The sequence below is a fragment of the Caloenas nicobarica genome, chromosome 4 (genome assembly GCF_036013445.1).
Source record: "Caloenas nicobarica isolate bCalNic1 chromosome 4, bCalNic1.hap1, whole genome shotgun sequence".
Classification (NCBI taxonomy): Eukaryota; Metazoa; Chordata; class Aves; order Columbiformes; family Columbidae; genus Caloenas; species Caloenas nicobarica.
Window position 1 is genome coordinate 54242023 of NC_088248.1, and position 288358 is coordinate 54530380.

Sequence of the window (288358 nt, forward strand, 5' to 3'; positions counted from 1 at the left end):
TCTTATTCACTCCCATTTGGTCCACAGTTACTGGGCTGCACTCCTGTCATCAGCTTCTTCTTGGCTGCTGGCAGCACCAGGAAACAGATCCTGTGACTACAAGGTTTATCATCAGTCTTGTTTTCTCCCTATGCCCAGCACACAGGCTGGTGAACCAGCCCCTAGTGCTCCCTGGTGCCTTTGCATCAAAGGCAGTGGATACTAGTATGTCTAATTCCCTTTTTCAAGTAACTACTTCTCCATGTTAAATATTTATAGATGGATAAACTGGTCTGTACATCAAAAGCTGGATGCTGCCAGAGCTACTCCCACTCTTTCCTTACTCCCCCCAAAAAGAATCCTATTTAGCATGGAAACAGTACTGCATATATTGTACAACAGTATATACTGGACAAAGAGGTGGTATGGTGCCGCATCAGCTGCAAATAAGCTATGAAAATGTGTAAGAGGCTTTGGACACTACATCACACTTAAGTCAACAACTGACTAAATTAAGGGTTGGTTATTTGGCTCTGAAATCAGAAGTGTGCTTAAGAATGTGAGTGGTCCCACTGAAAGTGGTAGGACTACTTGTGGACTTAACATTACATACGTGGCTGGACAAAATTGTGCCTGGATCTGTTTTGCCTTCGGTGGCTCCTAAATCAGACTTATTGCTGAAAGTTTCCCAATGCTGCCACCTACAGAACAGGTTAGCTACAGCTTTCAACACAGCAGAGAAGAAAACTTAAGGAAATGACAGATTGTGCACAGTCAGCACTGGATATGGTTCTAAATTAGCAATGTGCAGATCTAAGCAGATAAGCCTGAAATCCTGCCTGAGATTCTTAAATGTTTCTGAAACATTTCCAAGGATAGTTCTATATATAAGCTGTCAAAAGTCCACCTCCAGAAGGCTGCACAAAAATGGCAGGAAAACATTAATTTGAAATAAATAATTTGCTCAGACTCCTCACACACCAGAAGAGCAACAGTGGCAACAGCCATTCACAGGTTTCTTTCAAGAGTGGGCATAAAACACAGAACAGGCTTCACAAGCTCCTGCCCCCCGCAGTAATTGTCACAGTGAAAATTCAGGAAAGGCACATAGGGCTTCAGATGAGAAACAGAGAGGGTCAAAAGAGCTCATCGTATTAAGGAGGATGAACAGGAAATCGAGGATAGGTAACAGTTCTATACGGAACTACAGATTTAAGATTAAAACCAACCAAACAAAACCCAACAGTATCCATCCCCCAGTCCCCAACAACCACCACGAAAAAACCCCAAAACCAAAAAATGAAAAAACCCCAAACAAAAAGAAACCAGTAAAAAAACCCCACCACACAAAACCCCCAAAATTGACAAACAAAACCCCACAAAAATGCCACAAACCTAAGAAGAGAAAACAAGGAGAGACAAGAAACAAAATGAGCCTCACATCAGATAGGACGTGACCAACAGAAAATATTAAATTCTCAGAGAGCATCCTCTCATGAAAAGGATGTGTTTTGATTCATAGCACTCTCAAAAAAAGCCTACCGACATTTACACCTCTTGGCTGAAACACTTCTGGCTAAAGTATGAAAAAATGAGCAAAGATGAATATTTGAAAGCTTGCAAATAGAACTAGCTGGAATATATGCATTAAAAGCATTTATTTTGAGATTATACATGTCCAATATGTTTTTAAAACATCTTCTATCCTTTCTAATTACAGCTTATTTTATATGGTTTTGACTGGGCACATACACACTTCCATGTATTGTGACCTTTCTTCTGAATGCAGTAACATATCTAGAACAGCTACAGTTAATATTGCAAAAGTTTCCATCTATTCACCTCACAGATCCTCACCCCTCATTTGAGGCCTCCTTCATCTGAGGCGACTCTACTCCAGCTCCTGAGATCTCCAACCCCAGCCTGGGTAAAAAGAGGAAAATGAGTTGCTGTTTTAAAGCATAGCCAAGCAGTTTGCCAAGCCCCTATGGGAATTTTAGTGGGAGAGAACAGCCTCACTCTTATGTAATACATGAGTGGAGGGGTAACATTCACTCCCTAGTTGCTCTCTTCCATCCTTTGAAGCTGTACCTGGGACCAGAAGAAGAGAAAATAAGGTCTGTCACAACCCTTTCCCTGTTTTCCTATGAGGCCAAATTATTCAAATGTTGCCTTTCAGTAGATTCTTAATCCAGAAGCTTGAGCAAAAGAGTGAAAAAAAAAAGTCTACAAAACACTAAAATAACTTCAGTGGGACTAGACACTCCTATTGCTAGATTAAAAAAAACCCACAAACATTTGACTGTTACAATCAGTATAAAAAAAAAATACAGTGGTATCTCAAAAGCACTATCAGGTTGCTTCAGCATCGATTGCCTGCCTGTGCAACCATACACAGGCACAGTTAGGGCAAGTACTCTCAGCCATGGCCTTAAAGGCATAAGAGGGGTCCCCTGCAGAATTACAGCAGCTCCCCCAGGTATGGCACACAGCTGACTGGGCTCTGCTCTCTCTCCTGCCCCCTCCTCCTACCATATCTGATTTTTATTGCTCCTTCCATCCTCCTGTGTTCATGCCACATGCTTTTCCTCTCTTGCAGGCTTTGTTGCTAAGCAGCCCAAGCCGCAGGCATGGCTGAGCCTGCGCTGGAGCAGGAGGCTGCAGAGATGCCCCAGGAGACCTCCCTCCACCCTGCGACAACTTCCACTAACAGGCAGAATAAGATGCTGTTGTAGAGAAGAAGCAAGTGACACCTAACAGACCATTCTTTCCATTAAGTAGCTTTCTCCTCCCTGCTAACAGAAAGAGAGATTTTCCGAATTAAAGGACTGCGCTTTAGTTAATCCTCAAAATTTGAATTAAAATGTTGCAACCCCCAATAGCTTCAGCTATTAGGTAATTATATGAGCAGTAACAAGGCCCAGTACTAAACACCCTCAGACTATGCACAGCTTTAATCAAAGCCTGGAGGTCAGGAAGAGTTCACAACACACACAGAGCACCAGCAACCACCTAAGAACACGAGCCACTCAGCACCATACAATATGTTTGGCAGGAACAGACTAGGACATAAAGCATTGGAAGAAAGGCCTAAGTTGAAGATGGGTGCTTTACCGCTTCTTACAGCTACCTGGGGTATCAGCAAGGAGCTGCAGATAAACAGCAGCTAGACTCAGGTAACAGTAGTTTCCCCTGAAGGTCACAAACTTGAGGCCAAAGAGTATGTAATGTATGAAAGATGTATCTTCCCCTTGAACTCAAAATTTCATCCTACTATAAAAAAAACATACTACCTGAATTTTTAAAGGTAGTTTTGGAATGGATAGGTAGCATATGCTCTTTTAAGGCCCTCCTAATGCAATCACAAGTTAATAAGCACACACTGTCTAGCTGAGGACTGTGTTCAATGTTAGCCAGCAGGTTTCTTTTAAACACAGGCAGGAAAAACACCTATTCCAATACTATCTCCTACAAGGAAACACCAGCAGCCAATTCAGTGGCTATTCTGTTGTTTGTAGCATTAATATAAATAGCTTCTATTTAAGGGCAGACAGCTTTCACATTTGAGTGTTTGCTTATCACACCTTACCTCTCTAACTACAATATTCAGAGTGGAAAACTGCAGCTTAAGAGTTTCAGACTGGACATTAGGAAAAGCATTGCCAGAAATGTAGTGCAGCACTGAAACATGTTACACAGATGGTGGTGCTCCTCTCCATCCTTAGAGGCATTTGGGACATGAGAAAAAGCAATTGTCCTCCTAACCTGAGGCTGATCTTACCTTTTTGCTCAGAGGAACACTTTGAGGATACTTTGAAAACAAGGTTTATAGAGGATGCCACACAACTCCTTTTGGAGAAAGTTAGTGATCACTTTAGTCCATTTACTCTTCCAGCAGAACATTTTATTCTTATTTAGGACAAGGAAATATCAACCAACAGCTCAATTAACATGACACAGATTAAACAAGCCCTGTTAAGCATTTTCTACTTAACATGTGAAAAAAGTCTAAAGACATCTCATGTGTCCAAACCGTTCACATTAAAACTTGAGCTCATCCTTTAGCACAAGCTCAGCTGATGTTGCTCCTGTGTATAGCCAAAGGTGGAAACAATTTAAGTTACCAGAACAGCTGTGTTTAACAAGTACTGAAGCACTGGAGTTTAGACTGCATTTACTGGTGTGCTATTAGACTGCTTTCCTTGCATCTCTTCCGTGTCTCAGGCAGACTTGCACAAAGCCACAGCAGAAAAACGAACTTCGCCTTTTTCACGTTCTGTAAATTGCCTGCAGATCTTAGCAGAATCCTTGAAAGGAAAAAAAAAAAAGCGCACTGTTCAGACTACCAGAATACACTTCTTGTAGAGACCAAGTCGTCGTAACTTTGGTGGGACCCAGAGAGGAGCTGCAAGGTCTTGTAGCACCAGTCAATAAATACACTCTGCCAATCACTAGCTCTGTGGCACAATACTACCTTGTTAGCATGATACAAGCAGCACCAACTTGTATAGTAAACAGGTACAGCCACTATACACTGCATGCATGCCTCTCACCCTTTTATAAGCCTTGTTTTCAGGGAAACACAGCAAAGGAGAAGTCTTACCTTCAATAGCAAGTCATCCGAGCTTGTGCCATGGTTTACAGGAAATGGCATACGCCCATCTGTGAAAGAAACACCTGTCACTCAGTGTTCTTATTATTTCTGAATTAGCAGAACTGAGCATAGCAGGCCCAAGAAAACAAGTACACACACAGACACTTGGGAGGTCAGAATAAATTGTCAATAGACAGCTTGAGTGAGAAGGCAACTAAGTATTCCCAGCTCTACAGGAGATGACATAGTTTACACGAGACCTAGGCCTTCAGTACAACCCATCTTCAACTAAAATCTTCAAGTGAATATATAAATTTATTGGCTTTGAAAGCCTCAATCAACAGCTTAACCAGCACCAAGTATCTAGCATGAGCCCCCACCACTGCTGTACAGTATAAAGTAGGCCCAGTCCAACTCCAGAGTTCTCAGGACCTTACCCAGTTCATACAGATGCCCATCCACATTGACAAACAGGATGAAGTGGAAGTTCACACTGTTGTCATCAACCTTAGGAGAGACCATTAGATACATTTGTTAGACTGAAAAAAGCCTAGTACTGTGAACCCTAATTGTGACTAATGGACAGAGGAGATGTCAGCAACAAAGCAAGAGCAAAGGACTAAAAATTTAAGTTCAGCTGAAGAGGTCTCTGCAAGACCTCTACAAGATCAAGTGCCAGAAATCCTAATGTACAGTCATTTTCAGACTGAGTCCTAATCCAAATTTTCAATTCATGTTTGAGAAAGCTCTGCACAAGCATTCATCCACAAGTTACTAATTTTTCTTTCCTCATGAGCTGAACAGCTATCTGCCAGACAAAAGATTGTCTTGTTCCACCACCTTTATTAACCCCTTTTCCCAAGATTTTACACATTATCTTACCCGACATTGTCCTTCTTGTGCAACTGAATTGTGGACTTCTTGTATAGCCTTAAGAAAAAGCAGATACACGTTACTATATCCTTAAGCACTAATAACTGTCAGCAGTTTGTGTGGTTCATATACCTTATTATTTGCAAAATGTTTAGCCCTCTCTTCAGGAGACAGATCAGCTGTTTCTTCAAGAAACTTCTTCAGGGCAGATCCCTCATCTACACAAGATAATAAAAAATTAATTCAGCATGGGTAGAGCATCAGTTACAGTTCAGATGCAGCCCACAGTAACTAGTGCTTGTTGCACTGTGAGTCACTACATTCAGCCTGGAACCATCTCCTGCATAAGCATATTATGACTACCACTTGAAGTAAACTATTTATCCAGAAGCCACTAACAACAATCTACACAAACCACGAGAGTTCAAGTACTGCAGGGTACTCTGGATATTCCTCTCGGAACTCACATTCAAATGGGATTTAGCTTTTCTGACTCCCCCCCTTGTAGATTCAGCAGAGGTGTTCAGCCCCATTTTGAAGAAATTCAAGAGCTGGCAGCTGTAAGGACACTTAAGTATCAACTAAGAATATGGGTAGATGGAATTAAGTTGTCTCACTGGCTTCAGATGAACACAGCACTTCCTCATCCTAGGATTACTTTGTTGTTTTCCAGAACATAAATTAGTAGCACAGTACTAAGTTCCACTAAGCTCTAGTCTTACACGAAAGATGCACTGCAGAGAATCCTTTCAAGAAGGATACAGCAAAACTAGTCTCATTTAGCCTTCCATATGTATTTTCCTTCGTATAAGAAGGAAGCCCACACCACCCAAAGGGTTCAAGTTCTCTTGGAATAATGAAAGCAAGTTACATTTCACAAATCTCTAGTCTCTGAATAAAGGACTTCCTAGACTCAATGACAACCCTTTTTTGACAAGAACTTGTAAACCTATTTCATAGGAGCTTCCAGCCACTAGTTGCCTAAGCCAGTTTTATATCCTTCTCTATAGGAACAGAACCATCAAAACTATTACCTCTGCAGAAGTCTTCTTACAGACCCTTATAGAATCATAAAATAGTTTGGGTTGGGACCCTTGGAGGTCATCTAGTCCAATTCCCAATGATCCTACACTACTTTTCCAGCAAAAATAGAACATATTTTAGACTTATTTACAGGCTACTCTGAGCAAGTCTGTTCACATTAGACATAAGTGACATGAAGAACTCGATCTCTTCAGTTAACATCATCAACACCAATGTCAATGGCTACTTCTGAACATGATACTTCCTAATTACAGACAGACTTGGACAAGCCCTACTGTGCCCTTTTCCTATTGCATCACTCACTAGGGATGACACCTCTGCAGCTACCAGACAAGAGCCAAAGTACATTCCTTCCTGCAATTCAGGCAGTAGATGAGACCACATGCCCCCCCCTCCCCACCCCAAGAGCTGAAAGACCCACTCACCAACTGAAGCAGTACAGCATGCCTTAACTTGGCTTCCATGTCTCCTATAGCCCATACCCACTCAATCTTCCTGTCACAAAAAAATGGAAATTCAAGCACTTCAGAACATTCATACTTACCAAGCTTCAGTTTGTCTTTATTATTAGCAACTGCATGTATCAGACCAATCGTCCCACAGGAGTTACTGACAGTCTGCTTCAGGAAATACACCTTGGAACTGATTTCTTGGTCCTTTATCTTCTCAGTCTGCTGTTTCCTGAAGTTTTCATGCTGTAAACATGTAACCATTTTAAGCATTTCACCACAGTGGTATCTTTTCATTGTGCAAACTACTACACAAATGAGTTGTGCAGGAGAATCAACACCAAAACTGGATAAAGGCTTACCCAGAAAGTCATCTTTGTGGCATAGGTCCAGTAAAGCATTGTATGTTTATACTGGATACAGGCCAAGTCTTAATGGCCTACCGGCATGACTCAGTCATACCAACGGCACTGTTCTTGGCCTCTACATCTGTTCTGTATACTGGAAATAGCTTGGGGTGGGAAACCATATAATGGATAGGCTCTTTTATATCCTCTTTCTCCATTGTCTTGGTCCATTTAACAAAACTACTCAGCACATCTATGCGACAGTTTGCCTTTGTACCTTTAGGTTCCTCTCCTTCATGAACCACTCCCCCTCAGAATAATGCATAGACAAGTGTAAGTAACATCCATCACTACTAAAAGGCTGAAATCCTTGCTTTAAAGAACCTGTTAAATATAGTTTATTTCAAAGTCCATCTCCTCTTCTACTTCCTTAGGATCAACTGGACTAAATGGATTAATCATAAGTATTTAGGCCTCTCCAGACAATGATTCAGCATGGTAACAGAATTGCTACTCCTCACACTCAAGACTGCTCATGTCTTTTTTTCTCAGTCTGATACACAAGTGTAAGAGGAGCATTGAAATAAGAGGTCTTGTTTTGTTGCTCAGTTCATTTTAGTTGAGGCTATTTGGAGTCTGGGGCCAAGCACCCAGCACATACCGCCCATCACCCCCCTACAGCCCCAACAAAAGCCAAACCCACTCCCAACCATCTGATGCTTGCATAGATGACTCAGGCACACCCCTGACAGCAGCCAGCGCTACCCGCTGTCAGCCAGCAGGCACTGACATTGCTGCTGACAACAGCCTGCTCTTTTCTCCAGGGGTGCTTGGGGAAGGCACGGCCTAGTTGGCCTGCCTAGAGTGACAGCAGAAACCCCATACAGCACTGGGGCAGCCACAGGCTCAGTGCCTGAACCTAACCCATCCAGCTGTCACCTCCAGCCCTGAAGACCTGTGAAGGAGAGCGGTCCAGGAGCACCCCACGGGGGACACCACCCACCGCCTACCTGCTCCGTGAGGGGGAACAGCAGGAGCAGCGCACAGGCCGGGGCCGGCACAGCGCTCAGCGCCTCTTCCTCGAAGCCCAGCACGTCCACGAAGCGCCAGCCGGGACCCACCCCCAGGCGGGACAGCACCTGCACGGGTCACAGGGGCCGGGAGGCACGGCCGAGACACCCCCTCCCCTGCCGCCCCCCCCGCGCCCCAGTGACACAGCACAACGCGCGGTGCCGCGGCGCCACCTGCCGGCCGCCGCCGGCACCACCCGCCCGAGGGGGCGCCCCCCGGGGAGGGCGCGGCCTCCGCACCGCTCCGCAGGTGCGGCCGCGCCCCGCGCAGCGGCCCCGCTCCAACCGGGGCTGCCCCGGCACGGCGGGATGCCGAGGGACGGAGGGAGAAAGGGCGGCGTCCGCCCGCGGCGGGGACTCACTTTGTTCAGCATCTGGAAGACAATACGGGTGAAGAGGCGTGAGTGCTGGGGAGGGAGGGCGCCGCACCGCCCGCCCCCGCCCCCATCCCCCCCTCACAACCCCGGCCCGATCCCTCGGCCCCCAGCCCCCTCCCCTCCCCACGGCCCTTCCGCCCCTCACACACCTCGGGGTTGATCTCCATAGGCTGCCAGGCCATGGCTGCAGGGAGCAGGTAGGCTACGCCCCAGGCACGACAACGTCCACCGCAACACCTCACACCAACCTCCGCAACCGTCGACGCTGCAGCGCGGAGCCGCCCACCCACCTGTTATATAGGGGCGGGCTGGGCCACTCCGCGCCGCGGCGGGGGGAGAGGGAGGAGCAGGGCACGACCAAAGCGAGGGGGTGGGGGACGCGCCGGTGCCAGCGCGGGAGGGCGGGCGGTTGCGGGAGTCGGTGTCGGGAGAGCCGCGGGGCGGGGGGAGCCCGGCCGGGGCTGCCGGGGGTCGGGGGCACTGCCCGGCCCCGAGTCCCGCTGTCTCCGCGGGAGCGGGGGGACCCCGGCCCGCCTTACGTCGGTGTGGAGAAAGTGCCAGAAGCAGTGGGACCGGGGTGGGGACAGCGGCCCTTGCCCTTCGCCCCCCCGCTGTGTTTATTGCATAAAGCATACGATGGTTTTGATACTCAACATAAGCATTAGATACTTATTTTAAAAATTTCAGCATGATTATAAAACCATCCCAAAAGTCTCCTGTCTGGGGATTGCATCTGTGCAGTGTGAACCAGTTCCCGAACCTGCCCAGTGAAGTTGATTATAACATATGGGGCTTTTTATCTTTTATTCATGACCTGACAGTTTCTCAACAGAATGTCTTTGGACTAGAGCATCTTTGAACAAAACCAGCCGACTTGAAATACTAGAAATCACGTGGAGTCCAAACAGGCTTTCAGACTTCACTGGTAAACAGCCAGATGGGAGCCTTGTGAATAGCCGAGAGATGCTGCACAGTTATCTTTAAAACAATGCAAATACTGAACAAAATAGTCAGCTGCCTGTCTGCAGTCTATTTGGTTTTGATGGCTTTCTTCCTTTGGTTTCCCACACTGTCGCAGAATGATTTGGACCCCAGTGCGGCAAAAATTCTAAGTACTTGCCTACTTTCAAACAAATTTAACTATAGATCTGCTGCACTGTAAGTTACTGGGGGACCATTCATACTAGGTGGCTGCACACACTATGTATTTAAATTGAGACCTATTTATCAACCTTCATCAGTTTACAGTGAATGCCTGGGGAAAAAGACTTATGGTTTAATCTTTGAAATATGGCTGTAAAACATTCAAGATACGATGTCCCATTGGTTCCACCCAGTACAAGACTTTGTGAAGAAAGGACAGGATAGCAAGAAGTTTTTTGTATTTTATGTGCAAAGTTGGGATGTTCATGGACAGGATAGAACCTTGAGCAACGCGGGCTGATCTCGTAGCTGATCATGCTTTAAGCAGGAGGTTTTTCTAGAGACATCCTGAGCGCCCTCCCAATCCGAAGTATCCTGTCACCCTGTGACTCAGTCTATCTCAGTAAAGGTAAGAGCAGTACGTTGTTCAAAACCAAAGATCTTCAGAGAGGAGGGGGGTAAGGTTCACAGTGAATTACAGTATTATTTATTTATGTTTTTTCCACTTTTTTTTAGCCGAAAACAGCCATCGATACCTATAAGCAAGCTGAAAAATGGCCCCGATATATTTATTCTATATATAGTATCTTCGACTATCTTACCTTTTGTGATCAACTCTTCATGCACTGTAAGATGCAAGTACAGCAAAGCAACTTGAATGCGTACAGATGATGCTAATGGTCCCTACAGGAGAGACTGCATGCAGCTCCTCTGAGAGGATGGCAAAGCACACATCTTGCAGCCTACAAAAGGGAAGGCTAAAAACGGCAAGAAAAGTCCTATTTCTGAATTGCTCAGTGGCAACTGGTGGTTTTAACTTCAGCCTGCCTTGGGGCGATGGCCGTGCACAGATGCTCAGGATACAGAGGCATTGCTGGGATGGCTCCTGTGTCTGGGCTGTCAGGTGAGACTGCAAACACTGTGCAGGGGCCATGGCAGTAACAATCATTTCTAAAGGGGAATCTGCCCAATCTACCATTACATTAATTTTAAATAAACAGCGAATATAAAAAACCTGCTAAAAACCTGCTACAGTTGCATAAAGATGCCTGCCTCGGAAAAGTCACATAAAAAGTGAGTACTGTGTCATATCCAGAAGAGGAAGTCTCTGGACCATCTTTCTTCAGTGTAGGTAGATGTACCTAGCACATTTAACCCAATGCATTCCTGTTATTGCAATAAAATCAAGTCACCAGAAAAAGTGACTGGAAATACTTGTGAACTTTCTGCATTGTCCAAATATTATACTACTTGTGGTATTATGACACTGTCTGTGAGTAAAGCTTTTGCTCTGATGTCTAATCTAGAAGGAGCATACAGAAAAATCTTTGCTGCATATATAACCTTTTGGCAGACTTCTTTCTCTTAATTGTGGGACTCAGTGATAATATTTACTTTCTCTCCAAGTTTCAGTTGAAGGCTAAGGTGAGGAAGAACCAGACCTACAATTAAGGGCTATTTCTGAGTTCAGAAGATCTCCTAACAGAAGTAGTTGTGACAAGCATGGTGGTGTAAGAGACAAAGCTGGCCTTAGACAATGCAGAAATGGAAGCTAAGGTTGTAAACTGTTCTTTAGAAAATAATTTTCCTATTCTTATGTGAAAATCGAAGCCCTGAGGCAGTGCAAGTCCCCTTCTTCAGTTACACTATCCACACCTGCCTAGCAAAACCCACAGACCTGTGCCTTTCTTCATTTTATTATAGTATGACTTGCTTCCCAAAAGAAGGACCCCAAACCCATTTCTGGAAATCTCCTTAATTCCCTACTCCCAACCTCCCCAACAAACAATTGGTGTCCATGGCTGGCTGGTGGTGCCCAGGGCAGCAGGATGCAGGTACGTGGTGGCGCAGGCACAGGAGCCACAGGAACCCATCACTGCATGTCACCATTCTCCTGGTTACTGCCTGTTTGCACTTACCCTACAGGGAGCTGAAGGTATTTAAGATTACTGTGATTACTTACTGTAAGTACATCTGCTGGGCTGGGGGTAAATCCTGCCTGCGGGCAGTTATGCCAGTTGAGTTATACCATAGTAGTGTACTTGAGAAAGATTGACGTATGCAGAAATGCAGCATCCTTGAAGAGTTGCTAGGACTGATTTTGCCAAAGGCTAGTCCAGACAAGTCATAGTGCAACTAAGGTAGTATCCATCCATCTGTTCTAGGGACGTTTAGGATGCCTTCATAATCAGCAGCAAGAAGAATAAATTTGAGAGCATGAGTCAGTGGACCAGAGATGTTAGCTCTGGGCTCAGACAAATTGTGCTCTAGAAATACTAGTTTCTCTCCCTTGACTATAAAGGGAGCCTATGGGACACAGTTCAGGTGTAGAGGTTTACAGTGGGGACACTGGCTTTTAGATAGACAAATCCAACCTTGACTGCCTGGTGATGACAGAGGGATACATATTTTTACCTTGCAGCTCACCATAATTAATGTTATGATAATGTATGATTGAGTATGCACTATGGCATATAGCAAGGACAGACTTTATTTCTGTCCACAAGGACTACACAGGCTTTCTGAAAGCATAACAGGCTTTTAGTCTGGTAGATACGTGGTTGTGAAGTAAGACAATTTCCCATCATTTAGCAACTACTATGCAACAAGTAGCTGGAAAGCTAATAAAACATTGCCTTTATTTTTCACCACTAACGTTTTCCATATTAATGTCTCTAAACATGTCTATGTCTGCAGTATTGTAAAGGACAAGTGTAAAGGAATTGCCTCCAACTGCATTTGCATATAGGTCCCACCAAGTGGTTATATTATATACTCTCTATCACTGCTATACCACTATCCCTGCTACCCAGCTATACCACCAAATGTACATGGCTTTTCCAAAATAAAAAATAGGTATTAATTGAATAAAGCCTTTCTCCCAGATTAGATGCTGGAGAAAGTCTTATGTGTTGTGGGTTAACTGAAGTAGGAAGCTCAGCTCCACACAGCTGCTTGTTCACTCCCAGTGCAATGGGAGAGAAAATCAGAAGCACAATAGCGAGAAAACCTGTGGGTTGAGATAAAGACAATTTAATATGCAAAGGGGGAGGGAGGAGAAAAAAAAAATAAATGATGCAAAAAAATTCACCACCAGTCAACTGATGCTTAGCCAGTCCCTGACCTATGGCCCTTGGAAAACTCACCCCATCCCCCACAGCTTTTATTGCTGAGCATGACACAATCTGGTCTGGGATATCCCCTTGGCCAGTTGGGGTCAGCTATCCCAGCTGTGATCCTTCCAACTTTTTGTGCACCCCCAGCCTGCTGGCTGAAGGGACAGCGTGAGAAACAGAGAAGGCCTTGATGCTGTGCAAGCACTGCTCAGCAACAGCTAAACATCCCCGCGTTATCAGCACTGTTTTGGCCACAGGTCCAAAACACAGCCCCATACCAGCTGCTGTGGAGAAAATTAACTCCATCCCAGCCAGATCCAGTACACTGTGTCACAAGGTACCAAACATAAAACGTGATAATGTATCTAAGGCCACTGCAGGGACAGCAGGTGTCAGGGGTCTGTGTAAGGCAGTAACATCCCCTTCTTTTCTGGTAAATTGTCTGGAGCACAGCAGTAATTCCTGCGTGTGAGTGCCCCAGCCTTTAATTAGAAGATCAGAGAGATCAAGAGGGCAAGCACAGATGACTGCTTTTATAGAGGGCCTGCGTCCACGAAAGCTTTGAGCAGGAAGAGAGGCCTGTGTTGGTTTCTGAATTGCAGCCGCATTAATTTAAATACTTCTGTGAGGAGTCTCGGTGGCTGCAGCCCTGGGCTTTGGGGCAATGTAAGTCCAGTTACTGCTGTCGGCAGCTGTTCTCCAGGTCTATGGGCCAAGAGCTCTAGGCTAACATGTCTCAAATGTCAAGCAGGGGTAAGACTGGGAAGTGTAAGAAATTCAAAGCAGTTCAGAGCTGAGTTGGGAATGGGGGAAAATCCCCAAATCTTTCATTACTTAATGTAAAGGTTGGAAAAGTTAGGTTCTCCTATCCCCTTCTCCACAAGGAGGGGATGTTTTGGTTAGATGTAATGACTAAGGACTGCTGAGGTGGAGACATGTTGAAGGATGCGAGCTCTGGCTCTGACCTGTCATGAAGCTCAGCTGGAGAAAGGTAACACTGAGGCTATGCAGATAAAAGGGTCAGGCTGATAAGAGAGGCTGCTCTGCCAAGGACTCTCTTTGGGTGTATTGACTGCCAGCAATGATTCTGCAACTGCTCTGAGCTACAGCCAAGTCCTCCAGCACACAAAACCCAAGCTCTATAGAATGCAATGGATCTTCTGGAAATCTGTAAGCATTAAAGTGCTAAAATGTATCTTTGAAGGCCTGCCTTGAGGGTCTCAGTTCTGAAGAACGTGGCTGTGGTTTTCTTGAATATAGATGCATCTGGCAGGATGCTCAAGATTCTTCACCTTGTTCCTCTGCAAAATTGTGTCCACCATGTGGTGATGGTGTCTATCAAAGGAACAGCGATAGTATGTATATTGGCACCTAGGCAATTGGCATGTGTTTTCTTTCCCTCAAATGCTTTCTTTGGTGATGTTAGCAAGCCACCCTTTCTCCTCTATAGATAGGAACAATCCATCTTTCTAGTCTAGTAGAGAACAGCCCTTCCTCCCTCTGTCTTTGTTTTGTTAGTTTATACATTCTTGTGATTAGTGCTTTTATCTAGATAGGTAAAATATGCATCTCAAGTAAGAGGACCTAATTTTGTGCAATGTTTTAGTGTAATACACGTAACAGCTAATAATAATGAATTATAATTTTGATCTAGCACCTGGATGATCTGTGATAAGGATTTACATCCCTATTTACATTTTCATTCAGTCAATGCTAACCTCAGATTAACAGACACAAGAGAAAATAAGATGAGCCATGTGAATTAAACTACTGGTTGCGAGAGACATAAACAGTAGCACTTGACCCTTGCAGTACAGTCTTTTGTACCACACTGTGCCTCTTCCCAAGTGCTGTGTTGTGCCAGGCCATCCTGGAGTGACCCCAGTCTGCTTCTCCCCTGCAGTCTTCAGTTGCTTCAGTCACAACTTAATTAACAAACTCTATCCTTAGATTTGCTTTTGAATACTTGTTAGCCACATAGAGCACCCAGGAAGCATTCACAGCCTCTCCTCTAGGACTCCTGGAAGAGTTTACCTTAGGTAGGCTGAATTTCCTGTGAAACACAATAAAAGGCCACTTCAAATCATCTCCTGAGCACTATCCACTCTTAAGCCAGAGAAGAGTAGGGGAAAAAAATAAGAGAGCTGAGCAATAGTGTCAGTCAGTTGAAAGGATGTAAAGACAGTGACTCACAAGTATTTTCAAGGTGGTAGAGATGCACTTCGTCAGGTGTATGGGGTGCTGAGGGAAAGGCATAGGCCACCTCTCAAATGCCTCTTTATATCAGTGGTCACCATCCTCAAGAATGAAACATTTTCAGAGAAAGGACAGAATATGTGCCTTAGGGAGCTACTGAGGAGGGATCTAACTTCTGGACCAAGTCTGTTGTCACTTGCGGTCTCTTTACATGCTAGCATGGCCTTGATGTTTCTCAGGAGAATGTGAGGAGCAAATGAAGAAATTGTCTTGGCCTGCTGTTGGATGAAGAAGTGAGAGGTAGGGCTCTGCCAGAAGGGAATAGCAAGAGTTTTTGTCTGTTGCCAAAGAAAGGAATTCTTTCTGCTTGCATGACAACAGAGGCACCTGTAGACAAGGACTCTCCTGCAAAGGGGGTTTATTGTGAAATGTTGTCACTCTTCCAGTTCGGCAGCGCAAACCATCTTACACTATCTCCTGGAGATCAGTTTGTCTTCTTTTGTGGTAAGAGAAGAGGGGATAAATAGTGATGGGGATTAACTCAGATGTAAAATGCATTCCTTCATCCTGACTTCCTCAAGCAAATTGAGACCTTTAGCAGAATTTAAAGTAGTTGACACTTGAAATCAGTGAACAACAAAGTCACATCATTTTAAAAAAAAAAGGCTGTTTAGCTAACTCAGTCACAGAATCCTGAAAGATGCCTGCTTTGTTTCAGACATCTGATGTGGTCCTGTACTCTTGCTGTATCTTCTGAATAGTCTTCTGGTGACATGTTTCCATCTGATTTTTACATACGTATTCAACCCCACCCATATAAAATCTGAAATAAGGCGTGCTCGGTTCAGCATAGTCTCTGAAAACTCTACTTTGATAACAAAAATATCTCGGGTAGTACAAGCTACCCTGAACTTCTGTACATCTACAGGGACGTGTACCACAGTATTTACACCAACTTGTACTAAAGGATTTACTTCCTCACCTATGTGTGCACACTTTTGAGAAGTGTGGAGATTTTGTTTTTAACTAGAGACATGCCCTGAAGTAAAGCTTCAGCCACAGACACTTTGTGAGAAGTTCAAGCATGGTTCTTTTGTTAGACCTGCTTCACCTAGGGAGTGATGTTGGCACAGAGCTGCTGCCAGTGCAGAAACTGAGACCCACCTGCCTATCTAATCCTGTCCTGAAGTGGGCTGGCTGTGTGGGACTGCATGGGAAAGACATTTTCTGCATCTGAGAGCCCCAAACTACCTCCTCTTCATCACTGCTAAGGCCTATGACCTATCTTAGGGTTCCTAGCCACTATATTTTTATATATATGTATGTTTGGTGGTGCAGCTCTGGCAGGCTGGTGACTCAGAACTGACTCAGAGCAGAACAGCTCTGACTCTTTCTCAGTGTGATGATGGTAGACATAAAGCCTCACCGACCTAGATCTGAGCTGCTCTTGCTTCTCCTCTCTGTAATATTGTGTAGAAGCATTGAACAGATCCCTTAGTCATGCTAGCAGAATTCAGTACGTGCTTTTTAGCCACTGAGATCTCCAAAGTGTTTCCTGTTCCTGTGTTAATTACAAATTAGCAGTAGCTATTCACTTGTCCTTATAAGACAAGGCTTTGATTTCAAAATGTAAGAATGGGAGACTTAACCCCACATTAATAACCACTTTCCAGAAGCGCATCTGGCAGAACATAACCCTTGATTAAGTTTTAATTCTGTCACAAAGCATTTTACACGTGGTGACCACCCAGTGTATGGCTAATGCAAAGCAGTTGTGGTTATGTGCTGCTCTTACCAGCTGGGGAACGCAGCAGCACAGGGGCCCAACCACTCCGACACTGCTGGGGATGTCGCCGGTGGAAGGTTATTAATCTTGGCTCAACTGCAAGCAATTAACATTAAAAACACAGTGAAACAAGCTCAGTTGGGAAACATCACCCCTTCCAGGCTTCTCTTTGCCCTGAGCCACTCTCAGCCTGACTCTGTAGTGTCTCCTGCATGTCTCCAGCGGGTGGTCTCAGAGCATCAGCTGCGGCGAGAAAGGGAGGCTGTTTTTCCATCTCTGCTCCAGGAATTTTTCCATGCTATTCAAGGAATAGAGCATTTCCAATACTCCACCTTCAAAGATATGTTCAGACTGTGTTTGTCGGTGATGGAGAAACTGTTTTTCTGAAGATCAGTTTAACAAGCACTGTTTTGAAGCATTTACCCAAAGCACATGTGGGCATGGAGAACACCATCATTTGGCCCTTGTTTTAGTGGAGGTGCTTAGCTTACGAATGTACTTAATGGAAACAAATCACTGTCTCAGTAGAGAAAAATATTTAGATGGCGAGGGGAGCTACACTATGCATCAGGAAAACAATGGGACTGTATCACATTCTGCAGCTGCAAATATAAACACAAAACATGCTGCTCTTTCCAGTGTATGTTTATACATGAAGGGCAAAATTCCCATTGAGTACATTTGCCGCCTGGGCTTTTCTAGCTGTATTTAGGCCATTAGACACTGGACTTTTGTCTCTCTTGTTTCAGAGACAAAACGCTGGCCTTCGTCTGTTAGTAAACCTAGTGTTTCCAACTATATCTTAGCTTTTTACACCTCTTAATTAGTGTGTATTAGTGGATGTGAATGTGTATATATAGCATATGAGTGGGCTAGCCATTCTGTCCATAGGCATGGGTTTCCTGACTGTCTCACCAGGAGCTGCACTGCCCAGCGGGAAGCAGAACCGGCCCTGCAGCACTTCCAGGGAAAGCTCCAACGTGTGAGAGCACCGGGGCTGAAAGACAGCCACTGCCAGCAGTGGGGGGGTGTTGACCTAAAATTTCTAAGCTGTGCTTTATTTTGTGCTGTTTGAACAACTCCCTTCTCAAAATATGGAAAAATTGTATCCTCAAAGGCAAGTGGCATTCCAAAATCTCTGTTTCATATACCCATTTCTCAGACGTAAAGAAATACTGGAGATCATATGTTCCAGTAGCTGTCAGAAAGCAAGGCTATACCTCCCATTTTGAGCACCCAAGGCAAGAAAATCTAGCTACACCTTAGCTTTGCAAGTATAAGCTATTATCTTTCTTTAATTACAAGCCTTGATCTGTGGCAACTTTGAAGTATTTTTGTCTGCCAGAGCCACATAAAACAGTAAAAACAGAGTTTGCTGAAAAGTCAGCTCTGAAAGCACCTGCTGCCTTCTAGCAGAGTGCTTAAGCGGCTCTTGTAGGATTTAGGAACTCTGCATTAATAGCAGCTTTTTCTTACAAACAGCAGATTTCCCTGGCCTGCCCCCTCCAGCTAGAAAAAAGTCCAAAATGGACTGTTTTCCTGCAGTGGTCACTTGGTATGTTTTTATATTTCAAATATTGCAATTGTTTGCAAGATAAGACAGTTACCCTGCTTGCCTGCCCCAGAACTTGCCTGTAATGATAAAAAAGAAAAATGGAGCTGCCCCTTGTCTGAATGAGCAGGTGGGCTCAGTAAGCGCATCATGTCATCAGGGAGTTTTTGTGCCTGGAGGCCAGGCCAGCCCACCTTTCCTTCACCTCACCCATTGGAATTCCCAATATACTGCTGTATAGCAGGCAGGGAAAGGAGAGAATCGCATCTAATCAAATGTCTAAGAGATCGTTTATTACTTTACAACTGTTCCTAGATGCAAGCAAGGCTTTGCATTCCTGAAGAGCTAGAAAGAAGCTTCAAAATTATCATTCTGCCTTGCTTGGCATGTCAAGAAATCAGCAAACTGCTGGCCTGCAAATTGCTCCAGACTGAACTTGTAACCCTAGAGCCTTCGTTAATATAGTGGTAACGTGGCCGAGATAGCTATTGCAGTGGGTGGGAGAGGGCTCCACGAGTATAACAGGAGGCTTTGATGTAGTTCCTGGCTTGATTAAACTACTGGAGTAATCTTACCTGAGACTGATGTCTCATGGTCTTTGCTTCTCCATAAATAACACAGGGAAGTTCCTCCATGGCAGAATTAGTCTTTCATGATATGATTGCCCAGGGAGCACTAATGAGACAGGACTCAAAATAACAGGAGCAATAGATGCTTTTGTACAGGTCCTGGGAAGCAATGCATCCAGGGGACTGAACCCTCTGAGCACGTTCAAGCCTGTAATGAAAAATTATATACTACGAGTTTAATTCTTAAATCCCCAAGCTGCATGTGTAATGTATGTGGTGTTTTTCATCCTTTCTGGAAAATTATTTGATGTAATATTTTAAGATGGAGACTTAATGTCACAGCGAGTTGGGTGAATATGTTAGGGAAACAGTTCCAAAGAAAATTACCATTCCGCCGTAACTGAATTTTCCTAATTAAATTTCTATGTTAAGCTTGGGTTTAGGATCAATATATTCAGGGGAAAAAAAGGTTGGTTGACGGTACAGTTTCCTCTGGAATATCAAAGTACGGTTGCACCACTAGATGGTAGCCTTGGTCATTTCATGGTCACCTCTGCTTTCCTCTGCAGAGAGAAACAGGTTCTCAAGAGACGGGATCATTGCATACTTTAGCTAACCCTTCAGTAAAAAGCTGGTGCACAGAAGACAGCAGAGGGGGAAATGATGAATTTCTCCTGAGAGAGCACTCGGGGCACAGGCAGCCCCGAAGCGGGGGCTGCAGATCCGGCTGTTCTGAGGAAGGTTGGGCAGAGGGTGACCTGCCGATGGAGACTCCGTCATTCCTTTTTCCAGAGTTGGGTGGACTTTGACCAAAATAAATTTGCAGTCATAGTTCAAACATAGAAACAGCAAGATGATGATGAAATGATTTTGGTATGAGCTGATAACATAGAAAGGCCTCTTTTTTTTTTTTTCCTGTTAAGTTTATAAATATTGTCTCACCAGATTTCTGTGTCTTATGCAGAGAGGCAGCAAGTGCTCTGTATCAATTCCTGAAGGCCACAACTGCAGGAACTATTTCATTGTACTTGGAAAGTTAACACATCAGATTGCTCTGAACCAAGAGATGTATATTTGAGACTGTCTGAGCCTATGCGATCAGAACATCCACCTGGAAATGTTTGTGAGAAGTCGGATGAGTGTATTGAGCAGCTGTCCATTTAGGATGTATATGAAATTCCTTATTTACTTTCCCCAACACTTCATTTTTATGACTCTGCTTACTGCACTGCAATCCAAAGTGCATTATATAGACTATGTAACTAAACGTTAATCATAATTTTAACTGCATAGCGAAAACCACAATGCAGTGCTTTTACACTTCTCATCAAAGGAATGTGAATTTATGACTGTCTTGCCTGGCCATTTCTGTCAGAGAAATATATTAATAGGCTATGCACTAATAATCTTGGGTAACCTGATAGTTGTCTTGCATCTCTCCAATAGATAAAGTGCAAATTCCAGGGCGAGTTCTGCTCCAGTATGATGTCCAAGCATAAAAACTTTCCCTCCTGCTGGATGATGGGCTTTGCTGAAGGGGAAGCACCCTGACTTACAGACACTGGAATTTGATGAACCACCTTTGGAAGTCTTAGGAGGTCATCAGTTCTCCTGGAACTGATCATGATGCCAGGTTTCTATTATAGATCATTAGAACTATTTGGAGGCTTTTTTTTTTTTGGAGCTTCATCATAGTTCTGGATCTAAAAATATGAGATTTAGCTTAAAAAAGTGTTGCTCTTTTTAAACAAATTAGAAGATTAAATCACACCCGATTTTAAGACAAATGGAAAAATGTGGGTATCACCAGAAACAAGAACCATGCATTTAAGAGTAAGTTATTAAGTATTAAAGTGTAATTTCCAGGTGCTTTGCTCTGAATTATTACATCTCTGTCTAATTGTTGCTTCTTCTTGTTCATCACTGTGGTGCTTGTAATTACTTTTTTTTCTGTTCTTTATGCTAGTGAATGCCAATATGATATTCTAAAACCATAAATATTTCTCTTTAAAGATGCTATATTCCTATGCATCTTAATGGTCTCTTTAATTGTGCTTAGTTCATGAGCGTTCTGTTGTTATCAGGAGCAGAGTTGTAAAGCCAGGGAACAAAATACTGAAGAAGGTTCTGGAATGCATAGAAAAAATAATCCCTTCCAGATAAATAGATTTGCCATTATAAATGATGCAATAAATTTTAAGTAGACTTAGACACTTCAGTAGGATTGTCAAATGTGTTTTTGTTTAAGAGAAAAGGAGACTGGCCATTTCATCATTGCCATAGCCTTTTGCGACCTCCATATGTCTTTGGCATTCCGATACAGCGCTGTATTTTACTGCTAATTGTTTTTCATTTGTTGTTCTGCAGACTTTGTAAAGAAGGTGTAGGAGTACAAGGTCCGTTAGCAGTTTCATGCTTTCCACTGAGCTGCTGTCCCATGTTTTGCTTTAGCAATGAGCAGTTTCTTCCCCTGTAATCTCAAAAGCCTATCTTGACAGAACAGACAAAATCCCACATATTTGGAAGGCTTTAAGCAGAAGGATCTTCCCATGGGTGCGTTCTTTTCAGCCTCACTGCTAACTGTCTGGGGATGTTACTGTGATTCTCCACTCATTCAAGTTGTGTTAAGGATTCACTCCCAACCTTACCCTATGGTACTGCGAGTGTGAGGTTTCCAGCACCGGTCCCTTTGCTCGTTTGTTTTCTGCACTCGAGAACACGCTGTTTCTTTCCACCCATGCTGGCTACGTAACTTTTGAGACCCACCAGAACACACCTGCTTGGAGCGCTGTACTGCAGTCAAGCACCCTCCGCTAGTGCACAAACCAGCGGCGTTTGCTGATGTTCATCGGCCACATAGGTGTTTAACCAGCCCCACGTTGCTGCTGGAGTCTGTAAACAGCACGAAAAACCACCCCATCCTTCTAGGGGGGCTTCCAAGCCTCACGAATTATCCGCCTGTCTGCCTCTCCTTATTGCTGGAGGAGCCCTGGGGTACCGCAGCGGGCATTTTGGGACTGTCATTGCTACCGCCTCACCTTGATGAGGGTGTTATTACATTTACCACCCTGAGCCTGACTCTTCTTTTTGCCTCCCCAAGGAGAAAAAACGTGGTGTGGGCTGTGGTGCGTGTGTTTTCCCAAGGGTACACCCGCCCGCAGGCATAAAGGCTGCCCTTTCACACACTGCAGGCTGCAGATGAGCTGTTGACCAGCAGCCCCCAGTGCCGCGGTGCCCGGGGGTACCCGGGCGGGAGCTGCGGCGGCGGGCCGCCAGGGGCCGGCCCGGCTCACAACATGGCGCCGCGGCACGGCCCCCCTGCGGGCCCCCTGCGGGCCGCGGCTCTGGGCGGCGGCCGGGGCGGAGGGAGAGGAGGGGCGGCGGCGGCCGGAATCGTTTCCTGGGTAAGCGCAGCGGCTGGGAAGCGTTTCCGGCAGGCTGGCCGCATCCCGCAGCGGGCTACGGGCGGCTACGGGCGCCTCCGGGGCAGGCGGAGCGGCGCGGCGCGGCGGGCAGGTGCGCTCCGCGGCCGGGCCGGCCGGGCGGTTCGGCATGCCCCGCGGCGGGGCTCCGGGTGCGCGGCCGCCTGCGGTGCTGCCGTTCCGGCCGGCCCGCTCCCGGTGCGGGCGGGGGGCCGAGGGAGGGTGCCGCTGCCTTTGCCTTTGCCTTTGCCTTTGCCTTTGCCTTTGCCCGGGGCGGCTCCGGCGCATCCCGGCCTCGGGCGTGCGGGGCCGGGGGTCCTGCCGGCGCTTTCCGCCGCCGTGCTGGAGCGCTGCGGTGCTGCTGCCGGGAGCTGGCCCGGGCGTCCGTGCAAACCCGGGCTTTCCGGCGAATGGGGACGGCGGCCAGGCTTGTTCTGCTGGGGGGGGGTCAGGTAGAAAAACGTGAAAAGTGGTAAAAGTGCCTGTGGAACTAGCTTTGCGTGTTTTTTGGTTATTAGAGCGGGCTTCGCGCGTTCAGCTCTGCGTTTCAATCATACTTTGGGGTTGCGCGCTGGGTCGCAAATGGGAGTCTCTGACCATACAGTACTCGGAACAAAACGTGCACCCCGTTTAATCCCACTTGAGGTTCTCGGGAACTCGCTTGGGTCCTGTGGCAGCAACGGAGCTACTTCAAGTCACAGCTTGAGAGAGAACGAGTTCAGACAAATCAAATAGAAAGTGTAATGGTTTGTGTTTGTGCTTCATTGCTTTGTCTGCTTGTTTGCGATGTTTTATAATTCTTGGCTGGGCCCCTGCTTGCTAGGGAGGATAAGTGCAGTTCTGTGCTTTAAACACAAAATAACTAAAAATAACGAGAGGAAAAACAAACAAACAAAAAAACCCCAAACCCACGACTGCACTAGTGATGGACTGGTACGCTGTGTGTGTTGTGGATGCTGTTGGTAGCCGTACAGGATAATGGTATCTGCAGTAAGATGTGTAGGATAACAGTATCTGCAGCAAGTCATAGTGCTTCACTTAAGATCTGCTGTATTGCCCCAGAAGCCAAGGTGCAGGTTGCTGCTGAGCTGCTGCAGGCTTGCTGTGTCCTCCGGCTCGCCAGGGTGTTTCTGCAGTTCATTCTAGATCTGGCATGTCATCATCCTGCTATCTCATGCTCTGGTACTTTCTGAAAACCGGAATGAGTTGTCTGTCTTGTGTTTAGAACTATTTTTTGCCTGTATAATTGCATTTGGTTAAAATAAGTGTGCAGGTGTCTTAGCACTTAAAAGGAGAGAGATCCTTTTATGGTGACCTTGGGACAAAATCTTGGCTGATTAACTTCCTTGCCTGGAACAGCCATGCTGAGTGTGGGTATTTTTTTTTCTTCCTTTACAGCGATGAGTGTTTGATGGAATACTTCTTGGCTTATATAGGTTTTTTGGCCGCTTAAGGGAAATTGAGGTTTGTAGAAGACTCTTTGGTAGGAAGAATAATTTTATCGTGTGTAATAAAGAATACATGACTTGGTTGTAACATAGAGGAAGATTTTTGTCTCTGAAGCAGCAAAAGTGAGTGTGCCCTTCCTGGTGAGCAAGGTTTCTAAGCAGTAGGTCATAACAGTGTAGGAATCATTTCTAAGGAGAGGGGATGCGTGGCTTGGAAGCCTGAATTATTTCTTTTGTTGTTCAGTTCTACAGCTAAGACAGGAACAGCAACAAAAATGGTCATTTTTGGTAGGTTGTTGGGTGGACTCTGTTGTGCCCTCGGTCAAGAGGGGTGATGATTTCCTTAGGAAGTGTTTAAGGAACCTAGAGACGGCTGCTGCAGGATTTGAGCTGAAGAGAGTGGTGACTTCAGGATCTACTTAGGGAGGAATCTGAGTATCTGAGATTATCTAGTATAAGGATTTTTTATCAGAGACTGTGAAAACCTAAAATGAATTGTGATGGTAGGTAATCGATTGTTTCTCTGTCAGATGGCAGATCTATGGGCTTTGGAAGCTCTGACCTAGGATGTGCAGTCACTCTTGAGCAAATCATCCACATTGAAAACAAACTATACCATGTGTACATGCCTTGCTAGTAGGAGACGAGGACTTGCCTTTGTTCCACGCTGCGAGCACGGAGCTCTGCTGCTGGGAACAGCAGAGCAGGAGGCGTGCTGGGTGCCTTAGCCCATTGCCGACCAAGCTGCCGCTGTCCTGCTGCCGTGGAGAAAGTAAAAGCGGTGGTGGAATGAGTTCGGCCAGGACAGTGGCAGGAGGGGTGGGATGGGTGCGAGCTCCTGGGGAGAGCCAGGCACAGGTCCTCTCACCCGTACTGTGGGTGGGACAGGTGCAGAGAGGGGCTGGTGGAAAGAAATGCTAATTTTAACAGAGGAGATGAGGAAAGCCTGGCTTGTTTAGCCTAGCAAGAGGCCTGAGAGGGGATATGATTGCAATCTGCAAATACAGCAGGGATATAAACACTAGAAAGGGAGAGGAGCTATTTAAGCTGAAGAACAATGTTGGCAGGAGAACAAACGTATATAAACTGGCATGAATAAACTTAAGCTGGAATTTAGACCATTTCTTCCCTAAATGGAGTGAGGTTCTAGAAAAACCTTCAAATGGGAGAAGTGGGAGCAAGCCCCCTAACTGGCTCTTGGGGATATATCGAGGAAGTTTATATCGTGTGCTTGGCTGTGGCAGTAGGAGCTGAGGCTTGGTGACTCAGGAAAAGCTTTTCCTTATGTCTGAGTTAACTGAATATAGATTTTCTGTGCTAGTGTTTCTTACTTTCAGAAACTGACATTCAAAACTGGCATAAAAATAAAATTCTTCCTTTACAATTTGTGTCACTGCTTAGAAAGGGTTGTGATGTGCTTAGTAGCCAGTCTCTGAAATGTTTTCCAAGTTAAGTTTTTTTCCCCCTCCAAAATAATAAGTGTTGGCTTACAGCTGCATCTAATTGTATGGAGATTCCTTTGTCTTTAAGTCAAAACTGTGCAAAAGGAGACTATATGTTAGTGTGTGGGGGAGCTGTTGGAGCTTATTATCCTCCATATTAAAAAATGAACTGCAGAATTATTTTAATTTTTTTTTTATTCTGTTGAAGTAATTTGTAAATCCTCTTTAAAAAGGGGTTTCTAGTGGACTGTACAGCAGAGCCAGATGGTGGGAACTGAGACCAGTGCTCCAAGTTGCGCTGTGTCTGGAAGACTGGAATAAATAAAGTTTAAAGCCAGCTTGAAAACAAGTCTAGTTGAGCTCATTGTGCATGGGGTTTGTCTCATTTGCTGTTATGCAGAACAGCTGAGAGTTATCTGGTGTGGTGGTTGCAGTAGCTGAGCTCATAAAGAAGTCTGTAGTCAGTTCTATAAACACTGTGCATGCATCACAGAATACAGCCAGCTGTGGATGCTGTGTAATGGGTCCTATGGCCGTCAGCAGTACCTGACCGCTTCTAGGAGATATAGGAAGTGATGGGCCAAACCAAGGGTTCATCTCTGTAGCCTAGAATGCCACACAGGACTCGAGCAAGCCACGTGGTGGCTGTTTTTACCTCCAAGCAGCACCTTGGAGGTGCCTATAAGTGCTTCTGCATTGTTTCCTTGCCCTGTGACAGAAAGTGGTCTCTTGTCATCAGGAGGGATGAGGAGCTCTTGGGGGCTGACTTATACTTTAGGCTAGTCTATCACCTGCTGAAATCAAATGTGAGAAAATTAATCGAGGAGAGGTGAAAATGGGTGCATTTATGATGTGCTTCATTGTCTCTGTGACTCACATCCCTTTTGCAGGGAAAAAGAGACCTTGGGACACGTACATCTAATGCATGAGGCTGCAGTTCCTCTTCTAGCTCCTTCAGAGCCTCTTCCTGAGCATATGGGTGGGTTTTTTTTGATTTATAGCTTCTCTGTCTGCCACCGCTATGAAAGAATGGGATCTTCTTGCCAGCCTTCTCCTGCCCCTGTCTGAGCTGGCCACAGCTCTGTGGGCTGATGGGCTTCAGACTTGATGGACAGGATCCCAGCACCTCTGTGCCTGTTTCTCTTTGCTTGTCTCATTACAGGTCTGGGCAGAGGACTAATTGCTGCTGTACCCAGAGATTTAAGGAGCAGAGGGTGCTGTTGGGATGCTCTGTGTGGTGCCCTGCTTTCCCTGCTTTAGTTTCCCATGTTTTTAATGCTTCACCTTCAGTCTGCTCTCTTTTTGATCTGTTGCCTTCTGCAACTTTTTTTTTCAACTTTTTTTTTTTTTTTTTTAATCTCCTTGTAAGCAGATGTCCAAGAAAAAATAAGAGCAGGATGACCTTACTCAAAAACTCCTCTATAGATGTTCTCTGAGCCTCTGGCTATTCTCAGCTTAGGGTTGCCAGAGCTGGGTGCAACCTTTCCCTGTTTCGAAACGTTTTGTGGCTTTTGGTTCCAAATGCTTGTCTGGTCTGTCTGCAGCCCCCTGGGGCCTCGTTGCAGCCTCCACGGCCTTTGGCCAGGGCCGCTGCTTGTCTGCGGGTCTGCTTCTGGCTGTGGAAAGAATTCCCTCCTTCTGCTTGTTCTCAGATGGCTTCCTTCATTTGGTGGCTTTTAGCTCCTGTGTGGCAGAGGTGGTTGGTGATCCTCTATTATGCCACTTGTGATTTTGTAGGCCTCTGTTTTCCTCATCAAATTGATTTTTGAGTTGCCTACTCAGATGCTCTTTGTGTGGAAGCCATTCCTGACCATGAGCATCCCGAAGTCTATCCCAGTTCTACGTGTTGTTTTAGGATGAGATCAGGGCTGTATACAGTTTTCAACATGTAGGTGAACTCTGGGCTATACAGTGGCATAATCATGGTTTGTAATGTTTGATTTGCCTTTTGGACTGCTAAGGAGTTAATTTTGTGCATCTGTGAAATCCTAATGTCAGGATGTTGCTTGGGAACACGGTCAGTTATGTATAACCATGGTTGTGTCTTTTGCATGTGCATCTTTTTACATTTGTTTATTTGCATTAGCTTTCCTCTGTGCCGTTATTAACTCAGTCTCCCAGAATTGTCTGGAATTCCTCATGTCCTGGCTTTGCTACCACAATAAATTTTTTTATCATCATCAGCAAACTTCCTTAACTCTCTGCTCGTTCCCCTTTCATTGTCTCACATGAATGTGTCAAACAGCCAAAGTCTGAGCACGAGTCTCTGCCAAACTTCATTGATGACCTCTGTTTGCTCCAAGAAGAGATCATTTACTCTTATCCTTACCTGGTTTCCATTTTTCAGCCATCTCTCTCTCCACATAGGACCTTTTCTCTTACCTCTGTCTGCCTCGTTTCCTTAAGAAAGCCCTTAATTTGTAAGAGGTTTGGTTGAAGTCCTTCTGGAAATTCAGTTAGGTCAGAATGAATGGATGTACCCTGTCAATGGGTGGCACCTTTGAAGAACTCAGGTTTATTAGGCAGGGTTTCTCTCCGTACAAACCAAACTGACTCTTCTACAGCAGACTATTTATCCAGGTGACCAAATTCCTTCCTTTTATCATTAGCATCATTTGAGTTAATTATTAGCCCAGTAGAGGTGTTAGGCTTTGCAGCTCTATATGTCCCTGGATCCCTACTGAGATTGTGGTCTCTTTTGCCACTTTCTATTCACCTTCTGCAAAGGATGCTCTGGCAGAAGAATTTGACTGAGGCGTTGCGGAGAGTGCCCTGGGATTGCTGATGGTCACTGGTTTAGCTGTGCCTCCTCTGAGAGGTCCTGGCTGCATAAGCCCATTGCCAAGGGTACAAGGGCAGATTGGGCAGGGAGGTGACTGGAAATCGATGTAGGAGTCTGCCCTGACAAAGACAGGGACACTTGGCCTCCATCACCTGCAGGATGATGAATAGACCGTGTGTGGTGGGTGTTTTGTATGCTTTAAAAAGATGAAACTCGATTTAGCTTGAGATCTAAGGTGAACCACGTTAAGTTCTCTCTTCTAACGTTAAATCCATTTTCTTTTTTTAACTAAAATGTGCTGAGCTTCCATCTCCCCTGAAAATGTGATATTTGTTTGGGTGTTTAGATGGTGATTTTTACTGCTGAACAAACTTTGCATCTGTGTGTAACACTGATTAGTGCCTTTTTAAAGTGGTCTGCATAACAATTAGGATGATTAACTATATGCAGATTTCTGCCTTTATCAGTAGTCTGCACTGCATTTGATACTGAACACTGATCTCAGATGAATGAAGTCAGATGCAGTTCACTATAGGATATTCATGAATGTAAACTAACTTGAGTAGTAGTGCCTTAAGAGTAATAATGTGACAGAATAAGGCTTGCTGTAAAATATGTGAATTTTTTTCTTCTGATCTCAATACCGACTAGCCAGTGTCTGTAATTCTGGTTTGTTTTAACTAATGAATGGTGCTGCTGTAAAGTACTTGGAGCAAACTCCTGGCAGGCTCACATTTGACAGTTTAATCTTTTGGACTTCATAATTTAAAAACTGCTGCTAAAATCTTGGTGGTGTCCTCCTGTAACTGTGCCAAAATAGAGTTGTAAACCACTGGTTTAGTCATACAGTTCTTATTGTTTGGTTGTCCTTTTTTTTTTTTGTCGAAATCTAACAGAAATTTTTCTCTCTTTTCCTTTGTCTTTCTCGTTGGATTATATTGCACCCCAGGTAATATATCCTGTCAGACAAGCATCAGCTCTGCCTGCCCTTGGGAAAACTCCTGGAAGCGCTAGACATGCTTTGCTATGATACGTTTTTAAGCAGTTTTGTGGTGTGTTTAGTTCTTTTGTTGAAGGTGGTGTGTGTGTTTGTTTTTCTTCAGTGCGAGTGCAGTTTAATTTTCAAAGACACCAAAAGGAACATCTCTAAACTACTTCTGCAGATGTCAAGTGTAGAATATGTGTTTAAAAAATACACCTTGGGTTTGATATTGGTGCTGAGGTGTGTTTCATGCAGGACTCTGTTAGTCACAACTGGTTTTGGTTTTTTGGTGTTTTCTTTTCCTTAGGTCGATTAGCTGGTTATGGAGGGAGGTTTCCTGGTATAATTATTGTGTGCAAAGGACAGATTCCAAAGGGAAGGAAGCTGGCAGCACCAAATGTTCCCTGCCTGTATGAATTAACTTGTTTGAACAGAGAAGCTGCCATAAACCTTACATATTTTGTTGTCTATTGTAGAAACATGTCATTCCTTTGCAGCATTCTCTGGGTAGAAAGCTCTCCAAACAGTTATTAAATGACAATAATTTGGTGTGACTAATATTGGCACAAATTAGTTAAGCCTTTATTGAAAACCTCGTAAGTATAATTTCTCAGATGGGTTGGAGGGAGATGCTGCAGGGTGCTCACTGGCCAGCTGCCTAGTTCAGCAAATGAGAAGCTTGACATTAAGCCATCCTATGTATTTAATATAGAATTTCATTAAGGGGAACTGGAAGCAGTAGTTTGGGTAAATATGACAACTAATTCATTGCTCCCATGTTTACATTTGCCTCGTTAATTCTATTTGCAAAGAGGATTATTGTTAGGAAGGGATGTTTCTTAGCAAGGTATTGAGTTGTGCTGCTATGGAGGAAGTAATTTATGCAGATGTCTCTTGCTGTTTTTTCTGTCTTTTTGAAAGCGTAAATGGCCATTTTTCCTGCGTGTATAAAGTCATTTTCCTCTGACACAGGAAAAGGTAGGAAATGGACAATAGGCAAGGTCTATGTTGCCATACCAGGACAATTTGAGGTCTGTTTTAGTGTCTTAAAACAACTAGGGAGCAGCCGTACTGCTAAGACAGAGGCAGTCCAGCGCTGTGGTGATGGAAGCAGGTACCTGATCTCCAGGGAGGCAGATGTGTGGAGCCGACGTGGTGTGGAAAAGGAAATCCAGGGCTAGTAGAGGGACCGTTCTGTACCACCTGGACGGTCCCATATGGCTTTGGTCTCGTCGCCAAAGGAGGTGCCATGTTCTGGGAGAGAAGCCTTCGCCCCAGGCCGGGAGGAAGGAGGTGGGCAGCCCCGCAGCGTGGATCCGTGTAACCGTAGGCTTTGAAGCCTATTAAAAATGTCAATAGATTAAAACCCCGTCTCAATGATATATAATTTCATGACATAGCAGTACATGGTGGGTGTGTGGTTGTGTAAAATGCCAATAAATAAACTGGATTTTCTGTTAATCTAGGCTAAGAAAACAGCATTGTACTCTCCGCCACTTACTGTTAAATTTTTATTATGGTGTGAGATTTTAGGAGAAATGGAAATGTTAAAAAAAGAAATCTTTGCCTTTTAAGAAATTAAGTTTTACTCTAATATTTTTTTTCCCAAAAGTATGGATGTAAAAGTCAGCTTAAAAATACAACAGAAATGGAATATGTATGGATAGTTAAGGAGAAAGGGAAAGGTTATAAAGATAATTTCACTTGAATCTGAAAGACAGTGAAAATTGCCAGCTTGGGAAATAACTCATATTTTTAGAGTCCTGTGGGAGCCTGTTTGACTTTCCCCCCCACCCCCCTTTCTTCTGTTTTTTTTCCCACCGTACTTCGGGAAAACAGTGAAAAACATAAGAACCATCACTAAAGGGAGTAGTTTAACTAACACATCTGTATATGAAAAGCTGCATCTATTCAGGCAAATAATATTTATTATTTTGAGGACTTTGAGGTTTGTTAGATTAAAAATTTGTCAAATATAAGAAAAATAGATACATGTGTATTTGAAAGCAGAAGCATTAAAATGTTTTTAATTATTCGATATTTGCTTCTCAGAAATGTTTGAGACTGGACTTAGATAAGTTTGTAGGCTGGTAAGATGACTACTCAACGATATTGAAATAACTTGGTGACAAAGCAATATTGGCTTCAAACGTGCTCTTATTTAAGCATGTGCAAGAGCTGCTGGCAGACCACGCTTGACTATATAAATGTTTTAACCTCATTTTTGTAATCTTTGCATGTGGTTACATCAGCATTCATCTAACTGCATTTTTTGCCAATTCTTGGTGTGTATAAACTTCTTCAGTAAAATATCCTGTATGTTTCCCTTTTATGCAAGTATGGAATTAAACTTGGGTAAACGTAATGGTCCTATATGTGCCAAAATGTAGGAAGTTCTTGTGAAGAGGCATATGGACACTTAAGGACCAGTAAGTCTTTTTTGAAAACCAATATAGGTAGATCCTAATGTGATAAAGATGATGCTGTTTGTCAAGGAAATTGCATGAGTGGTCCCCGGGAAATGTTTCTTTGCAGCCTAACAGCACGTTGATATTGGGATGTCCTGGCACTGAAATGTAACTCTAATAGAAGACCACAGAAAATTAAGGTTTTGTCAGTGAGGGATCTGTGTGGGGAAGGGGGAATCAAGTGGGGGGATTGGGAGACTCCCAAGGGTATCGGTGAGGCCTGATGTCAAGGAAGTCCTGGAGTGATGGGGCCCTCAGAGCATCGTTAAAGGTTTGTACCTCAGGCAGGGGTTGCGTTTCAGTTGTTTCCCACTGTGCTTTGGGCTAAAAATCAGCCAGCACTACTGCATGCTGGTTCTGAAATACAGTCTCCAGGCTCTGGTTTTAGCCAGCCGGTGTATAACAACAGATGCAATGATGTGATGTGGTTTTACTTATTTATTTTTGGGCAGAAAAATGGGGATCCCTCAGTGCTTCCCCAGTCCAGCCAGCAAGTCAGGAGGTGATGCTCTTTCTTCTGTTTCCCACGTGTGCACGCTTCTTGCAGTGATGAGAGTGGCTGACAGGTGGGACATGGTGAGATGCTTCCCTAAATTTGTGACAGACCTTGCTGGTAAGAATTGTATGAAAGCGTTTCATGGTAGCAGTGGCTCTGGAGGCTTTAGTGCTCAGACCTGCCCTCCAGTCTCTGAAGAGGCACAGGAGTCAGTGACTGCTGGCCATCCTGCAGCACAGTGCTTTGATCTGCTGCTAAACCAGCAGGTAGGAGTGCTAGCTGGGCAGAAAACATTTTGTGGGATTTGTCCAAAAGAAATAGCTAATTTTACATGGGTGAGGCTGAAATTCTTTGGCTGTGCCTCCTTCCACAGCAGAAAAGAAACCCTCCTTCCTCGCTATGCTTTTCCAAAGCTTTTGTGCATGTGCAGTGTAAAATGATTATTTTCCTGAATTTAAAGCTTGGAACATCCTTCCTTGAGTTCTCATGGATGCCTAGATCTCTACTGCTTTGAAAACCCATTTGAAGACAGATAACCCAAACTTCTCTGAACCTTCCACGAAAGGTTCACATTGAGGCATTTGGCTGGCTTCTCTGCTCTCCTCCTGCATAATCCTTGAAGTGTAAATATAGAGCTGGAAAACATAACACTCGATCTGGTTGACAGTATTGCAGCTTACACTAAGACTTAAATTAAGAAATATAAGTTTCTGCTATAAATTGGAAATTTGAGTTTGTAACCCCTTAATTTTTGGCCCAGTAAATCCTGTTACTCCCAGAAAGCTGTTAACATTCATCTCTGTAAGTCCTGAGGATGTTCTAAATCTGTGGATTATTTAAGTAGTGCATGTGCCAAGGTTTAAAATAAGGCTGCTAACCCGCACAACACACCGTGGTAAAACCAGGAGTGGACAGTGTGGAGCTGATTTGGGATGTGCCAAGTGACTGATCCAACTAATGCTGAGCTTTAGCTCCTGCTGCCTGTACTGGTTTTGCTGCTGTACAGGTACGGAAAATTCACAGGATGCTGATGTTTGTACTGGTATCATTATTTCATGCAAACCAATGGGGTGGATTCTGGTTGCACAGTGGCATCTGGCTCTTGTAGGATGTTCTTGCTTGGCACATGGTATTAGTATGTCCTGAGTGTGCTGCTGAATGTGGATGCTTGGGGACTCCCTCAAGCAGCCAGCGTTCAAGCATGGAACTGGATTTTCCCCATTTTGGGGTTGCTTTTTGAACTTGGATTGCAAGCAAATGTTTTTGGCACAATTAAACGCAGTGTGCTGTTATGGCAGGATGTGGACCCTCCTTGCAAAAGGTGGGCTCAAAAGGAGGTGTTGAAATTCTAGATCCATCGTGGTAGAGGATTAAGCTGAATTTGCGTAGATTTTAAAAACTGATGGAGGTGGTGCTCAAAAGAGTGATGCATGTACCCTGCATTTCCAAAATAAAGATACTGGTTCTCCTAAAGGCTGGCTCAGGTGGTGGCAGGAGCTAGCACATAAATAGATAAAGAGGAATTTTATTTACACAGAGGAGTTAAATGATGAAATAGGCTGCAAAATGCAGCAGTAAAATAAGCCTAAATCACTTGCATGGAAGTAGGCACTAACCTTGAAATAAAGCTCCTCCATGCAGCAGTGGGGAAGCATGCTTCATATTAAGTACAATATAAACCCACTTTAAAATGTTTTCTTGGCCCCTTCCCTTTCCAGGCCTTGGTGTGTCCTGGAATATTCTAAAATTACCTACATTTGAGAATAAATGTGTTTTGTTTCACAGAAATGGAAGCTTAGATCTAGGAGTTTCACATACAAGCTATGTTCCTGTGCATTTCTTGGCCGTTCCTAATGTAGTAGCATCTGTAACTTTTATTATTTCTGGTTCAGATGCATAAGCTAACTCCAATGCTTTGACAGCACAACAGGAAGTTTTAAAAGGCCCTGAGAAACCCTGTGCAAAGCTTGTCAAATGGCCACAGCTGCTTGGTAAAAGTGGACGATTAAAAAGTCGCGTTTTCCAAAGGGCTGTCAGTTGAATGTGTCAGGCTCATCGATGAGTCATGTTTCTGCCTCTCTCAGAAGCCGTGGGTGACAGAACCTTTTCTTCCAAGCAGAGCAGCGCACACATGAACGCTTGGCTCTTCTGGAGGCTGATACAATCAGAGGTAGCGAGTATCTGCACACCATGTGGAAAATGGTAGTAAAATTATTAGTGCTTTTGAAATGGATGTTTTCATAGTTGTTAGCCATAACTAGAAAGCACCACAATATCTTAATCTTGATTAAAAAACTTAAAGCAAAACAGTTCCTTTTAAAGGACCTTCAATTACAGAGAACCTCTCAGTTTTGCAAGGTTAGAGAAATGGAGCTGGAGCAGGTTGGTTTTACTGAAGACTGACAGGCAAAGCACTGTAGTGAAATAATGTGGGTTTGATCCCCTCTCATGGGGAGCAGGTATTTAAAAAAATATTAAAAAGCCAGCTGTATTGGGAAGTCTAACTCTAGTGCTGATATCTTAAGAGGCACCTGAGGTGGCTTCAGAAATTGAGCTGTTGTTGTAGAAAAGCAGCTCATTATAAGAATCGCAATCAAGAAACTTGCTTTCTTGCAGACAGGAATAGTCTTAAGAGACTTTACATGGTCATTTCCTTCGTATGCTCATTGCTATTTCACGGTATAACAATTTCTGTGTTTAAAACAACCTTTTGAAAAAAAAAGAGAGCAAAGTATTTATAATTTTAGCGCGGGGTTGGCATCTTTTAATTAGATGCTTTAAATACGAAGTTAAGAAATGGCATGCCAACAGGAATTTTTAGATCTGGTTTTCCTGTTGTCACATGGATTTCTCCACATTGACATGTGATGTTAGACCTGCTCCCCGGCCTTGCAGATGAAGCCGTGCTGTCATCTCTGGTGAGGAGGTGTCCTCCCTCGGGTGAGACCAGGGCTGGCTTTACATCCCAGGAGACCCTGCAAACGGCAAGCGGCACGTTTTGGCTTTTGCTCCTGTGAGGAGATGATCGCCTGCTGGCCCACATTATGAGGGCAGAAGAAGGTATTTCAGTGAAGGTTGCACTAGGCATGTTTCAGCTGGGATGCCTGACCTTTGGGTCATGAGAGTGTGCACCTTGTTTGCTTCCATGGGTCTCCAAGGGTCACCCTTCTGAATCGAAAGGATTGGTACCTGCATCTTCCCTCCCCTCTCCCAATAACAAGAGTATTTTTTTTAATGAGGAATAATTACTATTTTCATTTTCTGAATTTGACCACTGGTGATACAAAAGCCACTAGTCACTTATTTGGGGGGGTTTTGTAGGATAAAAATAGGAGCTAGGAGCAATGATATGATAGTATACCAGACTCTTTGTAATTCTTTTTATTGGAAGGAATCTGTTTGCCGGAATGTTCACTGGTAATCATTACTATTTAGGTTCTTCTGTCTTTTCTTTAGAGGAAACAAATCTGACTTTTCTCCTGCATCCTGCTTTTGTGTAAATCACTAGTTGCTCTTCTGTTTCATTAGGCTGTGGCCAGCCACCAGATTTGGGATCATAGTATTATTATTAAGGTGTTTTAATAACACTTGTGGGATGTGCTAGCCGTGTGCTGCACTTCTGAACGGTACGGAAGGGATGTTACATGCTGCCTGGGCATCCCAGCAGGCATAGTGAGAATAATACTTGAGACTTTTTCTGTGAATTTTTGAGTGACTGCTATTAAGACTGGCAAGTGTATGGAAGTCTTCAGCATACTGAGCATTAATTGCTGCTCCAGATAAACTTGGAATGTATAACCAGTAGAGCTCTGCTCTGCTGGATTCATTCCCATGCTCTCAGAGGTCAAAATTGGCTTAAATGTGGTGGCTTAATTTCGTGTCACTGACCCCTTTGTACAAATGCATGCTGTGTGGGATGGCTGAGGAAGATGCTGTGAGCTGCTGACCGAGCCAGCCGGGCTCTTGTGTCCCTTCCTGGCATGGAGCGGCCCGATGCCTCCTCCCAGGGCTGGTGGCACAACTCACAGCTGCGCTCCCCTGCAATTAGTCGCTTGGCTGATTCCCAGCCTTGGTGGGTGCTGGTGTTGGTTGCAGAGGTAGAAATGCCATTGCTCTGGATTAGGCATTGCATGAAGAAGAGAAATTAACAGATACATTTTGTTAAGGAAGATGGGTTTTCTTGAGGCTGTTTTTCCTGTTGGGAGGGAAAACACAAGATTTGAATTTCAGTTTCTTAGAGTGCTACTTCTTGCAGTAAGTGAACCAGAAGCTGTAGGAAAAGCTTTCATTTTCTTGAGTGACTAAACATTTATTCTCCAGATACACATCAGCTCTCTTTGTAGTGAAAGAGAACTTAATGGGGTTTTGGGTGTGGTGGGTTTTTTTTAAACAGATTTTAAACTTCTACCCTGAGCAGTGAAATATTGTGTTTTCATTCTCTGCATATTTCTTGGGTTTGGTTCTAACAGAATATGAACATGTGCAAAAGTTATTTATTTTCCTAAATGGTAACAGCTGTGGTGTGTTTGAAGCACTGCGTTGTGTGTTTACAGAAGAAACAGTCAGTCTTTTGATATGTAAAGTTTTAAACCAGATATTAAAGGAAGGAGTAATTAAAACCAAGAATGGAAAATGGGACAAAATGCAGCATAAGTTTATCCATAGGTAGATTGTCCCAAAGTAAATGACCCTTTTTTTTTTTCCAGCTTAAAATGCAAGTTAGGATAAATATATTGATTTTTATCTAGTCTTTAATAAAATGTTTATTATGGCATGAAGTGGGAAACTCTGAACTAAAGGAGCAGGTCATTATAAAGCAGTTAAGGGTCTGGCTAAAGGGGAAATAACAGAAGAGCAAAGGAGACCCCCAGACTGGGGAAGAGTAGTGATGGGATATTGCCACAAAACCTCTGGCAACCAGAAATTAGGAATGCACACAAGACACATTAATCTTGCTGGTATTAAATGAGATGTTGTAGACATGTAGATGTATCAAACTGTTATCTAGTGCACTGTAGAAGTCTTGTCTAGGAAGAAATGAATCATTTTGGTAATGAGAAGTGAGAAAGATAAGTTTAAACTCAACTTGGTATAAGAAGGCTCCTTGTTCTGAACATGTGCGTTGGCTTTGCCCCAAGTAATACCCACTGTTCTACAGGGAGATGCTCTGGGATTTCTTATCTCTTGTTTTCTCTGATCTTCCCCAGTTTCTTTTCAAGCTCTGCCTCGGTTTGCCTTTTTTATCGCACTTTTTCTTTCTGAAGTCATACAGTACTCATCTTTGTGCTCGTGGCTCTGGAAAAGCTAACTGAAACGAGACTTTGCCAGTTGTGTTTGGAGATGGCGCTGAGGATGACTGGGCTGGCTTACTCAGCCTGGGAAGGGGGAACAGGGCTCTGCAGCTGCTGGGCTTTGGGCTGCAGGTGCCCCTGCAGTTTCGAGGCTGGAGGTGCAGCCTTGGATCGTACCGGGAGGTGGATTCGAAAAGCATCAGCAGAGTTTTGCTTTTTCTCTGCTTGCTGTAAAGGCTTTGGCAAGAACTTCACTGCATACATAATTATAATAACAGTACATTAAATGAGAAGGCTGCATAATATGCTTCTATTTATTAAATACTATCGTTATCTGAATTTAGTTCATCGTCAGGTTGTGTGTAACCTGAAGCCCCCCTGGTTTAGGGCTTAGTGCGTGTTTTGTAGTTGTCTTACTTAAAAATACCAGACACCATCTCCCATTCCCAGTGTTTTAAATGTCAGCATAGCCCTACTGTGGGTAAGTAATTGTATCTTTGAAGGCAGTGATGGCAAATGGTGAGCAGTCCTAGGAATAGTGTTAGGAGTTTCCTGCTACCAGCCTTCCCCAGTCTGTGGTAGGTGAGTCAGGAGCTGCCTTCATCTCTATCCCATAAAGACAGCAAGCAATGAACCAAGTAGTGTCTGTTCTTGTTCCTTGCAGACCTGCATAGCAAATTAAGGCAGCTCTGTACGGTAGACAAGGAAGATATTAGAGCAAGGGTGGGGGATGGCCTCCCTAAATACGCCACTGTGTTTAAAATCTTCATGGCAGCAATTTGAGATTTTATAGATAGTCATTGTTGAAGCTTTTATTCAAGTGGTAAGCTCTGTCCTGTGTTAGACTCAAAGAACAGTGTAGGAAATACATTTTTCTTCTCTAAAGGAAGGTGTTTGCCACCCTTGTTAATGACGTATGGTATGTTACTTCTAAGTAACCAGTTACAGTTGGGGTGAGCAAGATAAGACTGACTGTGCTAACTGTGGGTCACTCATGGTCAGAAATTAAATAAGGCATTGTGCATGCTTAAGTCCCTAAAAAGTGTTGTTTCCAATATCCTCAAAGGCCTTTGGATCTGAATGGTTTGGGATGCTGCTATTAAGTTACAACAGGGATTTTGATTTTTTTCTGGGAAAACCAGAAAAATATTTTGTCCATTTTGCTTAGTTATGTCTGACTTTTCGGCTTTATTTTTGTATTTTAAGCAGTACCTCAATGCTTGCAGAACTTTGATTTTGGCTCACGGATGTTAATGGGATAGATGGGCTGAAGTACTTTCCTCTGATATAAGTGGGGCCTGAAGCATGTTTGAAAGGCATGTCGCTTTGTTCGTATGGATTATGCCTTTTTCCTCCCCAAGTACTACAATATCTTGACATTGCGTCATTCGTATCCTGAAGAGCACAAGCCAGAGACAGCTTTGCTTTTGCTTGAAGTATCTGGCTCTCAACCGGTTTGGCTTTAGGCTGACAGTGTCTTAGGACCGGCCAAGTTGGAGCATGTTTTCAATGCTCTTAACTGGCAGACGATGTGGCCTTTGTAGTTTCAGGATATTGTTTTTCAGCTGTGTGCTTTTAGCCCTAATGGTTCAGCTGGTACTTCTTTAAAATTGATGTATATCCAAGAACGAGGAGAAACTACTTGTCTGACGAGGAGAAAATGGAAACTGAATTAGAATGGTGAAAAATTGAGGTCAAGATACTCTTCAGTTGAAAACACTTGCTCTTCACATGTAGTGTGTCTTTATAGCAAGAATGTAATTCTTGCAATGAAGGAGGTGCAAAACATGAGGCAAAATTACCCCCAACTAAAGATTTATTGACTTTGCGCTTTTTTTTTCTTCCCAAAACAGGCTGCAGTGTATTGTGAAGGAGGGTAGCTGTGTTTGGACTCAGAAGTGTTTTAGCAATCGCTTGCTGACTGCGATGGGCTTGATACAGAGCAGTGTTCAGAAAATGCATGGCTTCGTGTTGAAGTCAGGAGCACAGCAATGGAAGATTACTCATGGGGTTTGTACATGATTAAGTGGGGGCAGAGGCAGGGAAGCCATGGCAGAGCAGAAGAGGTGTAAGCACACGTGCCTTTCCGCCCTATTTCACTCTGCCGTGGTGGGTTGGGCCATCAACATCTCCCCTACGTCTCCCTTTTTTGTATTTTGCTCCCTGCTGAGGCAAATGTAAAGTTGCAGTCTTATTTGAGGTTTTTCTGTACAGACTTACCTTTTAACTGCAATCAGGATGGGACCCCTCCCTCCCCCATGGGTACCCTGTAGTAGCGTTGCTCCTGTCCTTGTGTAGCCAGAAATGCAGAGAAGGGTTAATAAAACCTTGCCTGCTGCACAACATTTTCCCTCCAAGTTCTAATGTATGGGAAAGTTCCATATGCGGCTGAGTTCTGATTTCTGCCTGCCCCACTCACCACCACCACCCCCCACCCGCTCCCCCAAAACAAATAATTAAAGATTGCTGTTAAATTCCCTTCATTTTCTTTTTAAGCCCTCTGGTCATATCAATGTGCCTGACTTCAGTGTTTTTAGCTTTAACTTAAGTAGTTTGGGGAAAGTGTTACATTTAAGAAAAACACTTTATCGTGGAACAGTTTTAGCATTATATAGAAAACTAGTATTTAATGACCAATAAGATTATTTATGTTGCCAAGGCAACCATGTTGCAAGATATCTGAGCAAGGGAGTTATGGGTATTTGTGCCGCGGAGGTGTGTGCCTTTGGTTCCCTGCATGACCACATTGTGCTTAATCACAAAAGGATCTGTCTACATTTGCAGTGCTGGCGAATTTAAGATGTGCTCTAATGTCTAATTTATATAAAGATTCCTGCATATATTAAATATTTGGTTACTGTGCTCATGTGTTTTAGAGGAGAGTGGAGGGAGGTGGCTTGAGTAATGTCATGCAGTTGATAGCAAAATAGATGCGCATCTGTCTTTTCTTACTGAGTCACAAATTTGAGACGTAGGTGTCCACAGCCCCTCAGAAGGTTTCTCCACCTGGGTCGTTAGCACTGGTGCTATGAGTGCCAGCCGCAAGCTAGCATTTGGTCATGTAGGTGATAACTGGTGTGGTAGATACATCCATAGGGATTGCGTGACATCCAGGAACTGGCATGGAGGAAATTTGGCTGTTTGTTTACTTGCAGCTCAGCTCTTCTTTTGTTATAGGTGGTTAAGACAAGAAAAGACTTCATAAATGACTTTGAGTCACTGCCAGGCTGTTTCTCCTTGGAAGACTAGCCAACAGATTGTTTAAAAACTTAGAAACAACAAGAATTAGCAGCCTGGCAGCCTAAGCTGACACAGGCTTTATATAGCATGTTCTTGGGAGCATTTCTCCTTTGCCTTGTCAGGATAGCCACATTTTACTACAGGTATTATGCTCCTTACAGGATTTGCAAACGCATCCAGTTGTGTTGGGCTCCTGACTCCCATTGCTGGGGTGTTTTGTCTTTTTGGAGCGTCTCAGGCTGCCTTCAACACTTTTTATCTATCTGGCCTTACTATGGCATGGAAACCAGAAAGAGTTGCATAGAAAGTTGCTGTTTGGACCCTGATTAAAGTTACTTATGTGTTTCATCATCCTCTTCTCCCAGCAGGGCTCTATCTCTGGCCAGTGAGGACTGGAAAGGCTGCCTGCTTGTTTGCAACACAAGAAGCTGTGCTGGAGAAGTGTTCCCTGGTGCTGAGCAGGGGCTCTTTAAGTTGAAATGAGGAGAACTGCTTGAAAATGTAAGATTTTGGGTGTTCTTGAGTAAAAAAGGATGACTTATTTTCTAAACTTACCTGATGCCCTGAAGTGTGCAGTTTGAAGTTTGTTCTAAGTTGTGATACATCAGTACATTTAAATGAAAACCACCAAATGTTCATAGCTAAGAATTGCTATTCAGCTCCTTAAAAGTGTTAATATTGAGTTATTCTGTTCCAAATTCTTTAAATTTTCTTTTTTAATACTGTGGGGTGTTTTTTGTTGTTGTTGTTCCTTGAAAACTGCGCTCTTAGTTTTAAATTAACTTACAGTAATACAGGTCAAAACAAAAGGCTACAAATTTCCTTTCAATTTTTTCTCTTTTTTTCTGTCCCATTTCTTTCCAGACTTTTTGTGTTGGTGTTGTTGTTGTGTTTTGTGGTGGTGGTTGTTGTGTTGTGTGTTTTTTTTTTTCCCCCCTCTGCTTCTGAAGATTTAAGGCAGGGAAGCTGGAGGAGGTTATAAAGTGGAGGTTTAGGGATTAGCTGTAGGCATGGCTATCCCATCTGCAAAGATACAAGAAACGTGCTGCTTTTAGCTCTTCCAAGAACTAGCTGTTGAATCCAAAAGACCCCCTGTTGGAATGCTTCAAAGACTCCATTCAGGCTAAATGCAGTACGTAGTTTTAGATCTGTGCTCTTTTTCAGGAGCCTCAGGCCCGTGTCACTGAGAGCAAGCGGTAAGAATATGTGGGGAAGTCAAATGAAGGATAATATGCGTCTCGCTGGAACCAGTTGCACTGTAACTTGGTGCTGTCTCACCATTACAAAAGCAGTGTGCAGCATCCCGGGTTGGAGAAACTAATTGTGGAGGAGGATGCTGTTCTGCTTGGTGTTTCTAACTGAGGACATGCATATTTAATGGTTAAAAGAGCAATTTGGGAAAGATGTTGCTTATATGACTTCGGTATTTTGCAGTGTTAGGGCAGCTGTGGTTTATCTGTCTCTGACGTGAAGATGATAATAGCCTTCTTAACTCAAGTAGAAGTTGTATAAATTAGTACTTCAGAAATTCTTATCAACTGTTAAGATAAAGGATACGCTGTGGGTAATGTGAATTACTGTTGAAGGAATAATGATGAGATGAAAAATGGAATATCAGACACCGTTTTAACTTAACAGCTGTGGTTTCAAAGATAGAGACATAGAAATCCCTTCACATGAAACAAACCACAGTTTAGAAATGATTTTAAATATTTTAGCGTGTTTTGAGTATATATTTACATTTTAAAATACTTTAAATTCTGACAGGAAGTTTTCTTCTGTCTAGTTGATGCTCTCTGAAATCACAGATTCACAGAGAATGGTTAGGGTTGGAAGGGACCTCTGGAGATCATCTAGTCCAACCCACCTGCTGAAGCAGGTTCACCTAGAGTAGATTGTACAGGAATGTGTCCAGGTGTGTCTTGAATATCTCCAGAGAAGGAGGCTCCACAACCTCTCTGGGCAGCCTGTTCCAGTACCCTCAAAGTAAATAAGTTTCTCCTCATATTCAGATGGAACCTCCTGTGCTTCAGTCTGTTCCCATTTGCTCTTCATCCTATCGTTGGGCACTACTGAAAGGAGTCTGGTCCCATTGTCTTGACATCCACTCTTGAGATAATTAAAAACATTGATGAGATCCCCTCTCAGCCTTCTCTTCTCCAGGCTGAACAGACCCAGCTGTCTCAGCCTCTCATCATAAGAAAGATGCTCCAGACCCCTAACCATCTTCGTAGCCTGCCGCTGGACTCCCTCCAGTAATTCCTTGTCCTTCTTGAACTGGGAAGCCCAGAAATGGACACAATATTCCAGATGCAGCCTCACTAGGGCAGAGTAGAGGGGGAGGAGAACCTCCCTCGACATGCTGGTCACACTCTTCTTAATGCACCCCAGGATACTGTTGACCTTCTTGGCCACAAGGGCACCTCATTGACTCATGGTCAACCTGTTGTCGACATGAACTCCCAGGTCCTTCTCTGCAGTGCTGCTTTCCAGCACGTAAATCCTTTCGGGGAAAAGGAAAGGAGTGCTTAGAAAGCTATTTCTGATATTAAATGGCTGAATTTGGGAGTTCATAGGGTGGGAAGAATTTTATTGAGAAGCGGCTCATTGCACGGGGCCAGAGGTCAGCTGCCCTGGGGTGCTTTGGGCCCCAGCATTGGTCCCCAGCCATGCTCTGCTGCTGGAGATGGGGCTGGTGGGATGCAGCCGTCCCTTCCGTGGGGCTCCGCTTCTAGCCAGAGGACCATGAAGCTGAACAAATGCCAGTGCTAGCCAAGCTTGTAATCAATTAGGCACAAAGTAAAAAGGGTAAGGAAGAAAAACAAAAAGCTGGGTGTGAAACATCAGCAGGGCTTCATTAAGGGTTGTATGATTGACAGTTACTCAGCATCTTCATTTGTGTGTGTGCAAGCTGGGCCAAGGCTTCCATTGCATCCGCTGCAAAGACTAATTTGATTGTATCCCCACGTCTGAACTATTTTTTGCACGTACGAGGGTGTCCTCTGCTTCTAAAATAACGAATCCTGTATTGCTGCTCTGTCCAGTGCAGATATTTACCTCCCCCTTGCTCCCCAAAAGCCTTTGTTCTAAATGTTCAGATTAAACCTGATTTGTTCAGGTTCTTTAACTTTGTTCTTATTTGGTTTATGTCAGCAATTTTATACAGCCTTCTGAGGAGCTATGAACTCCTCTCACAGTTTTACAGTTTTTACTCAGCACGCTGCCTTTTTTTTTTTTTTTTATCTGTTGAAGAAGGTACATGCGAAGGGCATGAACCAGACTTCAGAAACCCTCTACCAGCCCCTGCTGTGGCTCTGTGAGAGGGGGAACCAAAATCTGGAGGGAAAAACTGTTGTTATGGTAGCAGAAATAGTTTCTGATTGGTACTTGCTATTCAGATGCTGATTTCATGTTTCCTGTTTCAATCTCGAAAGAAGTCTGTGTATTATATGATGAATTAAATGGCCTTTTAATAAGCGCAGAACTAGTATCTCCCAAACTCTGTAATTTAGGCACTTATGTGAATAATAGCATGTGATGTATAATAGCATGTTGCCTCCAATTTTCTAAACTCTATTAGAGAGGGCAATGAGGCACAAGTGTATAACTTGATTAGGTCTTAATTTTTTGTACTTCGCAGCCCACTTTATGCAGATATCTTTACTTGTATTGTGGTGCAGTTGAATCACTGGAATAATCTTCTGAGCAGTTAGACTGCCCAATTATGGTTGCAATGAGTCTGCAGAGGTTAATAAATGAAACAACTCCCCTAGATTTTAGTTTTATTTTCATTGGGCAAAGTGTGCTGGAAGGCACAGTTGGGAAAAATAATCTGTTTTTACCTCGTTGCATTAGTGTACATTTCTATAGTGGCACCTAATGCCTGTTAAGCTTCTCTGGTGGAGTCCCACCAGCACAGCACGGCTGGTGTCTGAAGGGCAGCGCTGGCTCCTGGTGTCTGCGGAAGGCGGCTGCCCCATGGCTGGGCCTTTCCTCCGAGAGGTCAGGCTCTGAGCAGCTTCATACAATGGAGCGAGTGGTCCCAGTTCCCTGTGCTTTCCGTGTGAGCACCGCTGCTGCAGAGTTGCTGTGGAAAGGGGACTTCCAGAATGCTGTAACAGAGAGAGTAAACTTCCACGCCGTTTCTGGAAAGGACTGGCCAGGCACCTCCATGGAGTGTGTTTGGCATGGGCTCTGTGAGCATCTTGGGCCCTTGCAGTGGGTATGATTTCAGGCAAGTCCAAATGTTCCCATTTTCACTGGGTTTTTTCCCCCATTTTTCCTTCCCTCCACACTGTGGGGCTTTCCACTGTGAAGTGTTTAATGTGGTGCTGTACAATTTGCTACAGAAGTCTGTTTAGACATAATACCTGTTTTCCCATTGGTGTCCTGCTCGGTTTTACATCGCCCTGCTTCTTGTAGGAACGTCCTCTTGTTACAGCTGAAGCATCTTCCATTTGGGTAGAGATGATGACTGGGCCTTCAGTAGGGAGAGAAACTGAATGGGCCCATGCAGACTAGAATGGGTTACTTTTCTTAGCCTGTGTCTTGGGCCAAAGAGGCTTTTAAAAGCAGACTGTGTGGAGAAGATGGGGTTTGGATGAGCTGGAAGAGGTTACCCGCTGGAGGAGCTAACGTCCTGGAAAAACAATGACTTGGACAACAGTACTGGTTGTTCTCTTAGTGCAGAAGGGCAGGTGACGTGACAAATCTTGATGGTCTCCAAAGACCACTTAATTAACTCTCAACACAAAGAAATAAACCACATTTGTCTGGCTTATGAAATGGCAGAAAAAGGCATAAACCAGTTATTTTTCTTCTGTTGGGAAGAAATTCTTCTAGGCTTGTCTCAAGGGCAGCAAGTTGATTTAATCTAAAGGCTATTGATTTATCTAAGCTTCATGCCAGGATATTAGTTCTTGGAGAAAATAGATCTTTGCCCACATGTGACTCTAAATATATGCTTCCTGAGATGAAGGGGATGAAAAGTGTTTAGCATCGCATGTAGTACTGAGAAAATAGTTAGGGAATGTGTATGTTTGCAGATACTGAGTATGCAATTTCTGAAACAGTTTAAACTTTGCTCAATTTATGTAGAGAGTCCTGTCTGTGTGGAGCAACAGGAGGAGAGCTCTGTGGCTGGGGTATACAGTTTCCAGAAATGTCTGATAAATCTCCAGATGGAGAATGCACCACAGTGTCATCGAAGTCAATATTCTAGAGCTATATAAGAGGCGGCTCTGAGATGAGTGTTCAGAGGAGAGCTTCTCTCCCTTCCTGAGCAGTAGCCGGCTCTGCGAAAGTTCAGCCTTTCTCTGAGGGCTCTTAGGTACTGTTGGTGTGAGACTGTTGTTGTTCCTGCTTGCACGAGGATCAGAGCTCCAGTGTGCCGGGTCTTGTGGACATCTGTATGGTCATCTTTTTAGCTCTTGTGTCTTTTTGGCTCTTGGCATTACATGGTTGTTGCTTCTTTGTTTTCCCAGGCAGGCTGGCTTTGTGTGGGTGATAGCCAGGAGAGGCAGAGATGAGATCATAGGGCAGGTAGAGTCATGAAATCATAGGATAGTTTGGGTTGGATTGTAAGGGACCTTTAAAGATCATCTAGTCCAAGAAGCCCCCTGCTGTGTGCAGGGACGTCTTTCACTAGATCAGGTTGCTCGAAGCTCTATCCAACCAGACCTTGAACACTTCCAGTGATGGGTCATCCACAACTTCTTTGGGCAACCTGTTCCGGTGTCTTGCCACCCTCATGATAACTTCTTCCTTATGTCCAATCTGAATCTACCCTCTTTTTCAGTTTAAAGCCTGGTTGAGTTTCAGCAGGTGCTGCTGCTCCTTTTGCCTGATACCAGAGCCAGGCCCACTGTGGAGTGAGCTTCATCCGTGCCAGCTGGATGGTGTTCTGCATGTTGTTTGAGACTGTGGCAATTGTCAGGGTGGATCAGACCCAGTGTCCCTCTCTTGCCAGTGTCTCATCTACAAGGTGTTGGTGCTGTACGTTTCTAGAGGAAACAGTAGGACAATCTCTGCTTTTTATGAGGTAATCTCTCCTACTGTTGTTTTGTTATGGTACATAATGATTAGAGGTAGACTCACGCCTTCAAGGTGGTTGTTAAATGAATTTTAGTAATACACGTTGCATAAATGTAACAATTGTGCCTGGTCTTGGTCCTCACATAAAACATGCTATGCTTGACTTCCATGACTTCCTGCAGGAATTAGTTTGTATTTATACACACAGACATTCTTGTATATGCAAACAGAAACTGTGAGACTTCCTTTTCCAAGTCATTTTCTGTCTTATCATACTTGGGTGTATTTCAGCAGATTGGGATTGTTCAGGAAGACAGTGTATTCTCAGAGTTTTTCCATTCCCAGAGCCACGCATGTTACCTCCTTCTGAAACAGGCATGACCCTGGCTTGTTTAGCAGCACCTTTTGAGGTGACTGGCACAGCATGCTATTAGAAAGGAGTTTACACTGTTGTCTTGTAGAAGACATTTATTACAGTGATGTTATACATCATCTCAATTTTGTTAATGCAAGGCTATTTGTGGTTCTGTTTTTCTGCATTTTTAAACCATGGCTGTATCTTGAGCAGAGACTTTTGCTGAGCTGTTCCAAGTCCCTTTCTAGACTCCTTAAATAATGGTTTAATTAAAAATCCTGTGAGATTTCACAACTAGCATGAAAGCTTGCATTCAGTGTGCATTTGGCAATACTGAATTCCATTGACATTGTATTTGTTGTCCATCCATGTCACTTATTTGTCTCCGCAGACTCTTCACGGTCCTGTCAGATACTGCTTTACATCAGAAATTGTAATCTGCTGATGTTTCTGCTTTTCATCTTTCCCTCCTGCCGCTTTCCTTTCAGTTTGTTGGAGTACAAAATGCTTTAAAACACAAGGATGTGGGAGACAGGCTGCTGCTTGTCTTTGCTGTTTTGCACCCTGAGCCCTTCTTCTCACCTCGCTGTTGGTCTCCCATCACTTGTCCATCACCTGCTTATCTGGGCGAGCAAGTGCTGCCTGGGGAGGTGTGCATAGCAACCCTTCTCTCCCTCCTCCTTGGTTGGGTAGACAACACAAAGCATGCGTTGTTCAAAATGCTTCAGTAACTACTGAATGTCAAAGTGGCTCTCGGACACCGGCGTGCGTGTCATGGTTGGCCAGGGTTACCCTGCGTGGTGGTCGGAGAAGTCCGGGCTTGTGTTGCAGTTACTGGTGGCCTTCACACCGCTGTCTGGTATGTGTTCTTTTTTGCATTATATTAGTTTTGTAAAATACATCCACATTGATAGTCTTATGTATGATGCACTTGTTGAAAGAATGAAGAGTAGTTCAGGTGAGTAAGACAGAGTCTTGCCCTAGTGACTACAGCTATTTAAGAATTAGGAAAAAAAAGTTTTGGCTGAAATGATCCGAAGTGTTTTCTTCTTTGGCCAGTAAATGCCAGTTGCTTTAGAATCATTAAAAACTTGGATGTGTTCCAGTCCCATCTTCCAGCATTTCTTGTTCCTTTCCCCTCCTCTTTAGCTGTATGCCAAGAAACACACCAACTCTAATGACTCAAACCTGAGAACTCTACTGCTTATTTTCATTTTTTTAGCCCACCTTTTATATACACATGCATATATTATTTACTTTAAAAAAGCGAGTGTTTGGAGTCAACAGTAAGCAGTAAAGATGAAAGTGTGTGTTTGATTCCACCATGTAAAATCTTATAGCAGTTAAAACTCTTGGGAAGGGGGTCCCACATCCAGTGAGATGCGGGTGCACAGCTGGGCAGCTGGCAGATGCTGTCAGGTGCTCAGAACTGCAAAAGGAGGGGGCTCAGCTCAGGTCTCCAGCTGATTTTAACCACTCCCCATGCAAAATTGATTGTTATGGCTTCAGTATTTCTAGGTACGTGACTGAAAAGCATAAGCTTTGAAATACAGCTCTCCAAGTATTTCTGTGTAGCAGTCAAGCTTTTCATAAGCAATAAGGGGGTAGTTCAGTATTAATTTTTAATGGCCCACAATGGCTTTCTAAACTCAAAATGTGTAGTTCCTATCCTGAGGAACTAAGGCTTCATTGCTTTATTTAGTAAAACATCATGCCAGAGTCCATTTACGTGGTGAACTTGATGTAATGATGGTTAAAGTTCAGTTTGATAGCAGCACCTAATCACGTGGTGCTCTGGTTTGCTGTGCATGGACCTTAATTTTTAGAGATTCATATCTGTTCTGTATTCAAATGTTAAAAGAAATATTGGGGTAGCTTCCGGCAATAAAAACTAAACTGACCAGCTTTCCTGTGAAACTTCCAGTGCTTCCTGCTTCTGTTCTGGCTTAAAATTAATGGTGTTAAAAACACTCTTTCTTCTGTCATTTCCACTTTAGCAAGAATATGAAAGCAAGGAAGCATTATAGCAGTAATAAATAAAAATTTAAAAATCCATTGTGATCGCTTTGTTTTCAAATGGCAATGGTCAGAGCTTCAGGTTTCTGTCATTGTTTTTATACAAAAGATGCTTCTATGCCTGCCTATGCTTCCATGTATTAAGATCTCAGTGTGCAATGCATAGATATATACAGAGAGAGAAGGGGGAAAAATGAGTAAAAGCAAGCAGCTGAACAAAGACAAATTCTATGTAAAAAGTGCTTGACTTGAGAAACAATTAGGAGATTAGACCAGATAATGACGAGTATGTTACTTTGGGGAAATTTATCATGCAGCACATGAATGCTGCATTGCTGTTCCTGATGCAGGCCCAGCTGCCGAGATCAAATGGTGATTGAGAGTTAGTCAATAATTCTGTATGTGTGGGTCAAATATTTTCCAGCTCTTAATTGTTTTCTATTTATAGTGTCCTGATGATACCCATTATTTCTCTTGCCATTCAAGGTTGTAGCTGCTTTCTTCTTAATTTGTCTTTTTTTTTTTTTCTTCCCAGAAATTTACATTACTTTAGAAGCATTGAAAACTTAATGTGTCTTGTCTAATTAATTTCGGCTTGTATTTGTGATCCACCCAATACATCTTAGGTAGGTGCAGAGATGCCCAAGTGGTGTTCATTTAGTATAGCATAGTTATTTCTTTCATTTACAGTGCTTGAAAAAACTTGCCACATCACATTTGGCATTTAGTGCTGGGCTGCAGTGAAAATGAAGGTATCTGGAAAAAGAGGATCACTTCAATTTGATGATAAAAAGTGGAGTCCTGCAAGCAAACCCTTGCTCTGCAGTATCTTTAGTCAGCTTGCACTCTTGAAAGGAAGTAGCTCAATTCCGAGAGTCTCCCCAAACACACAACTACAATTTTATGGTAGGACATGTTTCTGTAAAATTGTAGCCAGCATGCAACAAAAGTACAGGAAGGGAAGAAATTAAACCCAAGTTTTAACAGCAGTGAAGGAATAAGAAAAGGGTTAAAAAAATGAAGTGGTCATTACATATGTAGGTGAGTATAATTTTTCAAGTAGGTCTTATTTGTTGAGTTTAAAACTTGGATGTAAGGTGACTTTAGATGGTGGTGTTTATGGCAAGGTAAAAATGCAATAATGCAAGAGAATGGTTTTCCTGACTATTTTTTAACCTGGGTACAAGCAAGCATAGCAGTACCACCCCCCCCCACCCCCCCACCCCGAGTGAGATTATTACTGAGTTATATAATGTTTCCTAACAGCATTTTGAATTTGACCTTGTTGGATGCAAGAACAATTACTCCAGTATCTTCTCTTGAGATCAGGGTTTCGGGGTATGGTTCTCCCTTTTTTTTTTTTTTTTTTTCGGAGGTACTGCTCTGGCAGGTATTGTTTTAAAGGTCTTAATTGTAAGAATTTACAAGCAGTGTGATAAATACAGAACTAGATCAGGACACCTGAGCTGGTGGAATAGTGTCTGTGCTCTGCTGAATTCCAGCTGACTTCAGTGGAGTCAGGCTTTACCATGGCTTTTCCATTCATGGTCGCTGATGCTGGGCTGATACTGCTATTTGTGTAGTCTTTCTTCCTTTGTTTTACGAAAGGATATGTTTCATTTCATGAAGCTGGTATACTGAACTAAGAATGAGGAAACTACAACTTTCTTTTGCTTAAGTGGTACCCAGTACCTACTCAAGCAGAACATTTCAGGTCAGGATTGCACATGCTACTTGACAGCTGTGTCTTGTTCAGACAAGCATTGTTGGAATTTTTCTTGTGTTGAATAGTCCCCCTGCACTTGGTTATCGTAGGAGGATTATCTGCATCGCACGCAAATGTGCTGTGGCTGCAGAGGAGATCTGAGCTGGTCTCATGCGATCTGGCTTGGGGCCAGAAGCAACGTGGTTGAGCTTGGGCAGCCTTGGCAGTTTGGGCTGGTGCCATCTCAGGGATGGATCTCTGTGCTTTAGAACTGTCATTGGTGATGTTTCAATGTGCTCCTGCACCTGAGTTGACATAACTTGTATTACTGTAGTTTTTACATTTGCAAGACTGTATTTAAAAGAAAAAGCTTTCTCTGTTTAAAAAAAAAAAATCACGTAGGATAACAGTTACCTGTCCAGGCATTCTGTCCTTTGCATCTTTACTTCGTAATGTGAATAGAGTTATAAAACATGTAAACAACAACACTTGAACTCTGCTATAATGTTATTTTATAGTGCTATAACTGAAGGTCTTTAAGCCCTACTATTTTATAAATTGGCTTTGGGTTTCTGTGGGGAAAACGGTGCTGATATATTCATCAAATTTAAGGGACTAATATGATGAGGAAGTTAAATACTGTGAGAAGTGTGTCTGAATTGCAGAAACACAAACAGGGTTGTGTGAAAGATGTTGGGAAATGATCTGTTCTTTGTTACAGTTTTAGAGGTCTTCAGCGAAAGAGAACTTTTTTGGTTTTGCACACCATGAGGAATGTGCTCTCTTGTAGGTGGGGTACCTTTGAATGCTTTTAACAGCCTAATCAGCTCATAAAAAAAACCATCCCAAAGGCTGGGTTTTTTTTAGTGTGAGGACTGTGTTTATGTGGTATGCAATTATGGCTAAATCCATGGGGCCTTTTGGAGGCCTTTTTTTTTTCTTTTTTTCCCCCCTCAATAACCCTACGAACAAAACATTTGGAGAACACAACCCTGTGATGTTCCTAGGTCTTCTCTTTTTTCAATGATCTGCTGTCTGAAAGCTGTGTCTCAAAGCATGTGCCTGACTACTTTTTCAAAGTGTATCTTTGACATATTTCTGTGCTTTGCAGTTTTTTAATATAAAGAAAAATACTACTGCAATACACTCTTAAGGTGATGTTCACCAGCAACATAAGCCTGCATAAGCTGGTGGTTTTGGCGGTGATGCCTTTGTAGGCAAGCTTCATGTGTTAGACTACAGTGTTAGCACTAGGAGCTGCTGCCTAATCAGACTTTTATATTGGAAGCAGCTGGATGTGTTTCGTGATTTCTGGAGAAGGTAAGCATTCAGTGCCCTGGGGTGAATTTCCTTGATTAGCTGTTAGACTCTAAACTTTCCAAAAGCTCTCTCTTATCTGGTAACTGAAACTGGTGCCTGACTGTTGAGGTCTGTGCTGAGAAGCAAGCTGGGCTCCTTGTCCCTTGAAGAGGCTGGGCCCCTCAGGCGTGTGGCATGTGGGGGCTGCTGAGCATCATCTCCTCGGCTCAGTTTGCTTCCCTGCAGAGAATTGAGCCAAGCAAGTGATCTTGGACTTGTTGCTGCATTTCCCAACTGGCCTTTCCCTAGCAATGGACATGTATTTCACTCTAGCTAGCTTATGGTGCTGCAGAGATGCTGACAGAAACAGTTCACAAAAGGAGAATAGTAATTCTTTAAACATCCTGCAAATTGTAGAAGAATCTAAATTTCTGTAATGCTAATATGTAACTGTAGTACATTCATACTGCCTCCAGCTGATGGTTGGTTGGTTGGTTTTAAAGCCAGCCCAAGCACAGAGGGGCCATTGCTGGTGTTCAGTTCCACTTTCATCAGAAGACTTCGTGGATGGTTATATACAACCTCAAATTGCAAACCTTTAGTGGAGAACATTGGTGCTCCCAGTGAATAGCTGTATTCATGTGAGGCTGGGGTTTGATGGTGGTACTTTCCCCTCCTGCCCCCAGTCCTAGCCTGGGTTTCCTGTGGTTAATTAAATCTGGCTCTTTTTTTTTTTTTTCTTCCCCACTTACAGAAGCTTATCAGTCATTAGCTGGGTCAGCTGAACTGTGTGCACATATGCTCTCCTTTCATTGTACCTGGAAGCTAGAGGTATTTTTCCAGGGACTTTTTGGGCTTTTTATGATGTGGAGCCATTTGAACTGGGAACTGCACAGGGATTTTTGGTGTGTGTATGTAGTTTCTGTGCACTCTAAACAACTGGTTATCAGTGACATATTGACTCCATGTTAGAGTACTAAGTAGTTCAGGTATCAAGTTGTTGGTTACTTGAGTGAACAACAGGAACATCAGCTCAATCAAAATAAACAGAACTAGCTAAAATACGCTGCAAATGGAAGGAAGTGAGTTGTTTTAAAAGACTTAATCCTTTTGGAAGCATTTAGAGCAAAAACTATCCGAAGTCCTGCCTCCTTGTTCTTCTGAGCATTTTGCTCTGCAGCCGGCTGCATTATTTTTCAGTAGCAGCCCCCATGGATTACAGTGCTACCAGGATGACAGCTCCTTTGTTACGCATGTGCAGTGTTCCCTCTTATGGAGATCTCTTTCTGTGCTGTAGTATGAGGAAAGGAAGTAGCATAGATTTGTGTGGTGGTGTTGTGTGTGTTTGTGGTGTGTGGGTTTTTTTGTTGTTGTTCTTTGTTGTTTTTGGTGGTTGGTGTGGTGGTTTTTTTTTTTTTTTTTCCCATCACCTCTTGTGTTCAAAAGCAAGTGCCCTTGCATATAAGTATCACACTGATATTTTGTGCAACAGAAGGCTGGCCTGTGAGTGTATGAACAGAAATGGTGGTGGTTTGTTTTTGTTTTTTTTTTTTTCCTGCCATATATATGTATATGATGGTGGACTGCTAAAGACACTTTACTGACATGCGTGTCTTCCAGTTAGTGAAGGAAACTGTGCTCGTGAAGACTGGACCAAAAGTAGAGAGATCCTGTCCTGGCTACTGTCATTGCGAATGGTGACTCTTATACTGCTGTGATTCTGGAAGACACAGCAGCCATCTACAGCTGGGTTAAGGCTGCTCTGCTTGATTGGAGCAAGACAGTGTTAACTTTATTGGACCTGCCCAGACACTGTACCACAGCTGGAGTATGCTGTTTCAGGTAGGTGCACTTAGGACATGGTTTGCCTTATCTTTTAATGGGAAGGGTGCTAATGCTCTAGAAGATGTCTGTCATTCTTGAGATGGATGTCAGTCTGGGCTTTCACAAAACAGAGCCTTGATGTTTATAACAAAAAACAAAGGTGTGAGGCACTGGTGTGGCCTCATGCCCCACTGTGCAGTAGCTCTCCAAACTACTGCTCTTGGTCGTTGTCCTCGGGACTGTTGTTGCTGGAGTAGGTTAAGTATATCAGCTGTCTAGAAGAAACTGCTTTCTTCACTGTAGGGTGGCTGCTGCCATGTGTTTTGAATTAGATATACCCAAATGCCTAAGCATATTTTCTTTTTGTAAAGGTTCTGGACGCCTCTTTCAGTTCTTCCATCTCCCTGCTACCCCTGCCTTTTCTGAGCTCCAGCAGGGACAGTGTGGGTCTAGTCATCAAGTATGGGACAGATAGATGGCATGTTTCTTGAGGACGCTGTAGCCATGGTCAGTGAGACAGCCTGGGAATCGCTCACTAAGTGCAAAAAGAAGTTAGCTGGATATAATCACTATCCCTCCCTATAGATATTTGTCTAAGCACAGATAAAAGTGCTTGTGGACTGAAGTTTGTTTTTGCTTCAGAACCTTAGTCAGCATGCAGCATGGCGAGTACACAGGAGGTGCGTTTTTAAGCTAGCATAACCAAGCAGAGAAGTAGTTCGAGTGCAGGAGGATGCCTCAGAGAAACTTCTCTGGTGAGAATGCAGTAAAGTGTACCACCTAAATGGTGGGTTGTTGCGGTTCTTTCAGGCGTGACTTGACATGTCCAAGGGCTGAAGGAGAAGGTATTTGAGAGTGTAGCAGTGTATTTTTCAGAAGATAGTGTAGTTGTCTCAGCAGAGCTCATGCTAGGAAGTTTCTGAGGGAAGGTTTGCTGTGAAGAATGTTACGGGAGGCTTGGCTTGGAGGCGCAGAGGTGAACATGCTGCAGTTTCGTTTGCAAGGAGCATGTCTCTGGCTGATGTGTCTCGTGGTGGCCGTTTGTGCTTTCTCCCTGTTGTTCAACTAGTTAGTTGCACTAGATCGACAGGGAGGAAGTTAAAGCACTCTTGGTTTCCTTCAGTAATGTTGAAATTAATTGGATTTATGACATCAAGGGAGAAATATAAGCCACAGGTAGAAAACTTATCCTTTTTTTGCTGTGTCTAACAAACTCTTACTTTTCAATTTTATTGGACTCTGTAACGTTATGCTTTACTAGCCTGAAGTAAGCATTTTAACAACACTGAGTGCTCACTCACTGGCTTCCATGTCCCGCTGAAAGTCTGTGCTTTGCAAGTACTTTCTGTTCCACAGAATTTCTGTTTTCTGTATTTTTTTTGGACTATTGCCTAGTGTTGCCATTTCATGCTCTTGCCGTGAAGCGGTGTGTTAAAACAGGATGGCTTTGTCTGTGCTTAAGCACCGCTGTTTTGAGGGAGGGAGTTGGCGGGAGGGAGTGGGTGGCTGGTGCTTACAGGCCCCCAGAGGAACCAGGCAAAATGATGCCTATTCATGGGGCCCTAGTAGTAAAATACACCTTCCCCAGTACTTCTCTGCTGTTTTACTTGGCTCTGCAAGTTGCCTGAGCCACGCAGGCCTCCTGGCTCTCAGTTCTGAAAGATATTTTGGGTAGTTGAGGCTGGAGTGCCTCCGCCATCTTCCCTGCGGTCGCTGGCTGGGCATGGACGTCCTGTGCTGTTGGGTCCTGTCCAAGTCCTGTTTGTCCCATCACAAGCATTCCTGAATCCAGGCTGACCCTGTGCTGATCAAGCTTTTGTGGAAGGAGCCTTGTGTCGCGTGGTAGATAGGTTCAGCAACTGAGTGGTCATTAGCTGTGACTGTAAGTAGCCATAGTGCAGTTGCCTTGGCTGTCTTCTGCTGCGTCTGGCTTCTGGGCAATGGGAAGAGGACCGTGGCAATGGAGGGCTCGTGCTGTGCTGCGTTCACTTTCCTTTAGGTATTTTTGTTCTGTCTTGTTACTAAATCCCCAGTAGGCTTGCTGGAGTGCAGTAATTCTCAAAGCCCTGTGCAGTTTCACTTGGGAATTGCGGATGTATAATAAAACTCACAGCAGATGGGGGGAGGATTTCCTTTCTCCTTGATAAAAATAATCTTTGACTAATGAGGAAACATGATTCCCAGAAACGTAAGTCTATGCAATGGGCAAAAAATGGCGTGTTGGGAAGTGCTTGCTGCGGACTTGCTCATGAGCCTCCCAGAGGGTAGGTGTGTGGTACCACCTCTGACAGCTGAAATGCTGAGAGTAGCTGTACATGGGAGAGAAACATTCCATGGAAATCAGTCGTGGCTGGCTGTGGATTAATTTCTCTGAGAGTTTTGGCAATTAGTCTTGACTATTTGGCACTAAAGACGAACTAACTAGTGTCTGGGGCTGATGTCCTCTTTAGTAATGAAGACTAGCAAGAGGAGGGAGACGACTACCTGAGATTACATACATTTCTGATAAAATGGATGTATTTTGTACATCATGAGAGAGGTAGATTTTTGTTTTGCTTTGCAGTTCTCCTTTTAAAAAAAAAAATGACCCTTTCTTGGAGGTCTGATTATTTATTTGCAAAACAAAGCAATTATGTTGTCCTCGCTGATGTTTTATTATCCCCAAATTAGTCCAGAGGCACATACGTAGGAGGAAAAGCCTCAAAGGCGCCGTGTGGATTTGGGAGCTGAGCTGGTGCTGCTCGCACTGGCTGTGTAGTGTTCACAGCAAGCAGAGGATGCAGTGGGACCAGCCTGGCTGTAGGCTGCTCTGGAGGTGTAGGGTGACTGTATACTGCAGTACACTGTCTGATGCTCTTTCGATATTAATTGCTGGGGTTTGGTAATGAACAATGGTTCCTCCTGTGGTAACAGTACTGTGCCCCTGCAGCAGGTACTGATTCTCACAACATATCCAGTCCCTGGTTCCTTGTGAGTCAAAAGGAGAACAGAATTGTTCTTGTGTCCTCTGCACAAGTTGTTTATTGGCAGGTAAGATGATGTAAGAGCAGAAATGAAATTTTGGCAAGTTTTGCCTGGTGGATAATGGATACCAGACTGGTTTTGTTACGAAGTCACATTAAACAGGGTAACTTCAATGAATATACTGTTGCTGTGTTAGAGAAGACCTCTATCTCAAGGTAATCAGTAGACTCTGCTCTATTTAACTCAGTAATATGCTTGCTTATTGCTTCTTCCTACTTAAGAAAGAGTTGTGATTCTACTGTTTTGGACCATGGGGAATGAAAATATTCAAAATATGAACTGTGGTCCTCTTACTTACCAGTTACCATAGAAATCTAAATAAAGAACGCTCTGCAAATACTGTAAATATAGCACTTAACTTTCACAGCTCTCACTTTCTTAAAAAGACATGCCCTTGTTCAGATTTCTGTAGTAACTGATCAGTAAGGGCACACATTCTGAATAAAATTGCTGTAAAAGTGATGTATTTACACTGTCTGCAAGTATTCTCAGTATCAGAGAACTTTTAATGATTTTTTTTTTTAAATGTCAGTTTGTTGAGACTGTCTGTGGTAAACAGTAAAAGCTGCCTTGCATTCTTTGTGTGAGCTGCAAAGTGCTCGAGGTTTTATGGGTTATGAACAAGTCGCCTACAGAACTGTTCCTGTGATTCCAGTGAGAAACGCGACCCAGTGACGTGCGGAACAGCCAGCTTAAAGCTGCAGCTAGAAATTTAGAAAACAACAAGATGTCTTGCCTGGAAATGTGCTGCTCTTCCGGGGACCGCTCAGACTCTTCCCTGGTCTGATGTTCTCACTCTGCTCATTCCATAGTCCAGGAATGGAGGGTGGAGGCCAACTGGCTGTCAGGTGGCTAAGTCAGTTTGTGACCTAATATTCTTTTAGGAGTTGAGAGTTGTTGCAGAGTAAAGTTGCTCCAAGTTTCTTCCGCTGTCCTTAGGAGCACATATTATTCCTGTCTTATCTGGTGTGGGACCTGATGGTATTCTCACCACTTTTCATTGTTTTTGAAGGAATTAAGAAGTTTTTTGGAGCAGTCACTGTGGTTTCATCAGTTTTCATCTGTTTCCTGTCATCTCATATAATGTAAATCACTTTCATATTGCACTGATTTTTTTTTTTCTTTTTTTTTGCCTAGGGCTGTCTAGCTGACAGTAGTAACCTCCTTGCAGAAAGAGAGCTTAGCATGTAAGAATTTTAAATGAGTTTCCATCTGGTGTTGGTTTTGGCTTGGTAACAGGAGTAAAAATGTTTTGCATTTTTACGAAGTAGAGGATTTTTTTCCTCCTGATAATTAAAATCTGAATCTAAAAAGCAAAATGGAAATTTACAGATTTCCAGAGCCAGATCACTGAGCTGTGCTCCTAATCAGCATGCAGCTGAGGGAAACCAAAAACCATTTGCACCATGTGATGGGTGGGCAAATTCGGGATTTTTATGGGCAAATCTGAGCTGAGGCTTCCCGACAGCTCTCTAAGCAATGTAGCTGTACTCCTGAGATGCTGTGCTCTTAGAATCTTCTAAGTTAGCTCTACCAGCCATCTTTAGTTAATCCAAATACAGTCCCCATGTCTGTATCATGTTCAGGTGTTAGACTGGATAGTACTTCTGTGGATCTTGGCACTCCAATAGCTACTTAAGATCCTGGTGCAGGTTTGGAGAAAACCAGGCAGCAATTCTGGAGGATGGGGAGGTTAATGCCACTTTCTTGAATTCTTTGTTTGTTTGTTGTTTGGGTTTTTTTGGGTTGTGTGTGATGTGTTTTGTGTTGTTGTGTTTTTTTTTTTTTTTTAATTCTCACTACTTCTACTTCTCACCTTGCCCTGGCAGCTCTGCCTGGGTGAGGTGGTTGGAAGTCCTTGTCCAAGGGGCGCTGAGGCTTTTGCAGATGTCATTGGTTTTGCTGCATTTGTCCAGAAAATGCAGGCACCTTTTTAATGAGTGAGATGATGTTGCCTAAGGATGGTCTTGGGAGGTCTGCTCTTCTGTCTCCATGGCTGTGTCGTTATTCGGCGGGGTTGGTGCTCGTCTGTTGCTGTCCCTCGGCTCTGTGCTGTGCAACCTGCAGAAATGGCCGTGGAGGGTTCTTCACCTTTGTGTCCCTCTGGTCTGACCAACGTGCCTGGCTCAAGGTGACTCTGTAGGGAAATGGGAACCCTTCCCGTGGAGGGTTGGTGCCTGAACGTGCCTCTCGAAGTGAGGAGGTGTCGTTGGCCGTGGCTGAGCCCATTTCTTTTTGAGGTCAAAAGGATCAGGGGGATGTATTTATTATTAACAGGTATTTGATAATGTTTCAAGTTTTCTTTCTTGATGTCCTGCCAAAATAAAAATAGTTGTTTCAGTAGCACTTTTACAAAACTTCTGTGATAAGAAACCGATCTGAACTCAAAGTGGTTGTGTTGTGTTGTGTTTTTTTTTTTTTTTTTTTTAATGGATCTGCAATTTTGCTCTCTTTTTTTATGTGTCCTGCTTTCTAAAAAGCCTATTGAGCAAATCTGGCAACTATTATATCTGTTGACTATTGCCTGTGTGTTTAGATGCTTGCAAAAATAGTAGATGGTGGAGTTTTAGCTAAGCAATTCACTGCTTAGATCTATGCTAATATGGTGTTGCATTTCTTTTCCTCCACTAAGTCATCGAAGATGAAGGCAGTTCTCACTAAGGCATAATATGATAAAGAAAAGTTTAATTTAGATGCAACTCTGCCAAGTAATTATAGTCTAGTGCACTAATATAGGTGTAGCTTGAAATACACTTAATTGCATTTGAAACAATTTCGGTTGCAAGCCAGTCTTTTTTTTTTTTTTTGACTTTTGATGTTTCACTGTTTATGGCTATTGTTCTTTTGCTGTCCTCACAATAAAGAAATTTATAACTTAATAGTTAATTGTTTAATAAACTTATTTATTTTTCAGTTTCTCCTACAGTTACCAAAAATCAAATATTTTTTAGGTCAAGGGCTTTTCCATGTTTCTCTCTTCTAAGAACTGATTGACAAAACAGCATAGAATTGCTAAACCAAAAGTCAGAAAATAAAGGTGAAAATTTTATAAGTCCCTGGCTCCTGACTTTGATGAGAGCAGGAAGGTTAATGCAAGATCCACCTGCAAAACTCATGAGCCGTGTCCAGAGAAATGCTTTAGCATGGTAATGAATGGGGAGGTGGAGTTCTGCTGCTGTCAGAGAAACAATACTGCTTTTTTTTCTGTATTTGTTTACTTTTCAATGATTATCACTTGCAGTGTCAAATGATATCATGAAACCTTGTAGCCCCATGGTTTTATGAGCTGCATGTAGGTGTGTAAGCCATTTGGTTTTAAGCACTGCAGAAATAAAAGCTTCAACTGAATTGCTTCAATTGTCATTGAAACTGAGAGAGGATGAGTGCATACGGGTACTAGATGTTTTCTAGGAGAGGTGTTCTCACAGAATAAAGCGCATCCTTTTAGCTGGATGGCTTTGACTAGAATGAAAATTAATATTACAGCTAAGCCGGTGAGTTACTGCTGGAATGGGCTGTCCTTACCTCATTTTTTCACGCATTGTGTGATGTGGCCCTGCGTCTTTGCTTCAGCTGTCTGGGGCTTTTTTTATACCCATCACTGGGAGTTAAATACACTGCCTGGGTTCTTCCTACTCCCTCTGCCCCCTCAGTGTTCTGCTGGGTTCCCTGCCCAATTAACCGGGTGCCAGAACAGGCCCAGGAGGGTTGGGAAGTGTGTGATGGGGGGCTCAGGGTATGTTAAGTCCACCCAGGTAAATGAGAATCCCACTGAACTGAAGCACTCTGGGAATCCAAGCTGAAGCATTTCTTGTGACGGGGAAGAAGGACCCACTGCAAAGAAGCAAAACTATTGCATAGTTCTGTAATTTCACAGGACATTGTGTCAGATTTTGAGTGCATTGGGTTTTATTTTTTCAGAAATATCACAAGTTTCTTAGGATAGGGAAGTGATAAACTGTCAGGGCTCTTGAAAACTGGAATTACCCAAATTGAACACAGACATTGAAATGCAATGGTTATTTATCTCCATTCAGCTCTTCGCAGTAGGTAAAAGTACAGCTTTCTCCTCTTGAATCCTTAGTATCTTGCCATTTATCACCATTGCTGCTGTTTCCAACCTGTGTTCCCAATCGTCTGGTAGTTGCGGGTGTGAATTGTCAGAGGTGCCGGTCTCTTGAGTTTTCTCGCAGGTGTGCTGAGGAGGAGGCTGACCTCTGCACACTCACAAGAAATAGTACTGCGAGAAATTGCCTCTTGCCTGCACAGAACCTGACTTCTCCTCCAGCAGCAGAGTGGTTTCTGAGCCTTTTTTACTTACCCTGTTTGTCTTCCTCTGACAAAGTAAATATGCACTAATTATCAGCTTGATTACCCGGTGCAATTTCCTTGTTTATTTTAAATTGCAGCATTTCTGTGTCACTGCCAGCTTAAGGACCTTTGACACCTCTTTGGCCTTGAGTTTTGCAGACATTGGGTACGTACTATGCTGCAGTAATCTGTCAGAACGTGCTGCAAAACGTAAATGGACTTTGAGAATAAACGTTTGTAATACTTCCCTAGCGTGAGCATCAGTAGTAAAAAGCTTTTGTGCTGTGGAAGACTGCTGCAGCTGGTATCAGATTTAAATCGGTCATTCTGTTTGACAGCTCTTCTGACAGCCAGATCTCGCAGTTGGGTATGCTGCAGCAGCATCATCTCTAGGGAGAGCTAAGATGTTGTGTATGAGCTCAGGTCCCTCACCATGGAAGATTTATCCTTTTATGGGACTTTGCGTAAGTGTTAAATGCTTGGAAAAGCCTATATAAAAAGATGCATTTTGATAATATTTTTTAGTTGTCGTAAATGTTGTTCTGTAAGGATCTGATTATGCCCTGTAAGACACTGAGTATCATCTCCTGTAACTGCTAAGGAAAAATTGTGATTCATGACATCTTAACAATTGATCAGCGTTGAGCTGTTTTTACTGTTTCTTGATCTAAAGCAAGAAGTCGACTTAATTTGCTGCACGTTTGCTGACAACTTAACCGTAGCATAGCAAAATGGGTGAGGATCCAAACTACCCTATATTGAGACGTTCTGCTGTTGGAAATTGCTTCTGTGGATTGCAGTGTTGATCACTAGTGAGCTGGTGCAGTAGTTACTCAAAAGACTAGCTCTGTTAGGAAAGAGAGAGCTCCTTACATGCCCCAGTCATGGGTTTGGATGTGTACATTATCCTGTAGCTTGTAAATTGTACAGTCTCAGGCTTAATATTGATCACAGTTGTGTTTCATCAGAGCGACTAAATTGATTGCTTTAGAAGAAATGCTATTCGGTGAGGATCATTTATAGACCCTTAGTTTTTCTACAGCTTAAGATAAATCCTACAGTTAGCTTTGCGCTTCACTTAGATGTGGGTATTTATTACCTGTTTAATCATATCCCTCTGATGGTTAAACTGATACAGTAGATTTTTCTTGTTATTAGCTAGCCTAAATTGCTGCTTTATTTATCATGTAAAACAAAAAATCTTTATATGGCTTTTTTGGTGGTGGTGTTTTTGTTGTAAAGTGCCTTACCTTTATCTAAAGGGAAGGAAACCATAAGAGCACAAAATAACAGTACGGCTTAGGTTTACTGATGATAACATGTACTTGCATATTATCTTTGGTCAGTGGCTCAGGAGTTATTTTGGAGACTTTCAGCAAGCCTCTCATGTCCTGGAAATTAGGAGTTAAGAATATCAGAAGAGGTATGACTCTAGGCAGCAAGTTACATTACAGCAGTAGGTGACAGTAGGCTCTTCACTTATCTTGCCTGCCTCGTGTGGGCAGGTTTGGCTGAATTCCTGAAGATCCGTCTCATCTTGCAGGAGCTTTGGTGTACGAATGGTTAGTCTGAGTCTCCTCTGACTGTTGAAATAATTTTGTTTGTGAGTAATTGGTGACTTTGGTTTTATATGGCTCTGATCATGTCTTATTTATTTATCACTTTCTAATAGCTTGCCATGTTCTCTGATTTGGAAATTGTGGAGAGGAGAACTCCTCTGACTCCGTGTTTTGTGTGCAGGATATACCTAAATGGAGGGTCTCTAAGCAGTGTCAAAATGAGTTATCAATGCACATATAAATGATTTTATGGGTTATCTTGTCCAGTTTTTTTTTTATGCACCTGTCAAGAAGCCACAGGTACTACTTGTGGCAGTTTTGGTTTTTAGTAGGTTTGTAAACCATCCTATGGTAAGCTTAAACAATTTGTACAAGGCCTCACTGTTAAATAAAATCCTTGTTCTTCCAGTCTCTGAGCTGTTGCTCTGTGTTTGGTCTCAGCTATGATTTTTCATTAGCTTAATATTTAAAGTAATCTTGTACATGATGCTGGTTCAGCTAATACATTTTAAAAAATACAGATGCCTGTAAGTACTAGGTAAGTTATAGCTAACTAGCAGGAATACTCACATAGCTGCATGGGTGCAGATATTTACCTTTTACAGTACTTGAGAAGGTGATTCAGCTGAGGGAAGTCTGAGGTTTATTGGCATTTCAGGTATGCTCTCTTACTGTGCAAATAAAGGAAACATTATCCTTGCTAAACCTCATCTCTGAAGAAGAGACGGAGGCTTGAGAAACAAGTTTTAAGTGCAAAAGAAGAATCTGATATTTTAGCACTATCAGGTGAAATAAAATCGCTTGTTTGAAACCTCTGTAGTATCTCTCATTTTTTCTAACTGTAATAACTGTTCTTATGTTTCATTACCTCCAGTAATCACAATCACTTCTTTCTTTTTGCGTAAAACTTGATTGCCACCTTTCCTCTGAACTGGGCCCTGCTGTATTTGTACACAGGTGAACAAGCTACATTCTGTGTCACGGGGAAGGTTTGCAGTAAAAAGGTGTGTGTGTGATTTCTTTATATTTAGTTTCTAGCTGTTATTTCATTTAGTAGAATTTAGAGAAAGCTTTGCTTGTGTAATAGGTAAATTGGAAGAGTGTTTTCAACAGTTATTGTTAAAGGAACTCAGTTGTAAATCTGCAAAGGCAGTACAGTATTTTACACTTCTATGGTGCCTTGTATCTTCATCAGGAGAAGACAGGCTTTGTCTAAGTTGGGTTAAATTATACCATTGGTCATGTTTTATGCATCAGAAAATTGACATTAATTTCAAAGCAACAGTTGTACTTTTCTAATGAAAAACTGTAAGCAACAGAATCTTTAGTCCCTGTTTAAAACCAAACCTTTCCTTACAGCTAAAGAGAGAACGCAGTGCATGTTTGGAAAAAGCAGACTGCTATACTATGTATTTACAGGCAGATGCCCTCTGTTCCAGTGTGATGTGTAGATTAAACTGTAAGAACTAAGTTTTGAAGCAGTTGTTTAGACTATCTGCATTATAAGCACAGTTTGGCTCATAACTTGTTGGATGGCGCTGGAGTTGCAAAGGGGCAGAAGGCACCTGGGGCAGCTGCCGCAGCCAGGGCTGCTGGGGAGACGTCGTGGCACCTCGGCCCAGCAGGCCTCTGTGGTTGTATTGGGTTTGCACAGCAAGGTTTTGGTAGCGGGGGCTATGGGGTGGCTTCTGTGAGAAGCTGCCAGAAGCTTCCCCCATATCTGACAGAGCCAGTGCCAGCCGGCTCCAAGGTGGACCCACTGATGGCCAAGGGTGGGCCCATCAGTGATGGTATAACATAAATTTAAGAAGTGCAACACCAGCAACAGTCAGAAGAGAGTAGTAAGACTATATGAGAGACACACCTCTGCAGACACCAAAGTGGGTGAAGAATGAAGGCAGGAGGAGCTCCAGGCACCAGAGCACAGGTTCCCCTGCAGCCCGAGGTGCAGACCATGGTGAGGCCAGCAGCCCATGGAGGTCCACAGCGGAGCTGAGATCCACCTGCAGCCCGGGGAGGACCCCACACCGGAGCAGGTGGATGTGACCAAAGGAGGCTGTGACCCCGTGGGAAGCAGGGAGCAGGTTCCTGACAGGAGCTGTGGCCCCATGAATAAAGGAGCCCACACTGGAGCAGGTTTGCTGGCAGGACTCATGACCATGTGTGGGACCCGTGCTGGAAAAGTCTGTTCCTGAAGGAGTGCACCCTGTGGAAGGGACCCACGCTGGGGCAGTTTGTGAAGAACTGCAGCCCATGGAAGGACTCATGTTGGAGAAGTTCATGGAGGAATGTCTCCCATGGGAGAGACCCCACAATGGAGCAGGGGAAGCATGTGAGGAGTCCTCCCCGTGAGGAGGAAGGAGCGGCAGAAGCAACGTGTGATGAACTGACCACAGCCCCCAGTCCCCATCTCCCTGAACCTCAGGTGGGGAGGAGGTAGAGAATATAGTGAGTGAAGTTGAGCCTGGGAAGAAGGGAGGAGTGGGGGGAAGGTGTATAAGATTTGGGTTTATTTCTCATTACCTTACTCCGATTTGATTTGTAATATATTAAACTAGTTTTGTAGGTCAAGTCTGTCTGATCTGTACCAAAAGTAGTCAATTGGGGAGATGGGCTGGGGTTACTTTTTTACCGGATAGCCTCTCTTTTGTTTGTTTTTTTTTCTTTTGAGAAGCATAAGCAATTAAAATTAAGCCATCAGGACCTACATGGCAGAATGTAAATTACTGAAAAGTATTCTTTACCAAGAGGGAAGTGGATGTGACCCTGGCAAGGAAATGCTGTCCCCAGTCTGGAAGGGGTGGTGTTCATTGTACCTGAAATGGAGGAATGTGCCAGATGACTTGGGTAACATTTATTTCCTCTCCCGGGGTCAGTTTTATTTAAGCCATCGTAATAGAAATCTTTGCTTGGCTTATGCAAAGCACAGCCACTTCTTTTCCTGGTTGTCAGGATTCACAAAAATAGCCTGGTTACATTTTTTGGGGGGCTTCCTGGGATTTTTTGAAAGTCTTGTGAAAAAGATAGCAACTCTTTGTGGGTTTTTAAATGTTCTGCTCTTCCTTATTGCCAATTTCTTATACAGAAGTCGGTCAGGAAGCTGGTGCTGCTTTTGGTCTGTTAGCCCTCTGGAAGTGCCTTTTGGGGTTGTGTGGCCGATCTTTGTTAGGTGTGAGGTGGACCACAGTGTTATCAGCTAATGCAGTACTGTAGTCAAATAAGTTGATGTCACCGTAGCCCAACTACTCCATGCCACTAAGTTTGAAAGCTCTGGTTTTGCTGACTTTCCCAGCCACATCGGGATAGTGTTAAATTTAAACATAAATCTTTATGTGCCTGTTCGTGACCAACTCAGAAGGATGTAGTTCATAATCTAGTGGTTCATCGCTAATATATTCTGCAGTGTGCATTTTGCATACAAGTATCTCTAAATAGGATTTTATCTTCTAGAGTAGTAGCACATTGAGCATGGTGAGTTTTTAAAAGTATTATGAATTTTTCACTGGTTTGATATGGTGATCTTGCAAAATGGTGAGCAGCAAAGTTTGTCTCCTAAGAATACTTACCGACTGGCAGTAACTGGGTTTAAACACTAGTTATTCATAATTTTTTTTGTGGTAACTAGAAATAGAGTTGATCTTTTATTTTTTTTTTAGTAGACTTTGTTTAGGTGAGTTAAAAAGGTCTGTGTTAGAAGTACAGACAGAAACAGGATTAATTGGAAAGATGATCAGTAATAAATACTGCAGGAGGTCAGATGCTGACTGGCATGAAAGCACTGAGAATTTTGAGCTGTGCTCTCAGATCAGGTTTTTAAACACATATCTGTCTTGGTATGTTATATGGAAGATGTGTGGTGGTTTTAAAAAAAAAATATTTAATACATTGATTTCTCTGAAGATTTGCTAGAGAGCTGGCCAAATGTATACGTAGTTGAAAATCTGTTAATTATGGAAACGGTGCAGAATCCTAGCCCCACCGATTTCACTGGGAACAGGTTTTGTCTGCTAATTACTGCTATGAACAAGGTTTTCCCCTCACACCAAAGCATTCTCCATTGATTTAAGACCACAGCTAAACTACTGTGACTTAAAGTACCTTTGCCTGTGGCGCTGTCTGTCTCCCTTAGGGGAGGGATGCAGAATGCTTCTCTGGTTTTTATTACATTTTTTTCAGTTTAAGCTGCCTTTGAACTGTAGTGTTGGCGCTTTCTTAAGATTTATCTTTATTTTTACTCTAATACTATTGTAACTATTGCATAAACTGTATGACTTGCTGGAGCACTGGTATCTCTTTGTCAGGCAAATATTCCTCTGACCAGGTATCCAGTGTGGAGAGAGTCTCAGGATGTTTCTGTAAGTGAAACCCCATTGCTTGTTGCGCTCTGCCTCCTGTGTCTGCTCACAGGGCTTCTGGGTATTGCCCAGCCTGGCTGATGTTTGTTTCTTGCAAAAGGCATCTCTTTAAAAATGCTTGTTGCTGTGGACAGCATGCATCAGATACTTCTAGATTATTTTGGGGGGCTTTTGCTTATTGATGGAGTCACCCTTCCTGCCCTTTCCCAGGTGGCAAGGAGTGAGCAGGGCTGTTGTGCGTAAGCTCCTGCACCCTCCTTCTGGACTTCAGAGAAGAAGGAGAACTTATTTGTCTGTGCTCTGTGCTGAAATTAGATCAGTCTCACATCTTAAACTTATAGGAACCTGTGTGTGGATCTCTGTAAGCTTCAGATATGACCCCAGTGAGGTTTGTGTTTGTGGTCTTGTTTGTTTGTTTTGCGTATTTTGTGTGTGTGGTGGTTTTTTTCCTCTTCTTATCAAAAGCACAGAGTGGGCAGGATAAGAGTCGAGCACACTGGTGAGGTTGTGTGTCATCTGAGTCATTAGTGCTGGTGGTGCTTCTAGCCTGCCACATGTGCCAGATGGGACATCTTTCAATGAAGTTTAAAGGCATGGTGAAATATGATGGGCATGGTTTCACACCATTTTGGACTACTCTGAAATTAACATTTTAAAAGCTGTTGCTGACAACTACTGTTAAAGGGTGTCTGTCCATCTTCTTCAAGTCATTACCATACACCTTTTCCTCCTCCCTGTCACCTTTGTGGCCCCCCTGTCCCAGCTGATCAATTTGAGGACCCAGCTGAAAACCAACCCCTCAAAGAACATGCATCGTTGTGACAGTGTCACTGTGATGAGGTGGCCGAGCCAGTCTAAAGGCCAACTGCTGCTGAAAGGGCAGTTGGCTTAAATCAATGTAGATGTAAAACTGTACTGTTACATGAAGAATTTCAGCCTCCTGGCTGTGGAACAGCAACTTTGACTTGTACTTTCTGCAGCCGAATGTACATGAAATGATTCTGTAAGCAGAGACGAGCACTGCATGTTTGTACTCGAAGTTTAACCTGTTGAGTTCAGGTTCGTTTAAGTTCTGCATGTGTGAAGTTAAGGACAATTTCAGCTCTTGTTTGTGCATATCTCAAGTTTATACTGTGCTTAATAGAAATACTAAATTTGACTGTTGCTTTTGACTGAGTCAGCTGGCCTTGCAGGCATCTATAATGTGTGCCTGTGTCCATCCACATGCGTACTTACACGTACGTATATACACCCAGGCACACACTTGTATCTCTGACAGGAAATCTTAGAGCTGCCGATTCACCCCCGGTAGCTCTGAACACAGCAAGCTTCCTAGGTAATCTGGAAGCAATGGGAATTCTTCCTCATTACTTCTGTGGACTTCAGCTGAAGTTGTAGGTGCTTCCTTCTCACAGTGCTTTCTAGCAACTTCTGACACTGTTGAGGTTGTGAAGGGTCTGGTAGACAGTTTCAATGTTTTGAGAACTGGAGGTCCCACTTCAGCCATGTGTATTCAACCTTGGAGTGACTGCTCAGTGATTTTTTTTTTTTTTTTTTTTTTTTTTTTTTTTTTTTTTTTTAAATTCCCAGGAACTGTAACTCTTCACTTGTATTCTTAACAGGTTCTGAGACCTCCTGGAGGTGGCGTGCCTGAGGAAAAATACTTGTAAGCTCCAAAAGAGTTTTGAATTCTATTCTTCAGTTGAGACACAGGCTGCAGTCAGTCTAGTTCTGTGAAAATAGTGGTGTTGTGCTTGAACCCCAGCTGGCAACTGAGCACCACGCAGCCACTCACTCACACCCCCCAAGTGGAATGGGGAAGAGAATTGGAAAGGTAAAAGTGGGAAAACTTATGGGTTGAGATAAAAACCAGTTTAATAGCTAAAGCAAAAGCCCCACACACAAGGAAAGCAAAACAAGGCATTCATTCACTACTTGCCACGGGCAATCAGGTGCTCAGGCACCTCCAGGAAAGCTGGGCTCCATCATGTGTAATGGTTACTTGGGAAGACAAAAAAAAGTAACTCCCAACATCCCCCCCGCTTCCTTCTTCTTTCCACTTTTGTGTGCTAAGAATGACATCAAATGGTGTGGAATATCCCTTTGGTCAGTTGGGGTCAACTGTCCTGGCTGTGTCCCCTCCCAGCTGCTTGTGCAACCCCAGCCTACTCACTGGTGGGGCAGTGTGAGGAGCAGAAAAGGCCTTGATGCTGTGTAAGTGCTACCCAGCAATAACTAAAATATCCCTGTGTTATCAATGCTGTTTCCAGCACAAATCCAAACACAGCCCCATACTATAATAGCTACTATGAAGAAAATTAACTCTGCCCCAGCCAAAACCAGCACAGGTGGCTGAATTCCCATGGACTTACTGGAGGCTTTCTTAAGACTTCTCCATCAGTATTTCAGCGTAATTTTTTCTATTACATGCTTTGCTGCTTGTTGTAGAGCACCACACCTTCTTTTTAATTTTTAACTTATCTTGCATCTATTGTCACAGTTTAGCTGGAGAAGATCAATACAGAGAGAGCTCCAGAACTTTCCTGTCCAAGCCAGCATCTCTCTGCAGCTCCTAGTCATTATAGTACTCATTTAAGAAGCTATCAAGCTCCCCTGTCTCTAGTGAAGAGGTTCCTTTTTTTTTTTTTTAAAAATCTCTATTGATTAACTTAACTGTTTTAAGTAAATTTGACTGCCTTTGGCTACTTACTGACCCTAGATACCTGCAGTACCTCCAAGCAAAATGCTCAACATAGCTGGCATTCTTGGTACAGCATGAGTGGGCCTGTTGGGAATTCAGGGGCGCTAGGACAAAGCACTGCAGTGTGTATCCAGGGCAATCTTTTATATGTTAAAGAAAAAAAAAAAGTCTTATTCTGTGTTAAATTCAGTTTGGGTGCACAGCAATGAGAGATGAGATCCCTCTTGCTATGGTTATGTGTGATGCCCCTTGGTTTCCTACTGGCATGGATGGTTCTCCATGAATTGGAAAAAATTCAGTGTACTATGGGAACAAATTCAATGTAATTCTATGGAATCGAAGCCTTAGTTATAACAAAGGGATGGCAGGAGGTTTTAATTCATAGTCAGAAATTATAGGGACGTAAGTGAGCTGAGGTGAGAGAATGTTATTAGGGTGAATTTTGTTGCTTCCTTTTGGAGCATCTACTAATAGCTGCTGTCAGGTCTGTTCTGAGATGGTATTTCCTGTGTTTTAATGGAAGTGGTTGTAGCGATGTACAGGGTATTTTACTGAATACTTGGTAATATTGCAGCAACATATTAATTTCTGTAGCTTGACTTTTTGGTATTGACATGAAGTGTAAATATAAACATTAGGCAGTGTAATTAAGTATATGTGACATTCTGTAGGAAAATTTCCTTCCAATTAAAGAAGAAATTCATTTATAAACTTTTTGATTTAATACAGACATAGCTGCCTCTTGTGTGTATGTGTATGAGCTTATTTAAAAAACACACAAAACCAAAACAAAGCCACAAAGCCGAAGAACAAAACCACTAAACAAACCCTACACCAAAAACAGAACAAAAAACCCCACAACACTTGCTGATGAAAATCCAGGTCTTAAAGCATGACGAATGGAGAACTTAGAACCTAAATGGGCATATTTTGGGTATAGCAATATAGTTATTAATTAATCTGCATCCTTATTTCTGTTATTTTGTTAAGTAAAACACTTTTTATACGATTCTTTTGAAAGAACTTCCTAATCAAGCTCCTTTTGAAAGAACTTCTTAATCAGGCACCTTCATTTCTATTTTTCAATAAATTAAATAAAAACCTTGGAGTGTTTTTTATTTTGTGAATAATTGCTACATTGGACTTGTGAGCAATTATTGTGGTTCTTGTGTGTGTAATCATACATGAGCAGAAGTCATTACTGAGAAACACTTTTGTTTTGTTTGTGTGTTTTTTTTTTTTTTTTTTTTACAAAGTAGAAATACTGAATGCAGTCCTACAGCATTGAGTTCTTCAGACGTGATGCTCTGTCTGCAATTGTCAGAAAGGGTTTTTCAATTTAAGAATTTGCTTGTGTTGCAGGATGTAATATTCCTAAATTTAAGAGAAAAAACTTTTGAAGCCTGTAGGATGGTTAAGGAAAGCTTTGTATAATGTAAGGCTGAGATGCTGTCAGCGCTGTTCTGAAGTCAGGTGTCATCTGAGGAACAATGGGAAGTCATTGATCCAGGTGTGAAGCAAATATGTGATACAGGAGTAACATCTCTGGCATATAGGTACCAAACTTCTTGTCATCTGACAGCCACCCATAGAGTTTGCTCTTTAGGTTGTGGGTCTGGTGACGTTTCTGTAGCTGATGATTTTGTCTCTTCTGTCTTCCTGATTTTTTTCTTCTGTGGAAAGCATTTTTTTTTTCCTGTTGTTGCTAGGGTAGTTAGTCACCATTTGCTCAGGAGAAAATGCAGGATCTCTTCTACCAGTGGCCTCAAGTTGGTTTAAAATATATACTAAAAGTATATGGATTTGGTAAGAGGTTTTAGTGTCAGAGCAGATTTTACGACACAGTGGGAAGATGTACACTTGTTTTTTGAAGATTATAAGAAAATTAATCTAATTCTTTTCATCAGGCTATTGCACCATTGATCTCCCTATCAGAGGTGGGGTACTGAGAAAATACTGCACAGCACTAGAACTGCAGTGTTAAGCAAAAAAAAAAAAAAAATTAAATATCTTTCTCTCTGTGAGAATGGTGAGACCACAGCTGCTGTATCTTTTATCCACTTTACTTCCTTAAGAGATCAGCCTTAGATGGTGAGTCAGCTAGCCAGCATGATTAATAAAGGAATAAGCTAAATAAGGATTTTTTTTTTTTTCTATTAACCACCGGCTGTTCTGAGCGAGATATATTCCAAGTACTCACTGACCCTGTGCTGTTGAAAAAAGAAAAGAAAAAGAAAAAAAAAAGGGGGGGGGGGGGGGAAGTCACCCCGAAATCCCCTACAAAAACAAACCAACCAAAAAAAACCCAACAAAACAAAAAAAAAAGCCCACACAACACGCCCCCCAACCAACCAACAAAAACCAAAGCAAAACTACACAAAATACCCCCACCAAATTAAAAACAAAATAAAACAAAAAAAACCCCACAATTGTTGTATTTGAGGTGACAGAAGTGGGATAGGTCTGATAGTTAGTTCTAACAGTGGTTCTGCATTAATTCTACTAAGCACATCTGTAATGATCTATTCCAAACCTTTCCTAGGCTTACATACCGTGGGGGAAAAAAAACGTGCTGTAATGGTTTTTTAACTTTATTCTACCCTTCCTCCCCCTTCCCTGACCCACAATGACAGAGGCTTGTAAGGTAGAGGAGATGATCCCTTTTTACAGCTAAACAGATATTGTGCAAATTATTTTGAATACGTTGTCCTAGTGTGCAGAACCAGTATGATTTCCATTAGTACACGTTGCCTGTGTTAAAGGTTCTTCATTGTCTTTTAGCTAGCTTTGAAGCCAAAATTATGAGGACTTGTAACTGCATCGTTAAAATTTATTATGACAAACTGGAGGGTGGTGGGTACCAAGGATGCTCTAAGATGGAGGAAGCACTCTGTGTGCAGCATAAGCTGGAAAGTACTGGAGAATATCAGGAGAGGTTAGGGAGAATTGCTCAGTAATAACAGTACTTAGAGTAGGAGTGAATAGCTGAAGTCAGTTACTCGGAGAGTTTGTACTTAGAGCGCAGGTGATAATGCCTTTTTAAAAAGGACCTGACTTCCAAATTCAGATTTCACTTCAGTTTTGCAGTGGGCTTTGATAACCTGACTTCATTTAGGCTGGGTTACAAGCTAAGGCTGATGTGGCTCCAGTTTAATTTATCTTGGTTTAGCTAATGCTTTGTGAAATTATTTTTGTAATGGTGGGAAAGTACACCTCTTGGGAAAAGTGAACGAAGGACTAACTTGCTGGGAAAACTGTGTCTCTGGTTTGTGGAGCTCTTGAGTTGAGCAGATGATTTTAACCTAATCTTGTGAGAGGATGCATTGCGTTTCTGTTTGTGTCCCTGTTTCTTCTGCAACGATTCTTCCTGTTTTGCCGGGTTTGACCTGTTAATGTATGTGCAGGACAGGAGGCAGAGAGAGAATAACTGAAGAGCATGCTTGTGCCCTGGAGGGGAAAGGATGACTTAAGCTAAAACGCTGCCTCCATATCCCATGGGTGTGATTTGTGGGAGAGCAACTGGGTCTCCTGCATTATTCATCACCACTGGCTTCTGCTGTGATGTGGATGTTTATCACATGAATAGTAGTGCTGTGGGTTGCTGCAGGAAAGGTGTGTGTGACCTGAATACTCATCACCCACAGGGCTTTCTCCAAGTGACAGATAAAATCTGGTCTCAAGTATTGAATGTCTGCTAAGAAGTCAAATCATTTGGAGATGTTTTTCTTTCAGACAGCTTGTGGATGAGCATCTTTAGTTGCTTCTAAGTCTCATGGTTGGTCTCTGTCACCTGTATGAATTCCCAGACTTTCGATCCTTCCGTAAAATTCAGTGCCTGTGTGAAAGTTTAATTCTTAACATGTATTTGGAAAACTCCTCACCTAGCTAAGTTGTACCCCATTGTGCTAAGAATAAGATTTTTTTGAGAGAAATTCCAGGCTACTTTGTTTTCAAGTATTGATTCAAGTTTCTCTTTCCAGTTCTAATTTTTTAAAATTCTTTTAAACTCAGCTGCTCGAGCATTTTCAAAGCACACTTGTTTTGCTGCTGAAATGCTAACAGCAAATTGTGTATTGGGCTTTTGTGAGGTCTAAAGCTTTGCTCATCACTCCTGACCCAACAGAAAATACAGCTTGATTGCCATCCACTGGAGGGACAACATGCCACAGTGGTACTTGGTCTGTGCTTGAGGAGTTGCTGTTGAACGACACATTTCCCTCTGTCCATCATGCTGTGCTTTTGGCATAATAACCTAGGAACTGTCAGCCGTAGCCCAGATGTTTGCTCAGGCAGTTGTGTAATGCGAGCTACTTGTCTGGTTCTCCTTACGAGTCATAATAGCAGCGATGCTGAAAGCTGGAGGGAAGGGTTTGGGCTTGGGGACGGAAAGGGGGACACAAGGCTTGGTTGTGCTGCTGCGGGGATGCTCAGGACACTGCAGACCACCTGCCCTGGAGTGCGGGAGCTGCGTTCAGGATGTTTCTGCGCTCTCCTCCTCTTCCCTTGGCTTTTGCGCGTTAGCTGTATATGCGCTGACACCGAGCACCAGAAGAGCATCTGTCTTTCTGGAACAGGTCCTTGCCCTGGCTGGCTGGTTCACCCTTAGGAAGCTGAATTACTCACCAGTGGAAATACCAGCTGCCTCAGGCCATAAGGACAGAGTATTTCCATAACTGTTCTTACTGGTAGGATATTATGATTTATGGGTAACTACAGAAGCAGAACATGAATCAAAGAAGGTTTTTTGGGTTGCACAGTCTGACAGGACCAGCTGAGTTCTAGCCAGGGCTGTGCAGTGGAACATATCAACCTCTCCGAGGCTGAAGAGGAATTCTGCTTCAGTGTCAACCCAGTGCTTTGCTCTCTTCTGCTTTGGTGTCTGTGCAGCATGGCTTGGTGAGCAGGAACACAGTAAATTATGCAGCCAGAGGACCAAAATAACACCCCTGGGGTTTGGGAGCTGACACTGGCAGTGTGGGGGTCTGTGTATATGATTTGGGGGCAATGGTGGGGAGGATTTGCTAAAACGAAAACACAGATTTGGTCCAGAGTAGCCTGAAAGGAAAGTTTTCTGGCTCTCCTCCCTGCACCTCATTCTGTGCAAAACTTTAACAGGAAAAACAAAACCCACATAAACATCTTCCAATATCTACTTTGGACATTTTTAATAAAAGATATCACTAAAAGGAAGAAAACAGACTTGGGTATCATGCATAAATATCAAGACTTTCCCACCTCACAGTCTCTTCTGTAGTGACCGCGTTGTGGGGCCAATGCCCATGTTCCTTCTTGAGCCAGGAGGACCTGACCCATCTTCTGCCCTTCCCAGGACTGTGTCCAGAATCTGCCTTTTAACCTGGAAGGGGAAGAGTGGGGCCCCTCCTGTGAATCGTGGATAACCAAATCTCTTTGGCTTTCTTAATAAATAAAACAGTGCCATGTGCATTTCAGTGTTTTAGTCATTAGTTGTGAGAGAAAGCCTTCTTCCTGACCCTCAAAAACTTGGGAAGGTAAAATACCATCTAAGTTGAAGCTATTTTCCTTTTGGCCCTCTAGGGCAGTAAGTGAGTTAATGTGTACGATGCTTTCTTCTGTGGATTTGGCAAAAACCGCTGTCAAAGAAGGTAAGATGCAGACAAAAAAAGGTAGATGCTAAAAATGTCAGGGAATTCTTGAGGTGATGGTGGCAGCCTTCTCCCCCGCCCCATCTTTAGTTAGTCTTTTACCCATCATTATGTTATGAGAGTCCTCCACATCTTTCAGATTGAAGTGCCACTTGTTAATCCACCTGGCAGGTCTTTTTTTTATGTGTGTTTGTTTTGGGTTTTTTTGTGGGTTTGTTTGTTTGGGGGTTTTGTGTGTTTTTCTTTGTGTTTTGGTTGTGTTTGTTTATTGGTTTTTTTGTAAGAAAATAGTCGCTTGTTGTTTTGTTTTTGTGTGGTGTGTATTTTTTTTTCCTTTAAAATTATTTCCAAAGTAAGCCCCCTAGAAATGTCACAACAAAACTCAGCTCTTCCTTCTCTCCTTTTAAAAACAAACCCCAGCAGCCTGGGTTCTCGGGGCTGTTGCATGAGGCTCACCAGGAGGCTGGCTGATGGAGTGGAGATGGAAACTGGTGATGTGCTTTCTAGAAGGAAAGAGAAAAATTTGTCCCTAAAATAGATGATCATGCTGTACTTATTAATTATTAATGTTATGCTGGACTCCTTCTTTCTTCTATTTTAAAATTGGAGGAAGAGGTGGAAATTTTAATGGAGAGAAAGGTGGGGTCCTGTAATTCCTGTTTAAAAGATGATTAAAGGCAGAGTCCCCAGTCTGATAATATCAATGCAGCATGCCCACACATCTGTGCGTGCCAAGAGACAACTGCAGTATGAAAACTGTCACCAGTTTCATACTGACATCAGTTCACTCATCTCTATATGATGAGTACTCTGCATGTGTGATATCCTCAGCCTCATGCATAAATTCATAACTGTGCTTCCTTTCTAAAAGCACAGGAATTGGGAATTCTATAGTTATTTTCCCAGAGCAACTGGATCCCTGCCAAATTGCATGTTACTGATTTTGCACCCTTCCGCGCTGCCCAACACAGGCAGGTTTGCAGGCTGTGAACAATATATAGCCATTATTACTACAAGGCATACAGGAGGAGTGCTTCAGAGTGATGTAATCCTTAAAATTTGTATTCCCTGATGCGAATAGTTGGGTTTACAAAACAAGATTTCTGTTGCTCTTGTTGGAGAGACGTGCCAGCCCCAAACCCAGGCTGGCTGCTTTCTGCTGGGGCCGTCTGAGAAGCAGCTGCAGCAGCAGGGAAGGGGGAAGAGGGAAGAGTTGGTGAATATTTTTATTTTTTGGTGTCAGTTTTTAGATGAAGTGGATTTAAATCAGAGTATCAGTCTCTATCTCTCAGGTAAATGTCTCTCTATTTTGAGAGATCTACGAAAGTAAGTTTTGTTCTAGCATCTCAACAAGGGCGATAACTCATATTTCTTCCATGCTGGCTGTTTTCTGTTTAGTTTTATTATTTCTAACTGAATCGCCGTGATGTGCCCAAGATTATGTTGCGTGCTGGCACCTGTAAGACCACTTGTTTCTGAGGTTGGCTGAGGACTGAATTGCAGATCTGCATCCCGTGGAAATGCAAATACCCAGGAATATCTAATCCCATAATAAGCGTATGTTGTGGTTGTCCCGTCTTCACAAAAGAAGGAAATAGGGACTGTTTAATTCTTTTAAACTTGGTCCTAGTATTACCTCAACCAGCCAGTTGTTTATTTCATTAATTGTAACAGTATGTTCCTGCTTTGGCATGTGTGGGCGTTTAGCATGTACGAATTCTTTTTCTAAGAAGGGTGTCAGTGCCTGCATGCTATCTGCCTTCCAGTTTACTGGTTTTAATAAAGTCCTAGATGAATTATTCCAGCTTGCATAGGTCTGAGAGACTGAACTTGCTGCACTGTTGGCTGACTAAGCTTTTGTTTGAAATATTAAGATTTATAAACTTGAAAAAAAAAATCCTCTCTTCCTCCCTGAGTTGTTGTTTTCGAGTCTGCCAATTTTCAAAGCAGGCAATGTGGTAAAAATGTGGGTGGAGAGAAGGACATGTTCAGCAGGACGCGGAGAAAAGGGAAGGACACTCAGGGTCGGGGAGAGATTCTCCACTGGGAAATAGAAAATGCTGGGTGTGCGGCAGCACAATTTCAGGAATTTATGTCAACAGTGTTAATATCCCTTTGGGTCTGAGGTCAGCTGTCTCTTGCTGAAACTTTGTTTTGCAATTTCCTATCAGATGTTTTGTTGGAGAGCTTGGTCATTCCTACCTTGGAGAGCTGTATTTTATATTTCAGGCTTTCCTCTAAACCCAGAACTGGTGGCTGACCCTGCCTTAGTTCGTATCAAAAAATTCTCTTCTTCCAGAAGTAAAATGCTTTTTGAGCTGATGCCTATTTTTTAATTAATTAACCACTGTTTCTGTTGCATTTACAGTATGTTTAACCTAGAGCAAATTAGGTTTCATATATAGGATAAGGAGAGTTAATGCCTATGCCAGCACAGATGGATGCATGTTGTTTATCTCTGAAAGACACTCCTTAAAATTATTTGGAAAAAGGCTAGCGCGTGTGCCCAGTCTGTGGAGAAGATTGGGTTCTCAGCACTTACCCTATAAAGTTTTGTTTATATAAAACCTGTGAATTTCAAACAGAAGAAAATCACTACTTTCTTGGCTTTACTGGTATGAGAAGGTGTTAACATGTGCTTTCTTTCTCATTTTTTTTCACTTGAATACTGAAATCTTATCATGTGATACAAAAGTCCACAACTGTGCCCACTAAATTGGGTTAGAATATTACTTGAATGAGCATTTTTCTATTTTCTTCCTGCTCCTTTGAAGAGTGTTTTAAAAGTGCGGCTTCATTATCAAAATAAAAATTAGTAATTTTCTTAATTTCTTCAAAAAGCTTTAGCTTTTAAAATTATTGTTCACCTGGTTTATAAAAGGGTCCATTTTCAAATTTCCAAATGAGAAATATGATTTTTTTAACAAGAACATTTTTATCTCTCTTAAATAATCTGTTCCGTCTCAGTACTTTCTAGGATTCATAGTTCTGGAATTCTATTAGAACAGGGACAGAAAAAAGAAGTCTCTGTTCAAAACAGAATATAATTTGGCTTGATTTTAGCCTGGCTTTTGCTTTAACAAACAAACAAATAAATAAATATATATATATTTTTTTTTTTTAAAGCTCTACAGCAGATAAGATTTATATCTTTGGTCTTTGCATATTTATTTTCTCTGGATGGGAGAACAAATATAAAGTTGAATAATACCTTGGATCCTAGAACATCATTTGACTGACAGATCTGCTGCCACTGACGGAGAATCTTTTGATGGGGAGATAATCTCACTTCTGTCACCATGTAGCAACAATCTCAATATATTTCTCATTACCAAAACCCGTAGCATTAAGTAATCATTTACCAGAGGGCAGAATGGTTGGGGACTGACTGTGATATGGCATATGGACTTTGCAAAAATAAATTTTATACCTAATGTCTAGTGAACACAAGCATAATTGAAAATATGCTTTTTCACTTTATTTTCTAAATTAGGTTAGGAACATGCTGTTTAGTGAGGATGTTTTGGTGCTTTTTGTCTGGCTTGAGGCTCATCTCTATAATTTTATTTGTGATATTTGGTGTTTGTGCATGGGGAAGGCAGCAGGTCAGTAATGCCGCACAGAGCGATGATTTAAAGCATGCTTTGCAGTGCGTCCCTTGCGTGCCCAAGCTGTCACAGTCCGACAGCAGCTTGGGCACCCGCCCTGTTTGGGAGGACCCCTGTACTGATTTTACTTCTCCTGCAAGCACGTTGAATGCAGCTGGTTTTTGAGGATTTAAACCGAAGGTGGCTGCTTGAGCTACTCAGTCACTTGTGCTGCTGGTCTGGTTTCCAGGCTCCCGCTGCCTTGCTGGCCCGGAGGGTGGCCGCCTGAGTTTCTTCTGGTAACCTGCACCTTTGCAAGCTCAGTAGTTTTCATTAATCCCTCCTTGACTTTTCATAAACGAAAGCTCTACAGTGGGACTTGTTTTTGTTTTGCAGCTTTCCTGATTTCTGCGACAACCGGAGGGGGTGCTGGTGCCCAGGACTCCAGGACTTGGTGCTCTAGTACGGGCTTCCCACCCACGAGCTGGGAAGAGTAAGTAACATGTTCCACGTCCAAGGATCTTCTGGGGTCGTGGGGCTCTTTCTGCACTTTTCTTGTCCCACATCTCAAATGTGGAAATCTCAGATTTCTCCCAGCACAGAGACCAGAGGTGCCTTGATTTTTATGCAGTATTTACATTGTTTATCATGATGTTTGATAACAAAGATGCTCCAGCTCTTTTAGTACTCCAGCAAGAGCAGTTCTTGGTTTATCCATTCTTGCAGATTAGCTAGATTTGTGCAACAGAACACTACAACATGCTCTGCCAGTTCATGTGAGGAAAGGCTGTGTGCAACAGAGGTGTTTCATAGTAGTGCTGTTCATCTGTGGTGTCAGTGGTGTTATGTGTTAATGCAGACACCCGTGTTGGATTTCAACGTACTGTGCAGCAGAAGTGCAGTCCCCTGTGATGTGTTCAAATGGTTCCGTGTGGGTCTTGGAGCGGGAGGGAGGTCCACAGCAGCAGCTGCTTTGTGGCACCTGAGGCCATCGATGTGGAGGAGTTATCTGGTGGGACATACTTCCCAGTACCTGGCAAGCCTCAGGGCTGCTCATCTTCGGAAATAAGCTGTGTGAGAGATCTGGCATTGCCTGCCCACAAGGAAAGTGCTGCTAGCTGGAAGTCTTGGGCTAAGCATCTCTGTAGGTTTGCCTGCACCATACAAGCAGTTGTACTGGCAGAGTCCTGTGGAGAAACTGTGCTATTTGCTGCCAGAGGGAGGAAGTTTTTCCATCAGGATTGCTGTTCCACCTTCCTGAAATGCAGCAAGACTCTTCAGGGTTTTTGCTGATGTGATCCTTACAAGGGTGTTATTTTGTACAGTCCTAACTGATGGACGTGAGCTGGCAGAGTTCTCAAATGTACGGCAGCCTTGTAACCACTGAGTAAATCTTATGCATGCCTCAGGTTGTTGCTTTACTTGCGGGGTGCATAGCTGCAAACCCTTATCCTGTAAGATTCCTCCTTAGCTGGTTAGTTAAAATGCAGAGGGGAGATAAATGCTAGTACCTAGCTGAGACATTGATTTAGAAAATGATCTTTCATGCTGCATGTTACTTTTCCCAAAGAATTCCTTCTTTACAAGGGACTTCTCATCCCGAAGAATTTCAGAGGTTTTATGTTTGTGGGGTTTTTAAATGTATTTTATTTCCCTCCCTTAGATAAAGCTACGCTCTGGTGAGACAGGATATTTCTTATTAAAGTAGTCTTTGCACAAAAAGAATGATGAGACTCTAGCCAGGGCTAGTCTCACGTTGGTACACAGTTGCATGAGACACGAACGTTTTAGCCAGTGCAGTGAGATGGCTCTTTAGGGCTTACATAAGGGTTCGGGGTTAGTCTTAGTCTTCATGCTTTTTGTGTATGTTAATGTCGTGGTTTAACCCAAGCTAGCAATACAACCGCGGTAGCTGCTCGCTTGCCCACTCTCCCCCTGCCTCCCCAATAGAGGAGAGAATCAAAAGGGAAGGGAGACACTGGGATTGAGATAAACACAGTTTAATAAAATAACAAAATACTAATACACTACTAGTAAATATATATATATAAAATAGGAATAAAAGATAGTCAAGGCAATTCCTCACGGCTGTGCCCCAGAGCAAGCTAGAGGTCAAGAGCAGCAACCCAGATGGTCCCAACTCCCATCTCCCCTTAAATACAAAGCATGACACTAATGGGATGGAATACTCTCATTGACCAGTCTGGATGTCAGTCAAGCTCTGCCCCATCCATGCCCCCCTTCCTCGATGCCTCACACCTGTGGGCAGAGCGCTCAGAGTGTCCTTGGCTCTCAGACCAGAGCAATTAAAAACATTAGCTCTGTGCTGGGCTGTTATCTTCTTGTTCTCAAACTAAGTCCAAATAATGAGCGTGCTAGCTATGAAAAAGAAAGGTTTCTAACTGCATGAAGAAAATTAACCCATCTTCAGTCAAACCAGCACAGTTAATCAAGCAGACTTAGTGGTCTTGTAATACACAGGAGGCCGGGCTAACGATGCAGCTTTTCTTTCCAAGTTGTTTTTCTTTAGTCTCTATACCTACTTGTCAGAGCCTCGATTCTTCCATGGGAACCGAGCAGTATTCTTCTAAAACATAGAGTTGCCATGCGAATTATTAATTTGTCGTGTATGCTAGGTCATTCTCACGTCTTTTTTCTCTCTCTCCTCTTCCTTCTCCCTCCTCTTCTCTTCATCCTTTCCCTTTCACTAGAAGAGCCTGTAATTCCTCTTCCTGTCTTGAGTCATTTTGTATATCAGTAAGGGAATCTCATAATTTCCTTTAAAACTGATTCCAGTCTTTTCCCTGAGGAAGAAGCTGTTGAGTTGAGGACCTTCACCTTAGTAGGACCAGTCACCCTGCCTCATCTTGCTTTGCTTTGTGGCCATGTCCAGTTCCTCAAGGGGCTGTCAGTCAGAGCATCTCTAGGTGAATTGCTCACTGCGTGATGCTTGGCTGGCCTCTGTTTTACTGTCAGGAAGCCGGGGCACAGTGCAACCATTGGCCTGGTGCTAGCTGAGTGTCTTGCAGGCAGCTTTGTGAGACCACCGCTGCTAATCTGTAATCAACATTATGTGATTCTCATGGCAGACTGCTTTCATGCTGAGGGGAGTGGTGATTCAGTCATTGATTAATGCAGTTGAAACTCTTCACCCCAGTTGCTCAGGGAGGATGCAGCTTGCCAGATATCAGCTTTTCAAATTAAAATGAAAGTTTACTCATTTTGTGATAACTGTGAGTTTTGGAGGTAATGGAGTTAGTGTGGGTTCAACTAACCGAGCAGCTATCCCTGCTTTTCAGAGTCTTTTAGCAAGCCTTGCAGAAACGGGATGGGTGTCATGCTCACAGTGGAGCTGGTGCTCACCGCGTTGTCTCTGACGTCACAGATGCTGTAGCATAAACTAATTCTTTTCCAGACTTCCCTGGATTAATACTTACATGTTTAACATATCTATAGAATGCATTTTAAAGGCAGAAATCTATGCCGAGAACATATGGTGTGGATGCAGCAATATCTCAGGTTGTCCTTCAGGCCACATCAGCATCTTCAGCCATACCCCAGTGGCATCTCTGCTGCTAATAACAAGAGAGTTCAGTTTTCACAGCTGTTCCAGTATTTCTGCTGAGGCAGTAATTTCTGTAGTGTGTGTCCCTCTCTGTTACGGGTCAAACCAAAGTCAACGATTTGTTTCATAGGCTAGTAGAAGATCCATGGTTGCTCCCACCTCAGGATGTACTCGTATTGATGACACCTCTTTAGTAAAACAGTTTGTTACTAAGAGTCATTTGAAACTGTTGGCTACAAAGCAACCTGGTTGCTTGAACCTGAACTTCAGGTCCAAGTGTGGCCCAAAAGACAAGTGTGCTGTGATGCTTTGTAGGGAGCCTGTAGGAGGTGAGTTGAATGGGTCCTATTCTAGTTGACCTCGGCTCAGCCTATTTTGGCACTCTTAGTAGAGGAGCTGAAATCATAGATCATCTGTAGTACTTGTTGCCTGGCAAATATGGTTGCGGTACCTCCATGGTAGCTCCCCAGGAGTGTGCTGCAAGCCCGCTTATGCGGCTCAGCAGAGCTTATCAGAAAGTTCCTGCTATGTTATCATCATGTTGGACTGCAGAGAATACCTGCTTGTTTGTGGAAGATGTTATTCACAAAATCAGGCTAATTCTCTGGTGCCTGATTTGATAATAATAGTAATAGGTTGCGAAGGAGGCCCTGGGGGAACTTCTCAAATTGCAGCAGGTGAATGGAATAGCCTGTGCTTGTGTTCCCAATGTTGTCATCGTTCACCTTTTGCCACTGGTAACAGCAGCAGCAGATGTAGTAGTGGGTAGTGTAGGACATGGTTCAGCCTTTTTTACTACCTTAGTATATCATGCTTTCAGAAAGAAATAAATTTCTTGCTATATTGAAAGCAACTGTCCTTGCAAACCAAGGATGCAGCTCTTGGCCTTTGGGGATGGTGTTGTAGGAGGGGACAGACCTGAAAAGAAATAATTGAATCTTAGCTGTTTGTTTGTCTTGAGCTGGTAGTTTGTTGTCCCCAGACTCATTTGTCAAAAAATGGAAATTGGTACCATGAGGTAGAAATGAACTGTATTTTAGAAAATGTTAAATAAAATAGCTTTTTTAATGAAGTGTTGCAATATTTAACGTGATTATTCATGGCTCACTTAGGATTTGGAAGCATCAGTGACAACATGAAACTCAATTCTGATTATCCTGACAGACGTTTAATTATTAAAAAGTTGTTTTTTCCAAAGAATAAGTTCTTCTGTCAAGAAAGGTGGAACTCTTTTGCGATAGCTGCAGTTAATGAACCATATCTTGACTTGTGACTCAGGTAATACATTTTTCTTTTTGGGTGCTGGGAATCATTTCCCCTACATTGTCACAGAAAAACATGGCATGTGGCCTGTCAGCTTAGGGACAATTTACGCTCTACTGCAGCAGTTGTCAGTACATCATCAGATGTGAAGGGGGTACCCAGGAATATGCTTATATTTTTCTAAATGTACATCATCATTAGCTTTGAGGAAAGAATTAAAGAGCCCAAACAAGAGCCTATCTTATAACTACTCTTCTGTTGTTTGTGCAAGTGATTTTGGTGACTGACACCAGCATAAAACTGGATTCAGATGCAGCGCAGGTTGTGTCCCTGCATCGCTCAACATACAAAAAGCCTGACCAAAGTTTCGTCTCAGTCTGCTAGACATAGGTTTCAAATACTCTTTTATTTAAATAAACTACAAATCCTGCATTATGTGACTTGACTGTCTCTTGTAGCCTTTATTTTTGAGGGAAGATGAGGTTAAACAAGGACTTTGACCAAAACTCCAATATAACTTTCATTGTAATTACTACTTTATTAATTTTTCAGAAGTATTTCAGGATGACATTGATGCATGATCATGAGGTTTTGTTACAGAGCAATAGAGGTAGTAGTTTATGTAGCTTCCTTCTAGAAAGATGTAAAAAAGCTCCGGGCTTTTATTTCCTTATTTAATTAACTGACATTAAAGTAATATTTTATCCTATCATGCTGGAGAAATTACTCTTCCCGACATTTCTTTATTTACTAAAATGCTGAGGGGTTTTGTATGGCTGAACATTTGTATAGTCAATAGAGGGGTAGTAAAGAGAGTTCTCTGTATCGAATGGTTCTGCTATAAAACCTGCCAAAACTGGAAACAAAGGAGAGGTGGGTTTATTTTGTCTACCCTATTTGGATACTACATCATTGTTGTCCATATGTGTTCCTAATGACTTTCAATTTTTTTTTTCTCCTTCATATCCCTGTGGGTTAAAAAAGCAAACCAAAACCCAGAGGGCTGAATTGTTTTCTTGTCAAAAATGCAAATGAGTTGCTTGCATCCTACAAATAAGACTCTAGTCCTTCCTTCAGTTCAGCAGTAAAAGAACCATAGAATCATAGAATGTCCTGAGTTGGAAGGGACCCACAAGGATCATCAAGTCCAACTCGTGTCCCTGCATGTGACAACCCCACAGTTCACACCGTGTGTCTGAGGGTGTTGTCCAGTCTCTTCTTGAACACTGTCAGGCTTGGGGCTGTGACACCTCCCTGGGGAGCCTGTTCCAGTGCTCCACCACGCACTGCTGATGTTCTAGAGCTGTAGCTGTTGTCCAGTTATGATAAATTGAGACATTGACACATGCTTGGTAACTGTACAAAGAAAAAAAAGGGCTTTTTAAGAAAAAAAAAAAAAGGTAGTAGAAACTGAAATCCTGAATCATGCTTCAGAAATAGCTCATCTGCTTTCAGTCATTTGTGCATTTGACCACTTCATAGAAGTCAGAAGGCCAAGAAATTGTACAGAAGGCAGAGGTAAAAATCTGTTCATAAAGTTTCTTCCAAATCCTATAAGAGCCATCTTATCCTTTGACACTTGATACTCTAAATCTTAGGTGTTCCTTTATATTGTTGTTTGGTTTGTTGTGTTGTTGGAGTTTTGGGGGTTTTTTTTGTGTGGTTTTTTGTTTTGTTTTTTGGGGAGGTGTGTGTTTGGTTTTTGTTTGTTTGTTTTTGGGTGGGTTGGTTGGTTGGTTTTTTAAGCTACTTTGTGTTCTGGATATTCGTGTTATTCGCTAACTATGCAGTTTTATAAACCTGCTGTATTTCTCTCCTGAGGTGGTTGTTTAGATTCTTGTTGACTTCTTGGTGAATTCCCAGAAAAATTGTTGATGCTCTTTTTCTAATAAAAAAAGAATAAATCACATGAGAGAAAAGTATCTCCTGTTCAGATAATTGACCCCATCATATTACACAATTCATAACTCTAAAGATTATTTTATTAGATGATTTTTATACCCTTTTGGAAGGCCATTCTTGGACCACCTTTCTCTTATGTTGGATGTGTTCTAATATCCAGCCTAAATTTACCAATGACTGCTTTACATGCACATGTTTATTGTGCCGACGTTACACTTCAAAGTTTTTGTTGCTTCTCTCAGCCTTCGCTTTGCTGTAAGCCAAACCCTTAATATCTTTGTATGAGATAGAAATCTGGTACCTTGATTATCTTCCAGTTTCCTGTGTTTTCCTGTAATCCCTGGTGTGTGAGGGACCAGATGCTGCCGGGCTAGAAGCAGAGCAGGTATTTGCCTTCCCCTGTGTGTGCGTCATGCTGGCAGCTCAGAGCAGGCCCTGCCCTGCGGATGGAGCTGGGTCTCTTTCTTCCATCACAGCCCAGCACTGGCAGCAAAATTCCTTAGTGATTCCCTCAATAAATGACCTTGTGCCGTGTGTTACATCATTACATTTCTGGTTTGCTCCTTCTCAGCATGCAGTTTTCCTTTTGGTGATTCCATCTTTTACCTAGCAACACTGCGTCCAGATTTTGTGTCAGCAGCAGACTTCACTAATACCTTTTATGACAAGATCATTAATGCCAATGTTAACTGAAATTTCCTTTTATCATCCAAAATTTTCCACTCTTTTGGTTAATTTATGTTTTCTGTTTTCCTCTTATTGTGTCAAAAGGAAAAGTTCCCAGTTTGGTTCCACCGAACCATTTAATTGGACTTTTCTTTGTGTTCCCTCTTGTTAACTTCTCAGAGGTAAACATTTTGTGCTTGCCTCAGTGCATCAAAGCTCCTGTACAATAGCTTTAATGATTGTCAGTTCCCTAAGTCTTCTGGTTTTATGGTCTCCGAAAAACACTTGAAGATACTTCAAGGGCTTGTCTGGGCTGCTGAAGTTTGTATACTGCACCTGAGATCAAAATCAAACATAGAAGAAGCCCGTGTTAGTGTCATACAACTTTCCATTGCCACAGGTAAAATAAGATTTTGGTAAAGTAAGAATTTGCTTCAGCATCATTCCTCTGCTGTGAATCGTAAATTGTATTTTAGCTGGTTGTCCAGTGGTCAGGAAGGAGTTACACACACAAAATATAAATATATATGTATATATAAAGCTTTATATATTTACCTATAAATCAGATACATATATTTTTATCAAAAGTGTGTGTATATCTCTATAAAATGATAAGGTAAACCACGGTTAAACCTTCAAAGGGCTGAATGTAATTTTAGGACTGTATAAATGTAACTACTCCTACATTTTGACACCCTTGAGGTAAACTGTTGTAGAAGAAACTGTACCTTGAAGTTTCAAAATACAACCCACACTACATTTGTTACTACATTTGCTACCACCAGGTCCTCAAAGAGCAGTAACAGTTAATGCTGTGACTGTTGCATTGCAGGCTGGGGATATAATGCGCTTGAGGTAAGTAAAAATAGGAAGCTCTAATGACAGGAGGAATGAGTAATAAGATATTAAAAGAATTGTTGTGATTTTTGGTTTGGTATTTTGCTTTCGAGATGGAAGGAGTGGAGGCTGCTTGGGGCAGCAATAAGGGAAGTCACAGGAGGTATTCGCGAGTGGTGGAACAACTGTTCCAGAAGGAACTTTTCGAAGAAATATCAGCACGGGTTTTTTTGTATTGCTTTATGGTTTTCTTCTTCTGTCCTCACACCCTGGAAACCAACTGAACTCAGCTTTATCTTGTGCTCAGCTTGTCTTTTGAGGGCTTTCAGTAACCATGGGAGTTCGAAACAGCCTTGGCTTGAAATCCTGGTCTTCTGGCAGTCGGCGGGTTCTGCTGTGCTCACTGCTGCCATGGAAGGGTAAATCAGGGAGTGCGGATTAGATCATTTAGATGCAAACAGGCGGGGAGGGTAAACCGGGAATTTTTGTCTTGAGTAATAAATAATAAATAAATAATATTACATTTCAGTATTTAATGGAAGACACCAGCGAGGTGAAGGTGGTGATGTTTGGTTTTGTTTTCCTGTCTGAACAGTTGATGAGCATTTTTGGCTTAGCAGATACATCAGTTTGGAGGGTGAAGCTGTGGCTCATCCCATTAGCCAGTTAAGAGCTGGCAAACAGAAATTATGACATTTTTCTGGAGTTTCTTGTTCTGTTTTGTCTCTGCCTCCAAGTTTTGCATCCATTCTTGGAAGTACAGCAGCAATGTTGTGTTTATTCCTACAAGATATGAGGGGGAAAAGTGGAGAGTAGTGTTGGAGTGCTGTAACAGAAAGCCTAGCTGTGCTTGAAAAGGTTCCCACAGAAGACAGAAGCACAGTGGCATCTCTAACTTCAGAAGAAATCAGCACCTTCTTGTTCAGAATTACTGCTGTTACCTGACAGCTTTGAAAAATGCTTTTTGCTGATCTTGGTGTAAATGAGATTCAAAATGCATCCCTACAACCCTAAATACCGCCCTCTTGTTTTAGGCTTTACGGGAAGACCTGCGTTACCTGGCGATGATTGCTTTGATCGTGCAATGCCTTTGCAGGCCAGCGTGGCTCCACCGCTTGCCAGGCTTCCCTCTGGCCCCCAGCCCGATCACGCTGCAGCCCCGGGGGCGCAGAGCACGGCAGCAGCATAACAAACCATCAATATCGTAGACAGTGTTTTTCTTCATGTTAAAATATATATGGACTGTATAGTTGCAAGTAAAATATCCTGATGCTTGCTTTTACTGTTTGGTTGAACAAAATCTGCATTAAGATAACTTAATATAGAATAAAAATATATAATATAAAAAGATCTAAAAAGCAGGTGTGTTTTACTGAGAAAGTATCTATTGTCTTTGCAGGGGATTAGGGTGAGGAATGACTTGGATTCATCTTGCTCTACATGATCTCGCGGTAGAACTATTGAAATGCTAAATTTTAGGGAAACACATTTTTGAGTTAGGTACTCTGTGACAAATCCTGATATATGAATTAGGGACACCATAGGAATTTTGTTCAAGAGACTAACAGTGGTGATATCCTCCAGAACAGGGTGGGAAATAATAACATCCATCCCAACATAGTGTGCGGGAACCCCAAGTAAACAGCCAGGTGACATAGTACCTGGAAAAGGTGACCAAGAATAAGAAAAGCCCTCGTGAAAGCCTGAAGAGGGAAAGCATCCAAATAGGAGGAAGTTAGAAGCACAAAGGCAGCCAAAAAATATAGAGGACAGAGAATTGCAAGCAAGAATGATTGCAAGAAATAAGAATGAGTAGTGTGAATTTGTTGGAAGGAGAAAAGGTGGAGTCACCAGGCTGTTTGGGCAGGACAGGACTTCCCAGGTCTCTCAGCATGACTGGCATCTGGATTACGCTGCATCCTAGAGAGGTGCACATGCAGTAAGCGCATGGCAAGTGCAACAGGGCTGGAGTGCAGGCAGGACATCCATCCCCTTGGCCGTAGGGTTGTGGTGGCTGTTCTGGCTCCTGGAAGGGTTTTATCCCACACCAGCGAGCAACGATGACAGGGAGCGAGTTCTTCAGTGAGCAAAGCCAGGTGGTGGGAGAGCGTAACCTACTGGATGTGAGCGCTCCCAGACAAAACTGGAAAGGTGGATACGTCTCTTGGGTAACAGAAGACTTTAAAAAAATTTTTTAAAAAAAATCTCTGGAATGACAAAGCTTTTTTTTTAAAGAAGGAGGTAGTTATTAGATAAAGAATAATGGATATAAATCATTTGCCTTAAGTTATTACACCCATAATGATAGAAGATATTTGGCTGGTAGACAACATTTTACTTTCTCCAATAAGGCAGTTTGATATGAGAGATCAGATAGTTGTTCCCAGCACAGAAAATGAATGTGTTGCCTCTGTATGCGCCTCCAGAAATCGGCAGCACAAATTCCCAATGGCCTGGCTGTGCGCTTCACTACTTTAAATTGTGTTTCACTAATGTTGTTCTACATGTGATGCTCCAAGTGGCTGCTCTGAGCGCAGGCAAAGTGAGAAGCAGTTTACTGTGGGGAGCATGTTTGCATTATATATGCAAATATGTACATACATATACAAAAATCTGTGTATATACAAATACACGTAGCCTTACAGGCTGTGGGAGGTGGTGGGGTTTTTTTGTGTGGTGTTTTTTGTGGTTTGTTGGGGTTTTTTGTTGTTTATTTGTTTTTAAATCATCCTCTTTCAGTGTCTGCACCCTTTGCTGTAGTGGGCCTGTTTTGTATAGGACCTATGGCACCTGTGTGAGTGGGTTTTTTTTTTTAAAACAATGCAAAGCATTCTTCTTTCCCATTCCCTAGCAGGGCTATTTCCTGGTATTCGAAGCAAGACTTTAAAGGTGAGATTGTGTTGTTTGTCAGAACATCACCCAGCGAGTACGGGAATGTAAGTTCTTGAGTAGGTGTCCCTTGAGAAACTAAATGCAATAACCTTTTTTTCTTTCCGTGCTATGTGCAGCTGTTCCTTGCAAGCATTGTATGATGTAGTCACACTTGAATGACTTCTGTAGGTAATTGCAGTCATCTCTTTTTTTTCATATCCTTTTTCTTGGGCATGTGTAGGTAGGTCTGCTGGCAATCTATTGTATGAGACTATAGCAGCCAGTATGAATGTACTTATAATTGTGTTTGAACACACACGTATTTGTAGCAAATGTTGCTTGTAGAGAACAAAGGAAGGTCAAGGAATCAGCTGGTCATTTAATACCCTCATAAATGGTAGCATGCATGAACAAATAAACCCAAAAAGGCTTTAATGTCCATTAAAAGTATGGAGGTTGGACTATGAGTTGTTTGTCCTCAAACAAAAGATAATGAAATTAGTTCAAGCAAACACGATCCTATGTGCCTGCTGTGTGGATGTAACTCTTGGTTTGACTCATTTAAAAAAAAAGGCACCAGAATTTAGTTGGGTTTTTTTTCAGTAATGTCAAAAGATTAATGCAAGCAAAATGAAACTCTTATGTAGCAGTTTTTAAAAAAAAAAAAAGAAAGAAATATAAAAGAGCCACAGCAAAAGAAGCTCTGTAAAGAAAATGGCTTAGGAAGACGACAGCCTCAGCTGGAAGTCATGGCAGGCCTCTCTGTATGTGATTTATGCCCTCGTTAGGTGAGATGATGAGTGGCTGGTTGCTCTGTCACCACAGCTCCTAGAAAATCCCTGGTGTGAGGTGAAGGGGATAGTGCTTTCAGGTGCTCCCCTGGGTGGCAGGTATGCAGTGATAGCCCTGAGGTTTTGTTTCTATGGTTTTCTCTAATTGCTTGAAGTGTGGGGCTGGTCACCTGAGACAAGTCAGGGAAGAGCATGGAAAAAAAAAAAAAGACAAAAAATAAATCTTCAGGCAGAGCCAAATCAAAACGTTTCTTGAAGAGAAACTATAAGGCTATACGTACATTTGTGTATATGTAGTTTTTAATTTAACTATATAAAGATGTAAAAATCACTGTAAAACATTTTAAAAAGCAATTTTGCAGTAGAATAATAATCAAAATACCCAGAAAGCTTGTTACAAAACATACTTGTTACAAAAGAAATGTGAGTGAGCAAGTTAAAAACCCATACTAAGATGACCTGATCTGTCGTATTAAGTACATTCAGGTTTAACTCAGATTTGTGTGCAGTTGTGGATATATAAGTTGAGTTCACTTAAAACCAAAACAAAACCCAAGCCTGTACATTCATTGTACTTGGATCTTGTGAAAGGAATATTTGAGACCTCCTTCTATTTCATTTACTATTCTCATGGATGTATGTGGAAAACAAGTGCTAGTTTTTGGATGCTTGAGCTGTGGCATTTGGATACCAACAAGGCCAGTCACATTTCTGTGGGAGTTCCCTGAGCTTGGGGAAGCTCAGGATTCCCTCCAAGATTCACCCGGGTGAGTGGGTGTGTTTAAAGGCAGGTTGCTGCCAGTTGTCTTCTACACTGAGATTTCTGAGGCTTAAAATGTGAGATTGAAAATGGTCCTACCTGTGGATCCCCACCTGGTCTCTCCTAAGAGCTTTTTTTTTCCCCATGGTGGACATACTCCTTTAGGAAAAACATACTCTAGTTTAATTCAGCTGTTCAAGAGCATAATTGTGGGGTTTGGGATTTTTAATTTATATCTGTTAGGCTTTTTATTATGGTATGGTGCAGAAGGCTCCCTCTAATGCTGTGCTGCTATGTAGGGAAGGAATAGTATGTCTTAAGTGTAGCCATGTGAGATAAATTAGTGAGTGTTATTGCTTTAGAATCATAGAATCGTAGAATGTCCTGAGCTGGAAGGGACCCACAAGGATCATCAAGTCCAACTCGTGTCCCTGCATGTGACAACCCCACAGTTCACACCGTGTGTCTGAGGGCTTGTCCAGTCTCTTCTTGAACACGGTCAGGTCTGGGGCTGTGACACCTCCCTGGGGAGCCTGTTCCAGTGCTCCAACACCCTCTGGGGAAGAACCTTTTCCTAATGTCCAACCTAAACCTCCCCGGCACATCTTCCTGCCGTTCCCTTGGGTTCTGTCATTGGTCACCAAAGAGGAGAGTTCGGCGCCTGCCCCTCGTCCTCCCCTTGTGAGGAAGCTGTAGACCACGATGAGGTCTCCCCTCAGTCTCCTCTTCTGCAGGCTGAACAAACCAAGTGACTTCAGCCGCTCCTCATACAACTTCCTCTCCAAACCCCTCACCAACTTCATAGCCCTCTTCTGGACACTCTCTAGTAGCTTTATATCCTTTTTACCCTGTGGCGCCCAGAACTGTACACAGTGTGCCAGGTGAGGCTGCACCAGTGCAGAGCAGGAAAACTGTACACCTTCTAGAAAGACAAGAATGCATTTATGAAAAATGAGTCATCTTGCAGCTCCACACCTATTGATCAAGTTCTTTCACAAGCTAGAGAAAATAATTGTAAATACTGTCATCCGGTTACAATTTTTGTTTCCCCTCAGTAATTTATTTTTTTTTTAATCCTTGCACGGCTAAGGACTATTCTGTTGTATTCTGCTATGAATAATGAACTTGGTGCATAGGTATTTGAGGGGAGTAAAAATGTTAATGAATTTGGGGTGAGGGGAGATGTAATTTTTTCTAGTAACAGATATGTTTGGGGAATTTTTATTCCTGTACATCAGGAAAGGGGAAACAGCCATCTGCAATTTTTTCCCTTGTACAACATTAGAATTGTGTTGGATTGGTAGGCCACCACAGAAGTTTGAAAAGGTGTTTTTTGGCCCATGGTAAGGAGTTGTCCCATATTGCCCTACAAAAGGTTTCTTTGCCCTGGAGTTTTCTGATTGAATGTTAATTGTATTGTTTACTACTCACTTTTCATCTTAACAGCCAGAATTATCCTTCTTGTTGCAAGAACCTTCTCATTGATTCACTCAACTTGAGGAGAGTTGAACAGGACAGGCTTTGTCTGCACTGATTTGGGAAATAATGGAGATTGTTACCTGTTTTTTTGCACTGTCAGATATGCAGCCTTGTAGGTGTCTGCATTTCAGAAAAAATCGCCAGAGGCTGTAGCAGTGTTACGTGATTGCGTTTGAAGTCATTTGAAGCACAAGCTGCCATGGGACCCGTCCTTTCCGCTTGCCCTCACTAGCTACCAATACTATTGCAACCACTGTGAGCCAGTTCAGGTGCCCAGTCTGGCTGAAAATATGTCTTTATATGGAGTTTTCAGCTTTGCTGGCTTCCAGACCAGCTCTCCGGAGAATTGTATGGATGCCAATATATATAAAAGGCTTATCTAATTCAGGAGTGAGCTGGTGTTCTGCTCAATCAGGGAACTGATAAATCTGAAGATGGGTGGAAATCTCACGGTTTCAGTGCAGTGCTGTTTCATCTGTATCCTGATATTTCTCTCAATTTCCTGGATAGAACAAGCTTGTGCTTGTAGCAGCAGTCTGAGATAGTAAAAATCCCTGGTGAATTAGAAAAAATGCTGCCCAGAATTTGTTGCTTTTTTGGTCCTTCCAGCAAGGCAGAGAATGAAATAACTGGAAATGTATCTTTATAAATTGTGTGGTTGACGTGCAATGCGTATTGGAAAACACCTGGGAATATGGAGGCTATTCAAATAGACTAAGAGAAAGATAAAGCTGAAAATCAGTTGAAAGCTGTATTTTAATACAAAATCTTATACCAAGGAATGAACAGTGGGACTTGGTTTTAGACTGAACGATTTTATGCTAGTTATATGACAGGTTCGGTAGCATTTCAGTTGGGATTTTGAAGTTGTGGTTTGTTATTCCAAACTGACCGTAAGATGTGCTATGCATTTCTTGTTTGCTTGGGTTTTTGATACTTCAGGAAAACTGATACACTAGTAAAAGCCTGTATTCTTGTAAAGACACTTTGGTTTTTAGGGGCAGATTCAAAGCGATCAGTGTTATATAGCATGCATAAGTTTTGCTTCTATAGTGAGCTGTTCATAACGTTGTTGCTTACCGATTGCTTCACAAAATTTAAGACAACATTGTTATTAAATCTCACCTAGTGGCTAACTAGGTGTATTTAAAGCCGAAAGCAAAGTCTTTCCTACTGTGTTTGTCGTTCTGCCTGTATTGTGGGCCAAAAAAGCTACAGTATGACCTGAGACTGCTTTGTGCCTCAAAATTTATGTGAGCTTATTAATGGAGGCCAACCACTAATAATAAATTTGTGCTGCGTGTATAGCACAACAGTTCATCTCCTCTGACAACATGACTATGAATAATTTATAGATGTAGTTATCCTGAAATTTGTAGGGGTCATTAGCATTTTAATGAAAAAGAGATAGCTGATGTACTAAATCTTCACTTTTTTTTTTTTCTCTTCTCCCTCAGTTAAGCATTTCGATCTGCCCTTTGGAAGCAGCTGACTGCGTGCGGTAATGTGCTGACTGGCACTATGGGCAGGCGGTACCCGGGGGCTCACTATCGGCCAAGCAGCTCATGTATGTATGCAATTGCTCTAATTTATTTGTCGCTTTATTACTTTTGAAGGCTGCTAAGTTTATAAATTTTGAAATAGTTTTTATAAAAGATGATGATATATTCTAATTGATGCCAACTCTCCTGTGCATATACCCAAATGGTAAGTTTATTGATTTATGTTTAAACTGCAAAGGTGTTTTCTAGACCATTAAAAAGCGGCTTGTGATGTGACTTGGTCAAGTCTACTGCAGTGTGCTGTGTTTTGTGTTCAAGGTCTTCAACTTCATTTATTATAGGGTTCACAAGCTTAGCTGCTATTCCTCTACAATCCCATCCCAAGTTTTTAGTACCAGGTACCTTCAAATTAACAAACTGCTTGGGCTTATCCTAAAATGTCACTGTGCACTATGGCTTTAGTTGCTTACAACCGTGGCTAACATCTCCAGTTCAGATTATTCATCTGCTTGAGTTTAATACTACTGATGTTGTTTTTTCCTCTGAATTGTCTCCTGTGTATTACCTTATCTCTTACTGAAAATTGTCTTCTGTAAAAGTGCAAAAGCAACTCCTAAAATTTATGCATGTTTCATTGAGTAAGCAGATGTCTCTCATGCTAGTGCCGATGGCAGCCACCACACCATGGTGGTTCCACAACGTGTGAAATGAGCTTCCCTGGAGAGCTGTGTGAGGCAGCACCCTGACTCCTGCTGGTCCTTGTGCACTTTTTGTTGGTCATTCAGTCTGCTGAGGAGAAGCTGTGGTAGGTTAACTTGGGTATTCACTCTTCTTTCTGCTGTAGCAGAAGAACATGATCCCATGTGGCTTTTCGTAGCATCAAAGGTGGCTTAAGAAGCTCTCTCTTCTGTACTGTTCTTTCTGTTGCTTTAAAGACTTCTATAAAAGCCTCGATCACTTCAGGCATCCAGCTCAATACGTACTTGCGTTGGCTGATGCAAGCAGTAAACTGCAGCGAGAGCTCACAGCTGTGGCAGGACAGGGACTTCCTAGGGTGCCTTTGCCATCAGACAGGAGGAACTGCCTGGTGAGTTCCTGTATCCAGAACTTGACTTTGTGGGATTTTTCCTAACCCCAAAGCTAATTCCTAGGAAGTAGTAAAGAGTGTTTACTGCAGTCTAGTCAGAGGTGTCATAGAGATGTGTGTTAAAATGGTGCTTTTGAGCCAATTTAGATACTACTTTTTTTAGATTTAGATATGCTTTTTTTCCAAAGTGTTTGTCTTGGGTATTAGTGTTGGAATATCGTCTATACTACAATGGGGGAAATAAATGATTGTTACAGTTTTAACAGGTCTCTGGTGGTTAAGTGCTGGAGTACAGAATTGGACTGATGCGTTTGAATCACTTGACATTAAATGTGGACACTAACTAGCCTTTAAACCTGGCCTGTCAGTGTACTACAGGGCATGATATCCATGCATAGGCTTGAAGCCCAGAGCTTTAAAATGATCTAGTGTAGTTGCAGGTAATCAAGTGTTTCCTATTCCTGCTTAGAGTGGACGAGTAATGGGCATTAAATTCTTACCAGAAGAGCCTAGGATGTTTTTCTTGTTGTATAGTTGAGCAATTGCAGACAGTGAAGAACTGAAATTGTTTGCTTGGGGAAATACTGGGGTTCCCATCATCTGCCAGGGCAGAAACTCACGTCAGAATCAGTTGTGCCAGACCTCCCTCTGAGGACAGCGATATCAAAATATCTGCTTCATAATTGTTTATGCTTTTGTTTAACCAAGTTTCCCCTTTCCTTAATGTGACAGGATTTCTAAGCCAGGAAACTTGCTTTAGTTTTCGGTTTTGTTAGTATATGATTTGTGCAACTTCTCGGTGCCTGACATCATAAGTACTTTGGGCATCCAACAATAATGGCATTGAAATTGCCTGGTCTTTGGGAAATGAGGATCACAATGAAATCTCTGATAGCAGATTAGATCTCAGTGAAAATGCTGGTGAAATACATCACTTGCTTTTGTTTTCTTTGCATAAATAATAAGTAATTGCACCATCTCAGCTATTGTATTTCACATTCACTGTTGTTGCAATCTTAATATTGTACCATTAAGGACTTGGTGCAGCCCTAAGCCTTAGTCCTTGACTTCCATCTGCTGTCTGTACATATATAAGTATGTATATATATGTATATACGTAAAGAAAGCCTGTGAGAGGAAGAATTAGGTTTGTGTGGAGTATGGCAGTTGGATTGCTTCTTTGGTGGTGAGATAATATTTCATCCATTTATTACTTTTACTGTTTTGTTGAATGATTTAATAAATTTAATGAATATAGTATTGTGTAGTCTTACGAGAATAACAAAACAATTTGAATAGAAAACAGCTTATTTGAAGCCCAGTGCTAGGAAATATATTTGAAATACAGGTGCGGAAGATATAAGAAACAGCAAGGTGTTTAGAATGTAAATTCGAAAGCTGTGAATTTAACAGATGTGTGCTAGTTTAGACTTTTAAAAAGTGTAATTAAAGAACGGTGGTCTCTTGATTACTGACATGAAGCAAAGCAGTCTTGGGTGCAGCCTTGGCTCTGTCTAGCACTGCTTGTCCTGACTTAACACTCCCTCGTGTGCTGTTTTGTTGGTTTTCAGTTTTTCTGTACTTTTCTTCTGAAAAAATACAGACAAAGGATGTACAGTCTCCAGCTACTGAGAAGCTAGGTTTTGTAAACAGACCTCTTTCATTAATATCTCCTGAGCTTTATGTTTTTCTAATATTTGCTCGTATAACCCACTTTTCTGCATTGGCTGCAGCAGCTCTCCTTAGGACACGGTCCTGTTTGTGTTGTTAGGTAGCCTCAAATTTTCTTTCATACTGTGGCTAAAAAATTTTTGTTCCATGCACAGAGTAAAAGGGTTTTGTATGTCTGGAAAAAACCTAACAGGTTGTCTATGCATATCCTGTCCCCAGCATAATAATTTATTTCAGTTGTAGTGTTTTGCAAAGTGTTTGCAAAGTGTTCTGGAGAAAATTGATTCCAGTACCATTCTGCTGGCATTAAATGCTCAGGAAGGGTTTAAAAAATAAAAAAACCAAAATGGACGGTTTTGTGAGAGGGCTTTAAAAACAAACAAAAAAAGCCCTCATTTTCAGAAGGCGTTGGAAGTGAGGAAATGCAGGAATTGGGCAGTATTTCTTGGCACTTGTTGACCTGCTTGTGCCTGGAGCTCCATGCCCAGCCCTCACTGCCCACAGAAGACAGTGTCAGATCTCCCAGCCTGCGGTCATCCTCTTGATCTGTGGCAGGTAGGGTGGACTTTTATTTCTTTTAAAACTCTTAGGCATCTCTTATTCAAAAACAACTCAGACTAGGGTTCATATGGAACAATTTATTTATATAATTCTGCCTACGTAATTATTAGAGCTGACTGGAGTTTTATTTCCGAAACTTCTGGTCGAGAGTGATTGATTTCTACCCACCCACCCCCAAGCAAACCTTTTTGGGAAAATATCATTTTAATAAAACGTTCATAAATCAAAGATGAGGATGGAAGGAAATATCCCTCGTGGGCACTCCTCTGGACTACGGAGGCAAGAGATTTGAGTCTCAGTTCATCCTGATCATATCCCATGCTAGAGCTGCGCTCATGAATAATTCAATATACTTGAGGGCAGAGAGAGCAGGGTTGATTTTTATGAACTTGCGGTTTGATTTCCCTCCAGGAACAGTCAAATTCCTGCTCTGTGTCTCTCCAGCTTCCCAAGGAGTGCCTGGCTGCGACCTCCTTTGCACTGGGGCAGTTCCCCCTCTGCTGCTCTTGCAAGGAGGCTGTTGCTTAGTGAAACTGCTGGAAGGTCTTCATTTCATTGCAGTCGAATAAGGAAACAAATCTGAGAATGGTGACATTATAAGCACAACAAACCCCTGATAAAAACCCCAAACTTCAGTCTTGCAGCCAGTGCCAGTAATTACATTGCTATTGTTAGCCAAAGATGAGGTGGTGTGAAAATGTACCATGGAATGACTCTGGGCTTGGCTTGGAGCCACTTCCAGAGTAACAGAAAACTCAGCCGAAGAGGCACCCTGACCCCCAAGGAGGAGTGTATACACTGTGCAACTCTTGATAGAAACGTCTCAGTAAAATTCTACATCTGCAAAATCTTGCACTGTATCTCCTGACCTTTTCTTCTAGAGAAAGATATCTTGGTCTAAGCAAGACTCAAGCTTTAGCACTGCTGAGGTCATGCTTAGTGGGGATGGTTTTCTGTGGAGATGCTGAGAAGCTCGACGTAATCATTGCTTAGCTGAGGAAAAGGCAGGAACAAAGACTATTAATGGAGTAAAATTTACAAAAGAACCCAATGACACATATGTTGCGCTCTCTGTTAAAGCCTCTCTTGTTTAGGTTTCTGCCTTTCCTAGGAAGCTGTGTGGAGACTTGCACAACAACTGCATTGAGGCCTCTGGGTTGATCCTGGTGAAACCCCAAAACAGGAGCTGACTCAGAGCCTGCAGATAAAAAGCTTTCTTTAAGAACTGTATATTACTCTGAATGCACATCAATAGTGGTTTTATTTCTTAGCATAGTCAAATAGTACCTCTATCCCAGAACCTGGGCAGGTCCATGTCATCTTCATGGTGAAACCAGAGGTGGAGTTCTCTAAAGATGAATGTTTCCCGGTAACTCTGCTTGGGCTTGTGCATGTTCATGGAGAGCCACCATGGTACCAGACTTGCATCACGTTTGTCCCCTTTCACAGGAAAGGGGACACTTTGGTGTTAAAGTGCCTTGCGAAGATGTGAGCTTATAGATAAGAAAAAAGAGTGGAGGGTTTTGGCTAGCATGTCAAGAACGCAAGACTCCTTGTTGAAATTCAGACCAGTAATACTTCTGGCTGCTTCTTTTCCACGTGTTCAGTGTCTTCTACAGCCAAGTTTGCTGCTTGTTGAAGCTGAGCCCACTTTTAGCCATACTTCAGTGTAATGCCAGTAAGTGCAGTTGCCTTTTTGTTATGGTTTCCTTCCACTTTATTATAAATTGTTCTGTTTAGTTTATGGGGACCATAAAGCAAATAGGATACTTTGATTTTATTTATGAACATGTGGTTTTGTTTTATAAATGAGCACTATGGGTAGAAGTTTCTCAGTGTAGTACAACAGCATTCTCAAGGAGTTTTACTTACTACAGCAGGCCAAGATGGAAGTTAATCCTCTATTCTAGTACCATAAATACGTCGGGAGAGTTACTGTAGGGTATGGCCATTTTAGTCATCTCTCAGCATTCTGTCAGTTTAAGCAGTACTGCTACACTTAGTTTATAAAGTGTTTGTATGTTTTGAAGTATTTCTGATTTGTCCCATTCAAGTTTGGTTGAAGACAATACGTAGTTTTGCAGGCAACTTTCAGCCTTGCTGAGATGTGCCAAATCTTAATTGCCTATCCTTGAGAGCCCTGATTGTCTCATTTTGCAAAACCTGGCAATCAGTCTAATGCTCTGTTCTGTGACTAAGAATTGGACTTTTTAATTTTTGCTCATGGGTCTCAACTTACCATTAACAATTTGAAATTATTTGCAGACACTTATGAATTCATGAATTTAGAATTTTTTCATTCTTTATATTGAGACTTTTGATAGATGTGTATTTTTATTCTTTATTTCTTTTCATATAGAGTTTTAGAGAATTTGCTGAAAGTTATTTCATATTTATTTTCAGATTTTCATATCTAGAGCCCAATTTGACACTAAGTACAACCTTATAACAACAATACAACAATTTTGTTGTACCATGCCCTTTTAAATGCTGTGAGGTAGTGACAATAAGTGCCTCAAAACTATTGCTACCTGTCTGGGTAATTTGAGGGTAAAAACATTTCCAGATAACCTTGATAAGACCTTAATGTGTAACTAGCCATACATTTATTGTATGTAATTCAGATGGCAGATGAAGTTGTAGCAGGTGAAATCATGATGCCAGGCCATCAGAATTTTAATTGTCAAAATATGTTAATTTAAAAGAAGAAGCTGAAACGTCTGCATTTATGTGCATGCAGTTAGTTTTCCTTGGGGAAGCAAGTTGTGCTCAGGAGTATGCAGTGTTGTTTCTGGGCTTTGCAGGAGCAGTCGAGTGTTTGCAAGCTGCAAATAGCAGGGGCACAGACAACATGCTGTGCTGGAACGGAACTCATCCCTGCATTTTTTGTTCCTTCTGTTAATAAAGCTGTGACCTGTGCTCAATCTCTTGCCTGCTTTCGCTGCCTGTGTTTTCTGATCGAAGAGCTTGGCATTGGGCTGCTGCCATTACCAACAGCTCGCAAGCTGGTGCTGGACCCCGTGGATTTCTTTAAGCCTGTCCAGAAATGGATCATCTTTTGAATGGTTCTGCTTCCTGATTTAGCAGCCATCGAATGGTCTAAGTTAAATTTATGTGGGACTGAAAAATCCCTGGTCTAATCAATCCAAGTCATTTTATATGCCAAATCCATGGCCATTGATTCCTTTGTATTAGGTTGGTGCAAAAGTAATTGCAGTTTTGGATCATGAATTTTAGATCATTATAACTAGGCTCAAACACATCTTTATTAATCAAAGTAGGAACCATTAAAATCAACATTTTTCCAACAAGAGATAAGTTTGTTTATTCCTGTAGTTTAATTAGCCCAATTTGTTCAACTTTTGAAGCATTGGTTGCACGATGTGTGGTTGCGTGTTGTCATGGAGAAGAATTGGGCCCTTTCTGTTGACCAATGCCGGCTGCAGGTGTTGCAGTTTTTGGTGCATCTCATCGATTTGCTGAGCGCACTCCTCAAATGTAATGGATTTGCCAGGATTCCGAAAGCTGTAGTGGATCAGACCAGCAGCAGACCACCGAACAGTGACCGTGTCCTTTTCTGGTGCAAGTTTGGCTTTGGAAAGTGCTTTGAAGGTTCTTCTCTGTCCAGCTACTGAGCTGGTCGTCGCTGGTTGTCATATAAAATCCACTTTTTGTTGCATGTCAAATCCGATCAAGAAATGGTTTGTTGTTGTTCTGTAGAATAGAAGATGACACTTCAAACGACCATTTTTTTGATTTTTTTTTTTTTTTTTTTTTTTTCCGGACAGCTCATGAGGCAGCCACTGATGGAGCTTTTCACCTTTGCAGTTTGCTTCAAGTGTAGAATGGTCGAATTGGAGTTCTTCAGCAACTTCTCATGTAGCTGTCAGAGGCTCAGCTAGGATGGTTGCTCTCACTTGGTTGTTGTCATCTTCTGCTGGCTGCCACTACGCTTGTCATCTTCAAGGCTCTGGTCTCCTTTGTGAAACTTCTTGAACCACCACTGCACTGTACGTTCATTAGCAGTTCCTGGGCCAAATGCATTGTTGATGTTGGGAGTTGTCTCCGCTGCTTTACGACATATTTTGAACTCAAATAAGAAAATTGCTCGAGTTTGTTTGTTTGTTTTTGTCTAACAACATTTCCATAGTGTAAAATAAATATAAAATAAATAGCAAGTAATAAGCCAGTAGCAAAAAAAAGAAGGCAAGAAAGTGCATTAAAATGATGTATAACATAACCACATTTATTTAAGAATGTATCCAATATCAAACAGCAAATTTCAACAATGCAATGACCACAATTCCTTTTGCACCAGCCTAATGTTACTCCATTAAGCATGTGGGTAGGCTGCTTGTCCTACAAAGCATTTTGGTTGCCCTTTTTTCACCCAAGACAGCTTATCGTGGCTTTCTATTTCATATGATACTGTGCTTTGGTTTTGGTAATTCTGCTCAGGTTTGATTACACATTGTTTACCTTCAGACTTGGTAAGGGTATTTTTGGATGGCACTTGAAATTGAAGTTGCAGGATATAGAAGACCAAGTCCCCCTTGATTTTTTTAGTCATCTCAGTTGCAGAAATTGAGGTTACAATTTCTGAGTTTGCGTGTCTGTGTAAGAGAGAATGAAGTTTATGCTTGTGCTCTGTAATAGCTTGTGCATTTAAAGTAGAGTTGTTTGTAATTAACAAATAAGTCTGAGGTGTGACCTTTATTGTAGAGTTTGAGTAATTTTTACATTGGTTAAAAAAAAGTTAAGGCTCTGGAGTTTAATTTACGCAAAAGGATTAGAAAAAATGACTGAGATTTACTTAGCAAATGTTGCTGTGAATGTATACATCTGATGACAGAAGGTCTTATCTGTGGTTGCAAGTAGCCGATAGCTAAAACACACTCCATCTTCTTGCCATGACAACACTGGTTTTGCCTGCCAGACTGTTCCATTCTACATGGGGGAAAATCTAATTAAAGGCAGAAAATTAAATTTGGAAAAGGCTTAGTTTGCTGCCTTGTGTTGTCCCTTACTAAATACAGGATTAGTCGTGATTGCGTGTCATGGTTATGCCTTATATAAATGAAAGAATTGCTCTTTATTTCTCCAAGTGATCACTTGATTTAAGAATACTCTAGCAGCATAAGGTGACCCAGGTCATCTGCAACATAGAGTTTCAGTCAAATATAGACTGATTATTTAGATGTATCTATCTTAATAAAATTAAAAGTAAAGGAACAATGGATGAATCCTGTTTCTTTTTGTCATTATTATTTTTATTGTTTTTCGTTTGTAGCTGTTGAAATCTGATTCTGGGAGACATCTTGTTTCTGAGTTTTTGCTGGATGAGGAATTTGGCTATGTGGGAAGGAGGAGGAAAAAAATGGGAAATGGGAGGACATACTCCACTTGAGTGCCAGAACTCATTGCAGGATCTGAAGGGCATTGCTAGAGCAGAGAGAGTGCTGCCGCTAGGCTGTTGCAGTCAGTTCACAGCATGATTAGCTCTGAAAGGAAAAATGGCACTGTTGTGGCAGCATGGGCTGGCAGGGTGTCACCTGGGGACGGAGGGGCCAGGACAGAAGGCTGGTTACCGGATGGTGATTTCAGTAGGACTAGGTGAAACAGAAATAGCTGGAAATGGAAGAAGCTGCATTTAGCAAGCAGATCCAAGTGGTGATTTTGTTCTGATGTGAGGACAGAGCCAGGGAGGAGTGGAGTGGGCAGCAGTTGTTCCCTGTCTGGGCACCCGGGTTGGACTAGGGTGATCTTGAAAAGGTCCTGCCCATCCTCAGCAACTCTGAGGTTTGTGCAGAGGAGTCTGAGTCTGCAGATGGGTTTGAGTGTGCATATGCAAGATGCTTCCAGCCCTGCTCCTTTCTTGAGCTTGCCTTCCCAAAACTGTTCTGCCCACCACCAGAATTTGCTTTCCTGGCTTTGCTGAGCTTTCTCTCTCCAGCTTCTAAGCTCAGTCCAACGGAGATGTCATTGCTGGAGGGAGTGGCGAGAAGAAAGACACTGGCTGTAGGAACATCATCTGTTGCTCTGATCTATTGCAGCACTTCGTTCAAGTGTTTTCCTTCCGTTTTCCTTCTGAAAGTGTGGATACGTAGGCAAGAAGGAGCACTGTGACACTTGACGCTAAGAAACCTTTTGGTCTTGTTTCTGCTTTCGGCTACATTAATGTAAATCTAGACTTTATGAAGATGCTTTTGGCTGTCGTCTATTTAACTGTTACCAGTTAGCTTGTCTAGGTTGAAGAATGAATGCCGATGTGAGAAGACAGTGTTAGCATACTTAATTAAGAATTAATGTTTTAGCATTGGGATTCACCATTTGCAGTGGAGGAAGTTAGCTGGTGTTGAGTTGCAATCCTTGTGTAATGGGGACTTTCTCTCCAGCTGCTTAGCCCTTAACTAGAGCCAAAGCTCACAGGACCTGAGGCTGTAGCCCCGTGGCATGAGTTTGTTGTTAAATGTTTTGTACTCAACAGATATCCTTGCAGAAAGGAAATCTGCTTTATGAAGAGGTTTGTATTATTTCTTTCCTATGTTTCCTAGACACAATGGCAGAAATAGTTGTAAGTGCCTAGAAATACCTTGTCTCCCACTGTATGTGTTAGTCACATCCAAACCAGAGGCTTCAAAGTAAAATGGTTTACTTATATGAAGATAGCCAGGGAAGGGTCCCATACTTGCTTCCTAGCTTGCTCTTTATGATTCCCTCCTGTGGTATCAACCCTGCAGACTATGCTTCTTAGTCTCATATGCTGGATCTCATTCTGCAAATTTTCATGCGAATGTGCCTTACTGCTGTGTTTATTTTTTATCAATGCTGTTGTAGTTTCCTGAGTAAGCTGTAGTTGACTAATTGCAGAAAACCCCAGATTATCTAGTGTCATGAAGTTTTTGCTACAGTATGTTGATTGAAACTGAAGGATATTGTTGAACTTGTGCTTCTAGTAAAGCATGTGTAAAGAAAAATGTCATAGCTATTTTTAATTACTTGCTGCCTTAGACTAGCTTCTTCTGTACTTTAATGACTGTCAAATATGATTGAAAGCTCAAAAGATCCTCACTGTCACGTTCTGGGGTTTGTTTAGAATGCTTAACGTCTCTCCAGGAGCTTCTGAAATGTGGTATTTTTATTTTGTATATTCCTTTGGTTTTAATTCTTAAATGATCCCTCTTTTCAGATTTCAAATTATAATCTATTTCCTGATGCATTGCTGACGCCCCGTGAGCCATGTCAGAAGTACTTCCAGGTCAGATGCCCTTTAAAAGATTCTACTATGCAAATATGTGAAACTTTCCTCTTCTCTTCCTCCTTCTTCTTCCCAGGCCCATATTTCGCTTTCATTTTGCACTTACACATGAAAAAGATCAAGCACTTTCTTTTCTTTTTAACAGTGCCTTTTAAAATAAACTATTCAGCTTTTTAAAAGTTATTTCTATAGACAATACAATGCAAAAACGGTCTTATTAGAGGTAAAGATAAATCAGTCATGCACTGTTTTCTGTTTGCAATGGCATTATCTCTCTAGGGCTGTAAGATTTATGACAAGACTGAAAAACATCAATAAAAGCCATTCAAGTATAAGTGTTATTTGTAATATTATGATGCTTAGAAAATGGGGGCTACTTTGTTAAACATTATAGTGGTGAAAGTACATCAATCTCTATCTGTGGGTATCTGTCTAAACATTAGAAGTGTGCAGTTGAGACTGATTTGTTTTAAAAAGTAAATAAGCTAAAACCATTAATGAATTGCTGTGGCAGGGCAGATCTACATAGCGAAGTGCTGTCTTTAAGCAGCAACACTTTAATACTGTGTTATTATTCCCAGTAACAATGTCCTAATTTTTCTTAGTTTTTCACCAGAGCCCAATATTTTTTTTATTATAATACCTTGTTTTTACTCAGTTATGACTTAGCACTGTTCACCTGCTTTAGCTGGGACACACGTATCAACTCGGTGATTCCTGGTCTGCTTGTGTTTGCTTTTCAGCAGAAGGCAGAGGAGTTGAAACAAGGGCGCCCTGTGCCGGTCCTTGCCGGTGGCCCGAGCAGGGGGGCCGGGGTCTGCCTGCAGCGCGGTGCTTGGGTGCAGGACCCCGGGCACGGGGTGCTGGTTCGCTGGCGAGGGGCTGCGGTGTGCGGCAAGGGAAGCAAGGCCGGTGGGAGAGACAAGATAAAAGAGACAGGAAGTCGGCCTTTGCAATTTTGGTCTTGAAATTGCAGGCACAGGAAGAAGTTGCATTTCCTTGAAGTTTCCAAATTAGAATGTTGGGTTGTGCTTCCTCTGGGAAAACTGACGTGTTTCAAGCATCACCGTGTCCTGTATAAAGGAGGGCCAGGCTGTCACTTTTCTTCTTCGTGCTGTTCTACTGCGCAATCTAGGGGCTTTTTCAGTGCATTTAAGCGTTTCCTTGCATTCAAAGTTAGTCCTGGTGTGGTAGCAAGTTCTGCCCTTGAGACGCAAGACCTGCCCCTTCCCATCTGTATTTCTTGTTCTCTTTTTACCTCTTTTGTTGCTTCCCTTTTCCCCACCTTTATAGATGCTTCCGAGCATGGAGGGAGCCTGGCTGGGCGTGCAGGGCGACGACCAGGGAGCAAGGGCCCGTCCCTGGAGAGGACAGTCTGCTCCGCTCTGTGCTCACCCAGTGGCATTGATCATTTGATGGTGATGGCTTGGTCAACAGATCGTTTGAAAGGGGGTCGGGGAGGAGGTGGTGTCTAGTGAAAGGTCCATTTTGGCATTTTTCTGCTTAAGATCGTACACCAACCCAATTTAGCACCCAGCTTGCAAACACTGCTTGGGTCACAAAGACTTCGGGAGGCTTTGGCTCAGTTTTTGATCAGTGTGCCAATGTTCTTCATAAATCTGTGAGGGGGAGTTTTGTCAAGCAGATTAGTAAAACATCATAACATTTTATTTCAGTGTTTCTGTGTGCTTATTCTTAAAGCGTTTTTGATAAGTGAAATGCTAACGGCAGGAGACTGGCTAAAGGTAATCTGGCAGGCAAATACTTAAGCTTTATCTAGGAAGATTATTTTTTAAGAAATTTGTTCAGTAGTAAAAATAGTGGCAAACATTGCATGAAGCAGCTTACTTGTAACAAAGAACAAGTATAAATTTCAGTCTTGTTCCAGATTGCAGCAGTTGCATTTATTGATGGAAAAAATATGCTTGTTTTGATTTGCTAAAGCATAAAATAAAATGTAATCCAGTGAAGTCTATAGATATGGTGCAATTCTGTAAGTTCTAAAGCTCAGGCAGTGGGTCAAAATTATCCTTCCCCTGTTAATGTTAATTTTTTATGCAACTTCCAGATTGTCACACTCTTAACTGATTCAAAAATGCGTAAAGCAGCCATTCCGTAAGCACAGGCCATTTTGTGTTTTTAGATTAAAACAGATGCTTTGGTAACTCTGTGTAGGATGAGATGTGGCCTTGTTTACGTTAGACTTGGTTGGTTTTAGGCAAGATGCAGAAAGCAACATTTATTGATGTATTTATATGAGAAGTACATTTATAAAGTTACTTTAAATTATGTGATGGTTGTGTTTTAAAGTCTTTTGTGGCTAAAGCTGAAATTGTCTACGGGATGTTTGTAAACTGTTACCTGAGCTGTTGGCTTTTGCACAGTGAGCGTGGGGTGATCTGTCTTCTGAAGAATTTGCAGTTGGTCTACACTGACTGACTGGGGCTTGAGGAAATGGCAGACATGGAAATTTGTAAAATTTAGTTTAAATTCTGTTTTGAACAAGTTTTAGACATTGTTCTATGCAGGCGATGCAGGGAACAGAGTATATTAGGTCTACTTGGTTTTAAATGAAGCAGAGGGATGGTTGGAAGAGTGCAGCTTTGGCAGCACATCAAAAAGAGGGAACACTAGAACTGTGTGCACATTTAGGTAATGTTGTGAAGTGCTTCTTTTCACTCTGTGTTTATGTATATGTTCTTTTAAAACCCATATATTTAATCTCTTGTAAATCTGTACAGCAGTCAGTTATGTCATATATCAAATATACAAGGATGCAGCGCAACTCAGCTGCAATGATCTGTCATCAGCTAGCTCAAATTATAGCTTTTCATTCCCGGGTAAGCTCCAGACACGTTTTCATGTGCAATATAAGCAGTCAGTGATATCTGAGAATTACAAACAACAGAAAGGGTGTTTCATGCTATGGCAGATGGGAGTGATTTATTAAATGGCCTCTAATTTGGTTGCCAGGTGTCAAACAACAGTGACTACTACAGTATGTAAATTGAGGTGTTCATGGAGTAGTTAGGCAGATTAGTGGGAGCCAGAAATAGGCAGTACAGGAACAAATGATAGCTTTTTAAAAAATATAGGTTTAATCTTTTTTCATGGTCTAAAAATCTGTTCCCTCAACAAACTTAATACTTTTCAAAATGTGAGCTGTGCCCTTGGCTAATAAAAATCAGAAAGCTGTCTACAAGTAGACAAAAGAATGGTTTTATTTAACTGAGGAATATGTGTACTCTGCCTTAGGATGTATGTTTCTTCCTTTAGTTTGAGCTTTGTGAGCTGTAGAGCCGTCTTCATCCCTGGAGCAGCTCTTAAAGTTGATTTCAGTAGGATATTTTGTCAAGGTTTTGGGGTGTTTTTTTCCTCCCCATAGAAATCAAATACAGTATTGTGATATACTCTACCTTGGGTATTCCCTGCCTTCTGACCCTCTACTTCCCCCTTCCAAAAAACCAAACAAATGAAACACAACCAAAACCAAACCACACAAACACAAACCAAAACAAAAAACCACACACACACACAAAACCAAACAGATAAAGAGAAAATGCACGTGTTATGTTAGGCAACAGCTGACTGGCCAGTCTGACTTAAAATTAATGGTGCCTGAGTTCTGCCTTAGATGAAAAAGGAGCAGCATCTGCCTGCAGTCTGCTTAGGCATTTCTCAAATTCTCTGCTTCCTAGTGATGAGTGCTCAAGGAGCTCTTTCCGTTCTCTTTGTTGTAAGTAGAGGTGAAATACTAAAATGAAATGATGGTATGGACGACTTCTGGTCTCCCTGGCATTTGCAAAGGGCACCTCTCCTGTCCCCAAGCCAGTCCGCAGCAGAATCAGACATCAAAAAGCTGCCTTAAAACTGCCTTGTGTAGGGTCAAGCTTTCTGCTTTTTCTCGGCTTCGTGGTCCTGATGATCTCTCTATATTTTTCTGCCTCTGTTTTTCCTAAGCTTTTGTCTGTTCTCTTACCCACCTAGGTTGTGGTAATTTTCCTACTATAAAGCAATAAAGTGCCACATCCCTTTACCAGAAGCCCTAGCAAAATAGTGTAGATGATTGTGTTTCACAACTGTTTCTTTTGCTTTTCTAGTCGATTCTGGTGTGGACGCGTTGGCAGTGTTTATGGCAAGCGGCAGCACGACGGACGTTGTAAACCGCAACAGCCCTGCCACCCCACCGAACACCCTGAATCTGCGCTCTTCGCATAACGAGCTTCTGAATGCAGAAATTAGGCACACGGAGACCAAGAACAGCACTCCTCCAAAATGCAGGAAAAAATACGCGCTAACTAACATTCAGACGGCCATGGGTCTTTCCGATCCCGCAGCGCAGCCCCTTCTGGGGAACAGCTCTGCCAATATAAAGCTGGTGAAGAATGGAGAAAACCAGCTCAGGAAAGCTGCCGAGCAGGGACAGCAGGATCCCAACAAAAACCTTAGTACCACTGCAGGCATGAATGTAACTTCTGAGAAGTTTGAAGGCAAAGAGCCGATCCCGCAGGATTCCTCTGGCTGTGAAATATTACCCTCGCAGCCGAGGAGGACCAAGAGCTTCCTGAATTACTACACGGATCTAGAGACATCTGCGAGAGAGCTAGAGCAGAGTTCTGTTGTCATGGAAGATACTCAAAGCAACAGCCGGGTTTCTACCGTTATTGTCAATGGGGAAGTCCTGCCCCGGAAACAAAACAAGCTGTCAAGTCCAGAGGATGGCCAAGTTGCCACAGTGTCGTCAAGCCCTGAGACTAAGAAGGACCACCCAAAAACTGGGGCCAAAACAGATTGCGCCCTCCATAGGATTCAAAACCTGGCCCCAAGCGATGAGGACTCCAGCTGGACTACGCTGTCCCAGGACAGTGCCTCACCGAGCTCGCCTGATGAAACAGGTAGGCACGTAAAAGCTGCTTGTGGCTACGGTTTTAGAAATATGTTGCATAACCTCTCTCAGGTGGTGGCTGGAATGAGAGAGGTGACTTGTGATGCTTTGGGACAGGAAGTGGATTACATCGAAACACAAGTGCTGGACTTGCAGGCAGCTCCTTGTCTGCTTGGGAATGCTTGGAACCTGTCTGCTTGATCCTCACGGCTTTACTGCTGCTTTAGGAAATGCACCAGAGAATGCTATAGACAGGGTCCTGAAGATATGCTAACTGCACCTTTTGCTACTTTATAAATAATTGCTCTTCAATGGGTACATGTTGTGAGAAGTAGGTGATTGTCTGGAGATGCTAAACTACTGATAGCTGCCTACATACAACAAACAAACTTTTTTTCTGAGCAATGATTTTTAGGTTCAGCAAAGGTTTTTACTTTTCTAATTCAAATCCTAGTGGGTGTCCCCCCCTCCGCCTTCAAGTCATTTGATGATATTCTTTTATTTTAAAAAAAGTCCTCCCAAAGCTTGGGTCATTTAATTTCTGTGCTTTTTCTCTGTGCAGTGGTTCCGTCAGTAGCTCAGAAGCTGAAACCGTGGCATGTAGTGGCATATTTTGGAAGCCTGGGCTCATTAATTATTTGAACAGTAATTATGACTTGTGCACTAGCTCTGTTGTGATTTACAACACATCCGTATTATTTTTAAAACTTTAAAGATCTCATTTACTCTAGTTAATGGACTTTCTCACTTTTTTATATCCAAGCCAATATAAAAATGTACAACTTTGTCAAAATGAGGGAAGGGAATCTGATTCTTGAGGATGACATGGGGCTAAAGAAGTTCATCAGATATTGTTTGTATTTTTATTTCATTATTACACCGCGGAGATTTTGTACTGTTTGGAGGCCACTGTGGTCCAAATCCACAGCTCCATTACTTGTCAGTCGTGCATGAGTATAACAATAGTGATTTTTATTTTTCACTTAAATTTTTTGAATCTGTGCGGCGCAGACAGCAGGAGTCAAGTGGATACTCCAGAGCCCAAGCCTAGGGGAGGATGATGGATGAGGCTGGCACTAGTGCTGTTTTCTCTTTGTGGTTGTCTTTTTTTTTTTTTTTTTTGAATGAAGCTCACCAGAATGTCTGTAGAAGGCAGGCGCTTTTCTTAAACTTCACTTAAACTTCACTTAAACTATCACCTAAAAAGTATTTTCAGTGGACATTTATCCCTTCTTAGTAAAGTGCAGTTCTCTGTGTAACAATCTCGAATGAATTAGGAATGAGAATTCTCTGGGGAAAAAAAAAGGAATTCTGTTTGCCTCAAAGCCAAGAAAAATACTGGAATTTGCTTTTGCATCTTATCTTATTTGAACAAAACTCCCTCCTTCTAGAGCAGGGAATGTCACTCATGTAAATAGAGCCTGGTATTCTGAAATAACAGTATGTCTGGGTAGAACAGCCCTCTAGTACAATAAAAATTACAGCAAGTCATGAACTGGTCAGAAAGATTTATACCAATAGTCAGTTTTGCCTCTGATTGTAGCTGGCGTCTTTGACAAAATTAAAATGGATATTCTCTTAAAAGCACCATTTTTCCTTTGCAGTACCTATCTGATAGAGACAACAAGCGTGTTATTTACTACAGAACATGTTTTCTGTGTTCCTGTGTGTGGAAAAAGATTTATGGGAGTAAAAATGCATTCAGTTACACTGTGGATAAACACAAGTCCTATAATACTAGAGAAAGAATATATTATCAACTATACAATTGTAGGTTCCTAAGTAAACATCCAGTTTTCAGATTTTTGGGAATAAGAGGCTCTAGTTCACACCTGCTATGCTTCCTAATGGCCTGTCAACCTACATATTACTGATAACCATGTACGAAGAACAGTGCATATTTTATAGTTTCAGGCTTGGCTTGACCATTCGCTGACCGCTTAAGAACTAGGAAAGGTGACTATTGCTGTATATCCCCAGGGTTTGTGTAGGTAATGTTCTGTATGTGGACTAACTAACTGTGTGTTTATCTTCCTTTTAGCTACCCCTATAAGAGGCTTTTAGGGAAGAAAAAGTAAGCCAGTTTAAAAGAAATAAAACCTAAAAGGCCACATGGTTACACAATGTTCGCAGTAATGATCAGCATTGAGGGTCTACTGGTAGAAGGCTATAAAATAAATTGAACTTGAAAGATGACTCGCTCAAGGACACGCTGCTGCTGTCAGTTGCTCATGGAGGCTGCTTGCTGTGTTTGGCCAGTCAGGTCGGGTTTATGCTGTGGGTTCTCAGTGGAGCTACCTAAATCCATATCTTGAATGCTGAGATAAGTGCTCTGACGTGAAACCCGAAGTTTCCATGGTAAAGAGCGATGATCGCCACCCTTTTGAATGAAAATATGTATGTAAAAGTGAATTAATGTGCTTAAATTCAGGAATGGGAGAATATATGTCTTATACGGTAGTAATTAGCATCCTCTCCCAAACTCTGCAATTACCAGAATTTGGGACTAGAGAAGAGGCTTTCCATGAGGTGTTTTATGGTCACAGTTGCAGTTTCATAGTTACTATTTACTAGAAAGATAAGGAACAATTCTTTATTTCATCAAAGCCATTCATTTTCCTCCCTAGGGAGGGCTTGATTCCGCTGCCTGATGTCCCTGGAGATGCCTGATGGTGTCCAAGAGGGGCAGCAGGCAGGAGGCAAGAGCTTGGACTTGCATTCTGGAGCAGCAACCACAGGCTAAGTGGGGTACACGTCGAGTAGCACTCACAAATGAATTAACCGGCTGGATAGAGCCTGTAACATCTACCCCACAGTACAGAAATGAAATGTGTTCCTTCTCTGGGTCTGGCTTTGTTTTAAAAATCACTCCATGGTTAATCTCTGCTATACTGTGCCTGAAGGTTCTAGTATGGTTTGTCATATTCTCTGCAAACACAGCTCTCTCCCAGTGTGACATCTCTCCCTGGGTGCTCCGGGGCCGGGGAGGTTGAGTTCAAAGACAGCTGCCTCTCTAGTGGCTGTGCCTTGGCTACCAAAGCATTACTGTGCCTGGCTTGGTGCTTTGGCTAAAATAGTGTCAAATGTGGCCCTGTCCTAACTGACAGAGCTTCATTAATTTTGACGTTATTCCAGCTGAACTTCTGGTTACTTGATGGGAGTTTAATAAGCTGGCTTATTTTGCGCTTAGTATTTCATTTCTTGTTTGCAGCTTGCCTGTTCAGGGACGCTTTCCTTGCTAGTGTAGTAAAGCACATAATTCCCAATCTGGACAAAATCAGAGTGCTGCTTTGTGTAAGTGCAGTGCTATGGTTTTGAGTGTTTTAAAAATGGATATTTTCTACTCAGTAAAATGTATAGTTGTAGGGTAAACAAATGCCTCTGGACCTGGCTGCTGGAACACGTGGAATACTGGCAGTGGAAAGGTGACAATGTGGAATAGCGGTTGTAGCGATACAATGCTGGAAAGTGAATGCCAGCGTCATACTACTGCCTGGGTGGAAGCTCTGCAGTAGTTCCCAAGATCTTCAGAGCACCACAAGCTCCCTCTAACTCCATAGTGCAGTTTACTGTACATTATTACATGTGTAATGTTAAGACATATTAGGACATGCTTTTTATATGAGGCTCATTCTGTGCTGTAGCAAAGTGGAAGACTCTTCTGAACATCTGCAGGGAAAACTTGGGCTTCAGAAGTGGTGAATAGCTTATAATCATGTCTGGTACTTGACAAACTGGTTTTGGAAACTTTTCAAGAATCTATTGTTTCAGGGATGAACAGGTGTGATTCTGAATCCTGCATGTTCTCTCTGAGGTCAAATGCATCTTACTGAAAAAGCTCTTTGGTGCCTAGGATTGTATGTCTTCACAGGTCTCTCCTGACACCATGGAAAGAGTTCAGGTCCAGTCAAACACAGGACTAAGCAGAGAGGAAGGGAAAACAAAAAATGAAGAGAAACCAGAAAAGGTAGTAGGGAAAAGTAAGGATCCTGATAGCTCTTTCAGAGGGATGGTAAGGCACAGAAGAAAATCCACCATCAACTAATATCTGACTAACAACCGCTCCTTAAAAAAAAAGTTCCTAGTTCGTAAAGCTGTGTAAGTATTAACAAATTATGACCAAAATCGATCCAGTGAAAACCTCTGCCTCAGCACTTCTGAATGCTGCATAGAACTCAGGCCAAACTTCAGTCACCCTGATTGATGCTTTGAAATGGTTTCGGAAGTCTCTGAGTAAGGGAAGGAAAAAACAGTGTTACCTTTGGGAGGACTGTTAACCTGCAGGCCCCTGTTTGTTAAGGCTGTGAACACGGGTGTATTCTGCTTGGAGGGTTCTGTGTGCTCCAGAGCTCTTTGCTGCCTGGTTGGGTGCCTGTTTATTGTCTTCTGTGCGCCTGTATCTCAGCTACAGGAGATGTGGTAGAGAAGCGGTATTGCTGCTCAGCAGAATGAGTCTGTAAGTCTTTACAAAGGCCACTGAGCTTTTGGAGGATGTCACAGTTGCTGGGGTAGCAGCGATTCACCTAGTTGTACAAAACTGGGGATGGCTGGTACAGTTTGGGGAGCTTCCTGCTTAGAAGTGATTCCTGCCTCTTTGCAGCTGAATCCCCTGTGGAGTGGAAACCCAAAACCTGGGCTGCTGCAGTTGTTTCTGTGAGCATGTGCAGTGATACCAGCATTGGGCCCCAGTAGCAGTGAGGTCCTCTCACTGCTGCTCTCAGCAGAGGAGAAAGCCGATGGGGAAACAAGAAGCGTTGTGGGGTGGGGAGGAAGGCTGGAAGACAGGTGTGCAACTTGGAGACTTGTTGAGAGGAGGGACCCACTGGAGGGAGAAGCAAAAGGAGAGTAACTGCAGCTGTGGAGATAAATCAGAACTTGGCGCAAACCGGGAGGAAGCTGGAATAAGCTGGAGCTGGAAGCAAGCAGAGCAGGGGCGTTCATTGTCAGTAGGTCAGGCAAGCGGGACTAGCACAAAGGTGGTGACAATAAACAGGATGGACTAAGAGAGTAAAGCAGCAGGAGTATTGGGGAATTTGTGTGTGCTTGAGGCTGGGACATTATTTCACAGAAATTTTGAAAACCTACAGCAGGCAAAACCAGGGAAGCAGTAAAAGTTATTTAATTCTGAAGTACAGCTAAGAGAAAATCAAATTCTAGCTCAGGACTGGATTCAGGCCTTGGCAGAAGGAGATAGATGTCTGTGCAGTGGGAGGGACAGACCTAAATTCCCCTTGAGTTCCTGCCCTGGTATATTTGTTCCTGTAGGTATTTATTTTAATCTCCCCAAGTTAGCGGCTGCTTTAGACCCCAGTCTCTCAGGGCTCTGGTTCCTCACGTGCTTAACTCTCACACAGGTCAGCTTTAGCTGATTGAAATTTAGTTCAGCTTTAATGACATGGAATTGGCTGAATTGGAATCGTGGGTCCCTTGAGTCACAACTATGCTATTGCAGGCTGTGGTATTAAACACACAGAAACCTACAGCATGTACCACCGAGACATGGATCAGGAGAACATGGGCAGATTTGGGGCAGTACCGAGCCATCTCGGGCCAGGAGAGATCTTGTATGATGGGACATGGCATGCTGCAAAGACCTTGCTCTGAACCTAGTCCTCGCTTGAGAGTGGATGTATGGTCCCTGCCTTAAGGGACATGAAGCCTTTGTTAAGCGATCCCATGAAAGCACATACATTTGCCATTAAGGCTCAATTGCTTCATTTTGAGATGGATGGAGCCCTGGGTACTCAGCATTAGGCCATAAATGTCCAATATCAGGATGTCACAGAGCTCAAGATAATGACATTAAGTGGGTTTCATGTGGTGTCTGAGATCTGGATTTCTAAAGCCTAACAGTGCCCGTCCTTCAGTTTGTGCAGTGAATTTATCCATGATACTTCAGCGATGAGAAATCCTCGAGAGGAGGACAACCCCAAATCTGAAGCATATATTTTTGCTCCCTGCTCAGAGTGTTTCTGGGGCGTTTTTATCCATTTTTATATGGTGGTGTGTTACGGGAATTGTTTTTAACCACCGTTTGTTATATGGATCATTTTATATGTACACCGTTTCATGCACTGGACTAATTTATTATCTGATATGATTTTCAAGAAAAAGCTTGGAAGTAGTCAGTCTCAGAAATATTAGTGAAACTGTTTTTTAATGAAAGCGTTTTTTTTTCTTAAACAGTGGCATAATTTAATATTAACTAAACTCATTTTTCCTATTATTTTGTTTTTAATTGCTTCTTGGTTGAGATTCTGCAGGGCTAAATTTAAATGTGAAACGCTTCTTCAGTTATTAACTCAAAAAGATAGTTGCAGTGCACTGAGAGACATAGTAGCGCTGTCATCACACTCAAGTAAGAGCTGTGACTCTAAGAATACATTCTTTGTACATAACTGATAAAATACTCTAAATCTGAGGTTATGACCTCTTTTACTTTTTAGAAGTGGATTTTCATCTCCTTCTCGAACCTGGGAAGTTTTCAGTAAGGAGCAAATGAACCCTTCCCTCCTCAAAATGAAAACCAAAATGCACAACTCAGATGGGCCAAATTAATTTTTAAATTAGAATATATTCCCATTCAGACTTTAGTTTTACTCCTACTCTGCAAGAAAGAGAGAGTCAGTTACCCTGGTCATTTTGGCTGACGTGATTCTTGGCTTTGCTTAAATTATTGATTATGGCAAGGGGAGGGACTTTGCGATGAGAACAGCGCTCTCACTAATAGGAGCCTTTCACTAAATCAATTTCTGCCATTGCTGCAATGCACCTTCGGGGAGTTGGAGGTTAGCAGCTTTAACAAGAATTTTGTCTTCAAAGCGTGGATCTTTCCCATACATTTTTCTAAGCTTTTTCTTTTCGCGTTTATACAGGCAGCAAAGGAGAAAAAATAACATAAATATATTTCCAGGAGTTGATTTGCAGGGCGAGGGCTGTTCTGGTCCAAAGTTGAGCTGATTAAATCTTGGTGTGATGGATACCTAAAGGCTCATGGGCTGAAAAGTACTGTTTCAAAAGCTTGTCTCCTGAGCAGAGTCAGTCAGAAAATACATCAATGTCTTGCAAACTGGAATCAATTCAGTAGAGAATGCACTATATGCACACACTGCTGTAATTCCTGTATAGCCATCTCTCTCATTTTTTCCTGGCTTATTAGAAAACGCAGTAATTTATATGGTCAACATGTGGCGTTTCCGCTGTTGCATCTACCGGCAGTTCAATAGGGGTGGCTTTTTTCTCCCACCCAAAGCACCATTCCTTGTTAGACTAATTAAGTAATTGTCTGTTTAAACATAGCAGTGTATTTTCCCATATTTGAGTTGGAGATGCTACACTGAAGGAGAATATGAAGCTGTTGGGACATGTATGTAGCAAACTTAAAGGATGCTGGTAGCAGATCAGTACGTGTTGAATTATACGGGAGCGTCTAGTAACTGTAAGTAACACTTCCTTTCTATTTGACTTTTTCATAGCTCTGGCTGACAGTGTCACTTAGCTCTGGATATTGAATACAATTATTTTATCTGCGAATAAAATTTCTGCTCAGTGGAAGATCAGCTGGTGTCTGACAGGTTAAGTTGCAGAGTGCAGAGTGTGCAGTTCCTGCTGTAAAGGTGCCTTTCCTCAATGCTCATCATTGCAGCAGGGAATTGACAAGTGATGTTTTAGACTTGTGATCCACAGAGCTCAAAGGTTTTTACATAGGTTTAAAATCCGTTATGATCCATTGCTCCTTCACAGGTCACAAATTCCTCCCCTGAGACTGCTTTATTTTCCTTGTAGTCAAAGCAAAGAAAAAAGTCTGTCTAAGTAATATAAGAGCAGTACCCCTAGTCATTCCCTAAGGTTCAAGGTAAAGCAACTTTTGACGGGTGAGGTTTTGGGGGTTAGAAATGTGTGGGGCAGGTTATAGCTGATATTTGATTGGGATCTGTCAAAGAACGTTGATTAATATCTTGGATAATTTTTTTTTATTCATGTTGCCAGCTGTAAATCAATCAATTTGGCCAGGTCAGAAAAATGATCTTTTGTTGGAAAGCTGGTTCACACGAAACCTTTTCACAACTTTTTGTCTTTGTTTGTGGAATTGTAATTAAATAGCATAACTGTATTTGCTCCTTACAAAACCAAACAAGTAATAAGAAATAGTGATCTGGTTTGGCTTCTGTAAAATTATTCGAAATTTAGTTCAATATTTTTTTCTTTTGTAGGCAAGCCAACATCATTTGTCACACTCTGTAGCTGTAGCAGACTTTCAAAATAACACTTGGTGTTAAACTCAAATTACTTTATTTTCTTTCGTGCTTAACTAAACCAGAATAATGAATCTCCCTTTTTAGCCACTGGAGCCTGTTAGCAGATAAACTAAGGAACCTTGTAGTCTCCTGACTGCATTAATTTCCCATGGTTAAACGTGCTGAAACACAACCAGTGTATTTTTAACAAAGAGATCTGAAAAGTAGGAAGAAGATGCCAGAAAAATAGGGGTTTCAGGACTAAGCTTCCCCTAGCATAGAATAGGTAGCTTATTTGATTTTTCATAGGAGATTGTTTTTTCTCCACTAAAATGAGTGTTTGGGGCTTTCTAAAATTACATTCAGGATATATATAGTGAACAAGGTCCTTATGCAGCTATCAGAATGAATATCTGATCATTAACAGAAGATCTTTTTTCTGTATTTCTCTTGATTTCATGTCATAATTGAATTCTCACTTCCATAACTATACTCCACATTTGTGTACTTTAAATATACCAAGTGTACTTCTTTATGGGAAGTTCCTTTTTCCTAAGATTTTCTAGTCCTATTATTACTTCTCAAGGAAAATGGAGTTTCTTAAAAAAGCTTCTTGAGGAGTAGGGCAACGTGGAAGTTGCCCCCATCTCTGTTCCTCCCAGTGTCTTCTGTCCACACACATCCACTTCGGTTTTAGTTTCAAAGGGCTGGTTCAGCAAGCGGAGTTGCACAGTCCAGAGGGCTTAACACTTCTCAGAGGTAAACTCCCTTTTTGGGTGGTCGGGTGCCTCTAACTTGAGAGATGCTGTTGTTAATCTGTGAGAAGCTTCAGCTGTCCCAGCACAAAATGAATCGAGCAGTGACTTGGGAAGAGTTGTGGTTTCCCAGGAATGATGCATGGGGGTGGGTTGTCTCTCAGGTCTCTCTGCCAGAAGTAGGTAGAGATGCTATCTATGAGTTTGACCAACATTTCAGGTTCACTGCTTCAAAATTTTATGAATCTCAGCGTAATAATTGATGGTATTGGGGGAAAAAAAAAAAAGAGAGAGAAACACAAAAAAACTCCAGACAGACAAAATCTACTGATTTAAAAGTTGTGCTTCCTGCAGACCACACCTGAAATACTCTAGTAATTTTAATTACTGGTTGTATTTTTTTAACCTTTCTTTTTATATATTCAGGTATACAACAGAAGTTTTCCTGTAGGTGAAGGATTATATCTAGCCTTTGCAAAGCAGATCTCTCTTGTTTTCCTCTGCTAAACCAGCTGCAAACAGGGCAGGGGGACAGACTGAGTGCTGGAAGCAGAAAGGCTCTTCAGGAGGGAGCGCAGGGAGTTTTCAAGTGTTGTTCTCTTTACTGTTAACTCATTATTTGACATCCTTTCTTTAATCACACAAGAATGCTCGTAGATATCATGTGTTTATATAGGCTGTAGTACTAATGAACAAGAATAAATGCTTCAATTTACACCAAAAAACCCATTTGAAAACTAAATGAAAGCAAAGCTGTAATTTTTCTTGAAATAAATATACTGAGCTAGGGATCTTAAAAAGTAGCAGATATCACCAGACACAATACAAAAATCTGTCAAAAATGCTGGAAGTAAGTGTACATTCACAACAGTAATATTTCTCTAGCATTTTAAAAGTAAACTTTTTGAAAGTAATAAGCCTTGCGGCTTGAATTCTGCAATGATGAAGAGATCTACTGTCTGATTTGGTAATATGCTAAAGATCTTCTGATGGGATGTGCTTTTTTATTTTATGACTTGCTGATGAGCAAGGTGATGGTCTAAGTTTAGAAGAGAGAGAAAAATCTTTCCTTCTGGTAAAATTGTTGCAAAAGGGTCAGTGTAAAGGCCACCAGATCAGGTTATTTTGACTTAGTTATTTTTCCTTTTCACTTTACAGATGCAATGTCAGGACTGTATGTTGTGCTACCCACTGTCTTTTATCTGGGCACATTCTGTTTTCAGAAGGTGGCAGGATTTGCTGAGAATTTGTTATCACTGCAGAAACAGTGAATTTCTAAGTAGCATCTCACATCCAGTTTTGGTCATCTCTCCTTTCTATTTCTGAATTTTTCTGGAATGCAAATAATATAAGGGAAGCAAGACTGTAAATATTTACTGGTATAAGAGCTCTTCTGAGCTGTAGTAACTGTCATATGTAAAAGCCTGTAGTGTAGGCAGTGTTTAATTACCTCTTGAGAACAGTGAGCTCTGCAGTAATCACTAGATAAGGTCTGCTCTTAGTTACTGCTCTTTGTGGTATTTCTAATATGTTCTCCTTTTCTTATTCATAAAGATATTTAAGCCCAATAGATGTATTTGTCTACAGAGAAATTTTTGTCTATTAGATGGCTCTGTACAATTTAGTATAAAAGTAGTGTCATCTTCCTTTTAGATACATGTTAATATAAAATTGAAGATGACAAATGTGTAGGAACAATGATATTCAGTCCCATAACTCTTGTATTGCTGTTGTCATATGAGGTTATTGTGTATCTCAGGGTAGGAAATCATGTACCTTTATACTTAGGAGAACAAATTTATTGTGGATTTTTCTTCTGGGAATATATATATATATATATATATATATATATATATATATATATCCCTTAGAGGAAGCTTGGATACGTTGGTTTGAGGGTTTTCATATCGCATGTGGCTTTTTAATCTTAGTAGAGTTGTTATGGTTACTTTTATTAAAGTATATTTCAATAATGCTAGTTCCACTGTTCCCAATGCAAACTAAGAACTGACTGGAAGCTAGAGCTCAGTTTTACAAGAGTTACAGAGGTTACAGTCCAATTTTGTACATCACCAGCTAGTACATTGGCTTGTAAGAATGGCCGTATCCAACAGACCTCAGGCTCCTGTAGTTCTTTATGGGTCGCCTCTGACAGTGGTTAGTGGGAGAAACTTATGGGAATAATAAAAACAAAAACCAGGGCAAGCTTAAAGAGGTCCTCTCCCTATTATATCTTCTTCATTTTCAGCAATCGGTGGGTTTAGGGCTTTCGGACTTGGTATGTCATTCATGTTATCTTCTTTAATTGGTCTTGATAGACTTTTCTAACATGAATTTATGTAATCATTTTTTGGTCTCATTTGTATTTCTGGCATCCACAATATCCTGTGACCATAAGCTCCATAATTTAATTAAGTGCCGTATGAAAAAGCACTTCCCTTAGTTATAAAATTGCTCTCCAGTAATTTCATTAGTTGCCCATTGCTTTTCTGTTATAGGAACCAGTAAATAACAGTGAATGATCATTTCCTTTCCATCCTTGCCTTCTTCCCACCATTCATGATTTTACAGATCTCTGTGACACCCTCCCCTCCCTGTCATTCTTCTCTGAGCTCGAGAGTCCTACTGCACTCGATGTCTCTGCCTGCAGAAGCGCTTTTATCTGTCTTTGTCTTTTCTAGTTGTGCTGGAAAAAGGTTGTAGCATGGAGGGTGTTGGTCTCTTCTCCCAAGTAGCAAGTGATAGGACAAGAGGAAATGGCCTCAAGTTGCGCCAGGGAAGGTTCGGATTGGATATTAAGGAAAAATTCTTCACGGAAAGGGTTGTCAAGCATTGGAACAGGCTGCCCAGGGAAGTGCTGGAGTCCCCATCCCTGGAGGTGTTTAAAAGGTGTTTAGACAAGGTACTTAGGGACATGGTTTAGTGCTGTTAGTGAGTGAGGTTATGGTTGGACTCGATGATCCTGAGGGTCTCTTCCAACTGAAACAACTCTATGATTTTTGTAATATTGCACAGGGAAGAGCGCACATTAGTCCTGTGTTAGTTCAACTCTACATTAAAGCAGTAGGATTTTTGTCTTGATCTTTGCTCCTAAGAAAACTTTTTTGACTGCCAGTGAATACCAAGCTGCTGTTTTCAGAGAACTCAGTGACCTTGATCCTTCCAGACTGCCAAAAAGTAATTAACTGCCACTGCATATGGGCATTTTAAGTAGCAGAACAGAAAAGTAACAGTAAAGGAACTTTAAGAAAGTAATAAAAACCAGGACATGGACATCTGTGTGGTGAAGGAAACTTGAAAGTGAAGCCTCTACATTAGAAAAACAGCTCTCAAAACCGTGCGTGTCCTAATCCTGTAGGACCTATTTGCAGTCTTCTGGTTTTGCACAGCAAGAAAGTAAATACCAATCCAGAAAGGGAAATCTTCACATGTGCTTTTCCTGCTTCCCAGAACAACCTGCAGCCCTTTGTGTCCGCAAATTGTAACATTTTCACCAAAGATGAGATACTGTTTTCAGCTGAGGGAAGGACCACACTGTTCCTTGTTCATCTCTGGATGCTTTACTCTGTGTGACAATTCCTGATGACAATCAGCTGTGTCTTTTCAATGGTGGTAATTGATCTCCATGGCTTGTGGTACATCATGTACTGGAGATCTTTTGGTCATTGTTTTTACTGTGCTTTGACATGTTTACATTCTTACCAGGCAAACAGTTGTTTTGAGGGAGTCCTAGCTCAGGTTTCACAACAAAGGCAACTTTTGAAGTTGCTATATTCTGGGCATATGCAGCTTTAAGGAGAGTTTGTCCTCAACTTTTAAAAGTGAGTAGCTATTTGCTAATATACTTGGAATTGAAGGAGGTGCTAATGGAAAACGAAATTCTGTTGTGGTTCTGTAGAATTGCAAAATTAATCCCTCCCTTTTTCTGTTTTTAAATGCTTGTCTGGCATAAGACTTCAGCTGACGTGCGTTAGGTTTGTTTCTGGCTACTGTTTGCTAAGTTAGACTTGCTTTGGCTAAGTTAGACTTGCCAGGGTGATCGGTGACAATAGGTAATTTTCTGAATTTTCTTCTAGCTCTTTGTTAGTGGTTATGTCAGAGATACCAGTTCTGTCGTCTTAAGCCTGGATTTCTGCATCTAGCTTCAGTTATGTGTGTAAAACCATCCCCGTGAAAAATAAATACAAAATTCTGGTGCTGGAGTGCCACAAAGTAAATATGAGCATGAAAATAATAATTTTTCTGGTGCTGGATGAATGCTTTAAAAGATGGTTAATATCTCTGAGTTTGCTTAATACCAAAATGTGAATGGAGCAATGTGAAATACTTAAACTTCTAAGTTAAGAAAGCTCCATGTGTGCTATTCCTCACCTACGGGAGGTGAAATACAACCAGCTCCCCTGACACTTGCATCTGCCCTCAGAAGCCCCCGTTCATAAAGCCTTCTCATTGTAGATGCTGTATGTTTTGTTTAATATAATAGATGGCTCTGTGCATTGTTCAGGAAAAGACTTAGTTCAACTGAAGCAAGATTAATTTTGAAAAGGTTAAGGTTGCGTTTTGGTTTGTTTAAAAAAAAAAAAAGTCTAAAAGCTTGAGGGATGCGAAGTGGAGCTCAGTTCACCTCTTACAAGGCCTCAGCTCAGCATTTAGCTGCCTGATGTGCCCAAACTGCTCCTGTAACATCTTTCTTTGCAGGCAAACTGTAGGCCCTGAGGGCCAGTGAGTTCCTTCCTGTGCTCGTGCAATGGTTCATGCTTATGCGCCTCTAATCGTAACAGAGAGGATTTTCACCATAATAACTTCTCCCTTCCCTTCAGTAGTTTAGCAACGTGAAATGAATTTGGAGGTGAGGAAACGTTAGGTCTTCAGCTTAAATGTTGAGGGAAAAAAGGAGCCTTCAGTTTGTTCTCTAATGCTCATTAGACTACAGCTTTAAAGTGGCAAACTAATCCATTGTACGGATCGTTAAAAGTAACACTCTGGCTTTTGCTGATAGTACTAAACTGACTAAATTAGGTAGAATGGGGGAGGAATTACCTTTTTGCCACATCAGGAAGAGCAGCCCTTTGTGTGGGACAGGAGGGGACTCTGGCATGTAGAGAGACTGGAGCACAATGTCTGGTCTCTCTTGGTGCACCTTGATCTTGTGGTTGGTGTTTGGGTGCTTGGAGCCTGCCCAGGCCCCGGGGAGTCTGCAGAGTCTGGGCATCACTCCAGGCAAGTTATTTAGTGCGTGTCAGACCCCTCTTTTCCTACCTCTGCCCGGCTTTGTTTACATTGATGTTGCACTCTCCTGCCTCACGAGGTTGATGTGAAGGTGAAGTTGTTGTTTTCGTGGCATCCTAGAGCATCTATTGTGCTGTGTGTGGAGGCCGTGCATACGCATGGACTGGGGAACGAGTAGAACTTTTCTCCGTGATGGGAAATGGCTGTTCTTGCAGATTTTGCTTTTTCATGAAGCACAGCTTTTAATTTCAGAGAGTAACTCTGTTGTAATTCAATTTTATGTCCTGTTTTCATTGATTCACTAAATTCAGAAGAAGGTTTTTCTAATGCATTTGCACAGTGATGTAAATGAAGCTGTTGAAAAGCAATTTTAGTCAAGCCACCATTTGAATTGTGTGTCTGTTCCACTGGCCAACTTCACTGACTTTTAATTAGCCAATCATGCACAAAACTCATTAATGAGCATTTCTATAAAATTTCAGACTATATCAATATATTTATGCAGTACATTTTCCAGAGAAGTAGTCCTTTCTTTCTCTATATTGTTCGCTCCTGAAGTCAGTAGACTTCATATTTTAAATGAAGAAAATTATCATTTGCCCAGTACCTGACTTTTTATGCAAATTTCTTTTTTCTACAGTTCCTGTTCTAAAGGGAGAAGAAAGATTCCTTTTTCTGTGCTCTAGCTTACTGCTTCTTTCATTCAGATTAAAGAGGCATTCACTAACGTCACCAAATTTAAGCTATTGAGGCTTTTCCTATTCCTCAGTTGAAACAAATCTGATGAAGCTGTGGACTCCAAGCCTGTTGCTCTTCTTTAGCACCAGGACTTGATGGCAAGTGCATCATAGCTAAGTAAAGACATAAGATCTTTCCACCTGTCTGGCGTGGTGTGTGTCAAGGTAAGTAGCACCAGCTACTTGCAGAAGGTCTGAGGGAGATGGGGCCCACTTGTGTCTACAGCCAGCCCCAGCAACACAGAGAGCTACAGGTTGGGAGTCTGTGGTGTTTGATACTTGTAAGACAGAGTTTTACTTGGAAATAAAGCATTGTGGTGCAGCAGTTCCTGCTTGGAGAGCTGAGGCTGTTGAGGTGACTGTACTGCTGTACACCACACACTGGCGCAGTGTCTCCTCCTGCTCTGCAGGCATCTTGCGTCTTTCAAGTCAGAAGGACGTCTGAGTTTAACTGCTTTTGTGTCAGTGTTTATAGACTGAATCTTCTTGTTTTGTGTGGTTATTCCAGATTATATTTGTTCGTTGCCTGAAATGAAATTGTTAATGGTCTCTTCTGTGGATGGTTTGACACTAACATATCGATTTGCTTTGAGGGGACAGGAGAATCAGGCTCTTTATTTCAGGAGAGAAATACATAAATGCAGAGCTGCCACTGAAGTGATTTTTCTCTGTTTTTCTGCCAAATGGTTGGCTGCTGTTGCTGAGACAGATAAGTTTTGTGGGGAGAGGGAAGGCTGGACTCCGTGCGTGTACAAATTGCTTTTGTTGGGCGTGCTGTGCAGTGTGTCTGCCAGCGCGACAGGGCATGTGCAGGCTTTGCTGTGTGAGTCCAGCAGGCCCCTGGCTGAGATGGCCATTTAATTTTTCTTCTTTAGACCAAACTCCTTCTTCTAAAACAATGCAAAGTAGTTAAATGGGGTATGAACCCAGAACACAAGATCATATCCTGCCATCCTGCTCTCTGTGGGGAAAGGCATGGGAAGAAGAGATACTATGCCAAAAAAAATTATCAGAAAAGCAGATATAGATTGTTGCTGGACTGTTTCAGCCCTGAAAGCTAACTCACAAGATCATTTTTAGTGATTTGCTAATGAAGGAGAAGATACTGGTCTGGATGAATTATTTGTTGCTCACCTCCGTGGTGAGGAGGTCCCTTGGGTTGCAGTCCCACAGTGTGCAATCACAGTGGATTGAGACCAAGTTAGAGGGAGGTAACACTCTACTGTTTGTTGGACTGTTATTATTTTTAAGTAAAATCTTTTGCCATCTACTGGTAGGAATAGAGAACTTACATTTCAAATAAGAAACTCACTGATATGGGTCATATACAAAGTGTATTTCTAAGCAGGAATAACTCGCTAGAACAGTAGGAAATTATTCTGTCTTCTGTGGTAATCAGTTGGTAGAAACCTTCCAAGGGAATGGTGCGTGTTGTTCACATAGCATTTGAGACTATATCTCACTTAAGCACATAGTTGGTGAACAGGGCATTCATTTGTGTGCTGCTCTCGCTCGTTTGGGACTCCTTTTCATTCCACCCTAGAGAGGTGGATCCTGGGCTTGGCCAGTTTGCTGTGAATGCCTCTGTGGTGGCTCATTCCCTCCACCAGTGGGATGAAGAAGAGAAATGGAAGGGCAAAAGTGAGAAAAACTCATGAGGCAAGATAAAGACAGCTTAATAAGTGAAGAAAAATAATACCAAAAAAATCAAGCAATGAGAAGACAGTCACTGACCACCTCCCACCAGCAGATGGATGCCCAGCCAGTCTCATCACACAGTAGAGTTTGTGCAAGAGCTATATATAGGATGTGCCTCCGCTACAGCACTTTCAGGTAGCGATTCACCAGCCTTTGCTCCAGCTGAGGTGGTCCTTCCTCTATGTCCATCATTTCATGTTGCCACCACTGTTCCATCTGGTTAAGCAGCCACCCTCTCCAGGTGGGACAGGTCTTCCCAGAGCCTGGCTTCTTCCTGGTCCACAGCTTCTGCCATGACAGCCCCCTTGAGCCAGCACTTCACGTCACCTCCAATTCTTCCTTCCTTTGCTGGACTCTGCGTGTTTCATGGCTGGTTGGGTTTGGTTGGTGAACAGGCTAGTCTTCTTGTTCTTATCTATTTTTGGCCCATTTTCCAGGAAGGAACATGTGGACCTTCTTCACTGTCTTCCTGTGGTACTTTTCCCCACTGCTGCTGCTATTAGTATCAACTCCTGTAAACGCAAGCTGCGGTGCTGGCTTTTCATGGCTTCACCTCTGGACCTCAGGCATTATTGCCCGAGCAGACACCTCGCAGAGCCTCGAAATTCTCCCAGTTAGGCAGGACGGGTAGTACCAGCCTGAGTACCTGTCCAGTGCTGTCATCAGCAGTTCTTCTGACCTTCTCTCCTGAAGTCACTTGCCCTTGGCTTTCGTTGATTGTTGTGCTAATACTTCAGTCCTTGGGGTTTGGTGGTTGAAAGGGAGAAGTCAGAACATCAAAGCAAGTGGGTTTAGTAGTGTGGTTTTTTTCCTGAATGTTGACAAATGTGCTTTCCTCTCTCTTCCTTAAGATCAGTCATATCTGCTTGAATGCCTTGTATGCCCGTAGTAACTCCTGATTTGTACAGCAGGACAAAGACCACATCACATTAAAAAACCAAAACAAACAAACAAAACTACAGGTGATTCATCCCAAGCTTCCTTAAGATTTTTAAGAAGTCAGTCTTTTCTGATTATGGTTTGTTGTACAGTTGATCAAAATGGCAATTCATTTTGACACAGATTGTCTTGTTACTGGTATGCCTGTAAAATCCCACATTTTGGCATGTTTTCCTGGAACCTGTTTGAGACTCTTCCTCTCTGCAAACACATGTGGCTGGTTCAGCGATTCAGCAAGAAGGATGATGGGGTTGTCATGACAACCAGTTGCATGCTGCGAGAAAAGATGATGCCAAGTGAACAGCTTTGGCTGTTTATCACTCCTCGTTGAGTAATGTTCTCCAAATTAGACAGGCTTGTCTGATTTATAATTACTTGTCCTAGTGGCTTGCATTTTTGCTGCATTTGTTTTTGAGATTGCATTGATGCTTCTTGCAATGATGCTCAGATGAGACTACCTGCTGACCATCATTACTGTGAATTATAAGAGTAGGTGGTACCGTCAATTATGCTGTAGTATGTGCAAAGTGAGAAGAAAATTTGTCTTTGGGGTCCTTTTCTTGTTAAACCTGAGCAGCTTAAACACTTAAATTTGCACATCGAGCCTACTGCAGGAAATAAATGGAATAAAAATATTCGTTGCCTGTGTTCCTTCTATTGTGCTATTTAATGGAGAGTGCTCATTTAATTTTGTTTGCCTTTGCTCATTAATACAACATATCTTCCCCTCTCTTCCTGTGCCTTCAGTGTGCATATGGGGTGGGGGAGTAGTATGCTCCCTTTCGGATCAAATCCCGGATCTGCTGAAGTCATTGGCTTCTTCTCAAGAAGACTTAAGTTTCTGTGGCTTTCTTTTTGTCTGTTGGTGTGTTTTGGTATTGTTTTGGGTTTTTTGTGGGGTTTTTTGTTGTTGTTTGTTTTGGGTTTTTTGTTTGTTTTGTGGTTTTTTTGGTTCGGATTTTTTGTTTGGGTTTTTTTTGTTTTGTTTTTTTGTGGTTTGTTTTTGTTATTGTTTGGGGGTTTTTTGTTTCTGGTGTGGTTTTTTTTGTTTGTGGTGTGTGGTTGTTTTGTTGTTTTTTTTTTTTTTGCTTTTGTATAGGCCCAGAAAGAAAACATCTTTATTTCATGATTTCGGAAGTTCAGAAGAGGAAAAAGCACTTTCCCCCCATCCCTTTCCTTTTTAATAAAACCTTTTTATTCTCCTATCTTCCCAGTTCCTTTCTTGTACTTTCTCCTTGTGTGCCCAGAGGACAGCATCTGCAACACACGTGATAGATTGTGGGCCAGCTTTTTCATTATGCTTGATCCCAGCAATGAAGAAAGCTGTCAAATTTGAAGCTAGTGGTTTCCCATTGCTGCCCAAACACTAGCTCACCATGTTGATGGATCCTGTCACATCCCATTCTTTGCAATTTTTGACATAGGAAACTTTGTTGCAGATCTCTTATTTACAAACAAGGTACTTTTCAGTTTGAATTACTTCATTTATGTTGTGCACCCACTGCTCGAGTGTGAACAATGGGAGGGCCAGAGGCTCAGAAGTGGATTTAAAGATTTATTATTGGCCAGATTATTTTTCTAGGTTTGGAAAACTCTGAAAGTGTTCCTGTTTGGACCATCGTGCCTCCAGCCTGGACACTGAACGCTCCTTTTCGGTTAAATTTTCACTGTGGAAATATACTTTTGAGACAGTGGTAGATAACGAAAGTCTAGATCACATCCTGTGTTTGGATGGTATCCCTTTTCTATTTTCTATTTATATAGTGTAGATCAAGTGCTTGGAAGTATTGTTGAGCCTTGCAGACAAGTGGTCTCACCTGGTCATTCCGCTGCCATGCGGTGAAAGGAGCGCTCCTTAGCTGGAGAGACTGACTGAAAATCAGACACTTCCACCAACTCCAGTGAAGCTGCGTTTGCATCAGCCGAGGGCCGTGCACTTACATCTGCTGCTGCTTCCAAGTACATGACATCAGGCCCACATGTGGAAATGAGTCCCTTAAAAAGCAAAACACATACGTCCCTTTAGTGGTGCGATGGTACCTCTCAGATTTCCCTGAATATATTTGCTGCCTTGCAATGAGTCTACCTTGCTGCTCTCTCCCAGTTTTCCAAAAAAGTGCTTTTAACCTGTGAAATAACACAGTTAAAATTGTCCTGTGACAGAGGTGCTGTTACTGTGTACCTCCCAGGTACAGAATTTCTAGCACTCTGATGGCTCTGTACCGCACTTTAATTTACAGTCTCTGTTTTGGATACGCTGCCAACCTTGAGCCCTTGGGGACTGCAGTTCCTCTTGTTTAAGAGTACTCTTCTTGGCCATAATTTAGTGCCCTGGCTGTGCTGGTTGGTGGGATGTGTTTTCACCTGATGAAGAGTTGTGCGTTCAAAGTGCATGTCTGTTTTTCCAAGTACCTCTCAGTTCAATACGAAATTCATTGCAATAGACCCATCCTCTTGCTTGAGAGTGTTTTGTTCAGGAAGTAGGTCTGCTTGGCCTTTAGTGAGCCAGGTTTAAGGCACTGGTTCCTTAGTGCACAAGGACCCAAGCAGAGAGGCACCGACTCTTTGGCCTCCATCATAGCACCTTGTTTATCACCACCACCAAGTTCTCCTTGAAGTGGAGATAACACAGAGTTGCTGTTTTTATCCATTTTTGTTTATCTAAATGAAAGCAGAAAGTTTATTACTGTCTGTTTTAAATTATATTTTTTGCTCCCATATAGTTTCATTGCTGGCGCAATTTTCCTTGAGGTGTCAGTTATCAGCTTTTCTTTCTGTCACATTGAGTGATCTTTTTCTTCCAGTCCTGAGTAACGTGTAAATACACTAGTCATCTTCCACTACCTTACCTTCAGAAAGGGAAGAAGCTGCATGATGTTCCTTCTAGATGGGAGTGTTGAGATTTGTTGTTGAAATGATGTGGTGTATTTCCAGTCTTTATCAAGAAGAGATCCTAATTAGTTTAGCACAAGCACAATGGCATACAGCCAGGTTTTGGTACTAGATTGGTGATAAACCAACTTATGACAATGGCAGGTGGAGTATTTGTTTTGTTTTATACTGATAAATACAGTTTGCAAAGCACAGTGGAGAAGCCAGTTCTGTAGATAACAGAATTTGGTACATAGAAAATCAAGTATCTTACCAATATTCTTCTGTTCCACTGTTGTCATAACACCAGATCATCCCTGATTGAACATTTTACTTCAATGCTGTTCTTTTTTTTTTTTTTTTTTTTTTTGAAGAAGAGTAATTTTTGTCTCAAAACTTTAACACAACTTGCTGTTAGATTAAGAGTATTGTGCTATACTTTGCATTCCTGCTTTTCCAGAAACCACCTCTGGAGCTCTTGCCGTTCTCTTTCCATCTGTATTTGTTTCTAAATGACTGCCTTTGGCCTTCAGTGAAAGGGATTTCGAGCTGCGCCTGTAGAAGAAAGCCTAAACTAGTTAAAAGCTGCTTTGGTTTCATGGCATTTGGTCTTTCTAATTATGAAATATCCACTAATTACATCAGCAGAGAATGGTGCCGACGTGGCCAGGGGTCGCAGCTGGAAAGCTGCATTGTGTTTCGATAGCGGCCGTGCTGTTTGCACCTGTTGTGATGCTGCCGGTGCCACCTGTGCTTGGCGAGTGGCGACCCTGCCTCGCAGGGGGTGCCTCTCACCGGGAAACAGTCTGTGGCATCACAAAATGATGGGAAAATAAATGGTCTCTATTCACGGCACAAGTTTGCTCTGAAAGATCCCACTGAATGCTGTAGTTTTAATTTCTGTTTAATTGAATGAGGGCTAAGGAGTGATTCACAATGGCAGCAAGTTGATTACTATCTTTTCCCCTGAAACAGCAATGAAATAAGTGATAAAAATACTAGTGTTGCTAAAGAGCTTGGTTACAGATTACGTGTACTCTTCAGTGAATCAGTTATATTGTTTATTACAATCTCTTTTCAATTTCATAACACTGTTTCCTAGATCAGCCTCAGATAGTAAAATCATTTTGGCTTGAAATAAAAATGCAATTACTAACATTTCTAATTATTACACCAAACTTCTAGTATCTGAATTATAGCTACAGCATGGAATTTATCACTGCTCTATATCAGATAATAGGCAAAGGCTGACATTTGGAGAAGCGAATTACAAACAGCAACGTATTACATTATATGGGCTTTATCCTATCTTCTTTGGAATACAAAATGTGTTCACAAAGCTCTCCTAGCCAGAATTACTAGTTAAATATGGCTGTGTTTATGGTTTTGTGAAGGTACATCTCTGTTGCTAGTTGTTTCGAAAGAGTGAATTAATATTTTTCATTTTGTTTAACAGGCTTCATTTTTCCAGTATTTTTGAAGTTTTAACTGCTCTCATCAGTTATAGTGATACTGGGATGTAGGCTGTATTTGTTGGGTGGGGTGATTGTTTGTTTGTTTCTATTACGGGCTCCATGTTTCAGCCATTCAGACAAAAATTCAGACACAAACATTTATTTGTGAGTGAAACTTGACCAGACAATTTCAGCAAGTGGGAATCTTTTCAGACTGTTTTACTCCTTTGTGCGTTTATTAAAAACGAAAACAACTATTTCTACATTTTAAATAAATCTTTCTCTGCTACTTTTCTAAAGCCTTATTGGCTTTTTGTGAGTTACTTCTTTCTCTTTAATTTTAAGAGAAATAACTAACAAATTCCCTGTTTGGCTTTAAAGGGGAATGGTAAGGCATTTTAGGTGCTGCCCTCCCATTGGGCTCTCACTTCTGATTATTTCAAATTTTCATCATTTTTGCGTGCTTTTAAAAATGTTCCTGTCATTGCTGTGTTGCTGAGTCTCTGAAGAGATGAAGTGGAGGCTGTGTGGTGGAGTGCAGCAAGCAGATTCATCTCTCTGAGTTCTGCAAAGACCAGTGCCAAAGGCTTTTGGGGAGCAGCCCCGTGCCCCGTCATGCTGGACCCTGTACGAAGGGATTGCAGCACCAGCTCTACACAAGCTCCAGGTAGAGAGGAGGGATCTGGTTTCCTGAGGGACTTCTCAGGTCCTGGTGCAGGCAGGCAGTGGAGGCAGGAAAGCCCAGTGGAGTCCACTTTGTTTTTCAGTTTCCCTCAGATGAATTTAGCTTCTTGCCTTAAATCACATCTTTCATGTTTTTTATGTAATCTTCCATTTTAGTCCTCAAAATACTCTACCATGTCTCTTTTACTGTAATCTTTTGTGCCAGAATTATCCCATGCTTCTTCCATAATAACGTCGCTGTGAAAAGCCACTTTGCGGATCTTCCCCCATATGGACAAAGGCTCAACATCTGTCTTGAGTGAGACAGAACTCCAACTGAAAAATATCAGTCCTCTTTCTGCAACTTGTCCTTTCACGTGAATCTGCCTGCAGGAAAGACCAGCTGTGAACTTCTGACCATGTTGACCTGTAAGCCGGCAGAGCTGCATTTCAGAGGCTGGGTGGTGACAGCTCACACTTGTCTTGGGCAGGTTTCCAGGGAGCAGCTCGCTGAGGAGGACTGGCCGGCCCGTCTGAGCCAGCGTGGGCAGCTCTGGGATCCGAGGCGGCCACCCTCGCTAGTCACGGCTCTCGTGCACGCCGAGTTTGGACAGGGACAGACAGCAAGGTGAAGAATCGACTGCACGCTGGCTGCCCAGTCTCCTGCAGTGAGGGCTGAGTTTGACTTATCTCCAGAGTGTACGTAGGCAGCAGAGCCACCCTGTTCAGAAGGGTCTTTCTCCAGAAAAAGAGATGGCTTTCAAAGGTCTGCAGCGCTATGTAAATCATGACACCTGGGTAAAGGCAGACTTCATTCCTTTGCAGAGTTGTGGATTGGTTACATCTTCAAATGGTCTTTCCACCAATAAGAATTTGATTCTCTTGCTGTAGAGAGAAGTTACACAGATAATATGAATCCAAGTGTCTTGAGAAAACCCAAGAGAAGTATTTGCTTTTTCATACAACTTAGCTGCAGCGGCTCTCCTTATTCTAATTCGGTATTGGTTTTCTTACTCCTGTTGCTTTATGCATTTTGTATAAGAAATGTCTTACAATATAGCATTTCAGGAGATCATGGTTTACTGTAATACACATGGTAGGTAAACCAACATCAGTACAAAACTATACATTCTTTTTGTGCATCATGCTCTAAATTTCTGTAGTAAACCATGCTTTCTGTGGTATCAGAGCAATAATACTTTCAAAACCAGAGCTTTATGAGCAACCATGTGGTCCTGATTCATTGACCTTTCATCAACAAATCAGTGAAGAAGAGCAGGGAAGAGGCCAGTAGATGCCAGGTAGAACTTCACTTCCTGGGGATGACTGGGGAGGAATCTGAGAAAAGTTCTTGATCACCATAAATCATCTGCCGTTGAGGAAGTATGTAGGGCTTAGTCATCCACAGACCAGAAGAAACCATTTCCATGTAATGTTTTTACCTCCAAAACCTTGCAGATGTAAGTGAAGTTCTTAGTTTCAGATGAAGTCCGATATGTTCAGTTCTGTTTCCTCCTGAGTTTGTTCCATGCAAGTTGTTTGATGCCACGTCAACAGAATTGGATTGATGTACAGATACCTGCTGCTTTTCTCCCCATCTTGTGGCTGTCACTTTCTCTTCTACAAGAAAACTGGGATTCAAAAGGCCTGAATGTAAAAGGATATGGATATAGATATAGATTGGTGTGGTGCCTTCATTTTGTTCTGGGCACCAAACACTGCCCTGATAAGGGACTGTTCTTACACCAGCCTGTGCAACAAAAATTAGATGCTTTGACTCAGTGTCGTGCCATTGAATGCAGTTTTATTCTCAGAATTTTGAGCAAGCAGTCTTTTTGATGTTGCAAGTAAATCCAATGCAGGTTGTTTGATTGGTGTGGGGGGTTTTTTGTTTTGATAAGGTGACTTTAGTTAGCAGAAATATATGCTCTGCTACCATGCATTGAGAAGCATGTGTGAAGAGGATAGAGTACAGCACGACTCCAAATATTTCTTTGTATTCTGTCATTTAATGTACTTGAAGCTAAACTTTATTAGAAGAGCTAGTTTATCTGATGGTGTTAGATAGCTGCCGTATTAGAGCAGCTCTTTGGTAAGTAGTGTATTTTTTTCCTCTCCTTATAGGCCAGGTCAAACCAGGCTTTGTCACCTTACTTTGAGCCTCAATAATTCAGCATGTTTTTCTGGTGTTCATTTACACAGGAACTGTACAACAGCAGTGCCAGCTGTGCATCACTTGCATCAGAGGCAGACCCAGGGAAGTACTGTTCATGTCTTAGTAATTATTTTTTTTCCTTGCCTGTTCCCAGCAGATATATGGAGTGATCATTCATTTCAGACAGACCCAGACTTACCACCTGGTTGGAAAAAAATCAATGACATTGCTGGGATCTACTACTGGCATATACCAACAGGAACAACTCAATGGCAACGTCCCGTATCCATCCCAGCAGATCTCCAGGGCTCACGAAAAGGGTCACTTGGTTCCATTACTCCGTCTCCTACTCCAGAAACTGAGGTAACATACTGTATTTTCTTAAGGGCTGCATACTGGAAAGAAAATGGAAATAACTTTACGAACTTGCAGGTTTAACTGTTAGCTAAACTGAGCTTTAGCATGTGGGGCCGGATAACATCCCAAAGTGTAGCTATTTGTTTATAATATGTCGTAAGTATCCATTTTCTATGTGCATTTTCTAATGGCTGTGCCTCATGAAACACCCTAAGCTTTGGATGTATAGGGTGAAATCAGACATATCTCAGATAAATTAGACAGCCAGTACTTGATGAATATGAAACTACTGCAGTTCTGTAGCATGCACTGGAGTGTTGCTGCATTACATGGGTACAGGATACATAAAATTTTTGCACATTACAGCAGTCTTTTGGCCGGAGTCTTTGTTGGCACCTTCCTCCTTCTTAGTTCGCTTCGTAGGAATATTACACAAAGATACATGAGTCTTCGTTTAAGACACTAGTTCTGTTACAGGGTAGTTTCCATTGAATAAACACAAAGTATTCTCAAATGTAAGTCTCTTAACATCCTGCCAGTACAAAATATCTGCACAAGTGGATCACTGTGTTGCAATCAGTCTAGAAGCAGGACGAAATTCACCCTTTCTTCCACTTGTGCTGAAAGAGCAATATGTGATACCGCCTTTTAAAATAATCCTTTCAGGCACAGTCCAGGGGGTTGACTGATGTCATGTAAGTAAAAAAATAAAATAAATTATCAGAAAGAAGAGTATGCTTCAAAAAATGCAATCACTTTGTTTTATTATGCTGGGAAGACTTCTGTGGAGTTAAATGCTCATATAAAATCAAATTGTTTTGAAATTAATTCTTTTTCATACTAACTTTTCAGACGAAGGTCCACAGTTTTATGAAATCAAAGGAAGTCTTTGTACTACCTTTGAGTTTTGGATCAGGCAATCCTTAGGTTTTATTTATTTATTTTTTAAAAATATATTTAGATATGAGATTTCTTCTGTTCTTGATTTTGTTGATATATGCACCAAAATAGCTTAAGTGAAAGTTAAGAGGAGTTAAGGACATTCAAGTCTGTATTACCATCTTGACCGTGAAACTTTTATCCTGTATAGGCTTAAACATGCACATTCTTGTTCTTTATTTTAGAAAGATTGCTCCCACATGTTCATAAATGCTACTCGTAAGGTTTGCAAACTTGACCACAACATGTCAATTTTAGTTTACATCAGTCAAGCTCCCATAGAATGTACTGTGCACCAACCACACTGGAAGTTATTTCTGAGAGGGTTCACAGAGAAAAAGCAATTGTTATCATTCAGGTAGAAAACACGAAAAAAAAAATCCAGAAATGCAGAGTGTGAACTGCTGCACATGCTTCCAGGATAAATTCCTGTTATGTACATGTAAGTGATATAACTTCACCATTAAGTATTTTTCCTACTCTAAAATATGGAGAATAGGGCTTTAATTAGTAAGTTATAGACATCTTTCACAAAAACTCAGAAATCAGTATGGTTGGTAAATTGCAGAGGGGAAATATGTATATTCATTTCAAATGTTTTTCTACCTCTGTTTGAAATGTCTTTACAATTAAAATTTCAGACACACTGGTAATGTGGCAGATATCCCTTTAACCTTTCACAGTTTTGTTTGCTTTAAATGAAGAATAATTTGTGATTATAAAAAGTTATAATTAATTTCTCAGCAATGAAACGTATGAACTATAACAACGTAGATTTTAATACAGTGTTAAGTAAGACATTTGAGGAGTCATTCTAAAATGCCATGTATGTGAATACGTAGAAGGCTTATCTGGGCTTTGATATGGCAGTTCGAATTCAGCAAGGCATTCAATCCAACAAAGATTTATGCATATTCATTTCTGTGGCAGTATCAAGACCCTGTACTGTGATATAAAAGATGATACAGAAAATAAGTGAGTTTCCAAATTTTGTATTAGTATGATATTATATGGTTATTTTAATTGTAGATCTAGATGAAGGCGTTTGTCTCTTGAAGGTTTCTGCATTCATTGATAAGCGTCTTACAAACCATTACCTAAACAATACTGATTTTTTGACCGAGTGGTTATTAAGATAGCTTTGCAATACATTACCAGCAGACTTGCAGTAACGGAGTTCAAAAGGAGAGTGTGAACTGGGCTCAGGACTTTGTGCACTGCCAAATTCTGAAACTGCTACAAAGAAAAGGCATAGCTGGAGTTATGATGAGAACTGTTAGGAAAAGTCTTGCATTTCTTGAAATCACAGATGTTGAGCTTTCTTAAGCGAGTACTAGAGGAAAAATCCTTTGGGATTCAGCCGGTTCTGAGCAGAACCCTGCTACAGAGCAGTAAGAGGGAAATAAGCCATGGTGTGGGGTTAAGAGATAGGGCTAGGTAGTGAAATAATTTGTATTCTAGATTTAACAGTGTCAGCCATTGTGAATCTTTGGGCTTTCATCTCTCTGCAGTCAATATGTGCCAGCACCCAGTCATCTCCAGGTCACTTGCAGGTGATACTAGTTTCAGTCCCTGTTCACTGCACTGCAGCCCTACCCCAGGTCCTCCCCCTCTCCCTCCCTGTGAAGGATTAACCTGGATGTCTGTGATACCATCACTTCACAAAGGATGTGGAATTCGAGGTAGAATAGGGGCTCCCAAACACCTCTCTCCCAGTTGTGGTGGATGGCTTCCAGCTCCACGTTGGACCACGCATGAGCCATGTGCTGCTGGCGCCTTCAGTGTGGGTTTTGGAAGCCTGTACTCTGAGATAATCTGGTTTGGAAGGGCTCGTTTAGCTCATTCCCACGTGCTGAAGTTTATATTGCTTTCTTCTGAAAAGGTTGGGGGATAGATAGGTTTTAGGCAGATGAAAGAGTATAATCTACTGTTGAAGACTGGGGTTGGTAGCATTTCATAGGCTTCCATGAATCCATAAAGTATACTTTTATCTTTATCATATTTGTCTGTGAAGCATCATGTTCTGGTCTTGAGATGAGTTTATTTGGGTTATTTCAGCTTTTGGGTTTCTCAAATCAACATTTTGAAACTTTTTTTTTTCCCCCAGAGTAATGTCTTTCTACCCTTTGTCTTGTTTCCTCTTTTCTTTTTTTTCTTTTTTTTGAATTTTGTGTCCCTGTCTCTTTAATGATGTGACATATAGAAGCTTTGCTTCATTTGGTAGAATGTGGCTCACAGCTGAGGGCAGTCAACAAAGAACAGATCAAGTCAGCCATTTTTATGTTGTAGCTTACGCTAGATATTTAGCATAAAGAAAAGCGGTTACTATTGTCACACAGAGAATCAGAAAAAAATGGCTAGGGAGGAACAATGCTGCAATACATACAAATGGCAAAAAGGGCTTTAAAAAGGAAAAAATGCAAAAATGTCCTTCTTTTGCACAGACTACAAGGCAATTTTTCTTTCACAAGATAATCAGTAAATTTCAATTCAAAGCAATTATGGGTTAAGCATTATGCGAAAATCCTGCAGATTTAACGAAAATGCTAATAAATGCTAAATATGGATGACCTGGAACATTCCTTCCCTTCCTCCCCCTCAAAAGCATGAAAATTTATTTTGGTTTTGCACAGCTGATTAAATTTGACTTTGTTTTAGATGACTCTTCTCTCCTGTGTGTTGCCAAATGACTTCCTTTGTGAATCTTCGTCTTTTGTAACGTTCTCTTCCAAATTGTAGAGATTTTGAAGCCTCTTTCCCATTTTCTGTGCAGAGAAAAAGCCATAGGGCTTAATTTTCAATAGGAGTTTCTTTGAGATCATGGCACAATTTGGTGATGTTAGCTGTGTCTTCTTAAAGCCTGACTCATCCCAGGCCTGGATCACTACTGGAAGTTCTTCCATAGGTAACTGAACCACTAGCAGCTTATAATTAAAGGTGAAGGACGTAGTAGGAAAAGCTAACAACTCCTAATTCAAAAGCATATTTGGAAGAGTTACTCCTGGGAGTTGTTTCTCACAAATAATTCCTCCAGTGTGGATGTCCTGGAGAGAGAAGTCCACCCTGCAATTTGATATATTGGGCCACATTAATAGGTACCACTTTATCTTAGGGCTGAGCTGGACAGCCTGGGAGAGCTCATCTTAAAAGAGGCCACTAATTACAGGAATACCTGATTTGGTGAAGCTGCAAAGAGGTGGCTGTGGGCTTCTTGGTAACTGAATCTCCTGTCCCACCTGGCTCTTATTCGGGACTGTGGGATTTCTGACCTCGTAGGGGAGAGGAGAGGGGCAGCTCCGACACCAGCTGCTTCTGCCAGGCTTTACAGAGAAGGATGAGCCTCAGGTTGCTGTTGTGCTAAATGTGCTGCTACTTGCTTGGTTGTGCCAGTGAATGCCTCTGAAAAAATGGAATGGAAAATGAGAGGGTGGGTGGTTTCTTTGCTGGTTTTTTGTTGTTGTTGTTGTTTTCTTCTGTTTTTTAAAAAAGCTGCTACGTTACAAAACTACTTTTTCAACAAGAAATCTCTCTGCACTCCTTAGTAATCCTCGTTCCCTTTTCTGTCCTTTTCTTGTGCTTTGTCTCTAGAAATATTTGATTTTTACCTTGTATGTATCTTATCCTTGTATATATCGTTGTGTTTCAGTATTTCTAGTTCCAATAGTGTTAGGGTCTTTTAACAAAAGTGCCAATCGAATGGAAATCCTAATGTTTCCACTTAATTGCTGTTTATGAAAGGCTGTAGCAGCTGTGGCCAACATTCATATTCAGATTCATTTTGCTTGCTTTTAAGATCATAGTTAAAGAGTAATTTCATTGTCTGTTCCTAATTTATATTAACTTCTCTTGTTTCAATCATTTGTTTTGGTAAGTAACTGTTAGAGGCATGTCTTCTCTCCCCTTTCCTCCAAATGCCATGGTATAGTGGAGTAATTAGTTGAAGTTTGAGGTAATCTGTTCCCTAACCCATCCTGTAAATATCAATGCTAACAACAGTGTCTTGTGTTTTTTTCTTTTTCTTTTTTTTTCTTTCTTTTTTTTTTTTTTATCAATGTGCTTCTTCCTGTGTGAATAATTATGTGTCTAGAAACAGCCATGGAGTGATTTTGCTGTACTGAATGGGGGAAAGATTAATAGTGACATTTGGAAGGCAAGTATATTGTCAGATTTTAGAACCTTTGATACTATTACCCTTGTTTTTTTGCATGGCAGTGGCTGGTTTTTTTTCCCCTTTTGTTTTTCCATGAATGTCATCCATAACCTAGGCCAAAGTGAATGGGGGTACTGCTAGGGATGTCTAGCTCACAAACATGCTGCCTTCTGATCTTTCCACTTGGAATGGATTCAGTCTGAACTAGCAGGGCAACTGCCATGATGTAATGAGTAAGATGCCTGCACTGAATGAACTGCAGCTTGGGAATATATGCATGCCTCTTTCTAACTTCAGCTGGAAATACTGTCGCTTCTTTGCAGGCAGGATTTAATTTCCCTTTGAAATAAGAAATAACATGGTGATGTACTTAATACGAAATTAATAGCACCTAATACTAGCACTAACAGCACTGCCTTTGTCTCTAGGATCTGCATGCAGCCACTGTGAACCCAGACCCAAGTCTGAAAGAGTTTGAAGGAGCAACGTTACGCTATGCCTCTTTGAAGCTCAGGTACAATGACTTCAAAAGTGCCTGTGGAATAGCCAGCTCCATTTCGTGCTGTGCTGTAATTTCTATATGATTTTTAAGATTGACTTATGTCTTTTTTTTTTTTCCTGCAGCAGAAATGGTCCACAATCTGATGATGATGATTCTTGTAGCATCAACAGCGATCCAGAAACCAAGGTCTGTAAGAAGATCTTCAATGGGATAACAATTAAAAATTGGCAGTTGTAAACAAACCTGAAAGGTGCAGAATGCCTCCTAGGTTTTTAAATTAACTGTACTCCTGCTCTTGCACAATGTAGATTGATCATGCCAGACTAATTCCATCGAAGGAATTTGCAGATTTAAAGCTTCGTTCAGTTTGGTTAGGAAAGTGTGACTTACTTTAAAATCACATAAGCCAAGAAATTGAATGTTACAGCTCAAGGTTCTACTGTTCAACTGTAACAACTGACCCCTTGCACAACTAAGTGACTTTTCTGTCCCAAGTGAGAGGGGACTCTGTTGTTTGTCATGGCTGGTAGCTTCCTGCGGCATTCGGTGATAGAATTTGCTCTTTATTCTCGAGTTTGTCCCTTTTTAAAAGTACTCTTCTTCCTTGGTTTTGTGGCTGCTTGAACTAGCAGCTAGTAACAAGGAAGTTACTTTTTAGAACAAAAAACCTTTGTATTTTAGAACAGAGAATGCAACCTAGTTTGAGGAGAAAATTTATAAAGAAAAATGAGACCATTATGTGAACAAGCACCATAATTAAATCAGAGCCTTTACTGTTGTGATCTAAGGTTTTTGAGGACAAAGAAGCAGCAGAAGGTTTTAAATGCTTGTGTACATATCTCCAGATTTGTCCTGTGATGGTTTTGCCTTGTGCTTTCATCCATTTTTAAGGATGTATGTAAGTCTCTATAATTGGAAATCCAAGTCATTTAAATAAGTGTTTTGGCTGCAATGACTGACAGGATCAGAAGCTACTTACGTGCAGGAAGACAGTATGTAACAAAGTTAATAATTATAATAGCATCAATAATATATTTTAGGAGAGAAAACAGTCTGATCAGGGTACTTAAACTTCTTTATCATCTTGATTATTTGGCTTGTGATGTTTAAATCAGATGTGAATAAATATGTTTTGCTTGGCAGGCTGGCAGTTGAAAAACAAGACTTTCAGCTGCGCTTGTTACAATGACAAGCACTAAATTCTTATCACAGTAAATGGGGTTGGAGGAGCGACGTGCGTTCGGTGCCAGTCCTCAGAAGCAGAAAGCTGGTCCTTTTAAGATAAGCCTTACCGTATGGAAAGCATTATAGGGAGGCAGTATTTTGATATGTCTTTACTGAGTGATTTGCACTGGGCAGAATTAGGAGCCTTTCCTGCATGGAGAACCATGGCAGTGTTTGTGTGGGCAAATAACTCATGTGTCATCATCTGCCTTCCCTCTCTCACTTACTGCTTAAACTTCAAAATTTATGGAGCCAATACCCATCTGGTGTCTGTGAAATGGGTCAATGCCAAAAGCTTGTCCTCTTCTGTCTGTCACAGCTGGTTTTGTTTCTCTGGTTTAGGCAAAACCGTGCTGATGACACTTAAACGGGTAATCAAAACTGAGCGCTGAAGCATTCATAGAAGTGACTGAGAGGAGCAAGACAAAATATGGAGAAGAAACTGTTCATGTTCGGATGTGTTGTGGGCTTTTTTGGTTTGTTGTGGTTTGGTTTTTTTTGGTTTTTTGTTTGGTTGTTGTTTTTTTTTAAATCCCGTGAGTCAAAGCACCTTGCTGTGGTCTGTGGCTGCCTGGTGGGGTGTTGTTGTGCGGGGGCACCAGTGGCCGTGTGTGCGGTCCTGCGGGTGAAGCTCGGCAGAGCTGGTCGGTGCCTCTGCCCCCAGGACAGGAGCAGCAGCTGCTGTGTGGCCGAACCCCTCAGAGATGGGAAGTGGTCCGGAAACAGCAGGGAAAATCTTCACATGGGGAAAATGCTCTGGGATCTTTAATTCTCATATGGGTAGCGGTATGGTAGGTGGATTCCTTGCTATCCCATTTTACCCAAAATATTGCGAGGCTGAAAGAAGTCTGGTAGGATTTGAAACTGATGACCTGAGACTTGGAAAATTAGGGGGTTTTTTAGGTACTTATGCTCCCCTCTGCCATATGACGTGCCTTAACAAGATCTGATTGAAGCTTGCTTTTGCGTGGCAGCAAGCACAGATAACCTTTTCTTCATTTCAGCATAAGAGAAGGAAGCTTTTTTAGACTCATTAAACTCTGTTGGAAGGATTTGTTAAAATGAACTTTGTTTAAGATCATTTAGAGATCTTAAACCTATTTAAACCTATTTGTGACAGTGGCCAATACATTCGAAAAAAAAAAATCAGATTTCCTCGATGACACCAAGTAATGCTGTCTTTCAGCAAAGGGAACCCTGCCACCTTGTGGAAAGATCAAGTAGTTGTCTTCCCCCAGAGTCTGTCAACTTCTGCAAAGATTATAGCACTGCAAAAATGTCAGTTTGGGGAAAAGTGTGTCATATAATTTATGTAATTCTTGTAAGAAAAGTGATTTATGCAACAACATAGTTAAGCATTCAAAATTGTCAATAAACAACAAATGTTTCTCTCTGTATCACGTGTGTAAGATGCAGTTCAGAGTTTCATATCCTCGGCATCTTGGTGCAGGCTGCCTGCACAAGGCCATAAAAGAGAAGGGGAAGCAGGAGAAAGGGGAGAATGATTACATCCACCTTCTTGATTTCAATAATTTATTTCGGTAGGAATTTCTTGAAGAGATGGTTCATTGTACTTGACAAAGAATCTAATTCTGCGTGTGAGACATGCACAACTGGAAATGAGTTTTGAATTGGTACTTCCCAGGAGAGAGATCATAACCTTCCTGGTTAATTTATAGAGCAACCTACGCCTTCCTAATTGAGTTTCAAGGGAGGTAGAAAGATGCTTTTACCAATCCTAGGCTGTAAATTCTTCTGAGATGTCTCTTTTTACAATGTTATAAAATATGATGGCCATGTGTAAAAGTATAGAAAGATGCTAAATTTTTTCCTTGTGGTTGTGCAAAGAAACTGAACCTCCTGGGAAACCTGTCCCTGTGAATGGGATGAAAAATTGAAAGCTTGTGTGACCCAGTTTCTCCAAAATCTTTTCAGGATTGACCTGTTCAGCCTGACACTTGGGCTTGCCTTTATTCACTCCTTTTAAATGTGGTTTTCTGCTAAAGCTTAAATTAGTCTTTCAGTGTTAAGCATGGATTTTCAAATTACCTGTCTACATTAGACTGTTCAGTGGAGCTTCACTTTCCAGCCTTGCCATTTGAGAGTAGTTTTAGCTATAGATACGTGTCTAAGAATGAGAAGAATGTATTTATACCTGCGGAAGTACTAGGCAGTTCCTTCGAAAGTCTGTTTTCCACTTTAGAAACCAGTAAATACACAGGATCTCAAAAGAATGGAGGAGAAGGAGACTACTTCCAAGAGGCGTAGAGGTAGGAGATGCAAATAGCAGGTATTTAAATTTGATTACTTAACTGTAGGTGAATTAAAACACATTTGGAGACATGGGAAGTGAGTCGGTGATGAACTCCTATGGCATACCTGGGCATTAGGGATTAACCAGTTGGGCTATTTGGAGAGATGTGAGGGGTTTTTCTGACAAGCTGACTTGTCAGACCACTTGGGGCTGTTGTTAAAGTGGCCTGTAAATAGCACTGTTGAGATGATTTTACAAAATACTGTGTGCCCCCCAAAGAGTTAATATCCACCTCTGTGCTGCTTCTCTTGCTATGGGGGCGGGTATTTGTGTTTTGGAGACATCCTAAATTTGCTTGTTTCTGGTCTTGTCCAGAAGCAAATATCCTGGCTAGACACAGGACCATTAGTAAATAATCAGCGTGTCTCCTTGGTGATGGAGATCATTCTGATTTCTGGTGCAAGCGAAGACTTAACCAGAGAGGAGGAGATTTTGCCTTGTCAAGTAATTCCAGGAAAGAATCATCTTTTCACACTGAAGTCCATAATTCTCTCTCACAGTCAGAGTAGCTTCTAAAATTATGGGTGCGAACAGGGAGTATTCAACATTTCCCAGCAGTTTCACAGTCCACCTCATGCTAGATATAATCTTCTCATGAGCACTTGAAACGCTGCAAAAAGCCTCCGTTCAATTTATTTCAATTAATGGACTTGATTAGTGGACTCAATTCAATTAGTTAAATCCAAAGAGTTTATTCCATCTTAAGTCTCCTTACAAAAGAGTTTAAAAGAAAAACCAGGTATCTTCAACACTTTTTCTTCCAAAATGGTACTTCTGCTTGGTTTTGAGTAGGAATTTGTTTCATTCAAAAACAATCCTTGGTTTTCATTCCCTAGGAAATAGGGCCTGTTGCAGGGGAGCAGGCTAGAAGAAATCTTCAACCCATTCCTTTACCCTTATAGGGAGCCACACTATATAATCTCACGTATTTCAATTTTCTTCTTAGACATTTATTTTTTTGCCTTGACGAGTCTTACTGACAAACTGATTCAAGTATTGCCCTCCTTTGATAGTCAAGAACCTTTTAACCTAAACTTTTTGAGGCCATTTTTTATTCTCTTATTCTATGTTTCGCATTCTGCTAGGGCATTTATAGCAGGCAGTTATGTCTCTTTTTCAGCTCAGCTTCATTAAAATAAACAAGTCAAGTGCTTTTAATTATTCATAATGAAGCTAGGAGGGTTGCCATCTTCTGAGTCCCTGTTTCCCTGTCTATTGTAGCAGCTTTGTGTTTTCTGTCTTTTCTTTTAATCATGACCCATCAGATTTGTTACTTGGGTGGAGTGTTTCCAGGGTCATGTAGGGTAGCTTTACAATGTCCATATTCTCTGTTGGAAAGTTCTTGATGCATAATTTCACTTACTTATTCAACTCCTGAGTAGGTAATCATTTTAGTTGCAACTTAAGCCATAATTACAAGCAGTGTTTCTAAGTGCTCTTCACACAAATGAGCAGAAGAAAAGTTCTGGTCTTCATCTTAACAACTTGAATAGCACCTTGGTCAGAAGAGGGGAGTTGGTTTGGTTTTGTTTAGGTTTGGTTTGTTTTTCAAAGAATCTTCTTGCCAATAGTTGAACGTTTCTTATGGGCAACAGAAATTTTTATTTCGAGGATTAGCCCAACCAGTGTACACATAGTTCATTTAACACTAAGCTGCAGCCAGTAGAAGACTAAGTGCACATTTGGAAATGCCGATTTTTTGCATTGATTGGATAGTGTGGAAATGGTTTTGAAAAATGCAGGAAAGCAGGTTATATTCAGTGCTCATACATCTTCCTTAAATGATGTTCTGAAGTATTTAAAATAAAAACTACTGCAGAGTAAGAGTTCAGTAGTTTGAAAAAAAAAAAGTCTCCTTTTGGTATTGGCTTATTTTAGGCTTTCAGAGGGAAGAATTATAATCTGGGAATAAAATCTTTTAAAAAACTAAGCAACAAAACAAAAACCCCAACCCAGAAACAAAATAAACTTTTTAGTGGAGTTTGAAGAGGTTTTTTTCCTTGTTTCTCTCAAACACAAAAAGGTGGCCTTAGATCCTTCCCCCTCCCACCACCTGGACAGTCATTTTAGTAGCTTTCAAAACACAGACCTCCTGTTTGAAGCATCCAGTGAATAATCAAGGGGAGGTCAGTCTTGACAATCACTATAGGATAGCAAATATTTATCCATCTTTACATTCTTGCAGTTTCTGGGTGGCACTGGGGGGTGATGGGGACGGCAGTTTCGGAACCGATGCTGCAGGTAAGTGAGGCAGGTGCTCAAAAACATTCTGCTTTGAAAGCAGTTTTAGAAATAGCAGACGAAGCACTAAAATACATCTCCAACTTTTTTTTTTTTTAAATAGTGTCGTCTTCATTTTGTACATTAGAACTTTTGTGGAGTGTGTTTGCTCATTCATTCTCTCTCCATGATTGATACTTATTACTCTTGACATCTATTTTTGTCATTAGGTGATGATATAAGTGATAATGTCATGATGTGAGGTACATCATAATATAGATTTCTATCTAGAGGATATTTACTTCCACGTCGTCCTTAAATGGGGTCTTATTTAATCAAATATGGAAATTGGTCCAGGGCAGAGGAAGTCACCATATTTTTCTCAAATCTAAGGTATTGACTTTTTCAATGGTATACAGAGTTAATAGTTATATGTATAATATCAATATCTGGGACAACATAGTTTAATTTCTTGAGACCTTCAAGATTTATAATTTGATCCTGCAAAATGTTACGTATCTTTCAGTCTTAGAAATCCCAGGTATCTCTGGGATCTTACTAGATGCAAAGCTATTGTGCAGGATCAGGACATGGGTGACTGAACAGCAGGAGAGACACAGAGGGAGAGATTTTACTTGCAGCCTTCCTTAGAAAAATGTTACGAAGACATTCCTCATGCGAAGAGAATGTAAACTGCTTTAAAATTTACCATTAATTTCCAGGTTTGTAGTGCAATAGTTATGTGTGGAATTTTGGAGCATTATCCATATTTGATTTATTAAGGTATACCATACAAAGGGTTTGCATTGGGATATCGGGATGCTGGATTTCTACAGGATTGGGAAAAGAGAAGATAACATGTAAGAACACTTTCTCCCCCAAATCAAAATACCTTCTTTGCCTTGTTCTTAGAGATTTTTTTTTTCTTGGAAGAATCTGCACTTCCTAATATTTTAGTGTTTCTTATTTTTAAGTGATTTTAGTCACAGTTTATTCACTGCGCTGTTGTACAGCACGGTAAACTTTCTGGGCCAGCAGTACTTCATGTAGGGTTGATGAAGGAGTGGACAGAAACCAGGGGAAGAATCAGTCTTCACCATACTCGTGTCCCACAGGCAAAAGGCTCCTGTTGCCGTTCTGCAGACTGGTGGATTTGCAGCACAGGCAGCTCCCAGTTTGGCTCAGGCTCTGCTGGTGTTGCTGGCAAACCTCCCCATCAGCTCGCAGGCGTCTTTGCAAACACACTCCAGAGGTGATCGCTGCTCGTGGCCCTTCATACGCCCCTCTGGAGACCAAGCATTTCACCTTTAAAACAATATGTAGCCTCTGTCAGCTCCAGCTTTAGAACAGCCGGTCGGTCATAAACTGCATCTTGAATATCTGGTCATCATCTGGCTGCTACAAAATTAACCATTCAGATGATATTTTTGTATTTCTCTTCAATTGTTTATGTCAGCTTGCTAGTTTAGGGTGGCTCAGGGAAGTAGCGTTTTCTAGTCTGCAGTGTCATGAAGTTTGCCATTCTGCTGCATAGATTTTTTTTTTAATGGAAAGAAATAAAGAGTACATACTTACGTGTCTATATATATATTTATGTATGTTATAAATATTATATATAATATATACACAGTTTGAAAACAGCATGGTACAACCTTGGCGGGTTATTTGTCCATTGTGGACCTGATGAAAGGTACGTTTACGGATTAAATTAATTTATTTAAAAAGCAATTAAAATGGAACACTGTGTTGAATGACAGAATATCATTTAGATAGCTCTAGCCAGCATGTATATTTATTTTGTTATGAGTTCTAGCTCTAAATTTTGCTTTAAAGGAACAGAGGTCTTGCTTGGCAAAATTTCCTGCATTTTATCAAAGAGAAAAGGCAGTGGGAGGTAATATTTACCTCTTAAGGGCTTTAAAAACGTGAGATATGCAGTACATCATAATGTCATGATGTTCCTACGTGGGTAGGCATTATTCCATATGCTTGAAGACAATCGCATGAGAGGTAAGTGGGTCCTCAAAGGTGGGAGGCTCACCAGGGCTCAGGATTTCTGGACTCAGGATTCATGTTGATTTGAGTCTTTTCCAAAGGGTGGAAATCAATCAGAAGTGATATAACCTCATTGACTTTGGATCCTGTTGTAAACATAATTTCTGCAGAAAAGAAATTACTCTTAACAATATCGCTTTTAAATAGACATGGAATCCTAACTCTAGGGAAGATGGAAGATTTTTTCCCCATTGATTCAGTAACATCAAGAGTTCACCTAAAGGTTTTTTGGTTTTTATTTTTTTTAAGCTGGATGCCATGCATATTACCTTTGAAATTACCAGAGTACTAAAAGTGCTGCTGGCTGCATTAGAACCACTCACACCTATCAGCCTGCAGAAGAACCCTCATTAGAGAAATACAACATTTAAGGTTAAAGTGCATTAGTTGTTCAGAATTGAATGCACATGTTCTTTCATGCCCTGTAAGCTCCTGCAGGGCTTGTCTTTACTGATAAAGCATATGTGTGTTTGTTGGGGTCATTTTTGTGTGTTGCAGAATAATGAAACCTGCTTGAGTTATCTGAACAAATAGACCCTAATTAGAGCATCATTGCAACAATCATCTTTTATTAGTTTCTGGCGAAAAATATGACTGCCTTTTTTTCACTGAGGAAGCATGGTTTTTATCTCACTGTGTTAAAATGAAACCCAAAACACCCTTGATAGCTTGAAGTAAAGTCCATAAACCCATTCCTTTAGGATGTGAAGTCAAGGTATCTATCTGCAAAACATCTAAAATCAGAGCCTATTCTTTACTGAGAAGACTGGAGAAAAGAGTAAGGTGATTTTAATTTATTCTTCAGAACTACATCTAGCAAAAGGGTTTTAGTAGAGAATAATACTGTCCATTCCATTTATGCTCAACTGTCTCGATTTTTTTACTTGATTCAGAAATACAGTAATGGATAAGAAATTGGGATTAAAAAAATCTTGAACCAGCACAATGGTCCTGCAGCATTTTCTTGCCTTGCAAGAGCAGATTTGACGGTTGGCTGTGAGCCAGCAGGAGCCACTGAGACAGAAGTATTAAACTCAAAACAAGAGAGGGACTTTTGTCATCCTGCACATTGGAGTCTGCAGGTCTGGAAAAAATGAGACTGTAGTGTCTTGGAGAATGAATAAGGGACTGTGAGAGCAGAAGGTTCAATCTTGACCTGCCCTAGAGGTTATTTTACAGTATTTGTAAAGCCCTCATATTTTATTCCACAGAAGTTTAGTTTATAATCATCTGCTTGAAAAAGCAATTATTAGTGGGTTTCTGAATTCTGTTGTGATCTGAATATCTGTGGTGCTTATTTTTGTATTGCATGTATATTTTCAGAAATTCAAATAATACAACATGAGCTGCAACAGAAAGCTGGAAATGTTGAAAAATCATCTTAGTATGTTTTTGATTCTGCATTTTGAATTTTTCGTAATTAAGAATTTTTACGTGACAACTGTCAGTATTTCTTCAAGAAAACGGATGCATTGCAGTCTAGTCATGTAAATTAAATGAACGTATTTCCTGGTTCATTAATTGCATCAGATCTCTTTATTCTTTTGTTACTCAGTTTACCTTTGATCATCTCCAATATTTTCATCTGGAATCAATGTAAGCTTTCTTGATGTGTAGCAGGCAAATATACTGGAACATACTTTTTTCTTGGAATGGAGTGGCTATATTTTATAATACTTGATCTTCCAAAGCATAAAATGATACAATAGTTTGTTTTATTTTAAAATGCTAAAGAAAATCTAAGTGGGATTTCCAAAATTGTGTTGGCTGCACAAGAAGCAGTTAATTATATGATCTACATGCTGTGTCTCAGGCACAAGCCTGCTCAGTCGTCTGTGATAAAAGGCCTTATTAAATACTGTAATGATTTACATATGTCTGCAGGCAGATATAACCTTTAAAAAGGGAAAACTTAAAGGGAAACAAAGGGAAACGTCTCAAAAAGTACTGTAGGCTCAGAAGTAGAGAAGAAATTAATAGCACAGATTTAAATCATCAAGACAAACATACTCTAATGTAGATGTTCCTGGTGGCTGCCAACAGCTGGGTGATCTGAAAAGTGATCAGTCTGTGGTTTCGTAATGTACATTAGTTTGCTGATGTTCTAATCCATTTGCTCCCTGTAATGGCATCTTTTCTACCTATGCCCTTATGATCGATCCAGTTTCCAATAGTACTGTGCCATCACACCTGTGTAATTGATCTCTTGTCCTCTGTATTGTATTTGCTTTGGTTTTCTGTATTTTTTTTTAAAGGTACATTCTTAGCACTACATGAGGCAACAGCTAGAGTGTGGCATTTGGTTACATGCAGAGATTTGTCACAGTTCTGCGTACCTGTCAAAGCTCCTTCTGGAGTTCCTCTTGGAAAAACTGCTTCACCTGTGGCGAAGGTTCTGCGATGCCAAAGAGCAGAATTGTGATCCATGGTTCATTCATCCCTTCAAACCTAAAGCTCCCCAGCTTTAGGCCATGTTTCAAATCAGAACTGCACCGCATGGGAGGTTTACAGCTTTTTACAGAGTTTGGATTACAGCATTTATGAGTTTAGTTCTTTGGCTACAGATCATTAACCCTGGAACATTAATTGAATTTGCAGCCATGCAAACATGTTCCCCAGCACTGTAAAACTGAGCAGTGACACCTGTGTTTTCATTTCTGTTCACCTGTCTTTTCATGGGGCAGTGTCATAAGGTGGCCTGTTTCCTTCTGTAGTTTCTTTGCACAATGTCCTGTGTAGCCTAGCAGGAAATGTGAAGTCTCCAGTCGAGATGAAAATACAAGATTATTGACATACCATGGTTTAAATGACATTTTTTCATTCACTTCTCTCAGGCATGCAGTGTTTATGGTAGTATCTTTGATCTTCCCAATCCCAAACAGCAGTGATCTAAATCCAGTATACGATTCCTCGATCTCTTTCATTCTGCTGTATTTATCAACTTTCTTGTTTTTCCTCAAACCTGTTTTTCTTTGCCAGGTCTTGGAAAGAGTCTGACAAGCAGATAAGAGAATCCAGTTTCACTTATCTTAATCACATATGGTTGTTTAAATCACCCTTTTTAGAGTTTTCATTTTAAGGTAAAGCAGAGGGCCTGACCAGGCACAGAAAACTGTAAGATCTTGTGTTTTAAGTTAATAGTAATGTATGACGTGATACAGGGGTTATTTGTTTATTCTCCAACAGGGAAAAGAAACTAGGTAGACTACTGTAACCCAAAAGTTGGTTTGGAATTATGATGGGCCAATAATTTATTTGCCAGTAATTATCTGTGAACCTCAAGTAGAGGTATTTAACCCAATGGTGTTACCAGGAATGCCTGTTTTGCTGAGCTCATAGACTCTTGCGCAAGGAAAGCTGCATTCTGGGTTTCAGCTGGGCTTGTTTCTACTCTGGATGTTGGTTCCAGGAGAAAAGAAGGTGCGTTAGCAAAGCTCTGTCAGGCCAAAGGAAGCACGTTGTCTCTTGGGTAAGTATTTTTGGTGGGAGCCAGGGAACCATGATGCTGCGTTCGTACTAGAGAACTAAGCAATTCTGTTGTCAAGACTAACTCAGCTAGCCCAGGTTTAAGAATTAGGTTATACCTAACTGGAGACACTAGGTGGTTTGTTTCTGCTGGGTTTTGTGCTCTTTTGTTTTAAAGAGAAACTCTGAGGCAAATAATTAAGAGGAGGAAAACCCATCAACAGTAAAAAATGAAGTAGATCTTTTGTAACGCAGTTGCTGGCAATATGCAGAGAAAGGGAGCCAAGCAAGGCGTGAGTGCAAACACTGCCCCTACCCTCCCACCCCACAGGGGTCTGTGTCTGTTACTTCGCTTTTACTGATGGTGATGAACCGTGGTGGGTATCACATGTTACTCTGAGTCCTCTTATTTTCTGGTGCTGAAATCTGCACGAAGGTCTGCCATCACTTCAGTTAACCAAGAAGTAGAAGGTTTTTGGTCTTTACATGTATTTGAGAGAAAAGAATGTTTCTTGTATGTGTATTCTCAGGTCAGTGCGGTGCCTTGTGAGTGGAGTGTTGGGTCTTTCTGGGTTTTATGGAGAGTTCTTTTTGTTTGCAGTGAGACTTTGGGAAATCACTTTGTTTTGATGAAGCTGTTCTGAAGCATTTAATATGGGTTATGGTAAAGGCTTCTTGTACAACATGCAAACAAAAACTTGACAGGTGCCAGAAAGCAACGGGGTTTCTCACCTCTACCTGGCTTGGAAGCACCGAGCAGGAATGGAGGCGAGGAAGGAAGCCAAGCCCTTCCACAGAGGGGAATACGTGGGATGGACAAAAGTGTCCCATTCACCTCATTCCAGTGTCATGACAGTGGGCTGGGAAGGGCAAGAAATGCAATGGATGCCGGATGCCACTGCTGGAGAATTTTAAACATAGGAAAAAAAGAAAAATGGCCGGGGAAAAAAAAACCAAACCAGTTCACCACCTTTACTAATTAGAGATTTACCTTCTGTCAGCTTGAACTGATTGTCTTTCAGTAATGTTTTGCCTTCTTCAGGTATACTCTGTTCAGTGCAAGGGCTATTTTTATCTTTCTGTTTGGAAAGCAGCTAGCAAATTGCAGATGTGGTTGAGATATGAAGAGTAATGACAAAACAATATGTTCGTTGTATATATTTAGTTTTTCAGCTCTCTTAAGATGGTTTAGAAGATGTATCTCTCTGCTAGTATTCTGTTATGCACTTTAATATTGAAATACTTGTATAAAAAACCCTTTCTTCTGGCACTGGAAAAATCTGTATTTTAAAAGCTTGCAAAGATAAATATTTAATACCCTAGTGGGCATTGCAGCACTTTCAGCAAGATGCATGAGCATCTGATGCGCAAAAAAAAATTCTGCGATCTTGAAATTAGATGACCTTAATAATTGCTAAAAAATGGGTATTTTAGTATCTCACGTAGCCCTGAAGTGAAGAGCACCCCTGAGTGGTGACCTCTCCTTTGTTTCCTCTTTTACCTTCTCCTTCCTTTAAAATCAGAAATTCAGCACTTTGTGGGTTTCCAGCAGAGCTGGGTGAGGAAGCGGCAACATAGGAGAATTTGCATATTGGTTTCTTTGTCTGTAAAGACAAAAAAAGAAAAAAAAATCTGGAGGCAGGAGAGTTTTTAATTTTTTCCCCACACTCGCTAAAGAGTTTCACACAATTTGCAGAGTGTATTTGCCGTCTGATGCCTTAGATGAGATATCCCATTAGTGACTGGCAGGACTAGGTACCAGTGGTCCAAGAGGCAGGCTCTTGGGCTGGGTGTTCTGCTTGGCTGGATGAGTGTGCTGGGCAAGCTGGAAGAAGGATGAAGGAGAAGTTTTAAAGGGAAGGAAGGAGAAACTCATTAATCTTTTTACCCACTGGTGAATTTAATTCCTGTCTTAGTTTGCCAAAGTTGATATATTATGCATATTTAAAATACCTGGATGTCTTGGGGTATTTTTTTGAGGACAGTGGTTCCCAAATGGCACACCAGCAATGGTGCGTGAGCTTGATCTGCTCACTGACTTCACAGCAGCTTTTAGAAGGCAGAAAATGAATATTCAGTGTCTGCTTTCGAACTCTGAAGCTGATTTATTTACTGCATCTCAAGAAGAGGGTTAGTTGGTAATGCCAGCGTGGACCTGCTGTTGCAGCTCCCGAGAGGGCAGGGTCCCGCTGGGCACAGCAGGGCTGCCAGCGGTCACCAGTGCCACCGTCCTTGGAGCAGCTCCCGGGACCACTGCCTGCTCTCCCAGGACCCACTGGATGCTGCTGGCAGCAAAGCGAGTTCTGTGGCATAAGGCAGCAGTGCTGGACAATGAGCCATGGTCTTTGTGAGGTTAAAATTGCGCTGACTACCTAAAAGGGACCTGTACTGACTGAAAAAATAGCGAGTTCCCCAGAACAACACAGAGTTTCAGGACAGCATAACATTTCAGAAGAAACATAAGAATAACACTGAAGCGAGCAGGGGACCAAGGACCTGACATCAATACTTGGTCAGTCTTGGCAAGGAGAGGCTTGAGGTGAAAGAGCAGAGATGTTATACAATGGCAGATTTTCAGTTATTAATTGTTAATTTTCTCACTTCTACTTTTGGAACTTGTGCCTGACGAATCTTGGACCACTGTAGGAAGCATCATGGTTAGCAAAGAGGATTTGGGTGTGAGAAGTGAGTGCAGCTTCATGTCAGTGCTGGTGCAGTAGCTCATCGCTGACTCAGGCAAAGTGTTTCTTCATATTATGCCGGGAAAGCGGAGCTCGGAGGTGGGATAGTGTTCAGTGGCGGTGGCCGTTGCCATATTAAATACCTAGATGACAGCATGAATTAGGCATGGGGTTGTTAAGGCGCTAATATTGCTGAACATTTAGGGCCGATCATAAATGTTTGTTGTGCCTATTAAGGGGGTACTGTAGTACTGTTGTTGTGCAGCTGTGGCAGGCAGTGCATTGTCATCAGAGGGTGAGATTTGCCCAGAAAGTTCTCTGGAGGAAATCTTGGTCTCAGAGGCAAACTCCCGTTGACGTAGTGTGCAGACTGTATTTTACTGTAAAGCCTGAGAGCAAATGCACAGTGTTTTTTTTAAGAGTTAAAGTTTTTTATTCCTTACTCTAGTAAATGTAGGGTGGAGATGGTGTCATTTAATTTCTCCCATTTTGTTTTGTTTGCAAAAAGCACCATATGTGCAAAGAAATGTCGCCTTGGCTTGTTCTGCCAACTGAGTGCTCTGGTTGGCTAAACATCCTTCTGCTAAAAAACTGTATAATTAGATTGTTTAATTTTAAAGGTCATTTTTAATTTCTTCTAGAAAAAAACCTGCTTTTCTCTTATGATAGCTTACATTTTTGTTAGTGCTTTGAATTTGTCTTGTTTGCTACCTTAGTTAAACTTACTGTAGAAATGATTGCTGTAATGCACAAAAAAAAAAAAATTTCTGGTCAGAAGCCAGGCAGTGAGATATACCGTGAGTATAAATCTCAAAATAGACATAATCCGATAGTATTTTCTTTCTTTTCAATTGGAGCTCTAGATGCTAGCTAAAATTTCAGTTCTACTGTACCTGTATTTGTGTTTTTTCCTTTATTTCTGTGTGTTTGTGTGTCCTACTATTTACTGCTCCCTTGTTTCCTCCTTTATATTAACAAAAGTATTTTGTTGTAAAGCATTACTGTTATCTTCACAGCTACCTTTCCTGGCAAGTCACATATTGCACTTTGTTCCTTCAAATGTTTTCACTTTGCCATTCTCAAATTATATTTTTTTAGTTTATTATTCTTTGAGCATAAGCTCATGTACAAGGCCTTGACTTTGTTCTCCTCCTAGCCAGGGATCTTTAACCTTAGCTGACTAGTTTCTGTTGCATGACAAGATTTCCATAGCCGGATACAGCAGCATGTTGTATGCTCTAATACATGTTCGGATATTTTCTGTTTTCTTTTTAGTGCTTTGCTGTGCGATCTCTGGGCTGGGTAGAAATGGCAGAAGAAGATCTTGCTCCTGGAAAAAGTAGCGTTGCTGTGAACAATTGCATCAGGCAACTCTCTTACTGTAAAAACGATATCAGAGACACTGTCGGCATTTGGGGAGAGGTAAGAATGGGGTGAACTTCTACTCTTGGAACATCCCTCTTTGTGTCATAAAACATCTTCAAAGAACTTCTCTGTAGGCAAATATGTCCATGCTGTGTGTTTGGGACTTCCCTGTGCCAGTTGGTACTGCTAGAAAATATAAAAGGGTTCAAGGAAAGTGTTGACAGTCTTGTTCCAAACCTTTCAGGACAGCAGGTGCCACAGAGACATCATCTTTGTGTTTACATCTATACTGATACACACCTGTGCAACAGCGTTGGGACGAACTGTTGAAATCAGTGGAGGTCTCTCTCCTGACCAGAGGTTTGAGAGTGGTGCTTTGGGACAGCATTTTCACACATTTCACAGTGACAAAAGGGCTTCAAGGAAACCTGGACTGGTGTGACCTGTGCTTCTAAGATGTATGAGAAGACTGAGACTGATGGACAGATGGCTTATTTTAAGATGATTATTTTATCAGTGTTTCAGAAGAAAATTAATTTTATGTCATCAGTCTGTCTGTTTATTGTCCAATAACTCTTGAATCTGTTCATCAGTGTCATCCAATTTTGAATGATGCCAAATTTCCACACACTGAGGGAAAAACAGAGCCCAGCTCTCTGCTTTTTTGGTTTGGTGATGGGTCAGTACACCTTCGTCAGCTGAACCGTGCAAGCTCTGTGCTTCTTTCTGAATTGGCAGCAAAGACAGGATAATGCTGTGGGAGCTCGGGGGGGAAACCTGGAGGAAGGCAGAGGTATTATGGTGTGGGAAAGAGATGTGCTGGGGACGGGTGAAGGGCTGGAAGGTGTGGAGGGATCAGTAAGTGAAACAAGAAGAAGGGAAAAGCTGGGGTTATAGTCGTGGGGCATAAAGAGGACATAGGAGACAAACCCATAGAAAAACATCTTTGTTATCTGATTAATCATGGAGCAACTTAAACTTCAGCCAAATCTTATGCTCTACCTCTCTCCTGTTTTCAGGAGGGTTACACTAATGTGGGTTTACTACCCAAGATCTGAATGCAAAACTGACATAAAAGTGAATTTTGTTACCTTCACTGATCTCTGTGATCTAAGAGAAACACCACTGCTGAACAGGAGAGGAACTCAAATAAACACTTGTCTGTTTCAGTAAAAATTTTAGGGAAAATATCCTTCTGTCTTCCAAGTTACTGTTGCAATCCAAGGCTTGTGTCCAGTGTCCTGCCTGGGACCACGACAATGCAAAGATGCTTCAGAGTCACAACTGGGAGAAAGTGCCTGTTTAAAAGTGAAAGTGATGTTTCAAGGGACACAGCTAGAGTGCCCTATCTATTTAAACTAATTTCAGAAGGTTTTTTAATGTAAGAAATGTATATTGTACATATAAATGAAAAATATCACTTTGGTCTCTCTTTTTCTTACTTCTGGGAACACTTTTATTTAGTTAATAGAGCTAAGCAAGCAGTTAAAGATGTGGCAGTCATGGACTTTGGACTGACCGCTGACCCCAGGAGGGAAAAGCCCCCACTCCCTTTACATGTGTGTACTCCGGTCCATTTTTCAGATGACAGAACTTTGATCAACTTGAAATATATCGTGTACTTGGAAATCACATGCTTTTTTTTTTGGTTTATGAGTTCATGTTCACATCTTTCCATATTTCTCTCTGTCAATCTCATTGTTCTTGTTGAAAACCCTTGCCGGTTTTCAAGCCAAACTGGTGAAAAGTTTTGGTCCTCTTGAATGGAAGTTTTAATTAAGAATGCTATTCATTAAAACATTTTTTTTTAAAATCATCCTGACAAAACAATAGAGACACTGTGCTTGAATAGGTGGCCCCTGAAGTAAATTGTCGTCTTGATTTTTAACAGAAATCATTGCAACCACATTTTTCTGCTGGCAATGTAGTGCTTCAAGACTGATTGGAAGAGGGATGTTTTAGAGAGGAATCTGAAAAAGTGCTCTAGTCACTGACATATCAGATGGAGCACATACAGCAGAAATCTATTATGAAGCTAGAATTGATGACTGCAGATAGAGATTTTAAAATCGCCTAAAGATTTATTTTAGCTAGAAGGTAATGGAAGTGAAATTGGGAGTAGGACCATCCCATAAGTTTTCATTATTAAAAACCAAACCAAAACACAGAAAACCCAGGCACTCTGGGTAAAATCCTTACCCTGCAGAAACTTTGTCGCTGACGTTTAAGGTGGGATTTCATGCCCTCTGCTCTCCTCCAAAAGAAATTCCCTGTAAATTTCTAACTTCCACAGTTCTGTAAAATCTAAGAAGAAAAAAACCACAACTGATGTGTTGCTACTTTCCCATGCATTATATTCCTATACATTGCAAAATCACTTACATGAAAAAGATACATTGTTGCTCTTGACCTGTATACCACAGTATATAACGTTTCCCTGAAAGAATGCTGGGATTGAGCCTGTCTTTCCTTTATTAATTTTCCCTGTATGGCTCTTCCAGTGACAGCTGCCTTCATCTTGGGCCACCAGATCTCTGCACCTCGTCAGCAGTCAGAGACAGTGAGGTCTATGTTCAAGCTTCCAGTCTGTCTAAATAATTTCTTCTTGCCCTATGCAGTGTTTTCGTATCTAAAATAGCTTTTGTATAATTAGCCAACAAAACTTAGTAAAATATATTGCTTCCGGCTGTGGCCAAGCTATCCCTTGAGCACTGCGAGGATAATTTCCTGTGACTTATGTTGCTTATCTGCCCATTCTTCAATCTTCTCCAGCTAATTTGGATGCAGTTTTATTACCTTAATCCCGGTCTGTTTTGCATGATGAACAGGTTTTACCTTCTTGTAATGATTTCTTTCTGGAATAAGCATGTAAGTACAAAATGGGTCCAAAAAGCAGTCTTGTGACAATTGTAACATTTTTCACATAATCAATCTCTTTACTGCTCTGACCTTCAAGTGAATTTCTCGCCCTTTTTCTTTGTGATGACTCTGTTTTCTGTTTGGTTTCCTTCGTTATCCTGGTCTGCCTAGTGCCATCCTGGCTTCTCTGGGGTTTTTTTCCCATGTTTCTTTTTCTGCATGCCATAAGCTGTTTCTGCTTCTCTAGGAGCAGCCAATATATCCAGCCTGTATACCCAGCCTTGCATCTCTGCCACAACTGTAATTTTCCCATCAGGCAAAATGTTCTTGTGTTGGCATCACATATACCAGCCTGCGTCCCCTTCCCCTCCCACACTCCTGTCGGCGCTTGCGCTGCCAGCTCTGTGTCACAGGTCCCCTTTGAGTCCCAGGTAGGAGATTTGGGGATGGGAGAGATGGTTGACAGTTCCTGCCCCTTGCTGCATGGCCTGGAAGCTCTAGAAGCAGGTCCTCCCAGGGTGACATGAACGTATGTCTTACCTAGACACAAAATTAGATGTCATTAAGACTTGAGCCATAGTAACCGAGTGAGAAGAGGGTTTCTATGTCACTGAGGTGAAGAAAAAAGGTCATTTTTGAAACATTTGTCAGTAGGAAGTCAGACCCTTTCCATTCTTTCTGTTCATTTATAGATTCTGGCACAATAGAGAGGAAACAAATTACTCTATATTTAGCTGATAGCTTCTACCTCCTTCTTCTTCTTCTTATCAGCAGGAGCTTGTCTTACCTCTTGACAATATGTCCAGGATCATTTCCGTGGGATCCCCTGATCTGCAGAGTAGCTGTACAGCCTTTGAGAAGAGGGCTAGTAGATGTGGTAAGAAAAGGCAGCAGGCCTTTTGCAAATGCTAGCCATAGGAGGAAGATTAGCATTTGTGAATTAGCATCAGAAGGAAAATTGCCTCCAAATTTGTTTCCTCTAAGGGAAAAAAGCACTCTCCTTGTTCCTACATGCCGGAATAATTAGGGAAAAATCCTGGCTCCAGGATTCTGCAGTCACTGGCAGAATTCACATTCATGTCTTAACACTAGGCTTTCCCCTTTAATTCGTCATACTTCAAAGAGTATCCTATAAATCCTTTGACGTGTACAAATTGCTGTGTGTTCCCATGACCCATTGGTTAAAGTTTATGGAAACAAAGCACATTGTTTGCTGGAAGAAACTCTTCCTTAAAGGTAGAGGTTTTGATGTAAGTTTTTACTATTAAGACAGTCCTTGACTTCTCATATATTTAGAAGAATTTACTGAAGAAAGAATAAACACATAATTTGTTGAGTAACTCAGTAGCTTGGGGTTGAATGAGTCAAACAGTTGCATTTAAGAGACTTCAAAGCTTTTGATTGGGATTGTTTCAACCTATAGTAGTAGAAAGATACTATCTTAGATCTTTTTCACACCAGAAGTGAATGAACTTGTTTTCAATTTCTCTTGGAATTAACTGAACCTTTGAGTTAATTAAGGGGATTCAAGTCTGAACAGCGTAGGCATAACACCTTGATTCCAGTCGGTTTGAGTGAGGGACATACTGTGTAACTGTGCTTTATCTGGAATTGCAGGGCAAAGACATGTACCTGATATTGGAGAATGACATGCTGAACCTGATTGACCCCATGGACCGCACAGTTCTTCATTCGCAGCCCATTGTGAGCATCAGAGTCTGGGGAGTGGGTCGTGACAACGGCCGGTGAGTCTTTGCTCTCCTTACCCCTCTCAACTTGGTGCTGTTTCTGTTTGCTGATACAGAGTACACACACACCCGGAGCACGTTAGGTATCGAACCTTTTTGTGTGATTGAGTAATCACGTCCCAGGGGCTATGAGAGGATGGGCAAATTCTTCTTTTTCTTGCTGGTGTTACTTTAAAAAAATCTCTGCTTTTCATAGTTTGTCACTTATATGCTGCTTTTGATACACCTGTATTGAGCAAACCTTTCAGATTAATTCAGCCAGGTGTATAAAACTGCACACACAACATTATTTTGGTTCAGATATACAGAATACTTTTTAATGCAAAACCGTCTTTCAAGTATGTCCTGTAGTATGTTCCTTCTGGCTATGTGAAAGCATGTCTTTCTGCTGGTCCAAGTTATATGCACGGCACATACACCGACTTGGATGCGTCTTCACTTTCTGGAGTTGTTTAATTTGATTCAGAAAAAATAAATGGAGGGAAAAACTATTATTTTAAGCCATCACTATTACTTAAAGATCTTGATGCAAGAAAATTCCAAAGGGCATTGCAGAAAACTGGGCTCGTCCCTGAAACCTGACTGCCTGCCAGCCAGGAGCGCCCTGGGGCCAGTCGTTCCTTAGTTCCTTCCTGCTCCGTGTCTCTTGGTAGCATCCTTCATGTCCGTGTAACAGTGCTGTGGGGACAGGGTTGTGAAGGTGACTGATTTAGAGTGGGACAGCAAGCTGTCTTCCTGTCCCGTTGAGCTTTTGGATCTGTCAGAAACATTTTGCTTCACATTGACTAATTCCAGGATCTTGGGGCAGTACCCATCTGGAATCATGGGTAGTAAGGATTGAATCACGCTAACAAACTGCTGCTCTTTGTCTCTGTGTTGGATTATTGAGATATTTGCAGTCGTACATTTGTGGAACTCTTTGTCTCAGACTTTTGGTGGGAAATGTCGTTTTGGACCTGAAAAATCATTACCAGTGAAAGATTTTGTGAAAGTTCTTTAATTCCTCCTCTAAAAAAAAAAAAAAAAGTTTCTGATTATCTCTGGCTAAATTTCCAAAAGGAAAGTTCATAAGCATTTCTGTGACCCAATTCCATCTTTCTAAATTTTTTTTTTTTTTTTTTTTTTTACTATTTTTCACTTCCATGGGTGTGGATATTTGGGAGATCTAAAAGGGCAAATCCAGTTTGAAATGGTGGGAAGTAAAAAGGTTTTAACTTCTTATGAATAAACCATTACAGTCCTTTGTTTGCCTCAGAAAATGAGTGCATTGCACATTTCCCTTCAAGTCAGATTTTGTAGTAGCTTGCTTTGGTCGGGAAATAGAGCATCTTTAGAGGCATCTGATTGTGATGCAACTTTACTGAATAAAGGAAGCCAGCTTTGCTTTTCATTAATTTTTTAAAGCACTTACAGTTATTTTTTTTTCAAATATTTACCTATTTTTTGGAAAACAATCCTGTTATATCATTTATAAAATAAGATAATTAGTCACATTTCTCCAGGCTGGATACCTACTTCTCCTAAAGACAGAGCTGGTCATAGAAACGTGAATGTTGAAAGGGGATATTTAAGAGAAATGTGCATTTTTGCTATCATATAGCACCAGGAATGTCATAAGCTTTTGGTGAAATGTATCCGGGGGTGGGAGGCAATAGCAAAGTCTCCTAGAATAATATAAGCCCCTTCAGTAGGACAGGAGATGGTGGGAAAGGTTGTGCGTGCACAGGTTGTTCTGACTGCTCCAACCTATGGATCTGCCATGGTATCGTACAACATTTACCAAAAGCTGGGTACAAGGCAGAGGAAATAGTGTCTTTGATCCCCTTCCTGCCCAGTGTCGTGCTCTATCAGGGGAACAAAGCTTAATTCCAGTTCTGTTGAGACTTCTGCAGAAACTCATGTCTCTATTGAGAAAAAAAAATTATTTATGGAGTATGTCAGTGAAGTACATGTCAAAGTTTCAAAACAAAACAAACTCAGTGTTCTCCCTCTTGATCATAAAAGGCAGAAGCTTCTTCTACTGTTTTCCTGAAATTAGTAACGTCTTCTGGTCCAAGAGCCTATATAATAAAATATACTGGATTTGTTGTGAAAGGCAGATTTAAATTTTAAAAAATTGTAGAAATGTATATTTTTGTCAATTTGAGCTATTTTAACCCCATAACGGTCTGCAAGCCCTCCTTTTTAGCTCTGTTTTGTTTGTAGTAATATATTTGGGTAGATTTTGCTTTGGAAGATGAAAAGGTTTTCTAATGACACCTGACCAGATGATTTTTTAAGCTATGCCATAATGAAAGATTGATGAAATACAGAGATCTGCTGATGAAAGTTTAATCTGAGGATGTGTCTGGTAACTCCCCTCAGGCAGAAACATCTTCTGGGAGGCTATAATCACTCTCTCCATACGGTACACTATTATCCTGACCTCTGAAGTTTCTTTCTGTAACAGTTATGCGATAAGCAAAGGCTTCGTTGTTTTGTGGACTTCTTTTGAAAGGCAGCATCCCTTGTTTTCAATTAATCCACCAGTAAAATGCATTTGACCTTAAAGGCTGGAGTGCCTTCATAAAATTGTGAACAAAAGCAGGTTCCCACAAATTGGTGGTCATGTATATATGTGTATATGTGTAGACTCTGAGCTCCTATGTTTGATACATATATATGGGCATTAAAGGAAAATAAATGTACTGGATCTGTCCATCCCTTTGGCAGAATTGTTTTTTTAGCTGATACTGTGATTTTTAAGAGTAAAAGCCATTGTATTCTGTAGAGTCTTCCTCTCCTGCTGTACTGAAAACAGAGGCATGACAATTTATGTGGTATTATTTGTAAACAAAAGAAGTCCTCACACTTGCTTAAATAGTTGATTTCAAAATCGGTAAGGTCATTGTCACATGGGGGATTTGTGGTATCGTGGGTGTATCAGCGAATAATTGTCAGTGCTGTGTTTGCTTCTTAGCAAGCCACCCATGACGTGTTTTTTCTTCTGAGTTTCAAAAGCGTGTTGGAAAATATTAGCCTGCTGAAGCTGTAAAAGGGCGGTTTTCACTTGCGAGCTGCTGGACTGTGCGTTAATCATTCCTGGCGTTGGGCTTTGTCTCCCCTCTGACCGCTGGTTGGTGCCCTTTGCTTTCTGAGCAGCGCTAACAAGGAAGAGAGAACAGGTAATGGCCCATCAATTTTGTAGAAGAGTTTCCCTTAGCACATTTCCCCGAATCCTTTATCTTCATTGCTCTTCCACCAATCCAAAGCCTGCCTCTACCGGACTCTAATTGCCTGAAAGATCAGGGTTTCTTCTCTGCTGGTGTCTCCCTACACCAGCAGTGTATTCCAGCTGAAGAACTCAGGGGTTGGCTGGCCAGGAGGGCTGGGGGGGGTTCAGGAGACAGCTGTGATGGGACTCAATGTGGAACTGGTTACTGGATGGCGTGGGCAACTGGTGCATTGGACAGAACACGTAGCACGTGTCTTTGTTCATCCACTGTCTTTGTCACCACGTAGCACAGGTTTCTTTGCTCTGTAGTTGGTGTTTTCCTGGCAGGCTGAAGAGGGAGCATGGTTTTTCATGGTTCTTAAGAGATGGAGAGGCAGATTCTCTGATATTAGGATTTTCTGATTGTATGCTTTCTGACTAGACAGTGTGAAAGCATTGCACTCCCTCCTCTGCCCTAATAATGTCCATTGTGACAGGTGAGGGGGGATGTCCATTGCCCTGCTTGTTTGAACTGCTGCTGTTTTTCTGCTGCCTGGACATCAGGGAATAAAATGAGGCTAGGAATGAAAAACGGGAGAAAGTTGGAGAGGACAACTGGCTTGAAGAAAGTCAGACAATGCATGCATCAAAGATGAGGCTCAAGCAGCCTCCAAAAGGGAGAGCAGACAGCTGAATGGATAGATGCCTCAAGTCAGATGGACATAATCCTGCAAGGCTGGAAGAGAAGAAAGACCTGACAACAAACCAGAAATTACCTGAGCTCTGGTATCTCAGGAGCTGTTAGGGCAAGACCTGAGAAAACTATTGGGATCATGAGAATGAGAATATGGGACAAATCTGTGGAAAATTAAGAAGAAATGGTGTAAAGTGATGGCTCAGATTCCTCAGAATATGGGGAATTAAAAATAGTGTCCTATCTAGCTGTTTCAGCAGCTAAATAAAAATGGCCTGGTTTCAAAGGTGTTCAATACCTGTACTGTTCACTGACTTCATATATTCAGTGTCTTTGGAAATCAAATGTCTAAACACAGATTAAGGAACCTTTCTCTAAACATCCAGAATTGGAAATTTTCACTTGAGCAACAATGCTACAGCGGGTTAAATGTTTTCTGTTTAGTTTTAAGCACGTGTCAAGCTCAGAGGGGTAGCGACATGTCAGGAAAGGGGTGAGTGGGGAGCATGAGAGCTGTGCTGCACGTCAAGAGCCTGTCTCGTGGGGTTACGATCTCTATTTTCCAGCTGTGACTGGGTACTTACAGATATTACCCAGCTTGAGCTCCAGTGCATATCTGTCACATGGACATGAGATTTTAGGAGGGATACCTGGCCTTAATTAGACAATTGAAAGTGAGGAGAAGTACAGACAATACATACAAGCTTAGTGTGTTTGGGATATCCTGTTATATCTGTAATTTATCGTTCCTCTTTTCAGAAAATATTTTGTGTACAAGCAACACAACATCATGCTTCAGTGATGCAATATGGTTTACAGCTGCCTCATTCAGGGAGGTGTTTAAGGTCTTTCTGCGTTGCCTTCCCTTGGAGGTGATGACTGAATGTGCTGAGATTGAGTCTTTCTCCAGTGCCATGAGAGAACCTTATCAAGGTGTACAAGATAATAATAAGCTTTGTCTTCTGCATTAAAGAGACATGGTCAAGAAAAGCAGAAAATAAAATAAATTAAAACTGGTGTGGTGCTTGCACCTGCTCTTCTAAAAAGATAACAGCCTTCAAAGAACATGTAATTCCAGCTGAACTCTTCAAACTCTGAGACACCGTTAATCAATATTTCCTATTCCCCTTGGTCCCTGTAACCTTGGAGTAAGGACAAAACGCACTGTGAGGAATCATGTAAGTAGAGCATAGGTGAGGAATTACAGGGGAGGAAAAGGATTTTACTGGCTTTTCTGACCCATGTTCTTAGCTGGTTTTTTAGAGTAATCTTTTGTTTTCTCATTTTTCCTATGCCAACTGCATGTGAATATCCTTTTCTGTATGTTTTGATAGCATTTTCACCTCTCACGAAAAAATAGTTCAGGTGCTTATTTATATAAAACTTTCCATTTACATCCATAAGGCCTGACATTACTGTTTGCAAGTGCAGTGTGTTCTAAGAGGGAGTAATGAAAAAATACAGCTGTGAAAGGAGAAATCCAGTCAGGCTTACAGAATTAATGTGTTTTCAAGCAAATATAGTTAAGTGGGTGCAAAAAGCTGTATGTGTGCATTCTTTCTTTGATTAATGAAACTGGTGTATTTTAATTTCAGGATTTAACGTGAAAGACGTGATAGACTGAAGATGCATTGAAATAGGCTCATACTAACTTGAAGTACACAGCCACAGTTTTGCACCAGTGAACGGTTTTGTATTTTTCGTGGCTTCAGCTGTGTTGGGCAACATCCCTCCATCTTTTCTGCTAATGGCACTAATGAGATGAAAAATGATTACATATGACAGTGAGGGATTGATTTTTTTTCCATGTTACAGATTAGGCTTGTGAGCAGCTCAGGTGCTTGTTAACGATGAATTCACCTTTTGACAGCAGCAGAGAAAAAAGGATATGCTTAGGGAAATTTTGGCCATGGAGCTGTAGATATTTGGTAACCTTTGAAAAGCTTAAATGCAAAAACAGCAGCTGAGAAGCATAGTACAATAGCAGTAGATTAGCACAAGTGCAGAGAAGTGTCACAAACACAGAAGGATTGTGAGGATTTCTGTGGGAGAGGGGGACAGGAACAGAGCGACCCATGAAGGAGAGCTCAGGGTAGTGCTGAAGCATTTGCTTGCAAAGAAATTGGAAAAATGGCAGGAGGCTTGCCTTCTTACTAGGAAAAACAACCAGACTACCATTTAAAATGTGGCACTTTCTCTGCTAGCGGCTTGAGCGTGGCAAGGAATGCCTAGTCACCTTGAACAGAACCCTGTTTAAGTATTTTATTGTATAATGTTTTTCTTATTCCATATTTGTTTTCAGGAAATGATGGAAAATATTGCATATAATTTGGGAATTATATCTAGTGTTTCTTCTGGGAAGCAGGCTTTTTAAATAGCACTTGGAATTGTTCGACTGTAAAGCTTTCAGTTAAGACAAATGATATGTCTAAACCTGGACTACAGATAACCGCTGCGATGTAGTCAGGCATCTCAATTAATAAAAACTGTGACATATTGACTGAGTCCTTGGCTTAAAGTTTTCATACAAATTTGTGCTAGAAAATCTTGACACATTCCCTGTTTTTCCAGCTATCAAAGGCTTTAGGGTACAACTAGGGTGATGGGAGAACTGAAGTGGCTGTCGCTCAGGTCCCTTGAGAACAGCCTGAGCCACATGTGGAAGTGTCTGCAGTTCACGAGAGCTACTGACTGCCAGTTTGGGGGGGAGATCTAATGCTTTCTTCTATTATTCTTTTCACTGTATGTTAATCAAGCAGATGCTACATCCAGGCTGGATTTCTATATTTAACTGCTGCTTTAACTCAGTGGCACAACAGTGATGCAAGTGATGCAAAAAGCAGCTGCTCTCCCACTCCATAGCTGTGAACAGAAAACCTCTGGCTCTCAGGCTCTCCGCAGCCCTCCTTGTTTTCAATGCCCAGTTAGAAGCTTTGGTCTTAAGTGACCACGGTCAAAGGTGGTTTAAACTTACCTAATTTGATTTACATGCACTTGGGTGCATACACAACCTGTTGCTTCCTCTCAGCAGAGGCTATGCTAACAAAAAATAGCATCCTCCTTCCCAAAGCAGTCGGAGTCGATTGAAGGTGCCAGCTTTTCTTTCACCCCTTTTATCTTCAGCAGTGCTGAAGTTAGACTCTTAGTTACACACCTCTCAGATGACATGTGAACTGTAGGGACCGTGTATAGGGCGAGCCACCTATGGAATAAATTTTCGCAAGAGAATCAGGCTTTGACAGCCTTATGAAGGTTGTTAAATAATATCCAGTCAATAACACTTCTCTTAAAAAAACAAAACAAAAAAAAAAAAAACCACAAAAAACAAACCTGTTTACTGTATTTTTTCATTCTCATCTCAAAACCTTGTCTAGTCTAAGGCCTCTGAAGCAGATGAGAGAAAACCAAATTAGTCCACTAGTGATTTCACTTTGCTAGTCTTATTTATATTGAAGCTGTTCGGTTACTAGTAAGGTGAGCATATAAAAAAACCTTCTGAGGGGAAAAGCCACAGAGGGCATAGACAGCTGAAGAAAAGAGCAGTGTTTTAAGAAAAATTGGAATAAGAACACTTACAAGCACCGTGCTGGCCGAGATGTTCGATACAGTTCTTTGTTACCTTGATTGTAGTATGTTTGTACAAGCAGTAACAGACGTTTCTGTTGTGTGGTGGCTTAATTGAAAACCCCCAATCTTTTGTAAAACATGTTTACTATGCTTATTGTTTTCTATTGTTGGCAAAAATTTAACTTCCTAAAAATTCTTACTATGCCGGGCAAATAATTTATGAAAAAGTAATTCAGAGGAGAAAATTTACTGTGCAGTGGGAAGGGTTTCATTCGATTATCTCTGTTACGTTACTTAATGAAATGTGTGACATTCACAACTTTCTAATATAGCAAATTAAAAAGCAAAAATACAGACAAAACATGGCCTGTCTCTAGCTCTTCTTCTTGTCCAAACAGATTATGCCTGTACTGTACAGGTGGGTTAGAGAGAGGTAGGATGTTTCTATATATGCCTTTACTGTGTAAATATTTATATCCACCTCCATAAACACAGTTTTCATGTTCGCATGAGTGTTATACCACTGAGGGTCTTCAGGAACTTGGTATATGCTATAGTAAAATAAGGTCCAAACTTTGCCCTGTGTCTGTCTCTAAGCAGAGTCACAAGCCTGACTGAACTTCACTGGAATAATATTTTGGAATGTGCCTCTAAAATATAGAAGGATGCTCTGGCTATCAACTTACCACTTCAATTATTTAAATGTCACATCTGCCTCAGGATGCTTTTCCATGTTTGCTACTAGCTGATTGCAATTCGAATATTTATATGTGGTACATCTTTATGTAAATCATAGCATACACTGTCTTATCCATTACATGTATTTAGAAAGCATTTTTACTTCAGGCTTTTAATTCTGGGGATGGTGTGTTGGCTTATTTCCTAACATTGGCTCTGCCAGGGAAAAGGGCTTTTGTCAATGGGATTTAGCACAATTTTCCCTCTGGCAATGGAGGTAGATTGCCTACTGAAGTTTCTTTGATATGTGCAGGTTGATTAGCAGAAACTCAAAGACTAATGTGAGCAAACGAAAAGATTTTTTTCGACAGATAATTTAAGTGTCTTAAACAGGGCTTTTTTACTGACTTCTTTTTAATTTAGAAACTCTGTTACATGGACTTCTGTATGTTTTCAAGAAGAAAATTGCGCTTAATGACGTTGAAAAATCTGTGTGCATTGTATCTGCTGTGATGATGGTCTATTTCACATAAATGCTATTCGTCTTAATGCCATAAAAATAGTTTCAATTTATAATTTGAATGATGCATTAAACATAGAAATCAATTGTCTCTAAAATGTCAATATTTTACTGCTTGAAGTTCCCCTCTCCCCACCTTGATTAATTGCAAAGCTGCTGGATGTACACTTGTGCGCTTCCTGGGTCTGACCAAATTCTCCTTCTAATTGATGGGAAGTTTTTTATTAACTTCAGCATGAGTTGGATTAGTCCATAAGTTACTAATGTGGACCTGGAAAACCTGGGTACTGCTCAGCAAAACTCATGTAATACATCTAGGAGTGGCAGGATGGTGTAAATGTTATTTCTTTAACAGGGCTAGGGTTCTTCTCGTAGAAGAACAACATAGCAGGTGAAAAGTAAGGAGCCGTGGAAGAGTGTGGAAGAGTGTGAGGTGTGCGAGGTCAGGCAAGGTGGCTGCCTTCAGTAGCTGACCTGGGGTTCTGCTGATCTTAGAGTAAGTGAGGTTTTCCACTTCAGACGAGCACCTGTGGAAATGAGCTTGCCTGTGTTGTGGGAGACCCGTTACTGACACAGAATCACAGAATGTTAGGGTTTGGAAGGGACCTCGGAAGATCATCTAGTCCAATCCCCCCGCCGGAGCAGGAACACCCAGACGAGGTTACACAGGAAGGCGTCCAGGCGGGTTTTGAATGTCTCCAGAGAAGGAGAATCCACAACCCCCCTGGGCAGCCTGTTTCAGTGTTCTGTTACCCTCACTGAGAAGTTTCTTCTCAAATTTAAGTGGAACCTCCTGTGTTCCAGTTTGTATCCATTGCCCCTTGTCTTACTGTTGATTGTCAGCGAGAAGAGCGTGGCTCCATCCTCGTGACACTCACCCTTTACGTATTTATAAACATTAACAAGGTCATCCCTCAGTCTCCTCCAAGCTGAAGAGACCCAGCTCCCTCAGCCTTTCCGCATAATGGAGAGGCACATGGCAGTGTTTGGGATGGTGCCGTATTTCTCAAGAAGATGCAAAAAGAGGAACTGTAGCTTGCTTAAAGAATATTTTTTTCAGTAGCTCAGACTGGGAGGGTCCACCTGGGTCCTTATGGCCTGTCCTCTGCAACTGCAGGCAGTCTCATGACAGTTGAAGTCCTTCTTTTGGCAACCTGATTGCAGGTGTAGTTCAGCTTGCTAAGGATTTATTGATTTGCTTTTGCTTTGTAGTTGTGCATCATCAGTCTTTCTTCAATGATTAAGAGGTTTATTTTCTACCTGTTCCTTTTGGTGGTGTCTGAAGAATCTAAATAAACTTTGCATGTGTATCTCCAACAGTGCAGATATACATTTAAAATATAATGTACCCACACCTGCAAGGAAACAGGTGCACTAAGGAACAATTTGTTTATTTATTTATTCACTGGGGTGGGGGACACTGGTGTATCTTATTAGGAAAATTGCTTTTCATCTCTGCTTTTGCTGAGCTACCATCAGGAACGTAATGAGATGAATTAGATAAAGCAAACTGAGCAAATGTTTGTGCCCTCTATTAATTTGTGAAGTACATACGTGGCTTCAAGGGCCTTAGTTTAAAAAAACAAACAAACAAAGCTCTTCTGGGATATTGCCAACCCAGGCATTCATAAATGGTATATTCATTTTGTCACTTTTGAGCCTTTAGGATTTAAGATGGTATTTCAGACTCCCTTCATCCATCCATGGATGCTGGCAACTTGTTTTGTAGTGTGTATGGAGATTCTCGTATACCTGTCAGAATCCAGGATTTAAACTTTATGAAATGTTTTTTCACTCGTCCCTTTTCTTCTCCACTCTCTTTTTGAAAATACTACAAAATTTCAGGTAAATTAGAAGATTCAGCACTGCTGTTGCTGCTTGATAATTTGTGATCGAAGTAGATGATCACGATGATGGGAGGTTTTAAGCTTCTGGGTTGTTAAAGACTAAACAAAATTGTTGTTGCTCTGAGTTTTGCTAAAAGAACTAATTTTTTGTTTCCTGGAAATGTCAAAATGTTTTGCTTCAGGATAGGATGAATGCCACAGAGCAGCAAAAGGCAGGGCAAGCTTGGGAAACATTTGTTTCGCTTCCTGTAGGGCAGAAGTGGAGCTTTGAATGCTGCAGGGGAGGAGCTGGGATGCGAACCTGCTTCTGTGTTTATCTCAAGTGTAGCATTACAAGTCTGCAGGTCTACAAGTGTGAGCCAGCAGTGTGGGGGCAGCTGCTAGGGCTAACCACATCTCCACACACAAAAATATACTTCTGGCCTCACAACGCGAATGTGTTGCTATAATGCCATTTTCCTTTTGTTCAAACTGAAATAAACTGCAATCTGAATCCAGGTTCCTTGGTCATAAATTTATTTTCTTCTTTTTCCCTCAAAATTTTCTGTATGTGAAACCCTTGGATCCAGTCCTTGCGCACGCTGACGGTGGGTACGAGGATTTCAGCTGCTGATAGTATTTTTGTTTCTTTAGTCCAGCCACAGCTCTGCTGGTATTACCAGGGCTGTGTGTGATGGCATACTTGGTATTTTCCTCAGAGGTAAACAGCTTCTGACCATGCAATAGGAATATTTGACCAATTTGGGGAGACCATGGATCCCACTTCTGTGTTTAGAGTATAAGCTAATTTCATTTACTTGGATGCCCTGCTGTTCCCTGGCAGTTTAACCAGAGAATTGGGCACATCATCACTGCCAAGTGCACGGAGATCTGCCCAGATTCTTTATGGTGTTAAATATCCAGTTGCTGATTATGAGCCTGGCTGAACCTTATCTCCAGTGAGGAACACAGCAGCTTGGGGACACGTAACCCAGCTGGGGACCCATGAGAGGGCAGCACAGGAGGCTGGGAGAGGCTAGAACAACACGTGTTGTATTTATACAGTGGGCATGCCCCACAACACCCCTGCTGCCTTGAACTTGGCACTTTGGTGAGTGCAGGAGTTGAATTTGTTGGGTCTTCGCGAGCTGAGAGTTCTTCTGGACGGTTTCCACCTTGCCAGAGCTGCCTGCTTGTGATGGTTTTGTCAGTGTAAATTTGACCTGTTACCTGCTCATTTCTTTTGCAGCCTGTAGGTAAACTGCAGTACCAAGATCCCTCTCGTCTAGGGATTTGGCTACCCGCTTGCAGTGATGGCTGGCGCTGCGAAATGGGACTCAGTGCAGGGTTTGTGCCGGAAGGTTTCTCATGTGGTTTATGGTAGCAGCTGTTGCTGGGGAGAGCCTGTCGGCCAAACTCAGCAGCCGGTGCCGAGTACTGCAACTTCCACGACTGGTCTCAAAACTTAAGTTGCTGATGATCGTTCTTTAATACACAGTTCATGGAAAATGACTTTTGTGTGAGTTTCACCTTTCATTTTCAGAATACATGTATTGGGCAAAGTAAGCTCAAAGGAATCGGAAATCAGATACCACCACCTCCCAAAGCCTGTGTCTGAAATTCTAAATTCATGTTTGAATTTTGCATTTTTGGGTAGGATTGAAGAAGCTAAGTTGGCCAGAACGATAAACACAAGGCACAGCTGTACTTACTGAGCAAGTTGTGTGTGCACAAATGGGAAGACACTGGGCCCAAACTGCTGCTGCATTTTTAGAAACTGCCTGCTGGCCAAGCCCTGGGAAATATTCCTGTTATTGGCGACACAGGTAAATTTGCTGCCCTTAGGCAGCAACTAGAAGCAACAGGCTTAGAGGGGCAGAGAGCATGGAGCAAGGGAAAAGGAAGCTGAAACATGGATACCAAGGCAACTTATTTCTCAATAACAGAGCCAGCATGTTTGTATCTTGCCATGTTCCTTACTGAAAGGTGCACAGGCAGTAAGTTTTGCATGTACCACATGGCAAAATATCCAAACCAACACAGGATTAGAATTCAGTCACAGTTTGTTTACTGGATAGCCAGCTAAAAACTCGAAGACTAGGACATAGTTTTACTTGTACTTATTTTTGCAGGTTTCCAAAGTTCTGCTGAATCTCTTTTCTTGTGCTGAAGAGAGGTTCAGGGAAGAGCTGTTCTCTCCCGCAAACTGTTCCAGCATATTAAAATGGCAAAGTTTGGCTTCTCTTCTTAGAAGCCTTTTAAGTTGGAGCGTGACATTGTTCTCACAAGCGCTGTCGTCTGGCCAGCTGGAAGTCTACCATACCCTGTTGTATGCTGCTTGCTTAGAGTGAAAGAGAACAGCAATGGAGAGGGTAGTTGTCATGGTTAACAGATAAATTCTGTCTTCATTTGCAAGTTTAAGCAAGTTATGTTGAATGCATACTGGAACCTGGATTAAAAATGTAGCACATGTGTATTTTACAGCATCTAACCATTTTCAAGAGTCATTTCGCTTGTCCATAAAATGCCCCTTCCTTTCCCCACAAGTGAGTTTCACACGTGTCAAGACTATCAAGAATGTACTTGTTTGCTTCAGTGCAAAAATTATTATATGGCCTTGAATTCTCGTTGGCGCTGGGCATCCAGCACATGCAAGAAAGGATTTGGATCTGTTTCTTCCTGGGCAGTATCAACAGATTTGTTTATTACATTCCAACCTGTTACTCCTGTGGAAATCAGCGGAAAGCATTGAGGATGGCACAGGTTTGTCGCTCAAGTGTAACTGGTCCTGCCAAACCTTTTTGACGAAATGCAGGATGGAAGGAAGGAACCTCTCTAGACTATCAGTGTATATTTATGCTGTGAACAAACATCCTGCTCCCAATGCATCTGTGCGGCTGGAAGAAGAGACTGCCAGCAAACCGTCCTTGACTGCTCTTCACCCTCTCCGATCTGCTGGTGGAAATACGTGCGGTCACATTTCCTGCCTGCTTTCGCTCGCATTGAGCTCAGCCAGTTTACAGAGGCTGGGTCGTGCCCGTTTGCCATGTCGGCTTGTTTTCCTTGAGGAGCGCAGGGTGTGATCCCATGAACAGCTCTGCTGGCACGTTTGGAGGAGCGAGTCCCTTGGATGGAGAAGAGTGACATGCAGGGAGGTGACCCGTGTCCTTGTACCATCGCGGCTGTTCCTCGGTCGGAGTTTGCCTCTCCCCGATCCCTCCCGGCGCCCAGGAGGCACGCTGTGCGGTGCTGGCGGTGGCTGTGAAAGCCGAACACCCTGGGATGGGGTTCAGGCCCTGTCAACGTTTTGAGAGCGGTCCCTGTGCTGGGGTTGCCACAAGGGGCGAAGTTGGGCCTGGGCTGTCCCCAGTGCCGGGCAGCCTTGTCCTGGGCATGAGGAAGGGAGCGAGCCAGCGGGGGACCCTGCTGAGCCACCATCCTGGCACCATTGGTCCCCCGGATTCTGGAGGCACACACTGCAGCCGGGGGGGCACCCCGTTTTCTGGCTGAAGGCTGGCACCGGTGTGCACCCCTGTGCAGTGCTGCCCGTGGCCGTGCTGCTGCAGCATGGCAGGATCCGTGTGCTGGGCTTTCCAGGGAAGCGGTTCTTTATTGCTGGTTGAGCACGTTCGATGGGGAGTTTTGCTGAATAAAAACGGGAGCTCTGGGAATATTGTTTTCACTGGCACCTTTAGAGGAAGTAACACCTCTAAATTAGATTTACTGTTATTGCATGTGTCAGTTCTGGAAAATCAAATTATTTGGGGTGTTTGTTTTTACAGCTCAAGGATAAATCTCACTTCTAGCATAAGCAGGTGTAATTTCATTGAAGTAAATGCAGTCGTACTTCTGTCTGAATTCTTGGATTTGGCCATAAATCTTTGCTGCCTTTTAAAGAGACTTCCTTCCTCTGTTGCATTCAGTTTGGAGTCACACTGTGAAAGCTTTGCACTGGTTTTGGAAAACTGGGAGGGGAAGACTCTCTGCACACTCCAGCTTTCCCCAAAAGATTGCTTCTGTCACAGCAGATTAATCTTGGAAGTTTACAGGCTAGAAACACAACGTGGAGCAACCAAGATTTGTTAGAGGGGGAGGAGAGGGGCCCCTCCTGCGGGTCAGAGCACGGGGAGCGCACGGATGGTAGAAGCGATGGGGAGGGAGGAGAAGACACACCCCTGATGGAGCGGTGCTTTCCGGGGAGATGCGCCCGCTGCTCACAGCTGGAGCCGGGGAACACAGGCGTGCACAGTCCGTGAGGAGACGGGGAGCTGACATGATGTGCTTCAACTCGCTGCAAAATGAATGAGCTGCTGTTCTCGGGGGGATTGGGCCCCCGTCAGTGAAGTACAAGTACACGGCTGCATCAAGTGTACTTTGCATCTAGATACACACAAACGGAGATGGGGACCAGGCAGAGCGTTGAGTTGGGTGTTTGTGTGTGACGTGCTTGGCATTAAATTCCCGTTTGCTGCAACAAAAAGGTAAGAAACTTAAAAAGTGACACGAAAAAAACCTCAGCCTCCCCCCACTAGACAACAGTCTCATGTTAGGAGTAGCCTTTGTCTCGAGCTGTATTTTCAAAGCTATGGTCCATTAGGCTAAAGCTTCTGTGTGGATGCCTGCAAGGCAAATTACAGCTCCTAGTGTGACAAAGGCAAGTCAGATTTCTTTTCTCCAAGAGCTGACACTTAGCAACCTTCAGCAGAGCACTGTAGCAGAAATGCTGGACTGTGTGCTGAGCGGTGAGTATTTGATGCGGTTCTCCCTCTCCTTTATCCCTTCAGATGTTGCTCATTTGAGCAGTTAGCTAACTAATGGATCCTGATGATTAATAGCTTTGGGGGTCTGTGTTCAGCTTGGAATTTCGTGTTCCTGGACTGGCTGCGGTTACTGGCTGCATATTGACCAGCCTGATTGTGTAGAGGATGATCATAATTTGTTTTTACTGGTAATGCTGTGTTAATGGTTAGAAAGATGCTGCAGTTAAGAACAGCAGAAACCTCATTTACTGAAGAAAATAAACCTCCCTATGTTTCCCCCCAAACCTACAGTACCTGTATAATTATTTATGTGTAATTGCCAGCTAACTTCTAGCTAGCTGGTCTGGGCTTTCTTCTTCTTTCAGCCCATAATTGACCATGGAGATTGTGCAAATTGAAATATTTGTAGAGCTCCAAAAGAAGTAAACATGTTTAGAAAGAAAAGTATTGCAGTGTGTATGGGGGTTACATGCATGTAAAAATATCATTTAGTTGAAGTGAAATGGTTAATGGCTCTTCTGACTGAAGAGGAAACTTTGTGATTTAAATGTAATATATTGCCTTGAGGTCTCTGTGCTTGGTTAATCCTATCTGTATTCATAAAGAATTTGCAGCAGGAGAAATTTCATTGATTTGTTAATTGATATGTAGCTTTGAATCCTCATTATGCTGGGTGCAGAGGGGAGAGAAGAGACAAGCACATTTATCTTTTTCTTTAAACTCAGCAGCTTCACTCTTAAATTAGGTTTCTCTCATGTTGTGGAACCTCGTTGATCTCTGCTCTGTGCAGTAATTTTTGCTTTCTTAAAGGATAGCAAACATTGCTGAGCCTTGATCTCTATCAGGGAAGTACATGAAGTGTTTCATCTCTTAAAACTATGGCTTTAATTATGTTTTCATAGCTGTTGCCTTGCGGTTAATGTAATTATCACAACTTGTGAGCGAGGACAAGGATGTTATTTAGCCCTGGTGTATTTCTCAGTAAAAATTGGCTTATTTGTTTTCATAAGGAGTTAAAAGAGAGAAACAGAAAGATAGTGGGATTTTGTTGTGTAATACCAGTTAGATTTTTTTTTTAAGTCCATGTTAGTTTTCTCTTCCACAACAGTGGATGTATATAAATAAAAAACTCTATCTGTGAAAATACTTTAAACACTCATCAGTTGGAATACAGATGAGGATCAGACAAACTTTGTGAATTATTATTTCAGATAATTTAGGTGTGTATTGAAGGTCTGTGGTGTTTCTTGAATTGCCACAGTCTGTTGGGTATCCTCTCGGGCAAGGCTTTCTGGTTTGGCATTCAAAGCTTCCCGTATTTTCGTGACGTGAAGAAAAACTCTGTGACTGGGGGCAAAATTCTGATCTAATTGATATTTGAGTGGTAGTATTGATTCAACTGCTCTATATAGCTTTTATTTGTGTTAGAGTGCAGACTTTGCTCCAGTGTAGTTTGAGATAGGCTGAAATAACCTTATTCTCTGAGTGAAGTTAATCCAGGTCAAAAACTGAAATGTCACAGTTCTAAATCAGAGAATACAAAGTCAGTAAGAAGCGTTCAGTTTCCTCCTATTACAGAATAACCGGCATGTCCCTGAATTCGGTTTGGGATTTGCTAAAGAAAACAACATCCTCTTTTTTTTCTCGTTGTATTTTGGTGTTATATGAAAGCCTTCTGTATATGTTTTAAGAAGTTTCCAAATTCAAAATATCCTTATGGCTGAATTTAATAATTCTTTAAAAAATTAAACCAGAAAATCTCAAATCCGATTGATCATCTGAAATGGTGGGCTAGTGATTTCAGGAAACAGTGGCCCGCTGTTCAAAGTTCTTTTCATGCTTCCAGAAACGTGTGTGTTTTCCCTAACAAGCCAAACAGCATTTTGTAAGGAGAGGGAAGTGATCTGCAGTGGGTCACGAAAGATGCCCCTGGCTGAAATCAGGAGAGGAGGTGCCTGGGGTGGCCATGTGCTTCAGGGAGCTGTAAGTGCACCCACTCATCTCAGGTCTTCAGTCCCTGTCCTTTAGTGTGTGCAGGTGAGGGAAACCCTGAAGAAATGGTAGAGTGACCTGAGCTTGCTCATTTACGCAGAGGACTTGAGGAATAACAAGGAACCAGCTTGCCTGTCAGGTACCAGTGTGATGTCCAGCACCCAGACTATCAGTGGGACTTAGTGATTCGCAGCCTGTGATCTTAAGAGTACAATGTACTCTTTACAAAATGTGGATTCGTATAATGTGTCAGGCTGCCTGATATTTTCTTTTCATTTTCAAAATAGAATCTGACTAGGTTGTGGTAGTCTTCATAAAATATGATTAGCAACAGAAGGCTAGATCAAGCCATCAGTTTTTAAGCAGAAATCTTCTTTGCTACGAGTGGAGAATTGCTTAAAAATTGATGGCACAATCTGGCCCACAGTGAACAGGGGATTTCTAAAGAATGCGTTAGTTGTACTTCAACTCAGTCTCCATCCTGGTGGTAACAGAGACCCAGATACTCAAAGCTAGTCTGCTGGAATAGTCTGATACTTGTTGGAAGACAAAAGGCTTAAGGGGCATTTAAAAAAAAAAAAAAAGAAGGTTAAAAAGCTACCAAATCCTTAGAAAAATTATAAACCACAGCTATTTTCCTTTCAGTGAGACATACATAAGTGAAGGACATAGTCATTCTCTAAACAACAGGGAGACTTCCAAATGCACAGAAATGAAGGCTATTTCCTTAGGTTGCTCATGTTATGTCGTTGAGATGTAAATACATTTTACATAAACATTTTACTGCATTAAGTGCTACTAGACTTCATAATTACAAATTAGAAAACCAGAGTAGGGCCTGTTCTGTGCTTCAGAGGATACGCTTGGGCAAGTGCTTGTAAATAAAGACAAAAGACTTGTGCCATGCATCATTATTTTTAATCAAGTAAAATGTGTTTTACTTAGCTAAAGCTCTACAGTAATTGAAAGCAAAGGCATTTCAGCTGGTTTTTATCTCTTAGGAAGAGAGATGGTGAGGGCTGCTGATGGGTCTAGTCCTGCATGAAGAAGTTTAAGGACCGTGGAGGTTGGAGGGCAGACCTCTGTACTTGCTCAGGGTGTAGGTGAGACATGGCAGCTGTATTTTTTCTGATCTGCTCAGAAAAGACAACTAGGAAAGTTGCAGTCAGCCACACTCCAGAGGAAGCTATACAAGGTGTGAAGTGTCAAGCTCTTCACCCTGTTAGCTGAATGCATCAGTCGCAAAAATGGTTGGGCTGTAGACTTAAATTAATGCTGCCAGATACAGGGGAGTAGATGCCTAACGCTCTCCCAGGCTCATGTGCAGTGTGGTACCCAACTAAAATATTAGCTGAGCATGGGAGCATCAGCTTGATCCTTAAATACCTTGTTGGAGGTGCCAACAAAACCTCTTGGGTTTGTTGGTGTGGTTGCTGTCCATCACATTGAAAGTCTTACAGTGGCCCTTGTTTAAGTAGAAGACACAAGAATAGCAACTGTGGAGTATTTGGAGCCCAGGATGTCTGTCTTGGTCACGGGGATGGATGGGTGTGCAGGGGACCTGAGCTGCTGGGACCCTCGGGCACATCGTTTCAACCCTGCCAGCCTCCCTCTGCCCACCGCTGAGATGGGCCCGCAGGCTGGTCATCTGCGTAAGCACAGCATCGCCATGTCCATCTGCGCTGCACATCTTCAGCCTGCGGGTTGAGGCAATTCTGTTAGACTCAGAGGATAAAAGTTACCCTGGAAAGGACCACAGCAGGTCACCTAGACCAGCCTCCCCTCAAAAGCCGGGCAGGGTTCAGGATTACCTGAGAGCTGTTCCTCGTTGATATTTTTTAAAATCTTCAAGAACGGGCATTGTGCAGCCTCTCGGGGTACCTCTCTGGGCTTACTCTCTTGGCAGAGAAACTTGGCTTTGCTGTATTTTTTTAAACCCTCCCATGAGTGAGTTGGAGACACTAATTAGATCCTTCCTCCGTTATCTCATCCTCGGGCTAAACAAGCCCACCTCGTCTCCAGGCTAAACAAGCCCACCTTCAGACTGAACAAATGGTGGCCCTTGGCTGGACTCGTGCCAGTTTGTCCCTCTCTCTCGGGTACTGGTGGGCCCAAACCCAGATGCAGAAATCCAAATGCCGCCTCACGAGTGCCATGTCGAGCGTGTTTTTTGGGGGATAGGGGTGTTACCACTGCACCTCCCATATTATTCACCTCCCAGTGAATACTCCATTATCCTTCAGCTCGTGGGGTGGACGTTGTATTTTAACAATCAGCCTCCAAGATGCAACTTGCATCAGATGCTGATCTACAAAACCCAAGGCTGGGAGGACAAATTGTCTTCTACTCAAGCACTGTCCCACACAGTGCGGGGCTCTTCCACGGGACGATGCCCCATCAATGCTACTGCTGTCTGCAGCTGTTGTGTCTCCGCCGCGTCCCCGAGCCGGGTACGACCCTCTGTGAGAGGAGGGCAGGTGACAGGGGTGATCAGGGAGGCAGGTACCCTCAGCAGTACTGTAATGTGCTGCCTCCAAAGGCGCTAGCTGGAAAACAACCTGGGATAAATGGGCCTGGCCAAAGTGGTGTGGAGGAGAAGACTGTCACCCCCTTCCTGGGGGGGCAGCGTCCCGTCGGGACTTGCTTTGGAAGAGGGGGGCTCCTTTCTCGCACCCCTGCAGACTGGAAGGTCATGGGCTGATTTCCTAGGAAGTCTTGGCCATTTCCCCTCAGAAATGAATCTCAAATCCCACGTAGCAGCCCTGACACAATTTCTAGGTATTATCTTCCCATGTTATTGGCAGCCTCTGGCCTGACCCCTTTTAGCTCAGTCAGCTTGGAAAAGGATATGTAGAGCACCATACTGAAGCACTTGCACAGCTGCTCTTGCAGCATTTCTGGCTCTTAGCGCCATCAACAAAATCTGCCATTTGAACTGAAATTTTCCATATCTGCTTCTTGGCCTTGGGGTGATTGATTAGTTAGTTATTAATGTTAAGTTTGAAGGTAAATTATTCAACCATATTTGAGCTACCAGAATGTGAAGGGAATACAGGCAAATAGTCTTTTGTGTGAGATTAATTCATAAATTACACGACACTCCATGGGGAGATATTGGGTTAATTGGAAAGCTGTAATTAACTGGTTGGAAGCAGGATGCAGCCTCCCTTGATTCACGTGCATCCCGCGGTGTGGGAGCCCCCCAGCCAGGGCCCTGCTCCTTCCTTGCTGCCCGGGAAAGTCCAGCAGCCCAACTGCTGGTAGTTTTCTCTCACCTTCCTGAATTTCCTCCTGTGCTTTTTCCTTTGTCTGTGCTGGCAGCTGCAGTAGTGATTGTGTTCTGTACAAGTGTATCTTGCATAAAGATAGGGGAATTAACGGATCTCCCTTTAAGAGGTTGCACCAGGAGGTCATGTTTTGTGTCTAATTGTACTGTGTTTAAAATCTGCTATATCCAAGAAATTTATTTTTATTCCACCCTGCCACCCCCCCCCCCCCCCCCCCCAGTACATTGTGTCTGAATTGCTGGAAGATTTTTCCGATATATAGCTTCTTCTGAGAGATAATGTCTGTTTGTCCACTTCATATAAAGCCAGTGATTAATGCATTAAGAAAATTATGTATATGCTTCTTCTTATGCTACTTTAAAATATTGACTGTATTTTCTGGGAAAGTGAAAGTAATACTACTTTTTCAATTCTGATTTTCAAATTGGGGCTGAAATATAGAATCAAGGTCCATTTAGGCTTGAAAATCTTCCAGTATTTGCAAAACTGAGTTCTAATTTTAACCTCTTAATTTATAAAATGTTAGCAATAGGCATGGCGAAGTCCTTGCTGATTCTGCAAAGCCCAGTAGAAAGCCCATGTAGCTGAAGGGAAGGAATGAGTGGGGATTTGGCTGGGGAGATCAGCACCAGTCAACACTGGATATTGAAAACGGGAAACTACCCAGTTCAGTGCATGGAAGGAAGTGGAGCAGAGAGTCCTGTGTCTCCTCTTCTTTACGATAAGGCTAAGTCTTACAATTCCGCTGTAAAATTTCCAGGAATGTCCAGTTACCTTTGTAAATATGGATCTTCTTTCCAACTTGGCTGCTTTCATAGCATCATAGAACAGCCCAGGTTGGAAGGAATGTCATAACACCACCTAATCCCACCTTTCACGGGAAAGGGAGCCTAGGTGGGATTGTCCAGCACCCTGTCCAGTCAGATCTTGAAAAACTCCTGTGATGGGGACTCTACCATGTCCTGGAGGGGCTGCTCCATGAATTATTGTTCTTCACAAGGAGCCACATGGAGATTACTTGGGGTAGTGGGTACAAATTGCACCAGGAGAGTTTTCATCTTGACGTACAAAAGAAGTTAAACGTCTAGCTATATACATAGGCATCCATGTGTGACTTGCACTCCTGTGTTGGATGGATGCATTAGCTAACCATATGCATCTTTAGTTAAAACCTGGCTTAGAAAGCCTGTGTTTATTCCAGATCTACTCAGTAAGTCATTTATAAGCAGCAGACCAATCCTTGTAAGCTTGGGAAGTTTGCTAAAGTGAGATATCTAATGGGAACCGGATCCCTTCCCTTCAGTGTGCTCTGTCTTTAATCCTGCCCTTATTACCTGAGACGGGATGATTTTTCCACTCCACTGCTTTTTTCTCAGAGTCAGTTACAAACTAGGATGACGTAGGGTCCCACATTTTTGTGCACGGTGCATGAACTTTGCTTGGATGCTCACTGGACATGAGCTCTTCTAAAAGAGGGGAGTTGTGAGATGCATGCAGAAGGCAGGGGCAGGAGAGCAGGACTAAGCAGGTCTCTCCTAGAGCATAGTTATTAATATTATCCCTGCAGAGGCACTATACATTGCATGAAGTGTTGTCCTGCTTTTAAGGAGGCGTGGGCAGAAGCGGGCAGCAACCCACCGTGTTCCCCAGCACAGCTAACCCTTTGTGGTAAGGGCATGGGAAACCCTGTGCTTTCTTCATCTGACAGCTCCAGAAGCTCTCACAGCTGCGGTGACCCCAAAAGCAGGCAGCTCCGGTGGGGGCCGGGGACCGCGGCGAGCCCTCCCGGGGCTGGGGCAGGCAATGGGGCAGCTCTGCGGGACGGAGGAGAAGGGCTTGTGCCTCTCCTGCCCGCCTTTGCCTTTGGAAAGGGGCGGTAGTTAAGTTGTACCAAGAGTTAGTGGTTGCTGAAGTGCTTCAGAAATGAAGGTGTGTGGTGATTCTCTAAGTCCCGGCTGCAGCTCAGTGCTCCTGCGAGGTTGTTACCCCGGCTGTCGCTTCTTCAGGGTGCAGCTTTCAGAGAAACCCGAGTGACCTTGGGGCCTGATCTTTTAGAAAAGGCATTAAAAAAACTCATGACAGTCTTTCTACTGTTTCAGTTTAAACAACGTGAGGTTTTCATTGAATAATTATTCTTGTTTGTTTTGTCAGTGTCTGCTTAAAATAGTTGGAAGAAGGAAGGTTCGTGCACTTTGTATGTCTGTTTATGCTTTCTGCATGCTACTTCCCGGACTTGTGTGTGGTATTTTAAGCTTTATTACCTCCCAGTGTTGACATGTCTGCACTGCCTCTCTAAATTCAGCTGATGCCTGTTGGCTTCATCACGTTTCCAAAAATACAAACTTCAGAGCAACAGGATTCAACCAAAATAAGTGTCAAAAGGAAATAGTGGCAGTGTGCTTAGGCACGTTGTGCTACAAACAAACAGTGAACGCTAAATGTACAGCACTTCTTTCAGCTACCCCATCTCATCGTATGCTGGAGCTCTGTCTGCGTGAGTGCTTGCTAACTTGCTCTTTCTCTTTCTCCATGCTTCCCTGGATTCAGAGAGAGGTAAATGATTTTTGTTTTTCCATTATTCTCTGTGTTTGTCCTTCCAGCATGCACCAAATAATGCTTGCATCAGTTTTATTTTATCAGTGAACAGAAACTAAACTTCAGGGAGTAAATCTATATCTCTCTGCCACCTTTTCACCTTGCGTTAACAGTATTTGTCAAGTTGGTAATTGCCCGTTGGTTTTTTTTTTCCCTAGGTCCCAAACTCTTGAGCACTAGAACAGTTTAAAATCATGAGATGTAGTGATTTGGTGTTTGCTTCTGGTGTTTTGAGTTCAAAATTTACATGTCGTTCTCTGTAATCTGAAATGCAGGACAGTGGTATTAAAATCCCACTTTTTATTTCAAAAACAGACAAACAACCCCACGATGCTTAGAGCAGGGAATTTAAGAGCTAAATTTAGCATAACTTGGAAACAACGTTCATTTCTTATTTTTGGTATTTGTTTCGGGTCCAGCTGGACTGCTCGCTTGTCTTTCAAGTTCGAAGAAAAGTTGTCTCCAGTATGTTTGATTTGTTTCACTGTACAAAGGGATCATTTGCGATTCTCTACAACGCTTCCCGTTTCATGGGAGCGCAGACAGTAAGGCATTGTAGTCAGGTGCTTTGCAGCACAAGGCCTGCAGCCACTCCAAAGGCTCTTACTGATAGAATTGCATCCCTCGGATGAGATCTGGGGTTTGTTTGCGCTTCTAAATTGCAAGGACTTGATACTGGGACTGGGCGGAAGGAACGTGGTTTGGAGATGTGGACGGTTCCTCGCATTTGCTTTGTGGAATATAATGAGAATGGTTTCCAGGCTTGACTGGTTTTTAATCAATTCTTTAGGCGGCGTTGGCCTAGGGAAATGTTTGAACTTTCTTGAGTGTGGCTTTGTAATCTAATGTAGATTTCATGCGTGTGGGAAGCGATGATCCTCCCAGACGAACACTATCCAAAGTGTGCTGCAAGCAGATTCATGGGTAGTGTCTGCGCACGATTGCCGTGTTCTCTGTCTGAATAATAAAGAACAAAGGAGAACTAGTAAGCATTCCTTATAAAACAAATCGCACTGGAGAGATTAACTGTTCTAATGTAGTCTGCTGTCATCTTCAGTTAAATCTGTGGTAGTGCTTTGAGCATCTCGACTTGATGCATTTCTTTATTAAATCTTAAAATATTCCTTATAAACAGAGGCCCACGTCTTCCAATTAGATCTGGAAGTTAGAAGCATTGTGAAAAATATCTAATTTGTCCAGATCAGATTTACAGGATCTGCTGCAACAAGGCTGTTGAGAGGTTCACAGGCATAATAACGCATTGAATTTACTTAAAGGAATTTCAGCTTTCATCAAAAATGCCGGACTGGCCATCCTGAGGAGTTAAACTACCACAAAGGAGAAGCAGCAACTGCAGTGGCCTTGACACCTACCTCATTTGTGTGCCTTTTCCTTGAAAACTGCTGCACAGGTTAGGAAGGCAGCCCCGTGCCCATGCACATTGTGAAGCAATTACGGAAAAAAAAAAAACAAACAAACGAACAACATGAAAAATGTGTGTCTTCCTTTAAGTCCATTTATAAAACAAGCTGAGGTCTAAGCTGCTGCTTGACTTTTCTACTTGACACATCTGTCTAGCAGTCGGTGAGCAGCAGCAAGCCCCGTCTGACCCCAGGCACCAGCTGGATGGTGTGTACTCGCAGCTGGGCCCCCTCGTGCTGCCGGTGCTACAGGAGCGCGGAGTCTTCAGGGCACTCTTGGTGGTGACCACGGCACAGGTGACAGACTGTCCTCCTCGCCCTGACAGTAGTACTTCAGTCATACGGCCATAGACTCGTAGAATGTCCTGAGTTGGAAGGGACCCACAAGGATCATTGAGTCCTGTCCTTGCATAGGACAACCACAAAATTCACAACACGTGTCTGAGGGCTTGTCAAGTCTCTTTTTGAACACTGTGAGACTTGGGGCCGTGACACCTCCCTGGGGAGCCTGTTCCAGTGCTCCACCACCCTCTGGGGGAAGAACCTTTTCCTAATGTCCAACCTAAACCTCCCCTGGCACATCTGCCTGCCATTCCCTTGGGTTCCGTCGCTGGTCAGAGACATCTTTCTGGCTAGCAAAGCAGCAGTGGCAAGACCAACAGGAGTCCTGTCCCCTCCCCAGCAGCAGGAGGTGCTGGGCAGTGCTGAGACGTGGGAGGCGTCTCTGGGGAACGAACGGCTTCTGCGGCTTCATGAGGATCAGTCTGCAGGAAGGAAATCGGAGTGAAAGTCGTGCAAATGCTTTCAGGCTTGGCAGCACTGGGCTCGGAAGGGCTGAGCTGGGTATCGAACGTATCAGCTCTGTGAGGGTTTTAAGAAATTTTGGAAGCACGCAGAACTGGGACAATGATAAGACATCAAAGAAAAACCAGCAGGCTGGGTGTTTTAGGGCTGCCAGATGAAAGCCTCTGAGTATTGCACAAAGTAGCCATAGCTCCTCCTTGAGAGTTAGCAAGTGACGTTATCAAGGAATGAAACAAGCAGCCTTTCAGCAGGGGATAATTTGCCCTACAAACTTTATGCGTGAATTAGAAAAACAAGCTACGCTGTGTCAGTGCCAGACCATTCGAGAAGAATTTACTAAATGCAGAACTGATGCTTTGCTGCAAGGAAACCCATTTCCGAGTTGCGTGAGAACTGAAATAAGAAAAGTCTCCCGAAAGTCTCCGCTCAGGAGAACGTCTTAACTACCTGGATCAAAAATGAACGACCAGGGTAATGTAGTGGTAGCCAGGTCTGCCAGTCTGGGTTGTAGCAGGGAGCACCAAAGAGGTGCAGGAGCTCTGGGGGTGCATGGAGCGCTTGGAGTGAAGAAAAATTGCAAGGCTTTCATATGTTTTTAGGATTGCCAGCAACTGTTAGAAATGTAAGTTAAATTCATTGTCTCTCACATCTCTTGCAAGTCTTATCACCAAGGAGAGAGGAGTACATGTGGTTAAATGCACTGTGACTACCTGGGAGAAATGGGAAGAAGGCTTGTGGGAATAGGCATTTTTCTTCCTCCTCCTGCACGATGTGACTCTGAAGTGTTTGGTATAGTCAGCTGGAGAAGGGGCTGTGGGTCTCCTTTGAAGGGTGTGGAAGAAAAAACAGTGGTGTCATTCAGTGTCTGGTATCTGGTAGGGGAAATGGAAGTTGAAGGGTCCTCAGTAAATCTTCTACAAACAAATTTTGCAGCTTATGTGAATCCTATTTGTTTCATCTAGTTTTGGTTTCTTGCCTTTGGGTTTTTCTCCTTAACTTCACAAGCTCCTTGACATGAGCCTAATAAAAAGACAAGTGAACTGAACAGAGTCCCAGACTTCATTTCAGCTCTAAATCAGGCCCCTTCCTCCTATGTGAAAGAGTGGTCTTGTCAAAGGATTTGAAAGGTTAATCTAGAAGATCTGCAATTTTTGTTATACAAATTACTGCAGAATTTCTTGAACCTCATCTTCTCTGCCGTTTGTGATACTAGAATATTTGTGTGTCACGGAGAAACCCCATCAGAGGCATGGGCTTGTTGGCATTATATTTATCCGCATTTCTTCTTGTGTCTCCTCTCACTTGTCCTGCTCTTCTCCTTCTCTGCTCATTTACTCTTCTCCCACGGACCTTCATGTCTCGCTGGTGAGTGGCAGCTGCCTGCCAGGTGCCTTCTGACCCTGCTCTGCCATAGCGGTGCCCACTCTCCCCTTTTTTCTTCCTGCGTTCACAAATCGCCGCTCAGCCCTTGGCAGGAAAGCGAAGCGAAACCTGCAGGTTACAGCCCCAGTGGCCCCGCAGTCACGGGGGTCTGCACAGACACACCAGCCTGTGGAAATCAACGCTCGGCTTCTGTAGGCTGCTCTGGATGAATTTCGATCAATTTTAAGCCAAGCCCAGGGGATATAATTTTCTGGTTCAAGGATTCTTGCTACAATTTGTAATACATAAATCTGTAAAGCAATTTACATTTTCCTGTATGTGTATCGTTTTAATGTGGTTGTTTTAAATAGCAGCAATATAATTTTGATTTATAAGAGTGAAAATTTTTATTTCAGACTTCAAGGCTAGGGTGTTGGGCTTTTTTAACCAAAAAAAATAAAGGGGGGGGGCGTGGAGTAATGCAATTCTACACTCCTTTGAAGAAGTAAATTTATAGTGAGAAGGTAATAGAGGATGTGCTGCTTTTTCAGGCTGTACTTAATTGGGGTGTCTCCTAGGACGTTAGCCTAATAGTGCCAAGCGGCTGTGACTGCTACTCAAACAGGACAGCATTAGCATAAATTGTATTTAATGTGATAGTATTCATCCAGGGTTGAGCGGCTAAGTGATGCTTAGCCAGGTGTTAAATAGGTATGGCTATCTCAGGTTTAGTCAATTACTGTAGACATTTGCCAATTAAAGAAGGTAAAAGAGCAAATAAAAATTAAATTCCTTTCTACTTAGCACCTCACATTGTCTTTGCAATTCTCTAAATTGCTTTTTAAAATGTCTCTCTGTAGGCCTGTAGTCTTTCAAAATTAAAAAATTTCTACTGAATTTTTAACTGTTCAGCCCACTTGTGAAGCAAAATAATTTTCTTACCTATTTTTCTGATTTTCTAGCTTTTTTTCCCAGAGTACTGATTTATGTCCAGTTCCTATAACCAGAAAGATACAAGTGGATCGTGTAGTACATGTGCAAATCATATAACAAAAAAAAAAAGGTCTACTATGCAGTACCCCGTCTTTATAATCCTGTATCAATAGAAGTGGTACACTTGTATTGGAAAGATTTAAGAATACACAGCTTTTTTCTGCAACAAAATACATTATCCTACTATTAAACACCTTGCTGCTTTCTCCCACTGATATAGAAGGGTTTTTACCAGGAGGTGTGGTTCAAATCCCATAAATTCCATGTGCACACACACCCTATCCAGAAAGAGAAGACTTCAGCTGGATGAGACGTGATCTCTTCACCCTGTGCTAGTTCTAAGACAGAAGGATGGTAAGGGGAGGCATTTACCCTTTTCCGTAAATTTCTACTGCAAACATGTTACTCGGCACTTCTTCATTATCAAAGGGGCTGGTTGCACATAAATCTCACTTAAATGTTAATCGGCTTCAAGTGAGCTGCAGTCCAATGAAGGTTTGCAGATGAAGCGACCCAGAAGGGATCCGAAGCAAAAGAATTAGAGAGCAGTCTTGGTGCTTATTTGATATTCAAGGCTTTGGACAAACAAGAAGTTGTTGCCTTGTGTTCCTGTGTAGGGAGACATGAAACAAACTAAAACTTGGGTTTGTTATTGATGCTGCAGGGAGCAGGTACTCCGGAATCCCCAAAGCCATACCTTTCTTCTGCAAGAGGGAGTGCGGAGCTCGGTTTTGTTTCCCCAGCACCTAGAAGTGCCTGCAGCGAGGCTGCAGGGCTCCCGCTGGCGTTGGAGGAGCCGACTGTCACCAGCCCGCACCGCCACCTCCAGGTCCTGGCTGCTGGGCTGCCGGGTAGGACCGCTGCCGCGAGCGTGGCGGCCAGGCGACTTCGTGAATTAATGAAATCGGTTGTGCTGTTTGCACGCTGGCAGAAGGGAGAAGGACGGTTCATCTGCTAACTCCGCTTGATGATTTGGAAACAGATGTGCTGGCGGCGTTGCACGTAGTGCAGGACCACAGGTTTTGAAGAACTGGGCTTTCCTCCTCTGTCTCAGCAGATTTACAGATGCAGGCCCTGTTTATCTAAAGGTTTATGCAGATTCACAATCTGCGCATGTAATTAGGTGATTTACTTTGTTCAAGCTGTTTGGGTACTTAAAGTGAAACACTGGTGTGTGTCTGAAATGCCACCATGAAGGTTTCATTAGCTCTCAGTAGTTGAAGCTGATGTACTAGCTGGTGTCTCATTTTCTCCTGTAATTGTCTGTACAGCCTTGTTTATGGATGTGTACAGTTGCGCACAGATATATTTATAGAAGCTGCAGGACCAAGCGCTGGAGAGGCCCGATGGAAGCGTTTTGTGCACCGCTGCAGCACTGAGGCAGCGTTTGCTGAGCCGAGGCGACCAACCCAGCACCCACCAACACCCCCGTGGGCGGCAAGTGGCGTTTCTGGCACTTCCTCAAGGTGACTCAACACAAGTGGAATTTCACGGGACAAAGACGAGACATTTCTCACAGCCTCGGGAGTTTTCCAGGCCAAGTGCTGGAGACTCACTGCAAACAGTAGAGGCATCAACATTTCTTCAAGGAGAAGCCCCAGTATCAATACCGGCTGGTGGATGAAAAGCTGGACGTGAGCCAGCAACATGTGCTTGCAGCCCAGAAGGCCAGCCGTGTCCTGGGCTACACCAAAAGAAGCATGACCAGTACACTGAGGGAGGTGATTCTGGGGTCATGAGATCCCACCTGGAGTACTGTACTCAGCTCTGGGGCCCCCAACATAAGGACATGGACCTGTTGGAGCAAGTCCAGAGGAGGCCACGAACATGACCGGAGGGCTGGAACACATCTCCTGTGAAGACAGACTGAGAGAGTTGGGGTTGGTTCAGCCTGGAGAAGAGAAGGCTCCAGGGAGACCTTATTGCATCCTTTCAATACTTAAAGGGGACTGACAAGAAGGATGGGAACAGACTTTTTAGTAGGGCCTGTAATGATAGGAGAATGGGTAATGGTTTTAAACTAAAAGAGGGGAGATTCAGATTAGATACAAGGAAGACATTTTTTACAATGAGGGTGGTGAAACGCTGGCCCAGGTTGCCCAGAGGGGTGGTGGATGCCCCATCCCTGGAGACATGCCAGGCCAGGCTGGACGGGGCTCTGAGCAACCTGATCTGGTCGAAGATGTCCCAGCTCATTGCAGGAGAGTTGGACTACATCTTTAAAGGTCCCTTCCAGTCCAGACCATGGGGGGAAAAAAAAAAGCCCTGCAGCAGTCCATTGAGGAGAGTGTTAGGTAGCCTATATGTGGGGTGACTACCAGCTCCATCAGAAAATCAACATATTGCATTTTGATGAAAAATAACATCATCGTGGGCAGTATCTGCCCTTTCACAAATGCAGAGTGGGTCTGTCTCGTCAGGACTGTTGTCATCTTCCTCTTGCAGGGACAGCAGGGTTGCAGGCAGTGCTGTGGCAGGTGAGCCCCCTTGTCACCTGGAGCATCCCACTGCAGATAGCGCATCCGTAACGTGCATCAGGCTCCTTCTCGCTGCCCTCACCACAGGTCTTACATGCAGAGGGGTTACTGAGCCGGGCTCTGCGTGGTGGCTTGCTCATTTGGCTGTCGTTAGCCAGGAACAGAGGAGCGTTCTTACCGAAAAGCATATGAGCTCGTTAGATGTCAGCATTGCTGTCCACATTGGTGGACTTCAGTCAGAAAAGTAAACTTCTGTTTGTAAGAGGAATGAGACTCAGCAGGCTGCCCCCAGTCCACCCCTCTGCCTTTAAAGTGCTGTTGAAAATACTCTCATCTGTTTCCCACTTAGAGGGCATAATTATGAGTTGTGTTCCTTCGTGACCAAAATCTTTCATCCTGACAGAAGTCAGTCTTCAATGTAATGGTTTTAATCGTAGGCTCGTTTTTATCTCTGCAGTCCATTAAGTCCTACCTCTACTGGGAGATGATGTGCTGAATAAACATATTTAGTATTATCTTACAGGTTCCCTTAGGGCTGGAAATCCTTGCAGTTGAGCTTGGGTCACAGATAAACTCTCTACAGGGTGAGATTTAATGTGTCCTTTGGGTTGTCCAGGCGCTGGGGACTTTTTTTCAGAAAAGTTCTAAATCTTAAACAGCCTGAGAACAATCAATCATAGTCCTGGCGCTTCCATCACCCATGCTAGAAAGCTCTACTATGTCATGGTGACTAGCCAGTACATTGCAAAAATCTCTTTTGTAGGGCAGCTTTATTTAACTTCTGAAAAAATAAGGTCAGAAATTTAGGCCAATTAGTGTAAGCAAAGCTCAGCAGGTTCTCATCTCCTGTATGCAAGCAGATCTCTAATTACTATCTGCATATTTTAAACACTTTATACAGTCCTTTGAAATACGATGTTTCTTTAACTAGAATCTTGTATGCAGTTTCTCAGATTTTTGGCCTTTACAAGCTGCATGGGTTTTCTGTCTTAATTTGTAATTCTCTCCCCAGTTCATCTTCAATAAAATATTTGAGTAAATTTTCCTTCGGATTTACAGCTACCGTTAGAATTATGGGTTTTAATTTCAGTCGGTTGCCATGGTTAGGAAACTGTAATTAGATGTTTAATTATATAGATTAAGCACCAAACTATAGGTGTGTGTTTCATGGGTATGCAGGTTATTACATTTGTAGATCTACTTTGTGTAAAGCACACGTTTTGTTGTTCCTTGATAGCTGAGACACACACCTGTTAAACTGAAGCAGGAGATACTGCAGATTCTAGTGCCTTAATTAGTTTTGCTTGTTTCTAATGTGTTGATTCATTTTGTTTACACAGAGACTTTGCTTATGTGGCAAGAGACAAAGACACAAGAATTCTGAAATGTCATGTGTTTCGATGTGACACACCCGCAAAAGCCATCGCCACAAGTTTACACGAAATCTGCTCAAAGGCAAGTAGATTTAAAGTCAGATGCATTCGTCTGTTTAGGGGTCCCTGAGCCTAATATGTACAATCAGCAATCGTATGCAGTGTTAGTTTAGTTTGTATCAACAGCAACGAGAAATGGTGTAGAGGATTTGTAAAGGAAAGGACGCAAATGGATGGGAGTAATGGGAGGCTGAGCATTTAGACTTGAGGAGGGTGATATGTGCTTTTGATTTTGACAAGCGTGTATAGAGACTGAAGGTTTTCTTGAATAATAAAGAAGCTGCGGGTTCCAAATGGAAAAAGAACACAATGCTTCAATTAATAATAAATGGTGATGTTAAACTCCGTAAGTAAATCAGACCTTGTTTGAATGGTATTATTCAATGGTATTATCCTGCAGGACAGCCAGGAAAATAGTTGCCAATTTTACTCTGCCCACTTAAAAAAAAAATTAGGGAGAAGAGGGAGTTTAAGCTACTCTAGATAGAAATACTGAAGGACCTTAGTTCCTGCCTGTGGTAGTGTTGTCTGTAACACTGGAGAGGGCTGTTCTTTTCAGTTATTTTACCTTACAGATTTGCCACCATCCCCTGGTTATTAATTTTGGTTTTCTTGCATGATCAGTTCATGAGTGTCCTCTGTGCGGTCATTTCATGCAGCAGCAGCGAGGCAGCACATCCTTTACAGCAGGGAAATCTGATTGAAACGCTTTATAGAGAGACAGTTAAGCCAATCTACTTGGAACTCTTTTTTATTCTTTTATTAAGCTGTGGTGGATTTGAGGCTGAATCCCCCTTTTTAAAAAATATTATGCTGCTCATTTTGGTTTTCCTTAAAACGTGTCAGTTTGCACCACAGGAGAAGTGGGTCATGGGGATGAATAACCTTATCAGTTATCCCTGTGTACCTCGTCCCTCCTTGTGAGTCACAGCTCTTCTGGTAAAGCTACTTAGGAAACCTTCAGGTTTTAAAATTCTGCTGATTTACTGTATGCCTGTCACTTGCTTTTTACGTTTTGTCTTCCCATGAGCGAATGGAATCAGCGATGTCAAATTCCCTTCTGTAGCCAGTTATATAGTATAACGATTTTTCAGTCTGGCAACACGGCAGACGTGGCCCTGTGACGTTTCACGCCAACAACGTGAGCATTTACACGGCGCGTTAGGTGACCCCTGGGCAGCAGTTTTGCCGAGACAGAGGCAGAAGGTGCCCGGGAGCTCTGCAAAGCCTGGCAGGTGTGTGGGGCCGGGGTGCCCGGGGAAATGCAGGTGCAGGACTCGGGGAGCTGCTCGGGGTGGCCGGGGAGCTGCAGGCTGCATTGATGAGATTTGACAGCAGGGATGGCAGCGGTGGCTGCCCGGAGAACCCCGACCTGCCGTGTCCCTCAGCTTTCTCCTCCAGCTCTCCATTCTCACAGGTGTTCCCAGCAAGTCTAGCAGGGAAAAACACTCTACACGGGCCCTGCCACAGCTGCTTTTATCCAGTAAGGTCAACATGGAGTAAATGCCAGGGTAGCCGTGCACAGGGTGTCAGAAACGCAGCAGAGCTGTCGCAAGTGTAACTGGGACATGAAACTCCTGGCATGAATTTTGGATAAGAGAGCAGCTAAGCATTTAAAACCATGGCAAAGAGTAGCACAATAAAACAGGGTAGCTTTGTTAAGTAGAGCATGTTCCTTCATAATTCAGCAACAGAGGGAGTCCTGATGCAGGGAAGCGCTTGGCATGTGCTGACTGACACACTGGACCCCTTTGCTGGGTCAGGGCTGCGTCCTGAGCTGGTGAGCTCTTCATCTGCGGGGGGAATATTGTCATGTGTCCCTGTAACAGAAAATACTTTCAAAATATAAAACACATAAATAAATAAATAAATCGAAACTTCCTAGAAGTATCTTTAGATCAAATGTCATCTGCTGGAACATCATCATCTTTATAACTTAATTACAATTAACAGTCATAACATTATAGCATAAAGAAGCAGATGGCAGTGCTTTGTATATAAGCTTTGGAAAACCTCTGTTAGCTTCCCTGGATCACTCCTCAGTCATATATTTGTAGGGAATAATCATCCGAAGTGGTTATTTTGAAGTGGGTTTTTTTTTTTTCCTCTTTTGCTAATATTATACATTTTAGGAGAAGAACAGTGTGTATTTTGCATGGGATTTTTAATTCCAGAAGAAACATAAAAATGGAGGAAAAAACTATACACAGTGGAAGATAGATCAGAGAGGAACATGAATAATGAACACTCTTCTCTATGTGTTAAATATTTATATTTCTTGCTATATTACTCCTCACTGCAATTTTGCCGTTGATAAAAATGGCTGGTTTTTTTCCTCCTTCATCTATCTTTTATCTAGACTTGGATACCACTTAAACTCTTTATGTGGTTAAGGAATGGTAAATAAACCAGAGGAAAATTAAATGTGTTATTTAAAAAGAATAAACTGTTTGATCATGTAGCTTCTGACTTATTTCAGATTTCAGAAGCTAGGTTGTAATAGAAGTAAATTTATACTTGTAGTTGCTACTGTACTATATTTTTAAAAAATACTGTATTATTACTGTCTTCTTCAGATTATGGCCGAGCGGAAGAATGCTAAAGCTATGGCGTGCAGCTCTTTGCAAGAGAGGACAAACGTCACCCTTGATGTTCCTCTGCAAGGTACCGTGTGTCACAGCTGGTGTCCTTGGCAGGGTCCTGGGTTAGAGACCGTTTGTTTCTGATGCTGCTTTTGACCAAAATGAAGCATGTTGGGCAGAGAGGTCTGGAATGCAGTCTTGTCTTTTAATTACTGTATCTGACTGTAACTTGTTACTGTATTAAATTAAACATTTTTATTGGTTGTGTTGACAGTTGCTCAGTCATGTCAACTTGTACATTTCCTCTTTTATTTTGAAATACAGATTTTGCAAATGCACTCTTACTTATTTGTAGCTAATTGCACATATTGTCTTGTTTAAATCAAAATACCTTGAGATTGCATAAATTGGCCCATCGTCCTTAAGAGCAGAATATACTCCAGTTAATCCCTTGGATTCAGGGAAGCTGTAGGAAAACTCCTAGGTTTCAGCATCAATTTTAGCAACTTCCAAGGCAAGAGGTGCTAGTGGATTGTCATCCAGCTTACGGGCCTTTTGCACGCTCTACTGCACGGTAAAATAAAGTTGTCTTTGTGTGTCTTCATTAGTCATAGCTTAATAGTTGCTATTTTGAAAGTATTCCAGGAGGACAAACATACTCTGTGTTAGCTGTACAGGAAATTACATGCTTCTAGATCCACTGGTTTATACTGAATATCTTACTCCTAATCTATACATCAAATTGCTATTGATGAAATAAAAGTGTTTTTCCCTGCTGTGAATGCTGATAAACAGAAATTGATTTTTGTTCCCATGCAGTAGATTTCCCAACACCAAAGACAGAACTGGTACAGAAGTTCCACGTCCAGTACCTGGGCATGCTACCTGTAGCTAAACCTGTGGGTAGGTAACACTTAAGAATAAATGACTTCGGAAGTACCTTGCATGAACTCTCAGGGCTGGGCTCGGCCAGCTGAGCGTAAATGCGTGATTTTGCAAGGGTGAGGCACAGAGACGTCTGGTATGCAGGGCCTCAGCTGAACATGGGATTTGCAACCAGAGTATTTGGGAGCTGCCAAGAAGACAGTTTGTTTCTACTGCTTTCTCTGAATATGAGCTCTGCTACTAATGAGAAAGGCCCCAGAGAACTGAAATGGTGCAGCAGCTGAACAAGACGCGATTCTGTTTTTTCTAAGCCAGGGGCACCTCTTTTGTTTCTGTAGTTGAAGAAAACCAACTTCACAACCTTCCTTTTCATCATCAAATTAATTTTAATAAGGAGTCCAAAACAATCTGTTTTCTGTACTACTGTGTGAAAATAAATATTGCGTTATTGTTTATTTAGGTACTTATTTTTCATTATCACATTTTCTTCTGTTTTAGGAATGGACACTCTGAATAGTGCCATTGAAAGTCTAATGGCTTCGTCTAGCAAAGATGACTGGATGCCAGTTACCATGAATGTTGCTGATGCTACTGTCACCGTCATCAATGAAAGAGTAAGGCAGACTGTCTTGTTTGGAACAGGTTTAACGTAATATGAGCACTGAAAACCAGAAACACATAAACACTAGTAGAAAGAGTTCATTTGTACTAGAATTCATTTGTTTGGCTTGCATCTTATTTCCTTCCAGGGCCGTGAATCTGCAGAGGCTCTTACTGCTTGTATCAGCTTCAGCTTTATTTACCATTCCAAGGATGTGCTTAAAAATGTAAATTATTATAAGTATTCATTAGATATTTAAAACAAATTCAGTGTTATCCTTTCTAGGAGTTCTGAGCCTAAAATATTATAGGTTAAGCCCAAAGCAGCAATCCTAAATTCTAAACTGTATTTGCTTTAATCGTAGTATGGAAGCCAAGAGTAATATGAAAATCTGTGTTTCACATCACTGTCCTTTGTAGAGCATTTTCTGTAGAGATTAAGGCAATGAAAGTTTCAAAGAATGTCTTTTCTATGTCTGTTGATGAGGTCTTAAACCAACATCTCTAACATACCAGCGCCAGGGCAGTATCATCCGGAGTCATAATATCCCTACATTTCTTCACAAAACAAGCGGTGCTGGAAACGCACGATGTGCTCAGTGCGGATGCTCACCGCCTTGGTCTGCTGGTGGGAGCCTGGAAGGGGAGATCCAGCCCAGGCCTGGCCACACTGGGCACATGCAGATGAAAAGGAATTCCACGATATTGCATCAGCCTCTCCCCTTTCCAGTCAACTTAGACTTGAAAGTAAAATCCCACAGAATATCCAGTAGCCATGATCAATCATTTGATTCGTCACCAGAGTGAAGAGGAGATCCTGGTGGAGTGTCGTGTGCGGTTCCTGTCCTTCATGGGAGTAGGCAAGGACGTTCACACCTTCGCCTTCATTATGGACACAGGAAACCAGCATTTCGAGTGCCACGTGTTTTGGTGTGAACCGAACGCAGGCAACGTATCGGAAGCTGTTCAGGCTGCTTGTATGGTAAGTGACCTCTTTCAAAGGCACCCGTAGCACTTAGGGTGTTTTACTACCTCCAGAAACAATTGTCTTTCCAAATTTGCAATTAGATTAATTTCAAGACAGAGAAATAACAGATAAAAACAGCAATTGTGATTCTGGTATATTTAGTCAATTAGAACCCAAACATTTTTAAGTTTGAAATGTCAGTTTAGTGAATATTGCCCCTTTAATCATCTTCCTTCTTGACCTCTGCGACATCTGTGTCAGAACTCTTTTCTTTCACTACACAATTATCTAATGCTGGAACACGTTTTGCTTGGAGTTGTGTTATACAACCCAGTGACAATGTAGTGAAAATAATCCTTGTTCAAGAACAGCTGAACCCAGAAAACTTATTTTTCAGTTTTCAAAGGGCTGTTTGTATGAGTTAGTGTCCGTTGTGTGCTAATGAACAGTTTCTGCCCACACATTGGCAGACCAATGTCCCATGAATTTCAGTTGGGCTGTTCGTCATGGCCAAAATGGACTATATTTAAAGAGAAAGTATTAAAAGTGTATTTAAAGCGCTCTGTGGAAGTATTGGATGCAGTAAGGATGGCAGGATGCTTTTGCTTTGTTGCAGTTGCGGTACCAGAAGTGCTTAGTAGCCAGACCTCCTTCACAGAAAGTTCGACCGCCCCCGCCTCCTGCAGACTCGGTGACTCGAAGAGTTACAACGAACGTGAAAAGAGGAGTCTTGTCCCTCATTGACACTTTGAAACAGAAACGCCCGGTCACCGAGATGCCGTAGCGGCATTGGAGAGAAGAATCTCCTGCCATTTAACTGAAGATAGCAGTAGCTACGCTAAGGAAAATGAACTGACGATGTCTGGCCTTCCATTTCAAATCGCTGATGCTTTGTCTTCAGAGAATTTACCCCTATCAAAACAATGTTAGACAAGCATGTTCTCTTGTTCTTGCCACCATCGTGTGATATGAAAAGAAGCATGAATAATTTTTTTGCCGTCAGTGAGCTACATCATGAGCAACGGAAGGTCTGTTTGATTGTAAATACGTGAACATTACCTAAACTCACACACACACAAAAAAATACGGCCACGTCCCTCCCAGTGAACTCATGCTGAAGTCCTTGGAGTGAGTGATGCCTGAGTTGATAGTTTCACCGTCTTGAGCTGGATTTGTCACAAACCAATCTTAAATCCTACAGCACTTGCTCTGTTTTCAACACTGGAGTAGGTACCAAGTAGTAGCTACCCTTGAATTGCTGTAGATTAAATACCAAGTTTTATTTTTTACAGAACTATACCTGTTGGTTTTAAATTGTTTGTCAGCATTGGCCTAGCAACCACTTTAACATCTCCCTGACATGCTTTTGAATCATGGTGTCATTATTTTATCTCCTGGTTATGTATTATGGTCTTAGAGAAGAATTGTGTTTTAATACCAAACCAATGCTGAAAAATGCAGAAGTGTTTTCAGTAATTGAGTTGCAGGGTGATCCACTGAAGCTTTTCAGCTTTAAACATACAAATGCAACTGTTGGCTGTTAAATTTATTCTTCTAAACCTGATATTAATTTATCAAAAATACCACTTATTTCACACAGGGCTCAAACCAATCAGGAGTAAGAAAGAACTGATCAGTAATTTTATTGTCTTACAACTCTTACAGAGACTAAAATATTCCATACCTTTTCCATACAAGTGTTTGTTGAAATGTTCAATTCAGCGTCTGGTTGCACAATTCTCCCTTTCTCCTCAGAGTTTGTTGCTGAATGCTTAACATGCCACAAAAAGAACAATCATGTTTCTTGTCATTTACAAAATTCCATTAATTTTATTTTTTTTACTTTTAATGCTCTTGCGACAAAATAAGCAGAGAGTTGTTTCCTGACATGGTAGTGCTTCAGGTGGTACAACTTGATTTCAATGCTTTTGCTCCAAAGACTTCATCCAGTTGCTTTGATTTACACACCACTGCAGGCCCTGACAAAGTCAGCCCAGTATTGCCCCTTAAAATTGTGCCTCTGGCTAATTTTCCAATGCAGTTGGGCATCTGGAGTCTCTTCCTTTGCCATCTTCTGTCTAGACCTGCAGATTGGCCCAAATTTTGGAAATGGCACATTAAAGATATTTGTAATTAGTGTTAAAAGTGTTTTGCCTCCATTTATAGGAATATTCCAAACTGTAACTCCCAAGTCTGCAAAACTGGTCATACTGTAATTTTAAAAGAACTTTGGCAAGGTTGTTATTTCAAGAACTCTTTTTTTATTTTACTATGCAAGAGACTGTTATTAACAGTTTTCTTTTTATTTCCTTATTTAAAGAAATTAACGGCAACACCTGGGCAAAGCAGCTGAGCAACACAAGGGGAAAAGAATGATGATTCAATTTCTGCATCGAAAAATGCAGAAAAATCATTCAACTAAAGTCAGCATGATGTGTGAGTGAGTGCCAGGTGAAGGCCAGCTATGCAACTATTGTAATTACATCCAGCTCTCCGGAATGCCTGCTGAAGAGCTGATCCTCCACCCACCTCAGGTCTCTGTATGACCGTGATTCTGCACCCCAGTTGTTTCCCCTGCCAGGGCTGAGGTTCCCGCTGCATCCTGTGCACCAGCTCCGTGGCTTGTGCAGTGGCGAAGTTCCTGATGCCGAGCAGGCAGGGGAGAGCCTGGGGCGGGGGGACACAAACCAGCCCCCCCTTTAGCAGAACTGAGGGTGTGAACTGGCCACGAAGCCAGAGCTGGAGGCGGCAGGTTGCACACAGGCTTTAGTTTTTAGCATCGATCCCCATGACATCTGCTAGGAGCAGCGTGAAAACTCACTCCCTGTCATGACTGCTGCCAAAATGTGGTGGCCAACAATGTACCTTTAGGTAGGATCGTGAAGTTGAGGGATAAAAGCTTCCTTATTCCTCATCATGTTAGTGATCCAAGCTTTGGCTTTATTTTAAATTACAGAAAGTACTTTGACAGCATCTTTTTAAGGTTCCAGCTGGAAACACAGGATTTGGGTTTTGCAACTGTTCGTTTTAACAGAGTAATTAAATTTTGTAGTTGTTTTTGCACGGTGCTGATTCTCCCAAGAGAGGTCTGAACTCTCTTTAAATTAAACCAACACTTGGCAAAGAGCAACGTAAAGGTTCCCCTACGTAGGTGTTGTCACGGCCATGGACATCTGGTGAGCTTTGCCTGGCAAAGTGTGCAGTTGCAGGAGGGGCTGAGAAGACAGAAGGGTATTTGAAAAGCTGTAGGTCACTTGCCAATATGTTTTAAGATTGTGTCTGTTAACAAAACGTTGTTGCTTTTGCAAATATTTAAGTAGTGTGCTTAATGGTCTGACTATATGTGGCCTTTTTGCTTCAGTAGAGCTCCTTCTTCTCCAAAAGATTAAATATACACCCAGGTGTTTGCAGAATCAGAGCCTAATGTTGCAAAATCTTTTTTTTATAACAATATATTAAGGCACTCTTTTTACCATGGCCAAAAAAGTATGTATGGGGTATGTGTGTTTGAGCAACTGCCACTGTTTTAGTTGATGTTATAGCGACTCTTCAGTTATCTATGCATTTTTTTATAATAACTAGTGATTCTGTAGGCAGGCAGCCATGTTCACTATGCCTTGTATGTCTGATACCATATTTTAAATTAACCTGTTAAATACAGCTTGAAATATTTTTATTTTATTTATTCTATTTTTACTGAAATATCCTGCATTATTATGTTGATGTACTGTCTTTACTAGACGTGCTCTTGTAACATTCTCCACTCTGTACACTATAGGTTGCCTAAAAAAAAAGGCAGGCTTTGTAATTATTTGTAGTCACATTTTTACTGAAGTCTGTAGAAAAATCATGTAAAGCAGAGCTAATTTCTTAATTTTTTTCAAGGCAAGTAGCAATTTAGAGGCAAGTACCACATGTCAGTCATGTCATTATTATGCTCCCTTGCGGAAGCAAGGAGATTTATATTCACAGTCAACAACTAAGAGATGAATACCTTTCTTTTGAAATCTGCAGTGCTGGCTGTAGGTTTTATTTAAGCCACTTACCATTTCATTGGACGGGGAGCAGGGGCGGGGGGGAGATATAAAGCTACAGAGGCCACCTACAGGGTGGTTAAACATGAATAACAAAAACTGCGTGGAAGGGCACAAAATCCATTCACAGTAAAATGCACTCTTAGCCATATACTTCATATGCAGAGTCACCTGTACCTATAGAAATAACAGGCCCTTTCATGACAGAGGAAGAAAAGCTGTGGACTGTCTCCATAGCTTACGCCAGTTCTGTGTCACTAAGAGTTCTATATCCCTTTTCTTTTAATTTTATCAAATGTTTCATAGATCATTTAACTAGGGATCTAGAATTGATAGTAAATCACCCATGGAAAAGAACTTTATTTCAACAGGTAATATGTGCTCAGCTGTTATAGCATCATCATTAACCCCATTACTCCTTTCTCGGGCAGGTTAATTAATACATTACTACAACTTGCGCTGTACAGTCAGCAAAAGCAGGTTTTAACAGCAGTAAGAAGGAAGGAAACACACCCACTGTTTATCAGCAGAGCTCGGGCTTGGGTGAAGCACCTGATTGACACCAACAAGGACAATATTCCTCTCTGTTGACCACTTCTCCACATTTAAATGTAATCTGTTCTGAGAATAAATTTAGCTGCATAAAATGATTGTCTCAACTCTTACTGGTCCATGAAACTGGGAAATTATTTCTTTTGCTCCAAATTGTGGTTGAGGGGAGCGAAACACATACCAGTGGTTTAGAGACAATAGCAGTACAATGGACAATTTTGTATCTGGAGAGCTGAATCAACAGTTTCTAGTTGGAAATTACAAATACATAACTGGATTACAGAAAATGAGTTACATAAGATACAGTTTTACTGTAAAAAGTCATCGAGTGTTCTCTGAGCATACAGGCTTCTACCTACATCTGGAGTCAGGTGCAGATTTTGCCACCACATCACATTCAGTGCTTACAAAGTAAGCTGCTGACCTGCAGATCAAATTCTTCACTACCAGCTCTTTGAGATTCTTGGTAAGACATCAAGGTTCTAACTGCTTTGGCCTCCGTAACACTTCAAAGACTCAAAGTCCTGAAAGCGAGATGAGGCCAATTGTGGGACATCGTGATGCGTATTATGTAAGTAGCCCAGAGCTCCTGTCATCAGACACAGGTATGTTCATTTAGAAGTAATTTTAATTACATTTAATTAACGATACACATTTTGATTTAAAACTATAGTTTCATTTTCTAACTGCAGAATGTCTAAATTTATTTTAAGCATTTAACAAGCATATTGAAAAAAATACAAATCTCCTTACTGTCCATTCCTGTTATCTAACATGTAGAATCTCTCCTCCTCCAAGACGGTTTTGAAATAAAATAGGGATTTTTTTTTTTCCAGTTCCATACATTGCGTGCACACAGGTCTAGATCTATCTGTACAAGTTTGTTTAGGAATAAGAGCGGATGGAGTTCATCCTTTTATTGGAACAGGTAAGGAGCCTGGGTTACTCACAGGGTTTACAGGAGGTGAGCGATGCCTTTGAAGAGGACAGTTGGCTCAGATTAAAATGCGAAATGAAGTTTTCAGTGATTCCATGAAGCAGCAATATTTGTCTGATGAACAAGACCCAGGTCTCTTACACTGCTGGTGGGGCACCATTCACATCCTTTTTTCTGAAGGTGGTGCAGTTCCAGCTGCATGGGCTGGTATGGGTGAGGAAAAAATAGAGATGTTAAAACATTTTCCCTGGGTCTAAATCCACTCCCCAAATAGGGTAAGATTCCATACCATATTGTCAACACTACTGGCAACATTTCTGCCAAATGTCTGAACTGATTGCTTAGAGGAAAACTTCCCTCCTGGGCCATGACTACCTTTGCCCTTCTACATCGCTGTGCTGTCTTTGTTTCACTTCTCCAGCAGTATAACCTAAATAAATACAATTCCCGAGGTGCCTCTTGCAGTCATTCCATCATTGTTTGCCATTTTCCTTCTTTATACTGTCCATATTCAATACTAAATCAGATTATTGTTAAAAGTATCTCCATGTGTTCCTTTTATCCTCTGCTCAGATTATACGACAATTGTAGGTATTTAACAGTTATTTTATTTTACATTTGCTAGCATCAGGGAGCAGGCTAGAAGCCTGCAGCTATTTCCAAAGAGAGACACACTACTGTGTTCAGTCATTATTCAGCTGACTAGCAGTAGCATTTACAAGAATAACTTATTTTGACCAGTTGCAGCTCTTTTCAACTAAGGCTGCTTAAGAAAGTTGGTGAAAAGCAGCCATGCCCCATGACACAGCCTGATATGACATTATGATGACAATTCAGTATTTTTAGCATGAGAATATTTATGCAGTTGTCATTGTTAATACTTTGAAGCACACCTGAGTAGAAACCAAGGGAGTGAGAACCAGAAAGCCTGTGCATGGGCTTTAGTGTACTGGGCCAGTTAGCTGTAGGAAAGTTCACATCTAATTTTAGAAATAAAGGTGAAGTGAGTGGCTGCTGTGCAGGGCTGACTGTCCACGTGTCACAGTCTAAAAAGTAACGTACAAACATGGTATCTTGTGAAGAGAAATAGCCTCTTAAAAAAAATACAGTCTCACTTTAAAAAAAAGCTGAAATTTGAGTATTCCTACAAATCTATGCAGGTCATGGGGGGGAAAAAAAAACCTGTATGCTTTAACTTGTCACTTTGAAGCATATAGCAAGAAGCTATAGCTTTTTGATCTTGTTCCCCCAATGATCTATCAGCCTTATGCAGCTGAGCTGCATTCACTTTAAGGTACAATTACCAGTTTAAAATTTCTACCTAACATAGATATTTCCGTGCAAATATCCCATAATATATCTGTTTCCCACAGCAAGATTATCCTGCATAAAGATATACTGTAATCTAAGTGTATTGATGAATGCATACAGGAATCTTTAACCCCCTCTATAAAGGTAGGAACAAAGTTTGAAGACTCTTACAGCCATGGGTGAGGATGGCTCGGCACTGCTGGCTTCACCACCTTAGGCGGAGGGAACATCCTGCCCCCCGCAGCCTTTGCTGTGTGACAGCAGTGCTGACTTGATGTCCTGGGGCTGTTTCCTTGCAGCTTTCCATGTGGTGCTTGTGGTGCTACTGCTGAAGGGAAAACAATGTCCACCGTCTTCATTTCCATCCTCTTACGTTCTGTGCGTGCCTTCCTTGCAAGCATCTGTCTGTCCTGGGCTGTGTACTTCGGCACTCCAGGCAGAGCTGCGTCTGAAAGGGGGTGGAGAGATTTCTTCAGCTCAACACGGCGGTTTGTTCCGTTCACGCTCTTTAGCTGTATGTTACTGACTGCTTTAGACACAGATAATTCAGCCTTAATATTAGATACAGTTTGATGGTAAAGGAACTCCGCACCAGCAATATTCCTTCTACATTGTGTTACTTTTGGTCGCTTTTTCTTCTTTTTCTTTGATTTTTCTGCAAGCGTGCCATCTAGTAGTCCTTTTGCTGCAGCACGAGCCAAAATGTCTTCATCAGACATATTTTCAGGAGACTCTTTCTGAAAATTTTGATGGAAACAACAGTAAATCTAACTCACAACACAGAGCTGCAAGCTCAATACTTTAATCCTGGATTCCTGAGAATTTACTCTATGAGAAAACTGTGGCGGAATCTAGCAAAAAGACTTAAGTCATAGATGATAAATGCTAACCGAACGATTCAAGAAACTAAAGAACATGAATGCTGTGACAAATGGCATCTGAGCATTTGCTCTTCAGAGACTTTGCCCTCGACAGACCAGAAGAGGGTAAACCGAATTCTGGACTTGGTACCACACAGGCCCCACATTGGCCTGCTCTCTAACGTATCTGTAATATTATAGCATATATATGCATATGTATGTGTGTGTATATCAGGAATAATTGCTAAAATACAGAAATATTATCAATAACATTAAACATTCATAATTTTCATTATAATGAAAATCCTTGCTCATGATACATAAGCAAGGAACTCTCAAACTAGATTAACTAGGAACCAGGTCAATGTCTGTAAAGAGAAGGAATGAGAAGAAACGATTTACAAGTAGCCAAGAAGAGGGGTCAGTACCTGAAAATCAGAAATTTCAGTTGAAATTATGCTGCTTAGTACACATTTTATGCCTCACAGAAAATGCTTATTTCCAGAGTCACCTAAAAACTGGCCATTGATGCAATTAGGAGCAATTGGTTCTGTGCATTAGAATTTGACTAAAAAATTATTCAAATCAACTAACCGAAACAAAAATGTTTCTTTGGAGGGTGAGAACATGGTAGACAGATGTTCACAGCATGATTAACTAAAAGTTATTAGCTTAGGGAGCCAGGTTAAAAAACATTCTACATTGAAAAGAGGTCAATAATATATAACTTGAAAGGCTTTTCATGTGTGATTCTCTCACTCTTAATAAAATCTTCTAAAATGCCCGAAGACACAAGTTTCTTTCAAGCACTGTAATTGCAGTATGACAGAAAGCAGCACAAATAACCAAATAAGATCTCATATCTTTAATTTTCAGTGACATTCTAATTAGTGCCCCCCCCTTCCACTGTTGGTGAAAAAGTCCTACTTTTCTCAGACACAAGAGGAAAACGTTGATGCTGAGGGAAGCACACGAGCCCTTGAAGGCCTTTTCTCATGCATCAGGCCAAGACTGTTCCAGTTACAAAAGCCCCCTGCCTTTCAAGTCAGATTTGCATATGCCTTAGTTTTGGAAGGAAACATATTCATACCTATTCAAATTATAATGAAGTCTTAATCCCTACAGGTAACACTGTCTGCTTGGATACCGGGAAATCCTGGGGACACATAACAGACATAACAAATAAGTTTACTAGACACCATTTGTCATAAGTCTACTCAAGCTGTGTATTTCATTCCAAGGTGTGACAGTAACACTGTATTTCCTCTAGATGTTCCTTGCACTGGCTTAGATCAACGAACTGCTCTGATCGCAAACGGCTCCAAAAGAAAACGCACATCTCAAAAGTTGTGCTCAGCGTAAACCCTTAGAAGTGGCACATTTCAACTGCTCACCTATTATTTGTTCTTAAGACAACTGAATAACAGCCAGGAATTTTTTTTACATAGAATCATTTGGTTGGAAGAGACCCTCAAGATCATCGAACATGTTCCATTTCATATAGTCTTTTGTGGAAGGCTGCAATATTCTTTTTCTGTGAACTGTTTTTAAATGGTAATTTTCTTAGCTTACCTCTCTCTCTAGAACAGCCAGAAAACAGCCACTGGAAATTTCTGATGGCTCCATTTTGAAAAATATTTCAGTGGAAGCCACTGAATTGGAGCAAGTAGAAAAAACAGGAGGAATAAGCCTGTAAAAAATAAACAAATTACCAGAAAATAATATTTAAGGATATAAAAAGAAATAAACAAAGATATATTACAAATAATTTCCAAATTATTACTTTCAGTGAGTCTTACAGAGTCTTATCTTCATTAAAAAAAACACACAACACAATTCAAGACAGACATGAGAATTCATCTTTTTAGAATTCATTCTGTTTTTTCCAATAATTCCCATTTAATATTTTCCCAATAATTAAGTATATTAAGTACCAGATAATAAATGTGTTTGAACATAATTAGCAACTGTGTTCTTTCTCAGGTCTGCAAGTACTGGATTATCAAGTTGTCCATGAAGTTGAGAGATGCTCCAAAAACATTGAGGAGTACGCAGAACTTGTAAAGGTGTTGACTTTGAGTTATTAAAGTAAATAATACATAATATAATACATTATATATATCTCAGCTAAAAATCTTAGGTTAGAAAAAATTGCTTATTGCTAATAATTGAGTGCTGTTTGTTCAAATTTACAGTTTTGTAGTGCATCAATGAGGACAGAGAACTAACCTTTTCTCATGTTCTCCCGGTATTCCAGTAATCCCTGCCTGTCACAAACAGACCTCCAGGACTTGGCTTATAACGCTGCTAAACGAGTACTAAGCTGTTTCAGCACAGAAAAAATGCTACCGAAATGTCCTTGTGCAATCCTTACCGCCTCCACTTTGCACTGCTGAGGACTGGAAGATACAGCTCCCACCCTCAAAGCTGCCCTGATCCTCTTGAGACAGAGCTTTGTTCAGCGATGTTACTGAGAAATGCATTCAGTATTTGTAAGCAATGTCCTAATTTGGCTGTCTGGGCCATTTCCAATGGGAAGTCTGCAAAACTGTTTGTTCCCAAGTTTTCTCTATAATCTGAATTTTTTTTTTTTTTAATGTCACTCAGAACTTGGCAAAATGGAATAAAAGGCTCACTCCTTGCATCACTAAATAAAACTCTATGCCACATGGGAGATTTTTGCTTTTAGATCTGGTCATCCAGTGCAAAAGAAGTGGTAATCTTTACTTTGATTGCTGTGTACAGATTACTGTTACCAGAAATCCCTTTAACGGAGGGTCTGGCCCTGAAAATTGATGCAGAAAATAACTCCAATTTGATAGGCCAAATGGGACTGCATGAAAGGTTTAGCATCTCCTCTGGACACACCTGTTTGCCATGTGTACCCTTATGTAATGTAAAGCCTTTGCTATAACTTGTTTGTCATATCTTTAAGGTAAGCTCAGCTTAGACAGTGGCTACAAGCTTGAACCCATCTTTACGATGCCATAGCCCTCAGCCCAGCTGTATGACCCCAAACCCCAGCACAGCATTAACTGGTTCAGCACCACTCCAGCATTGCAGAGTAATTCCAAAAGAGAATACACAAAAGCACAACTTCTGTAAGAGTTTCTTGAAAGCCCTCAGTTTTCTTGGAAAAGGAAATGAATATTAAGCAGACCTGTGATGCTCACACAGGATATTTTATTAGGATAACTCGCCTCTCAAAGCCACTACTGTGAGCACAGGGGCGAGTAATTCCACAAGAGTTTTTCATTCTATCCTGCACTCTGCTAGTCAGATAAGTTACCTAATTAATTCTAAGGAAAGTGTACAAGGAACTGTTGTAAGTAGTACACACACCTTAAATGGCTTGAGCTTTCATCTAAAGACAAGCCATAATCACACCATATATTTTATTTATGGTGTTCTATTATTGCTGTTTCTGCTGGTACCAGCAGCTTCATTGTAGCAAGAACTATTGAGGAAAACATCCAAGAAATGAGCATGACAGCAAAGGAGGAACTGATGCTGGAATCATCATTTATGATGTTCAGTCAGCCTTCAGTAACAAATTAGCTCAGGTCTGCAAAAATCTTAATGTAATGTAATTTTATTCCCCTTTTCTTACCATCTGAGATTGCCTTGTATTTTAAAGTATAATTTGGTGGCATGACAAGTTTCCTGATGTTTCTGCAAAACGCTGAATAGGGTTTGGTTTGGGGGGGTGTTTTAGACAAGAGGGAATTTTTATCTCAAAAATCAAAGCTCCAGGAAAAAAAAAAATCAATTTTTGGTAATATAAATTTTCATATATATATATATATATATATATATATATATATATATATAAAAATTAATTTATGTATTACTTGCATTAAAATAATTCAGAGACCAACACTTTCCATGGTCCCCCTAGTTATCCCCACAGATTAATAGCTGCATGGAGGGCAAGACATGACACACTTCACAAAATTTCAAATCCCAAAGGAAAACAGAATTTACAGCAAGAGTCCATAAATGCTTTCGAACTAGCATAGCATCATAGGCAAGCCATACTCTGATTTCATCCCATTTAGTGTAAAATTTCAAGCAGGCTGCTCTTTTCTATTGGTTATTTGCAAGAAAGATGCATTTTGTTGTACTATTTCTTAACATCGTGCATAACATATCTCTTTTAAAAATTCTTTGGACTGGCCACAGTTAACATTTACCATTTTGATCATGCAAAATTTAAATATACTGAATGGTACCTTGAACCACAGTACCTCTCTCCACATGCCCAAATCATTAACATCATCTAAAATAATATAAAATCTAAAATTAAATATTACTCTTCTGTGCTTTTGACAACATAAACTCTTAACCTGCATCCTGTAATCAACTATTACATCTATGATCAAGCAAGTGCCAATTGTTTGCATTTATCTGCTGTAACTGAAAGGAAAACACAGAACGTACCCATCAGTCTTTTAACAACTGCTCCTGCTGACAGGTTGTATGCAGTATAAAGTACACACAAGCACATACTTTGTTCATATATATTTGTATTTGTTACAATTGCACAGGATGTTCTCTTACTGTAACCTGTGCCCCAAGTCATTCATCTGAATACAGGGACAAGCAATCCTGCAACAGGTTGTTATTCTTCTGTATTATTCTCACATTTTAAGACTTGGTTTCCCATTGGAACTGATGGGTTTAGGTCTGAAGCATGGGGCAGGCTAGCAAGTGCCCTGATGTCTGGGCTCCATTTTATCTTAAACTACCTTCATTCTCCAACTACTGATAGGATGAAAGCAATAGCTCTATCAGAAGTTCAGTGATGTTTCCCTCCCAACACGATTTCAGATGGGAACAAAAATACTAGATTAAAAGGTCAAGAGGATGCTACTTAGTACTCTCCTAACATCAAAAGGAATAGAATGAGAGGCAGCAAAAAATATTTTAACTGTTAACCTAATGCAGGACACAAATCAGTCTAAGATAAGAATTATGCCACGATTTAAAGTTATACTTTCATTTTTCCATAGATAAAGCCACTCATTCCATACCTATACGGTTGTACTTTCTCTTCTTCCAAAACTTCAGATTCCAGTGCTTTTTTCACTACTAGTTCATTTTCTTCTGGGTAAATTGAACAAGTGCAGTAAACAATAGCTTGTACTTTGTTAACTACAAAACAAACAAAAAATTTCCACTGTTCAAATTTTTCATACACACAGTAGTTTAGTAAGGACTGAAAGCATCATGAAAGTTATGCTTGGATGCCACTTTTACCAATAAAATATATCCTCCTACACACATTAGTATTAGTATTCAATCTCTAGTGTTTTTTAATAATTAAAATCTTTTCAAATACTTGCAGGTTTCAGCACAAATTCAGAGCTGCATTCAGTCTTTACCAGGGAAGAAAGTAGCAGCATGAAGACAGAGTCAGACTACATTTACAGCTTTCCCAAAGCAGAGTATGACTAAGCCCACAAGCCAGTTCTCTACGCAACACTGGAGATTATTGTATTAATGGCTGGTGACCAACAGGACACAGAAACACATTCAAACTTAAGGAGACCATTATTTAGGGGTTGTGGTAACACACTTACTGTTAATAGAGTAATCAGTGTATTTCTAACTATATAAAAACTGGTGACAGTACAATGGAATTGATAGTATAATACAAGGTCTTCCCAGGAACTGGAGAGCCAGCACACTTACATTTCATCGCATGCGTCAACTCATTAAGCTGCCTCTCAGCAAGAACATTGAGTTTATCCTCAGATACAGATCCCCGGAAAAAGTCTCTTAGGAATCCTGCATCTAAATGCAAAGAGTTGTAAATTTGTTATTGTAATTTGTATTAGCGTCTTAAAATTCAGTTGTTTATAGAAAACGCTTCAGTAACAGACCTGGTTATTACTAGTGCAGTAGGAAGGCAGGTTTTACAAAGTACAATACCAAGGAGTGCCTAAACAATTCTTCTTTCCCTCTTTACCTGTAATTACTACTGCCTCTTACCTGCTTCTGTTTGAGAACTGTACAGTGAATAGACTTATACAGTCAACAAAGGAACGTAATCAATGGAAAATTATATACATGCTGGTATCTTGAAATTAATTTTCTGATTATAGTATTTTTATTTTTCAAAAAAGGCTATATACACTGCTCTCCAGAATAACCCTCAAACTTCATATTATCGACTTGAAACTGCCTCTACAAAATGCTTTCAATCCTTCAGTACCACCTAGAAAGATTTTGCTTTCTTATTGAGAATCCTAAGCTAGGCCAAATACGTTCTTGCTCACTTTGTGTGGAAAAATCATCTGTGTAATTGATTTATTCTCTTTTGCATTTCCATAGCAGCCTGCATGCACATCACACATACAGAATTATGCAAGTTATTCAAGATATACATTTTTCTAGTATTTAAAATAAAAAAGGGAAGTGTTTTCTTAATAAAATGATACAATTTACTCAAACAGCTATGATGTCCAGACCACAATACTTGAATACTATCTACCAGAAAGCACAAGTTAGCTATTGTATCAGAAGTTACCTCCATGTTCATTGACAATGAAGTCTATCGGATTGCCAACACCCAGTCCAGAGCACTGTGGTAACAGCAAAATAACTTTTACATTTTCAAGTCTCGGGTCTGTTGATCCTATCTCAGTAAAGTCTTCATGTAATAACCGAATATCTGGGAAAAAAAAAAAAAAAAAAAAAGGAAAAACCTCAATACTTCTAACACACAGGCAAGCCTGATTAATGTTAATGTGATAAAGGTAAAGAGACAGTGGTGTTACACAGACTTTCATAGGGTTAGAGCCTGCCAGACCCAGATCCTCCAAAGCAAGTCCCACTAATTTCGAAGAGACCAAAGGACTAGCTAGACCTTGGCAGCTCCCACTGAAAAGACTGCTAATGGGGTTCCAGAGTCTTGTCGCATTCTGTTTTGATCATGTCCTCCAGGTAAACTGCACAAGTGCATGGCAGTTGGATTAACATGCTCAGAAACAGCTGAAAAATCAGACTGAAAGCAATAAACAAAACATCAAATAAATAAACCCAAAAGTACCCAGATACACCAACTGCTATACAGTAACTATTTATATGGAAAAATTCACCCTGACATTTCGGGAGCCTGCACCTATTACATGGTTAATGTGAAATCTTTGATTAACTTGACTGTAGCTGAAGAGCTGTCAGTTCACCTTGTGACAAAAAATAAGTTGTTACTGCCCTCCCCAAGTCCTCAAACAAGGCATCTCTGAATTCTGATAGAATTATGCCCTATATATAGATATCACAAACATCTACATTACAATACTTCAAGCATGCTAACTGTCTTAACACCTACTTTTAGATTCCATGTGACTGAACAAGTTCCCCAGTTCATCTGCTTTTGCTGAAGATTTCACACCACAAACAAAAATGTTGGACGTGTTGCGAATTGTCAGCGCTGACATGTGGGCAATGGTCAGAGGGGAACCTACGTGAGCCACTATAATGTCATCGCCTGTATTCAACAGCGCCTGTGCAGAGTGCACGGCAAGGCTGCGAGACTTATCCTAGAAAATAACAACACAAAAATTAAGTATGACCAACTAATTTGGTTTCTATGAATACCAACCTACTTTTCCAAATTAGGAAAGTATTTCATTGTTTTCATGACAAATAGGAAAGAAGGAAGGAGAAAAACTCATCAGGGATAGCTGCTAATACAGAATTCAATAAAGTACAAAACCAAATGTCTTATTAAGTCACTCACTAAATTTAAATAATTTAATTCTAACTAATGCATAAGAAAGCCTAATATCTATAGGTGAAAAGAATGTAAGTGCATATCATCCTCTTAAGGAGGAATTCTTAGCAACAGCTAGTTCCAGAAAAGACAAAGGCCACAATATGCAGAATTCATCCTCGGAGGCAGCTTAACAGAGAAATACAAAGCTATTCACATAGCTCTTTATAATTATAGGAGAAATTGAGCCCTTACAGATCAAAGACCAAGATTTTGCTGAAATTTGAAGAGAGACAGATGTGAATGCAGAAAGCACAGGGACCTCTCCACAAGAATACCTGATCTCATACTACAGGTGATGAAGAGAAGAGAAGAAAAAGAGAACATTATCAAATTACTTTAAGAGGCAAAGAGTGAAGATATGGACCACAGCTACCGTGTTTTGCAGCAAAACTGCCAACACTAATGATAAAGGGGAGGCGGGAAAAAAAAGCATTAAACCTTTAAGTTCACATCAATGTCTATGTATCGCCTTACAGCACTCAAGTACAACCCTACCCCAAAGACAGAGTTTTTGAGGGTTCCATTTCCTCACTTTGAATATTCTTAAGTAGTAATACTCAGAATTTGCTCCCATGACCTATGGAGCTCTCATGGACAGTTCTTTTCTATAAGTTTTCTATTCAAAATACACATACTGAAATTGAATACTAAATTATTTTGTAACTTGGGTAACAGATTTTGCAGCTAAAATTTCCAGAAAATGCTAAGCATCAAGTGAAAAGGCCCTTTGAGATGTTTCTGCTGGGCACTCAAAAATCATCAGACACTTCAGATAATTTGTGCTTGTGTGTTGTTGCACAGTTACTCCAAACCACCGCTCTACAACAGGAACCTCTGGCCAGTCTTGCCTGGAGAGGCTAATGATGGCAAGTCAGGAAAAAAGACCAGTGAGGCTTATGGAGACTTAGGAACCACATTGCACAAAATACAAAGAACTGTCATCATTCCATCACAAATATGCAGTTGAAGAGGGAGAAATATTATAATCCAAATATTAGGATACCATTATCTACTAACTGGGGGTAATGCATGTAGAGTTACACAGAAACTTTCCTCACATTTTCAGATATGAGACAGCCACTTTCACCACTTTTCATGTTTATTTCAACAGTTTAAATATCAAATTTAAAACATTCTACTAACTTAATTGTTGCTATCAATTATAAGCATTAACATTTGCATGCTAAATTTAGTGAATGAAACAGTTTCTAACCTTCTAATTATTAAACATTTCTAAAACCTTATGAGAGTCTGTTGCTTCCTGACTGATTGAACAGGACAGTCACACAATACACGACCTCATTCTAATGCAAAGCATTATTCTGGTTTGCAGATCATATTATTCAAGGGTGACATCAACTCACCTGCAGTAAGAGTTTGGAATCTGCAAAAAGATCTAAATTAAGCAGTTCTTCTTTAAGAGAGGAAGGAAAAACCAATACATCAGGGCAATGTTGGTCCAGACAGTACGTGTAACAGTCAAAGTCTGACACTGATTGAACTCTTGTGAATCCCTTGTTCTTCAAATCCCCAAAAACATCTTCAAGGCTGTTAACATACAACTCTGGCCATTAAATATACAACAGTTACTTAAGTAATACAGTTCACAGTGATTATATGTAATTTTGCCTTTTATTTTTTAAGTGTGTGTCTATGTCTCTGTGTGTAGATATATAGAGATAGATACAGATATGTAGAGATATATATTTTTAAAAATAAGCAATATTCTCTGATGCAGGAGGGGAATTCAAACTATTTTAGGCATAAGTTCTGGTTTGAAACAATTAAGTTAATAAGTCTGATAAAATAAATTAAGAAAGAGGTATGTGTCTTCAGAGGATGATTCAAAGCATCAAAACCTAAATGTCCATGTGCTCAGGGGACACATTTACTGCTAGAATAGTTTCGTTCTTTCAATTGCTTTCAATTTAGCTCAGCTCGCTAATGAATTTAATGGCCGATACCTCAAATAATCCCTGTGTAGATGTAATAAAGGCAGAAATGCTGAGGTTTGCAATTCAAACATCATAAAGATTTAAAGGTATACACACTAAGACTTGTTTGTTGAAATGCAGCTTCAGACAGTGCCATAAACTTATCTGGTACATTAAACATAGGGTCAACGCAGCAGCTTTCAGCTCAGTCTTAGTTAAGCATTGCAAAATCACAACCAGAGTAAGACACCGTCTCTATCTTCAAGAGTCTATAACCTCAGCACAGAACACTGGTCCAAGGCAAGACTATGAAAACAAAATTATTGAGAACATGATAAAATGGATTACCTGCCTAACAAGAGAACCTGGTATGATCCATGTTACCAGTTAGCACAGAACTGGGAACACCAGCCAATCAACCATAAGGATTTTTAAAAGTGTATTTTTATTTCAAGTTTACACTATCCTTACAGAATAAACACCAGTATTAAGTACTGTATCTGTCTTGACACCCTTCACCAACATTATGCCTTACAGTTACACACCCACTTTTAAAGAAGTTTTTCTCTTTCCCTGTTTTTCGTCACCATATACTCACCCATATAGTTTTTCCTAACTTTATTTCCTCATTTATTTGGTGAAAGACCCACACAAGCAACAGAATAGTAAGAAACACTGTTTCAGAACTTTGTTACAGTTTATTAATACCACTACTGCAATACATAAAAACTAAAAACAAACATAAGGCAATGTTGCTGGACTAAGCAGGATTTACTATAAGAAACTTAAATTACTGGCAATAATGTAACCTGGAAATTCTAAAACAAGCATGTAGCAAACTGTATCACTTATCTGTAAAGACATCAATATTAGATGATACTTTAAAGACCTTACCTGATTTTAAATGTGTTTATCCAAACATATAAAGGTAAAGCAGAAGTCCTTTGTTGCTGCTCCCGTATGGCTTCTGGCAGAAGGTATTCAATTGAGAGAGCATCATATTTGATGCGACATCTCGCTAGCGCAGCTGCCAACTTGGTCTTAAATCTACAAAAACAAAATCACAAGTTTACTAAGTATTGTAAATGCTTCCAGCAGCTGTTAACATGCAAGGCTTCTACTACAATACAATCTTGCTTAGGAACCAAAACAGAATGCGAGGCCTCATTTTTCCAAGCTGCTACAGAAAATACACACTCATAGGACATTTTCTACCCCAAACAATGGTAGATGCAAGGTACATAGTTAATACTGTTTTACTTAAATGCACAAAAGACTGGAATTACGACATTACTCTGAAATACATCAATTTTCTCAGCTAAACAAACCAAATATGTTTTGGAACTGAAATCCGTGGAATAATGCTGGAACTGAAATCTGTGGAATAATGTTCCCATTGGAACAATAATCCCATTTTTTTGTATGTTTGAAGATATAAATACTGTGCGGAATGAGCATCTGACGAAAGCTGACTTCTAAATGTGTACAGAAACAATGTAAGTATGATGGCAACCAGGAGTAAGTTTGATTATTATTATGTAAAAATCTCAGAGGAAATATTCCATCTCTTCTTCCCACAAGCTTTATGCATAATCTTGATAGGTGATAATTCAAAGCAAATAAAAATTGCTGCTGAGGTACTTCAGATGTCTACATGTGTTACTTGCTGCCCTCCATGAACACCTTGCACTTACAATATTCTCGAACTTTTGGAGGTTATTCTAAATCCAGGAGCAACAAATGCCTGTTGAGTTCATCAAAAGACTGAAAAAATAACTACTTGAACACTATTTTAAATGTTTAATTTACATATTCTTTTTTTGTTCCAATTACTTAAAATAATAAATATTTAACAAAGTTCCAAAATAGCAGTATTGCTAAATAAATGGATATTATTCCATTCCATGGCCTCTTGACTCTCTTACACTCATATTTATGAATGTTTACTGAGAATTTAATTTCTTTTGTAAAATTGTAAGAAAATAGTTTCAACAACTCCAAAATAAAATGCCTTTTTTTCTAGCAAAATATTCCACAATATAAAGATGGTTTGTTAGTCATATTTTACTTCACTATAGGAATATGAAAGTTTCCCTTCAGACCGGGTTCTCATTAAAAATAAAAAAAGCCCACAAAATCTGAAGCTGAAAGACAACTGCAATATTGACAATTATTAAAAAAAAAGCACTGGTTATACAAATCTGTATTTCTGCCAACACATATCAACAAAAAAAGTTCTTAGCATATACACCTGTATAAATAACACTCTATTTTCCGAACTTCTGGTACAGGTTCCTCTTCATCAAAAATCTCTCGTGCTCGAAACTTTCGGTCTTGTAGGTCATAAAGCATCACAACAAGCAAACTGGTTAATTCTTCCGGCTGCAACAGAAAAGGAACTCGATAGAGAAAGTGACACAAGGCATGCCTTTCTTCTGCAAAAAGATCCATATCAAACATGAGTCTCCCACATTAAGAGGCATTAAAAATTCCAATGAAACATTTATTTGTAAGAATATGAAAGTAATTCCTCGTGGAGAGTTAGTAAAACACTGAAGAGTTTCTAAAAACTCAAATACACAACTGAAGTTATCTAGCTTATCAAAATTTAAAACATTCTCTATACACAGATAATATACTATATCTTAACTTTTAATGTTATCAGAATTTAAACTTTGAAATTATTTTCTCCTCATGAAGTATTTCCTTGAACAGCTAAGCTAACGAAAACTTCTTTTCTATCAATTTGTCTCTTGTGGGATTCTCCAGTATACAAAAACTGATAAGCTCAGTATATAACTATTCTGCAATTGGGACATACGTAAAACCTCCTACCCATGTCTAAATGTTTAAAACAGGGAGCATCTCTTTCTTAGGGACAGTAATTAACAGCACTTCAGTTACTCTTGTCTACCTCTTTTCATGAAATTACTCCAATTCTTACGCCTTCAAAAATTCTTCTGACAAATATTAGGTTGGTTCAAAAGTAATTGCAGTTTCAGACGGTGAATTTTAAATCATTATAACTAGGCTCAAACACATCTTTATCAATCAAAATAGGAACCAGTACAATCAACACATTTTTGCCAACAAGAAATAAGATTGTTTATCCCTGTAGCGTAAAAATACATGCTTCGGGATTTGACAAACTCTTAGAAAGCATATTATGCATCCTGCTGGTTGTGGAAGCGTTTTCCCTGTAAAAAGTTTTTGAGATGCTTGAAGAAGAGCTAGGTGGTTGGCAAGAGGCCAAGTGAATATGGCAGATGAGGCAAAACTTCGTATCCCGATTCATTCAACTTTTGAAGCATTGGTTGTGCAACATGTGGTCAGGCATTGTCGTGGAGAAGAATTGGGCCCTTTCTATTGACCAATGCCAGCTGCAGGTGTTGCAGTTTTTGGTGCATCTCATCAATTTGCTGAGCACATTCCTCAGGTGTCACGGTTTCGCTGGGATTCCGAAAGCTGTAGTGGATTAGACCAGCAGCAGACCACCGAACAGTGACCGTGTCCTTTTTTTGGTGCAAGTTTGGCTTTGGAAAGTGCTTTGAAGGTTCTTCTTAGTCCAACCACCGAGCTGGTCATCACCAGCTATCGTATAAAGTCCACTTTTCATTGCACATCACAATCCAATCAAGAAACAGTTCATCGCTGTTATGTAGAATAAGAGAAGATGAAACTTCAAAACGACAATTTTTTTTATTTTCAGTCAGCTCCTGAGGCACCCACTGATGGAGCTTTTTCACCTTTCCGGTTTGCTTCAAGCATAGAATGGCTGAATTAGAGTTCTTCGGCAACATCTTGTGTAGTCGTCAGAGGCTCAGGTAGGATGGTTGCTCTCAGCTGGTCATTGTCAACTTCTGCTGGCCGCCACTACAGTCCTCGTCTTCAAGGCTCTGGTCTCCTTTATGAAACTTCTTGAACCACCACTTACTGTACGTTCATTAGCAGTTCCTGGGCCAAATGCGTTGTTGATGTTGGGAGTTGCCTCTGCTGCTTTACGACCCATTTTGAACTCGAATAAGGAAATCACTCGAATTTTTTGGTTTTGTCTAACAACATTTCCATAGTCTAAAATAAATATAAACAGCAAGTAATAAGTTATATTACAGCAAGTAATAAGCAAAAAATAAGCCAGAAAAGTGCATTAAAAGGATGTATAACATAACCACATTTAAGAATGTATCCAATATCAAATGGCAAATTTCAACAATGCGAAAAACTGCAATTCCTTTTGCACCAACCTAATACGATCAAAATTAGCTAGAAAACTCAAATTATTAGGGATGTACACCAAACACAGAATGTTACCATGTAAGTCTTATTTCCTTACGAAAACAAGCCAAAGATCTATTATTTGCCTTCTCACAACAATCTCCACAAATAACGCTGGTTCAATTAATCTTGTAATTTTCAAAGGCATCAAAGACAAACTGGGAGCCAGTTTATTACTCTGCCTGACCTAGATTTTTTTCTCACATCAAAGCAGGAAAGCATATTGAGAGAGTAAACTGGACCAATTTTTGCCAGTACAAGTACAATATTTGTATACAACTGTTTGCCCAGGAAATGAAACATGGGTTCAATGCATTCTCTTCTCTGATGGGGTCCACTCCGTGCTTTCCAACTCCTAGGGACTGGAAAGGAGCAGGAATTTTTTCCCCACTCACAGAGGGACACAGCTGGGAAGGAAAACACATGGACTGGCTCAAGGACAACATCACTGTGCAAAGTATTACACTGCAGTAAGCATTATGGTTCACTCTCCTACCTTCCTTCTTTGAAGGTTTTGATTCCCAGCAGCAAGGTGCAACAACAGCCTCACAAAAAACATATCTAGTACATTGGAGATTGATGCTTTAGACAACTAACTAAAAAGGACAGCAATATTTCAGTCTCCGGCTACTGTATTGTTCAAAACAACAAATGCTGTTTTGAATAATGTTGCAGAATGCTCAGAAAATATTCTAATTACATCCACTCAGAAAATACACAATTTATTTTCTCATTAAAATGTTCACTTACTATTGAGTGGCATGGGTAAACACAACTATCTAACAACATTTCTTCAAGAAGATCTTGGTCTGCAGAAAAAGAAAATACTGACGAGTTACACTGAAATCCACAAGATTTTATGGAGGAAAAAGAAAAACTTATAAATCACTAAAGAAAAAGCTGAAAGTTTAAACATCATGAAAATTAAGGGCAAATTCAATCAGAAACAGTTACAACTCTATATAATTCCTTTACAGGAAAAAGTGTAGAGTTTAAATGTTTGATTTCACAAAATGCTAACACCACTTAGATATATTGAAATATTTGAGGGGTACGAGTATTCTAGTAGTAACCTGTCGTTTAACAAAAAATTCCCCAGATCTCTGCTGTCAGACAGAAACTAAACACTTCGTTTTTACACATTTTCTCTGCTACATCACTTCTATTGGCAATTCTTGGAAAAGTTTTGTACTTACACTTTAAAGCACTGAAAGCCAGTCCATAAGAAACACGCTGGGAATACTCATCTTTAAAAGTGAGCATGGGAGTTACTGAGCCATCACCATACCGCACCAATATTTTATCTTTACTCTTTTCAGTGTGAATGCCTTGAAAAATCTTAGCTGCATTCATGTATACAGAGTCATGATAGCCATTCTTCTCAATCAGAGTCATTGTTCTTTTTTCAACAGATCCTTTTTCATCTGAAATTTTCATTTCATTTAAGTCTGAAGTATCATTTATAACATCCTCACGTAAAGATACCAAGTTACTTTTAGAACCTGGCATTTTTCCAGTTGCTGATCGTGTAAACGCAAGTCACAATCCTACAGCCTCTGCAAAAAACAAAGTTTGTATTGAATAATGATATTTTATTTCACTAGAATACACTTTCCCCTTCGTTTTCAGGTTTTCAATAGAATTCTTTTTTTAGGATCCAGTCCTTCAAATATGTATATACTTATATCATCTATACTTCTATACTTATATCATCTTACATATAGGAAAGTATTTACAGTACTTTTCTTACCTTATTTATTTTCACTCACGTAGATACAAAGACTAGTTACTTGTTTCAAAGAGACCACTGCTTTGTAACAGATGATCCTAAACAGACTATATGCAGAGATTTGATTCTCTGTGTCTAATAAGTAGCATTATTGTTGCAGACAGAATAGGATCTCTTACTAGGAATTGTCCTTTAATAAAAAGACAGTACAGAAATTTCAAAGCAGCCATCATCTCTTCCAAAGAAGAACTATCTTGAAGAGAGTTGCAGCGAATTCCACGTTTGTGCACTCAACTGCATTATCTGTTCCTAAAAATGGATAATAAAGATCACATAAGTGTTAATGTATTTAATGCATTACCTAAACAGCAGAATTTTAAATGCAGGAAATCCATTCTGACAATCTCTGAATATATTATCCAACTCTCCATAAGCCCATGTGCATTTCTTAAATTTTCTGCACATCTTATATAATCAATAAAATCAAAATTACCTTCCCCAGAGGTGGAATAGGGCTATTAAAAAAAAACAAAAAAAACCCCAACACAAACCAAAAAGCACTGGTGTCAGTTGTATCCAAACATATGCTTAATTTCCCCATAAAACCTACTTTACTTAAAATATATCCATCACACTGCTTGGATTTACCTTACTTGCTCTGGTTACTAAAACATGCATTTATGACAATGCTTGGAGGCTTAGAAATCAGGTTAAATGTTCAGAAGAGGGCTAAGCTGAAACAAGGGGAAAGATTAAAAAAAAACCCAACAAACCTTAGTCTTCCTGTCTGGGGAAGAATAATACAAGAAAACTGTATGGAATTCAGCAGCTTTAGCACAGACAGCTAGGCGTAGATCTGGTGCTGACAAATAGTTCTGGATATTTTAGGATTAATAGCAGAGAATAGCAGAATTTGTTCTTTTTGCCAGTCTAAAAAATCCAAAAAGAAGGTGATACTCTGACCAAACAGAATCTTCTCTTTTGCTACATAATTTAGTTCCATATAACAATTCTCAAGCTTTTTCCCTGTGCTCCCCACATTCCTCAGGATAAACTACACACCTCTTCTCTGCAGGTCAGACATCCATGCTCAGTATCCTTTTTCCTCTCCCTTTTCCTGCCCCCATCACACAGAACAGTGGAGAGGAGGATGGCAGCATGCAGGGTTGGCGGGGAAAGGAGGAACACCTGCTGTTATGCCCAGCCAGCAGCCATGAAATGCCCCATGCTGAGCCAGCATTCCCCCATTCAAACTCTCTTTCCCCAATCTCCTTTCCCAGGATTTGTTCCCGAAAACTAAAAGCTGCTACCTCTGTAGCAGCAACTTTTTCTGTCTCTTTACAGAGGTCCTGGGCCTCAGACAAACAGCTTCTTCTGGTGGGAGTGAAGCACCAACAACCTTAGTGTTAGATCCAGCACCAATGGATCCATGGAGCAAACGTAAATTTATTTTATGAAGCCATATAGAAACAGAACAAGAAGCGCTATCAAAATAAAGCAATATTCTTCACTAGAATAAAGTACCAGATTAACTAAACCAAACTGAAACTCTTGTGCTTAGAAAGGAAAAAAAAATCATAAATCCTTTCAGGATGTTTTACACTAATCTGACCTAAAGACCAGTATGACTTCATAGAAATGAGAACAGCACCTAACAGGGACCAGGAGCTCAAATCCCTTCACCAGCTGAACACAAAATACTCCTTTTTAGAATATGTATGAAGGGAATTAATGTTTGTGGTGTCAGGACTTAAGACTCGAAGGGTTCCCAACTACTGCTTGTGACTTCTTTGCCAAAGCCATTTTTGCCGACCTGCTGACCTGCAAGACACACTCTATTAAGATGATTTGATGAACACACTTTCCCAAAAGACAAATGTCATCTTAATAAAGATAAGATGACAGTGCTCTGCCGTGTGCAGACTGTATGGCTGCGACACTGTAAATCATGGCTTGGATTACTAAACTCTGTGCCAAGTAGAGAACACCAAGCTTGATTAATACAAAGCTCGGCTGAGAAGAACTAGAGAAAAGACTCTGCCTATGGAAGAAGTGAGCTGAATCTCAGATTACTAAGTCAAGGGGAAAAAACCCTCAAGGTCCCAAGGAGATCATCATTCTGAAAGAGAGAATGGCCTTCAAAGTTCAGAAATTTTTTTTTCCACTGTTTAGTTAAGAAAATCTTCAAACAAACCATTAAGTTGTTTTGTTAGATGGTCATGAAGAGAGGCGAAGAAAGAATGTGAGGATAAAAAAAAAAAAAAAAAAAATTTCTGAGTCTACAAACACCAAACTAAAAGTCACTATCACCCCTATCAAAGTCACTAATTCCTCTGTTTATATACCAATACATGTGTTTTTCCAGTTTCTTCGGTTATCACCTTTTTCAGTAGCCTCTACCATTATACAATTCAGGAAAAGATGTAAACAATAAACAACCCCACAGCATCTGTGTTGTATCAGGCACAGCACACAGCCCGGCCACTTAGTACTAATCACATTAACTGGAACTGATGAAAAGCAGCTCTCTGAGCAGGGATGTGGTTCCTCACACACCAACAGTAAATGCTTGACAGCCACATACTGTTGGGTTTTTTCTTACTAATCTTATAGGTATACATGACCACATCGGCTTTCTAGCATCAGCTGAGACTGAGCAGAGCTCCAACGGATCGCGAAGTTGCTGCTGTCCCCAGCTTCGGTTAACCAAGCTGGAGGGAAGGGAAGCTCAGCGAAAGTCAGGAAAAGGCAGCCACAAAACCATTCCCCCACTCGGCTTTATTTATGAGAAACTCATAAATAATTTATTGATGAGAAACTCATAAATAATGAGTCAACTCATATAATGTCAACCCACAGTAGCCATACAGAAAACAAAAACTTATTTGTGCAAATACGCAAAGCATTTCTTGAAACACTGGGCCGCAAGGCCTTAAAAAAACAACGCCTCCAAAACCATACAGGTGTGGACAGAGCAGCTGCTAACCCCTTGTCCCTCAGCAGTAACCCAAGGGTCCTTTTTTTCCTCACAGAGTCTCCGGCGGCCGCTGCGGGAGAGGCGGCCCCGACAGCGAACCGCCCCACGCTGCCGCCGGGCCTGAGGGGCTCCCGCGGGCCGCGTCGGGCCAGCCCCGGCACTGAAGTCCAGCGCCAGGCCTGGAGTCGCCCCGCCGGCGGACCGCACGGCCCCGCCAACCCTTTCCCACCGGCCCCGCCCACACACCCACCTGCCGCGCCGCGCCGGGGCTGCAGACGGTTGGGCTCGGCAAGGAACGCCGCACCCTCTGTTCTCTGACGGGGGGGTCCGCCTGCACAGCTGCCCCGCCTGCCCGCCTCTCCCGCCAGCAGCCCCCCCCCGGGCCGGGGGCATTGGTTCGCGCCGTGGCGGCGCTGTGAGGAGACTCGTGAGGAGACTCCGCTGTGAGGAGACTCCGCTCAGTCCCGCCCAGCGTCTGGGGTGGCCAGGCCGAGCCCTACCCTCTAGAGATCCTCCGAGAGTTGCATAAGTCATTAAGAAGCCACAACAAAATGCCCAGATCCGCCCTGGCAACGGCACGCGTGTGTATGAGACGTGTTTCCCAAGGGCTGCCATCTCCCGACCTTCGCCAAAATCCCTGCTTCCGGAGAGACAGCTGCTTCGCTTTGGTTTTTTAAAAAAAAACTTGTTTAAACAGCATTAATTCTTGTGAACACTTCGAAAAATAAATCTTACCTACGCTTACATTTCTAACTGCATCAAAACACCATCAGGTACAGGATTGGGAACCCTGAAAATCACAGGAATAGTCCTGCATAAGGTGCTGGGTTTTCATCTGCAGTTGAAATTCTTGGGGTATTTACCGTACACTGTGCCCTCATAATGTTTTAGCTGTTTCAACCTCACCTTTTATTCAGTCTCAAAACACGTAATTTGATCTGGCTTTCTAGTTGTTTCCAGGCTTTTTATTTATTTCTTGAAATTACTCCAATAATCAAACAATAAATCAGCCATAACCTTGCCAGAAATCTACTTTTTCCCCATAAACTTTGTTCATGTTACATCAGTGTTGTTACGGGAAATCTTTAATTTCTCCTTAATAGGGAAAAATGGTAAAATCCCCCACGATTCAGTTAAAATCTGTGATGACTTTCAGTGTGACGTTTCTCCGGTACGATCCTGCCCGGCCCCTCGCACAAACACCTGCCACAGGTACGAATGCTCTTACGTGGGGAAGGCAGCAGTTCCGATCCACTTCTGCGGTAGGCCTGCACAAAAACAGAACCAGGGTTTGGTCTAAGTCGACTGTGCATTTAGTGAAGCTCAGTACAAATTTTAGCACATCCACATTTTTACAAATTGAGAGGTCCCTGAGTTTTTGGGGGAACAAACTCCATTGCAGCACACAGGCCAGCACTTGTTACCCCTGCTAAAACATGGAAGTTAGCCAGATCCCTTTCTGGTGTCAGTATTATCAGGTATCTAATCAAATCAAGCTGCCACTACGCAACCAACCTGCGACTTTATGCAATTGCGTGCATCAGAACTAGACAATTCGGAGAGTTAAAAGCAATCTTTAGTTTGCTGATAGGACAAAGACACCTTTCTGGTTTGGATCTGCTACGTGCTCCGGCAACGCTGCTGCAATTGCAACAGCAGCAATTAATTAAAACTCAGGCCAAGCGGACTGGGTAAACTTCATACAGAGTAGTTCAAACAAATCTTGAATTCTTCGTGATGAAGGGGAGGAATACATGATTAATAGGTTGTGTGGATCAATGAGGCGCTATCCTAGCTACAATACAGATGTAGTTTTTTGTGCTGTTTATTTCATTTTGTCCAAATAGATACGGCAGATCTTTTTAAAAGACCTGACTGGAAATTACTGCCCAATGTCATTGTCATTTCTGTGTACTACTCTTTCACCTTAAAAGTGAAGGTGAATATTATTTCACCTTCAGATGAATATTATCCAGGTGAGTATTATTTTGCTACTGAAGATCAGGAAAAAAAAAACCATTCTTCTTGCCAAGTTTTATGAATTCAGGTTATTCTTGAATTTGAGATGGCAGATTAGTTACAAAGACAACTGGCTTGAAGAGGAAGGTGATGGAAATCGTCATGCTTTTAAAGGCAATAGGATTTCTTCTTGAGAAGTAAGGGATTAAGCACTTCCAGTACAAACTGGAGTATGTCTAAATTCATCAAAAGCATGCTTTTAAATTGAGACACCAAATCATTCAAGCGTCTGAATGGTTTAAATATTAAAATAATTTCCTCGTGCATTTGAATAAAAACTTGAAAAAAGGAGTTAGGGAAGATGAGTGCTTTTCCTATTCGAATGCCCAATGACTATGTGAAATCATTACAGATTTTCAAATTAAATCATAATGAAATAGGGCATGGCAGAACCAGCAGAGAGATGCTGCTGAGTACTTAAAAATTCTCCTTTTCTGGTGATCTAAACTCCATATTGTAAAGCACTACTCTGCTGGCTCAGGCAGAAGGAGACGTTTTAAAGTTGCAGTCTTCAGTCTGCTGGTTACCTGTGCATAAGAACTGTTTGGAGCAGTTCCAATAGTAGGTGCTTGAGCCAGATTTAGAGGAGTGGGATGGGGAGTTTTCTATCTCCTAAATTTGAATGTACACCATTTCTGAGTATTGAGCATCCACTGAGGAGTGTGTCTGACTATTCTTTGCTCCAAGCATGTGATTTAGCATTCTCTGGAACTAAGAGAAAGCCTCTTTTCATGTAACTGATGGCATTATTTTCCTGTTAATTTTTCAATAATTTTGTCCGTTGGTTTAATTCATACTCAAATTAATTTCTCCTGAATTGTTGAAAGTAAAATAAAAAAGTTATCAGAGCCAAAAAAACCCCCAAACCCTGGAATGTTTTCTTCATTTCATTCATTTGCAGCTGCAGAAATTCTCTATTTTGCTAAGAGATGTACTGGGAGTTTTCAGTACTTGGAACTATTTGTCTTTTTTTAAAAAAAATGCATATTAGCACCACCATCTCACCTCCTTTTTGACTCTGACATATTTAGTTACTGTCCTCCCACTGAAATCCCCTTTAAAACGGCTTTGTATCTTAAGTTAGATTCTTTAGTCTGGATATCTTCAACTGATTCGTGGATGGGGAAAAAAAAAGAAAGGAAATACTATCCTGTTTTTTCTGGGCCCTTTCTTCACAGAGTTTAACATATTCTGGAAGCTGAGTAATCCCATTAGGGTTTATCTGGGGGGAGCTGAACTGGCTCACCAGTTTGCAGGCTCAGCCACCTAAGTGGTGCATGAATGAACTGTGGACAGAGATAGAGTAGAACATTAAGAGTCAGAATAAAAGGTTAAAACCCATTTCCTTCCTGCACAAGTTGTAATATTTGAGAGTGTTTGTTAGGCTAAATCATGTCAAATTTGGTATATGAATTTATGTCATTCAAGATGCGTATTAGGAATCCATTAAGCTCTTTTATGCAAGCTAGTGGTTTAAACTATCTATAGCACCACTCAAGGACCAGGTATGGTAAAACCTGAATGTGGTGGCTCAGAGATGGTACAGAGCATTGGGTTGATACTTCTATGGAACTATCTATGATGGGAATGAGATCTTGCTCCTGAGTGACAACTCCAAGCTCAGAGTTCACCTGCCTGTATGTGAAGCCAGGTCTCTTTTTTTCCTATGTACATAATTTATATGATTTTTATCTGTCATTTTATTGACCACTCACTCAGTAAAAAAAGCTAATTTCTAACACTTTCCCTCATCCTCCCTACTCTGAATGCTTTAATAGATCAGCAAACTGTCACATCTCATTGCTCCTCTCCCTTTCCAGGTTGTTGCTAGACAAAAAAAAAATCCCAACATGAATTACTACAGAACTCCACTGATGACTTCGCTTCACACCTTCCCTTCCTGTCTTTTCACCAATTATTCTTCCATGCAAGGACATTCTTTCTTATCCCTCTTATTTTGAAATTACATTCCAAGCATAATAAATTATGCAAAGGCAAAAAGACCAAAATCTGCCAAACTGGTCATGACTACAAACATCTTACCTGCTGATATTGTCCATGCTGATCTCTGAAACACTGAATTTCTCAAGGAAATCAAGAAACACCAAATATTTTATTTTTCAAATGAAGTGGCAGGTGCTGGTAAGGTATAGTAAAACCTAGCTGATCCATTCATGACAGTTTCAATTCATCCAAGACTTTCACCTTGTAGAATTTTTCATTACTCATTTCATCCATAGTGAAAGATCAGTAAATAATTTACTTAAAGTAAATAAGTCATCAATAATACCTACCGGGATGGCATGTGTAATGGGCATGAGTGTATTCCTCATCGTGTTCTTGGTGGCTATGGAACCTGACCCTTTGTGTTGTTGCTCTGTTTTGATAGCTCTTTCAGACATACTAGATTAAGTATTAAATATGTGAGGAAGGGTACCATTTCTTTTTTATTCAATACAAGTTGCAAAATTAATGTGTAAACAGAGGTATTATATAGCAACTGGGAGTTGGTAACAGAACAAAGACTTCGACAGCTTTCTCTCCTTTAAACACTCTGTGAGTTACTGTGGTTTAAGTCAAACTGAAAATAAGTTTTTTTGCAGAAATTTTCAGAAATTTGATGGTTCAAAACTGAGAGTCACTGTTATATTTTGTTTGACACAAAGATGTCTTTGTTTTACTTTTCAAACCATTTAACAAGTATCATGTCTTAAATTTAAAGCCTTTAGGGACCTATAGTGGTGAAAGACATATGAGATCTTACCTTAAATTCTTGTTTTCTTTTATGCCATTCCTTCTTGTTGAAGTGTTGCATTTGCCACAGATTTCTGAAATATTTGTTGGTATCCTGGTTAGGGTCAGCTCTCCTACCTCAGACATGGAAGATTTATGTTCTAGAGCAGAGAGTCTTCCATGAACAGTTAGAAATTAATCTGAGTGCAATATAATAACTGCAGCCTTAAATACCATTTAACCATCCACAAACTGCTTCCTGGACTCTAGTGTAAGCTGAGAGCATAGGACGGAGGAAATATTATAAAGGTGATAAAACAAGTCTTCCTCCTTTGCCTTTCTAGTCTACTTGCAAATCCAGCCAAAAATATAAGAGGTTCGTTTTAAAAACAATTTTTGATATTTAGTTTTTCTGGATTTTTTATTTTATTTTTAAAGTTAATGGCCGAGTGAGTCCAGAAATTGCTAATAGCTTCAGAATGATCAGCTGTTCACTGGAAAGGTTGCCCAGATATGTTCTTTACTTAGCTGCTGTGCTTTTATTTAATTTATCTTATAACAATTACAAGAAATTTTGGATTATGCTTTATAATAAGGAAAAAAACGAGTTGGGTTTAATCTGGAATGTTATAATATTTCCCCATTCACTCTTCTGACTATTTATTTTACAATGTGGAGGATTATGACTGTAACTCAGAATAGCACAAAACAGGAATTGGCTTGAGACTAATAAATACCCCAGTAGAAAACAGTAGGCTAGATAAAGCATTATTTTAGCAATTTGAAGTGTGGAGGAGAAGGGAAATCTGACTGTGAGGTCTGAAGAAGAAATCTGGACATCAGACACCTGAATAGTTGCTGTTAATCTGTGGGAGAAAAGTGAGCTGCCTCAGGGATAACAGGAGTAAGAGACAGAGGAAACAGAGCCAAAGTTTCTAGCCAAGACCTATCAGAGAAAAAGGACCAAAGAAGAATAGTGGAGCTTCCAATCACACAGAAACAGAATAAAATGGCCATCGCTGCAGCAATAGTTAACTTTTTTTGGCCCTCATGACCTTAGCTTTCCAATTCTTCAAATAGAATGATTAAGATGTTTTGTAAAACCACAGCTGTCGGGTTATTAATAAAACATTCCTCTCCGGTGTCATTGGTTTATAGGTTATGTAAATACATTTCTATTGTTTCTTTACCAAGAAAAATGCAAGGCTGAGTTCCTTGTTTCTGGTGGTTATGACCTTTAACTAATATCGTGATCGTTGCTGCTAACATTAAGATTCAACAGTGATTTTCTATTCACAAATACTTTTCATAGACATTTCCATCACAGGCAGAAATTCTTCTGGCATAAATGGACAATTAGCAAAATAATATTGGTTAGCAAACCTAAAGTTTGACATATCCATAAAAAAACCAAACAAAACAAAAACAACCTTTCAAATGTTCTTAAAATAAATGTAGATACATTGATAATATTATTTATTTGAAGTTAAGAACAGGGGAACAATTACCAGTACAAATATTTCCCTGTGTAATCTAATTACAGCTCACATGTAAGGATTTAACATATAAGTCACCTCAGTTGACAATATTTATAGTTTATCAAGAGAAACAAAAGTACTGCATACATTCCATAGAAACCTTTTGTGCAAGACAATGTTAATTTATGTATATACTAATAAAATTGCAAAGATGTCTGCCAGGAAGATAAAGGAGACACAGGACAGAGAAGTAAAGCACAGGCAGATAATTTGACCCCAAAAAGCAGTTGTCGTGCAGTTTGGCAACGTGTAAGAGAGAACATTCTTTCACCTGTTGGGGACAACATGTTCAGGTTTTAGTGACATAAACAACTCATTTAATTTTCATCTTGTACAAATGTAAGCACATCTATACAGAATGGAAAGCCCTGAAGCTATAAATGTGTAATGAACTGAAGCTCAAAAGATTTGTTCGTGTCACTGCAATTGCAAGTAAAATTATAACCTGCCTTGTTAGTACATTTTTTTGTGGAACGTGTCTAAAGTGGTGCACAATATTTTCTCTGTTTTCCTTCTTTCTCCTATAACTTAGGTTCAGAGACAATCTGAATGTCTAGGACAACTTGAGCAGATGCAAAGAAGTGGGACCCTCTGTTCTTCTCCAGCACCCCTGCACAGGTAACACCAGACAACAGGACAGATTTAGGCTCCTGGGACCCCAGCAGCCTTCCCTCTCACCACCTGCATCCATTGAGCTGAATGTAAACACTCTTACTGAGTTCAGGGATACAAGATCAGGCTTTGTTGCCTTGTGCTTCTGCCCAGGTAATATCCTCCAGTGGTGTCAGCTTTGAGATCCTTAATTCATTATGCCAGTTCTTCCTAACAATTTTTATTCCATTCACAAGGAAATTCTAAGTATCCAGCTGCATGGGAGGACTGGTAGTGTGGAGTTGTGCACGTTCCCCTCTGCACTCCGGCTTTGCACTCTGTTGCTGATATCCCTCTTACTATGGTGGCAAAGTTTCATTTACAGAGACCACAAATCTGTGCATGCTAGTTCTACCTTAAATCCAAATTCACTACTGTCCGTGCATCTCCTGTGATCTTGCCTCTTCTATAAGAGTCATGTCAAGGTCAAAGTGAACTCTAAATGAGACATTAAGATATCTCTGTGTCTAAAGCAAGTGAACACACGTGCTGCTAATGTCCATGAGCACCTACTTTACTGTGTTCAGTTTTGTTGTTAGCACAATTATATGCCCAAGAATCCTCCTGAGCTTAGTTAATTTTTCCTCCTTTTGTCTGGAGAAGAATTCCAGTTTTCAAATCCCTTCCACCTCCAGGTGAGGCTCCAGCCCTTTACTTATAAAACTAAGAGTTATCTGTCTGCCAGATCAAACAGCTCTGAAAACTCTGCCTGTTTATACAGTGCACCCACCCCTGATGTCGGGGTGATTTAGCAGGTGAGCTCTGCATTCCAATAGTCTTCCCTGTGACTCACTATCATCTAACAGCATACTTTTCAGGTACTTCAGCCAAGGCTATTTTCATGTGGCTCTTAAAAGTTTGCAATATGTGTTAGGCAGTGTTATAAAAAAAGCTGTTCATCTTAAAAAGATGGAGATTTGTACTTCCAGGGCTCAAACCCTTAACAGCATAGGCACATATTGTAAGAAATCTTGTTACAATCCAGTAGATTTTACAGGATCAGGCTGTTAACTATAAACTAAGGCAGAAAATGAGCATATTTGTTGTGATTTTCCTGCTTTTTTGCCTACTGAAAATTATTCATCTAAGAGCTAAGTCTCAATTGAATGTCAGCATGCTGACTTTGCAATTTAAGATACACCTCTTTGTTAGAGGACATCTTCCTGATTAAGAGCATTCATCACAGTTCCTGTACATATTTTGCTCTGCTGATGAAGCTGAGTCCTGTTTCAGAAATCTCTGGCACTGCTCTGCAGATAAGAATATTGTAGAGAAAGCCACAACTGTAACTCTCCTTGGAGTGCTGCCAAGCATTTTAAGTCTCAAAATTAACTTGACTCAGCCCTATTCAAAAGATCTTAAATCTGTTTTATGTAAAACAGATTTTTGAAAAGTGTTTCTTAAGCAATACAATTTCAATGAAGCTATTGTGGCAGGGCATATGCATCCTCAAATCATTGGCTGGGGATGAGGTTGTTTGATCTATTATGCAGCCACAGGAATAAAAAACACACTGTGCTCCTATTTGTTTCTTTTTACCATTTGCAGCTCACTTGATAAGTGCCCTTGCATGAATTTGTCCATTTTCCCTTTCTGAATACTTTGTCACAATTTTCCAACAGTAATAACAAAATAGTCTGTTAATAACATGAATTGACAAGTTTTTTAGTGTGACTGTTGCACTTTCACCAATATCTAGCAAATGGAGATAATGAAAAGGCATGTTCTTTGTCCTGACAAGTCACAGTTGCATTTTCATGTTCTTGAACAAACGGAAATTAAATGGTTCTCCCAAACAGAGATTAAAAGAATTGAATTCACTCAACCAGCAGAGGCAACATAAGAGCATTTGTCAAAGTTTGGAGGATAAAGAGAAGGCATAGTGGTTTTGGATCACAGTTTGTGCTTCTGTCTTTCGCTGGAGTTAAATTTTGCTCAGAACATAATTTAAAATTAGAAGAATATGGCACTGGGTGCCTTGTGGCACGCCTCAGATTAGTGGCTTTTTAAAAACCTGTTGTCTGTTAAACAGGTAACCTGCATACCCCAGTGACTTTCCAACTTGGCTATTTGTTGTGTAATAGGACAGATACTGCCAAGGCTTGGAGCCTGTCCTCACAGTGCCTGTCCTTTCCTCTCTTTGTATTCCTCAATTCCTTCAGGGAGCAAACAACAGCAGTGACCTAATGTAAAGTCTGGCACTTCCCTAACCTCCACCCAGTGCTGTTTAAGTACTCTATAAAATAGGGTAGGCTTTAGAAAACTCAGCCTTCCAACTGATTGCATACATTTAATCATAGTCTTGTAGGCGAGGATCGGTGCATGTACCTCATGTAAGCAATCGTACTGTCAAAATACACAGAGATATGCAAGCTACAAACCCATACAACTAGTTTTACAAGCTGCTGATAGGTTTTGGTTCTTTCCATGCAGGCCAAAGGCGTAAATTCAATATGGGGATGGCCAACATGAAGAGCACATTTTTCTTCCCTGTGGTTTTAGCATAAAAAGACTGTTCTCATTGAGGACTGGCTTGAGTATATCTTGTGCTTGACTTCATGGCTTATTTGCTTTTTTGTGTTGCTCAATGGATGTTGATGATAAGGTTGCATTTTCAGAATGGTTAAATTAATTCACATTAATAGCTAGGGCTGTTGAACCCCATTGCAATCTACTGTCACAGAATCACAGAATCACAGAATGTTAGGGATTGGAAGGGACCTCAAAAGATCATCTACTCCAAACCCCCTGCCAGAGCAGGAACACCTAGATGAGGTTACACAGGAAGGCATTCAGGTGGGTTTTGAATGTCTCCAGAGAAGGAGACTCCACAACCTCCCTGGGCAGCCTGTTCCAGTGTTCTGTCACCCTCAATGAGAAGAAGTTTCTTCTCGAATTTGAGTGGAACCTCTTGTGTTCCAGCTTGAACCCATTACCCCTCGTCTTACTGTTGGTTGCCACTGAGAAGAGCCTGGCTCCATCCTCGTGACACTCACCGTTTACATATTTATAAACATTAATGAGGTCACCCCTCAGTCTCCTCCAAGCTAAAGAGCCCCAGCTCCCTCAGCCTTTCCTCATAAGGGAGATGCTCCACTCCCTTCATCATCTTTGTTGCCCCGCGCTGCACTCTCTCCAGCAGTTCTCTGTCCTTCTTGAACTGAGGGGCCCAGAACTGGACACAATATTCCAGATGAGGTCTCACCAGGGTAGAGTAGAGGGGAAGGAAAACCTCTCTCGACCTACTAACCACCCCCCTTCTAATACACCCCAGGATGCCATTGGCCTTCTTGGCCACAAGGGCACAATGCTGGCTCATGGTCATCCTGCTGTCCACCAGGACCCCCAGGTCCCTTTCCCCTACACTGCTCTCTAACAGGTCATTCCCCAACCTATACTGGAACCTGGGGTTTTTCCTGCCCAGATGTAAGACTCTGCACTTTCCCTTTTTATATTTCATAAATTTTTCCCCGTCCAACTCTCCAGCCTGTCCAGATCTCGCTGGATGGCGGCACAGCCTTCTGGTGTGTCAGCCACTCCTCCCAGCTTGGTGTCATCAGCAAACTTGCTGATAGTACACTCAGTTATCTCATCCAAGTCGTTGATGAATATATTAAATAATACTGGCCCCAGAACTGACCCTTGAGCACTCCACTAGATACAGGCCTCCAACCAGACTCCACCCCATTGACCACGACTTTCTGGCTTCTGTCCTTCAGCCAGTTCACGGTCCACCTCACTACCCGATCGTCCAATCCACACTTCCTCAGTTTAGCTGTGAGGATGCTGTGGGGGACGGTGTCAAATGCTTTACTGAAGTCAAGGTAGACCACATCCACTGCTCTGCCATCATCAATCCACCTTGTTATGTCTTCATAAAAGGCTATGAGGTTGTGATCATATTGAGCAAAACTTTCCTGAACAGAAATAGCAGTGTGCTTATCTGTCCTAAATCAAAACAGCCATCAAGCTTCGATTTAAAATTTCACTGATTCTGCATCTGTATGCTGGTCTGGTGCAAGCCACTGTGTACATTAGCATTTCACAACTTAGTAATCAATCTGAAACATTATGGGTTCCCAGAGAGACTGTTGGGATTAGATGTGATGCTTTTCACTGGAGAAAAAACATTTCTATTGAAAATACCACAAGGGAACTAAGAGGAAAATACTAAGGAAAGAATGAAAAAATAGAAGATTGAGAGTAGTTTCACATTTATCATCCATATCCTTTTTCCAAAGCTTTACATCTGCTAAATTCTTTGTGAAGCATTCATTCTAATACACCAGCAAATTATATCATAACATAAATTTACAAAATGACACAGAAGGTTGTCGTTGCTCTATTATTTCAGTTGTTGAAGCCTTCAGTGATAGTATTAATTATAACAGAAAGACTGCAGTACCCTGAGTTTTCATTTCATTAAACAGATAAAGAAACACTGATTGTTTGATATCAATATATTTATTGCTAATTTGGAGATTTTGTTCTTCCTGGCAGCAATTTCATATGTGCCTCCGAATTCCCCTTAATCTATTGAAGTATCAATGACAGGAAAATAAAGGGGTGAAAGTCTAAGCAGGTTTTTCTGAACCAGGATCTCAAATAGATTTGTATTTAACTTACAGAAGGAGTCCTCAGTTATTTAATCTTTATTTTCTCACTCATTAAATATCTGTCTTGTTCATTCAGATCAACTTCCCTTTGTTTCAGCTGTTAATTACTGACCGTAGCAAGCCCTGGACAGACAAAATACTACATTAGCTCACCCAGCTTCAGATAAAACTGTATGAGCTAGAAGTTTGAATTAAACCTGACCTTCTTACATGGAATTGCATCCTTTCTTAATTTACTTTTTCAGGTGACTGACAGTTAGGAAGACTAATAAAGGTTGCTAGAACAAATGAAAACCATTTTACTTTTGCCTAAGGATGTTCACCCAGCAATTTCATGCCACTTATTTAGTGAAACTTTTGACTTGAGGTATGCCAATGAAAATGAGAAATAATGATAATTATGTTCATTTCAGTGATGTTGCAGTGATAAACCTGAACCTTGTTTTCTAAACAGGCGTCAGGTTACTCTTGAGAAACCTTCTAGGTCTAGTCTCTCAAGTTTGTCTTTCAAGTTCGCAACATGAAGTCCAATGACACATTCAGAATTTGTGGCAAAAATCACATATTTCTTTTACAGATTTCAGCTCTGATACTTGACTGCTTCTGCTTGGCAATAACCTCCCATGATATGAAAGATCCCAGAATGTGTGAAGAGGACAGCTATGGGGTAGGGAGCTACTTTCCTCATCAAAAAGATTTCTGTTAGTGAGTTGTGTTATAATTTCACCACAACCAAGAGAACAGTTAGTGGTAGTTAAAACCTAATCTGATTCTGCTGCTGAATTTCCTGTATTTCTAGTACTTCCCAGCAGTGTTCAGATTCTTTAGGCTTACCTTGCAGAACTCAGGTCACACTGACATCCTGATACCCGAATTGAAGCATTTGTAAATGGAAATATACCACCTGCTATTTCTTAGCATAAGAAGAAATTTCAGAGGAAAAACAATACTCCCAAACTGAACTTTGCCAGAATAACACAGATTTTTGTATTAAACTTTACAATAAAATTCTCCAACATTACATTAAATTTACTATACAAAAGATGTATATGAATTCAATAGATGACACGGTCAATTTGGCAACATTTGATCAGACAGCTCAGTTATCTGATTGCATTAACACTACATATCCAAATTCTCCTTGTTGTGTCTTTATATCTCTCCCTGATGGAATCCAAACCCTGGAGTCAAACAAGAAAATTTCCCCATCTCTTTGAAAGTCTTGGATCAAAGGAATGAGTGACAACTCTGATCTCTGAGAATAGAAAAGCACACACTTTGGTCAGATCTCACTCGCTGTTAAACCGTGACTGGAGACACAGCATATGGTTAAAGTGAAATTAGGGCCAACTTGTGAAGTCCAGACCTCAAACTTCATCTGCGACTGCATTGCTTTTATGATTCTTGATGTTAGTGTTCGGATTCAGTCCCACATTGAAAATTGCAGATCCAGCTTTTTCATGTTTGGAACGTAATATTTAAATATGATAAAAATCATTAAGCTTATCTCTCACTAAGTTGAATCTAATCAGAGCCTCTCTGAGCCCCACATGCCAATCTGCTTTTTTTCTGAATTTCTGATCCATTGCCATCACTTCAGTTGCCATGAAAAAATATCACCTCTAATCAGATGGAACAACATCATTAGCTTGTTCAGAAAACTCCTGAAGTATTAAAGAGACCGTTGCATAGCTTAGTGTTCAGTGTTAACTGGTTCGATCAGACTGTTGTGAGTCTGGAAAAGAAAAACCAACCACATTGTCATCTACAGCATCATGCATCACAAAATGCAAAGAATAAATTACTTTACATACACTTGGGCATGCAGGAGGTGTAATCAACTTGGATGCAGACCAGGAGCTGTCATCCGTGCAAGGAAAGCTCGGTCCTTTCCTCAAGAGCATGCATGGACTGGTGACCCTGCTCTCCAGTTCTGCATTGCCACCTCCCGGCCAGGTCCCGGCACAGGACTTCTGGAAGCTCTGCATTCACAAGGGTTCTGGCCTTGTACTGGGACAGCCATCCCATCTTCAGTTCCAAACCAGCCCTAGTGTGGGCGAGGAAACAGGCATATCGAGTCTCCGCATGGTGTTGCTGTGGGGTTTTGACCTTCCTCTGTCTCAGTAGAGAAGACTGGTGAACAATGAAAAATGGGGCACAAAGGCACTGGAGTCACGAGTTTGCACTGTACATAAACCCGTGTGTGACAATATAAAGGTGTTTCCATGTACATGGTGTGTGTGGATTGGAAGTATGACACTGCAGGTGCTCACCACGTTTTCAAATTCTAAGCTAGTCTGAGACGCCATCATTGCATGAGAGACGTCCTCACCCATCTACCTCATTGGTTCTATGTGTTGCTGGCTCACTGTGGGGCAAAGTTCAGTATTTCTTTACTAGTACCCAGGACAAATGGGAAGTGGTCTACAGCCTCATTTTTCTTGCCCTTGCTTCTCCATTTATCTCACTCTCCTATATAACCAATAGTTGGTAGGGACACGTCACATATGTCCATCGCAAAAGCAAAGCGAGGCTTAGACACATGTTCATTTAACAAATGAGTTAGAGATAATGCCTTCTTACCACACCTCTCACCCTGGGATTTGTTATCACCTCTCTGACAGATGTCACTGGTGGAACAGCACATATGAACACCCCTCAGCCACGTCACTGCAAAGTCTGATGGCTTAACTTAAGCCATTGTGCAAGGCGGTTTGAATGAAGATGCAGAGTTTTGCATGGACCATAGAAAATGTCCATATATTCTCTTCCACCAGCAGAACTGAGAGAGGCACACGTTCAGAGCAGGTAGCATATAGCTGGGAGCCCTAGCGTTGTGAATTTCTGGTATTTTTTTCTGTGAATATTTTGTGCCTGATGTCGTTTGTCCGTCTCAACCACGACAGCCTGATTTCTACTATGTCTTTCACTGGGGCTTTTAACTAAAGTATTTATAGAGCTTGGTCATATTTAAAGTAGAATGAAAGGCTCATTGTTTTGTTTAAGTGTTCCTCAGCTTTCTGGGTATGAAACATTTTAACAGTAAATTTAGAAAATGCACCTGCCTTATAGTTTTACATTTGCATTTCCCATTTAAATCTCAGAAATATATTGAAAGATTAAATTGCTGAGTGGTTAATAAATACACAAAACCAGTATAAAAATACTACGGTTAGCATTATATAGCCTTTCTTCTGCACCTCTAGTGGGATGAATAGGTCCAGCTTTACAGCAGCAGAGAAGCCATTTTAATTAGATTTTTAAATTAGATTTTGTAGACCTGTGAAGAAGAAGAAGGTGGCAAATATAGGCCCAAAGATACCACTGACTGCAGGGAAACTCATTATGCACTGGCAGCATCCTGGTAAAGAAGATAACGTTCTCCAGCCTGACCACACAGGAGGAAGAGACTGTTGCAAGCTCTATCACAGAAAGAGTGCTTGTGTGAGGACTTCAAACCAGCAGATATGCAGAGGGTCTCTACATATCCAAACACCTCAGGAAAACATACCAAGATCTGTCTGATCTGAAGGAGACCTGAACTAACGGCAGTGTTTTAGAATTTCTGCAGCCGTGGCATTACATGCAGTTTTCAAAAAGAAAAAATTATTTTGCTGAAGGTTTTGTAATGTAGTATGGCAAAGCTAAGGCTAGTTTTTGGGTGCTTTTTTCCTCCAGGTGACTAGTACATGCCAGTCTTCAGGATCAGCAGCTCAATACTTTTTAAGACCTTTACATTAAGAACACTTTAAATGTTAAAAAAAAAAAAAAAGAAGCCCATGTGTCTGCTATTCCTGAAATAGAGCAGAAATCGTGATGCTAATTGAGAGGCAAACTTCTCAGGCCTTGTTTCTTCCTAGATGCAGGTCATGAAATGAAATTTAGATTCAAAGAGCTGACTGGCTAAAAGGGTCAACATTGGGGGTCCCACTGACCATGGTAAAATTACTGCAAGGTCAATAGCTGTAATATGAATGCTGACTTTTGAGTTGGTTTTTTTTTGAACAAGTCATCTAAGTGCTGTGAAACTGTGTGTCTGGGGCTGGTACTGACTAATGTGTGTATCACTGGAATTATCAGTGCAGTTTGGTGTTTTTTCTTGCTATAGAATCATCTCAGATTATTTAACAAGCATGCAAGCCAGAAGGCATCATTTTTCTTCCATAAGGACTGGGGGCATATAAACACACTATTTTAGTTCTGCATTATGGCTGCAGATATTTTCAGACATTTCCTTTTATTAAATGATGAAAGGTTTCATTCAGCTTGGGAAAATGACTGGTCTTGGCAATTGCTTACAGCACACAGAGCAAAGAGAAACTCTCTTCTACCTTTTTTCCCTGCATCTCTACTGCTTGTCCAGCAAGTGGAGTTGTAGGAACAACACAGCCAATTTCTCTCAAACTTATTATAAAGAAAAATACCTGTGATCGTTAGTAAGGCGAGTTCTACTTTGTCTACACCACTGTACAACAAGTCAAATATAATACATTTATGAGATACTCATTTACCATCTACTGATTTATTCTCAGTTTTGCAGAAGAGCAAAAGGTCTATAATGTAATTAGTGTTTTCCAGGCCCTGATGCTGGGTACTCATCAGCACTAATTTTTTTTAGTATCATCTGTCAGTCATTAGCCACTGAGTACATGACAACTGTACAATCCAGGTAGAAGAGACATGAATGTGGTTGAAAGGGAAGGTATAGGTTTGTTTAGCTTTTTATTATATAGTGCGGTATTCTTAAACAAATAGAATAGTGCAACATAAGCAAAGGAAGTTAAAAGGACAGCCTAACTTCATTGACTGTTCATGATAATACATATTTAACTATGGATAAAAGGAAATTTATACATCTATTCAGCATATAATTTTTCCCATACCTTACCTGTATATTGCTCTGCTTTGTTGCTAAAATGTATTTATCCTACTGTCATATCTTGGTCTATACCCTTGCTCTTTTTCATGGAAGCTTGTCTCTGTCAGGATCAGGTCCTGTGACAAATTTTCTGCATGGGTTTGGTTTCAGTCCTACCCCTGTGCTCACAAACACTTTTGTACTTTTGGGGTAGTAGGGCTGCAAGTAAACCCAGGGAGCAACGGCAGCAAATAGACAACTTACATGCTCTAAGCTAAGCAAGTGCAAAGCTCTCTGTAGGATATGGGCCTTATTCTTATCAGGTTTATCCAATAACTTCCCTCTAGTTAGGTTTTGCTGCCTGGTTCGGTGACTATCTTTGGTCCTCATGTCTGTCTCTCAAGCTGCACAGTGTCACAGTGATTGTTTTTCCCTCTCTCATTAAGCATTTCTTAGACCAAGATATACTATTTTTCATTCACCAAGCTGGGCACCATAATAAACAGGAAAATAACTGGCCAAATCCTCAAAGCATTTGGCATTAATGCACAAGGAATTAATACAAAGTGATTTGTGTCCCACTATAACTGGATACTTCTACTGTAGTTTTTGCCTTAATGCCTTTTATAAACATTCTACATGTGCAGCCTTGATAGAGCTTCCCATTTTGTTACAGTCTGACCTCCTTCATCAGGTGCATGTGTCTAACTGTATAGCAGAAGCAGCATCCAGGCCAGGTAGAAAATACTCAAATCTATACTTTAGCAAAATTTGGGTTTAGATGTGGATTCAGGACTTCATGGCTGGCGCTACCTCTGAAACAGGCTTTTTCAGGTGGGTTGCCCAAACTTTCCTCAAAGCTCTAGGGCCATGATCATGTGAGTCAACATGACAGTGTGCAGAATATATCAATTTCCAGCCATATGCTCCTTCTGCTCTCTGCCTACTGGTTACATCAGCCTGACACGCTCCTAAATCCAGATTAAAAAGTGGCAGAACTTTACTGAGATGAAGCTTTTCTTCTTATCTGCCTACTTAATCACATGGTCAAAGGACACATTAGCAACCACTTCACTGGGGGTAAATTTATAGGAATCTCTCCACACACAGAATTGTCACGATCAAGAATTGTTTGGGATTGGGACAGAGAAATCTCCCTTTCAAAGAATGGATGAGCCAAAGCCAGTAGCTGATTCTGGAAGCTTTTCCTGCCAGACTAGGTGATAATGTCAGAAACTCTGCTTCCTTTAATCAGAAGGACTAAATTCTAGCATGTGTCACCATGAACACATTTATTTGTTTGGAACTACTTGATCAAGTGGAAATGGGACACAGTCACAGGGGCCAACCACAGAGGAGCCAGGCTGGGAGCAGGCCCTACAGAGCTGTGCAAGTCTTGAATTGAAAAGGAAGAAAACAGGAGGGTGGGCCATCTCTGCCCCTGCCTCACCAGGCAGGATCACCATGCTTTTGTACGAGGAGATGGCGTAGGGAGGCTGTGACTGCACATATGCCATGCTGGGGGGTTTCTAGGAACTTGTCCACGTCTGCCTGCCCAACATCCTGCTGAATATTGTGAAACTGTTGTGGATATTTGTGTTTAAGTGGGAAACTGCAGGTCCAGTGGGTTTGGCATCTTTTTTTTCATGATTTTTCTGATAACCTTCAAGCAAGAATCTTAGACTGGAAACAGAAAGGTAGAGCTTGAGGCGTAAATCTGGTGCAGTTGCATCCTGATAATTGCACACACACACACACAGGCTGGGCATTGAAATGCACGCATTTGAAAATACAAAGAAGAAAATGTTGATCTACATTTCATACCATTGTGAAGGAATTGCACTGCTTCTGAAGATCACCTTATATCTGCACTTTTTTAAAGCCAGGGCAACTTGGCTTTCCCGGGGTTCTCTGCCTGAGCTAATGTGCCATCAGGGACTCAGTCCTACTTCAAAGTCCAGTTGAGACCCAGGGATGAATGGGCACCATTATCTTCCTCACACTCATTTTTCTGGGAGCTCTTCCTTTGTTTACTCACTCCTGAAAGAAAACTTATCTGCCACCCTGTTCAGACTACAAAGAAATTGTTTTTCTTTCCCCTTTCATCATTTGTATTTTTAGAACTACCACCTTATCTCCATCCTGAAAGGTGGGATAACTTGTGTCTTCACTTGGATGTAGGCTCCAGGCTTCCACTTAAAACATTACAGATAGTGCTTTAGCATCTATTAAGAGTGGTGATGCTGCTCCCTGAATTTAGCTTTAATATATGTAGGTGTGAAAGATCTGCAATCAGTAATTGTCTGTATCTGTAACATAATTATTTATTAGATTCTAATCAAGAATAAGGATCTCAAATTTGCTCTCTAAATATGTCTAGGGCTTGGACAAGTATTTTCATCACTGACTTCTAATTATATAAAATAGATGTGGTTGTAAATGGAAAACATTTTTTTTCCACGGACGATAAAAATATAAGTAGATATAAACAAGTATAATGTGGTGTTTGATTTTAAAACATAAGAAAAGTATCATCAAATGTTATATAAACTCTTGAGTTTGGCTTGTTTCTAGCTCAATTTCACAAATTAAAGGCAATAAAATGTATGTTCATGGACTAACATTTCAAATTATCATTGTTAATGGTTAACATTGTTAAGGTAATAATCCCTATATCTTTTTATGCTAGAGTTACAGTGGGAGAACTTATGGTCAGCTATGTCAAATTTCTGAAGAAATGTTGCCTCAGATGTATATTTGTTGTTATATTCCTCAAGCTTGTAACAAACTGGGTAGGTATAACAAACTGGAACTGCTTAGATTCAATACTGAGTCAAAGAATAACAAAAGTGTTCTGTTTTGACACAGATTCTTGTAGTGAATGAGTATCTCCAACGGGAGTGGAGTCTTATTCTGGCATTTCTTGCTAGAATAAGAAAGATTAGTGTATTTTAATGGAGTATCTCTACACAATAGTCTACTTAATGATAGAGAGTCCCTAATCCTTTTTTTTCCCCTGAAAATAATAAATTACCTCTGTGTATTTACAACAGTTTTTCATTCTCTTCCTTTAGTATGTGCCCTTTAGCTCCCTGATAGGTAATTAATAATATATTTGGTCTTGGGGTTTGTTTTGTTTTGTTTTTGTTACATTACTCTTGAGGAATCATAACCATATTGGTTATGGACTGTACCTGACCTCATTTTCCAAGTTTTTCTTAAGAGCAAAGTTAGTATTCTTCAGACTTCTCAAGCTGAGTCACACACTAACATTTTCAAAGTAACAACCACAATTAAAATCCCTGCTAGCATTTTTTTTTAATTGTGTTTGTGTGGGTACCCAAGTAGCTAACCAAGAAAGGCAGTTTCATGATCTGTCCTCATAACCTTTTGCGCTTGCACTTTAGCTCTGACGTCAGGAGCAGTACAACGCCGTCTTTGTCAAAGCATGGTCGTGTCCTTGAAAACTATTCAAATCACTTATGAATTCCTTAAATCATGACAGTCACACATGCATGCACACATACACACATTCATGAGAGTAAAGCCTTTGCTAGTTTAGGAGGAGCCATTGAAACACAGCTTGCTATTAAGTAAAGCCTTAAAATACACCTAAAACCAATAAGTTCTATTGAACTTTCAGCTGCATTTCTTGTGCATCATTTGTATCAACATGCCTCCTCATTTTTTTTCTGCAAAACTAGCAAACCACTCCTTTCTAACATGAAGTGAAGGCAGAGCATTAATTGTTTGGGTGAAACTTGGGGATAACAATTACAATGACTCCCAGGATGCTTTTAGTGATCCAGAAAGCTGAGCATCAAAGCATTTCCCTTTGTTTCATGTTCTCACAAAGCAAATCCATAGAGGTACGTGATGTATGTTGGTTTTTCCCTTCTCTTTCCGCTATTGTCCCTGTTCTCTGGTTTTCTCCCCACGCCACAGGGCCTGGTGCCTGGTCCTGCCACTGATCGCTTTTGTTTACAGGTAACATGTACTGCATGTTGCCATGGAACTTGTTGCCCTTCAGAAAATTCTTTAACTCCTCTTTCTCCTCTTATGATAAGGCAGTGTGCCAGCAGCTCCTCACTTTTCATATTCAAACCATCTAGGTTGTGTAAGAGGCACGATATTGCATGCCACGGCTTTGGAGGGTTCTTTGTGGTGGCTTTTAATATAGGAGAGCACAACCTGGATGTGGCAGAAAAAGCAGAGTTCAGAGCTGTTTTCCAGAGCAGTCATTAGCAGTCAAACAGTACAGGGTCAATGAGCAACATATCCATTCTTCTCTGTGCCTGTCATGGCAAAAAATATATCAGTGTGCAGCTGGTCACATTAGCATCACTGCTTTAGCCCAAATTGTAGTAGTTCAGGCTTTTAACTTCAGACATCCCCAGTGATGGTGGCATTACAGGTGGATGTTTCCATAGGTGTTAATCCTCCCCCACATTCCTCAGAGACAGAGAGAACCCACATTCCTAATCTCTTACTTTCCAGTTCAAGAGGAGGAGGTTAGAAATTACTCAGAAGCTGTGAAACTGTACACCAGCTATAACCCCTCTCTGCTCAAGAGCAGAGGATTCAGGAAACTGGTGGCAGTGACTGGGGGAAAAAGGTTCTCAAGGAAGAAAAAGGAAAAAAAGAGCAGTCCATTTATCTCTTGTAGAACTGCCTGAGCAACCATATCCCCTCTATTGAGACCATACGCAATCAAGGTGGCTGGAGCAAGCTCAGCAGTTTCAGAGCTGAAAGGCTCATGGGCTGGCAGAGGCTTTGCTGGTGGAACAAGTAATGGTTGTGCTTCCTTGGACAAGCTTCAGGGAATCCAGCCCTTCACTGCTTTTAACATTCAGGCAATCTCGATCTTGCTGTTCTGTTCTCCAGACCTTTATTCTGTGACAAATATATGAAAGTTGTGCCTTGTGACCTCTTTCTGCCTCTATGTATGGTGAATTTGAAACTACCATTAAAGTAGACCCATGTTGGTTCATGCCAATCAGTTAATAAATATTCAAATGCCATTCAAATGCCCCATTCAGATGTGTTCTTAGGAAGCGGGAGAAGCTTTCCATTTGAAGAACGCGACAAACCTATCCACTGAGCTTATACAAGCCAGAGACGAAATGTAGACACCTCACTTTGCTGTCAGAAATCTGCAGGCCTGGTGTAGCTGTAAATTTAAATTGCATGCAATCTGGTGCTAGTGAATAGAAGATCTGCATTATGTAAGCCTTATCTCAGTTTTTGACAGGTTTTTCTTAATATGTGAGCTTCCTTAAATATCCTGATATCAGACAGAAGAGCCATTGTTCAACAGCATAAGAGAGTGAGCTGGGAATTAGTATTATTTCCCAAATCAAGTGTATGGTGGGTAAGAATTTTATTTCTAGAAAAGTTTTGAAATTCACTTGCAAGGCAGAATTACCTAATTACATTCTGAATCAATCCAGTGAAGCTCGGCTGGAATGAAAATTTTGGATTGGACCTAGTCTTCATTTCCCCTTTTCTTTCTTTGCAGACGTGGTGTCTACTAAAAAATTGGTGCTTGTGGATATCTGTGTTCTTGTGGGTTTTAAATTCTCGTTGCGTTTAAACGTACTCTTTCTGGATCTAGGTAGGAGGGAAGGAAAGGGAAAGAAGAGAAGTAGCCAGGCAGAAAGGGAAGCAAGAGGTGTCAGTGCTTCCATGCTGCTCATCATAGCCAAAACAGGGATGGAAGAAAGTCTTTCACATGATGCCCAGAAATGCTCAAGTGCCTGATACTTTATAGCTTATCAAAATCTGGCCAGTTCTTGAAAATAATTAAGCCTCGTTAAGTCAAAATTCAGGAATATTCAGCCAGCATTATACTATGACAGAATTTCGCTACGTTGGATTGCATAACAACCCTGTAAGCCAGGAAAGACGGTTATACTGCTAATTAACATGCAATTATGCCAGTATGTAGATGAGGAAATGAGAAATGGTAGCTTACCTGACTCTCTCAAGAGTGTGTGGAAGCTCTCATTTAGCAAAGCTCCCACTGACTGCGTGTGACTGGCAGCGATACCTGCAGGCAGGGAAGGACTCTCACCTCTCTATGCATATTTGATGTGTTTACATGTTCTGTTTTCTACAGTGATCTCACCTGCAAGATGTGGCTTTGCATGAGAGAATCCACGTGGCCTTTGTGATGGGTTATAAAGTACAACAAGGGCAATGCTGATGTTCTGGGTTACTGCGGAGGTTCTCCCAGCACTTGGCTTCTGCCTCTTGGAGAGTGTCCCCTCCTCTGCCAGGACATGTCCTCTGGTAGGTAGCAGTGGCTGAACTGCCACAGCTGACTGACAGCTGCTGCCCAAACTGGAACCAAAACAACTGTTTCCAGGAAAAGCATCCTGTTCTGAGAAAACAGATTCCAAAATCCATGAATAATTATGTGTGAGACCCTCATACTGAGGCATATGACATTTTTTGGGATACCAATATATTTTTCTGCCATTCAAGACTTCCAAAGCTTTCCATTTTATAGTTTAGCTGTTTTACTATATTTGTGGAGGAAAGGCACAGAATTTCTGGACCTGTTTCACCTGACGTTGATAGAGTCCACACATGCTCTTTTGCAGTTAGGCTACAACGTGAGCTTTATTTACCTTCTTGGCTTTAGTATAGGATGTTGCAGGATTTGTTATAAGACCTTTGCCAATCCTCTGGATCCATGGAATTCCTACCAGAGCTGACTTTGAATAGCTCGCTTGTTCACATTCACGATCTATCTTTCAACAACCAGCACAAAAGAAGCCAAGTAATGCTGCTGGTTAGAAGTTTCCTCTATTGTTCATCAAAAATAAGCACATCGTTAGCTTAAAGCCAGCTGAGAGTTCTGAGGAGAGTGGATACAGTCTGTAAAACTCTAGCTTCAACAAAAAAAAAAAAAAGTAACAATGTAATTTTTACAAATCTCAAGTAGTTTAACAGAGGTGCCATAGGTCTTGTACATCTTATGTTTTTCTTTCACTGAAGTCTCCCCAAACCTTTTACAAATGCTTGCTCTAGATGTTGAATTTGACACTATTGTTTAATACAATGACATGTTTGCAATACTGGAAAGTAATGTTTTCTACAATGGGGGATTTTTTTGTATAGCTGTGTTACCATTCTTTGATGTGGGTGAGGTGATCTATACCCAGTCAATGCTTTGGAATGCTTAAAAGAATGTTTAAAAAAAAAAAAAAAAGAAAAGAAAGAAAACTCCATCTTCTAGATTTCCTATATATTAGACTCCTTTAATTCCTTTGCAAAATGTCCAGAACCTAAACAAAAGCCTGGCTATCTATAAAGAGAGCAATCAGGCCAAAGAGGGTCTTACTGAGCTTTTGTTCACCTGTTTGGCTTACCTGAAGCCTTTCATGAGAGCCATTTTTCTGAATTCTGTTGCATATGTATTTTATGGAAATGGCTAGCTGATTGTACTGAATATGTGCAGCATGTTATATGGAATGCTTACAGAAAAAGAAAAAAAAAAAAGATCATTTTAAAGCCTTTTATAAAGAAAATGCTAAACTTTTTTTTTTTTTTTCCCCTTGACATCTAGTCCTAGTTGACAGGGATCCTTTGCTTTTGGGGATTGAAGCTCAGTGTGTCCTGTGCTGTTCCTGAGGTGTTCAGGGAAAGCACAAAGGGTGAAATTCCCTCTGTTTCACCCTTGCTCCCAGGGATTAGCATTTGTTGTGTCACCCAAATGAGTTATAGCGCTATTATATGATATGACTCATTATGAGGAAGACAAGGTTTCATTCGAAGGGCTTGAAGGTTTCGTTAGAGCCAGGAGCAGACAGGGTAAGTTGCTGTCCTGAGCACAGCCCATGGTTACTTGGAGAACTTGGGAGCTTGGCTGTGACCCAGGAGGTTTAACCTGCCCTGAGATAAGGTGCTGGGCTCCTGGGGGTGGCAAGAGACCAGGGTGTGGTAAAAAGCTCAATTGTCCCATCAGGCTGGAGGGATGTGAGCTCTGCTTGCTCCAGCCAAGTGGGAAGAAAACATCTGGGCTGTGCCTGTCATTCCCCCTTCACTCGGGTGGGTTTGAGCCTGGACCTCACTTGGTGTGCCACCAGCAAGGGAACATTTAGATTTAGAGGATTCCCAGCCTTTATTTTCCTCCTAAAGCCATGTTTTTCACTTTCTCTGGATTTTACCAGTTTCTGTTTGTATTGCTTTTTTTGAAACTCAATAGCTCTGTCTGTCAGAAGTTTTACATCCCAATACAAATGTGATTTAGGTCTGCTAGTAACTGTTTGGTGAGCAGTGTGGGAAAGAATATAGATATTTTCACATAGCGGTTTTCTGGGTTTTCCTGGTGGTGGTAATGGCCGGGAGTTGCCCAGGGTTTCAAAATTCCAGGCTGGAACACATGGAAGAAAATCATAGTAGTTTTTTTCCAGAATCCCTTTCTCTTTAGGCAATGCAAGTGAGGTCAGCTTCCAGACGTGAGATTTGTATAAGCAGAAGACAACCAGCCCAACTGAGGAGTTTGTGCTGGAAACATCAAGTTCAGTTGGAAGGAGTTTGTATCTGGACATGTTCAATCAGCTGTAACTCGGGGAGACAATTTCCTAGTCCGAAGCCTCTGAGACTCTTAGCCTCAGACAGTACTGCTGGACTTTGGTGGCCTTCAGGACGTCTGAAACTACTTAAGATTGGAGAATACACCTGCAAATTGCAGGCAGTCATGTTCTACTGCACTGAGGTTTCAGTGCTTGTAACAGCTGCACATACAAGTGGAGTGTAACTTACACCAGTGTTGCGCGTTTGAGTTTGGTGCATGTCTTTTCAAGAACTCACAGTTAAATGTATGTCTAACTCTACATTATTATGATTTTTTAAATATCATGTGGCATTATATAAATGAACAGCTTTACTCAACAGTTGTCTGCAAATAATAGGCACTTTATTAAAAAAATTCCAAATCAGCTTATGGCTTAACGCCAGTCATTGACAACCATCTTTAACAACAAATCTCTACTTTTCGGGGAATGGGAGTCATGCAAAATATTGAAAGATCAAGCCTGTGGCTGACACACTTTTTGAAGATCTTAAAAATTAACTACCGCAAATATCCTTGTGGAGTGACAGTTTAAACAGCTCCTTGCTTACATTAGGAAGATGTAATTAGTTGAGTGGCAGAGCCTTTTGCTGAGGTAGTTTCTAGCAGTTGAAATATTCCTTTACCAGCATAGTTTATAACAGTAGTACCTAAGGAAAATAGTCTATTGATAGTGTATGGTCTAAGAGAGAGCAGATAATTATTTTGCCAGCCTAGCTGCCAAGCCACTGGCTTTTTCTCACACAGGCTAAGTCATTAATTTCGCTCTTCTTACAACATAGCTAAGCTGGCAAGAGCTTTCAGCACTATCTGTGCCTGTGCTTACTTAACAGAGAAAATGGAAGCATCAGAAAATTCTGAGCATCTGAAAAAAAAAGGCAAAACAAACTGATGCAGGTAGATTCACCAGTGTGCCTTGACTCAAAGTCAGTCTTTGTTCCAAACACTGGCAAGCAAAATGTAGGTATGTGGGCATCATTTTCCCATGAAAGCAAATGGCTTGGCTGAAGCAGGGTGCAGGATGGCCATGTTTTGGGTAGTCCAAATATAGAAGGTCTTTTAATGCTTCTGCCATGACAGGGCTGCGCTAGCAGCAGGACCACGGCCTGGCTGGGCTGGGGAGAACTGTGTCCCTTCTATGTGTCAGAGCTCGAGGTGGCTGTCCCCATGCAGAGGGATGCGAGGTGGCTGTCGTGCAGGCATCAGTTCACTGGTGCAAGGAGCTCATCTGTCACTAAGCTGCAATGACAGACGGAGAAAAGGCTGAAGATCACTCTTCCTCCAACATCCTCCACCTCCCAAAGGAGTCTTTTGGCAGGTCTGGTTATTTTGCATGGACATTAAAATCTTTGCTTTATCATCTTCCCATCACTGCCAAAAGTTCTTAATACTCCTGTGTGTCAAAAAACAACCTCGCTTTAGACTTCAGATAATCAAAATCAAACAGAAATCATTACAGTTTTTTTTTAAAAAAAGCTTAAAACCTGTGTCCTGAAGATAAGATAGGGACTTATTCATTTATAAAAGTGTCTTCTCCAGGTATTTAGAAAGCTTGTGTGTTTATACAGGTACCTACAATCTCTCCATCTCTTCACTAAGTATTGATGTAAATAAATGGAGAAGACATTCATTTCTTCATACACGAAGACTGCTTTCTTTGCTGTATGGTCACAACGTGAGCAGGGGCAGATTTTTCTGGCTTCACAAAACAAAGCCAGCCATCCACTTTAGCTCAGTATCCTGGCTGCAATTTATGCTCCTTCTGTTTTCCAGCAAAGGTTCATTCCTGGAAACATCTTGTTCTTGGAATAATCCTGGCAGTCAAAGAGACAAAATTGGCAATTTTTTGGCTGCATTTCTCTGACGGTCTTAGACAAGCAGGTTGCTTGTGCTCCTGTGTACCCGGCCTTCCCCCGAGGGATGTGTCAGTGAGTGTGTTTTTGATAACTGTAGAGGTTTGAATCCATCATTTTCTTCTGAAATTTTCAGAAGGGAGAAAAATTGCTCTTCTCACAGTTTTTCCTCTTGAACTCTAAGGAAAATTAGATCTAAGATCACAAATGTAGCTCTTCCATAGTGAACAACAATAAACTTTTAGTCGTTCATGAAGGATTGTATATGCTGACAAAATACATACTGTGACCTTCCTTGTGCATTTCTCATTTATAAGGTTTCTAGAGATGCACTCTAAAGATAAATTTCTTATTTAGAAATAACTAAAAGTTTTATTTAAAGAGCAAATAACCACTCTGAATATTTGCTTATTCCCAAAACGTGCTTTTTCACATGGGATCACAGGACTAGTCTGGTCCTCTACAGCAGCAGCAAAGCAACCATTTTTCCTATTAAATTGTTGCATATTCTCTCTGCAAGAGTGTCATTTGTACAAAGTTTGCCATCAGAGAATTGCACAGGGAGTGGAAGGACAGGTCAGAGATGGAGTGTACAGCGGGAGAATCACCCTTCTTCCCATGTAACGGATGCCCAGGAGCGGTTCTGGTCATTAGGGATTTCGTGGTCCCCTCCAGTCCCAAGCAGGGCTCCGTGCAATCTCCAGATCCTGGCTCCCCCACTCATCCCCAGCTGTGGCTGCCCTTCCTCCCCGGGGCAGCCTCGTCTGGCAGATGGGGGTTTCTGAGCCTGCTAAAGAAGCTAAAAGAGAAACATTGCCAGAAGAGCATGGTGAGATGATTCACAGACACAGGGTTCCAGGACATCATCACCTGTCTCAGGTGACACCTATGTCTCCTATATTTAGTATGGGATTTTATGCATTTTCTCCCCCTCCAAACAGGGGATCCAAAAAATGGCCAGTACAAGACAAAATAAACCAGCTTTCTAATTACTTCTGGAAAGCCAGACTACTCCTCTGACACTGTAAAGCTTTAGCTCTGGCTGTGTCCTGGCACATCTCCTCTGTCCTTGTTTGCCTGCATCCTCCCTGGGTGTATTTTTGCCATTAACTAAAGATTGTCCCCCGGAGGAGCTGATGCAACATGCCAGTGCAGCATCCCTTGTGTGATCTGCAGCTCGCCAGTCTCCTGTCTCCCCCCGATTTGCGCTCTTGGTCTCTGTCAGGGATGACTCCAGTTCTGTTTATCTCAGGGAATCAACACAAATCTGTTTGCTGTCTAGTAGCTTTGAGTTTCCCAAGATTACTCCCAAATGTGGGAGTTGTCTCAAAACATCTCTGCTGTTGTGACTGCCTTAGCCAGCATCTCTTTGAAATGCAGGCTCCAGGTGATTGACTTCCAAGTAAGAGGAGCTGAATGGGTTTAGACAGATTAACATTCTAGCAGTAAGTGGCAGTCATTCCAAGGAGCTAAATCAAATTCTCAAGTGCTCATTAGCAACAGGAGAGAGAGAAAAAAAAAAAAAAAGAAAAAAAAAGAAAAAACCCTAGTTTGTCTTTTGAGAACATAAAAAAGAGTAAGTGCATAATGGAGGGATTTGGTGGAAGCTGTTTTCTCCATTACTGTTTTTCATTGATGGCCATCCCCCTAAAACACCAGATCATAGGGTGCTGCTGCCTCGCATTTGTTTATAACATGAAATACGAAGGTGCAGTTGACCCAGGTTCGCTTCAAGTTCAGAATCAGCCTAGTAAAGTTTGTCTGGCAAGACATGCGTTAACAATTCCCCACTTCAGCAGCAGGGTAACGTCTGCTGCAGCTGCCGTTTGCTGTCCAGTCCTGGAAGGACTGCTCTACACCCCTGAAAAACAAACCACAGCTCTGCTGTGATGATTTCATTCAGGTCATCCAGGGCACTCGTAATATTTTGTCTGTTTGGAGTGTCCTAATAGGACATCATTGCACAAATCGCTGTGGGAGGGAAGTAAAGAGGACGTTCACCACTTAGCAATCGGGACAAGAAATTCCACTCTGTCTCGGGGCATGCAAGGACAGTGGCTTCACCACAGGTTCAGAAAGGTGCAGCCTGTGTTTCTCAAGGACACAGGCCATTTCAGAACAGTGTGGTGAGGAGGGTGGCACAAGGTGGCCGTGCCACAGCCGCCCCCCACGCAGCCACCCTGTGTCCCCCTCCTCTGGCAGCATGGTCCCCCTGCCCTGCAGCGTTCCCCTCCCCAGGCACCCACCGCTCCTTCTCCTCCCCACACGTCCTCATTGCTCACTTCAGGCTTGGGAGCAACAGTGAAATGTGGGCCTGAGTCTTGCTGGGGAGTGGAGTAGTTTACATTAATTAAAAATATTTACAGTTTTTTCTTAAGTTTGTTTTCCTAGAATTCTACAAATCATGCAAACAGATTTTTGCAGTTTAGGCAACTGTACTGCAAAAACTTCACCTGTTCTCACTAAAAACACAATAAAAAGGCATAAATAGGAAATATTTGAAGTTATTAGCAATAAGTCCTGTAAAAGTAAAATCAGCTCTATCTGGGTAAGATTTTCTATGCAGAGTGAAGTCCCCGGTTACTTCTTACATTTCAAAACCAGCAGAAGCAAATCCTGCCCCAGGTGCCCTTGCTGCTTGATTTACTCAGAGAAATATTTTCTCTGCTGTTTCATGCAGTGCTAATGAGTTTAAAACCCGGTCGGTTCACAGCAGCCAAGCAGTGGTGAGAGCACAACCCTGAGCTGTACCCGGCTAAAGACTTGCCTGGAGGAGAGAGGGGAAACCTGAAAGCATCTTGCAGACTTGAATGCTTGAAGGAAAGCTGTTTAAGGGTATGGTTTAAATCTGGCACTCACAACTGGCTTTCTGCACATGGGTGCTCCTGCTTCATCCCCTGTGCTCTCTGCCTGCTCTAAGCGATGGTGCTTTGCTTAAGTCAAGCTCACTCTTGGCACAGAAGGAGCATCCCTGATGGCAAGTGCCTGGGTGCTCTGGTAACAGAGTCAGCGTGAAGCCTGGAGATAGGTAAATACATTCCCTCAACCAGCACTCACATTTTCCAATGCCTTTTAGAAAGCTGCTTCACTGAAGAAAAAAAAAAAAGCAGCAAAGAGAGCACGACTTCAGGAAATGCTTTTGCTGATGTGGTGCAAAGAAAATATTTTTCTTATCCAAAACTACAGAAGAAGCTGAATAAGCCACTTCACCTTCCTTTCCTCTCCTCCCTCTCTAAGCCTTCTGCCTTTGCAAAGGACATTCCTTGAGACCTTTGACATCCCATCTAGCATATGGTCAGGTCCTGGGACTGTTCAAAATGGTGGACACCTCTTGGTTTGGCTCCTACCTTGCACTGATGGGACTTTGGTTACAGGTTTTTGCAGTGCCACAGAAACAGAAGCTAAAATGATAGTAAGTGAATTTTCTTTCTGGGATTCTGAATCTCTCTGTTATAGTCTTGATAGTTTACAAGCAGTAAATTTCTGGATCTAAGCCCATTATGCTTGAAAGTGCTGCATACTGCAAAAATTCTTGCAGGAATTTGAGTGATTTCTGGTCTAGGAAGCATCATGCATTGCTCCCGTGATCACTATTATAAAGTATGATCCTAATTACCAAAAAAAAAAAAAAAAAGAGAGAGAGAGACAAAAAGTACCTTTGTGTTCAGAATCGTGGTTTTTTGCTAGCATAAATCATTTTTTTCCTTCCCCTCTGCTTTGGATTTCCTTGTTCCCCTAAGCCAATACAGGTAAGGAACAGGGAGTTGGATACTTTTCCTATGATACTATACATCAGCAGAAGCTTAATAAATCCTAATTGCATTCACCTGTACAGTCCCCACTGCAAGTACTGTGGATACAACATGGTGTCCAGGTTCATTATTAACAGCGATGATTAATGGAGTGTTTGTCAGAAATGGTGTGGGAACAACTGATCATCCCTTCAAGCAGGAGGACACACCAGATGACCTCTCCAAGTCTCTTCCAGCACCATTTATCTGATTTTCAAATAGTCAGGTGTTTGTGGGGCTGTAACTGTCAGCTAGGAAACAAGGCATCCTTCTGCCCACAAACAGAGCTCATTGATAGGTGTGCAAAATTCTCCTGCCGGGAATATTTGATGGTTTTCTTCCAATTATTACCATACTTTACTTGTACTATGGTGCTGCCTGCTAATGGCAAGCTTCCCGTTCAAAGTGATGCTTTTTGTGATATCTGTAATGTAACAGCCTGGATTGCAGTAGGTGTCCTGCTGCCCAGGTAGTTTGGAGAATTCAACCCAATGATGTATCATACGACTACTTTGTATTACAGAAGAATGAATTAAAACAACAACATATTTCAGAGATCTAGCTTTTTGCAAAGCCATTTTCAACATCACTCTTCTTTCTATCTTCTACAAGTAAACTAAGTACAAAAGCATGCTTTAAGGAAAAATTCTTTTTTTAATAAAGATCCTAATTTCTAAAGTGGAGAAATATTTCACCTGGGGAATATTTGCTTGATGAGGGTGTGAACAGAAGGATGATGGCATGAAGCTGGTGCCGCTGTAATAGACCATGTGCATGATCAAGTGTGTTCCCAGGTGGTGGTTGTTCCCTGATGGCCGGGCAATGCCTTCCCTGCTGCCACCAGCAGCTCAGGGGCTGGTTGTGCTGAGTTACGTGACTTGACCTGAGCTACCTTTGGGAGCACTGACGTGATTGTCTCTGTTGGCTCAACTTCAGCTTGTACTAAAGTAGTGGTAGCAGATGGGAGGGAAAAGGTACTTTTCAGAGCCCTCTAGGTTTTTGCATGGCGTCTGCCTGCAACCTTTCCACAGGTACTCAGAGCCTAGTTCTAGTTTTCTCCACTTGCTCCTGCACATGATCTGTTACTCATCTCACTGGGTAGAGCCTATGACTTTTGCTACCTGCAAGTTAAACTGATGAATTTTGAGATAAACTGGGGCTGGATGAGTATGTCTGGGAAAAAGAGAAAAAAATAAGAAGTGAAACGTAGTAAAGATTACAGAAGACAAAAGAGTTAGAAGAAATGAGAGTACTGCTGAGGAGAAAAAAAAAATAAAACCCAAAAAGCACGCTGGCCATCGCAGTAGAAAGTGCTATTAACAACACAGTTGTGTCAGCATTGGCTGGAGAGGAGGTGGTTGTGACTCAGTGCACCACGTTCCTCTCCGTCTCTCCTGCTTAAAACCATTCTGTCTATAATGCCAGTAGAGATGTTGGCTTTGTCAAGGTTATTATTAACAAACCACTAATTACTAAGCTAATAGTATTAAAAAATACAATTAAGGCCCTATAAAATTCATATAAACTCTGCTTTTGTAGGAGCAGTCTGGCAGGGATGATGGAGTCGATTACATGGTGCTGAAGGTAAGTCCCGGCTGGTTTCCAGGCACTGTAAGTCATCGGGTCTGTGGCAACTTGTACTTCTCAGCAGAGGTGGCAGGGGATCTGGAAAACTGCTTATTGCAAGATAATAAAAGCTCATTTGAATTTGTATTTAATTTCCTAGGTGAAGGAATGTTCAACTATTGATTACTTTGATTAGTACTAGATCTGTAATAATTAAACTGAAGCAATTACTTTTCTGACCTAGGTTTCTTTCTGGTTAATTTAATTAACAAAGAGAAATGCTAATCTAGTGAATGAACAGATGAGCATGTTTTACTGTTCATCTTGCTGTAATGAATATAAAGGGGCTGTTAACGGTAGGGGTCCTTTTCAAATATTGGAACAGACATACTGCGCTGTTCTTTTATAAGTATCACCAGCATTGTCTCACATGCTCGGATGTAAATAATTGTTATAGAAATGATCAAAACTGGACTTCAGTGCTCTTCAGAGTCTTCCTGCCAGAGCCGGTCATCCTTCTAGGTTTCAAGCTGGCTTGACAGGCAAGCAGTGTGTTTTTAACTTTGCTATCCCTGTTTGGGACAGCACACGTACTCTGTGTAAATCCAGATTTCATAATGGCTTGTGGTGCAATCTACTCTTCAACATGATGTGTATTCCTTTCATGGTTCTTGGCCCTTTTTTTTAAAAAAAAAAAAAAAACAGAGAAAATATTGTGATATTGAAAATTTCCCTGTCACATAGCCTTCTGTTCCTGTTTACCAACAAGGTGTGTGGATGTTTTGTGATGTTTAATTACTCCTTCCATCCCCATTGCTGATGCTTGGCTCTCCTAGTAGTCTGGGCTCTCTTCTTCCCCTTGTGTGTCACCTGTTGTTGATCTGTGTCCTCTTTGGAGGACGAGAGACACGCAGACGGATGCTGGCGCTTGCCCAGCCATGACCTTAGGGATTTCCTCACCAGTGGGGGTAGGCAGCAGCTGCCCAAAGCCTGCGAGGAGGACACATGAGTAATGTTTGACCAACGGTGCTCAAGGACACAATCTTACTTGTCTTTTTGCCATATTGTGGCCTCGTGGGAATATTTTAAGGAATTACTTTGAAAATTAGTTAGATCTCGTGGAAGTTGGTTTGTGACATCTGCCACCCATTACTGAAGGTAATTGTAAGATGCTTTCAAGCTCCTCTATCAGCGTGGGTATTAGAAACAAGAAGAGTTGTCAAATTTGAGTAGCGACACAGAGCTTTCCTGAAAGCCAAGGCAAATGCAGAGATAACCATAATTTCCTACTGAAATTTATTTTTGGGCATACATCCTTCTAGGCTTAGAAGGTCAAGAGCGTTACTCTTGGGTGAGTGGGTAGACTGGAGACTACTGAGGGCTCAGAAGCTGTGAGCAAATGCACAGAAGAAGAAGCTGGGCAGTGCACAGCAGTGCAGGTGGAACGTTCTACCAAAAGCCTGCAGAGAGGCCTTCTGGTTTAGTGTCATCTGTTGCTGCAAATAAACTATTTCATCATTATTTGATTTCTCCTGTGTTCAAGAAATCACACACTTAAATATTTTTACAAATAGTCTGACTTGAAATAAATGTTCCTGTTTTTGTTGCATATCGTTAATTAAAAAAAAAACCTTTTAATTTTACCCTGCTATCTAGGGCAAAAAGAAAGTCAGTGTTTATTAACATGTGGGACACAGATCTCATGTATCTAGGTGACCTTCCTGTTTGATGAGTTCCTTTTTCTGTGCTGTAGTCCCACAGCCCACGTCCTGTGTCCTGCTGGAGCACTTCTGTCCGTTGGAGAGTGCAGGGCATTCAGCTCTCACCATTATTTTTGAGTCACTGAGTCATTTGAGTACATTTTTTTCTGCTAACCACCCATGACTATTATGGGATGCATGTGAACACCCCCTCCCTCCCACAGGCACAAGCATTCCTAGTTCCCCTGACCTCTACACAAGCTCACACCCAGCCAAGCACGCAAGTGTCTACATGTGCTGTGGTGATATCTGATGTTGTCTCAGGGGCCTCTCAGACCTTGCTTCTTCTGTGTGCTGAGAGACAGAAATTGTGAATGCAGGCAACTTGTTTTGTTTTCTTTTCCCCTTTTACAAGGATTAATAAATAGCTAAGTTCTACTTGGCTTGGGGTTTTGTTCTGCTCTAAGCACTTGCTTTGGTACAGAATGATGATTTCCTGCTGAACTGCTTCTGCTGCACTTTGCCTGTTTCACTTCCCTTTCAAGAGAAGGGACTTCAGAGTAAATACCAGACCAGCCCTCAGTGCGTCTCCTAGGTTAAATCTGACCACACAGACTTGTGATTTTACCCAACTCCTGATTTCACCAGAGACAGCTTCTGGTTTTGAGCTAGAGAAATGTATGTTTGCTATGAAGAAAGCACCCAACTTTTCACCTGTGAATTCTCAATCTTCCACAAGGCAGAAGACATCTCCAAGATCCTGTGTGCAAACTATCCACTCTTCTGAGCTGAGAAATTAAGAGAGAACAGCAATGCCACATTCAGAAGTTTTTACTCTAGCATTTTCAGGTCCTCATTTTATTAGGAGGACTGGAAAACTGCTTCACATATGTGAAAGAGCTCAGCATAATAACAGAAAGGACGTTACTATTATTTCTGTGCTGAAGGAGGTGCTGTCCATGGCTATTTGAAAATAAAGAGCTCTCTTCCCTCCAGAGGATTAATAAAAGGGAGAGAAGAAGAGCAGCAGCTTGCTGCAGCACCCTGCAAGTTGTGGGCTTAGGTTGAAGGAGCAGTGAGGGTTATCTAAGGACGTTTACATACAGTGGAGCTGCATCATGCAGACACCCCCAAACTAAAGCTCCGCAATGCACCTCTCTGGCTCTAGGAGCCCCCACAGAGTATTTGCTGTCCGAATGCAGCAGGAGCACACAGCATACCAACCGTACCCGCTCCCCTGAGTAAAGGGCTTACATCAAAGATAAAAAAGAGCCGCTGCTATCAAAGACAGGTGTTGCTGTGACATCTCCATGCTGGGGCTTGCTGGGAGGCCGAGCCCTTGGCGGCTCGCTGGCCCTGGGCGGAGAGGAGCAGCCCACAGACCTGCTGTGGCTGGGGGCTCCTGCGCACAGCAAATGCAAACCTCAAAATCAGAAGACTGCTTCGTACTCAGCTCCCACAGGTGCGACAGGTTACGCAGCAAGCACAGCGATGGAAAGCTGGGACTTAGAGGTTGAGGAGAGTTATTGTAAAGGGCAAAAAAAGGACAGCAAGCTGCGGTGCAGCCAGGCAGGTTGCACAGCTTCTGACAGTGCCAGGTGAGGACATACCTCCCACGGGGCATGTCTTCTCCATCCCAAAGCGTAATTCCAAGATCCTCTCACTGTTGTCACAACAGAGCTCTGTCTTAATGAGGGACTCAAGGAAAATGCACCGGTGGCTTTACCTGCTTCTTTTAGTTTGCGAATTGTATCTGGTGTGAGGGCAGCATGGAAGAGCACCTGAGGTTACTTGCAGAAAAGCAAATATTAGTGTGACCTGGGCTGGTGCTGCTGGAGTCATGGCAAGGCAGAGGCAAAGTGCCAAGATGGAGAAAAGGATGAGAAGGGCTGAGATATGCAGGATTTAAATGAAAGCCTGGACCTGAAAATATATAGATAGAAGGTGAGACTATTGAGAGGGGTAGGATGCTCAAACCACCCACCAAGTAGGAAAGCAAGACATACAGACTGGGAAGGGAGGGAAGCCACAGAGACAGAGGTTGCAGTCAGCCTGCATGAAGTATCAGAGAGAAAACAACACAGGTGAGGAAATATGAGAGGACAAGACCATGGGGGAAATCATGTCAGCTGCTACAATTTCTTAATAGTTCAAATTATAATCCTTCTAATTTGAATAATCAAGAATAACTTGAGCTATTCCTTTAAATGTGATGTGATGTTTTCACAACCATATGAGGAAAAGAGACAAGATTTTTCCCCTACCCATAAAATGTTTCTGAGCAAATTCTTCTGTGCAAGTCTGTGATGCCTTTCATGAAGTCATGTGTCTGGGTTTGATCTTTGAAAGGAAATTCTTTCTCTTACATTACACTCTTTTGGTCTTTGTGGAAACTGATCTCAAACCAAGCCAGTTTTGTTAGTAAAAGGCATTGTGTTCAAGCCACAGGATATCTGTGCACATCCCAAGTGACAGGAGTCAGTTTAATAATTCTGGACTGGTACCAGTAGCAAAAAATCTGTAAATATGTTCTGAGGAGAAGCTGAGTGTTTACAATATGGGGAGCTTTGTTGGTAAGAGGCATTTAAACCTATAGACAGAGCCAGCTCTGCTACTTTCAGCTGTGCTGACAAAGGGGTGTTTTTTCTGCCTGCTGCTCCACTGACCTCAGCCAGCTCCCAGGAGAGTGGATGGGACAGAAGGAGTCATCCTAGGAGACCAAAGATCTGCAATGGTTTCACTGGGCTCTCTCCTTCTATTACTCTCCCCATTAGCTGCCCCTATCCATCTCATCCCCTCTTCCAAAGAAATGGGGTCCCAGATCTGCTCCCTGTAAGACATTTCTGGAAGAGAAGGTGCAACGTCACCAGCTGAGCATACTGAGATCTTTTATGTAGGGAATGACAGTATTTCACAGACCACTGTCAGAAATGTTCGCTCTCCAAGCTTCAACCTTAACTGGGAAAAAAATCGAACACTGTAAGGTGACTGACTTAATTGCAGACTATCTTTGTTTAGTGAATTATATCCAAATATTTAACCCGTACTAGGAAACATTCTGCGCTAGAAAGCTTAAACAAAGATATAGAGTTGAAATAGAGACTTTTAAACTTTTTACGGAAGTAACAAATATTCTAATTCTCCAATTAGTTTTCCGATGTATAGAAATATTTAATCTCTGGGTAATACACTTCCTCATTTGTGTTTTTCATAGTTTCCTGGTTAGTGAAAAAAAAAAAAAAAAAAAAAAAGAAGAGAAAAGGGTTTTATGCTTTTCATAATCTGAATGAAATGCAGTCACCAAACTTTCAACGTGCAGTTTCTTGCTGCAGTAAAGTCAGCTCTTGGCAGTAGTGATAAACTGTAGAATAGGTATTACACAACTGACACCACAATATTCAGAAGGAAGTGTTACAAACTGGGAGATACCCTTCCCTCTCTCCCCAAAAACCAAACCACCCCCTCAACATTGAATGTTCGTAGCCATTTTTAATTGCAATTTTAAGATGAGTTTTGGAGGATGCCTTCCTTGATCAAATACTGTTGCCTTTAAAGATTAGCGTTCACAGTCTAATCATGGTGCACTTAGCTTAATTTGCTTTGCTATGGACTCATTAAATTCTTTTCTTCTGGTCAGAAACCCTACCATGGCTTGGCAGAGGAACAGGAAATCTCTGCTCTGTGCTTCAGGGTTGTGACTGCTCTTTCATTTTAACCCATAGACTGGAGGGTGCTGCAGCAGATTATGGCTGGGTCACTCTTTCCTTCCTATGTAAAGAGCTCGCAACTCCTTAAAACACTTTGTCAGCTGAACAATTGGGACTTACAGAGGGAGAAAAACTATTCTGATGTCAAAATGTCTCAGACTGCCATTAGATCAATTAGATCTAATGTTTAATTTTAGATGACCTGAACCCCCAATGGCAACAATCCCTACAACTGATCACAAATTTTCTAGGATGCTTTCATCCTGTCTCAGCATGTGATAGATCCAGCATTTGGTGATCAAGAAGAAACTTTCCTGGATTATAATACTGTCATCTGAATGGTTGCTGTATGCTGAGAAAGGAAAGTGCTCTTCAGGAACAACCTAGCAATGTCTACCTGTTATTTGAACTGGAGTCTGTGAATCAGAGTACAGTATGAAATACTCTATTTAGTGTCACAAGCAATAAATGGAGGTTTTGCACTCCTATTTCGCTGACAGCTGTGCAGTATAGAAATCACTGTCTTCACCAAAGTCTGGAAATCCATTAAAAAGCTGTGAGCAAATGTGTCTACACCTGCAGAGGCGTGCAGACAGGTGTGGTACCTCACAGTCTTACCCGGGCCCATGGAAAGTGTCTTGTCACACACAGTGAACAGTAATGGATATTTTAATTGCTGGGTGAGCTATTGCATGGCGTTAGCTCTAACTAGACTCCCCACATGCTGTAACACTCTTCACCTGAAGCTGAACTGCCCTGAGAAAAATGTCAAACTCTTTCCTATCTTGGGCATCTTCAAAGCAAAGCTCTTTGAATTCCCCACCAGAAAAGAAGGCATGAACTGGTTTTCAGAGAGGATGTCAAATCCAGTCTGACCAGCACTGACAAGGATGTTTCATGGTAGGATAACTGGTATGGTTGTTAGGATAAGAGGAATTTTTTGTTTCTCAGAGCTATGTCAGTCAGAGGTGAGACCCACAAGTGCACGTGAAGATACTGTTCATTGTATTACAGAGACTCTCATTTAGAAAAAGTAAGCTTTACACGTTGGCAAAGAAGTACTTCTGCTGGTAATGCGTATTTTGCTCCTCCAAACCAAGCAAATGGAGCATAAGCTACATGAGATAGATTTGCTGGGGACTTCATTAGCAACCTTATCAGATGAAGACACTATGGAAAAGCCTTGCTTTGTAACAAATGGGACACATTTTTAAGGAAGATGATGCTAGAATACTTTAGAGATTTTTGTACCACTAAGACCCTCATCATTTCGTTCTCTGGATTATTCTTTCTTAATGAATTTAACTGCATAAAACGTTTTCAGCTAATGCTGAATTCTCATTTTAATTCAAGTATCTGATGACAGTTTTCCCCATGATTATTTGCTCGTTAACACTGGTAAGTTCTAAAAGATATTTTTTATACTTAATGCATTTGCTGAAACTGGAATCATATCCTTTTATCAACTTTTGAATTATGATGTTTTGGAGAGAACACATTGCTAACTTGAACTTTGCAATATTTGACTGTGTGGCTTTACATATTATCCCAATAGTAGTTTGATTCATTGGTTTCTGTCTGAAGCAAAACTATCTTAGGGAGTCAAAGTGGATTTGCTTAGTTAGAACCTGTGGGATTTTCCTCTACTGGAAAATGAATACAATTAGAGAATACATGTTTAGAAGGACAAACTGCTTTCGAAAAGCACAGGTAATATAACAGTAACAAAGCAGCGTAGTGTGTACTCAACTCTGAATATTTATTTCAAAAATTAAGAAAGAATAATTCTTAAGTATTCCTAAGAAGTAATTAAGAATAAAAAGAATTCTTTTAAAAATTAGGAAGAATTGTGAAGAATAAATCTCTGTTTCTAGCTTTAACCTCCAATATTATTTATTCTTTAAAGATTTAACTTGCAGGACTGCTAATCTACTGTTTGTTGGGGGCTTGCTTTGTCCAGCTATCCTAGATGAAGATCGTCTGTCTAGTCATCAGTTACAGATATGAATTGGGAGGAGGCGGGAGGAGGAGCTAATCAGTTGCAGAAACGTCCTGCACAGGGAAACAAACAGATGAATAAGATCTTTAGATCACTACTGGTGGTAAATGTTGCTCTCTTAAATATTTACATACACATGATGAAACATTGCCTTTTTCAAGTTTTCCAACCAAAAAAAAAGAACTGCATTTGAACAAAAATGACTGAAGGGAAAACCTGAAAACTTTTTTTTTTCTTTTTCCTTTTTCCTTTTTTTTGTTTTGTTTTGGTTTTGTTTGTTCTATGGGGTGTTTTTTGTTTGCTTGCTTGTTCGGTTTTTTGTTTGTTTTTTCTTCTTTTCTGTTGCTTGACAATACAAGCAGGAATTACTACTTAAAAAAAAAAAATCTTCTGGTGTGTGCTTCCTGTTCCAGTTTGTTTAGTCACAAGTCTGAATTAGATCTGTCTGTTGGTTGGTTTCATTTACTATAAACAGGTCTTGTGCTTTGTTTCAATACATCAAAGCCCATAGCCAGGCACAGACAGGTAATGTGAAAGGGAGTGAGAAAGTTTACAGTCTTGCTCCATTGTTTCTTTAAGCTTTAGAAACAACGGTGAGAGGGATCACCCAGAGGTTAGAAGAAGGCTTGGCGCTTTTTTTTTTTTTTTTAAATAAACTGGTTTCTCTTTTGTTCCTTTTCTAGAAACCACATGTAACTTTAGGTCAGAAAAGGGTAAAATGTGGCACTTCTTTAACCAGCGTTACCGCTGCCTTGGGGTAACTGGATCGGGCAGAGGTGTAGGTTCCTCTCCCTGCTGTGCTAACGCCGGCGATGCTATCCTTCAGGTGAGTACCAGCACTTTATTTTCTTTTCAAATCTCCATCCACCTGAAGGATGCTGATGGCCGAGGAGGGTATTTTCTCATGACTGACATTGCCAAAAAAAAAAAATTCACTGTTTTAGCCCTTTAAAGATAAAAGGGAATCACTCCCACAGCATTTTTAGTAAAGCTGCTCTAAAAGTTTGCTTCCTTCCAGCCTTTGCATCTCTCCAGGTTTCCCTCTCCCTTTTCTTTTCTTTTTTTTCTTTTTATCTGCCCTCTTAAAACAACAGGAATGCTGCACTGGCGCTCAGCCAGCCAAGGCTCAGCGAGCAGGGTAAAATTTCAGTTCAGATTTACGGGAAGGTGTTGGGAGTAAAAATCTGGTTTGGTGAGTTTGAGGCAGGGAGTAGTCAAGAGACAACCTTGCTACTGTGAGTGTGGAGAGAAAAGGAGGAGGAAGAGAGAGTGGGGGGAGGATTAAAAAAAAAAAAAAAAAAAAAGCCAAACACCCTGGCTGGGGATGAGAGACCAGTTTTTGCCCTGTCCGAGTTTCAGTGCGTGTTCCTGAGCTCCTGCAGCCTTATCGAGTTTGTAGGCAGAAAGTCGGGTCTGGAGTGGAAGGGCAGCGCGGTACTGGTGGGGAGCTCGGCGTCCCGCTCAGCGCCCTGGAATGTGCGGCTTAGGGCAGGGGAGAGCAGGGGCTTTAGCTTAGCTGGTACTAATTGCAAGTTTTAGTGCTCAAAAACTCTGTTTGAAAAAAAAAAAAAAAAAGAGGGAGAGCAAAGAGCCAAGAGAGGGGGTTAAGGCTGGGAGGGCTGGTGCTCCAAGCAGCAGCGTGAGGAGTTGCTCAACTCTCATTTAGCAGCGCGGTGGAAAGGAAAATGCATTAGGTTGCTGCCCCAAAACGTTGCCGTGACTGCGAATGGTGCTGGGTGCTGAGGCGGGCTCCAGGTAGGTACCGTCGCTTTTTGGTTTGCTCTGCTCTTCCTCTCTCCTTACCTGAGGGTTTACTCTTCTGTGATTGGGTTGGCAACGTGAGAGGACAGAAGTTCGCTCAGAAAATACATTTAAAATATTTTCAGGGGAAAAAAGTAAATGGAGAGGACTGCAGAGATTCTCGGTGAAGTTTTTGAGACTCCTTCCAAGTGACAGATTTCTAGTGATTCTAAGGAAAGATGACAGATGAGAGGCAGAAGCAGGTATTAAATAAGAACAGAGCGAGAACTGATCTGCAGATCTGAGAGTTTTAAATTAAAAGAGTATGTTTTCGTGTGTCAAAGAAAAACTACGGCATGACGCGTTTAATGTCTTCGGAGGAAATTTTAGAAAGAGTATTTTGTATGGCTGTTTCTTCTTTTTCAACATTTATAACATTGTAGTTGGCGCAGAACGCGGAGCGGTGGCACAAGTGACAGGGAGGTGACAAGAGGGCTCTGAGATAAGCTGATGTCTACCAGTCTATTACAGACATTAACATAAGAATGGGATCTTATCTGGGAAAAATTCCTGATGACCGTTTAAAATACATGTATCGATCAGGAGGTCAAGCATCTCCTTCACTCTGAGGTATGTGTGATTAGAAGAGAAATACCACGGACTCCTTATTCATATTAAAAAAAAAAAATACAATTTTTTTTTTCTCAGAGGGAAAGCCACACAGCTCATTTCTTCTTAGGAATTTAAAACAAAACTTTGAACTACAGCCAAAGTATTATAATAGTTAAAGATGGGGTGGGACCTAAGAGATCAAAAAATCCCCCCAAAATTTTACCAGCTCAACTGGGCTGACCTGGCAGAGGGCAGGAGCGTTAACACTGGGCTGAAATGAGCCGCCTGAGGCTAACACAAATTGAATATTGGTGTCTTTATGTGCCCCCTCGACTTTACAAATGGTAATTTGGACAAGCCTGCAATTATTCTTTACCAGTCGAGCCGATTTCACGTGATTTGAGAGGGGGAACCAGGCATCTTTCGTAACCGCGGAGGCAGCAAGCGGCCAGGCGCAGGCCGGCGGGTTTGCCGGCCGGGTTTGGGCAGGGATGCCGGCCGGGTTTGGGCAGGGATGCCGGCCGGGTTTGGGCAGGGATGCCGGCCGGGTTTGGGCAGGGATGCCGGCAGGGTTTGGGCAGGGATGCCGGCCGGGTTTGGGCAGGGATGCCGGCAGGGTTTGGGCAGGGATGCCGGCCGGGTTTGGGCAGGGATGCCGGCCGGGTTGCGGGCAGCCGGTGCCAGGCCGCGGCGGTGAGGGGCTGTGGGTGGTGTGAAGCGGAGCCTGGTGTACAGCTGGAAAACTGGCTAGGAAACGGAGATAACGCCGGGAATTACGCCGCTGTTTGGTGTCCAGCAGACTCGTAGCAGGAGCGCTGAAGGCTAACAAACTGCTGTCTGGGAGATAAATGAAGAGATGAACACTTGCGCTGGGCGTTTGTGCTCTCTGCCCAGCTCTCCTGCATATTGCCGTCCCGGGCGTTCTTTCTCCTGGCCTGTTTCAAAGCCGCGCATCCCGCCGGGGGCTGGGGCAGGTGTTCCCGCCTCGCCGCCATGCCCGGGGAGACCTCCCCTGCTTTTGGGTATGGACCTCTTCTGAGACACAGGCTCCAGGCCCTAGGTGCTGTTAGGGCAATATTATAGAGTTGGCTGACATGCGAATTTGGTTTCTAATTGTTTCTGTGTGTCCCCGCGGCAGCCCTGGATGCGAAATCTTTGTTTGAAGTTTTAGAAAGCAAAGGAATGTGCTGCCTTCAACACACCAGATTAAAACAACAATAAAACAACAACAAAAAAAGTTTGAAAACCTTTGAATAGAAGTATTTAACATAAGCAGCAGATATGGTAGAGCTTTCAGGGAATACTGTTTCAATTACAGTTTGGTCTGAAACCTTGACCCTGTGCGGTCCATGCCCGGCAGGCTTCAGCAGGGCTCTCCCCAGCACCAGAGACTGCTTTTGGGGCCGCCCACGTTTTGGGGTCTTGGCTTCCTCCATGTGGCAGAGCGCCCTCGCTCCTTTGTTACCACTCTGTGAAATGCTGCGTCTTCTGCAAAAGCTGCGAGAGCATCTGACAGAAGGCAGAGGGGTTTGCTTTTGCTTGTTAGGGTATATATTTTTCTCCACTGTCAGGTGTTTCCCCCTGTGAAAATTAAGACTGCTTGGGTAAAAAGCTGGAAATGATGCTTTTCTGGTAGCTGATTAAAAATATTTAATCCCAACAATATAGGTGGCAATTCTTGCCTCTGCTGTCACAGACTTATTTTTGGCTCTGACAACCAGTGAAATTGATTTTTATGGTTGTAAGTGTATACTGAAGTCCTGTTCATTGGGCTGGCAATGGCATATTCAAAATGTGTTAATATTCTACAGCTAGAGAAGATCCAGAGATTACTCTGAAGTGGGCATACAAGCACCTGTTCGTTTACTGTAGGAGGCCACAGCACTATTAGAGTGACAAACTCCAGCAGATGTTATACTACACTGATAGGTGAAGCAGTAACATAATCTTGACTTTTTCATTCAAACCACTGGCCCTGATCATCTGTGCATGGTTTCCCAAATCAACATGGCTCTGATTTATTAAGAAATTTAATAGGTGAAAATATGTGCTCTCTGTGAAGAAATGTTGCCAGATTCTATTCTTGTTGAAGAAATCGGTTACTTGGATGAACAGAAAGGTCGGGTTTGATTTGTAGTAAGGAAGCAGATCTGACAGACAAACTATGAAGGGGGTACCTCCATGCCTGTGTATGGGGTTGTGTAGTCACCTTCTTCATCAGGAAGTTGAGATCTTCAAATTACGGATGACCTAAACTCACAAAATCTTTCCTTATAGTGTAGTCAAGTCAATTTGAAATTTGTTTCATATGGGGATTTTTAGGTGCAATTTTAAAGGCTGTAACGTGGATCCTGTGAACAGGATATTTTTATGTGCTGCTTTAGCAGAAGGAAAGGCTCTGACCATTATCTTTCCAGTAAGAGGTGCAAAATAATATTTCTTTTTGCTGTTGTAATTTTTTTTTTCCCAATAAAATGCTTCTGGGTACACCTAGCTCTTGCCAAGATCACGAACATCTTCTCAGTAGCCTTTCTGAGACAATGCACGCTTTGTATAGCTATGGCTGTTACGGTTTTGGTGACACAGTAAACTCAACAGAGCAAAGCAACTTCTTACTAACTGCAAAGCTGACTACCTGGTATTTGAGGGCATTTTTGTCCTTTCCAGTCTTTCATTTGCCATGATCACAAGCAAGCTTTCATTCGAAAAGAAGAGAGGGGGTTTTGATATGTTTTTAAGACTGGTTGGTTTTTTTTAATGTACTTAGAGTGTGGATATCATATTTTCATAATACCTAGCTAGGTCAAAAAGCTGAGCCTGAATCAGCTGTTTCTGAAGTGGGCATGGCTTAACCAGCCACTGAAAACCAAAATGCTCTCTATCCTATTCACCAGTGTGAGTGCCATCAGGAGATTTACTCTGGAGAAGCACCACCCCAAGTGATGTAGCTCAGGATTTGCACTAGTGTTTCAGCCTCTTGAGTACTCAATGGGTGTTCTTGAACTCTACTTTGGAAATAAACTGTAACACTGATTCTGCATTTCCGTCTTTTATCAAGGAAACTTAGTAAGCTCCACCACAAGTCAGAGTGTAGGGTCAGCCTCAGCAAGTTGAGGTTTTGGTAATATTAAATATGTGGTTAATCATTGCACTGTTACAGACTCAAGATTCCTGACTCGGGTGTTGCTGCTGCATGTGTACCTGCTTGCAAGCAAAGTGGAAGGGCTGTCACCGCTGTGTGGAGTTTATGCATGAAGTACCCGTCGAGAGGCAAGAGATGGGTTAGACACGGGGTGGAGCAGAAGGCAGTGGTGAGAGGGGTCAGCTGGGTACAGAGCAGGCGCAGCACGCCGGCAGCCTGGCTGCTCTTGCGTTATTTCAGCAGCAAGGGAGAGTTTTGAGGAGGAATTTAGGAGAGATGAGCAAAGTTTCTCTGCAGTTGTGATGACGAAGGTAGTCCCAGGGATGATTTATGAGGGAAAACAGAAAAGGGACTTGATAAGTAGTAGAAATTGGGTTCAAAGCTGCAAAAGGCAATCATTTGCCACTCAGCTGCCTGCGCAAGTGCTGTGTGTAAGCACGTCTTATATTTTATTTGTTAAAGAATGGGAAAGCTGGTCAACAGAAGCACAAAAATGAGGGGCATGCTCAAAGCATCAGGCTATGAAAAAGACCCTTGTAATAGCATTTGGACAATGAAACAGCAGGTCAAGATTGTGATTGTGAAAGCAGAGAAAAGGATGTCACCATTACTGAGATAATGCAAGGGTGAGACCCTGGAGGAGTGTTTTAGATCTGAGGGCAGAAAGAACAGGCAATGTTTCTGATGTGTAAGCAGAAAGCATCAGCAGATCTTAACTGTACTTTTAAAACAAGGCTGCTGGAATAAAAATTGTGCCTTGCTTGCAAACAGAGCAGTGTCACTGAGGAAAGGAGAGAAAACAGGTTTTTGGGTATCCCTTGAGAGTGGGAGTATTAGGAACTCTGTTTTATCCATGTTGAGCTGGAAGCAATAGCTAAGCTGTCAGCAGACAGTCTTTCAGAAGACAGCAGAAAAAGTGGGTGAGGGGCATCAGCCAGGCTGGATGGGAAGGCAAATTGAAGGAAATTGTAGTATAGGGAGAATTTGCAATTGAACTTGATAGAAAGACGGGGGTTAAAAGCAAAAGAGAAGTCATCAGGGTTGATGGAGTGGAAAACATAGAAAGGCTGAATGGTGGGATATAATGTGGGAGGCTAATGGATGGAGCTGAATGGGACCACTTGAAGGTTAGTTCAGGGGAAATTCAGCAGTAGAGAGCCTGGAGTCTGAGCAATGCATGCCAAATAAGCCGTCTTTTTTTATGAGTAAAAGAAAAGGACCAGGGCAGCAGAGGAAGAGAATAGGTGAGATGGACACAGCATGATGAGAGGGTGATATGGGTCATCAGCATAAATCAGCAACAGTGAGAAGAGAAAAATGGAGAATCAAAACCAGAGCAGGAAGGTGACAGACTTGGGTGGAGAGGAGGTGTCTGCAGGGCAGGGAAGGGAGTGAAAAAGAAGTGAGGGATCCTTGTAAAGAGAAGGAGCGAGGAGGAAGAGGGAAGAAGTTCAACTCACTGAATATAGTCTGATACCAGATAGGCAAAATCTGAGACAGAGATGCTTCATTAGGGTTTGAAAGCCTTGCTGCTGAAGCAATGAGGTTTCAGGACCTGGAGGGAGGGAGGTGTGAAGATAGTACAGCTAACTGAGGTCTTTAAAGCTGGAGTGTGTGCTGGAGTAAGAAATAAAGGCTGTGAGGACTGGGCAGGCAGGTGCGACTGCGGGAGCTCTCAGAGCTGGGGAGCTCTCAGCCAGAGCTGAGAAAAAGGTACCAAAGGCAGGCAGAGAAGATAGAGTCAAACATGGATATGCATGCGGGGACACGACCTCAAGAGGTTTCTACAGCAAAAGAGCATGTTCATCTCACCTTAATAAAATATTCACACTATTAACATGACTTTAGGCCATGTCCATGTCATGTGTGTGCTTTTGGCGACAAAATTTCTGTTGGCAGTGGATGCTGCAATTTCACCAGAGTTCATGCACTGGTACCCATATCCTGAAGTGAGTGCTACTTCTCACAGGGAATGTTTCACTGTCCTTAGTATTCCCATTAGATACAGCACTAATAAGGTGCCTGGAGCTCACAGGTAAAGCTGCAAGCAGAGATAGATTTCATGTGTATTCAAACATTTGGGATTGCGGTACGATCTGTGGCTCTTGAAGACTGACTCTGTCCTTGGCTCCTTGGCCTCATGAAGTGGGCAAGAAAAGAGTCACCTTATCTGACTTGCCGAATGCGCATGTTCAGTGGAAGTTGGAGGCACCTCAAGTTGGGTCAAGGAGATATGAATGTGCCTATTGTTGCTGCCATGTGTGGCATCTTACTCAGTGTTTATGAAGTGAACAGGGTGAGGAGATGCTGCTGACAAGGTTGTCTGCTCACCCTGAGCACCCAGGCCTGGCGAGGGGTGTCAGGTCCACTGCAAGGGTGCTCTGCCTCCCGCGACCTGTGACTGGTGGGGATGTGGTCCGAGATGGGCAGTGGCTCCTGGACATGTCTGTGGCTGCTCTGCTCCTCGCTGCTGCATAACATGCCAGCTCACAGCCCCTGCAGGCCTTCCCAACACTGGAAGCTCTTTTCTCTGACCCATGTTTTACTGCGGGTGTTTGCAGGTCCTGATTTGAGGTGCTGAGAAGATCAAAGATTGTGTCTTCCCATGTTGAGTTTTTATTTCTCTTGAAAATTCTGGTTTTCTTCAGGTATTCCTCTGCAAGCTCACATTCCTGGTAGGAAGCAGCAGGACAGACTGACAAGCAATTTTAGTTTTTACTGTCTGCTGACCTTAAGAGTCCAAGTAAGAAAATTCCTGTTGAAATTCCTGTGCAAATTCCTGGCCATTCCCATGGCCACCTGCCTTGGGAAAGTTTATCAGCTCATGGTCTGGTTGATATATGGGGCACTGTATAAAAACTACAGCTCTGAGGGATGTGGAATGAACTGCCAGAAGCCCTGAGTAAGTGCGGTTGAGTATTGCTGAACTGGAGGCACTGGTGTCCTTGGCTGTTGGCTTTTTCATCAAAACGAGGAAAGCCCAGGGCAAACGGCTCTTTTGCTCACAGAGTGGTTCCATTATTTTTTTTCCCCCTCTAGCTGCAGCTGGAGTTTTAACTGTGGCTTTTTGATTCTTGTCATATCCCAAGGATGGGTTTGTGATGATGTGCTAGCAGGAAGAGAGGCACCATTAAAACACAGCAAGGATTTGAGACAGGTGTGTTACGTGTGACTCTGCTGCCCCTGGGCTGTGGGGGTGCTGGGGCCGGGCTGTTGGCACTGTTGTGGTGTCCGTCCTGTCGGTAAAACAACACAGTGGAGGGCTGAGCCTGGTCAGCTTCAGCTTGTGGCTTTACTGAGGAGGCTGAAGTCTGAGCCACATCCTGGCATTTCCATCTGTAGATCGCAGAGCTTTTTTTTATAGAGATTTTTTTTTTAAAGAAAGGATTATGTTATTTCTATGATTTTTAATTTTTGTTTTTATATATAAATATTTATATATTCACTTTTAAATTTTATATATTTATACACGGTGGCACTCCTTGTGCAAATGGTGGCCTTTCTTTTACACTGGTATCGGTGATCACTGATTTCAGTGAAATCGGTAAAATGTGTTCTGGTAACCTTTATAGGTGAAGAGAACAAGGCTTTGGTAAATTTGACTTTGCATCTGTTTGAGGAATACCTTGCTGCTTCTACACAAATGTATATGATTCTCTATATATGCACAAACAGTATCAACACAAATCAGTCTCAGTGTTGGATTTTTAATTCCCAAAACACTGTCATTCAGCTGTCAGTGTTTAGTTACCAGCTTTGTCTCTGGTTTGGAGGAGTTATCTTGAAGGGATTGTTTCCCCTCGCTGTGCCATGGTTTTCCCACCAATAGATAGGAAATACATGTTTTTTCTCCACTCTTGTGAAATGCTAGAAATGCACTCTTGAAGAGTGCCATAGGAGATAGGCTGTTAAAGAACACACTGCATATGTACAAGAAGCAATAGGGATGCACCTGCTTCTAGCATAAGCCATCTCTCCCTCTTCATATTTTCCAAAAGACACAACTGTTTGTTTTGGGGTTTTTTTCTGAATAAATAAGCTGTGTAAAAAGTACAGGGTCTCCAAAGAAAATGAAATCAAAACTGCTGATGGTGCAATTTACTTACCTATGGGCAGCGTAACAAACTTAGTTTTATGAAAAATGCCACATATCCATAAGCCTAGAAGGTTAGATTTGCAATAAAGCTTCATACTGGTAATAGCGAAAATCGGTTAAAGACCATGGATCTCCCTGAATGCTGTGGGTACCCAAGGCACAGACTGCAGGGGAGTTGTAAGCTGCGGTGCAAGTTTATAGTATCTGTGGACACACCTTTGTGTTTTTAATATGTAGGCAACGGTATGTTCTTTTTTTCTTATACTCCAAAGTAATCAGAAAGGATCCTGCTGTAGTTTGGGAGCTGTAACCATGCTACCACAGGGCAGATATGAGGCTGTCTGTCCCCATGCGTGTAGTCATGCCCAACGAATACTCACAAATGGGTTGGACAAACCCTTTCTAGAGCTAAGGCTAGCGCAAAGAGAATTAGATAAGCTGGCTAGTCATTGTTGTGCAAGTTTCTTTCTGAGTTCTGGGTTCAAAGCAAAACTTGGCCAAAACCACAGCTTCGAAACTCCTGGTGGCCAGGCTCCATCTGTGTGGTATGATGCGGCGGTCAGCATGCAGAGCCTACCGCTGACCCATTGCCTCCCCATCCTACCATGTCCGCCTTCGCCTTCTGGCATAGGTGCCAGTTTCTGAGGCCTCCACACTCTCTGCTTGCTCTGCCTGTGTCCATCGGTGAGTTTGGGTCCGTGGTCGGAGATCCTGGTGCATGTTTGCAATGACACAAAGTGAGGGGTCACTGAGCATGGGGCCTGCAGAGCATCAGGGCATATGCAGGCCAGTTCAGAGCCCTACATAGCTGGATGCAGAGATGCTGGTACAATGGAAAAGCGGAAGGGATGAACCCCATCCCTGTCAATGTGGGGAGCTCTGAATGACATGCAAAGTGAAGGAACCAGGCATTTGTTTTCACTGCATTTCTACAATGTTCGAATCTGGGTTCCAGCCATGACACCAAAATGCAGGAAGGGCTTAGCCTTCTGCCTTACCTCTGACAGGGGGGCACTGCCTCTGTGTCTCCTGAAACAAGCACTGTAACATGAATAGTGTGAGATGAACAACAATTTATTGCTCTTCCTATAGATCCAAACCATTTCTATCACGTTTCCTCTTCATCTAATCTTATCTGGTTTGTGTTGCAATCCTTGCTGTGCTTCCCTATTTCCAAATCAAAGCACAATCTTCTGCAAAAAATCTGAAAGCTGCCTCCATTTTGAAATGCAGCCTGTTTTAAACAAAGAATATCAGTTGGTTGTTAACTCATCAGTTTGTTAATCCTGACCTGGAAAGTAACTGATGCCAAAAAAATTGCATTCTTAAAGCTTTCACAAATGTCAATCACTATTAAATAAAGGTTTCATCTGAGTTCACACATACTATTGTATGTATATGCACAATAGGGTGTGAACAAGCCAAGCAAGAAGCAAAAAGTATACAAATGACTGGTTCTGTGGGAAAGGCTCCAGTATAAAGCTTAGGAAACCCGGGTTCATGTCCCTACCTTGCCACAGAAAGTGGCACAGATGAGTTAACAAAAGTACAGTCAAGTGGGTGGTTTCTGGCTGCTGTGGATATCTATTCTGTGGTTACTGGTCTCTGCCAGTATAGCTGAACATCCCAGCAGGTTGTGAGGTCTTGCAGCAGGGTCTTGTATGGCCAGTCTTCAGAGAGCTGTGGCAAATCTCTGAGGTTTTTCTGTGTTTGTGCCTCCAATTTAATAAGGTTGGGCAGTTGTGCTGGGACAGCTGCAGGGAGGGATAAAGGAAGGTGCCAATCGGCTGGACACCAAACCCAAACCTCCAGCAGCCCCTGGGCTCCCTGCCTCAGCTCCCCTTCCTGCGCCATCCTCAGCAGCCCCACAGCCCTGGGCCAAGGAGGCCTTTGGGAAGTGCTGCTGGGGCTACGTAGGTCTTTGTACTCATCGATGGCACAAGCCATCGAGGGAGCAAGCATCAGGCTGTGTTTTGGGCTTCAGTTGTGCCCCTGTGAAATGAGAGCAAAGTCCCGCTGCCAGAGCGGGTGAGCCGTGCTTGCTGTGAAACCCTGAGGCTGGCTTCAGATCACAGCTTCTTGAAAAGCAGTGCTAAAGGGTCTGTAGCTTTAGTATTAATAAACAGATATAATTGTTGTAGCCCACTCTGCAAAAAAAAACCATGCACGTAATATAACCTACAGAGATCTGGGACTGTAACTACTCCAAGTGCATCAGACTTTGCATCCCAAAGTTCCCATTGCATGAGCAATGTAAAATGAAGACAGCAGATCCAGTTAATAAAGATGCCCTGCATTTTCTAGTAGGAGACTATTTTAATTTGCTCCTAACTTTGCAAAGCTTTAAGTCCCTGGATTGAAACATTGCATGGCAAAATGTCTGCTGAGGTATGTGAGTTGTTCCGCGTTTGCTTGGATAGAAGCCTGAGGGTCACTTAACCTAAAATCCTTCAACTGTTTCTGAAAATCAAAGTTTGAGAATTTGCTCTTTCCAAATTTTTGCAACCTATTCCTAGGGCGGTGATTTGACGTTTAGCAGGGGAAGTGGGTCTTGCGCAGAGGTACCCAGATTTAAGCAGGATATAAACCTTTGAAAATCACCATTTCCGTGCACTTAGAGGACACTATAGCTTTTAACACCCAGGTCCCAGAAAAAGCTGTTCACACTGTGTGTGCTCCAGCCTGAGCAAGACTTCAGTTGCAGTTGTGACATGAAGCTGCGAGGCGCTCTGTGCCTGAGCTCCAGAGCACGTTATAGGGCACCTAAAGGTAAAGGGAGCAAAGAAAGAGGCATTGGAGTCTGACAAGGGTGGGGGCCAAGCTGGAGGCACATCATCCAAAGAGCTGGGACAGAGCTGAGCTGGAATGCTTGAGGTTGTGAATCCAGGACTTTTCCTGGCACCACCTTTCCCTCGGAAGGCTGGAAGGAGCCCCCCACTCCTGCCTCTTCCCTCTTCTGCTGCCAGCAAAGGCCGGGCTGGGCTGCTGCCTTGCATCCGTGATTGACTCAGCCACTTCGTGGAGCAGAAGTCTGTGCAGTAAATCTCATGTGCTACCCCTCCGGGTGACACGGGCATCAGTAGGGTGCCACATGATGGAATTTGTGGGGCTGGGTTTCAGTTTGCATTAAACAAAAACAAAAACAGAAAAAACCCCAGAAAATCTTAGGAAACAGTGCACAGACTCAGAAAAAATTTGAAGTAATTCAGATATCCTACTCAGAAAAATGTAAAGTGTGTAATTCAGATAATGCCAGATTTATAGTCTGCACAATCCTGATTTGCCTTTTGGTATGTATTATTACACTATAATCCTGGGGTTTTGACACGTTCAATACTGTTGATTTTTTTTTTTTTTTTTTTTTAAGTAGGATCTTTCTCTTATACTGTGTATGAAAAGTAGGGTGGTCAGTGAGCAATTTAAATATTTTTTTTCTCCTGCTCTTCAAGATATAAATGGTTCACGGTCTTGCATTGCTTTGCTCTGAAGAGAGATTCACTACTTTGACTTTTGAGTGGTGTTCATTTATAGTATTTAAATACTTCACAAGCAGTAATGAAATAATCTGCACAACCACCATTTGATATATATTTATTAAAAAAATAGGGACACAGAACGTTAAGTTATGAAGCTTAACCTAGTTTTGAGTGTACAATTCAGGATGCCAGGGCCAGGCACAGGTGAGCTTTTTTAGTTAAAGGTCATCTTCACTGAAAAATGTGCTTTAGGATTAACAAGCTCTAGCTATAGATTTATGTCAAGCTTAATAGGTTATTTTGAGTGGACAGAAATAAACATATTCAAATAAGTTGAAATGTTATTTCCATATTTTTCAAATAATATGACCCCGTATTTTTTTGCTTTAGAATGACATTTAATTTAAAAATTAGACTAAATAGAAGAATAAAATTGGGGTAGAGAATCAAGAAATTAAATATTTGCTTTGGGGCAAAATAAATTGGTTCCTTTTTTTTTTTTTTTTCATTTAAGCTAGAAGTATGAGTCAGTCGCACTGCTTGCCTTATGACTCTGTTTTCCAGAAAACTTAGTTTAGCTCAAGATCCACATTTTCAAAGTGCATTTCCCAGCAAGAACACTTGCATCTCTAAGTGCTCTTTGCTTCTGCAAGCAAGTTGCAGACCAGAAAATGTTCCCAGCCCAAAATAAGGAACAATGCAGTCAGCAACCATCTGTACAATGCTTGGTTTAAGTGACTTGGCCAGTGATACACAGGATCCATGTGCAGAGTGAGGACAGAAAGCAGTAATCAAGAGCCTGTTTATCTGCCTTAGCTATGAGTTCCCCTTTCTCGTGGTGCATCAGACACCACGTTCCCTCCAATGTCTCCAGGAGAGTGGCGGGGACAGCAGCTACCATCAGTGCCTGAACTCCTTCTTTGCTGGAGCAGGACCACCCTCTGCACTGCGTGGTGAACAAAGGAGGCCATTGTCTCCCATGAGGGACTGGGGCAGTGCAGGATCCAATTTGCAGCACCCAGTTTCCAAATATTGGGAACCTCTTGCACTTCTCAGTGAGAGCAGCACATTTCAGTGCTCACTCTCCCATGCATGGGTCTGCAGCATCCTTCCAGATCCAGGCTGACACCTCCACCTGGTGAAACGCAGGGTTGAGGGCAATGGTACTGCCTGTTGAGATGGAGGGTACCCAGGGTACCCACTGTGATGTTTCAGTCCCTTCTGGACTGGAGCGCCTGTGTTGGGAACAAGCAGCTGGGGTAGGGGGATGCCAGCCCCCTGTCTGCATGGCCACGGAGCTGTGGGGCTGGGAGGAGAAACCTCTAGAAGAGACATCCTCACTGCCAACAGCTGGTTGGGTTTTGGGTTGGAAAGGGGCAGTCCCAGGGTGTTGTGTCTGTCCTACAGCCCATTTCTGTGTTTTATCCACGTCCCTCCATGTCTGTTGGGTAAAAGATCAGAACAAGTAGGAGCAAACGCCAGCTTCTTGTGCATGGGAGTCACCCGTGCTTTGGGACCAATTTTGGGACCATTCTGGGTTCAGTGGTCCCACACACATCCCTGCAGGCAGGCTAGAGAGCTGGTGGGCCCAGCAGGGCAGGTGACCAGTGTCTTGAAGGGGTCACGTTTTTCACTAACATGTTTGTGGCTGGAAAAATGGCCAGTGGAAAGGATAAATGAGGCTGCTACCCTTAGCATGATAAGAAAAGATAGGGGGATAAAGAAGGAAGAGATTGTGGAAGGCAAATAGTGAGGAGAGGGCTGTTGACTGAGATGTTGCTTTGCTAGGTCTCCTAGCCTTAGACATTTCCTTGCTTAGGGAGTATGTCCAGTGCAGCTCTGACCATCACATTACACCTCTTCTAGAGATGTGTTTAATAAAAGTGTAAAACCAGGAGTCAAATGTAGCAATCCACCCTGTGCTGCTAGTGTGTTTGGCTCTCCTTTTCCTGGTGGATGAGAGTTGCAAGTGATAGTTACCTGAAGTTAAGCTGTTTTCAGGCGAGGAACAGGAGATTGGTAGGAGACAGAGATGATGGGACTGCAGACTCAGAGGCGCCCACCTCACAGGGCTGTCTCTCTGCTTTGCACTTTGCCTTCAGACAGACTAGGGCAGAGGGACAGCTGTGCATAGGGGGGCTGCTTCCCCTCCCCTAGAGCCATTCCAAAAACCTCTGTGACTTGAAAGGTGCAGGATCAGAGCCTGAATGAATTAAATGTCCCAGCCAGCACGAACTGGCAAAGACTTGGTTCTTTTAATATGTTGTTCTAAAGCAGAAAGGGACAAATGAAAGATGCCCGTTGCACAGGGTACTACAGACACTGGAGGGAAAGGCAGCCCCTGGTCAACCAGCTTGAAGTCCAGAGTTAGAAACAAAGCATGTGGAGCAATGTCCCTCACGCGTAGCAAATGGCTGAAAATAAGGATGAAACCTACCGTCCTGAGTGAGCTGAAAAACAGTGGATCATGCTGCAGCCTTCATTGGGCAAGCCTGAGTTGTGAACATGCTTATGGGAACTAGTGGGTGGATGATTCACAAACAGAGGAAAAGGACCAGAAAAAAAAAAAAAGGCAGCAGAAGAGTTTGCACCCCTTTAACAGGGGATACAGCATTTAAACTCTTTGCACCTGGCATGGTAGTGGTATGTTCTCTTTCATGCACCTGTGCCCATGCTCATCAGGTCTTTTTCTGTTCTGCAAGGTCACCAGCTTTGAGGGGGACCTGCAATGCACAACGATAGCTTTATAACACAATGGTAACTTTTCAAAAAGTGCAGGACTTGTTATCATTTCATGTCTGTCCATTCTTCTGTTCACTGAATGGGATGCTCATAGAGTATGCAAGCCCCCCTCTCTTTTCATCTTCAAAGCTTTAGTCAGGTCTACAGTGCAAATGTTGGCTGGCCCAGCTGTGTTGGTCAGCTCATATTTAATTCCTTCTTCTCCCTGTGCTTCCCCCCTGCTTTCCCACATGGACAAAACTAGGGGTCACACCTGACCACCTTACCAGGAAAAACTCCTCATCTGTTGGCCGGGTTTTGCAGGTATAGGCTGTGTGTACAGTGCGCTGGTAAAACAAGCACACAACGAAAACAGAGCCTGAATTTTGTGTGAGCCACTGCAGCCTGCAGCAGTGACCATCCAGCAGCAGCTCACAGCCACTCTGACTGTCTCATGGTGTCAAGGTGTCTGCACTGATTATGCCTAATTACCTGAATTTGGTGAAAATCAGCATGTGGTTTTCTGGCTTTCAAACCTATATTGGCATCAACTCCCTTGGAGATAACATGCATTATTCTTGTTGCACTTGAGCAGGTCTTTTGCCTTTGTATTCTCTCTGTGTTTGGGCTTTGATTTTAATATTCCTTCTCTCCTTCTGTTTTGGTTACTCTGTGTCTTAGTGCTTAGAGATTTCCTGCCTGTATACTGAAAGCTTTTAATGAAGAATTTTAGCAATACTCAGAGTTACCAGTAACTGCCTTCTGCAGATTTTGACAGAAGGAGTTATATGAAATTACTTCTAATCTCTTTATCCTTGTCACACCACTCTGCTATGCAGTAATACACTAAAGAATTTCCAGAAAGCGAAGGTTGGCGACTTACAATACCTACTAACTTGTTTGAAAAAATAAATAATAAAGGAATTGGGAGGTGAATTCAATCTGCTGTTGTATTAGCTGGATGACAAAGGAGGGGAAAGGTGGAGGGAGAAGGCTGGAAAAAGGAAATGCTTTCTCAGTTTTTGCTTTGTTTTGCTTTTTAATAAAACCTTGAGGCCAATCAAGCAATTTCCCTCAAAAGTTTAGATCATGTTCTGAAAATTAAAAATGAGGCATTTTGGTTGTCTTTATCATGGCAGCTATCAATGGCACACTGTTAATCCCAGTTAGAGTGGTAAAACTGCAAAACAAATAACAGTATGTCCTTGAGTGCACCAGGTCTGTGCCCAACAGGTTTTCATTTTTCACCCCATTGCATAATGCTGGCACGCACATATGACACGTAGCGTATGAAAATTTCTGGGTAGGGCCTGGTCCTGCCTCCGTTCAAGGCAAGGGCGATACTCTTCCAGCTCCCAACAGAGGCAAGGTCATGGTGTGCGCTGGAGCCGACCGCAGCCCGACGGGGAGGGCAGGCAGCAGCGTTTCAGAGCAGGTCAGCTCTCTGCCTCTCCATTCCGACCCTCCGTGCACTTGTGCAAGGACTTACCTTTTGAAATCCCATGGCAACTAATGGCTTTCACCACTTGCCTGCTGTTTTCTCAGAGTTATTTCCTTAAAAGAAGAAAAAAAAAGAAAAGAAAAAAAGGAGATGAAAAAGAAACCCCAACTATTATTTCCTCCCGAGATACACAAACACAGAAAACAATGTATTTATTTTCTTGTACTCTGTTTTTGTCAGTCTTAGCCAATCGTTGTGTGTAGGTGTTATGTGATTTTAAAAAATAAGATGAAATGTGGGTGGGACTGAAAATGCAGTTGCTATTATTCATCTATTTATGCCATCATGCACGTGTGATCGGGCTGTGATCTTGTGCAGCACCATAGGAACCTACGGATTGCTTGAATCATCCTTCTGTAAAAGGGCCAGGAGATGTGTTATTTAATCATTCTACTAGATCAGCAGGATCTGTATATACTAAATTTGTATTTCACACATACAGCCAGCATCAACCCACACATGTGATGAAACATCAGCATAGAAATCTGTACCTGTACTTTTTTGCCTTACAACATGCAAGCTCATCAGGATTCCAGCTGGGGAAAAAATGTGTAAACAGCACAGTTATCAAAAAGTGAAAACCTTGTAAAAATAAAACTATTTGTAAGTTTGCAAAATAATCTGATCTGTGTAAAAAATAAAATTCCAAGGAAAATATTTCTGCTTTTCAATTTGGAGCACCTTATATGAAAATGTAGGAAATTTTAAAGAAGCACTATGAAAAAAAACACCAGACAGAAACTTATTTATTTTGTCAAGAAAGGCAAGAAGGCAAGAAAAAAGAATCTTTGTTATTGTTGTTTCCAGAGTCGATTTGTGGTAGAAAGAAAAAAGGTGGTTTAGATACCTCTACTTTTGATACTTTCACCTTCCCAGAAGGAATAAATATGTGGCACTGGTACTGGTCAAGCCATCCTCAGCTGGTTTGAGTAGGAAGTTTTTACATGGGTGTTTAATCCTGAATGCTCTCTCAGCTCTGTGGAAACATACCTGTGACATACCCAGACCATCCAAAAATATTAGGTGTAGATCCCTTATCGCGTTGTTGCTGGCTCAACCACATTCCTGTTCCCATAGACAGCAATTCTTCTAGCTGCAGGCAGTACAAACTTGTTGCAGTGCTAATTATTTGATCATCTGCCTCAATATTTTCAGATGTAAAAGATTTCTTTATTTTGGTTGTTAAAGAAGGAGCTTGGTTTTCCATCTCTCTTCCGCATTAGCTACACGTCTGCTAGTAAATTAAACATGCCCAGAATCGCTCCCTGGCATGGGGGCCGATTGCCTCCAGAGGAGGATGCTGTTTTGCCCGCCAAAACCGAATGGCTGCACCCAAACTGTGTGTTAGGAACGATTCAGAGCTTATCCTAACCCCTAGCCTGCGCCTGGGAGAGCAGTATCTGTCCTCTGGCCTGGGTGACTGATATTTAAATGACACAGGCCCAAAATGTGTCAGGGGCTGTTCTGGCCCTTAATATACTTCTATAGAGGTAGTTTTTAAATCTCCCCCTTCCTTATTGGCACCGATGAGCAAAACATCCTTCTTTTGGAGGCTCCAAAATCAGGTGTATACTTATTATGTCCCCAAGCAAAGTATTTACATTCAAAAATGTATAATTAGCGTTACCAGCATTAGCAAGTGTTTTCTGGAATGAGGCTGCTAGGGGAGAATGGAGCCATCAAGATAAAACCCTGGGATCTGTGGGATGTCTGCCCAGGAAGAAGCAATGAAAGAAGGCAAAATGACAGGTAGCAGCAGATGCTGATGGGGGGAGGCTGCTGGCCACTGCTCAACCCGACAGTCTCACTGGGAATAAAGTCAACAATTTCCGATCAGGCATACAAATGTGTTTTCAGAGGAGAAGGAGAAGTCTGGAGGCTCTAATGACCTATTTTGGCGGTGGTGGGGGGATATTCTTGGTAGGGAGGTAATGTTTGTTTAGCACTAATATGCTGTGGATCTAAATTCCATTTTCCCCAATCTATCCTTGCTAGGGATGCTATTGCAAGCAGTCTCAGTTTAGTAGCAGACAACCCTTCTGACAAAAGTTTAGAGGTGCGTTGTCCTTAGCCAGCTGTTGGTGCTATTTGTATATTACTTGTATAACATGGGCTATGGTAATAAATCTAGAATACTAGAAAATACCTACATTTCCTTTACAAGAAGAATACTGGAGATCAAACAATTATAATTAAAGCTGGTTTTGCCTTCTGTGTGTAGAACAAAGTCTTCCACTGCTACGTGGCAACACTGAATTCAAGGGAGAAACTTTTTCTATGGAATATACCTGATTTAACTGTCATCTGGGACTTTTGTTTCACAGATTAACTGTAATCTGGGACTTTAGTTTCACAGATTAATTTTATTATCCACTCCTTTCACCCACACGTACTAGGTTAGCATTTTTAAGAATTAACAGCAACTTTGTTTCTCAGTTATGTCTACTTTAACTAACATCTAATCCTCTTAGCTTTTATACCTTCACAAACAGGGATTTGTTTGGCTAAAAACTTTTAATTAGCCCAATCACATGGAGCAGGTATTTAACAACCCCAAGGCAAACCCATTTCAGACATCAGAGGTGTCTCACCACCAGATTGAGCGAGCTAATTCTAGGAGCCCTTTCCTGCAGGCTGCAGAACTTGAATAACAGGGTCGTTGAGCGGCTGGCACCCAGTTTTTCTGCATAAGTGGGCAGCATTCTTTAATGGTAACTTGCAGGCTCCAAACAGAGTTTCATGATCCTTTGCTGACCCCTGCTCTCTGCTCCCCCTCCAAAGCAGCCCCTCTGCTTGTGCTTGCACAAGTCAGGCCAGCTCTGAAGAGAGCTGAGTATCTTCTTATAGGTTTGATAGGAGGACTGATGAAGACCTGGCAGGTCACTGGAACAAATGAATGTGTTAGCAGACCAAGCGAGGATAGAACCTGCTGAACTTTTGATCTCGGTAATTTGAATCCAGAAGAAAGGCTGCTCGAGCAGCACACATGTCCTAACCCAGGAAGCATGGGGTCACTGCTGTGGGGCAGGCGGGGCTGGAGGGGATGCTGGTGGCCATGGGACCCATGCTTCTGCGGCGTGTGAAATCAAATAAGAAAAGGAGTGGCTATCACAAAGCAGAAGAATGGACGCCGGCGAAAAAGCAGGAGTGAAAGCTTGTGTAATACACTGAACATGTAATTATTAACTTGAGAGTAGCTCTGCTGCAGGACCAGGGCCACAGCCATGCAAAGCCCACCTGTGAGTGCACATAAGCGATTCCTGGTCCAGGCTGTTTCTCCAGCAGTCTATCTCAGCAGGGATCCTATGGGGCTACGTGGAGCGTTTAGCGCTGCTCCTCAGGCAGGTCTCTGGGGGAAACAAGAGCGATATAGTGATCAGCTGAGACTGGAGGGGAAGGCTATGAGTGGTAGCTAGCAGGGGTATCGCTTTGTTGCACTCTTCCAGCTGTAAAATCTTCCTCTGCTGTGTCTGTCATCACAGAGTTTTCAAAACACCCATGCCAATAGAAGTGACAATGACCAAGTCACCCCCATGGAGGGTGACGCTGATCAAGTCACCCCTGTTGAGGGTGCTGCCATGGAGTTATTTTTGGTCTCTCTTCTCATCTTAAACTTGCTTTGAAACGTCTCAAAACGTAGTAGGAAAAAAAAAGTAAATAACTGAGAAATAATATCAACACCTTCTCTTTAAAGTTCCAGAGAGCTGAGCCTGCAGCATCTGTTATTTTCAGCCCTGACTTTGTAACACACTCAGAGCTTGCCTAGGCATCAGCTTTAACTGACTTACATTTGTCCCCACTTTCCCCACTTATTCATTCCTGGCTCCAGCTGCTCCTCTCCAGGATGCCCGTGCTAACCCTCAGAGCTGGGTGGCCCTGCCTCAGCAGGGGAGCAGATACCTGGAAGATCTGCCTGGTGAGCAGGGCACAATGCGCCTGTGGGATGCGCTAGTGTACCCAGACCTGCCAGGAATACGGCTAGCCAAGCTGGTTTTTTACAGATGTGGTTGTGATGAGCTGCCCCTGCTGTAAACAATTAAAAATGCCCTCCCATCCCAGTACAGGAGAATAAACAGGTAGCCACATGGTTCACGTGCTAAGTACAGGACACTTGGTTTAAATCATATTTGACCATGTTCTAGCTAGACGTAAAATCAGTGTTATAGCAAATCATTCTGATGAATGGGTGTAAAATCAATTGAAAGTATGCTGCCTGAACAAGACCTGCATGATCAGGCAGAATTTCCATTACAGGTCGCCTACTGAGAGAGGTTAAATTAGTGAAAACATGAAGTATTAGAATAAGATGTTCCCTAGGAAGCTAGATTTTAAAAAAATACACTGTCTGAACTCATCCAGAACTTTTGGCTTTCAGAGGGCAACTGGAAAGCTCACAGAGTCCAGTCCCTTGGGTTCTCTCAGTAGCATCACATGCAGACATTTGCAGGTAACAAAAAGTATGTGAATGCTCACAGCGTTGGTGATGTTCACATCATCAAAAAGTCCACTTTCTGTCCGACTCCATAGGAGTCAGGTTCTGGTCACTGCTCCAGACAGATTACTGTGCTACAAAGGCCCCAAAAATCTGAAATAACAACACCGTTCTTAATGTTATTATTTGGATGGTGAACGAACTTTGCGCTGATTTTCTGATGTGTAGATGAATTCAAGCTGCTCGGTGCTGGAGGAGGAGCACTGCAGGGAGCAGTGGTACCACAGCACCTGGGGAAGGACGTCGCTCCCTCAGCTATACCATGGCTATAGGTTCTGGAGCCAGAGGAAGACCATAGGACTCTGTGGCAGGAGCATTGCATGATGGTGTATGTTGGCTGGGGGTCCAGTAAGATTCAGCCTGAGCTCTTTGAAGCCATGCTACCCACATGGGCTGCAGTGTTCCCAGTTATTTACGCTAGGAAGGTTTCTTAACCCTGCTAAACTAGCTTGACAAGATTGACTTAGCCAAGAGCACCTTCTACTCTGTGTCCCCTACCCCCTTCTGTCCCTCTTTCTGTGTATAGTTCTGTGCTTTCTTTTATGAAACTGAAATTATTTTTGAAAAGTTTCTGGATTAGCAAATGACCTCAAGTTCTTCCTTTATCCTCTGAGTAAGTAAAACACCTACCACATCAGTACAGCAAAACTTGTATTGCCCTTGTGCTCGAGAACATAGAGCAGGAAACATTATATTCTGGGTTAAAATTAACTTGCTTATCTTCACACCACCAGAAAAAAAAAAAAAGGCATTATTTATCCCTCTCTTTTACACTGCAGCAGTGATGCGCACTTTGTTAAAGCGTGTTACATCAGTGCAATTCCACTGCCTTAAAGTCTGAAGCTGTGAGGAACGGAGACATTGAGCAGCTGATTCTGTGTTTTGCAGGTTTATAATCTGAGTGCTAGTGTGGCACAGTGCAAGTAATATATGTTATAAAATAGTAAAAAAATCACTCTGATATTCCTATTGCTTAGGATTTAAAAAAATATTTAAATAAGCGATGTTCTAATTTAAAAAATAATAACTAATTTTAAAATTCTTTAAAAATAATTTTTTTAAAAGCAACAAAAGTGATACTGCAGATTTTGTGCACATACATGCACAAAAGCATGAGAATTGTGTCAAATGTGTGCACAAAAGCATGTTGTCATAAGCTGTGAGTTTCCTTTCTGTGGCTGCAGGGAGTTAGGGCATGTTTTTGTATGAACTTTTTTTGAGATCTCTGTATATCTGTACTGCCAGAGATAGAGACTTTAATAAAAAGTTTTATAAATTGTTTCTGCATTTTTAAAGTTGTATTAACTACTATAGCATTTTTGGGTTTTGTCTCAGAGGATATAAAGCAACTTATTCCTGATATTAGTCACATTGCTTAAAGCTTTGCTGTAAAGCCCTCAGATGATAAGCATGGTATAAGAACATATCTGAAATAGTACAGCTACCTTGACTGTAGTGGAATTATGCTAATTCGCTTTAAAGAAGAATGCAGACTCATTAGGTTAAAAGAAGTTGTCTCAAATCATAATCTGATACCCCAGACAACTTGGTGGATTCTGACTGATACGTTAGTTTGCATGACTGAGCACTGCGTCAGTTTTCTTTAGGTTAGGAATGCAGGCATGTAACTTGGATATTGCTTCAGCATCTTAGTCACGAGGCAGAAAAGACCTTGGAGACACAGGTTGCTAGAAGAATGTCACCAATAATATGGAAGGGCTGAAACCTCTTTTTGAGCGACTGCCATAGTCTCTCCATTTCCTTCTTCACTCAATTGGAATGAAATAAGTAGAAAATTTAATTTATATAAATCCATTTCCCAGGGATATGCATTTTTAATGAGGCCATGCAGATTTCCTTTCACCTTCTCTGGGACGTCATTTATCTTCTTTCCCTCCTCACATAAAGTACTTCATATGGGCCTGCGGATGGCAAGAGAGGGATTTTATCAGAATTAAGGCAGTCCAACCCCCTTGCCTCCATTTCCAGTTATGGTATGGAAGGAACAGAGCCCCTAGGGCTAAACAGACCTGGATTCCCTGTGTTGGCTTATCCCATACAGCACCCAAAGGATGCTAACCCAGGGCACGGAACACATTAGACTGTTTGCTCACTAGAAATGAATTCCCTTAGAATATCCACCAACAGCTCTGGTGGCTGCAGAAGCCCAGAAGTTTGCAGAGCTCCTGACAACCAGCAGCATCGCGAGCAGCACAAGAATGGAGGGCGCTTTGTTTAAACAGTGGTGATTCCTGGGTACAACTCTGGGATTTTAAATCCACGTCTCCATTTCTCCCCCTCAGAGATACAGTATCATGGGAGGGAGATCTTCATGCCAAAGGAGCTGCAAGCTATCACTTTCTTTCCTGTTCCTTAACAAAGAACGTGATCAGCAAGATGTTAACACTCAAAACATTGACTAACATGCTGATGAAAATGAAGTTTCAGCAAGTGTTAATCCATGTGCCATTTTTTGCAAAAGATCACTGCAGGCTCTGCCACACAGTTCACAGACTGATTCACAGCCTGGAATTTCAGGCTCATACACGGTGTGATCCCAGAGACTTATATTTATCATTGCTCTGCCCACTGCATGTTTTCTGTGGGCTTAGCACTATAAGAAAATGCTGATTGACACTGATTATTTACTTAACCACACACAAATGAGATTTTATCCAACCTATCAGTAAAGTGGCACCAGCTGAGAACTAGAAAGGGGCTCAGTAACTAGGATTTAATCAACAAGTGAACTGTAGCATCCATCAGAATAGCATCTAAGTGTCAAAGAGGGAGATGAAGAATAGCAGTAAGTTCAAAAGGTGCAATTTTTCCCTCCCTTTGTGCTTCTCTTTGTTTATTTAGATTGGCTGAGTTGCCCTCACTTGTTTGTATCTAGAAGTGACGTTGCTCCAACATGCCATTGCCCTCATTCCTGAGAAAAGCCTGGTGTGAAGAAACACCTTACCTTTCCCCTGGATGTGCCGGGTGACATCTCAGGGTGGCGGGGCGCTCCCCGGCCCCTGCCGCCCTCCCGCATCCTCACGGGCGCACTTGAAGCGAACGCTCAGCCTGAGGGAGGGCGGCAGGACAGCTGCCCTGGTGGCAAGCTCTCAAGCCCGGCTCTTGAACTGGTGCCCCAACCCAAGAATGAGGTTGCAGAAGAG

The 288358-nt window shown here is 41.8% G+C and overlaps 3 protein-coding genes across 21 annotated transcripts; 1 reads left to right on the forward strand and 2 right to left on the reverse strand.

The window, feature by feature from the left end:
* Positions 1-3874: 3874 nt before the first annotated feature.
* UCHL1 (ubiquitin C-terminal hydrolase L1) lies at positions 3875-8990 on the reverse strand. Its single transcript, XM_065634252.1, has 9 exons — positions 8883-8990; positions 8719-8730; positions 8297-8425; positions 7035-7185; positions 5579-5664; positions 5456-5503; positions 5011-5080; positions 4583-4641; positions 3875-4286 (listed from the first exon to the last, which is right to left on the reverse strand). The coding sequence occupies exons 1-9, from the start codon at positions 8913-8915 to the stop codon at positions 4200-4202; spliced, it is 675 nt and encodes a 224-aa protein (XP_065490324.1). The 5' UTR covers positions 8916-8990; the 3' UTR covers positions 3875-4199.
* Positions 8991-22523: 13533 nt separating this feature from the next.
* APBB2 (amyloid beta precursor protein binding family B member 2) lies at positions 22524-202091 on the forward strand. Of its 18 annotated transcripts, XR_010606085.1 has the most exons (19): positions 22542-22611; positions 41035-41167; positions 53695-53916; positions 79456-79552; positions 94651-94760; positions 109373-110167; positions 135050-135258; positions 140279-140341; positions 140770-140855; positions 140966-141029; positions 156078-156224; positions 160644-160771; positions 192284-192398; positions 194953-195040; positions 195778-195861; positions 196342-196457; positions 197246-197425; positions 198027-198636; positions 201876-202091. XR_010606085.1 is itself a non-coding variant. In XM_065633110.1 (18 exons), exons 5-18 carry the CDS (start codon positions 94715-94717, stop codon positions 198192-198194), a joined length of 2286 nt encoding a protein of 761 aa, XP_065489182.1. In that variant the 5' UTR covers positions 22527-22611; positions 41035-41167; positions 53695-53916; positions 79456-79552; positions 94651-94714; the 3' UTR covers positions 198195-202091. The 18 variants fall into 18 exon arrangements, 17 of the variants coding, with proteins under 17 accessions (XP_065489180.1, XP_065489182.1, XP_065489195.1 ...); XM_065633110.1 differs by having other exon boundaries at positions 22527-22611; positions 140969-141029; positions 198027-202091; XM_065633123.1 differs by having other exon boundaries at positions 22527-22611; positions 140969-141029; positions 195781-195861; positions 198027-202091.
* On the reverse strand, positions 200650-220866 carry NSUN7 (NOP2/Sun RNA methyltransferase family member 7). Of its 2 annotated transcripts, XM_065633124.1 has the most exons (13): positions 220847-220866; positions 220293-220652; positions 219847-219905; positions 217073-217203; positions 215716-215868; positions 214252-214435; positions 212441-212651; positions 211637-211780; positions 210799-210900; positions 210138-210258; positions 206677-206794; positions 204416-204981; positions 200650-203137 (listed from the first exon to the last, which is right to left on the reverse strand). In XM_065633124.1, exons 2-13 carry the CDS (start codon positions 220603-220605, stop codon positions 203071-203073), a joined length of 2169 nt encoding a protein of 722 aa, XP_065489196.1. In that variant the 5' UTR covers positions 220606-220652; positions 220847-220866; the 3' UTR covers positions 200650-203070. The 2 variants fall into 2 exon arrangements, with proteins under 2 accessions (XP_065489196.1, XP_065489197.1); XM_065633125.1 differs by lacking the exon at positions 200650-203137 and having other exon boundaries at positions 204520-204692.
* Between the last annotated feature and the right edge of the window lie 67492 nt (positions 220867-288358).

Bases quoted from the DNA above. Each gene is read 5' to 3' on its own strand.
- UCHL1 (XM_065634252.1), bottom strand. From the start codon at position 8,915: ATGGCCTGGCAGCCTATGGAGATCAACCCCGAG. The intron at 7,186-8,296 runs GTAGGCGGTGGG...ACATGTTTACAG, and splicing joins TGTTCCCCCTCACGGAGCAG to CATGAAAACTTCAGGAAACA. The intron at 4,287-4,582 runs GTAAGACTTCTC...TTTCCTTTCAAG, and splicing joins CGGATGACTTGCTATTGAAG to GATTCTGCTAAGATCTGCAG.
- APBB2 (XM_065633108.1), top strand. From the start codon at position 94,715: ATGGGCAGGCGGTACCCGGGGGCTCACTATCGGCCAAGCAGCTCAT. The intron at 195,041-195,777 runs GTACCGTGTGTC...GTTCCCATGCAG, and splicing joins CCTTGATGTTCCTCTGCAAG to TAGATTTCCCAACACCAAAG. The intron at 196,458-197,245 runs GTAAGGCAGACT...ATTCGTCACCAG, and splicing joins TCACCGTCATCAATGAAAGA to AGTGAAGAGGAGATCCTGGT.
- NSUN7 (XM_065633124.1), bottom strand. From the start codon at position 220,605: ATGCCAGGTTCTAAAAGTAACTTGGTATCTTTACGTGAGGATGTTATA. The intron at 214,436-215,715 runs GTAAGGTCTTTA...GTATGTTAACAG, and splicing joins ATAAACACATTTAAAATCAG to CCTTGAAGATGTTTTTGGGG. The intron at 212,652-214,251 runs GTGAGTTGATGT...GTTATTTTCTAG, and splicing joins ATTCCAAACTCTTACTGCAG to GATAAGTCTCGCAGCCTTGC.